Source organism: Zootoca vivipara, chromosome 4 (genome assembly GCF_965207765.1).
Source record: "Zootoca vivipara chromosome 4, rZooViv2.hap1.1, whole genome shotgun sequence".
In the NCBI taxonomy this organism is placed as follows: Eukaryota; Metazoa; Chordata; class Lepidosauria; order Squamata; family Lacertidae; genus Zootoca; species Zootoca vivipara.
In genome coordinates this window covers 36499631-36787988 of record NC_142587.1, presented here as the reverse complement: position 1 = coordinate 36787988, position 288358 = coordinate 36499631, and the positions used below count along the sequence as shown (strand labels likewise).

The 288358-nt window shown below is 41.4% G+C and overlaps 1 protein-coding gene and 1 long non-coding RNA gene across 7 annotated transcripts; one reads left to right on the top strand and one right to left on the bottom strand.

Moving 5' to 3' along the window:
* Positions 1–61544: 61544 nt before the first annotated feature.
* On the top strand, positions 61545–266617 carry MID1 (midline 1). Of its 6 annotated transcripts, none has more exons than XM_035114514.3 (10): positions 61545–61683; positions 196461–197176; positions 235564–235659; positions 245647–245754; positions 250046–250194; positions 253552–253679; positions 254311–254454; positions 262993–263154; positions 263861–264068; positions 265335–266617. In XM_035114514.3, exons 2-10 carry the CDS (start codon positions 196517–196519, stop codon positions 265681–265683), a joined length of 2004 nt encoding a protein of 667 aa, XP_034970405.1. In that variant the 5' UTR covers positions 61545–61683; positions 196461–196516; the 3' UTR covers positions 265684–266617. The 6 variants fall into 6 exon arrangements, with proteins under 6 accessions (XP_034970405.1, XP_034970406.1, XP_088523843.1 ...); XM_035114515.3 differs by lacking the exon at positions 61545–61683 and adding an exon at positions 123095–123273; XM_088667717.1 differs by lacking the exon at positions 61545–61683 and adding an exon at positions 123816–123836.
* LOC148685901 (uncharacterized) lies at positions 249591–263515 on the bottom strand. The gene is made up of 2 exons (XR_015949506.1): positions 263394–263515; positions 249591–251008 (listed from the first exon to the last, which is right to left on the bottom strand). It is a non-coding gene; the product is annotated as an uncharacterized LOC148685901 (long non-coding RNA).
* Positions 266618–288358: the final 21741 nt, after the last annotated feature.

Sequence of the window (288358 nt, the reverse complement as noted above, 5' to 3'; positions counted from 1 at the left end):
AAAATACTGTAGTAGCTTTTGAAATGATGCATTAATTCCTAAGGTATCTCCAAATAAGTTAGACTTTCTAAAGCTGCCAAAAATGATTAAGCAGTGGCACTATAAATTGTGCAATGGAGCTATGAAGTGGATCCAAGAGTGTGCACATTTCTGAACATGTGCCTGTCTTTTAAAAAAATAATAATCGCAACTGCCTTGCAAAACTTCATTAAAAGGGATACATTTGGCAATTAGAAATAATAGCTTTTCGAAGGAGGAAAGTTGCTGGGTTGCATGTACTGGTTCCCACTGATTTCTTTTTCGAAACCTATTGCTCCTGGTTACCAAAGTGCAGTATTGTAATTCATTCAAGCTCTGTTTAGGGACGCATTCTTCATTCATCAAGATCTCTGTGAATAGCTGGCTATGTGCATTTGTTCGCAAGCCCTTTTGGGATCCAAGCCTAAGGGACGTGAGGAAGCAATTTCGTGGGTTTTTCACTACCTCCCCGGCTCTGCACGGATCCTCAAACAATCCTGTGAGGGACAGGGGATATCGCGAAGTCCCTCCCCTCCTGAGTTCAAGCCCATCCCCGAGCACAGGGGAAAGCAGAGAGAGTTCCGATTCCAGTGGGGAAGCAGGAAGTCGTGTCCGAGGCTCAGGCAAGGTAGCGGAGCCAGGGTCTCAGGTGGAACAGGAAGGGGCAAATAAGGGGGGGAGACCCATCCGCCCAACTCCGGAATTGCGCAGAAAGAGGAGAGGAAAGAGGATGGGTCTACCGAGGCTTTTGTGTTGGAGAAAGACGCGCCAAAAGCCATTCGGAGGTTCTGAACCCGACTGAACACATAGCTCCGTGTATATAGCAATGACTTCAGCACTGTAAATACACAGCACCAATAAAAGAATAAAATGCAGAGCTGTGTAGAGTCGTTACTCTGAAGTAGCCCGCTCCGGCCACTGTGACAAATCCCTTGTTTGGCTCTGTGAACTTGCCTTGCCTCAGCAATGCAGTGAAGTTAAAGCATAGCAAAAAACAAAACAAAACCCAACCCTAATCCTAAACAATCTTCTGTTTAAATTCCATTGATACCAATTGCATTTATTTAAGGTTACAGTTAAAATTTTAGATGGTGGGACTACCCTTGACTTTTTGGGACACCTGAATTGCAAAGATAAAGTGAGCAAATAGAGAAGGCCGAGTCTAACCCATTCTTAAAACAAAATAAAAAAAGTCCTTCAGTAGCACCTTAAAGACCAACTAAGTTTTTATTTTGGTATGAGCTTTCGTGTGCATGCACACTTCTTCAGATACCATTCTTAAAATGAACACATGAATTAAAATTATGCATCCAGTCATTCTGAGTTCTGCAGTGAGAGAAGCTGGATTCTGTGACATAATTAGAGAAACTGAGCTATGTATAAATTAATTGGCATAATTCTGTGGTGTTGAGGGTAGTGGGGTTTTTTTGCATTGTTTCTTCTAGGTTTGCTAGCCAAGGGAGGGGCCCCAAACCAAGGCCCCAAAGCTCTATTCTTAATCACTGAAATCTTTATTCAGCCATCACCTTGGTTCTGAATATATCAGCTGTTGCTGACATTCTTTCAAACACGTCTTTTCATCCATAAGGACCACAAAGATGTTGCTGCTGTTTTTATGGGCTTCTACAAAACTTGAAGAATTGCAGTTATGCACAGAACCTGTCTTTAAGTCACATGCTTTTATGAGGCTATACTAATATACTTGTAATGGTTTCTGTCTCATCTACACTTTTTTCAGTTGGCTGCAAACCTCCAGTTAAATTACTTTCCAATTAAGTCACTATTTATCACAATTTCTGTTCCTTCAGCCTCCCCCTATTTATTATCATTGTCCTTGGGCTCTATGTATAATAACAGTGTTGACATCACCCTTAATACATTGCAGTATTCATGAAACACCTGAAAATCCCAGTAGATTTTAGTTGCAGAGTTGGTTGTCTGAGCTGAATTTTTGCCAGGTACAAGGTAATTAGTTACAACAGATATGAGCTAATGCCATGCTTGAATAGCATGTCCATCAATAATCAGCTCTATTAGGTAATGTGATAAGTGCTTCCAAAGCACAGATGTTGAACAGAGCAAACCTATCTAATCAATTTAGTGTAAGGGCATTTATCTGTCACTTTGTGAAGGGTAACGGGAAGTAATTTGACTGTAAACAAGTCAGTATTAACTATGATTGCAGCCACTTTAGGAGACAGAGTTTTTTAAAAATGATCTCCGTGAAGTGAAACATTGGGCTCACAACAATAAAATGAACTTCAACAGGTAGAAATGAAGGTGTTCCACTTAGGAAAGAAGAATTAGCAAATACTAGTGATGCGTTAACACCCAACTTTTTTCTATATAGAGATTGATATGGTGTGTGTGTGTGTGTGTGTGTTCCTCCTGATCTGTGTACCTGCAGCGAAAAAAATGCTTTTTCACCACTTGTGAAGTGATCCAAAGTATGTAGCTTTCTTCTGACACACACATCACAAACATTTAAATTAAGTCTAATTTAATTTAATTTAATTTAAGTCTTTAAATTATGGGCCAATCCAGGGAACATTGATTGGGTGGCATATAAATGAAAAAAAAAAAACCTTAAGTGGAAGACAACTGACTTGGAAGTTGCCTTACTTGTTGACTTGTGTGACCCAGGCTGAACACATTTTAACAATGCCACCCTTTGGAAAGGAAGTTCAGTACAATTTTGATTGCCTTAACCTAAACGTTTAACACCTAGAAAAAAGGATGCCAATTCTCTCCTTACTCATAACTGCAGTACTGCATTAAGTGTTGGTGTCGGTCATCACGTTTCAAGAAGGAGTAAGTATCCAGCAATTTAACCGCTAGCACATTTGCAAAGCTAAGCAGGGTCCAGTATGGTTTCAAATTGGATGGGAGACTGCATATTGAGATTGCTGCACTGCAGGTGGTTGGACTAGATTTTCCTTGGGAGCCCCTTCCAACTCTACAGTCCTATGATTCTATTATCCTTTTGAAATAGGGATATGATGTTGAAGCATAGTTTCCATTAGTCCACTTCAGAATGGCCAATGGTCAGCGATGATGGGAGTTATAGTCCAGCAACATTGAGGGACATCGGTTTCCCATCCCTAGTTTAGAATGAAATTTTATAAACAATGTTTTAACTGAGAAAAAAAGAGAGTGGGGTGGTGAATCTACTGGGTTGGAGCACTGCTCCATAACTAAAAGTAAGTGGTTGTGATTGGAATACCCATATAAATGGAACATCAGTTGCCTTCAGACCATTTTTGTCTTGAGATAGTTTTCCTTGCTAATGTAAAGTTTTGACAGGAAGCTGGTTTGCAGCCAACATTTTGACTCTGTGTTATCTATAAAATTGAGAGTAGAGTGATGAGCTGGTTAGGTGGGGAAATTGTCCCATTTAGCAATCCAGAGGAACTACTGATACCTGCTATCTGTACCTTGCTTTTGTGGCCCTAAGAGAAATCAGTTCATGCTGCAGAATAGCTTTGTGCCAGAGCTGACTGTGCAAAGGAAGCCCCTGAGCCATCTACCTCACAGTTCTGTTAGAAAATGGGAGACTTTGGGTATTTTAAGTATTTTATTTGCCTTTGAACTTTAAATTCTTTCCAAGGGCCAGGCTTTTATGCCCAGGGCTACAGTCATACTTTCCTTCAATAAATCATACCACTGACAGTTCTAGGGTTGCTGCGGTATAAGTTGCTGTTCCACCGAATGGGACGTGTTATTAAATAGTTTGATGCTCTGGAATATTTATCGGCTTGTATTGCGTGCCGTTTTCTTCTCTTTGAAGTCCCTAATGTGCCATTTAATTCTCTTGCAAGAATAAATTTATCTGTCCTTTCCTTTCCATCATAATTTTAGAAAACTAATAGGATCTCATTGCTGAATAGATAAAAATAAATAAATCCAGTAAGTACCCGGTGGAGAAATTGGTTCAAGACTGAGCTGCCTGCTTCTTTGCTACTTTCTACATGCCTCCACTGCTGTGGGCAGGCTGCCTTTTCCATCACTTCAGATCAGATCTTATACTACTTTTTTTTGTCATTTTGACCAGTATGAGAATTGCAGGCAGATTGCAGCATATAAACGTCTCCGTTTCCAAAGAGCTCACTAATTTTCCATCGACATCAAAGGAACAATGATTGATTTGTTTCCCTTATATGTAGGAATGGAAAGCATTATTTTATTAAAAATTGTTGCCAATATGAATCCCCATTAGACTGTTCTTAAACAAAAACACTTACATTTGCCAAATGTATTTGCATCTTTGAACTATATTAGATTTGCTTCAGTGCCTCTTCCAATAAATAATTTGGGCCACAGAAAAGTTGCTTTTAAAAATTAGCCGGGGCTTGAAGGCTTTAGATTGAATGCAAATAAAAAATACATTGTGTTGGATCTGAGGTTTACCTCATGTCCAAACACATGACTTCAATAATATCATCTCATAGCATACAGTATTCCCATTGTGAATTGGTTTCAACAGCATTCTTCAATATACTGATTAGAAATGCCCACAAAATGAATCAGGATATGCTCTGTGGACTGTCACCTTTCCAGAATATTGATCATTCATATATTACTCCAATCAGAAATTGATATGCATGTATTCTAGAGCCAGCAGCATTACGATTTCAGTAATATTAATTTCATGGCATCGGGCTTCCATTGTGCATTGGCTTCAATAGCATTTGTCCAATGTTCTGACAAGCGGCTACTAAACGTAGTGCCACGTTTTCACAATATTGGTAAGAACAGTGACTAGATTAATATTCATGAGATGCTGGTACTCTAATGTGTATGTCAGAGAAACCGTTTCTTTCTCAGTTTAATGCAACTTCCCTATTCATTTTTGAAGTAGCAAATTAAGCATGGTGAATTGAACATGTCCTTTTCCTGCACCTCTGGAAAATAGGGAGTTCAATAGAGCTTTGAGGTTAATGGGTGTAGGGTTACAGTCTAAAAGTGCTCCCTCAATGTTCTGGAAATATTACATGTAAAGCACATCAAGACCTACTCTGGACCTCACCCCCACCCTCACATACATGCAAACATACATACATATATATATGGGCGCGGGTGGTGCTGTGGTCTAAACCACTGAGCCTCTTCGGCTTGCCAATCAGAAGGTTGGCAGTTTGAATCCATGCAACGGGGTGAGCTCCCATTGCTGTCCCAGCTCCTGCCAACCTAGCAGTTCAAAAGCATGCCAGTGGAAGTAGATAAATAGGTACTGCTGTGGCAGGAAGGTAAACAGCATTTCCGTGCGCTCTAGCTTCTGTTACGGTGTCCCGTTGTGCCAGAGGCGATTTAGTCATGCTGGCCACATGACCCAGAAAGCTGTCTGTGGACAAACGCCGTCTCCCCCGGCATGAAGCGAGATGAGAGCCACAACCCCAGAGTCACCTTTGACTGAACATAACAATCCAGGAGTCCTTTACTTTTACCATTTACATGTCTATGTATCCATGAATCAGGAAGTGCTGTCGAAATTTATTTTCTACTAGCTGTCCCTGCCACGCGTTGCAGTGACTAATCCCTGTGACTGCCCCCACCCTGTCCCGATCCGTGACCTATTCTGTTCCTCCCCCCGACTCATCCCTGTAAATTCCCCAACTCTGTCCTGACCTACACCCCGTCCCCTCCTCTCTCCATCCCCCACCCAGGCAAGTCAGTACCTCCATTCAGCCTAGTCTGTAAAGGCTTCAGCCTAGTAGGAGGAAGAGGAGTGGGCGGGATTATGGCAATATTTGCCGTCTGTTCCTTTGATGGCCACTTGAGGGCGGTATATTTTGCCTTTTTTTATAGAGAAAATCATGTTTTTAGGTGTGTTAGGGGTGGGATCGTAACAATTTAAGGTTTTGCAAACTGTCTCGTATTGGCAAGGAACGCTGTGTCCAAATTTGAGCAGAATCAGTCAAGCGGTTTCCAAGAAAAGTGGACTATAACAAACATGACCCTTCTACATTTTTATATATATAGAAGATTAGTAATGGAACCATCTTCTAAAATGTCAGTGACCAGAACACAAATTCAAAGGATGCTCAAACTCCATCATAAAAGAGAACTTGAATTTTATGAAACAGTTATAATGTTTGAGGGCCATGCTGTGACAAAGACTTGTTTTATTTGTTTGTTTCCATAAACAGCCTATTCTATGCGTCCCATTCCATCTGGCTGCGTTTAGCTTAAAATTGTCAACAATGGTGCTTTTTTTCTCTCTTGAATTAATTTCCTCATTGAATCGTTTTGAGTAAAATAAAATAAAAAGCTTTTACACAGTATTAGCTTGAAATTAAAAGTTTATTGGTGGGGGGGGGAAGCACACACACATTCTGGGACACATCATTAAAATCCCAGATAATTAGGCTGCATAGAGTCAGGCAAAGATGGTTTGCAAAGCCTGCCTTGCTTCTGGTTCATCCATATTTAGCCAGCCATGCAACCTTCGTCATGAGTCAAGCTGAAGAGCAGCTAATTCATCCCGTTTCCAGAAGAACATGGCTCTGCATCGTGCTGATTGGCTGGACCTTGTGACAGTAATGAAACTACTCCTCATCCCTAGCTGCAATAGGGTTTTGTGGGGTTTTTTTTTTTTAAAAAAAAGAATTGCTAAATATAGAATGATGCAGATAAACATGCCGGTTGCCTTAATTTTTAAAAAGCAGGCTTTCTCCCTGAAACATGGGGGAGATGCAAAAAAAAATAAATCAGCACCAGATTATGGGTCTGATATGGGTACTGTTAGGAGCAAAAGCATGGTAGCTAGGAGCCATAGCAGCCAACTATGGGCCAAGGTCCCTTCTGTAGTAGGGAGCAAGACTTTCATCCTCAGGCTGGCTCTCTACCGTCTCTGATAAATACATAGTGCAAATACATGTAATTTTTATTTGTATAATGCTTGCAGTGGTAGGATTCAGCTTTTGCAAGTACCACATCTGAACTTCTTTTCAGAACATTTCTTGCAAAGGGTATCTGAAATCCTTGGTATACCTTTATGAGCACTGTGAACAAAGCTGATCTAACATGATACGGCATGATATTAATGGTCTGAAAGGTAACATTTTATTTACTTTTTTATGTAAGAACTGTATTCCCTGCTTTTCATCATATGAATGGGTTTACAGAAAAAATAAAACATAATACTCAATAACCAATTTTAAAAATCTATAAAAAAAATAAGGACTGCAAGTAGGCTTTCTGAACTATCCCTACTGCTTGATAAAATGGCAAATGGGGAATGTGCTTTTAAAATAGGTAGGCCAACGCCACCTCTTCATTTACAAAAACACTACTTTGATTTTTATATGGATGACGAGCACTGTATGTGTAAATCGACACACACGCTCTGTTATGCGACACTTTCTGGCCTCACTTGGCAGTAAAACAACTGAGTACTGTCTATTAACAGGGAAAGTTCATAGAAACATAGGTTGTGTGGTTTTTAACTGTCTTAATTCTAGTATAGCTGCTTAAACACTTGTAAAGCCACTCAATAAAAATTATTTCTGCTCATAAAAAGGACTATTATGAAATTATTGATATAATGAAGGCGCTGTGGTGAAAAGTTTTGGGAGTTTGGCCCGCAGGAGTGTGGGATTAGTTTGACAATTTGAAGGTGAGGTTTGCTGGAGTTTGAAGGAACTAAAAGTTGTTTTGAAGTTCTTGTAAGTAGGAGCATGTGGGGAGTCAGGGAAGCCTTTATGCAGTTTTTCAGGGGAGAGAGAATACTCTGGAGACTTGGGGTTTCTTTGCTAATCCACTGTCCACATTTGTTCCTCAGGCAAGTAATGTTCATCTTAAAGCAGCATCAGGCTCAACTGCCCACTCTGGTCTTTTCCACCCAAATATAAGCTGTTGGTATTCACCTCACTCTCCTTGTACACCTCCTGCAAAACTGGGCAAAGCTAGGTGCAGGAAAGGTTTTCCCCAACCCCCTTATTACAGACTGGAGGTGGGTCTCCACCTGGGCAAAGACACATCTTAAAAACCCATGGCACCTAAGTGGCTAATTCACACATGGTGGGATGACTTTCATAGGCTAAAGTCCACTGTGTGTTGGATCCTGGGAATTAACAAGTCTTAGCTTTAGTACATGTGTCCTTACATCAGTTTGGGACTATCCGGCTCTCCTTTTCATATGTGACCCCACTTTCAACACTGTTTGTGCCTGCAAAAATTTCGGAGCGGACCTATTGCTCCATACTGTGTATCCCATAACTTTTCATTCCATAAACATAGGGGGGGGGGTTGTCCTGCTTTTGTTGCTCTATAGCCCCTTCAGACAACAATAAAATGGTAGCAAAACAGCACAAAACAACTAATAAACCAGGAAGAAGAAAAAACCAGGCTAATGCACTATTATTGTGTCAAGATCATTTTGCAGAATAGTCTACACATGCAATAAAACACCAGCCCGGAGGAGCCATGGATGCCCTTTTCTACTTTCTCATATATATTGTCTCAACACCAGGGCTAAGAAGAAATGCAATGTTTTGCTGGCAAGGGAAGCTGCTCTCCCTCAGCTGGTGGTAGGATCTTAATGCCAGGAGCTAACCAGCTTTTATGAGTGAACAGGTCCCTGCCACAAAGTGGGATATGGGGATGATGACAGAGGAAAGAGGAGGAAGTGGAGACAAGGAGAACGAAGGAATTGATCAAGGGAAAAGGAGGGTTTGGGGGAGGAAGTATGGTACGTGAGGTAAGTGGTATCCTGAAGGTGTGAAATGTCTCCTCCTAGAAAGATGGTCTCACCACTGTATAAGTAATTCGATATGAGATGGTTTGTGTAAGGGGGTCTTCGTCCAGTTCTGCAACAAAGTTCAGTATGGTAGACTGTGGGGGAAATTGACTAGAAACTCTGCTCTGGTTTGGTTCAAACTGGAAAGCCATAATAACGATGTAATTTTAGTCTTTCTGAAATGTGAAAAGAGAGGCAAATTATCTGAAGCAATCTTTCTCGATATTCTTTGGCACTTTTGGGATTTGCATAATAGGCTGAATAACAGTGAAGTCAAGTGATTAGCCTAACTTTTTCAGCATGTCCCTATGTATATTGGATTGCTGCCCACTCCCACTTAGAAGGCAAAAGGAAATACAGACAAATGTACTCAGGGGAGCCATTTCAATGGAAAGGGGAGGGGAGGCAACATTTAGAAATTTCCAAGAGCCCAATCTTACTTACCCTCAAGGTTAACTTTTTTTTAAAGCAGTCTATTTTGCATTTTGTTGTGATTTCCTATATTTTAAAAATGTCTGATATAAATTTAGTGGGAAGGATGGGAATTCATTCAGGCTGAATGAATGTCCCGTTAAAACCATCCACAGAAACGTCAATAGCACAGTGGATGAACCAGCGGCGTGCATGAGATCGGATTAGGTGATCCAGTTACACTTTCTTGAGTGTTGTTCTTGGTTCTTTTCTGCCCATAAATGATAGAAGCTTTTGCTGCAGTGTCACCTCTTCCTTTGAGAGCCAAAGAAACCAGGAAAATACAGACAAAGAAACAACATTTTTGGTGGAAGAGAGAAGTGACAGAGCAGAACAGAGCTGTCCTGGCTTGTCATGACAGTTCCTCCATGATGAGCAGGAGCAGAGCCCCTAGTCATAGTCCAATTAGACCCATTGAAATAATGGATTTCAGTTACTGAAGTCCATTGGTTTTGGTGGGTCTACTCATGAGTGTTACTTAGGTGTTTATCACCCATATTCAGCAAAGGAACAAGGTTTTCTATACAGCCAACAGAATGCTTTCATGCATTCTATGGGAACTGCATGCAGATGCAGTGGAGACTGAAGATACTAAGGCAAGGGTATGGTTGCAAAACTCCATATGCACAGTATGAGAAGCGAATCTTCAGATCATGCTTGCTGCCTTCTCTGACTAAATTATTTATTTTTCTGGCAAGCAATATGGAATCTATCTTGCAGATTCCTTGTCATAGCTGGGGTTTCCTGCTAAGAAAACAAACAAACATTATATTAACCACTATGAAGGTATTTGGGCAAGGGTTACCTTGTGCACAGATTGTCTTTATTTTTGTTAACTATGCTTTCATTAGTGGTTCAGTGTGATATGTTTGGACACCTAAGAAGGGGAAATCAGCAATATCAAAGAAACATTTACTTATCAAAACATCATGGGAATATGCCACATCAGAAAGTATGCAAAGATGCGATGTTAAGATCAGATTTCTTGAAATGGAAATCTGAAAAGTGATACTCATTTGAAATAGCCAACACAAACAAGGCATATTCTGAGAATGTTCCTGAGATTAGACAGGAATTTGGGGGGAAAGAGCTGTTTTGGGAAAACAAGTTGACTTATTTAACTTAGTTATTATAATAGGGAATCTTAATATTAACTTCTCAGGAAGTCCCCCTTGTTTGTTTTAGGGATTTTCAAAAACCGCGTTCCTGTGGATGCTGAGCCTTTTACACCTCCTCTGGCACTGTTGCAGGAATAAGTAATGGACAGTGAGATCCTAGAAATGCACTTTAGCTGCTCTTGAGTCAACATCAGTTTTGTGCCACGACAGTTAAAGAAGGCTGTGCTATATTTTCAAGTGAAACAGGGCACTTTACAGAATGTCCAAGGAATAGCGTTGCATCACAGTTTCCGGTTCCTAGGCCTATAAGGAGTCTGCAAGATGCCACACACAAACTAGTTTGTCTGCAGAAAAGGAACCGTTGACCCAGAGGTACTTTTAACATCTTTGTGGCAGATAAAAATTAAGCAGGCGAAGGTTTAACTAACATGGATTGGACACAGGAAAGGGGTGCTGGTTATTTTTCTGCCTGTCTTATCAAAGCCAAAGGATCTCTATTGCACTAATCAAAAGGAGAAGCTTGACAAGTGAGTCAGGGCTTATCCATACTGTCCTTTCCTCTGTGCTTTTCAGGCGCAGGCCATGCTTTTAAGCTCTTTACCGCTAAATTGGAACAAACAGCAATTCACGGAAAACCTAAATTGCCATTTGTTGCACTTAAGCTTTTAATGTAGGGACCTGTGCTTGGAAAGCTAGGAGCAGAAGGCAACTGTAGATAAGCCCTCTTTTTCTCCTCTCAAACACATATATGAATAAACCTGTAAACCTTTGGTCTAACCTTAACTTCTGGTGGGGTGAGTCAGAACTCACTGCTTTCTGGTAGACTGCAAGCTAGTCTGAGGCCTTCACAGCAAGGAGAATAATAATAATAATAATAATAATAATAATAATAATAATAATATTCATATCCTGGCCATCTGGCTGGGTTGCCCCAGCCACTCTGCATGTGGTGAAAGTTTCTAAAGCTTCCTCATAGGACCATTTTTCCAAATAATTGCATCTTAAGCTGCAAGATGCGTGCACACAGTGATCTTTAGAAAAAGGGAAAGAATTATAGTGAAATCGATGCTTCCTGCATTTTCATTTGTTTATTAATTACATTTGTCAGTTGCATTACCTTGCCCGGGGCAACCCAAAGTGACCTATGACCAAACAAGTTGACAATACACCTCACACAGATATGTTAAAATCAAGTCGAAACAAAATAATATTAATAATAAATTCCTTCCAGCAGCACCTTGGAGACCAACTAAGTTTGTCATTGGTATGAACTTTCGTGTGCATGGACACTTCTTCAGATATCTGAAGAAGTGTGCATGCACACAAAAGCTCATACCAATGAGAAACTTGGCTGCTGGAAGGATTTGTTTTTTATTTTGTTTCGACTACGTCAGACCAACACGGGTTACCTGTAGTTAAAATCAAGAGAAGAGAGAAATACAAAAACACCCACCACCACCACCCCGACTTCTGAAAGGCCACAGATAGTTAAAGGGCAAAGACCTGCTTATAGAGGAAAGTTTTTGCCAAGTTTAAGGTGCTGGTTTTGACCTTTAAAGCCTTATGCGGCTTAGGACCCTTGTACCTACGGGACCGCCTCTCCCGGTATGACCCACAGAGGACATTAAGGTCCACAAATAAAAACATATTGGAGATCCCGAGTCACAAGGTGGTTAGGCTGGCCTCGACCAGGACCAGGACCTTCTCAGTACTGGCCCCGCCTGGTGGAACGCTCTGTCCCAGGAGACTAGGGCCCTGTGGGATTTGTCATCTTTTCGTAGGGCCTGCAAGACAGAGCTGTTCCGTTTGGCCTTCGGACTGACGCAGTCTGACCCCACGGTTACCCTCTCCTAAGGTTTTATTTCATAATGGTTTTATCTTATTCGTAGGTTTTTAATTTTAAAATTGAATTTTAACATTGTATTAATCTGCGTTTTAACTGAATTGTTTCTTTTATACTTGTGTTGATATTATTTGTTGTTAGCCGCCCTGAGCCCAGTCTTGACTGGGAAGGGCGGGGTATAAATAAAAATTATTATTATTATTATTATTATTATTATTATTATTATTATTATTTATTATTAGTGCCTAAAGATAAAACCCAGAAAAAACCTTGTCAGTTTTCATTGGATACTAGCTGGAGGGAGGGAAGGAGGTGTCATCAATTTCCGCTGTGATTTTAATAATATATTACTGTGCCTTTCAGTGTTGGCCCTATATGTATACCCCTTTTTAAACAAAAGGCTTTCTACCATGGCGCCTGTCTTGCAAACACTACCCTTTTTTTTTTTTTGCTATATTCCCTCTCCCCTCCTGAGGTGAAAGCAAGGGAGTTAGTTTATCTCACTGAAGTGACTCCAACATTGGAAATGCAGTGATGAGGAAAAGTTAAAAATGAGAAAATTGCAGCCATTCGACTGCATCTCTGTTGAGAGGTTTTGCATTGAGCACAGCCCGCTGTTTGTGTTAAGATACATACTCTCTGCAATCTCAGACACAGGCAACAGGGTGACTCTGTAGTGAAGTACAGAAGCCATTCCAGATTCTGTGGTACTCCAGGATTTTTGAGGAGTGAAATGCAGTCCTTTCACTTTCTGCCAAAATTTACTGGAGCAGAACCAGTGGTCCTGGCCAACAACTCCACTTTTCTCTCTCTCTCCTTCTCCAGCCACACCCTCTTTGGCTTCCTAGCCAAAGTTCAGTTTGGCATTCTAATCAGACATCTGTCGGATGTGAAATATTAAGAGCTGGTACAGCCCACTCAAACTTACCTCCTGTGTCTCAGTCCCACTGTGCAGCCCCTTAATTTCTCATTAGGTGATGCAGCCACAAAAATGGGTTTCCTCTATTTAGAATATTCTCTCTCCATTAGCAAAGCAAATCAGAGTCAATTATTTTTGTATTAGGTTACTTTATGGAAAGTATATCTCTCAACAGCAGGAAAGTCTGATGGCTTCTAAGACTCACAAGGGCATAATGAAAGCTGCCAACAAAAACGTAAAGTAATACAGATTCATATGAACCATGAAAATATCATATTGGAACTTAAACAGTAACCTTTAAACCTTAGCATGAGAACAGCAAAAACACCAACCGGGAATTTAAAATGTGTGCATATATACACATTTTTCTAGGCATCTGTGGTCTCAGACCTTAATTTTTTTTTATTGGCTGGGAAAAAGCCTAGACGTTAAATCAGAAATCCACAAACAAATGGAAACCCTATAATTTTGTGGAAACATTTTATATAGGGTTTCTTCTTTTTGTTTCTCCATTAGTTCTACTGTGATCAATGTGGTTGTGATCACAGCAATCTGTATCATTTATCTTAAAAGTTTAAAATGTCTCTTTCATTCCACTTTTGTCCTTTTAATTTTGCTTCCTGTTGTGCTCCTTTCCCAGTCATATTGTGGAGACATTCCACTGGCAAGTGATCTGCTGGTTCAGTTTATATTATTTTATGGTATGTATACCCCAGCTTTCCGACATCATGGAACCCAAGGCTGTATACATCAAAGTGGGAGTCAGGAACCAGTCAGCAATAACTCACAAAGTGTCAATGAAGTTAACTCTTTAGTCAAAGAAACAAAACAGCTCAGGCCTAGTGAGCACAGTAACTCTTCCCAGTAGGTCTTGCCCCAATGAAGCAGTTACGAGGACTGAAGGCCCCCACCTTCCCACAGTTTCCTAAGTCTCCTCCTTCCCCGGGTTGTTCCCAAACAACCTGAGACTACTTCACCTTGTCTGTTTCTGTTCTGCCCTCTTCATACATCTTTGGGTTCTGTGAGACCAGGGAGGAGGGTTGCATGAACAACAATCCTGGTTGCAGCAGGAGGGGTAGACTCCCTGGCAGCCTGCCTCATCTCTGCCTCTTGGCCCCCGTCCTCTTCTGCCTCTGAATCAGGATTGCTCTCCGCCACGGCCTCTTTCTGCTTACAAAACCCTGTTGCCTCTTCAGCTTCCAACATCACCTCCTCCCAGTCTGCTCCCCCTTCTCCCTCTGACCATTCATTGTCACCCCACCACCACTCCCTTGGCTCTGCGCCTTCTTCCCTTGGGGGTCCACTTGAGGGGTCACCAGCTGGTGCTTCCCACCACTCCTGCTTTCAGCCAGTCCAGGGCACCAGACCTGCTTTGTTTCAGCAAGGTAGTAGCCGCAGGTGCCTTCAGACTATATGCAGGTCCAAGTGGAGTCTTTAGGTCTCATTGCTGAGTATTAGATGGGTTGGATTCAGGAACTCATGAGGGGAGCTCTGCTCATGGAGTGGGCTGTCCTTAGCATCCACTACCAGAATGGGCATGGGACTTCAGCCAATTTTCATCCTCCTTCCGTGACCTCTGAACATTTCCAGATAATTAGTAGCAGTTAGCAAAGAGGGAATTAGCAGCAACTGCTTCCCGTACCCTTGCTGCTGTATTGCATACCTCCATTTGCACAATCTCCCACTGGGGATCCAAGTCTGTTCCACAAATGGAAGGGCACTGTTGGATCCAGTCTATGGCACCAAAAAATACTATTAGAATCCAGCGTTTTGGGGTGGAGTTGATTTGCGCATTCATGTGCATTGCTTGCTGACTTCACTGTGGGATTTGTGAACAGACTGTTTAAAAATGCTTTGTCTGACGTGCAGGTTTTTTTCTGTGGCAGTTTTTACAGGTGTGTTTCATTCACAGAATCAAGATGTGAGAGGAAACAATCATGAGGGAAAACCAGGTTTGGGGACAGGAACCCCGACTTTCTCTCACAACTTTTAAGTTGGCCTTAGATCACTGTTGCTCAGTAGCAGATGAACAGGTTTAGGTTAAATGCTAAAGAAAACACATTTCCAGAGAAAATAAGGAACTCTCTTCTCCATTGTACAGTCTTCCCCCAACCCTCTACATAGTTGCGTGTTGAGCATTATGGGTTGCAAAGAGCACATCAGTATGGGGTGGGGAGGGGAGGAACTCTGAGCTTAAATACACTGTATACATTTTTCAAACCAAGTTGTTCTTCAGGGTAATTTTTCACTGACAAAATCTAAAATGAATATGTGTTTTGGGGACTTGGGAAGTGAGACCTACCAGACAAAAACAGCTTTTGAGCAGAGGGGTGGAGAACAGGGGATGCACAGAGGAAGAGAGTTACAAATTCTGCTGCCTCCATTTTATATTATTTTATACCCTCTTCTGTATCAGCACAGTCATGGTCTAACTCAGGCATCCACAAACTGCAGCCCTCCAGATGTTTTGGCCTACAACTCCTAGCTAACAGGACCAGTGGTCAGGGAAGATGGGAATTGTAGTCCAAAACATCTGGAGGGCCGAAGTTTGGGGGTGCCTGGTCTAACTGTTAGACTCTTAACACAGCTGTGGGAAGCCTTTGGTCCTCTAGATGTTGCTGAACTACAGCTCCCACCATCCCTGGACATTGGCCACACTTGCTGGGGCTGATGGAGTTGTAGTTCAGCAACATCGGGAGAGCAAAAGGTTACCTACTCCTGCTCCAACAGATTGGCCACGCCACTGCCCTTGAGAACAGCCTTCACCGAGCTGGTGTTCTCCAGTTGTTTGAGACTACAACTTCCATCAGCCCCAGCCAGCACGGTGGAAATTGTAGTCCAAGCCATGGCAGAGAGCCCAAGTTGGCGAAGGCTGGTTTAGAATCTGTTGAGGAGATTTGATGACAAGCTACTTTAAGGCTGGTTAGCTATTTCTTCCCTTCCCCAGAACTCCAGGAAATGCTTTAAATGACATGCCTGCTTATTTACATTATAGCATGAAGGGTTTCAAAACCACCAATAAAAGCTCCCCTTAACTTCTCCTGCTGTGCTGCCCCTTTAGCCTCATCTCCTGCTGCTCTGGATGGGATAGCCCTTCTCTCGTTTCAAAATCAAATAAGGAAACTATTTTCGATCAGTCATTCAGAATGCCCTTGCTTTGAACTAATTTTGTTTAGAGAGTTGGGTTAGTGACTCCAGCCAAGTTTGACAGAAGGTACACAAGTTGAAGAAAACTGTGCCTAACATCTGCCCCTCCTTCCCAGTCATAGCTGCCAAGTTTTCGCTTTTCTCGCGAGGAAGCCTATTCAGCATAAGGGAAAATCCCTGTAAAAAAGGGATAACTTGGCAGCTATGTTCCCAGTACCATGGTTGTTGTTTTTTGCCAGAGTAAAAAGATCCAGTCAGCTAATGAACACCCAACTCTGGAAATGTGAAGGCCTTGGAGCTTTGTGTTGGGAACATGTAAGATGCACTTTCAAAGATGATTCTTTTTTTTAAAAAAAAACTTGCGTGTGAAAAGCTCTCTCTTCCCTACACTACAGCCAGATGTCAGATTATTTTGTCTGAGAAGTCTCTATGTAGAATAGTGACATCATCTTCCCCTTTCCTCTGCAATTCTATTCACACATGTCTGGGAGTCAATTTCGTTGAATTGAATGAGCTGTACTTCTGAGTAAACAAGCACAGGATTGTGTTGTTAATGTGAGAGCATGCACCTCCACATCTAAATAGAGATGATAATATTTCATGGCAATCCTAATGCTAAGCACCTCTCTAAGGAGCAAACACTGTTGAACACAGCAGGATTTCCCTTTACGTAAACCTGCTCAGGATTGCTCTGATAATCCTGGGCCTAGCTGTTCACTGTTTATCATTTGCATTGTTCACAATTCTTTTCCATATGTTTCTCATCATGCCCCAGGTAGGTTGCTAACAGAGGCCCTATTATTTATTTATTTAGAAATAAATTTATATATATTTATATACGGCAATTCATTTTTTAAAAAAATCAAAGCAGTTTACAGTGGCAGTACATAAAACAACATGATGAAAACCACATAAAAAGCTACAGGCATTGGTCCGATGTTAAGTGTTTTATGAATGCTTTTAAATCAATAAATAAAATTCCATCTTGCTTGTCCCCCCTTTTTTAAATTCTCAGGTGATCAGGTTTCTGAGACAAGAATGCCAGCCACAATGGCTGCTGTCTTTTTCAAAAGTAAAACTTGTACCGATGTGCAACATCCTTTCTTAAACTTTTCCTTTCAATATGCCTAGAGAGTCCACCATAACCATTTCCAGAGGGTTAGCCATGCTAATCGGTTGCAGCAAAAGCATTATTATTGTGGCACGTTAAAGACAAACACATTTATTATGGCGTACGTTTCATCAGATGCACGATCAACCAAACTCGGTGAACTTTTCTTGGCTATCTTGGCAATGATGCAGAGTGACTATCCTGTATGAATAGAATTATTATTATTTTACCTTGATAAAGGCATCAACATATTTTCATTCCTATATTTAAGTAGTGCTGCTACTGTGTAATCTGATACATATCTACTCAAAAGTGAACTCCATTGGATTCAGTGGGGCTTACTCCCAGGTAAGTGAGCATAAGATTGCATATCAGATGACCACTTGATGTCAATTTAATAGTTACACACCAAGCTAAATTGCTCTAAAAAATTCTCAAGGAATATGGTGGGCGTGAGCTGTTCATTTAGTCCCTTGAATGCTCTACATTGCATTTGGTTTTATCTGCGAGTGTTCATACTTGGAAAATATTCTTAATACAACGGAGACATTTATGTTGAAGAGTGCATTAATCATTCACTTCCCAAGCAGTCCCCCCTGCCGCCCCCGAACTCATATTTCCCATATCTGGGTTCCCTTTGTGTGGAACATGCTGCAGCAATGCAAGCAACTAATGCAGCTGTCAATGCTAGTCCCCGAAGGCATCTTTTATTCTGTCATGATGAAGGCAAAATAAATGCTAGCACACATCCTGCTGCTCTAGGCAAAACAAATAAAATCTATTTGAGATGACACTTAAGGATGAAATGAGTTGGCCGTAGCTGGGACTTCACAGTGTGCACAGTTACATAATGCCTGGCAGAACCCCAGCTCCCTGACCTGAATAACCAGGTGAACGGCCAGAATGCCAGAGTTGTGGCAGCACAAACAGCATAATGTTAACCGTGCGATTCATTTGGTCACTCCCTGGACCCATAGAGCAAATGTCCTTTTTGGTACCTGCAAATATCAGACCGTCAGCATGGATGCAGTTAGGCTTTAGCTTGCCAGCAAGGCTGCCGTTTTAATTTCTGCACAATGTTAAGGCCCACAGTGTGCTCATTGTGAGGAAATTTAAAGAATGGCTGCTGGCCTTGCAATACTATCAGCGCTGCTGCCGGCTGCTTCTTCTGCCCCTTTGTGACCCCACCATCCCAGCCTGGGGCCACTGGTAGCACTGGTGGAATTCTTTGGGGCCTACTAATGGCACTTTGCTGAGGGTCTCTTAGACATGGTTCCAACCCCACTACACATCATCTGGTGTGTGTGTGTGTGTGTGTGTGTGTGCTGCAAGCCAGCCACCAGGAGCCACTGATGGCTGCATCATTGCTTCTGAAGATGAACATGAGTATAAGGCAAATGAAATGCTAACGATTAAACACAAATCAAACAAGATTTTAATGAATGAAACAGGAACTGATTAGGGTTTTCAGAAGTAAAGCTGAATGCTAAAATGAAAAAGAAATCATTGCACATCTGTAGTATTTGCTACTTAAGCTGAGCTCTCCTTCCATTTGTGGGCTTGATTCTCAACAAAACTGAATTATATCCCCGCCCCCATTCCATTATGGTATGGGGTAAAATGCTCCTGTTGATGATTCATGGAGAAATTAAAAATTGTTGTTCATGGTACTCTTGTGTTGTTGTTTTTTTGTTTTTTTGTTTTTTAAACGGCCCATTTGAAGCATATGGCTTGCTGGTATCTGTGGCTTGCTGTATCTGTATATTGGCTTTGATAACATCAATGGATATAAGGTCATCTCCGGGCGCCTTGCCCGCCTTAAACTGGCCTATAAGTGTTTCCACATCAGAGTAGGTAACTGGGTCCCAGTCAGGCAAGGGGCCAAATCTGGCCTTCCTCCGTCAGCAGCATGGGCTGCATATAAATCAGCGAAAAAGCTCTCCCAGGTGTCAGCTGAAATTTGGGGTTGTATCCTTATCAACGGTCTGCCCAGGTATTGGGAAATTTGATATCAAAAGGAGGAGGGATTGATGGAACCAAGATACAATAAACTAATTAAAAACATTTTGGGGGGAAAAATTTTCACTGTTGAAAGATATGCAAAAAAATATAGAGGAGTAATGAGAAACCCCTGCTGCATTTCTTTGCTGTTATAAATAAGTTTAATTTACAAATTACTTAGTTTGAAAGCTTGCACATATGCTGTTTTATACCCATTCAAGTCAATGTAATTCATCAAGTTGGAAATGGATTGTGATTTGCAAGCTAAAGCAGTAAGCTATTATGTCAAGCTATGACTTTTGGAACAAAACAGCACCTCTGACTTTTCCCTACACAGCAAAGCATCCCCCAGCCCCGGGGGCCCCCAAACCCTGTAATTTAACTGTTATTTAAGTCCCTTGTCTTTCCTTATTTACTATGAGGTCTGATAATAACAACTGCACAAAAATCACCACTGAACCTGACAGTGCTCTTGTCAAAATGGATGTATTGATTCATTTAGTAAACAAGATTTAGATGAATGAGATGAATCACATTTGCCTTGGGCAAGAGAATGCCATCAGTGCTGACCTGCTGGTACCCTTCTTCGTTCTATATAGCACTGATTTCAATAACTGTTAAAATATGTTCATGGTAGTACAATATTGAGTATTTATCATAATGAAACAAAGAATTATTCTCCTACTTAACAGTAGAAATGTGTGTTTTTTTTAAAAAAAACTTTCCAGCTGTAGGAGCAAGTAATGATTTTTAACTTACTTTTTCTATTGCATAAGAACATTATCCCAAGGACAGACTTTACATATTTTGCTTCTTAATAGCTCTCTCTCTTATCTTGTTTTCTTTTATCCATCATTGTCTTTCTCTCTTTTTCTAGCCTCTTTCCATAGAATGGGGTAGCTAAGATGTTGTTGGAGTACGACTCTTATCCTCCCTTACCACTGATTCTCTGTTTAGAGCAGATGAGAGTTTATTTCATAGAATCATGGAATTGTAGAGTTGGAAGGGACCCCAAGGCTCATCTAGTCCAGCCCCCTGCAGTGCAGGAGTCTCAGCTAAAGCATGCATGACAGATGGCCATCCAACCTCTGCTTAAAAACCTCCAATGAAGGAGAGTCCATTTCATATCTCTCTATCCCATCTTATAGGTCCCATAGACTTAAAAAAGATTCTCAGAATAAATTCATGCTCGAATCTGGAGTAGGAAGAAAAATTAGATGGTGAATCTGTATGGAACTAGGATTATTCAGCCTCTTGTTCTTTGTGGACTCATACCAGCTGAGACAAAGGAATGGGGATGAGCATTTGGATCTTGCACAGAGCAGCTGAGTTGGAGTCTAGCACCATATTGGACACCACAATGGCTAACCCTGACACAGAAAAATGAAATCACCAACAGTCATGTTCGTATAGCATTCCATCTGTGTTATAATTAGCTTTTGTCATACAATATGTTGATATTGTAATTGCTGTGCTCATAATTATAACTGGTAAATCTTCCTTGGCCTAGTTTTGTGATAGTTGAAAGTGCCCATAATTGCCTGTTCGTGTTCTGTTTCTTTCTTTGTGATGGAAGTTCATTGGATCTTGGTGTCTACAAGATATTGTTACACTAGTAAGATGATGAGCTGTGCCTATTTATAAAAGGGAGGATCTGCCTTAAGGTCTTGAATGTGCCATTAGAAAGTCAAATACAGCTCAATGTCTACTGCTTACTTGAACTGTCAGACCTCTTTCCAGGCCGAATCAAGCACTTAATCCACTGACCTTCACAGCCTGGTTGTGCATAAGACACCCAAATCCCCACACACAAACACATCAAGTAAGACCCAACCAGAGCAGGTACTTGGTCTTTGATGCTAACTATTTTCTCCCAGCTCAGGTAATGCACATGTTCCAAGGATACACAGCAACCATCTTTTGGGGGGTCCCCAGATGGTTGCCAAATCCCTTCTGATGATCTTAAACTTCCATGATGCCAGTTAGGAAAACATTTGTGCACAAAATGAGAGAACATCAGAAGGATCTCTATATATTAAATTCTACAGTTGGAATTAAATTAAATTCTATGGGTGGGATCCAATGGTAGAATCTGTTCCAGTGGATGTCTCCACTAATGGAAGAGGAGATGTTATTTTTGCTGATTTCCCCTGTTTCCTGCAGAAACAGTTCCCCAATAGGAGAGAGTTCTCCAATAGGAACAGATTTGAGCGGTGCTGGGAGCTACAGGAAGGGCAAATTACTGAAAACACCTCCCCATCTCTCCTGTTGGGGTGACACCTTCTGGATCAAAAGTCCTCCTTGCAAGTGGAGGAGCCCTGTTGCATATTTCTTAGTAAACTAAATGGGGTTTTCTACTTCTTTTTGAAATGGATCTGATCATTCTGAATCATCAGATGCCAGCATAAAGGTGTTATTCACAAAGCTAACCATCTTCCCCTAAGTTTTGGATGATGCCAAATATATGACATTCCTTCCAAGTTGACATTCGGCAGAATCAACATGTTCATGAATCAACTTGCTTTCCCCCTCGTGAGCAGGACCTCACTTATCTGTGCTTTGTTACCCAAAGAAATGTGAATTTAAGGGATGCCTGCACTTGACAGTGGCGTCCAGGTAATTACTGTTCATAATCCACACGGTCCATTCTTTCTCTGTCATTACTCTGGTTGTACCATGTGATTGTGAAAGGAATGCCGTAAATGTAAAGAATTTCTGCTCGATATGGTTTGGATTTTCCGAGGCATTTGCTCTCTGACCCTTTTTATGAGATGATTGAAAGGGCTTGGGTCTCTGCCCCCCCCCCCATTTTATTTTCAGTTCACAGTAAAATCTCCCTGTGTTTGAAGAGCAGCTCACTTCATATGCCTGGCCACACAGTGCTTTCCTTTACATGCTGGGACAACATGCCAATCAATGGACTTTGGCAAATTATGGTTGGAAATCAAAAGCGGGGTGGAGATCATTTAAGCTGAGGGAAATACAACAGACAGAAAATAACGTTTTGCCTACCTTTTTCAAAATACTCTTCATATCTTAAGAATTCCCCTCTTACATCGCAATTATGCAGAGCCACATACTGTTCCCATACAGAGCAAAAGGAAGTATTACATGTAATAACTATAAGCATGCAAAACATAACCCAACAGGTATAAACGATAAAGAGGGAGGACTGCTTCAAATAACGAAGTATAATTCAAAGCTTTTTTGATGTGTCACTAACAAAGGGAAAGCGAGTCTAAACCCAGATAATTTAGTATTTGTAAAGGAAGATTTAAGAGAACTCTTTGAAGGAGTTCTGTTAGTAAGCTGCATCTTCCTTTGCATTTAAGGTTATTTATCTTTTAAAAATTGCAGCCATTAAGGTTTTTTGAGTGCTGTTTCTTATGTGGCCAAAAGAGAATCACCCACGTGCAAGAAGGGAGATTTCAGCAGGCTTGGGGAAACCCCACAGTTTTCAAAACTATGAAAACATTTTTTAATTGGAGGGGGCGGGGGACCCTAGTTGAAAGACTCCCAACAGCCAAATGAGGACTGAGCATGCTCAGCTGAAAGTATTCCACACTGCAGTCTTTTGTTTTATTTCCCACATATACTTGCTGTAGGCAACATTTTTGGGCCCCGAGGGCTGCATGCCACAGTGGGGTGTGGTATGGGAAACACATTGTACTCCTTCCCTCACAAACACATGCACCCTCCCCTCCTTTGGGCATGCACCACTCATTTCACAAACACACACATAATGACCACTCCCCACATAAAATGGGGGGGGCGACTTTTGCGTGGTCGCGTGCAGTTTGGACTGGTAGTTCAGACTGCATCCTCCCCAAGCAGGATATCTGGGGTCTCCGCCTGCCTCAGTCAACTGCCCAATCCTGCCTGGGGAGGCATTGCCAGGGGATTGGCCAGGTAAGGGGAGGGACTGCCCTGCCCACACAACAGAAGGTGTAGCTTACCTGGGAAGCGGCAGTCGGCTCCAGAGCTTCTCCCACCCTCCATTCCCTGCTACGTCAAGGTTGCTGTTGAAAGGCTGGAAAGGAATTTTCCTGCATTGGCAGGTTTCGCCTTTCCCATAGCAAAACGTCACAACTTTGGCGGTTTCAGGCCTTGGGCGGAATCCTTTAGTCTATCTTCCTAAATGGGGGTGGGGGGCGTGAAGCTGTGTCCCATGCCCCCTTTGCAGCGGTGATACCAGGGTTCCCCATTAAAGGGGTCTTGAGGGGAGGCATTGGCCATACACCGAGAGGTTGTCATTGCTCTCCCCTCCAGCGGCGGCAAAACAGGGGCGGGCTTTCTGCTTGAATATATGTTCTCCAGAACCAACCCAATCCCCACACATTCTGGATAACCCTGAAATCTCCCAGATCCCCGGCTGGGGACTGGGAAGGATAAATGCCCAATGCCTGAGCCAAGGTCTCCCTACATCCGAACCTTAATCAAGTTGTGGTCAACTTTAATTCCATAGCAAATTGCCTTGAGTCATTATTCTGCTCAGGGGTTGCCTGGGGTTTGGGGGACTCCACCTGTCCACGCAGTAGAAACAAGCATCCAAATAATAATTGCTCAGTGTGCAAAAATACATCTTAAAAAAAGTTTTTTAAAAAGTTGATTACTATTATTATTCATTTCATTTATTTATCTTTTTAAATTATGTTCACTTTTACTTTTTAAAAATGCTGCTATCTTGGCCTCACTCCCACTACTTAGTTTTGTTAAAAATTAATGTTCATTTTAATCTTAGTCCTTTTAGGCAGGCATTAATGGTAGTCATCCATTCCCTTTTACTCCACAATGGTGGTTTTCAGGATGTGAGACCTGTCATCGCCTGATGTTCTGAGATGAGCACTGAGCATGCCGGCTGCAGCAGGTGGCCATAGAGTTTGTAGGGCAGAGGACCAAGTCTATGCTGTGCCTGGCAAGTCTATGGAAGGAAGTAGAAAGAAGAAATAAATAGGAAGCAGGAAGAAGAAGCAATATCAACACTGAGCAGAGCACTGCAACCGAGATACTTAAAAGGGGGTGGGGAGCAGGGCAATAGCTACAATTTTGGTGAGAAGTTCAATGGTGGTGGACTCACTTTAATTGCAAAGTGCATTGAATTCCCCCCCATCATCATCTGAGACCCTTCTTCATGTGCCTCCTGGGACAGCTACATGAGGATGGGCCTTTTCTGCAGTGGCTCCCCATTTGTGGAATGCTCTTCCCAGGGAGGCTCACCTGGCACCTTTGTTACATATCTTTAGGCACCTGGCAAAAACATTCCTCTCCTCCCAGGCCTTTGGCTAATTAAACAGTCTATGACCTTTAAAACTGTGTATGGTGGGGCAATTATTTTTCTTTGTTATTATATTTTATATTGTAAACCACCCTGCGATGTTTGGATGAAAGGTGGTAGAGAAACTTAATAAATAACAATAGTAAATTTAATGGCCATGGGCAACCAGCAGGCTACAAAGGAAAAGACTTTGAGTTGCCTGCCTGTGATGTGCTAGACTGGTATTTTAACTTGGTTTGGGACAGCTTCTTAGGTTCCAAAGAATCGTCTCTTGGTACAGGAAGAAGCTGTCAAAAGAACAAATTGCATTCAAAAGAAAGGAGCATAAGCTTTTATACACAGAGGTTTGGAATGGGGTTTGTATAGCCAAGAATCCTCACTGAAGCACTTTTTGACATTACTCTAGCAATGACACTTTCCTCCTTCAGGCAGGGCCTTAAGCTGTTGATGAGCCAGAGATGTCTGCCGCTAAGGAGTCTGTGGGATGGCTGGAATCTCTGTTGGTTTTGGCAGCATTTATGGAAAAAAAGGAAGCTGGATTGGTTGGCCCTATATGCTCAACTGTGCTCTGTGAGTGTGTTTGGTGGACCTGGAGCCAACCAGGGTACAAAGTTCTCAAAAATATTTCTTAAAATATATGTGTCTTTTGCATTGCTGAAGAGCTGTAGGTTACATTCGTGCTTTCAAGCCCCACTCTGCTCTGATGATTCAACCAATGTTAGTTCAGGTATTTGTCTGAGGTATTTTATTTATTTTTTAATATGTTTTGTGAACAACCTTGAGTCCTAATGAAGGGCCAAGAGGAGAGAGGTGAGTAAATTGGACACAGGAGCTGTTACTTGAGCCTGGCACCTTATGAGTTGTATCCAACTGAAGTCTTCGCAGTCGTGTTAAGGACTTTCCCTTGCACAGTGTAACTTTCATCCCCTTTCCCTAGATGCCCTCACCCCCAATCTGCTCCAGAATAGAATTGGCAGGCAAGAAGGAGGAGGGGAAGTCATTGGGCGAACTGGACAACTTGGTTGGATACAACTCAAAGCAACAACACCTCTAGCACTGGTGGGAGAGTCAACTGGTCTCTCTTCTTTCCTCCTCATGTACCCTGTGAGTGGGTTCTGACCTTTTATTGTTCCCTGTTGAGTGTAGCAATGGGATAACTGATGAGCATTGGGTTTGGTTGTCTCCCGATTAGGATTGTGATCTCACAATAATGTGTAGCTTCTTTATATTCTAACAGCTCTCTATAACACATCAGTTGTAAAAGACTGCAGTGAACTAGATGGCTTAGTGATGACAAGAAAGCCACAAGTTCCTCTGGTTTAAAGGACAATGTATTCCGCCCATAGACCTCTGCCCGTGGTCTTCTCCCTCCCATCTTGCTTCTCTTTCATTATCTTACAGTGAGGCTGGCTCCATTCCTAAGTTACACAGGCCTAACTGTAGCTGATGAATATCTTGAAAAGAATTGTATATTTAAGAAGCTGGGTAACTGCTTAGAAATTGTGCCCCACCCTCTCTTATCAAAGGACCAATATAATGAAATAGACAATATCTCACACACTCTAACAGGATGAAACAATATGATCTGGAAACTGAAACAGCTGTGGGTTTGGAATGGAATTCTTTTGGCTTTAAAGTTGTGGCTTTAGCTGTTGTCTTGTTGGATCAAACTTTGCTATTTTGGAAATCTCTGTTTTTCTTTAATATTCCACTTAGTTGACAAAAGACTTTCGCTCTCCAAAGTGCATTAAGTGGAAGGGGCATTAAAATGGCGTGACTTGCATTGATTTTGAAAAGGATGTGGTGAGTTTTTGTTTTGTTTTAAAGCTAACTCACAAAATATGTGCTTCGTATTTTCCTCTGTGCTACTTACCTCACCAAACTATAATTTTTAAAAATAAAAGATTGATATGGAGAGGCTACTAGTAGTAGTTCCTTCACACGCTATACCATTGAGCTCATATGCCTTCCTTGGAGCACATGCACACTTGGCTACTTGTGATTCCTGGATTTGAAGTGACAAGTATCAAGGTCCCTGTAATGTAATGTCCCTTGATACCTAGACAGCATCTTAAAAAGCAGAGACATCACCTTGCCTACAAAGGTCCGTATAGTTAAAGCTATGGTTTTCCCAGTAGTGATGTATGGAAGTGAGAGCTGGACCATAAAGAAGGCTGATCGCCGAAGAATTGATGCTTTTGAATTATGGTGCTGGAGGAGACTCTTGAGAGTCCCATGGACTGCAAGAAGATCAAACCTATCCATTCTTAAGGAAATCAGCCCTGAGTGCTCACTGGAAGGACAGATCGTGAAGCTGAGGCTCCAATACTTTGGCCACCTCATGAGAAGAGAAGAATCCTTGGAAAAGACCTTGATGTTGGGAAAGATGGAGGGCACTAGGAGAAGGGTACGACAGAGGACGAGATGGTTGGACAGTGTTCTCGAAGCTACGAACATGAGTTTGACCAAACTGCGGGAGGCAGTGGAAGACAGGAGTGCCTGGCGTGCTATGGTCCATGGGGTCACGAAGAGTCGGACATGACTAAACGACTAAACAACAACAACAACAATGTAGGGTCATGTCAGTTTTGACACAGTTGACTCTAAGAGGCTCAAACCACCTCCTTTCTTTCCCTCCCAAAAGGCATGTTTTAAGGTGGCTACTTAGAAGGAAATCTGTTAAATTGCCTCTGTCCCTGATAGGCAAGCCTCTGTTCTGGACTCCATTATCTGCTTCTCTGAAATTTAGTATCATGTAAGCAGTGCTTTTTTTCCCTTTTAAAAAAAGTTTAGGGGTACTCTCATTTTCCTACTCACATTGAAATACTGCCCCTCAATGAGGCAAAACTTAGATTCACAAAATGTTTAGTGGAATGCATACCCCTGCGTCGTCCCCCCCCCCCGAAAAAAGCATTGCATGTAAGAATGGTGAGGCAGTGGGAGAGGGACAAATTCATCAGTCAAAACAGAAAGTCCAGTTAAGTAATTTACTATAGTACTGCTGTACCAGGCATAAAAGCAGGTAGCTTTTATGTAGTGCCCCATTTACCTTATTGTCCAGCCCCATCCATCTTACCTTTCCTCCCCACTACCCTGCTACTCACCCTGACCTAATAGTCTTTTCTTTTTTGCTACTGGAGCTGAGGGTTTTGCAAATCTGCCTATCCTCTTTCTTGTGAACCCCTTCTGGTCTGTGGGAATATGCTCATCACTGGTCCCATTTCTTACCACACTCGTCCATTCCTTCAGTTATCCCTTCAGTTCTTGGAGACCCATAAGTACTCAGGAAAGATTTTCTAAAAGAGGAAGCTTTTTTCTTTTTCCTAAAGCCAAAACATAATAGCTTCACTACAAGTTCCACGATGCTCATCTCCATGCATCATTTGTAGACAAAGAGAGGCCCTGAGTAGACAGAAGCTCCTTGCAAATGACTGTCGTCTTTCCTTTCACTCAGGCAATGCCCTTTTCTTGGGGAATGAGAATTGGAGGTCAGGGAATGGCAGAAGTGGAAGCTGCCCTCAATGCAGGGCCCAGTTTGAAGCCTACTCAAGGGAGGCCATGCCTAGATCTGGGATCTCTCTTGAATTGTTGAGCAGTCAACTCTTAAATATTTGTCCCATCTCTAGTTCAAGCATTGACATAATGCTGGGGATTTCACTTGATGAAGTAAACCAAAATTCTACAGAGGATGGCAATCACTGTACCAGCCGAGCTTATTGACCTTGAAAGCCTTAGCATTCACTCTTTGTGTCAAATATAGTGATCAGTACCCTTGTACTGGTGCTAGAAACTGACCAAGTCCTAGTGTGGGTTTAAAAAATAATTATTATTCAAAAAAATTGATGTATCTTTTCTCTTTTTGTTCTGCTTCTGGCTATTTCAGTGCTGTTGCAACCTTGCAATGATTGCGTTGCGTTATGAAGTCTCCGTGTGTTTTCATTTGCTAATCCATCTGAAGAATGCTAGGGGGGCTCTTCTAAATTAGAAATGACTTCTCTCTATATTTTTATTTTTAGAAAGTAAGCTTTTTTTGTTAGAGCTTGTGGTTATATTTAATTAAGAGCACGATCTTTTTAGGAAAAACAGCATTCTTGTTGAAATAGAATGTTATTGCCTATGTTGTGTGTATATGCTGGTAGCTCTCGAGGCAGTGATTCTGTACATGGAAGATTAATATTACCATATTTAATCAATGTCATTCCATCACTGCAGCCTAGGTCAATCAGTTTTCAGCTGTCTGAAAGGGACAGCAGAACTCAATGGGCACAATCCAGGATAAAACAAGTTCAAATCCATTAATTCAGTGGGCTGAAGTGCATCTGACTCTGTTTTGGATTATCGGCAGTGATAAAAAATATACACCCAAAGTTCAGCTCTAAATCTATAAAAAAATTAATTTACTAAATTAATATGTACTGATGATTATGATGATCTTCACTGATTTTATTTAGAGTGATTGTTTCTGATAAAATCTCTCTTTATGTGTTTGGAAATGTATTGGGATGAAGAGATATGAATTTCCGTATAAGTTTTTAAGGTTACAGTTGAAATGTTGAATGAAAAAAAAGCCATAGGAGATCAAACAAGACTATTGCCCTGGGCAGTAAATTTGAGGCAGCTGTATAGAGTATGTCTAGAGCTTATGTGCCGTGTTGGATGTTTTCCTGTTGAAAGAGGAGATTTGTGAAAATTGCCTCCCACTTCTGTACAAGGAAACCTCGACAGGAGCAAATAGCCTTCCATGAGGAGAAGGGCACAGTTGGATGCAATTCCTTAGACTGTTTTAGAAGCAATGCTGTAGGGCAAAAACATTTGTGTTATGGTCACTTCTCATGTTATATGATGACTAATGTGGCTTTGCTGTTCACCATGCACTTATCATTGCTTGTTTGACTGAAGTCACAGGCAATTCGTTCACTAACGTATATAAACAATGTTACAGGTAGGTAGCCGTGTTGGTCTGATGTAGTCAAAAGAAAATAAAAAATAAAAATAAAATCCCTTCCAGTAGCACCTTAGAGACCAACTAAGTTTGTCATAGGTATGAACTTTCGTGAGCATGCACAGTGTATCTGAAGAAGTGTGCATGCACACAAAAGCTCATACCTATGACAAACCTAGTTGGTCTCTAAGGTGCTACTGGAAGGAATTTTATTTTTATTTTTTATATAAACAATGTTATATGCAATCGCATGTTGTCACATTTACCCTTTATATTTCTGGATGTATGGGGCTTACAACAGCAAAAGCAATACAAAAGTTAACATTTTCAGTAAAGTGAAGATGAACCTGTGGCCTTCACTTGACATAGTCATTTAATTGCAGTACGTTCTCCCTGTTTGTTGTGGATGTAAGGTGAAGCCTGTTTTGTCTTTTAAGGGAGATACCATAACTGAGAACAAAATTGCATTTCTTGGCATTTGTTCCAGACTTAGATGACATACATTTTCCTTCTGCTGTAAAGTTTCCATTTGGAAGGTGTAATCAGAGATACTTTGAACTAGATGAAGGATGGTTGTCATGTTTGCCCTGTGGCCATAGCATGTGTGTCTCGATACTATGTTGCATACCAGTCCCTCTGAGTTTAAATAGTAGACAAAGAATGACTCGGGAAATACACCAGGATTCCACTCCCCACCCTCTTACGCACTTGTAAGAACAAAGTCTCTTATTATTCGTTAAATTTAGCTGATTGGGAAATATACTCTCTGTGGCTAAGCCTTTAGATGGAGTTAGGGAATTCAATAAAAGCTATTTGGCTCAGTTCATAATCCTGGAAACCAACAATAAGGATACACACCTCTGTTGCCTACAAACTGACAAGGTCATTGGAGGAGGCTGTTCTATGATTATTGCAGAGATGGGAAATGTGGGCCCCTCTGATTCCTTGCCAAAGCTCAGGAATGATTTGAGCTATAGCCTAGTAATATTTGCAGGGCCACTGGCTCACCATCCTTGTTCTACTAAAACAAGAGGGAGCACTTCCAAGATGGGAAAGCACTGAATATGCATCAAAGCCTTTGCACCTGAAGAAAAATCACAAGCAGGCTTATTATCAAATTGAAGTCCTATTTGTGTATAGGGCTGCAGTCCGGTTACTGGTAATTAAAAGTAAGCAACAGCTTCTAGATAGCATTTTGAGACCACTAGTGGAGTGTGTAATTTACTAAATATTGCTGAGGAAGTTTTTCCATGTAAGTCACCTTTAAGCCTAGTCTTGAAGGTCAGGATGGAGCGTATCAGCTCAAAGTCACGCAGCTCAGAATGTGGTTAAATGTTGTGAGGAGAGACAGTGCATGTTTTCAGGTAGGACATTTGTCTTCCTGAAATGAAGGGGGTTAAAACTTATTTTAAGTCCAGGTACTGTAATACGATTGAAGTGATTTGTGGAAGGCTGCCATAGTGTGAAAAATGTAAAACTCTTTTATTCTGCTTTTAAATTTTGATACAGTCTTTCTATTTTGAGGATAATATGCTGCATTGGCAGCGGGCTATTAAAGTAACTGAACTATGACTTAATACCCATAATCACGGGCTTATGCAGCGCCTGCCATATGTAACCGATATCATGAAAATAATCAATTTTTAAGTTTTTCCTATATTACATAAACATGTAATGATTTTTTTATGAAAATGAAAACCAATATTGAGTCTACATGCTCTGCTGTGCCAAGTTACTTATACTTATTATGAGTAATGTAATTATTCAGAGTTGAAAATCTGTCTCTTGTCAGTATTTTGTACCGTATGATACCATAAATCCAGTGCTCTAAATGCCTTGTTCATTCTCTTAAGGTGAGGGGGAGCACTTAACAGGGTTTTTTTCATTGTGGTAGTTTTCTTTTGTTTTATATCCTCATGGATCTCTTGACTTATACCAAGTATCTTCCTATAATGCTAAATCACGGTGAGCATTTCCAGCTTGGAAGCTGCATAAATAATGAAAACAAGGAGAGAGAAAATATGTATCCAGATTTTCTTCTTGCACTAACACAGAGGTTTTGTCAACCCAGCACCCCAGACCCTCCAAGTGTCCCTATTTTCCAGGGACAGCCCCAGATTTACAGTAGCCATCCCAGTTTCTAATTTGATCCCAGAATGTCCCATTTTTCCTTAGGAAACTTTTCCTTAGGTTGTACCTATTTTCATCGTAGAAATGTTGATGGGTATGGAGTTATCTGGCCCCTGAGCCACCTGAAGACAGCCCTGAAGTTTTTAAAATGATGATGGTGATGATTGAATAGGATGTCCCTATTTTCATCAGAGAAATGTTGGAGGGTATGGTAGCCATGAGCACCATCACACCCATGAAGGTTTCCCAGGCTCTGAGCTTTCATTTTTTTAAAAAAAAAACAAGTCCTAGCCCTTATAAAGTTATGGGGCAAAGAGTGCAGGTCCCTTCTAGGAGATTTATGTGAAATGAGAGTGAAATAATTTTGGTTGATGTAATTCTTTATACAGTGGTACCTTGGTTTACGAACTTAATCCATTCTGGAAATCTGTTCTTTCACCAAAACTGTTCTTAAACTGAGGTATGCCTTCCCCAATGAGTCCTCCTGCCGCCAGTGCCCTTCCACCGTTCGGATTCTGTTCTTAGACCGAGGTAAGGTTTTCAAACCAAGACACTATTTCCAGTTTTGCGGAGTTTGTAAACCAAATTGTTCTTAAACCGGACTGTTCTTAAACCGAGGTACCACTGTAATTGAAACATCTTCAGACGGAGCATTGATAACAATATAGGGTTTCTAATGAACAAGTCACATCAAGTACATTTATTATTTCTTGGTTAAATCTAGTGTTACATTTTGCGTTAGCCACATGACTTCCAATGGGAGTCTAGTGTGCTGCCTTGTTGACTTAGCATATTCCAGCTGATGTGTGAATATTTTCTCTCAGCACAAACATACCCCATACGTTACACTTGTTGAACTTTAAATGTTCTGCTTCCTATCAGTTCAATCCTATCTAGGGCAGGTCGTGATACCCTCCAAATGTTATTGGACCACATTTCCTGACAACTGGCCTTGTTGGATTTGCTTCAGAATTTCATCCAGTTATCATTTCTTGGCATGATTTGTATAACATGAATGTTTTATCTGAAGAGTGTGTGTGTGTGTGTGTGTGTGTGAGAGAGAGAGAGAGAGAGAGAGAGATCCAAACACTTCAGTCAGCCTTCAACTTTAAAACTTTTGAAACATTTCCTCTTTTTGAATAGATGTAACTGGGGTGGGGGTGGGGATATGCATTTGGATTTGGCATGAGTCAATCCATCCTGCCTCTGCTTCTGAATTTTTAGGAAAGGAATAACACTCCAGGGAAGATAGAGTTTAAATCTGTAAGATGTGCTAGAAGTTGTAGCAATAGTGCTACGTGAGAGAGTACAGAAACACATCCTGATTTTGCAGCTAGAAGGATTATTTTATGAACAGGTGATGGATTAATTATGCACTTAGGACACAGTATTTGTTTTCTTTTTTACATAGTTAATTTGATATTCATATCTATCCAGCCAAAAACATTTCCTGAATATATACAAAATGAAATGATTGAATATTAAATTTGATATGTGATCATGTGATACATGGACAAGGGACAAATATGAATAAATAAAAACATAGGGGGCGGGGCAGATGTTACAACTGAATATGAATTTTGTCTCTGGGTTGGGGTTAGCTATTGCTATGCTATAACTATTTCTTTTAGCTTAAGAATTCTTTCTTTATGGATCTGAAGTTTTGGAGCCTTGTAGGCCTGATTAAAGAATTACTATTGTTGTTGTTTTGTTTTTTCCTACCTGTCCCTGAGCAGGTTATTTCCGGTTAAATTACATTAGTAAAATGCTCTCAGGTGTCAAAGGCCTAGGATAAAGAGGTGCATCTTTAACATCCGATGGCAACTACATAATGAAGGTACCGAATATGTCTCTGGAGATGCAATTCCACAACTTCATACTATACAAAATGACTACATCATATAGGTTCAGAGGAAGGAATATTTCCTCACGGGGGACTCTTTTAGTTTCCTGTTGTTGTTGTTGTTGTTGTTGTTGTTGTTGTTGTTGTTGTTTTAAGCCTAGTCACCATTGTTAGCAATGGAGTTCTACATATGACCAACCAGCAAATTTTGAGCCTTTGGGATATTTATTTAATGGGTGGGAGAAACCCTAAAATGCTTCACAGTATGACTTGTTCACTATTGTTTATCTAGACCAAGTTCTTGCTTTGCTGGGTGACCAGATTGCTTTGGCATTTTGTGTGACAGAGAAAAAAGAAAGAGCCCTCTATACAGCACTGATCTTAAAAAATAAACTTTTCATGTTTGCAAATATCAGACGACACAAAGGCACCCTGTGTTTCAGACTGACGTACACTGGGGTTGCTCAATTATGGAGCATCAAATTAAAAATGAACTATATACACTCGGTACGGGACCCCTGGGGCAAGTGGATGCCCTACTTGGCAGCATTCCTTAGGGGCCTATTTAAATCAGGCTAGGTTACACTACATAAAACTAACTCTGAGTCCCCTAGGTGTGTACACAGGGGTTTGAAGCTGGAAACTTAGGGAACGTAGCTACACTAGTGTTAGACGGGTTATCCCATATCCCTTCAACTTAAATCGGCATTTGTTCCAATTGCTCAATTTCAGCTCTCTAATGAAACTGAAACTCACATTTTCCTGTTTCCTTTTAAAAGAAGGGGGTCATGACCTGAATTGAAAATTCCTGTCTGTCTTCCCTTCCCTGACCCCTGACCTTTTTTTAAAAAAAATGTTCTGCTCTTCAGCTGTGCTTGTCATACATAATTTCTGGCCACTTTTGTGTCAGTATTCTGCAGCACAATCCTATGCACGATTATCTACACTGAGTTCAGTGGGGGGTATTCCCACTATAGGACTACTGTACAATCTCAAACTTGTTAAAAAATAGTCATTCAAGGCAGGATTTAAGAGCAGTTGTGCACAGATATGGCCCTCACCATGCATCATGGCTGGCTACCACATTTTGAACTTGGGGGTTGGGGGGGGATCTGTGACAATGGAGATATTGTTGGACTACAACTCCCATTAGCCCCAGGCAACATGGCCAATGACCAGGAGTGATGTGAGTTATCCTCCCCCACCATTTAGAAGTCTATAGCAGGCATCCCCAAACTGCGGCCCTCTAGATGTTTTGGCCTACAACTCCCATGATCCCTAGCTAACAGGACCAGTGGTCAGGGATGATGGGAATTGTAGTCCAAAACATCTGGAGGGCCGAAATTTGGGGATGCCTGGTCTACAGGTTCCTCATCCCTGAAATAAATGTGGAAATATACATCATAATATAAAGACAACCCCCATCTAAAGTCAACTAAATGTACCACTGTTCTTTTAACTATTACATGCTGAAGAGAGTTCTTGGTAGAGCCACAGTTGCAGTTGGCCATGACTCAGAGGTATAACAACTAGAGAAGGTTTCTCAGGGAAATGCCCTATTGGTTCCATCCTGTAGCAGCAAAATTGAATGCCAGAATAAGCCAAGTAGTTTTGAGGTTTTCGTTCCCTAGGGGGGAAACCTATTTTGCCATCACTTAAGGATTTCCTGGATAAAGTCATCTCACAAACCACTCATGGCGGTGGAGTACAAATACGTGATAATACGCTTGGAAACTCCCCAAGCAAAATATCTTGGGTCTTTGCTTGGGAGTACCCCCAGAAATGCCTGCAGACTATGTTAGAGCAGAAGTAGGATTTATGCTTCTTGAAATAAGAATTGTTGTGGAATTTGTGAGGTACAATCTTAAGCTGAAACATTATGAATAAAATAAATTGCCTACAACATATTTTGCAGCAGGGGAGAACTCAACGCAAATAAATTTGTGACTGTTTGGCATATACACACACATTTTAAATCATTTCTAAATTTGAAAACCTAATAAAGAAAAGCTATACAAATATTGTATGCAGATGTATCTGTTGGTGAACCAGTTCTCAAATTCTCCTGGGTTTTATAACTTCATTTAAAAATTGTTCACATTTTGAGATGTTATTTACACAACTTAACTTCTCTTTCTCCCTTTCATTTCCTGGGCCCTAAGACTGAAATCATGTCATCACAGTGACACAATCCTCATGATTTTGAATATGCATGTGGTGTGCATGGTAGGAAAACTTTGCTTTACTGTATTTTCATTATAGAGCGAATTGCAGAAATCCAGAGATTACCAGCATCAAGTTGTGGATTGTTTGATAATTTTAAACAAAAGCTTTTAGATGAATTTCATCTGAACTAGCGCATTTTCAAAATTCTCTGGTTTTCACCTTCTGTGAATATTAAGAGGGCCCCAAAGAACTATATGCAGCTGGAAAATATATTGTCATGTTGTTTCGCATAGACTATCCAAGAGCATCCACGAACATTTTTGCAGTATTAGATGGCATCTACAACATTTGTCATGCTTCATCTTGAAGGGGGGGGGGGGTTAGAAAAAAGTCTTTCACAAACTCTTGCTCAGGCAGAATAACTTTGGATCAAGTTTTTATTTCCTCACACAATGTTTCAACATAAGACGGCCTTTTAGGCAGCGGAGAATGTTGTTGTTTAGTCGTTTAGTCGTGTCCGACTCTTCATGACCCCATGGACCAGAGCACGCCAGGCACTCCTGTCTTGCACTGCCTCCCACAATTTGGTCAAACTCATGTTCGTAGCTTCGAGAACACTGTCCAACCATCTTGTCCTCTGTCGTCCCCTTCTCCTAGTGCCCTCAATCTTTCCCAACATCAGGGTCTTTTCCAAGGATTCTTCTCTTCTCATGAGGTGGCCAAAGTATTGGAGCCTGAGCTTCACGATCTGTCCTTCCAGGGAGCACTCAGGGCTGATTTCCTTAAGAATGGATAGGTTTGATCTTCTTGCAGTCCATGGGACTCTCAAGAGTCTCCTCCAGCACCATAATTCAAAAGCATCAATTCTTCGGTGATCAGCCTTCTTTATGGTCCAGCTCTCACTTCCATACAGCGGAGAATACTACCACATGTTGAAGGGAACTTTTGAATCTGAATTTACATGCTATCATAAGCTTTATAGCTGGCAGGTCTTTTTGTCTTTTAATGCCTTCTGACAGTCACATACAACTAGTTTGTGTTAATCAACCAAAACAAGACTGGCTTTGATGTGATTGTCTTTTTTTTCTTTTTTTTAAAGGAAGATCCCTTAAAACTTGTTAAAAGGGGAAAAAATAGTCTGGGTAAATGACCATGTTTTAGCTTCTCCAGTTAGTCTAATTTCCTAAAAAAAAAACTCATAGCTGACAGGATATGATGGAAGAAGTGGTTATCAGAATCTACGGTCAGAAGTAAGTCGGCAGTTTCCTGCTGAGTAAGCGATGTCTATGCGAGAGAACAAATGTGTTATGTCGTTCCTTATGAACTTCAATTGCAAAGAAAATGACAATGTATTCCCAAGTTGTGCAGCTAAAAATACGTGAATTATAGCATAAAGAATTACACGTTGCTCAGCAGTGTTGTCAAGCCATATTGGAAGTTTTCAACTGTCAACAGGGTAATTGGATGAAGATTATGGATCAGAATGCCCGATGCCCAGATGATTTGATCTTGTTGCCAAATCGGTTGGCATGTCGTCTAAGGACCATGGTATGTTCTACTGTGGAATTAAATTTCCCTGCTTTTATCTCCTTCTGAAAATGATATAACCACAAGCATTGATTTGTACATACATCATTTCAAACAATGCCGCCAGTATTCTTCTGATGTCCACAAAGTGTATTAAAAAAGCTACGGGTGAGAAGACAGACACCAAGAGGCTAAGTGGTTCTGGCACATTGTGCTTGAACACCTGTTCAATAACTAGGAATGAGACAGCTTCAGATTTCCATGCCTTTGTCACTTCAAATTAGACTCATGACCTCATTTTAATTAGTGCATGCTTACATTTATTAATATGATTGCTGGAGGTCTGGGAGCAGATATGAATAGTCTCATTAGCATTCAGTAGCAGGGGTCTAGCAACAAAAGAAAACAAGAAAATAGTCCTCCTCATTGGATGGTCAGTGTTAAATTTAAGTTTTTCACAAGTGCACCACTAGTCAAGTCTAGTAGGTTTGCTACAGGGTTACAATTTACCCATGAAATATGACTAGGTGCTACAAAAAGTTCCCTAGCTGATAAGTGAACGTATCTATTGAGCTGGGTTGGATCTACACTGACCTGTGTAACATTATTAGAACAGGGCAGACTTGTAAAATAAAGAGTTTCTTATCTCTGCCAAAATGCTATTTCCCTACTGCTAGTTGCTGGTTTCTCTGTAGCAGTCTCTGGTGTCACATGTTAATAATGCATTATGAACATTAAAAATAGAACGTCATGTGGTTATCAAAACCATTTCTTAACTCCTCCTTAATGAGTGTAGATCTGCCCCTGGAGTCAATTAACACAGTGCACTAGTAGAATGTAAAACAAATATTTCCTTGCCTTGCCCCTCATGCCTCCTGTGCTGATTCCAAATTTGTTCTGGAGGGTCAGGAGAACCCCAAAACAGTGCACTGTACTTCCAAGATCTAACTTTTATTGCCCTTAGAAAAGCCCTTCATGATCTTTGTTTCTAAACAAAAAAAAAATCCTTACAGTAGCACCTTAGAGACCAACTAAGTTTGTCATAGGTATGAGCTTTTGTGTGCATGCACACTTCTTCAGATCTGAATCTTCAGGTATCTGAAGAAGTGTGCATGCACACGAAAGCTCATACCTATGACAAACTTAGTTGGTCTCTAAGGTGCTACTGTAAGGATTTTTTTTATTTTTGTTTTGACTACGTCAGACCAACACGGCTACCTACCTATAACTTTGTTTCTAAACAATGCCTTCAGCCAATTTGGAGGGAAAGTATACAGGGATTCCTTTCGTCCAGCAGGCATGAGTTTGTAGTACTAAGGAGGTGGGATATACAGTGCTTTATATTTTGCACTGCCCCATATATAGAGATCTTACAGCTCATATTTGAGAGCAAGAGCTGGCTGGTTGTTGTTTGTGATGTGTTGGCAGACCACAATAGATTCATTACAAACAAAGTCACCCCCTTTGCAGCAGCAGCTTAAAAATTCGCCACGGTTTTCTAAAGAAGTCTCCTGTGCACAGCAAGGAGAACCATCCACAATAGTATTTTGATGTTGTTAGCTTTGGTTTGTATTGATAATTAGTAGTGCTATTATTAGTGCTATGTCTTGTCCCTGCTTCTCTGGTGTTGGTCCTAGCAGGAGTTTAGATTTGCTACCGATTTGTGATTGTAGGTACTTGAATCATAGAATCATAGAGTTGGAAGGGACCCTGAGCCTCATCTAGTCCAATCAATGCAGGAATACGCAGCTGTCCCTTACGGGGATCAAACCTGCAACCTTGGCGTTATCAGCACCTTGCACTATTCCCGTTTTGTAACGATAATTGTTCCACAGGTATAAAAAATCCCTGGCTCACAGAAAGGTGGAGTATTCACATTATATAAATAATGACAAAGTATATAAAAATTGATGCTTTTGAATTATGGTGCTGGAGGAGACTCTTGAGAGTCCCATGGACTACAAGAAGATCAAACCTATCCATTCTGAAGGAAATCAGCTCTGAGTGCTCACTGGAAGGACAGATCGTGAAGCTGAGGCTCCAATACTTTGGCCACCTCATGAGAAGAGAAGACTCCCTGGAAAAGACCCTGATGTTGGGAAAGATTGAGGGCACTAGGAGAAGGGGACGACAGAGGACGAGATGGTTGGACAGTGTTCTCGAAGCTACGAACATGAGTTTGACCAAACTGCAGGAGGCCGTGGAAGACAGGAGTGCCTGGCATGCTCTGGTCCATGGGGTCACGAAGAGTCGGACACAACTAAACGACTAAACAACAACATATAAAAATCAAATATGGCCAGGCACAAATGCAGCTTATGAATACATTTCCTTTAAAAAGTTAAGTTATTTTAACATGGGGAGGTGAAATCTTTTGAGGAGTTTTAACCCTGAATCCAAATTTTTGTGCGTTTTCAAAAATAAAAACGCCTCTCTGCCAAAGATATCTGTACTCCAATGCCAACCACCGTCAAGATCACAGCAGTGACTCGGCCTACGCACCAGAACAAAGAAAGGAACTGCACAGAGTTTGTCTGACCTATAAAAGCTACCCATGGCACCTAAGCTGCCCAAGGAGGTCATGTGTATCCAGGCCAGGCACCTGTTTCTTTGCTTCCAGAAACGAAGGGGCTCAGGGTTCTGCTCCTCGATGCAGACTCACTTCACCTAGCCTTTGCCAGAGCTTTTCTTCATCTCATCTGCACTCGCTTTGCCTTGCCATTTGACCCACGCTGATTGGATGGGAGCCCGATCTGATGGCCTCCTGACTTCAATCTTGTCAAGTCTGCTTTTCAAAAAATAAATAAAAATAAATTGCTTCGGTATAAAAGAAATAATTAGAAAGGTGGAGTATGATTGAGTGACACCTATATATGTACACATCATGGTCTGGCTCTCTTACAGTGCGGCGGAAATGTGGTGATGTGTAATGGGATCTGGTTGCGGGGATTTCAAAGCCGCTGCTACTTTTCACTTGGAAATTAAGCCCTAAAAATCAATAATAGAGCTTCAATATTGGGTTGTATATAGTATTTTCATTGTGGTTTTACTAGACCTGTAAAATGCCCACTGTGGAACAGTATCACAAGGAACTAATTCATGGTGCTGGTTTAAAATCCAATGCGTGCTTAAGAATTTGCGTAGAGGGAGACTTCAGAGTAGTGACAGACCCATAGAGGTTTTCGTGTTTAAAAGAGCTCTCTTTCTTCAAATGAAAGACAAGGTAACTAGAAACTAAACTATAATAAGGTGGGTATTGTAGGATTTGAAGCTTCAAATTACCTTTTTGAGGCTGTGTGAACTGCGAAGGGAAACAGGGCTAAGGGTCCTAACTCCCCCACCCCACACTTTCAGACAGCTGATGCAGCTGACTTGCTGGAAAGTAACAGACTTGTGGAAAAGCAGGATTTAGTAATAACAAAAGAGCTCAGCAGATGCATTAGGAGGATTAGATACGGTGGGCCAGCAAAGTATTGCTTTGGTTTGAGCTTTCTTGTAAACTGTAATGTGGAGTTCCCATGAACCCATGGAAAGAACATAAGACAGAACGTAAGATCAGAAGGGAGTACATAAGATGGGAAGGAAGGTCCATCTAATTCTTTGCTGGTTCCTGTCCCCTGTGGCCAGTCAGCAAACGTCTTTAGTTTCACACATATAGCATGCTAGGGACCATGTAGGGGGAGAGATGAGATTCGGGATTTCAAGGTGAAGCCACCTAATTATCACTTTCTGAGACAATGCATGAACTGAAACACAGCCCCTCTTCAGAATTCATGCCTCTGCGAATTTTGCAATGCAGTTCTCCAACCAAGAAATGGCTGTTATGTTTGGCTTCCACCTCTCATAAATATTGGTAGGTTTTCGTTTTCCATGGATGAAGGACATTCAGCCAGGGAAAGGCTAGTGTTTTCCTCCTGCACATCTCCCACACACACACACACACACACACCACTCAACTTTCCAATGGTCATTTTAATCCACCCTCATCCTCCATGGGAATGGAAAAGTAGGAATGAAATAAGAATAGTGAAAGAGGTGGTGAATATCACCTCCCTGTTTTCTATTGCTGGAGAGTTCTACTAGATCAAAAGCATTTCTCTGATCAGGACAATTTTAGAAGCAACCCCTTCTATCTCTCCATTTTGTTCTGTAGACTATGCTGACTGAGGTGACAGTGCATTGATGACATGAATTCCTGCTTGACCCTTCCCTCCCACCAGCACACCCCCCTACTGTTATTCTTTCCTTGTACAGAAAAAAGTTGACTGAAGTATTATTTTTATTATTGTATGGCTGATTGTGCAAATATTTCTTTAATGTTGTGGCAATTTATGTTAGGGGGCAGCATACAAATGCCATAAATAAATAAACAACATAGCAGTTAGCTCAATCCTATAAGGCACATTTTATCCTGCGTCACCTTGGCTAAAAATGCCTCTTTTGCCTGGCAAGTAAATCAGATTTTGCCATTTCTTGCCTCTGCTGACAAAATTGTGTCACACCAAGCATTTGCTGTCATCAAAATAGTATGCACGTCTACGGTACCTTTCCTTTCTTGTGTCCAATTCTCAAAAATAATTACATGTGCTGGACATATTGTCCACATTCTAATGTTTGAAACCAAAGTTTACTCGAGGAAAGTTTAATACAGCATTTTTTTCCCCCTGTGGTACAACTATTTTGAGCCTATAATCTAGAAAACTGTTATCTATAATTCGCATTTTACAATAGCACGTTCCCTGTTTGCTCAAATAGATGCTCTGTCTGTTTGCCCTGTGCCAGCTGCTCTTCAAACAAAAGGAGGTGGTTGCCAAATGACTTAGCATGCAGTTAAAATAGCCTCCAAAAGTGATTACTGTATATCTAGCATCTGGTCCAAAGACAGAAGGCATCTGCTGTCAAAGATTAGGGCTGATTTTGTAGTGGTTTCTATAATGAGCTAAATAACCTTGCCTCAGATTCTACTGATGTGAAAGCAAAAATCCATTGTAGATGGCTTGAAATAGGAAATCTTTGTAGTCACAATGCCTGTTAGTGCCATGGGGGGTACAGATGCCTTTATTTGATGCCCTTGGTAAATATATCCTTTCGCAGGGTGAATGAAACAAAGTGCACAGTGAGAATGAAAGTTTGGCCTTTTCCAGATATAGCTAAGAGAAAGCCATCAGCTGTATGAAGTCTGACAAAACTCTTCAGGAATGTTCCTAGTTTGCACATCTGTAGAAACTTCAATGATTAAAAACTATAATTGTACAGAAATGCCAAATTCAGATTTACATTCTCTCTCCTTTAGAGGTGTTGGCTCAATCCACTGCAGAGTACTGTGGGTATTTAACTAATTAACCGGAAGATCACAAAATTAGAAGATAGGATTTCACACACAAAAAAAAAGTTCTAGTCTGCTAGGAGGCCTATAATTTCCTGCATAGCTGGAATATGGCAGTTGGAAGCAGTGTCTGGATGGAAATTGCTTTAATTTCTGGGAGAATCATGGCAACCCATGTTGGAAGTCTAGATTTTGCCGAATTTCCTTAAAAATAGCTCAAAGACATCTTTTTTTTGAGATTTTGCAAAAACAGCTCAACATTTGTGTCCAGATTTTCACCTTTTGAAATATGGCAACTTTATATTGATACACAGGGACCCAGGTGGTGCTGTGGTTAAACCACTGAGCCTAGGGCTTGCTGATCAGAAGGTCGGCGGTTCGAATCCCCGCGACGGGGTAAGCTCCCGTTGCTCGGTCCCAGCTCCTGCCCACCTAGCAGTTTGAAAGCATGTCAGAGTGCAAGTAGATAAATAGGTACTGCTACAGCGGGAAGGTAAACGGCGTTTCCATGTGCTGCTCTGGTTTGCCAGAAGCGGCTTTGTCATGCTGGCCACATGACCTGGAAGCTATACGCCAGCTCCCTCGGCCAATAATGCAAGATGAGCGCGCAACCCCAGAGTCGGTCACGACTGGACCTAATGGTCAGGGGTCCCTTTACCTTACTATATTGATACACAGAAAGACAAAATAAACTACTTGGCTCCTTGTATTCCTCTTATCAGTAATAAACATACCCATCCTATGAGAACACAGCAAACTTCAAAATCTGCTTTAAATTAATTGCAACAAGCTCATGAGACAGTCCCATCATTTTGCAAGTACTGTTCTAAAAATGAGTAAGAAAATAAATATATTTTTCCAGTAACAAGCCAAATTCTATTCTATGAAATCTTGCTGTTTTGACGGTAGAAACGCAATGCTCTTAATCAGAGGTAAGGCCTAATAAATAACTTGTAATAAAGAAAACTGTTTGAAAACTGTAGTATCATCTTAAACCACTTAGAAGAAAAAATGCATTTTAGAGAAAACAATAGAAACGATGCTTTATCTTCTCAAAAAGAACACCTTATGCCTTCACAATGGTTGGCAGAAAAAAGAATTGGATGTTTCCACTGATTGAAAAACCTGTCACCCAATATATTAGCACAATGTGCCGTCACCAACACCATGCTTATTTTGTAGCATTTGGAGGTGATGCACATGTATGGATAAACTGGGATTGCTTTTCCAGATGCAATAATTGACCAGCATTTGCTTGTTTTGTTATATCCTGCCTTTCCTTCAACATAGAACCCAAGTCTCTGTGTACATGAGGTTCCCAGGCAAACATGCATCCAGACACTGACCAGACGCAGAACTTAGTAAGCTTTATCAAGGTGATGGTATCATGTGCCTTTGCAGGCATTCCTCCTTCAGACAAATGTTTCATGCTGTGGAAATGGGGGCTACTCAACATTACTGTGAAGTGCCCTACAGAGATCTATGTACATAGATATTTTCCTTCTAAAATTCCCCTCCTCTGAACTTCCCCAAATTTTGGATTTATAATTACTTCTTGTTTCTGAAACAACACATTAGGAAAATGATACATTAGGAATCTCTCATTGTTGCCCTTTAAAAAAATCTCTAAACTTTATCCAAAATGCGATCTATTTTCAGCAGCTTCCATTCCTTTGTCTCTTCCCCCCTCTGCATTCCCGATGTACAGAGCTGCAAGGATTAAACACCGCAAAACAGAAGCAATCACAATGTGATCTTATTGGGCATGTCACCGATTGCAGCACAATCCCTTTATGTATGACCCTTTACCAAAATACATATTTGCACATCAGTAAAAGATAGCACAAAAAGGATCTTTTCTGAGTTATCTAGAAGTATGAATGCATCATGGTTGCCTTTCAGGAGCATTTTAGTAAGGTGAATAAGAACACCTGTAATGCAGGGAGAAGCACAAAGGAACCGATGGATCCGAAATATGTAGGAAATTGTACATGGTCTAAATGCACAATGGCTGCCTGAACTATACACACCTCGGCTTCTGCCCTCCCGTAGGATGGAAACTGATTTGCAGGAAAGCACATCAAACAATAGCATTCCTCAAGCAGTTACCTGTGGATTGTGGTGAACATCATGTATCCTCTACTTCAAACTCTAGTGGTGGGAACATGCTGGAGCAACAAAGCCAGGGCCGGATTTAGGTTTGATGAGGCCCTAAGCTACTGAAGGTAATGGGGCCCTTTATATGTCCAGCTGCCCTTTGTCACTAACAAGTTGTCGCTGTTTTTTGTGTTGGAATATATGCTATATGGTAATTTATGGACTTATACAACACAAACACTTGTGGCTGTATGTCAACACAAAACCCTGTGGCTGTATGTAGGGTTTATTTGTTTTTTATCTTATATTTTGGAAATGTACATTCAGTTGTTGTTTTTTTCATTTAATTTTTTTTGGGGGGGCCCAAGAGAGTGGGGCTTGTTTAGCTTATACATAAATCTGGCACTGAACACAGTTGTGTACACAGCCTCAGTTTCTCTCTCACACACACTTTCCCTCAAGATAGCTAACTTTCTCACACTGTAGAAGCAAAAGATCCCCATGTTAAAACAAAACTGTCGGGGATTCTGATGAACAACAGCAATATCTTGCCTGGGCCACTTCTACTTTTGTTAAGAGAGGTCCGAGAAATTACTTTATGCTGCTGTTTGTTTTTAAAGGCTTTGATAGGCAGTATCAGACACCTGCAAAATTGAAACCACAGATGCTCGTTTTATGAGTGCAGAGAGAAAATGCAATATTAATAATCTTATATTAATCTAGCACCTTGTTTTGGAAATGATATTGAAACCAGATTTAAGGAATTACTCTAGGGAATGACCCAAAATTAGTTTCCTAACCAAATGGCCTTCTGATTCATATGGGATAGGGAATGCACGTCCGTTTGGGTGGTCCCTACCACTTCTGCTGTACTGAGTTGTGCAGGGTTCACCAGGGTTGTGTGCAGGAAAAGTGTATACCCGTGTCTCCCCACTTATGCAGGGGTTACGTTCAAGGCCCCTGCACACGTAAGTGAAAATTGCATTAAAGGGGAAGCACCCTCTAAAAAGTCTATTTTGTCTTACTCTCCAGCTCTTGCTCCCACCTTCTCTCCACACAACTGTCTCTTTAACTAAAGTTGAAGCATTGGGGCTAGTTGCAGGATGCGCAGGAAAGCGACTGCTGCTGCTGTGCTGCCCCATGCATCAGCTGCTGGGCAGGGAGGCTGAGCAGCCTAAACAAAAACCCCACTGCACTGCTGGTTTCTTTGGGGTTTCCTCCCCCTCACTGAAGTCCTTTTCAGGCTCCAGGGAGAGTTTTCTCACCATTTGCAGGTTTTAATCTATTTATTTATTTCCCAGGCCACACGTGTATGTGTTTGTGAAGCGTTAATACCTTCATCATATATATTTTTTCCATTTCTGAAGAAGTGTCTGTCTCCTGTTGCAATTTGTTTTATGCGAATCATCCTGTACAAGTCTTCTTCTATCAAGTTCAACAATGTATAATTGAATAATTTTTCATTTAGCCTTGGCAGAAAAATAATTGAAACACTTGATCATTATTTTCTACCAGAAACCATTTAAATTGTTGGTTTTGCATTTCTGCTTCTATGTTTGCACCCATCTATGAATTAGTTAGCAACAAGCCAAGCATAGTCTTTGACCATAAGAAATGAAATTTCAGTATGGAAGACTGAAGCTGTCCTAAAAAATAAATTGTGCTCTAATAACTTTAAACCACAAACCTGCTTGAGTGCTTATAGAAAATTACAGAATTCCAATACTTTTGAGCTGCTCTGTGTTTTACAGGTAACTGTAAAAAGTTAAAACAAAAGTCCAATTTGCACTTTGAAAAGCTGCTTGCATGACCATAAAGTTCTGTTTCAATCAAGGCTGAGGTAGTAATGCGTTCAAACCAGGCTGGATTGTGGTATTTATGAGTCTAACCTAAATACAGAAGACAAGTCAAGAAACTAAGCCAGAGGAGAAGCAGATGGAGGTAAAAAGTGAACACAAGTACTTTGGTATTTTGTAACTTGTTTAGACATGCAGATGCAGCGTTTGATTAATGCACATCAAGTGGTGATTTGCATTTGTGAAGTGAACCATCACAAATACAATGTGCACATTGCCTATGAGTTACAAGTTATTTTTATTAATAAATAAATAAATAAATAAATAAATGATTGATCATACAAAAGGCAAAACGCAGAGTAGACATACAGAGGCACAGTCAGTTACAAATTCATCTATTTCATCAGTGAAAGTTTTCTCTATACTTTAAACTACAAAATTGAGACTTTTCTTTTGCTTCCTTACTTTGATTTCCTTGGCTTATTCACATGCTCACAACATCATGAACTCAGCTCTGCCAGCCTCTTGCCTTACCTCCCCTACCAAATATCTGATTGCCATATCCCCTCTCTACACAGTTGTTTTATATTTTTTTGTGGAATTTTAATTACACCAGTCAGTTTCACGAGTTCCAACCAAGCCCAGCACCAGCTTTTGGGGGACTCTTGGGCATTGGGTATTAGTGGGCCACCTGCCCCCATCCTTCTTCCTCAAACCACACTCCTTGTCCACCCTTGGCCCCACCTTTTCCTCTCTGCTTCTTCACATTCTCAGATATTTCTACCCTTTCTTCTCCACCCCTCTTTCCACTTTCTTTCATTTTATGGTATTGCTTTTCCCCCTCCCTATCGCCTTCCCCGCCTTTTTTACTCACTTTCTTCTGTCTTGCATCATCTTCTGTGCTGCTTTCATTCACCTCGCTGTGATGCTTGCCCCCTCCCAATGTCACCTTGCATGAAATACTAGGCAACTAGCAACTAAAACAAGAAACGAGGACAACTAGGCTCACTGCAGATGAATGCCACATAGTTGGCACCATCAAAGCTGATGAAGTGGGTGCACATAACTCCATTCCATCCCCTCAAACCCATTTTGGGTAAGGAGACTCTACAAGCAGTTCTGATATTGCTGGTTATTGTCTTTCGCTGGATTGGAGCATTTTTTTGGGGGGGGGGAAGTATTTTTCTCCCTTTATGCAACTATTTAATTGCCAACAGTGAAATAATTGGCATGATAATTCAATGTGATAAATGGGCATATTGTTCAGCCCTAAGATTGGACAAGATTAATGATCGGGGCTGCTATAATTAATGTATTGTTAACTATTAGTACTTGCACTTCAATAATTCCACTATTCAGTTCCTGATAAAAATTTGGTTTTTAACACATCCTATTGCTAAATATAATGCAAATGTTCTGCTGCAGAAAGGCACTGCAGTTGAGAAATATATTTGTGTTGTTTTTAATCAATGTTGTTCTTAATGAAGGAAAAAGCAGCATTAAAAAAGAAAAAGAAAAAGAAAATAGAAGTTACTTCTTTTGTTAAATCTATTTGTTTGTGCCCTGTACTAGTTGTAACAATGAAGCAGGACTTCAGAAATCAACAGATTCTTGAAAGAAAGAAGCATTTTAGTATATAATTCTGCTACACATTTTGTTGTTTTACAAGTTACTGTTAATTTCCACTTGCTTCCAAAAACTTGAACTGCTTGAGTAAAAGTAACAGGAAGACACAGGCAGCTGTATTATTCTGTTCATTGTGCTATGAAATGCCTGTCAAGACCTTTGCCAGACTGTGGCTTCCCTATGCGCCCTAACTTTTTCCCAAGCACGTTCAAGTCTTCATGGGAAAACAGCAGTTTAAGTTGTTCGTCGAGATCAGCGGTCTCCTGTCACTCAGGCATCAGCAGCTTGGAACTGATCTGTCTAAGGATGTTGGTCGAGTGAGCTGAAATATTTGGGCCAGTTTTATTGTATATCATGGTGGGTTGTTTTTACTACAAATTATAAATATTAACAAGAACCAGTTTGAGTATGGTTGGGACTAGCTATTTTCCCACCTATTAGGGCTAGTGGGATGTGGGAGAGATGGATCTATTTCCAGTCTGTTTATAAAGTTATGTATGGAATAGAGAAAGTGGATAGTTCTTCTCCCTCTCTCATAATACTAGAATTCATAGATTTCCCATGAAGCTGAATGTTGGAAGATTCAGGACAGATAAATAATATTCAGGACAGATGAATAAGTACTTCTTCATGCAGCCCATAATTTAACTATGGAACTTGCTCCCACAGGAGGCAGTGATAGCCATAATCACATGGATGGATTGCCATGATGGCTATGCTCTGATTCCACAGTTAAAGGCAACATTATTTCTGAATACCAGTTGCTGGAAGCCACAGGAGTGGAGAGCACTCTTGAGCTCAAATCCTGCTTGCTGGTCTCCCACGGGCATCAGTTTGGCCACTGTGAGAACAGGATGCTGGACTCAATGGGCCATTGGCCTGATCCAGCAGGCTCTTCTTATGTTCTTAAGCATAAGCACAGGTAGGCAAATAGTATTAAAATGTCGATCCTCTTAGCTTATTTTCTTGTATATTCTGGATTCATTGCCTCCTTATGCCCACTGAGAGCAGCGGATTAACTATGGTTCTGTTTGTAGTGGATTTTGAAAGTTGCAGAAGTGATTGATGATCTAGATGCCTTTGGAAAGCTAAGAGGTAGAGAAGAAAGGGATGCCAAAAGCAGCAAATGAAGCTTAAGGGTCTAAATATATGTAGTATTAATAACATGATTAGCATTGGGTGTTCTCCTCTCTTAAAAAAAAAAGTTAATTGCTGGGGCGAGGGGGGGGGCATACCACAGAGATTGTGGCTGGGATTATGATAATAAATTGCTGCGCTTTTAATAACATCGGATCACTAGGCTTTGCATTTAATTTTTAAAAACACATGACGTGATTCCTAATAATGTAATTACCTTCCTGTGTAGTGACTTGGGCCCTTAGAGTTGCAGGTGATGGGGATCAAACAGAATTCAAGGGTACGGATTTTTTCATAAAGTTAACCAGACAATTTTCAAGGCTTCTGCAAGACCTACCTTCCAAAAGCTTATCCTTCATCTGAGAATCATAGGGCTGTTTACAATATAAACAAAAAGCGAAATACCATAATAACAAAAAACCAAAAAAAACCACAATACCCACCCACCCCAGTTTAAAAGGCCATAGATTGTTTAATTCGCCAAAGGAGAAGAGGAATGGTTTTGTCTGGCACCCAAAGATATGTAATGAAGGTGCCAGGTGAGCCTCCATGGGGAGAGCATTCCACAATTGGGGAGCCCCTCTAAAAAAGGCCAGTTCTCGTGTTCTCACCCCCCCGAACCTCTCATGGAGGGGTCTCAGGAAGGGCCTCAGATGATGATTGCAGGGTCCGTGTTGGTCCATATGGAGAGATACAGTCCTTGAGATACAGTATTGTGGTCCTGAGCTGTTTAAGGCTTTATAGGTTAAAAACAGCACTTTGAGTTGTGCCTGGAAACTAATTGGCAGCCAGTACAGTCAGGCCAGAATTTACATTATATGTTCAAACTGTCCTGCCCTGGTGAACAACCTAGCCCCTGAATTCTGCACCAGTGGAAGTTTCCAGATTGTCTTCAGAGGCAGCTCTATGTATAACATGTTGCAGTAATTTAACCTAGAGGCTATCCCTGTCCAGACAGTGGTGCAGCTGGGCCACCAGCCCAAGACGATGGAAGGCACTCTGTGCTACTAAGGTCACTTGAGCCTCAAACCAACAGCAATGTATCCAGACGTTACTCCAAGGTGTGTACCTACTCCTTCAGAGGGCGTGCAACCCAATAAAAAACAGGCAACTTCCCTCCACCTGGTCTAGGGAACCGCCCATTAGCAGTGCTTCAGTCTTAACTGGGTTGAGCTCCAGTTTATTGGCTCTCATCCAGTCCATTACCAAGGCAAGTCAATGGTCCAGCACATCCATTGCCACACCTGCAGGTGCAAAGGAGATCTAGAGGTGTGTGTCGCAAGCATATTACTGACAACATATTAAGAAATTCTAATGAGGCAGTCATATGAAGTCTAGAAAATGGAGCATCATTTGCTGCCTTTTTTTTGGATTAAAAACAACTTGGAGAATATGACATACCTCTAGACCGTGGGTACATGATAATTGCTGTTACAGGGATGTTGGGAATAATACAAATACTACTTTGTCAGTTGTCACTATAACTATGGAATTATCACTTTAAAAAAAGTTTCCTTCTGACCATACTCCTCTCCATCCCCCACAATGTTTGTACATGCATGTCTGCTAATTAAGGATAACACTTCATGCATGCTTTGATGGTGTTTCCTGCTTGGCAGGGGGTTGGACTGGATGGCCCTTGTGGTCTCTTCCAACTCTATGATTCTATGATTTAAGAAGTGGGCTTCAGCCCATTTTTGCTGCAAGAAACTACCCTGCTTGTATGATTCCACCCTCCCCCCACTGTATTAATTCTGAATGAACTAAGTCTTTCGTACACCTGTTGGGCATACAGTCTCTCCATCTGTTCTGCACCTTCCACTGGCTTCCTCATATCATCTGAGACATTGTGGAAGATGGTGTCCAGAGTATATAATAAGACCTTCTACCATATAACGTAACTTTCAGAGGCATTTTGCCAGTTGATAGTTATTTGTATGTATGTTTAATTACAAACTGCTTTAGCAAATCATATAATATCTGCAAGCATGTACTAGTTAAATGTTCCTCATGGGCAAGCTTTCCCTCATGCGCTGTTTCCCCTCATTTTCAGAACTGCAAGGCGCAATAAGCTGTGCTCTGCAAGAAATTTAATTTGTTCTTTATGCACGAGATTGATAGGTCAAATCTTTTCATGGATTAAAATAGCATTTATAATCTACTTTGGATCACAGTCCTGGCCCTTTCCTTTCCTTTTTGTATATTGGCAGCTTTTGACAATATAATAAATCATGCAGAAGGGACATTAATTTTGAAGAGACACTGCTGGGTTACTGTGAGCTCTGTTTTGGCACAACTGATGTATTCTGATGCTCACAACAATTTCATTCCACTTGATTTCTTTTTCTTTACATATAGCTTTTCCGGGCTCTTTATTCAGATTGTATTATACTCTGTGCTTTTGTTAAAACTAGGCTGGCCACATAAGATGGCAAGTCATCCTTGCCATGATGTTTCATCCCTAAGCATCATTTTGTTCTTGCAGGAGTCTCCTGGGAACTTGTATTGGGACACTGAGTAGGCACCAAACGATACTCTCATCCACGTCAATGGAATTTTAGTGAAGTGTAGCTGCTTCCAAGGTCACTGTGGAACAGACTGTTTTCTTCTGGTCTCTATGTAGGATGATTCTCCTGCTTTCTCTCCCTCCTGTCACTATATATAGCATTCTTTCCTTGGAGGCAGCTTTAAAGTGGTGGTGCCTCTTTAATGGTTTGTTTTCACCTCAGCAAAGGGCATCTCCCACGTGACACTGATAGGTCTCCCCAGCCATCAAAATGTCTCCTTGTGGCAGGCTCCCTCTAAGCCTTTCAAGCATTGTATGTCTTGCTTCTGTGGCTTCTTGGCTTGTCGTATGTGTCAGTCCGAAAAATCAAAATACAGTTCTACCCATACCAGAAATGTGGTTCAGGTCCTAAATAGCCTAAAAAGAGAAAGTACTCAAATTTAGGGAAGGCCCTCAGTGGTAGGATCAGGGCAGGCCCACTCATGAGACAGCAGATCCTGATATCAATATTTGTTCCCTTTCTTTCCTGGTGGAGGGTTGGGTGTGCCATTTTGGGGTCTTCCTCAGGTGCCATAATTTGTTGGGCTGGCCCTGGGTAGGATATCTGCTTTGCACGCAAAGGGCACCTGGCATCTCCAGGTAGGACTGGGAATACCTGCCTGTCTGAAACCCGAGAAACCAGCTTCCAGGCAGTGTAGCATCCTTACTCACTATGAGGCAGTTTCCTATGCTTATTTTATTCAGCTCCAGGATATTTCTTTCCTAAGCAGGTAGGAGGGCATAACCTCCCCCAATACCTTTCCTTACCACCTTCCAGTGTGCAAAGCAGTTTCGTCATTCCAACAACCAATGAAGTGACTTCTAGATTTTCTTGTTCACACATGGGACCATGATCCAGAGACGTATTTTAGGCTGCTCGAGAGTTGTTACTACAAGTGAATGCAGAAGTGGGTGGGGTCTGTCATTTTCCCTCACCTTTGCCTCTTTACTCCATTTCATTTCTTTGATCCAAAGGTTTGAACACCTACAACACCTCAGGAGACTGGTGCTTCAGGCCAAATTACTAGTTGTAGTTTGTAGTTTCAGCATATTCTTTACATAAGTGATCAAATGAAGAAAACAACCTGTGTGAACTAACCTGAGAAACGCCACTACTCTGTGCTGTGCATTGTCAGGAAGAATGATTTGGCACTCTTTGTTTCTGATGGCTCCAACATGGTGAAGAGAATACCTACACCTGTCAATCTTCTCTCTGCCACACAGCCATTACAAAAGCATAGAGAGAAATCATATTTTCCTTCATAACTGGGAAAACTATGTGCATTTTCTTTTGTAAGAAATCACAGGGCTAAGGATTGTTGCTGCATGGTTATCTCATGCCAATGCTGTGGCTGTGCTTAGAAAAGTCAGGAAATGCATTGCATGCATAAATCCATAAGGGCTTCTTGTCACATTAGAGTGCAGATTAGCTTTTCAATTTTGCAAGGCTGCAATAAACAATAATGGCAAAGACTTAAAACTTTGCTGACTTACCTGGAAGGCTGATACACACACACACACAGAGAGAGAGAGAGAGAGAGAGAGAGAGAGAGAAGGGGGGCCTTCTAAATCTGCATAGCTCCTCCACTAAAGTCAGCAGCCTCATGCTGATGTACATTGTAAAGAATCTAGGTCAGGGTATTTGGGTTTTCTGTGGTGGTAATCAACAATGTGACATTCCTAATTAAACATATGCATTCATTCCTTAGGTGATTAATCTCAGATTCAAAACAAAGAAAGAAATCTGAGACTTTCCCTTTCCTTGAATTATAAAGCTGCCTTTCTTTTCTTACTGCTTTCCTTCCCACTTAATGCTTTTGTTTAAATCTCCATTCATTGTTCTGCGTTGAGGTAAGTATCTGGAATTTAATAGAGTTGCAGGAAGGAAAAGTGCTCTGTTTATTTTTAAGAGAGAAAAAAAGGAAGGAAATCAGAATATACATTTTCAATAATAGAAAATGTGCTATGTAGAAGTTAAATTCACACACGGCTCTGTATCCACTTGTTTAGATGTCGCAGAAAATGAAGCATGTATACCATTCCTTTCCACTAACAATCTTTCCTCCCCCCGCCCCCCGCCTTTTAGTCAGATTTTAGTAGGCTCATATGTGGTATGTTGTATAAGCTACAAATTTCTTGGCTTTGTCAGATTATATAAGCACTTAAAAATTGTGCATATATGAATTCATAATACAATGAGTGTGTATGTGTGTGTGAGAGAGGGGGAATTGGGGAAAGGGTGGGCAAATAATTCACCTAAATTCCATTTAAAAAAAAATCACAATCAATTAAATATACATAGGCTTGAGCAAAGAGAAAAAGGAATAAATTCTACAGACCTATGTCACGAATGGAAGAATATTTTGTTATAAACCAGGGGTGTATTCACACGTGCCCAATGACATTGTGGATGTGTGTTTACTAAGATCGCAACCACCACTTCCTTCTTTACTCACCAGAGGTAGGTGTGGGAAGGAAAAGGCTAATCAAAGAGGAGTTTTCAAATGCTCATCCAGTAACCACACAAGGCGACTCAAGTCTAACTATACAGTTTCATGTCTCATTTTGGAAGAGAAAGCAAAATCATTTTTAGGTGTAAATTTTGAAGTCATGTGTTAAATAAATATGAGGTTCTAGAGATAGAGGACAGCAGTTAGGACTGGTAGGACAAACTTTTTCCCCCGTGGTCCATTGGGCCATGACAAATTAGGGCTATGGTTCAATAAGTTTGGAAGTAGGAGACAAGTGGAGAGAGAGAAAGTCACAGAGATAGTTTTAAAAGATGATGAACTAGGAAATAGGGGAGGGTATTTAATGTAGCTTTGAACTAAGTCTGTGGGGAGAAACGTATTGCATTCAGTCATTGCTATGCCGATGTATGCTGCACTGATACATTGACACAAAACAGCAAACCCTAAAATGGGCCAAGTGGAATTTAGAAGGCCCTCAAGCAGAAATGCTTGGGTGAAATACTGAGAAAGTTTTCAAGCCAAAAGCTGACATCTATTCCAGGGCAAATGGAAGACAACATCCACTCCACCCAGTAGTGGTTTCTAAAGCCAGCCAATGTATTCTTTTAGAAGAAGATGGACCATCTCTGTGTCTACGGAAGCATGTGGTGGGTGGAACTCTTGCCTTATAATTGTGGGATACAGAAACAGAAAACCAGGTTTCTTATGCTGAAGGATTTTTGAAGCATACTTGGTCTTCAGGGATCCTTGATCCAAGTAATTGCAACTTAGTCCTACTTTAGGCAATTACTCTAGAAACGTTCACATATGCAAGCATGCTGAGATTCAAACTTTTTAATGTTTAAATGATAGTATATTTCTGTACGTGCCAACTATTGTTACTAAAGCCTTATGAGGATTCAGATTCAGGTGACTAACATTGAGTCTGGATTGCATACAAAGACAGTGGAAGGCCTGGAATAAGTAGAAAGTAGTACAAAGTGGTGCTGTGGGTTAAACCACAGAGCCTAGGGCTTGCCGATCAGAAGGTCGGTGGTTCGAATCCCCACGACGGGGTGAGCTCCCGTTGCTTGGTCCCAGCTCCTGCCAACCTAGCAGTTCGAAAGCACGTCAAAGTGCAAGTAGATAAATAGGTACCGCTACATGCTGGCCACATGACCCGGAAGCTGTACACCGGCTCCCTCGGCCAATAACGCGAGATGAGCGCCACAAACCCAGAGTCAGTCATGACTGGACCTAATGGTTAGGGGTCCCTTTATTTTTACAGTACAAACTGCAAGTCATCTTGGGTGACGCTGATTGACTGAATTGGCCTTGGCTGCCCTGGTTAGTAACCTGTACCAGGAGAGGGATTGATGAGTGTGACCCTGCTATACACTTACAGCAGTTTTTGAAACTTGGCCATTGTATCCTCCAGAATTGACTGATCAGGATGGGTACTGGAGGCAATGAATTACAGTGGTTCCATTCATACCAGCAAACGATTGAGCTGCCACATTATGCAATGGCTGGAGCTTCCAGGGCAGCCTCAAAGGCAGCCTCACCTATAGCACAGTGCCCTAATCCAATCTGGAGGTGACCAAAACACTGGTTGAGCAGTGGTCAGTTTGGTGAAATATATTTGGATAGCTCAAGATGATATGTTTGCATCATTCCAACACAGCTAGTTTAGCTAGGTTGGAAATCCCTTTCAAACCTAAACGAAGACTCAGGGCCAATGCTTCAAACAAAATCCCATTTCATGCCCTTTCACAAACTAAAACTCCACCCCACTCAGAATGCCAGAATATTAACTTCGCAAATAATCAATTCCTATTCCTTATAGTCCATCTTCCCTTCTGATGGAAAATATGATTGCAGTGCTTGAAAAGTTGTAATTGCCTTTTCCTTTTCTGGAAATAATCAGAAGCCTCAAGTATGACATATATCTTGACTAGGATTCCTTAGGATTTGAGGTCTGTCCCATGGAAACCAAGAAAAAAAATTGCAGCTCAAATATCCTTTGGGAACAAACCATGAACCATTTGAACAACATATAATTACACATCATAGCTTGTTCTATCACCAGTCTTTTATTCTTCTTTTTTCATGGCAAAAGTTAAACAGGACACTCTGCTGAAAGTATAGGAAACACAGACTAAATTTCAGCTCTAGATTATGTTTCTGAAGGTCATTAATCTACCTAATTTCAAAGAAGGTTCCTTATGATTCAGTTGTTGTTGGGGATAGGAGCAGTATTTGGAACTCCAAATCAAGACCTGCAGTTGTGTCTCCTAAAGGAAGACACGTGTCTGGAGAGAATATTGCAATCAGGGCCAGCTCTACGGCCAGGCTGGGTGGGGGGGCGCCACGCAGCTGCGCCCGGCCGCCGGCCGCTCTGCCGCGCAGCGGCGCCATCGGCAGCAGCACTGCGCGCTAAGCCCGCCCGCCACGCAGCAGCGCCCTCGGTGGCCGCGCTGCGTGCTGAGCCCGCCCGCCCGCCCATCGCGCTGTAAAACGGGGTGGCGGGGGGATCCGTGGCACCACGACGCCAGGGCGCCAAAGGTGCTTAAGACGGCCCTGATTGCAATGACCATGGGACCTGCTAATAGTCCACTTTAAAGGATTAATCAGTGGTACTAACCTTCATTCTTCTTCAAATTCACTCCAAAATAACCTATTGCTGATTAAGGCTTTGGAATAGTTAACTATACATGTATACACTTGGATTTCTAAATTTCCTGAGGTATAATATTTTCCTTTACTGGTGAAGATCTGCTTTCTGCTTTCCTCTACTGTTCAAGCAAAATGTGTAGTGGAAGGAAGAGGTGGGTGTGTACGCTTAGCTTTATTAAGGCCAGTTATGCTATCAAACTAACACTTACTTGTTTCTGCTTCCAATTTTCTCAGGATAGCTTACCCAACTTTCCATGGGTATTGTCTGTTCTCAAAGCCTGAGGCATATGGTGCTGACAGTAAAATGTTTGCATACAAGCATAAACCTGTTCAGGTCACGAAGTCCAATCTACTCTGATTAAAAGGAAGTAATTTTATTTAATCCTTCACTTTTTGTGCATGAAATAAGGAGGTGTTAAAAAAATGGGATTAGAAATGAAACTTTTATGTAGGAATAGATATGACTGCCTGGAGTGTTCCCTGTTTCTTGAACTGAGTTCCCACCGGCAGTGCTTTCATTTTTATTGGCAAGCTCAAGTATAGTCCTTTATACTTAAGATTACCAGCAATTCAGGCATAGATCTCCACAAAAATAATTCTAGTGGGGGTTGTTGACTTGCCTATTTGCAGTCTTTCTAAAATTGAACCCCACACGCCATTACACGGTGCTGAAGAAAAGTCATGAGAAACAGTGGCGATTTACTGTATTTTATGGGATTGTACTTTTCAGAACTAACTTATTACAAATCAGGAGTGCCAACATTTCCCCGTGACCATGGGTGCCTGGCACCAAAATTTGTGAGTGCCCGGCCCCTTCATGGGGAATTTTGTGGGTGCTCGGACACCCAGGGCCCCAGGGTGTTGGCAAATTGCTTTATTTGCCCATTTAATAATAACAGAGTAGGGCACCACTGAACAGAAATACTGTTTTATGGATTCTAGAGATCGGCTTTGCTTCTGATCACAAGACAAACAATAAAATTTGATGTGCATGATGCGCACAGCAACTGGTAGGAAAGTTTTCTTGTCTTGGTGTTGCTTTATCCTGCTAATTGCTTGACTCACAAGACAATACTGTCTTTCACATAGCATTGGTATGTTGGATATTAGATGTTGTCTTTGCATGCTGTCACATAATTTTTTTATGATGGTTTTAATTGTGCAACTGTATTATGCACATCACATGTGCCGTTCAGATCACTTACACTGAGATTAAGTCTACGGGATAAGCAGTGCCATAGATGAATAACCATTGTATCCTTGTCCAACTAACTCAGTGGTTCTCATAGGGTGTGGTGCGCCACACTGGTGTGGCAGGAGAGGATGGGAAATGTGGTGGGAAGATTCAAGAACAATATTATATTTTGGGAATGAGTCATGTTCTTATGTAGCTGCATGGTTCATGTTCTGTGTTCATTTGGACTTGTTTCGGCAAGGCCACATACTCAAAATGGATCTGGATACCCAAACTCCACCTTGTGGAATCATAGAATTGTAGAGTTGGAGGGGACCCTGGGGTCCAACCTCCTGCATCTTCCCCATACGGGGATTGAACCTGCAGCCTTGGCATTACCAGAAAGGTTTGTTCCTGCCTCCAGAAAGTAATGAGAAGTGGGGAAATGAGGAGGCTCCCATTACGCAAAGAAGGCTTTGTACACTGGTGTTCAATTGGATGTTGCACATGCCCATCATCTCCGGTAACTAATGCAGAGGGTGTGTGTAATGATGATGATGATGATGATGATGATGATGATGATGATGATGATGGCCTCCAAACTTGATGGGAAGGCACTAGACCATTTCACAGTTCAGATGACATCATCGGGGACACAACTGGGCCTAGATTGCATCTGATTCAGGTTGGATTGTCTTCAGAATAATTAAATCAGGGCATCTGCTGGATACCTGAAATCAATTAATTTTTCCAAGTACCCATTGTCGACAGGATGTGTCTGGTCTGCCTGTCACCATTAATGAGTGCAGAAACAATGCCGCCCACCCTTTTTGATCAAACAAGCAGACCATTTGTGTGTGTGTGTGTGTGTGTGTGTGTGTGTGTGTGTGTGTGTGTGTGTTATAATACAGCTAAAAATACTAGTTGTAGATGGCCTGAAATCAGACTCTTTTCTGCTCCAGTTCATAGAGAGAAAGACTGAGATTTTTTCTTCTTCTTCTATAAATAAATGAGTCTATGGGCTAATTTGTTAAGGTTTCCCACATTCTTGTTTGATGGTGGGATGTGGCAGAAATAAAATCTCTGAATGTGACATTATCTGAGATACATTCCAGCCCATTTGGGAGAACTTGTTTATTGTATGTGATAGATGTTATAAAGAAATTTATCTCAGTGGACCTTCTAACTAAGGACTTCTGACAGAGTGAAGTATGTGGTTTCAGGACCGGACCCGTCATTTAATTAACAACAATGAGGAACAAACACTGAGAAGACTGTGGTGTGTGCATGCATGAAGTTAAACAACAAAGGTTTATCTGGTGTCTGCCTTCTTTTTTTTTCAAGGCACTATCTAATCTTTCTGTTAGCATTTCCGTTCTGTCTGTGGCTTCTTTTGGCATGGTATTCCATCACTGCCTCGTTGTTCTGATTAGGAAGCTTTTCTCTATCTAATCTAAACTGACTCTTCTTTAATGCAGAGTAATGTGTTTGTGCAGATAGTGCATTCCCTGGTCAAGCTTCAACTTCCTCTTCTATTGTTTCCTTCATCATACATATACATATATATATTGCTGGCATTGATTATTTATTTAGTTTTAGTTTTTTCTTCTTCCAGAAGCTTAGCCTTGGGGCTCCTTCTGCACCGTGAAAGCCAAATATTAATATCTTCGAGGAAGAGGAAATGATAGCTAAGTATAGCATCCATGAAAATGTACTAAAGATAGTGTTTGGGTGAAGTGCATCATAATGCGTTGATATTGAGATTTGATATCTTCCCACTTGAGAAAAGAACAGAGGCAGTAAGAGAGAAACTTTTGCACAGAGAGGCTTCGCTGGTCCTTTTAGGTCACCACATGTCAGAACATGTCTCTGTCACTGGTGCATCTCCTGAGTCATGGGCTAATGCTGCAGCAGAAAGAGAGGCTGACCTCTGAGCACTCTCAACTTTCCCCCCCAAGATGTTCCCATCATCATACCTCCTCCAGCTGTTCTCTCATTGCCAGCATTTCACCCACTATTTTGTTTCCTTTGAGTGTCCCATTGTTGTTCTCTCCTACAGAGCAGATGGACAACTGAAGCCTGCAGATAGTGACTTGCCTGGGGCAAGGCTTGAATCAATCTTTCACTAATCTAAATCACCAAAATATCCACACAGGGCAGGGGGGAGGGGTAGATGGAAGAAAAGAGGGGCCAGCAGGGGCCAGCAAACTTTTTCAGCAGGGGGCATAGCTGTCAAGTTCTCCCTTTTTAAAAGGGAAATTCCCTTATGCTGAATAAGATTCCTCATGAGAAAAGGAAAACTTGACAGCTATGGCAGGGGGCCGGTCCACTATCCCTCGGACCTTGTGGGGGGCCGAACTATATTTTGGAGGAGGGAAAAGAACAAATTCTTATGCCTCAGAGACGCATTTTAAATAAAAGGACACATTCTACTCATGTAAAAACACAAAAACACGCTGATCCCCAGACCGTCCACGGGCCGGATTTAGAAGGCGATTGGGCCGGATCCGGTCCCCGGGCCTTAGTTTGCCTACCCATGCACTACAGCAAACACATGGAAGGCACTTTAAATGGTTGAATGCTACATCTGGTGAAATATTAATCTGCTGACATATTCATGTACAGTAGCTTCCTACATGGATTGGGCAATTTCTCTACATACCATGGTGGACTTCAGTTTTTGCATAAATTCGCCCAAGCTTTGCAATGAGGTGCTTCAGGGTGTAGTACAATTTGCTGAAACCCGCACATTGTAGCTGCACTTCATACGTCAGACTTCTGGCTGGCTCTAAGTTTAAAAAGCAAGGTTTAAAAATGGGGGGGGAGACCAAAACAGCAGAGGAAGCATTGGCACGGGGGAAGGTGGTGCAGGATATGGTCTTAACACTTACAAGCATGTTTAATTACACATAATCCAATAGAAAATTAGTTTTGAAGTTGTTTTTATAAGAGCATTCTTTTTTTCTTTCTTTTTTTGTAGTGGATGCTTTATCTCATGATATGTCATCTCCCCTACTAACTGAAAACTATTTATTGAAAGAGGCACATTTGTTTAATGTCTGTAGGTAATCAATAGTAGTTTTACTCATCAAGGAGACCCATTGAAATCAATGCTTACTTGATTTCAGTGGGTCTACTCTAATGTTTAATGTAATGCAGTAATATCCATCACCCTAAGGCACACTTCCAAAGTTTTACCCATTTTGTAGTGGCTTCCAAGCAAATTGCATTTTATTAACTCATTTGGCATTTCTTGAGTTAACTGAAAATAGTTTTAAGTTACCTATTCTTCTCTGTCTTCTCCCTTCCAGGAATGCAATTTACAGTTATGTATATAAGGAAACCTGTTAGACTTAAATCAGCCCGGCTGGTGTTTAAGCTGTCTAGAGAGACAAGTAAGCAAGCAGCCCACACCCTGCAAAGTGGGAGTGATTGGTAGGCTGGACAGAGCACAGCTTCCTGAATCAAACTGACTACAAAACCGTTCAGCTGGTCCTAAGAGAAACAACACAGACCAGGAACACACACACAAGAACCCCTATCAAGTTTTTACAACAGAACTTCTGGAAAATAGAATCATCTGGCACAAAAGAATAATGGAGGAAGAGGTAAGATACTTGAGCTTAGTGTATAATCTTTGTTTTCAAAGTAGAGGAGGGAAATATCAGATTGTCTAGTTCTTTTCTTACAGCTGTGATTTTTTTTAAAAAAAAATACTAGAATGGCTTGTGTGTGTTATAAATATCTCCAGACAGTTTATAGTGGTTGTGCTCAGCACCAGCTGTGTGGGCAATCAGTTGTTCTGGCTTATCTGGCACCCCATGCGCTTCTAATTATGCTGCACTTTCTTTTCCAAAGAGACAACAAACTTTCTTATCTTAGATATGGCATCTGAAGGGGGGGGGGGAGGAGGATAACATGTGAAATTGCCAGACAAAGACAATGATTTGGACATTGCATCTTTCGGTTTGGAATTCCAAGGGAATTTTCCTTGAATCTGGAGAAAAGTAAAAAATCCCAGTCTTGGAGAACAAGCATCGGTATCCTTTTTCTGCTGCACAGCATTTCCTACTACTTGCATGCAGAAAAAACAAGTAGCAACTATTTCTAAATATTTTGGGGCTATGTAGACTGACTGAAGTGTCGGGAGAGTTGTGAGCGAAAGGGATTCTTTAACTGTTTTCTTTCTAGAGCACCAAGTGGCATACAAAAAAAACTATTCCAAAACAGGTGCAGGGCTTTTAATAGTGTGATACGTTTTCTTTCTCTCTAAGATTTAATTATAAGCCTTGAAGAACCACATTAACTGTATTGTAGGCTTTGATTCCATGAAGTGCTGAGAAAAGAAAATACAGTGTTAATATTCCTGAAAAGTAGTATCTGTTAAGCAGTTGGTAGTATTAGCATTGTCACAACGTTCCCTTTCTTACCACTAAGGATTTTTCTGTCTATGAATGCCTATATAATAACTAGGCAACAGAACTGGAAGCTTCATGATACCTGTGGAGTTTAAAATAAAAATTCAGAATAAAGGACAAGAGCAATTTAAATGTAATTATTAATCTAAGTCATATTCATAAATATCTATCTATCTAGCATTAATAAACTCCTGCAATTCAGAATGAATGAATTAATGCTGTATTTTCTTTTAAGAGTTTCTGCAGAGGAGCGGTGTGACTTAGTTGTCTTTGGAAATGAAATGAAATTGTGACTGGCTATGCGTCCCCCCAATTGATGTGCATTCATAGGCATTGAACAAATAAAATAAATGGATCTTTTGTCTAGGGCAGTATATGAAAGTAATATTGGGATTACACGCAAAGCTGATGGATTGCTGACCACCAAATATAATAACTATGCGCAGTAATGTGTTTCTGATTTCAACCTCTTTGTTTGTACAATGCCATTTATTACAATGGAATTTGTCTGCAGTAAAAAATCTGGAACCTGAGAACTAGAAGTTTCCTAACTGTAAATGTACTTCATGCGTTTCTGCAGGGGTCCCCAGACTTACCGGCGTTTGGGCCGGTTCCCACCGCGCCGATCGCGCGGCGGGCCAGAGGACGGGGGAGCGCGCGCCTGTGCGCATGCGCACGGGCGCTTACTGGCGCAGCAGCACGCTTCCAGGGTGGAAAAAGCGCCAAAAATCCGTTGTGCACATGCGTATGGGCCTCCCCCGACCCGGAAGTGCACCAGAAATGACCTCTTCCGGGTCGGGAGAGGCCCATACGCATGCGCACAAAGGATTTTCGGCGCTTTTTTCCGACCCAGAAGAGCCTGCGCGCCATAAGAGCGGGCGGCGGGCGTCATCGCGGGCCGGATTGGCAGGCCAATTGGGCCGCATCCGGCCCCCGGGCCGTAGTCTGGGGACCCCTGCGTTTCTGGGTTGGTTTTTATTGTGCTCCAAAATGATTAATGTAAAATGTTTTATTTATGTAAGACATTTCTATACAATCCTTCATCAATGATTCCATGGCAGTGCACAACAGTGCAAGTAGGTTTCCAATGAAATTGACACAAAATACAATAAAATAATCCAAATCCATATTAAACAATCCAATTCCTATTAGTTGCTAAAGAGAAATGTTGATAAATCATGCTTTGTTACACTAACTGGAAGCCACCATTGACATATTCACCTGGAATCGAGGATCTTCAACATCTTGAGGATCTTGGCTTCACAGGAAACATTTTAAAAAATCCACGGAGAACAATTTTTTAATTACTGAAAATATGATTGAGTGGGAAATGATACCTTTGAGAGCATGACCTCACAGCATACCATAATCACTTGTGGTTGTATCCAATGATGTCTTTGCCTTAGTGGAAATCAGTTCTGTTTGTGGAAGGTGATACCCTCAAAACTTCTACTGAGGTTTGGGGAGCCTCTAGATTCTAGAACATGGCAGAGAAGGCTACAGTAGCTAGGGTGGAGTGGCAAAAATCGGGTGTGCTGCGCTGACAGTGTTAGGTATACCCCTTTGGCTCAGTACAACAATGGTAGAAAACCTGTGGCTCTCTAGATGTTATTGGACTACATCTCCAAGCATCCCTGTCCACAGTATTGTGTGTAGTTGCAATGGAGTCTGCTGGTGGCTTTGCAAGTATTGCATATATTTAACAGAATTTGTATACTGCTTAATTGTAAAAAACCAACAACCCCTCTAATCAAATGTTGATTGAGGGTTGTGATGATTCTGAATGAGGTCTCCAGCCTTTTTCTGCACACCTCCTGAAGAAATAAGGATGGAAATGGGGGTTTCTTAACTTCCGAGACCTGGATGCTCAGTTATGATGGCAGTGGCCACAAGCTGGGTTTTTTTATGAATCATCTTATACTCAGAATGTATCCTGTCCTGAAAGAAAACCCAGACTTAGTTTTAGTTTGATGCAATGGGCCTTGAGTGGAGCTGCTTCTGAAAATTGTCTGGAAGCTTCAGCTGAATTAGCACACAGCTGGGGTGGCAATGATGGAAGCTGCCTGTTCAGGCCATATAACACCAGTGCTTTCTCAGCTTCACCAATTACTAGTTTTCTTCTAGGCTCAGGTGAGTGTGCTTGCTCTCACATTTTTAAATCCTGAAACAGTTCGGGACCAGAATATCCTAGGAATGGCATTGCTCCATAGGTACCTGTGTGGAACTTCAGTTACCCTACAAGGACACTCCTTTGGGTACCACTAGCTCTTATGGAATGCAAGTAAGTAGCCAGGAAAGAGCCTCTTCTGTTGTGGCATCCAGGAACCTTGCATAGCTTCTGTAGAAATATGTCTTGGCTCTTCTTGCTGTCTGAATTTAGGCAAGCAGAAAAAAAATCATTTTATTTAGACAGACTTTTTCAGGACTCTCATTATGTATCTGTTGCTATTCATTTTAACAGCTTTTGTCAAAACCGGTTGTTTTATTGTTATAGTTCATTTTTAAGATGTGCTTTATTGTGTGCGGTATCCTTTAAAATTGATTTCTTGTACATATTTTAATGAAAGTGGGATATTAATGAAATTATAGTAGGAATAATGCTTTGCTATTTATGTACAGAGCCATATCTAGAAGTACGTTTGGTCAGTCGTGCAATGTCTGACAAATGTTTAGCCACTAGGTGTCTTAAGTGGGCTAGAAATTAAGATGATTGGGGGGAAAAAGTAATTATTTCAGTGGGTTGGTGTTTTTTTAATTCTTTTGAACTATAGTAATATTCTCCAGTTTCTACATCTATATAGGACAGAAACTTTGCACTCTTTTGTGAGTTGTTCAAAATGGCAAGATCCGATAAACACTCTCCTTTCTCATTTTTTGCAATAATGTGCGAAAGATGGAGTTTTTCCACCTCTGGAGTTTGGGCATCTCCCTTCATGGAATGTCTGCCTTGCTCTCCTGCATCTTACATTGCACTGGTGAAATAATGAAGTGTGAATTACTTGTTGCTTCCTCTTTTGCAAGTTCCTGCCGTGTCCCTTTAACTGTTAGCTGCAGTTCTCTGGGTTTAAGACTATAGAGTCTTAGTAAAACGCCTATACAGTATCTGACCAGGGGTATGAGAATGGCTGCTTAACTAGTCCAGAGGTGGGCAGAGGCTGTGGCCCAGTGAGGCAACCCCTCACATCCCCAGGGGGAGAAGATGACTTTGCCATGGCAGCTGGCCATTGGGGCACTTCCCTGACGGGTTGCCCTCCTGAAGTTTGAATATGCCCTATCAGGGGCAAGCTGATGGGCAGAGCCTGGGTGGCGAAGTCATAGATGATTTTAAAATAATTTGTATACTGCTTATAAGCCAAAATATGTGCATCTAAGGCATGCAATATCCATGCCATATTGATAAATGAAGGTGATAATTGTGATTTTGATCAGAAATAATGTGGGCCCATACAGAGAGCCATATTTTATGTTGTGCTTTAGGGAAACCTGATACTGTAATGTACCTTAATACCAGCATTTTCCTGACCACTTTGCCTAAACCAGTAGCTTTAGGAAAAAAATAATATAACAGCCTGATCTGTCTCAGAAGGAATTAAGGTCACGAGATTATTATTATATTCATTCTGAGGAAGGCAACTAGCCATAATACAGAGTATTATGGGAATGCAGTTTCTTAAACTGTGCTAACCCTATAGCTTTCCTCCATAAGCCTTGGGTAATATATATTTTAAAGTAAGATTCATCTAAGTACTAAAACATTAATATTTTTTAATAGTTCTGATAGAAAGGCAGCTTTCAACTTGCAATATAATCTGTGGAGCAGAATTGCAATCTAGTTTTATAAATTGATTTCTGATCACGAGGCATTGGGTTCTCTGATTTCTGACTCAATCTTTGTGAAATATGAAATGCAGCACTATTGTTGAAAGCTACCCTAGCAAAAAGAATATGAAGCATTCTGGTGCCATGTCCCAACAGACCTCCTGAGTTCATGTAGGCACTTGAGGCACCGTCTTTATAGTTGTCTAAACATGAGGCAAGGCTGAAGGGAGAGAAAATCTCTTTGATATGACAGACTGAGCTTTAACATATGACTGGTTGAGATTTTTGTTTATGTGCCAGGCCGTGAACCTCTATTCTTTGTAGCTATTGCTGTTTATGGGAAAGCTGCAGTACTGCAGTTAGTTAATTTTATACTCTGAATAGGATGAGTATTGCAGGGGGCACTTTTTAGATGGAAATACAGTTGTACCTCGGATCCCGAATGTCCTGGAGCTCGGACATTTTGCATTGCAAAATTTGGAGAAATGCAGGTTTCAAAGGATGAGTGTGTTTCACTTCTCAAATTGTTTTAGGAAGTGTGAATTAGGTTAATTCACCTTTAATGATGAACTGAACCAAATGTCCTCCCCATTCCTAATCTAGGGTTGTATTCAACCTAAAAGCTGGTATTTGTAGACAAACATATTGCTGCCCTATCCATCAAACCTATCCATTCTTAAGGAAATCAGCCCTGAGTGCTCCCTGGAAGGACAGATCGTGAAGCTGAGGCTCCAATACTTTGGCCACCTCATGAGAAGAGAAGAATCCTTGGAAAAGACCCTGATGTTGGGAAAGATTGAGGGCACTAGGAGAAGGGGACGTCAGAGGACAAGGTGGTTGGACAGTGTTCTCGAAGCTACGAACATGAGTTTGACCAAACTGCGGGAGGCAGTGCAAGACAGGAGTGCCTGGCGTGCTATGGTCCATGGGGTCACGAAGAGTCGGACACGACTAAACGACTAAACAACAACAAACATATTGCTGCCCTACTTAATAGCATTTTTCAAACACTGGGGCATGATTTATAATGTGGTTGCAAGATATAGAGATCAGTACTCGTTTCTTCCCTATCTACCACTTTATGCTTTTTTTTTTTAGGTAGCAGGTAGCAGCTTTAAAATTACTTCCTCGGTGTATAATGTCATAGTTCGATTTTCTGTTAGGACACAATTTATGCATCAGATAATTGTAATTTTTTCACTTGCTATTGAATAATGCCACATAGCAGTTTGAAATGCTCTGTCTCTTGCCAGAGTTATGCAGCTGCGCTTAAAACTCTGCTGGCCAACTCAGTACTGTATATAATATGTTTTGTTTCTGAAACGCTGCCATATTACCTCCATTAGCACAGTGGTTGGTTTGCAAACATCTGTTTGCTCTTATTTTGCCTATGCTTCTTCAGATCTGTTTCTACATGACGTAAATCAGTGGCATTTGACTGGGATGTGTGATTTGTTTGCTAAATAAAATGTTAAGAAATCGAGCGAAATAGCTACCCTGGAGCAATGACATGAATAGACACATACAGGGGGAAAGATGCTGATTGTGTGTGATGTCTTTCATGAGTTAAGATAGTCACGTGATTATCCATTTAGAAATAATTATTGGCCTCAGAAAACCCAGACCTAACCAGAGAAAGGATAAACAAAATCAAGGAAGTGGAATATATATACATATATGTGTATGCATGCTTAGATGCAAAAGATTTTTGTTCATGGAATATCTTTTCACTGTCAGAAGCTGCACTGCATAGTCATTGCCAGCTCTGCAGGATGGCTGGAAGTAAACCCAGTTGTGTTGGAGGTGATGTAGTGTTGCCAGACCAACTCCCAGAAGACAGCAGACAGAATTTCGGGAGGAGCTTGCTGCAAACATTGGCCAAGAGACAGAAGAAAGGATATTTTTGTGACCCAACGGACATCTGTTTAAGTAAAACACCTGGGATTCTATAGGGAGTTTTGATACCTTAGTTGCACATCTTTGCTGGGAGCAGTCTATTAAGATCTTGGTAAGAGATTCTAGCTGTCCAGGGGATGATGCCAAAACTGTGGATGTGTAGATGAGATACTATACAGGCCCAGTCAATGGACCTCAGTTTTGTTGATTTTTTTTAAAAAAAATTCCCCATGCATAAACTATGTACACTGCAAAGTTCTAAAGGCACGCAACTTGTGTTATATATCAACGTTCTTACTGTTCCAGTAACTAATGAAGGATGATAAACATAATTGTGTGCAGTTTCCTCTTACATAACTGTCCACTTTTGCTGTTATGGAGGTCATTTATGTATGTTCAATTCTGCATGGAGTTCAATTTTTTTCCTGGCACTTTGCATACATATATATATACATATATATATATTATACACACACACATACACACACACACACACACACACACACACACACAATATCTTAGCTGTTTGACCTTAATATAATATTAAATGTCTCCCTCATATCTATCTATCTAATTGCAAAGGCTAAAAGAAAGTGAGTTATATAAGCTTGTGGTCACTTTAATTGAAAAGGAAATCAAAAATTATGTGCTATGGGACATAACCATCATGAATGATAATGGGCATCAACATGTGTCCTGCATTTCGAATAAATAGAGTCATATCTGCTGATAATTTTCCTGAGATTGGCTAGGGTGATTTGCCATCTGGTCATTATTTCCAGAAACTTTTCTTTTAAGTCTGAATACAAGAGGACTATGTTATTACGTTTCAATATCTATTCCCATTATACAAATATCAAAGGTTTGCCAGTATTTTAACCATATAGTTTTGCTTACTCTGTCTTGCCTTCTGTGTCTTGGAGGCCATATAGACTTTTATCTTTACTTCAAAAACAAACAACTTTCCCCCAGATTCTGTCAATTCCCTTATTTAAAAGTAGACTTTTTCAATTAAGGGTCACATGCTTGGATCTTAAAATCAATTTCCTTACGTTTCCTGCCCTCTTTTCCCACTGTGTAAACCCTTGAAACTGCCCCCCAAGACTCTGCAGAACATAGGGGGCTGCTGCTGAACAAAGAGTAATGGGGCATGGTGGGGTGCTGCTGGCCTAAAGAGAGAATGTCCCCAGAATTTATGTGGCTTATTTAGCAGCTCTCCACATCCCATCCCACATGGTTCAACATAGCCCCTCCCAGACTTGGAGAGATCACAGGTAACTAACTGGTGGTAGAGAAACTTTCCTTCTGTAAACTTCCTTAGGTTATCTTAGTTTTCATTTTCAACCCAAAGTAGCATTTATCCTCCTGCATGCATGCTTAATCAAAACTGAGAAAATTGAGCTCTACTTAACAATATCTATGCGCTGTGGTTAAACCACTGAGCCTAGGGCTTGCTGATCAGAAGGTCGGCGGTTCGAATCCCTGTGACGGGGTGAGCTCCCGTTGCTTGGTCCCAGCTCTTGCCAACCTAGCAGTTCGAAAGCACGTCAAAATGCAAGTAGATAAATAGGAACCGCTACAGCGGGAAGGTAAACGGCGTTTCCATGTGCTGCTCTGGTTTGCCAGAAGCGGCTTTGTCATGCTGGCCACATGACCTGGAAGCTATACGCCGGCTCCCTCGGCCAATAATGCGAGATGAGCGCGCAACCCCAGAGTCGGTCACGACTGGACCTAATGGTCAGGGGTCCCTTTACCTTTAACAATATCTATATACTGATATTGATTAGCTTTCCATTTAAATTTTCCCAGTATTGCTCACTGTCTTTACTTTCCAGAAGCAACTGAAGAGAGAGTGTTGAAAGATCTGTTGCAGTGAATTTGGGGGATGGCAAGATGTGGGAGGGATCTTCATTGTATGAATTAAGAACAAGTGTTTGAATTGTCCTTTATTTCAGCCCATAAATTATGGCACGATTCACATACCGTAGTAGTCACTCTAGTTTGATGGCAACACAGATAAAGTGTGGTGTACTGGTTAAGAGCGGTAGACTCATAATCTGGGGAACCCGGTTCGTGTCTCCGCTCCTCCACATGCAGCTGCTGGGTGACCTTGGACTAGTCACACTTCTCTGAAGTCTCTCAGCCCCACCCACCTCACAGGGTGTCTGTTGTGGGGGAGGAGGGGAAAGGAGATTGTTGGTCGCTTTGAGACTCCTTCAGGTAGTGATAAAGCGGGGTATCAAATCCAAACTATTCCTCCTCCTCCTCCTCCTCCTCCTCCTCCTCCTCTTCTTCTTCTTCTTCTTCTTCTTCTTCTTCTTCTTCTTCTTCTTCTTCTTCTTCTTCTTCTTCTTCTTCTTCTTCTTCTTCTTCTAGAATAAATTCCTGGATTTTTTCCAAAGTGGATTATGTAATCATCAATCTATATATATATTTACTTCTAGCTTTAAACTATAAAACAGGAGAGTATTAGTTCAGATTTACGGATGACTTGCTTCTTGCATCAAATAAAATAATGCATTTAGAGAGATAATAGAAATGTTCAATGGAAATGATATTAGCAATAATTGCACATCTATTGAAAAATAATAATGATAAACAGTACCGGTACTACCCATTACATGGCATGCTGATCCGAAATCCTGGCAAGGCTGAGATGGGAGTTTGTAAGTATTTCTGTGACTCATCTCAACAGGAGAATTAAAACATAATTTAGGAAGTCGGCTGCATAACTGTAGCCCAAGGTCAGTCTGGAGTAAGTAGTGGGTCAAGGTCAAAACTGAGGAGTAAGCCTGAAAAAAACTGGAAATGGGAAGCAGCAGGCAGACAAGGAAGTTGGAAGACTGAGAAGGAAGCAGGTGGCAAGAGGAGCCATGGGTGGGTGGGAAGGTTAACAAAAAAGAGACTTTTCAAGATCCAGGATATGCTTTAGTTCAGGCAAAAAGCCAGCTATAACCTGGAAGTGCTTATAACCAGGCTAGTCGTTAAGAACCTATCAGGTGGTTGGAGGTGGGGCAAGGAGCCATGTTTGTGGCCTAGAAAGAATTCCCCCTTTTCTCTCTTGACTTTATACTTCATTCACTCTTGATATAAAGTGTGCTTATAACAGAGACCAGGAAGCACCTGATTCAAACCCTCATGCTGATGAACTAGTCAAATATAATTTGTTTGAAAGGTATGAGTATGAAAATACATCCATGAAGAGTTTGTGCAATGCAAGACACAGCCGTGCAAAAACACATATCCACCATAAAATATAACTTTAAACAAGGATGGGGGTGGAGAAGAGAAGTATTGTCTTCTGGCTATGTCTGGAATGTTGCGAGATGATGGCTGCGTGACAAAAAAACAATGAATAAAATTTGTTTTGGGGCTTAGGATACAGCACTGACTTGATACCATCAACAAATCTATACTTGACATGTCCCCTGTGGTCCTGCCACAGCACTGTCATTAATTACTGTGGTTTGTGTGGATCAATGTCCATCCTTTGCAGGGTATCCATTATATGTACTTGCTTTAGGCACCCGTGTTGTGGTCCTGTATGATTCAGGATAAAAATGATGGGGGGGGAATGAAAAAATAGCAGCACAGAACCATGAAAAAAGGAAATGAGATTGATTTGATTTTTTTATACTTTCCATTACCTCACATTTGTGAGTCAGTATTTCTGAGGTCAGTCAGTAACTTTAGAAGTTGAGTTAGAGCAAACTTTGTGAATAGGTTTTCTCTTTCTTTGTTAAGTTGCAAAGTTCTATTGTATGTGAACTTTCCTTTTGTCCTTCAGAAACAAACCCACACAAGATCAAAACTGAGAAGTTGATTTGTTACGTCAGGTGCTTTCAGACTTTTTTTTGCCTTCATGGGACTTATTCCACATTGATTTGTCTGCCAACGAGCTCCTGTCAGTTCATGTGGAAAGTTGGCCAGCCCAGCTTGTCCTGAAAATGTACTGTAGGATATACTTGACACTTCCCCAAAGTTGCTGAATGGCGGTGAAGTGCAAACTATTTGTCAGGGAAACTGCAGTTACTGATTTTCTTTTGGGGTTACTCTTATAAGTTTATCTGGACTTCTCAGAGCACAGCCATCCCCAGAAGACCTCCTGTGGCATTCTTCAGGATGGGCTTGACCTTCCAGAGAGGTTTTTCAGGTGGCTGAAGTGGGGAGAAGGGGTGGGAAACTTCCCTTCTGCAAACATCCCTAACATAACCTATCTTAGGATCCAAGCCTCTGTATTTAGTAGTGGGCATCCTTGCACACAGTGGCTGACACTGACACGACAATCCTGTAAAAGGTCTTGTATAGGCACATGTTTGGGCTGGCAGTTTCATGTATTTGTAATGTAAACAAGCTTTTTCAGTTGGCATGAAACGAGCATTGACATCAATCGTACATGTCCTAGTCAATTTTCTCTTCTGGCCGGGAAGAGAAATGCCAGAAGGAGTTCTTCCTATTGCACCCAGCCACGTCAGGTGCACTAAGCAGGTAAGCCGGTTGCTGAAGAGTAGGCATATGCCTAGGAATTCTAGGATTGTTAAAGTAACTATTGGGACAAGAAGGAGATGACCTGGGTGTGCTCAAATATTAAGCTGATAAGAGCAGATTAATTAACATAGATGTTTTCACCTTCAGACTATGAGCTCAGTTGGTTAGAGCATGGTGCTGATAACACCAAGGTTGCAGGTTCAATCCCCTTATGGGACAGCCGCATATTCCTGCATTGCAGGGGGTCGGACTAGATGATCCTCTGGATCCCTTCCAACTCTATAATTCTATGATTCTATCATTTTAGCCATCTAGATGTCTGAGGAAGATCCTGGTTGACTACAAGGGCGTATAACAGAACTCTCTGGCTCCGCTAGTACAAAAGTCAACATTCTATTGACAGGATTCTTTGCTAAAATATCTTGGTACTGCTCTGTTACTGCTTTTCATTCATAGTGCTATTGCTACAGAGTGATAACCAACGTGCGTCATGTTTTCCACATTTGAAGTTTGAATAATATGGTACGTCAGATGTTGCTATGTTGTAACTGCTGGCAAATACCCACTTTTTAATGCCAAGCAGCTCTTTAGATCTCTGTTGACTTGATGTAGCTTCTTTCATGACTTTCTACAATATCAAGCTCATTCCTATAAAAAATGAAAGTTTAATTAAAGCTCTGCATCTAAAATTATTTTGTAAAGATTAAATCAGACCACAATTCGTAAATGACAGTAATTACAGAGAGCTGCAGTTCCATATGTCTGTTCAAAGCCATATTTTAACAAGTTGCCTGGAGACTTTTTTTTTAGTACTTGGGCAAGCTAAAGACCCAAATAAGGTATGTTTGGAAGAAGACATTTTACCAAGTATGATTTAGTAATATTCCTATATCAGAACCATATCTATATTTAAGACAGATATAAAATAAAGCTGGTGAATTCAAAACAGCCCTACAAAAATCTTGTCCATCAACCATGGGTGGCAGATAAATCTATCTTTTATTTTATCACAATCCTGTTAGTTTTTGTAAATATCTTGGCTGGAGTATATGTTTCTGTGGAATAGCAAATTAAATGCTGTGTGTTTATACTGTTCTTAGATTTTTGTAAGCTTCCTTGAAACTCCCTTGGGTCTGAAAGTGCAAGGTGTTGGGTATTGTAACAAAGTAAAATGAATAATGTCAGCCCTTTCCCACACAACTGGAAATTATGTACAGAGAATAGATGCAATTGCAGTGAGAGTATATCCAGTGTCAGCCTACACACATGTATGACTTGATGCCCCCTGCTTTACTCTGCAAATATAGAGCCTATGAGCAACATGCACAGATTTTGTAGAAAACAGAACCAATGAATGCATCGGGGTTAGGGGGGCAGGGACAGTTGGTTCTGGTCCTGCTTCTTTGTACATAATTTTCAAACTCATAAGAAGAAAAGACACGAATTTATGAGCCTCCCTCTGCCTCGAGCAATCGGAGGGGAAGAGCGTGAATGAGAAAGCAGATAAAAGGTAAAGGAAAAGGGGCCCCTGACCATCAGGTAGAGTCGTGTCCGACTCTGGGGTTGCGGTGCTCATCTCGCTCTATAGGCCGAGGGAGCCGGCATTTGTCCGCAGACAGCTTCCGGGTCATGTGGCCAGCATGACAAAGCTGCTTCTGGTGAACCAGAGCAGCGCACGGAAACGCCGTTTATCTTCCCGCCGGAGAGGTCCCTATTTATCTACTTGCACTTTGATGTGCTTTCGAACTGCTAGGTGGGCATTGTATGAGCAGATACAATATGAATATGGGTTATACGGCGGAAATATATGAAGTTGTATTATTCATCAGGGTCCTGAACGCACATGCAACTTTGATGTAATGAAAGAGTGAACGAAAGTTCATCATTAAACAATCTGCTTTTGACTTTTGGCCAGGATTCAAAGAGTACCCCAGTGACGGCTTGTCTCTCTCTCTCTTTGTATGTGTGATGTCATTCTGTTTAAGGATGCCAAAAGTAGTGGGGAAAGGGCCTGGAATACTTTAGGGATGATATGTATGGGAGTTTTCCTCCCCTATATACAAACGTTCTGAATTTTCACTCTAAATGTTTTGATAGCATTAAAAGCTTGTGTCCCTCCTGTTACTCATCACAGTTTGCTAAGCAGCATGTTCATGCCAGGTTTGCAATGGAATATGGTAAAGTTATATCATTTTAGGCTGTACGTTTTTGGATGCTTTCCAGGAGATCAGTTTTCTTGCATGGGCTGAATACTTGGGGGGGGAATCAGAACTTGGGCTAGTTTCAAAGGTTGAGATAACTGGTAAATGATAACAAAATGTTAGCTTCATTAGGTGTTTCATGCAAGAGCTTTCCCCATCCATTTCATTTAGATGAAAATGTTTTGGGGTGAAACAAAACGACCTAGCATATGACATGTAACAGGTAATTGATGCAATTTGATACACTCTTACCTGGGAGTAAGCTACTTTTAAAAATGGACTTCCTTTTGAGTAGACATCTATGATTGCAATGAAAATGAGCGGAATCTTTCTACACACATCCCAAACACTTGTATTAAACTCTTTCAGATGCCCCAGAAAGTACCACAAAAGTGTGAGTGTGCTAGTACACAGATTTCATAAATTTCCATGGGACTCTTTGCATACATTTCTAGCATGCTGTGCTTTTTAGAGTTTTAATGAGGATGTCTCCGCCATAGGCCCTATTCAGAGGAAAGAAGGAAAGACCCACCCACTGACAACCACTAGGAATTTCTACTGTGCAAGTTTCACCGAAACAAATCCAAACAGAATGCAAGGGCCCAGAAGGGAGAGATATACCGTAGCATGGCCTTCACATTACCAGCCAGCCCTGCGGTTTGGATAGTCATTTATGCATTGTCCAAAAGGAGGAAATGCGTCACCAGAAAAAGTGGATGTAGAATTTACCTACACAAATCTAAATCTGTAGACGATGATGATGATTCAATTTATTACCTGCTCATCACCAGCAGGCCCTGAGGTGGGTGACAAAAATGTAAAACAACAACAACAACAATTAAAGCAGGATACAGTCCTGTATACAGTATTCCAGTATACAGGAATAGGGTGGGCCTTGAAAATAAACGCAAATTTATAATGAATTATTCTAATATAAGTAGAAATACGGTTCATCTTACCATAACAGGGAAGACTGGTGGTCAGCAGTGAGTGCTGCCCATTGCAACTGGTAGGGCAGAAGACAGGAAGACCAGCTGTAGTGGAAGGCAACGCCAATGATAGGCAGACCCGCTCCTTGACTGGGTGGGGACTGGCTGAGAACAGACTAAGGTTGGTTAGCCAGTATCTTGTTTATGAATACAAATGGGTCACCCCCACTGCTGGTGCTAACTGTTGATGGACCATTGCAAGGCACTTGCTCTTTCTTATTCTCCTTTTTAAAAATCTTTAATCTGGACTTGGCCCAGAGAGCCCTTCAAATAGAAGGTTCTCCTCTATAACATGATGCATTGGCCACCCTACCCGCAGTAATAAAATAGGGCCTTTATGTTATGTTACCAGTAGTTGCCCTCCTGGGTCAGTGGGATTCATGGGTCTTTCAGCCATTCTGGATTAAAGTGGAGCTATGTTCTTATGTCTAAATGTAGAAACACAGGCTGCAGTGAGCTGCATGTTTTGTGTGTGAGAGCAAGTGTGTGAAATGTTGATTAATCAGGAAATAGAAGTTGTCAGCTCTTAGTTCTCTAATGGCATGAATGTTTGTCCTAAGCCTCAGCTGAAAGTGTTCTCTCTTCGTGTTATTGTTTTCATTTGGTTCCCTAGAGAAATAGTAAGATCCTGTTCATAAACTGGCTGGATGTTTAGTGAAGGGTAGGAAATAATTTAACCCATTTTTACTGGTTTCTCATGGGTGCTTGGTGTACACATGAAGGTCACTGTGTTTGTGGGTAATGAAAGATTAATTGTGTTGTGAAATATTAAAGAACTTTGCAAGAGAGCTTATTTCCAGTTTCTTTCCTGGATCAGAGTCCATAAGTAGACTAGAAAACTTCATGGTAGATGGAACTAGGGATGGAGAAGAAACTCAATTCACAGTTTCTGAAACAATATGTAAACTGAAATACAGTCTAGTATTCCTAAGGTTGGCTGAATATGTCAATTATGGTTTTTCCTCAGTTTCTCCTTTTTCCCAATCTTAAATACAGCTCTCTGCATTTTCACATCAGTTTGTTATTTTACTAAGAAGTCCTCATGAAAATTAAACAATGCAAGAATCAAAACACAGCCATCCTTCAAAAATTTCACTTTTTCAAATGTTGCAATGCACTTCTCCAACCAAGTATTAGGTGCAAAACATGTGTAAACTAGGGTAAAAATGTGCCTAATTTGAATATATTAGCAAAAGTAACGTTAAAATGTGTTATATTGGAGAAAATTGCTTTGCAAAAGTGTGTATATCAGGATAAATTAGCTGTAAAATGATGATGAATTATCACTAGGACACCCCCCGCCGCCCACCATTTAGTCTGGTGTGGAAAAATAGTCCTATATCAGTAGATTAGGATCCGAGTGGTCTGTGTATACATAAATGTGCCACCAAGTGTGAGTAGGGTGGGGATGCAGGTGGATTTTTCGTATTGCTTTGGTTGTCAATTTGCTAAACTATTACGCTTTGCTGAAGTTCTCACTTCACTCTTTTCTAATATGGTTGCAATGAAAATGAACAGAATCTTTCTACACACATCCCAAACACTTGTATTAAACTCTTTCAGATGCCCCAGAAAGTACCACAAAAGTGTGTGTGTGCGCGCTAGTACACAGATCCTGATCTGGTCTGACTATTGTAACTTAACAAATATATATATTGTTGTTGTTATTAATTATTAAAAATGAGCTGGTGATTGCCCAGGCCGGTATGCATCTTGCCTCAGGGTTTCTGTCTGAGTGACAAGGTGATCACCAACACCATGCAGTTAAAGCAGTTTATGCAAGTGGATTTTTATTTTACGGGCTATGTAATGTGGAAACTTGAAATCTGAATGGAATGTAACTTAAAGCCATGAACTGCGTCAGAAGTTAACCAAAAATCGATAAAGCTTGAAAGATCTTCCACCGCTGCAACATACTTTTTATTGATAATTTTCCTCTCTCCCATCTCACCTCAGCCATTTATATTCAAGTTGCCTTGGGTTATGGCTGAGGAGAGATGGGAGGGAGAGAGGAAAATTATCAATAAAAAGTATGTTGCAGTGGTGGAAGATCTTTCAAGCTTTATCAATTTTTTGTTAACTTCTGACGCCCTATTCATACACAAAGATGCCCTAAAGACAGGTAAGCAAAAGACAATGGAGAGGCTTTCCCATTTTCTTCCTCCTTGGAGAGAAACATTTGAGGTCAATTTGGGAGAGTCCAAATGGTTTCATGATTGCTCCTGTACTATTTCAGACATGTGGTTTATATACTTATGTGTATGTGTTTGCCTTGTAAATTTATGAACATTTTAATTTATATATTTGAGACCTTAAATTCTTATACCAATGGGAAGGTTTGGTGCTCAGTTTTCCTGTAGCAAGTTTCTTCACCATCCCTGGTGGTGACACCCATCTCTTTAACACATTCTGTGTGTGTGAAGGTGTTAAAATATTTTCTTCAGTATTCATTCACTTTTCAGTTTAGTAGGTCATTTGTGCAATGCCTTTTGCAGAGCCGTTCAAAAAGAACATCCAAACAGAGGCATTGGTGGTATTCATTAATGGAGATCAATTCCTTCCATTATCATAATAGAGCAAACTCTTATCATGTAAACATAGAAGCTGGTGGTGCTGGAAAAGGCCTTGCGATCTTACCGAGTCCAAAGCTGAGAGTCAGTTGAGGTATTTCAGGGAAACATTTCTGAAGCAGATCTAATATGAATATAATTTTCTGAATGGCACCCATACAAAAGTGTATTTGCAGCTGTTGTTGTTGTTGTTTAGTCGTTTAGTCGTGTCCGACTCTTCGTGACCCCATGGACCATAGCACGCCAGGCACTCCTGTCTTGCACTGCCTCCTGCAGTTTGGTCAAACTCATGTTCGTAGCTTCGAGAACACTGTCCAACCATCTTGTCCTCTGTCGTCCCCTTCTCCTAGTGCCCTCCATCTTTCCCAACATCAGGGTCTTTTCCAAGGATTCTTCTCTTCTCATGAGGTGCCCAAAGTATTGGAGCCTCAGCTTCAGGGCCTGTCCTTCCAGTGAGCACTCAGGGCTGATTTCCTTCAGAATGGATAGGTTTGATCTTCTTGCAGTCCATGGGACTCTCAAGAGTCTCCTCCAGCACCATAATTCAAAAGCATCAATTCTTCGGCGATCAGCCTTCTTTATGGTCCAGCTCTCACTTCCATACATCACTACTGGGAAAACCATAGCTTTAACTATACGGACCTTTGTTGGCAAGGTGATGTCTCTGCTTTTTAAGATGCTGTCTAGGTTTGTCATTGCTTTTCTCCCAAGAAGCAGGCGTCTTTTAATTTCGTGACTGCTGTCACCATCTGCAGTGATCAAGGAGCCCAAGAAAGTAAAATCTCTCACTGCCTCCATTTCTTCCCCTTCTATTTGCCAGGAGGTGATGGGACCAGTGGCCATGATCTTGGTTTTTTTGATGTTGAGCTTCAGACCATATTTTGCGCTCTCCTCTTTCACCCTCATTAAAAGGTTCTTTAATTCCTCCTCACTTTCTGCCATCAAGGTTGTGTCATCTGCATATCTGAGGTTGTTGATATTTCTTCCGGCAATCTTAATTCCGCCTTGGGATTCATCTAGTCCAGCCTTTCGCATGATGAATTCTGCATATAAGTTAAATTAGCAGGGAGACAATATACAACCTTGTCGTACTCCAAGGTTTGCAGCTAGTACAGGTGAAATTACAGCATGGCTAAAAAAGGTTCAAAGGGGCTTATTACTACGTAAGTGTCCATAGGGCGTGTTGTAAAGGTAAAGGGACCCCTGACCATTAGGTCCAGTCGTGACCGACTCTGAGGTTGCGGCGCTCATCTCGCGTTATTGGCCGAGGGAGCCGGCGTATAGCTTCCAGGTCATGTGGCCACCATGACAAAGCTGCTTCTGGCAAACTAGAGCAGCACACGGAAATGCCGTTTACCTTCCCGTTGTAGTGGTACCTATTTATCTACTTGCACTTTGATGTGCTTTCAAACTGCTAGGTTGGCAGGAGCTGGGACCAAGCAACGGGAGCTCATCCCCAGGGACAGAGCAAGCAGGGGGCGGGGCAGGCCACGCCCCCACCCCACAATCGAAGCCTCCAAAGCCACTCTCCTCGCTCCAGCTACAAACCCCAGGTAAAAAGCCCGCTCAGCGTGGCGGGTGCACCGCGCTGAGCGGGCTTTTTACCTGGAGTTTTGTAGCTGGAGGCGTATGGCTTTGGAGGCGTGGGGGGCGATACGTAACATGAAACATGCGTCGTTACGTAACACGCATGCGTCGTTACATAGCGACGCATGCGTCATTACGTAGCAACGTGCCGCCCGCCCCGGAGCAAGGCAATTTGCTACCCCGGGTGTTGCGGCGCCTCGCAACGCCCCTGCTCACCCCGTTGTGGGGATTCGAACCATCGACCTTCTGATCTGCAAGCCCTAGGCTTTGTGGTTTAACCCACAGCGCAACCCGCGTCCCTCCGCCACCCGCATCCCTTGGGCGTGTTGTAGTGAGGTTATAATGGAGGGAGAAAGTATCAGGTAATTCCACCTTGAGCAGTTTGGAGGGTGACAGAATATAAATGTAGCAAATGATAAATATGCAATATCTGCCTTTTTGAAATGTGTAGCAATTTAGTGGTTCATCATCTATGTCTTGAAAGTGCATATGCGACAATTCTAGTTAGCCCAGTGTTTGAGGGAAAGGGAAAGGGCTTTGAAAGATGTTGAAGCATCAGTCCTTGTTTGGGCACTTGGCAGTCTCTTGCCAGCACCCCTGGACATAAGACAGGCATCTTTTCCATATCCTAACTAAAGATTCCAGGAACTGGCACTTTGTTTGAATATAATATTCCAATTTGGAGGGAAGTTGGGGAGAAATTATTACTAAAACGTGCAGGTGTGGGACATCACTTAATATTTTAGTTAATGAGTGATTAACCGGCCTGCAATCAGACACCCTCAAAAATGTGTATGTGTGTGCAGTATATAAATTTTTCTCCACTTTCCCAAGACTCCATCAATTTTGGCAGGAGTAACAAATGGGAACAAATTCAAATAGCTATTGCACTGGTGCGTATGGAATGGTTTAGATCTCTTTGTCAAGCTCGGGAGCCTCTTAGGGCTGCAAAATAGCCTCTCCAATTATCAGATTGATTATTTGATGCTTCGGGAAGGAGCGATAAGCTTCTCAGCTGATTTGCGCAGATCACCTGAGGAGGAGGGATGTGTTTCCTGTACTTTTGGTCACACCCATCATTAGAATGAGGCTTCCAGAGGGTTGGTCAAAAGTGAATGCAGTCCTTGGGCCGTAAAAAAAATGGTAGCCACCCTGATCTGCAGTTTTATTGTCTGTAGTTATAGGTCATTTTGGCTGCTTTCTAAAGAGAACAAATTTTACAGCTTCAGCTGTGCCTGAAAATAACAGTGGCAGCTGAATATATTCCTTGGAAATCCTCCTTTTATGCAACTAAATTCTTATTTTTCTCCGTGGGATTTGTCTTATCAGCCTCAGCCTCTCACTTAACGCTTTCCCCTTGAACTTTGAAAAATGATAGCGGAATGCAATTTGTTCAGAGATGAACGTGAGGCTGTTTTCCCAACAACTTGCTATTTACACAGACTATCCTAATCAAATGCCAGCACCGGTTAACATGCTAGGAAATATTGGTGGCTTATTCTTAAAGCCAAGTTGGGAGAGACTGCCATCTGTTGTCAGCTATTAACAGATAATGTCACTTCAGTAAATCCCCGTCATAATGTAATTGGTTCCTGATGATGCAGAAGTGCTGAAACACGTATGGAAAAATAAATGTCAAGAGTGAAGCCTGTTCGTTTCTTGGAGCAGAAAATGCTGATCTTGTGATCATCTTCCAAAGGACATTTCCTTTTAAAGGCAACCCAAGCCTTTGAAGGTAGAAAAAATATATAGCTGTCTTTACAATGGTGAAGCAGGATTTTCAATGGCTTTATTGTGTGTGTGTGTGTGTTTGTGTGTGATTGTGAAATGCTCTGGAAACACTAATGTTCAAAAGGTGTGTAAGCTCAATTAAAAAGAAAGTCCATAGAATATCTCTTCCACCAGGTATGTTAATTCTCAAATGATATTTATTCATACTTAGAGACAGCCTGGTATTTCTTCTTGAAATGAAACATGGTATATAAATCATTTTTATCATCTTCATTTATCCCATATCTGTTCCAAGCAAAATACACCTGAGATGCAGCCGTGTGGCTGATAATTTTGAAGACCAAATGCAGACCCTAGTACATTCTGAATTTTTATGTTCCTCTGGCAGAGGAATAACTCCTTCATTCTTTTCAGATTAATCTGTCGGCAGTACAGAAAAGGTGAACTGTAAGATATAAAAGCTTAGTAATGTTCACTCTTCTTATGCACACTGCAAGTTGAAAAAGAATGCCTACCTATTTTCCTTTGGCTTTAAAGGACGATTTCAGGGCGTTGAGCGCCATCTCCACCCCCCTGACAATCCACAGGGAAACTATAAAAGGCTTAAGGAATGCAAAACACAAATTCTATCTATAACAAGAGAGAGAAATGAAGTGAGCTTCATAAAACCCATACACAGCTAATTAACTCTGCAATGCACACAAATGATTACAGATGTTCCAAAAATGTAACCTTTCCCCAGTCTGTATTTGGGAATCAGACTGTCGGGATTTTAGCTTTCCTCTCCGAGAATTGTCCAGAATGAAAAAGAATATGAAAAAGAAATTGCGGTCACAAATATATATGTTATATATAAGTTCACATTATTAATCAACCATCTGAGCCTAGCTGAAGCTGCAAGAATAAAATAATTATACCTCAGGGATGTTAAGAACCATGCAGGATTTTTTTGTGTGTTAAATACTGTCATTTCTTCCATTTTTCCCATGAAGCCTGTCTAGCAATAATTTAATTCTAGAGCACTATAATTTAATATTGTGTTATAATTTGCCAAACAGACTTTAAATAAGGGTCTGAAAGAACTAAAGCCAACCTTTATTTCCCCAACTGCCAACTCTGGGTTTGGGGGGGGGGCTTTGAGCAAATGTCCCCAAGTGACAGGAGGTTCGTTTCAGTTGCCTTTTTCTGTTTTCTGCACCTTTGCATCTGGGAAACTACCCACTGAGTGGAGTTTTCTTTGTATGCAAGTTTTCAGACTTTTAAAACATCTCCTGGTTACAGCCAAGGTGGTTAAACTGCTGCAAGAGGGCCCATTTCCCTACCAATGTCGTTCCTGTTTATGTATCCATTGGGGCTTCCCGTCCATGTTGGCCAGCAGTCCTTGTGAACACAAGGCAGGACTGCTGGTGTTCTAGATGTTTTCACTGCATGGTACAGAGGTGTGAGCTTGTCAAAACAGCTGTTCAGACTAACGGCAATCTGTTTCTTCTGCCCAATTTTAAAGGGCACACTGTGGGATTCAAGGCCTATAAGCTTATAAATGTTCTCCCTAAATTTGGGCTAGGGGATAGGTGCCCTTTATTTAAAAAAGCATGCTTGAAAGCCACATCCCCTGCTTACTGTTTTACTCTTTAACAGCCTAACACATTGCATCTGCCAAGAAAGATGAAGGATGTTTAATGTTGCATAGTAGTATTTAAAAGTGCAAGCACACGATGGCAAAAACGGGAGTTTAACATTGCTGATGTAAATTTCAGGGAGGCACAGTTATTTTATTATCCTGATTCACCCACCCACCTACCCCCCAAAAACCTGGAAGGGACCAGACCATGTTTGAGGTAGGTCTATCTGTGTTGCTGAATACAGGTATTCCTAAGAGTTAGACCTCCAGGCAGTTCCTCAGAGGACGAAGCCACATGCATGGATCCCTCCAACTGGTGTAGTAATTTCTTCCTGGTGAGATGTTCTCTAAGGAACTACAGTAAAGCTTTCAAGAACCACTGTTGTTCCTGCGGCTGTGAGTACTGGTGTTTGTACAACCTAACAGTTCTTGTGTGGGGACATTAACTACTAAACATCGACATATAGGCATTGCTTGCTATGTTGTTGTTGTTGTTGTTGTTTAGTTGTTTAGTCGTGTCCGACTCTTCGTGACCCCATGGACCATAGCACGCCAAGCACTCCTGTCTTCCACTGCCTCCCGCAGTTTGGTCAGACTCATGTTCGTAGCACTGTCCAACCATCTCGTCCTCTGTCGTCCCCTTCTCCTTGTGCCCTCCATCTTTCCCAACATCAGGGTCTTTTCCGGGGAGTCTTCTCTTCTCATGAGGTGGCCAAAGTATTGGAGCCTCAGCTTCAGGATCTGTCCTTCCAGTGAGCACTCAGGGCTGATTTCCTTCAGAATGGATAGGTTTGATCTTCTTGCAGTCCATGGGACTCTCAAGAGTCTCCTCCAGCACCATAATTCAAAAGCATCAATTCTTCGGTGATCAGCCTTCTTCATGGTCCAGCTCTCACTTCCATACATCACTTCTTGGATCAATGCTTTGTCGTGGTGAAGGGGCTTGAATAACTCAGAGAAGCTATGAGCTATGCCGTGCAGGGCCACCCAAGATGGACAGGTCATAGTGGAGAGTTTTGACTAAATGTGATCCACCTGGAGAAGGAACTGGCAAGCCACTTCAGTATCCCTGCCAAGAAAACTCCATGGACAAAGACAACAGGCATTGCTTGCTATAGGTCCCATAATAACAGTATAACATCTTGGATCTAACAGGATCCAAGCCACTCCAGAGTCTTCCATAATTCCTGGCACTGAATTGCAGGAAGTACCAGGAGTGAAGGTAACACAGTAGGAAATGGGTCTCAGAGACTTCAATGGCTTGCAAAGAAGCATCCTGCATTGTACTACGGGTTTTGGGATTTTTTTATTTATTTTAACTGTGATTCATTCACTTAACGACCATATTAAAGTTCAACCTTTTAGGTCCTGAACAAATCTAACACTCTAATATGCATATGGCATAGTTCACTGAACCCTTCATTATACATTATACTGTTGCACATAAAGTGATATTAGCATTGGTTGATTTACTCTACATTTTTTTCCAAGTGTGAATCAGACTGCAGGATTTTGATTGGAATATCTTTAATGATGTTTCCATATGTGGATTCTTTTTCTTCCCTATTTTATATAAAAAATAGGCTTTCGTATTTTGATGGGTGAAGTTCAATTTAATGGTAGATTTGAGGTTTTCTTTCTATGATGAAAAACATTTTAAACAGATTTGGAGACCATTAAGCTATAATAGAATTGGTGCCTCAAGGTAGAAGAATTATAAGAATGCAGAATTAATTCGTTTTAAAACTGAAATTCTTTTTGGAACATGCTAATTGTGATCTAATCCCTGGCATAATGTCTATTAATTTTATTAGGAATTAGCACACATGCATGAAGGAGTAAATGTCACAATATTTTCTTTATTCCAAAAGCTCATAGGGAGCATTTGGCATGAGAACATAGTCCACATTTATGATAGCTAGAATAATATGAGTGACCACAATTGCTGCAAAGGAGCATTATACTTTATTACTTCAATAATCCTACTGAAAAATGAAGTTGTTTATTGTACTCCATTGAACAATTAATATGGGTCAGTTGAAATTTCAAAAAACTTGGCATCAACATCTGAGCTCTGTGGAGTTAAACAGTATTTTACTATCACGGAGAATCTGAATCTGACCTCTACACTTTCTGTAGTTGGTTGGTTAGATTTGCCATATTTATTAGTTTTAACTTCATTGTGTGGATTGGCAGCACATCTGTTAATTTAATAATTTACTCCATATGATAATCTGGATTGCTATGATTATTCAGTTGCTCCAACATGCCATGTTTAAATTTAGGAAGGAGTAAGTTAAGAATTTGGCTTATATTCACAGTTGTAGCTTGTTTACTCATGTTCCTAGAGCATTTTAAATGAAATTAACTGGTGGCTGTTTTTCTTTATTTATTATGGTTATAGCTTGCTTTATTCAGCCATGATTGGCTTCTAAAGCAGCTTCCAATGAAAACAACTGAAAAATAGGTACAATATATTACATGGAGGAATTTAGGGTTGGTTTTTTTCCTGATCCCTGCAGTGGAGTACTTATAACAGGGTGCTGGTCAGGACTGGTACACCTCCAATCAATAAGTGATGCTCTTCAGTAGAACACTGAAGCTTACTGGAGTAGCTAAAGCCATGAGCCCATTACTGCTCGCTCTGTCTCCAGCACACAGCTGTTGCTGATGTATGAAGCTGAGGACACATGGCGTTAGCCACAATTCCATTGGTGTCCTGTAGCTTCTTGAGAAGTACTCCTGTTTGATGTGGTTTCCCTCAAACTACCTTCCACACAACTTGAAAATGGAAGCTGTGGTTAAGTGGAAGTGTGTACATTTCAGAATGCCTTTGCATATTGCACAGATGAAAGTCTCAGTGAATCGGGAGTTGGAGAAACAAATCAGGCATTGGGCATTGGGCGAAGACACCCCCACCAGGTCTGCCTGGGAATGTAAAAACATCGCTTGAAGCACAGCAGGGGGGAAGTTCTTCAAAAAGTTGGATCTTTGCTGGAAGCCTTGGCTGTATGTTAACTTGTTGATCCTTCTACTTTGTTCCTCCCCAAAAAGTACTGCACTATTTTATCCTTTCCCCCCTACAAAAGTGAGTGTGGTATTGGAGCTGTGATTTGTACTTCTCTTGACTTTTTATCTTCAAGGAAGAGATAGCATTCTACCAGGTTTACATGTTTTCTTATACCATGGGGGGGGAGGGAACTGGCGTGGTGTTTGTTTGGGATCCCCACTAGTAAATATAGACAGTGACCATTGAGCTCAGTATCCTGTTCTCACAAAAGCCGAACAGGTGATCTGAAAGGAATCTTTTGTAAGTGAGACCTTGATATGTGTCCTGAACTGTGTCCTAAATACAGTGGTACATCGGGTTACAGATGCTTCAGGTTACAGACTCCGCTAACTCAGAAATAGTACCTCGGGTTAAGAACTTTGCTTCAGGATGAGAACAGAAATCGTGCGACGGCTGCGTGGTGGCAGCAGGAGGCCCCATTAGCTAAAGTGGTACCTCAGGTTAAGAACAGTTTCAGGTTAAGAACGGACCTCCAGAACGAATTAAGTTCTTAACCAGAGGTACCACTGTACTGTAAGTGTATCATTTCTTTTTGCTATTTTACTGATCAGGTGGATTGATGCACAAGAAACATGTTTATAAATAAGATGTGGAGCAGGCCATTAATACAGCAAAGTTTTAAGTAAATTTCATTTTGCTCAGGAATGAGGAGTGAGTGGGAAGTTGCTCCTAATCAGAAAGCTTAGGTCAGGGTGGGAGGAAGATGTAATTCCTTGCTGCTGTCTGAGTTATGAGCTTTCTGCAGTACTTTTTTGTGTGCCTTCCTGCAATCTGTTGTATATTCCATTATATCAGGTCTTTGACCATTTTCTGTGATTTATGCCCCAGGTGGCATAAAACTTCCTTTGCTTTGCCAAGCCTTCCAAAAACGTTTTTCATAAGGGTGTGTGTGTATCGAATTTTATCCAGCTTTTTTTTTTTTAAGTCAAGCATTCTGTTTGATGCCTCCAAGTTTGAGGCCTAGCTTTCAAATTAGCTGAGCACCTGTTGGAAAAACATCTCTCAAATGTATCCTTTTAATGACGATTACAGTATTTGCCAAACCTTTGCAAGACATTCTGCAGGTATCCTCCCTTTTGAGGTGCCTCTTGAAGACTCTTTTAATGCCAACAGACCTAGGCAGTTATTTAAATTTCTTGAGTATCCTGTCATTTTAATGATGATTGTTTTATGGAAGGCTGGGCTGTGTCTGTGTGAAATTTATGGCTATATTCATTATCACTGTTACTTAATGCAAGTGTATACCAAATGGTGTTTAAATGTTTCCTACTTATTACACATATCTAGAATGGTTCAACCCTAGGAACGCCTTTATTTGCTGAATTCGCTTTTTTTATTCCTTGTACTATGTAATGGCCCGGCACCATGTAATGAATGTGCACAGAGAATAAGTGCAATGTGATATTTATTGCAAATGGGAAGTAGAACTTAGGCTTGGACCTGTGAGAGCAATCCTAAATTGACCTTAAAGACACATCTCCTCATGAAAGATGACTTGAGACCTGCCTGGTAACTTTTTGTCAGAGCAAGAGAACTGAAAAAAGTTGTTTTAAAGTAATGAGGTAGTGTTTGTTTGTTTGTTTTAAGTGCAAATGCATTCTTAAGGGAAATAATTTGCAAACCCAAAAGTGTGTGCCGTTCATTTGCATTCACAGCGCTTTAGCCCCACCCCTCACTTCCATGCTATGATACAGTATTTGTATACCAGGGACAAAATAGGTGTTAATTTTGAGGATATAGCTGTGCAGCAGAACAGTTTTTCAGAACTGTTTGATCTATTTGTCAAAATCGAAGCATGACGTAGATTCAAGAGTTCTCAGTTTTTATTTCTAAGGTACTTTGCTAAACATTTGGTTTTTCACCGCTCATTTTATAGATGCAAATTCATTCACTGTTGCAGAAGTGTATCCAATATTTTATTTTGAATCGCAAAATGGCATTTGTTATTCCAGGTTTCACCAACGTGCAACTTCTTCCTTGGGTATTATTATCTCCCAGCATGTTTTATCGGTAGGTTTCTTAGCAACTAGCTTTCTTCTGCCTTTTCTGTGGCTCAGGGGACATTTCTAATCTCTGGGAAAGTAAATCCCATTGCTGTCCTCCATTACATTTTCAAGGTGTAGAAAATTACAATGTAGTTTTATTTTGTAGCATCAGAGGCAACCTACTTGTATTTAAAAGTGTTGATTTTTCTCTCAAACATATTATATGACCTAATAAGTTTTGATATTTTAGGTTCAGAATTTCTGTATGCATAGTGTATGACACGATTTGTTTTACTGAAGCTTAACTATATTCAATTGTTGTTTATTCTTTCTGTAAGCTTTTCCAGGAAGGAATGACAAAATATAAATAAAACTATATATATATGTGGAGAGAGAGGGGGGAGGGTGCAGATTTTAAAAGTGCAGATTTTTAAAAAACCACACCAGCAACATATTGAATATAAGCTCATGCTGTAAAGAATCTACATTCATATTATTATGTTTTATGTGTTGTTCAAGATACTAATGTTCCAGACTGGGACTGCTGAACGCAGAGAGAGTCTTTAAAAAACCATTTCCCTATACCTACTGAAATTCATCCCTTATGTGCTATTTGAAAACTGGGGGTGGCTTTTAAGTGGGACAGGAAGAAAGGGTTAATACCCCTCCTCTGTTCCATGGTGAAAGGCATTTTGTACATTTAAGTACATATTAGTAATTCACCTTTATTGTTGTTTACAAATAAATGAGCCAAAACAATCAGAGTTTGGGTATACGTATATTTTTGGTAACAAGAATGCCTTAATAGCAACTATGCCAGTTAGCTGAAATAGTGTCGCTCTAATTGAGTCCAAGCTGCTTTGTAATATCTAGGTTGTATTTGTTAGAAAAAACAAGCATACACTAAATAGATTCATACAAGCAAACAAAATTCTCCCAAACCCCAGCCATGGCTACAATCCAGCAGCTCCATTGTCATTGATTTCAGTGAGAAGTCAGTGTGTATAACAATACACGGACCTCAGCTATTGTACACTCACAGAAAAGATCTTTTCCATTTCTGTCTGCATCTACTTCGGTTAAGCTTTAGAGGCTGTTAGGTGACCTTCAATTTACCTTGCCTAGCACAGTCCCAAAGGACCACCTGCATTGATGTGCCCTTCAGGCTTATTATCTATATCACAAGTAACAGGCATCTTCCTCCCTGCTACCCCCTGCCATTGTTAACATCATTATTACAAGTTTCATGTGTAATAATATGAGCTCTCTAAGGCAACCAGTGCTAGCTTTTGCATATGACTGGTATGTTTCCAGCATACATTGTACTTAATGTGCAGTTCAGTGTGGCTTACTCCCTGTTGAATGTGTATAAGCTGCAATTGTAATAAATAATAATAATAATAATAATAATAATAATAATAATAATAATAATAATACTGGCGTTGAGTTTTTTCTGGCTCAGAGGGGAAAGCTATCGTCTCCCATGCAGTACATCACAGATGTGGCTTTACCTGACTACTCAGACTCACAACATAGGAGTCATTGACTGAAGAATCAGGCAACACTTTAATAAAGCAGACATGGAAGGTGGGGCTAATATGTTCAGACAAGCCAGCCTTCAGAAGGCCTCAGCATGCCATTGAAACAACCACTGTCCATGGGTGGTTTCCAGCCAGCACCTGCCACAGTAGGTTTAACCCAAGAAATTTTGCAGCCTAAAGGTAAAGGTAAAGGGACCCCTGACTGTTAGGTCCAGTCGCGGACGACTCTGGGTTGCGGCGCTCATCTCACTTTACTGGCCAAGGGAGCCAGCGTGCAGCTTCTAGGTCATGTGGCCAGCATGACTAAGCTGCTTCTGGCGAACCAAAGCAGCGCACGGAGACTCCGTTTACCTTCCCGCTGTAACGGTACCTATTTATCTACTTGCACTTTGACATGCTTTCGAACTGTTATATTGGCAGGAGCTGGGACCGAACAATGGGAGCTCACCCCATCACACGGATTCGAACCGCCGACCTTCTGATTGGCAAGCCCTAGGCTCTGTGGTTTAACCCACAGTGCCACCCTCTGCCTATTTGGAACCCAACTGCATTGGCAGTTGACTCTTGGCTCAATGTTGGCAATGGGACCTTAAGGCATAAGGCTAGCTCAGGTGGGGAATGGCATGCACTGTTGTCTTCCAACACCCCATTGCTGTTCTGTGTCTCCCTGACAGACCATGATTTGCCTTGCCTGTAATCCTGAATATCAGATGTGACTCTGCTGTGCTCAAGGGAAGTTCTGACCTGCTGAGTTCCACAAACATAAGACTGACACTGATGGATAGCCTGCTACCCACTGGACTGGTGCTAAGTAAGAAGGCCTGCAAGAGGAAGCTTGAGCCCTATTGGGGCAGCCTTCCCAGGATAGACCCAGCTTTGTCCTCCCACAGAGGTTAATGATGCTACAACTTCAAAGCATGTGCACCCAAAATTCCATTAGGAGGAAATAATTTTAAACTGAACAGCAAAGTCCCTTAAGGAGTGAGAACTTATTTCGATCCATATTCATAGAGAATATTGTGCTAAATGTGCATTTCCCCATTACCTGTCCGTAAATGATTTGTTTGGGTTACAGAGTAAGTATCATTTTGTGCATTGTGAAATCTCCAGATCTGTCCAGCAAGCGCGCGGGGGGGGGGGGGTGTCCAGTTTCATATGGTGAGTAAATGACTAATCACGGGGAAATGGAAATTGATTGGGAGGCAGGTGGCTCAGTGAAATGCATATAATCAGCAACACAATAAGCTATGTGCCCACTGCCCAGTTGGCACCTTGCCCAAGGTTGACTTAATTTTACACATCGTAAAATTGGTCACAGGAGCCCTTCTTTGTTGGGCTGGTTTTTGATGCATGAAAGTACACTTCATGGCAGCACGATCTCATTACCTTCACAATGGGAGAATGCGGAGACAGGCATAATTGCTTACTTTGAAGGGGTCTCAGACGTATTCCACAAGCAGGGCGGGGAATAGAACGAGAAGAAATGTCTTTTGGAAACAACCAAAATATAATGCAATATTTTAATGTCCTTTGATTGGGATTTTCTCTTGCTTGACTTACACACATTCTTTCTTTTCCTGGACAACCACTTACTCCAGAATGTTGCACATTAATCAAACATAATAGCCACATATATTTTTTCAGAATATCCCATTTATATTCTGTTGCATTGAACCATCTCACACTAAGCATTATTAAACTAATTTTCCACACTTAACTGGTTTTTGCCCTCTCCCCCTACCGCCTCGAACAAAAGCCCCATCTCACCATGGTCATGATGTAAGCTGATTTGCTAAATGACTGCAGAACTTCAAAAGCAGTTTGATGTAGCATGGAGGGGATGAGGAGGGAGATAAAGCTTCGCTGGATGTATTCCAACCCTTTTGCACGTCATAAGCATTCGTTGAATCATTAGTATGTGATAGGACATGAGTCAACAGAAATCATGAATTGTTTAATTTTGCAATTTTATACAAACCTTGGAGTAAGCTCCTCTGGACAGAACAAGGCTTATAGGATGGCACTGCTTTCAAAATTGGAGCTATTAATCGTGTCTCCAAAGCGTTTTAAACAAATATGTTATATGTAGATCAGTTCTCCAGTGACATTTAGGGTTAATTTAAATTTTGAGTGGAGAAAGGAAGTTGTGGGAAAGTATAAGTAAATGATTTCTGAAATACAGGAGTCTGAAGAAATGCAATAGCAAATTTACCTTTACACTAAACATAGGTTAAGGGTTTTATTAATATTTTGTAAGGAATGAGGCAAGGGGCATAATTGATGTTTTCAATCAGAATCTCTGTATACACCCTGAGATTGTACTTTACTGTTTTGCTGATTAAGTTTTGCTGATTTGTGTCACATTCAGACCTTTGTCTCCTGTGCAGGGGGTGAGTACATGTCACAGAGAGGGAACTGCTCTGATAATGAAAAATGTTTTACAGTGGTACCTCCAGTTACGAACTTAATTCGTTCTGGAGGTCCGTGCTTAAGCCGAAACCACTCGTAACATGAGGTGCGCTTTCGCTAATGGTGCCTCCCGCGGCCGCGGCGCTACTTCCGCTTGCATCCTGGGTCAAAGTTCACAACCCGGAGCATCTACCTCGTAACCTGCAGCGTTCGCAAGGAGGACGGTACATAACACGAGGTTCCACTGTATTACAGAAACACTGGTAGATTGGCACAGTCAGGTTATGTAAATGAATCCTCCAAACTAGCAACACCAAGCTCTATGAATTCGATGTTGGTAGTAATGGGTGGTGTTAGTGTTTCACATAAGAGTCTGATTTGGCATTAGATTTAAAGTCACTCTTTTTCTTTTGCTAATGCCATGAAAGCTTTGTGTTAATGTTGTTATTTGTATCTTCTTCTTTGGCGATCACTCGTAGCTGAGTAAGATTGTTTTCCATAAACACGGTTTTAAAAGTGGTTCGGTAAGTGACTGTGGAGGCCAATTCTGGAGCTACACGTCCTTCCACAGTGGGGACATAGGTTTCTGGGCAGGAGTTGATCATGGTCAGGGTTTGCCAAGGGTGCCTTCCTCTTAGCACGTTTCTCCCTTTCATCCTGAGTTTGTGCTTCTTCAAAGCTCATGACACCTTTGGTAAAGGCTGTTCTCCAATTGGAGCGCTCGCAGGCCAGTGTTTCCCAGTTGTCGGTGTTGATACTACATTTTTAAAGATTTGCCTTGAGAGAGTCTTTAAATCTCTTTTGTTGACCACCAGCATTATGCTTTCCATTTTTAAGTTTGGAATAGATGATAATCAGGCATCCAAACACCATAACCAGTCCAATGAAATTGATGTTGAAGAATCATTGCTTTGACACTGGTGATCTTTGGTTCTTCCAGTACACTGGCATTAGTTCCCCTGTCTTCCCAAGTGATGTCATTTGTATATCCTGGGCAAGAATCACCCAAGAAACCCCATCAGTGGTAGCCATGTGCAAAGTGTTAGGAGATCCCAGAGATCCCTTGGCTTTTAAACCACTCTGGAAACTAGCTCTGTGAGGGGAATGGGGCCTCTTGATAACTCTCTCTTTTTTTTATTTAAACATACTTTTTATTAATTTTACAAAATACAAAAAAACAAAAAAACGGTACATACTTAAACCCCTTTTCCACCTCCTTCCTACCCACCCACATGGGTCCTCCCCTGCCACAGAAGTATCCCATGTATGTGAACAGTCAGAGATGGTCCATTTTATGCTTGGATTTCTGTCCTCCTCCCCCTCCCCTGACCCCAAAGCCCCCCCCTGCCACCAGGGAGCTCCAGCAAACCAGGGCAGTACGCAGGAGGACATCCATCCAACCATCTATTGTCATACCAAAAAAAGAGAAAAATAGAAATAGGAAAAAAGGGAAAAAAGAAAGGGCAAAAAAAGAAAAAAACAATACAAAACAGAAAATTTTTTCTTACATTCATAGTTGTAAAACCATATTTTGTGGGCTTCCCCTCCCCCCCCCTTCCCCGGTTTTCATCCCTTTTTTATCATCTGCAACAGTTTCTTACTTTATAAAAATACACCTTTGTATCTTATACAACTTATAAATCAATTGTTAACATTTTCATCTAATATTCAAATCACTGAAAAATCAAACTCCCATTTTCTCTTCCCGTGCCTAATTTTTCCTCCCTCTATAAGCCTCCATATTTTCACATTTTCCAAAATCCATTCACTTTTAAAACTATAACTATTCTCAATTTAACCTTACATCCCCGATTACCGGCTCCACCCCCCCCCCAATCCAGCAAATTCCAAAATCAGCAGACCAGTTATAAACCTGTTAATCCATCCTTATAATCACAACATCACTTTCCCTTCACCCCACCCCCTGTTTACAGTCTTTTGCCATCCAGGCCACCATACAGGACCCCTGGATTTCTTCTCTTCTCTGCATATTTTTTCCTTCTTCCCTGTGGGCGTTCTGGAGTTCCAATAATACCAATCGTGCCCCCCTCAAAAGCAGGGCACTCCATCCAACTTTTTGTAGAGTAGAGTCATCATTTTTTTTGTGGTGTGCTTCATTTTGTGTTGAATCATCACAGTCCTCATCTTCATCTTTTCCTTCCAAATCACAGTCACCATCATTGTCATTCTCACATTCATCTTTTTCAGTGTCAAAAGCTTCATCTCCTAAAAAATCATATTCCGCCATCACCATCTGAAATTTTTGCTGTAACTCTTGCCGTCGTGTCTCCTCTTGACATAGCTCTATTCTTGTTTCCCACATTAAGGTCAAAACAGACCGCTGGAACTCAGGGGAACACTTTTTTATTGACATAATTCAATCCTGCCAAGGTCAAAACTTGTCACGTGGGGTGGAATATGATCACAGTTTATTTTCTCGACTCCATTTTAACAAGCTGGCTGCATTCTTCAAGTCTTGTTAACAATAAAGTTCGAACTCACATTTCACAAGCACTTAAACCAAAAAAGAAATTCCACAAAGTCCAGAAATACAAAGTGAAATAAAAATTGACTTATAAATCCTGATCAACTCACTGGGTTGTCTGGGCTGCCGGCTCCCGAGGGAAAGAAAGGTTTTTCTTAGCCTTTACCTCTTGCTGCAGGGCAGTCATAAACCACAGTCTCTCTCCCCTTTTCACCCTGCATCAAAGGGGAGATTCTCTTTGATGCCTTTGAGGGATCCTTTTGAATTACAAATCTTCTGTTTATGGCTTCGGGTTTCTATTTACTGTCTCTTTGTTGCCGTGGGGGGGGGTGGCTTCCTCTTTTCTCCCCTCTCTCCCAGATCCAAATTGTTTTATAATCCAAATCGTGAGGTTACTTACAGTCTTTTCCAATCGTTTTATTTTCGGAAGAATCCAGCGCTCTCCGCCTTCGGCTTGAAGCTTCTCCCTGCTAGAATAACGTTGCCGCTCAAAATGGCCCCCGCGACTTCTACCCTCCTCGCTCCGGAGCTCTTATTAGAGCTAACCGAAGAGTTGGGGAGTCCGGATTGGGTCTGTGCCGAGCAAATTGCCCCCGGGACGCCCTTCCCGAGGTTCTAAGGGGCGCAGCGTCGCTCTCGCTGCCCTCCCCACTCCTAGCAGAGACGGGCCGTCTCGGAGACGAGACCCCGCCGATCGGCGCTGGCGCTGAACCCAGAAGCCTCTTGATAACTCTCAATGAACTACAGTTCATAGTATTCTTTGGGGTGGGGGAGCCATGACTGTTAAGATGGCATTATATTGCTCTAAATCTATAGTGCAGATGTGACCTTAGGTAGTATATTACAGAAACATAGACAATGGCCACAAATAGCACAACTTAGATTAAGTAGAGGTTTTAAAATCTGGGAATTCCTATTACAATATTTGGTTCACTCGAATTCGAGATTTACTCACCTTAAAGATATTGGGTGATATCCAAGTGAGTCATATGTTTATTACTTTCAGTGGATCTACTCTGTAATTAATGTTGGATATTACTCGTTGATTGATTTTTCAGCTGCTTTGAATGTATTTTAACCCAAATGTGCTTTTCACAAGTACTTTACTGAAAATAGAAAGGGGAAAAAGGAATGTCTTATTTCCAGTGAACGCTGAATGCGTTCTGAGGAAAAACATGGAGATTTCATCCCCAAAATAACTGAAGAAACATGTATACCCTACCTCATAGGAAAGTTGTGGGGTGGGTGGGTGGGGGGACTGAGGCTTGTCTATATTTCAGATATCCTTGAGGAAAGTACATGATAAATATATAATAAATATGTTATTTATGGGTGAAAAGAGAGGTAAAGGAAAAGTCCCTTGTGATAACGGTCTTAAAATATGTTTCTGCCTCAGTGTTGAGCCATCGACTATAAGTGAATCAGTAGTTGAAATAAATTAAGTGATTGGAATCTCAGGGTAAGTGATTATGCTAGGGGGGAAACATATTTAAATATTGCTGTAGTTGTCTCTGAGGAAACACTGGAAGAAGATAAGAATTATAGCTTGCTGAGCTTGATTTTTGAAACTCCTAGATCACTGTGGGGGTCCCCCTGGCCTAGCAAAATGTTCCAAAAGAAAATAAACAACAGTTCTCCATTGGTAATAATGAATGAGGGGTGTTTGGCGCTGCACATATGTAAACAACAAAATTGACCACATTGTTAGCTATTGACCCATGAACTTGCATTGATTCCTGTGCAGGGGATGAGTACTGGCAAATGAATCAAAGAGGAGTTGGCAACTGCTTTGTAAACGTCGTCTAGATTTTAGAGAAGTAGAAAGTCAAAGAATCTGAGAAATATGCAGAACTTTTAAAACTCAAATAAACATTTAACTGATTATAAAAATGTAAATCCACACGAGGCCACCTTAAAACAAATACATGTTGTAGCATATTTCCACCCAAATTGTTTCCCCTTTTCTAAAGGCAGAGTTTCATCTTGAGTGTAGAAAAAACAGTATAAGCAGCAGTCCTATACAGTGGTACCTCAGGTTACAAACACCTTGGATTACATACACTTTGGGTTACAGACTCCGCTAACCCGGAAGTAGTACCTCAGGTTAAGAACTTTACCTCAGAATGAGAGCAGAAATCGTGTACTGGTTGGTGCGGCGGCAGCGGGAAGCCCCTTTAGCTAAAGTAGTACCTCAGGTTAAGAACGGCCCTCCGGAACGGATTACCGGTAAGTTTGTAACCAGAGGTACCACTGTAGTTGTATGTAGCATTGTTGCGGAACAGTTGTGGTGGAAAAATTATGTCTGCAGCTCAGATTGGGGCAGGATTTAATATGAACACATTTGGGCCAACAGGATCATTATGCAAAGGAGCTTGTTTTAGGAGAGTTCATTTTAACTAGAAAAAAGGGTTGTTTAAAAGCAAAATGCTAGTAATTTATCAAAATTCAATGCTTTTACTGAAATTAATTCAGTTGTTTCATCTGTGTCAAATCATAACAAAGATAATTACATTTTTAAAAAGTTAAGAATGGCTAGAGCCACTGAGCCCATCTTGGATGGCTTTTTTCTCTTAAAAATATTGCAAAAGTGAAGAAAAAAGTAAAACAATTGCTGATAGAACATTTCTAACATCTGTTATGCTTCTGTGAGGCACTGAACACAAACCTAAAATATAACCATTCATCCCCTATAATGAAGACTCACAGAAAATGCAACTCAGAGCCAAACATTCAAAACTGCATGGATTTAATTGTATAAGTTTAGCTGCTTTGCTGTTTGCTTTTGTTCCAAGTACAATGAGTGGCTCAACTGAAGCCACTTATTGGGTTCTTCTGTAAAGTTTTTTTTTATTTCACTGCTTAAATTATGACCTATACAACCTTTAAAACTTTTCACTGCCTTGACCCAATGTGGCTTAGCTATCATAGAATCATAGAGTTGGAAGAGACCACAAGGGCCATCCAGTCCAACCTCCTGCCAAGCAGGAAACACCATCAAAGCATTCCTGACAGATGGCTGTCAAGCTTCCGTTTAAAGACCTCCAAAGAAGGATACTCCACCACACTCCTTGGCAGCACGTTCCACTGTCAAACAACTCTTACGGTCAGGAAGTTCTTCCTAATGTTTAGGTGGAATCTTCTTTCTTGTAGCTTGAATCCATTGCTCCGTGGATTTGGACATGGCTATCATATCACCCCTTAACCCTCTCTTCTCCAGGCTAAACATACCCAGCTCCCTAAGCCGTTCCTCATAAGGCATTGTTTCCAGGCCTTTGACCATTTTGGTTGCCCTCCTCTGGACACATTCCAGCTTGTCAGTATCCTTCTTGAACTGTGGTGCACAGAACTGGACACAGTATTCCAGGTGAGGTCTGACCAGAGTGGAATACAGTGGTATTATACACTACTCTGTATATTGGGGTAGTTGATATGGTTCCCTCCAAAAGTTGTGGACTACACATCTCAGCATCACTGACCATTGGCCATATTGACAGGGGCTGATAGGAGTAGTAATCCAGAAAGCACCATTTTTGCCTGTGAGGTACTGGTTTAGCTACATACATTTTGTGGCTTGAAACCACACCAGGGGATAAAATGGAATTACAGTGGCACCTCTAGTTACGAACTTAATTCATTCCGGAGGTCCATTCTTAACCTGAAACTGTTTTTAACTAGAGGTGTGCTTTCACTAATGGGGCCTCTTGCTGCCGCTGCGCTGCCAGCACACAATTTCCATTCTCATCCTGGGGCAAAGTTCTCAACTCAAGGTAACTCTTCCAGGTTAGTGGAGTTCATAACCTGAAGCATTTGTAACCTGAGGCGTTTGTAACTCGAGGTACCACTGTAATGTTTTGTGGGCTTCCATGAGGACCGCGGTGTGCAAGGAATGAAGGTTATCCCATCCATTCCCAGCTGTGATCCCAAAGGAAATAATTATGCATAACAAAAAGCCCCCATTGATACCTTATTTCCTCAGCCAGCCAATGCTTGAGAGAAATGATGATACCTTGGCAGTTCTTGGCAAATCACAAAGGTTTTGGGTACAGAAGCCAGGTGTTCGAGAGGAGAGGACAACAAACCTACATTGAGCAAAATAGTTTATTTGATCATCTGTGTGGGTTATCCAAATTTCTTCAGCAAACCATGGTTAAAGCCAACTATGGATTAGCATTACATACAAAACACTGCTGTTTATGTGTATGTATGTGGGAAAGCTAGAGAAAGATCTATTCCTTACCCTTGTGGTTCAGCATAAGATAGCATCACTTGAACAGCGCCCCCCTTCAATACAAACATAAAATTCCAATGCAAAATTTTTAAACCTGTCTGTCTTGAATGGTGTGTGAATGTTGATTACTTGTAGATAAATAAAACTTCATGTGTGTACATCCACACACACCTGCATACATGTCTGCCTCTCTGTCTTCCCAAATCGCTATTTTATTTTGAGTTGCAGTCCTTGAAACTAAATAGTTGTGGGACTGGCTGTAACACTGCATGTCAAGATCTTGCCATTGTGGAGCAATATCCAAGTTGTAGTCCCTGATGAGGTCTCTTGTTCTAAAAAATTATGTCAGCTGCAGAATGCTGTGCCAGGTGCTGGGAAAGCGTGTCTGAAAAGTTTCAGGAAAAGAAAGCCCCAAATTTGTATAACATTTCTTGGAAGAATTTCAGTGGAGCTAACTTTTAGAAAAATGTCAATATCAGATGGGGGAAAGACTGGCATTTTCCACGACTTTATTTTTCATTATGTTTGCAATCTCACATTGCGGGGGAAATGATTATTCCAGGTAATTTGGAACATCTCCCTGATGACAATGGGAGAAGCTGTTAGGGATTTTCCACAATTAGATTTGAGGCCACTTTCACACATGGCCTTTCTCCATGGTTTTCTGTGGCTGCTTTGAGTATGGCAACAATCCCAGGATTTACACCGTATGGTTGTACGGGAGTGTGGGCACTGTTGGTTTGCTATTCAGTCTTACCAAAACTGGTACTCATATTTGGTACTGTTTTAGGGTAAACTTTAGTGGAATATACAACAGCAAGCGAAAGCATCATCATGTGATTTGACATTCGGAATTCAATCGTTATGGGTTCTGATATGCATTCAGTCAGTGGCATAGCATGGGGGGGCACAGGGGAGGTTACTCTGCGTGCAAAATTGTTAGGGGCACATAATTTCAACACCCAGAGCTGCCTTAATATAGCTTCCCTTACTGGGCTCTGTTGAGAACAGCTTCTCCATGTGAACCTTAAAGTGTCCTCTCCAAACAATGGAAGACTCTTATTTTCTTATATCTGTGGCTGCGATCTCCTGAGTGACGTGGCCCTGGCAACCCACGCTACACCACTGCATTCAGCTGACCTGTATGTACTTCCCATACCAAGGTGTAGATCAGAACTTGGCTATTCACTTACTTTCCTGCCTACGAAATGGGTTGTATCCAATTCCAAACACATGCGGAACACATGCAACTGAGACAGAATGGGAATAGACTAAGGCTGCAATTCTGCACTCACTTGTTTGGGAGTAAGCTCCGCTGAACATAATGGAACACACTTCTGAGGAGGCATGTGTTATAGGCAAGTTTCACTGGGATTCTTTTGTTGTACATTTTAATGTTTGCCTAACTGGTTGTTGTTTTACTTTGTAACCCACTTGGAAGCCCACTTTGGCAAAGAGCTGTTTATTAATCGATTCATTTAATAATTAATATAGGACTGCACTGTGATTCACCTACGGTATCTGTACAGGAAATAATTCAAGCTAGAAATTCTGGAGACCTTCTGTGCTCAAAGAATGTGCTTTAGCGTGGAGCCCTCCCCAATCGCTAGTGGTGAAATGGACTGGAACAGATCCAGTGCATCTGTTCTAGTCAGTGTTCCTTTTAAGCAGAGCATTGCTGAAGCAGAGCATTGCTGAATCAGTTCTCCCTCTCCCAGATGGATAAAGGATCATGTGGGTAAATGGGATATGCACTCATTCTTTTAATTTCTTGGAAAAAACCATGGAAATCCAGCTGTGGCCGGGGGGGGGGAGTACTTGGCTGAACAGCTCATCCTAGACTTCCATAGAGACAAGATTGTGCAGGTTCCAGCTCCTATTTTCTTTTTTCTTTTAACCCTATGTGCCCTTTTGTCAGAAGTGGGAGGCCGAACTACCTAGCACCTTTTGAAAGTGGTCAAACAAACTGAACTTATATGGAGCAGTTAAGGTTTGGGTGTTTCATAAAGCACTGACTTCCTGCAAAACTGGAGGCCTGCATCATACATAGGGCACATATCCAGTAAGTTGTTGGTGATGTGGTCAACTGCAGCAGCTCTGCTGAACAATTTTACTATATGGAATCAACGTGCTTTATAATGTAAGATTCCTACATATATATAATAGCGCAAAACTGTGTCTACTTAGAAGTAAGTCCTGTGGAATTAGTTGAGGCTTACTCCCAGGTAAGTGGGGTTAGGACTGCAGCCTAATTTATTATTTTAAGTACAGTAATTGCTGCATTACTTTGTACTTTGGCAATTGCATTAAGATCATTTGGTTGCAGATTGTTTTGAAACAGTTCCATTAGCCATTTGAAACTTTACAACAGGCTCCCTAACTCAAACTAAAAATAGAGTTGAAATGTAAAGAAATTGAAGGAAGTCTTCTCAATTGAAAAATCATTTGTCTGCTTTTCTACTGGAAAATATACTAGAAGGCCTCATTAGGCAGTTCTCTAGTGCCACACTCTGAGACCAAAAGCTACAGTACTTTAATGCCTATCTTCATTGGGCTTTATAATATTCTGGATTATAAGGGCTTCCACTTGAGCACCCTCCCACATCTCTGTAGTCTACATCTAAGCAAGATGAAGAAAAAAATTTGGAGAAAAATTGCACTTCATTTTAAGTTTGTTTATTAGGAGTACTGTAGTCTTTCAAATGACATACTGTATACTTAAAACTGTTAATACGGGTGTGACACAACAAAAGGTTTTGTGTAGAACATGGGGTCCTAAAAGATTGCGTTTCTTTGTTTTTTAAACAACATGTTTCTAGTTCTCATGGTTATAGAGCATGTGCTAAAAATATAGGAGCAGAGTCTGAAAATGGTATAAAATCCTCTGGCCCTCTAGATGTTGTTGAACTCCGGTTCCCATCAACCCTGGCCTATTTGGTCAATAGTCAGGGATGATACATACAGTCATACCTCGGGTTACGTTTGCGTCGGGTTACATACTTTCGGGTTGCGTACTCTGCAAACTAGGAAGTGTTTTTTGCTGCACATGTTTGCGCATGCACAGAAGCACGCTTTCGCGCTTTTTCGGGATACGTACTTTTCGGGTTACGAACCGCACCCCGGAACAAATCAGGTACGTAACACAAGGTACCACTGTACATACATACATACATACATACATACATACATACATACATTCCAACCATGCTCCAGGCGGCTTACAAGATGAAAAAAAATCACATAAATACAACATAACAAAAGTAGTCCTAAACAATAAATAAAACATTTAAAAACACACAACCAAGCTGAACAATTTCATTATAATTCACAACAATTTCTAAAATAAAGATTCAAAGAAACAACAACATCAACAATTCCCTCCTCCCACCATCAACACCCCAGCCCAAGAGTCTGTTCTTCAGTCTCAACTTTGTAGCTGGAGTCAGTTTCTGGCCAGATGGAAAAGTCCTGCAAGGCAGGGAGCAGGTCTTCCAGGACTCACATCCAAGATGGGAGTTGAAGTGCAACAACATCACAGATTTACCCTTGTAAGGAAATTTGTGGAAGATTTCTATTGGAACCTGAAAGAGAGGCATACTTAGGGGTGATGTAGCTCCCTGTCATTTGGAATATTATCTATTTCCCCATCCTTTCCTTTGATATACTATTTTCCCTTGGTATATCATTTCCCTTTGATTTTTCTCAAGAACCATTGTGATAAAGAAGGGACTTACTTGCAGACTGGAATAGGAAGGAAGGCAACTCCGCCGCTAGCTCAGGACTTGGTCTTGAGCTGTCTCAACATCCTCATATAGCAAATGCACCAGCCGGAAAATGCTCATGACTCATAATAATCTCCATTGCTATCCATATGCTAGAAAGTGATTTTGCAGCACTATCAACGGTATGCAGAACTTTGAAAATGTCATGTTCTAAAATAATTTTTAAGAATGCACTTTTCTCATCCCAGCATCTTTCTCTTGGTGTCTCCATGACTACTTTGCTAAGGGTGTACATCTTAGTCATCTGTCTAGCAAGTATGATAAAGTTACCAGGAAAGACAATATTCATGTGCTGTCAGGTATTCAGGGCCAACGTGACGGCATGAGAACAGACTTGGCAGCAATCTGCAAATGTGAAAGATAATGTTCAGGGTTTTGTTTTGTTTTTTAATTCTCCTTCCCTCCCCTTTCCCCCACTCTTGGGGCACAAATCTGACCTCATCACTCAAGGAGAGTGACCTCTGTCAATATGTTTGAAATGCTTAGAACAAAGTTCCAAGCGGAGTGGAAGTTTTAGCCCAGGTTTTAAACAAACAAGGCTTTAATAATGGCACCACTGTTTTTCCAATGAACACGTTCAATACTCTTTTTGTTTAAGTGGAGTGCATCTTGAAGAACCTTTTAAGGCAAGATTTGTGAGAGCCCAATTCCTGCATCTTTTCCAGGAATGTCAGCAAGAAGAATTGTATATGTTTTTGTCAGATACCTAAAGGAATTGATGAATTTTCACTGCTGCAAGAGAGAGTATCAGATTTTTGTTCCCATCCACACTTTTGTTTGTCCCGGGATTTCTAGCATTTTGTATTGATCTACCGCACCATGAGTCCGAAATGTGGCTTTTGTTTTTGTCCCACCACTTCCCTGGGAAAATCTGCTGTTTACTGCTGAATCAGAACAAACGTCAATCCATGGACAATCCAAAGAACAAATTGTCTCTCTTCTGAAGCGGTCCTAAAATACCTCCTGAGGGTTTTTTTGCATGCTTTCCTGGGAGCTGTGTTGGGGGCTGTCCACTCCTACCTTATTTCCTTCTTTACCCAGCAGGATAATTTTTCCAGTTGTCTCTCCTGCTTCGAGCAGTGCAGTTCCAGTTTTCTTAGCATGCTTAATTTATTTATTTTACTTTTGCCTGTTTAGCATTCATATAAAAATTGTGATAAGATAATATACTATACGTGCAATACATGTGCATTGGAAGGGTCTCAGCTCCTTTTGTATGTGTTAGATTATTGCCTGTTTCTCTTGTTTTCTTATTTTCTGGCTTTCTTATTCTCTGACTACGGCATGGGTGGGTGCAGCTGAAGGTGGACAGAACACAACATGTGGACTATTGGTTATAATGAACGGAAAAACATGGGGGTTCAGGGGTCTTTCCCCAAGTAAACTCTGGGGCAAAAATCACAAGAGGGAACACCCAGACCCAAAGCAAGTTGAAAATGGGGCAAAGAGGTACAGACTTAAGGGAAAGTTTGGCTGGGCCATTACTCAGAAGAATGAGTATTTATGTGTTGTGGCCAGGTGGGAAGACTTCATATTATGTTTCTTAACCATCAAAGACTGATGTTACCTGGCTGAATTGATTTTTTATCTCCTATTTATTAATATTTATATACCACCTTTTCTCCAAGGAGCTCAAGATGGTGTACATACCTTCCCACACTCTGCTCCTGTGAGGTAGGTTAGACTGAGAGCCAGTAACTGACTCGAAGGCACCGATTGGGTTTCATGGATGAAATGCAACCAGGAGATTTGAGCCCTGGTCCAGCACTCTAACCAGGACTCTAGACTTGATCTCTTTATACTGTATCTGTGAGTGGGGTTGTCGTAATGTTTCTATCTCCATCATAGTGACATTGAGAGTGGTCTTCTAGCTTGCTTGTTTCCTCCTGGCCACACCGTGGGTAGACAGTAAATGCTGAAGCAGATGAGCCTGCAGTTGCTTCCACTGTTAAGAGTTGATTTATTCATAACAGTAAATCTAAGTTCTTTCCATAGGAAGCTGCCTTATACCAAATTAGACCACCAATGCACCTAGCTCAGTGTCACCTACACCGAACACTGGCTTCACAGTGTTTCAAACAGCGTCTCTCTACCTGGAGATGCAGGCATTGAACATGGGACCTTTTGCACGCAAAATGGATGTGAGCTGTGGCCGCCCACCCACAGAGCTCCCTGGAAGCTTTTAGAAGTCTGTGGATTTTACCTTTTCTGTAAGTCTACCCTGAATAGCTATTTGGAGGTTTTATGAGTGGAGCTTGTAACAATTACGCAAGTTTACTAGTCAATTATTTCACAAGTAAAGGATAGTCTGGAGTTGTGATAGCAGCCGTATAATGTTAAGGTTAAAAATTATGAGCAGCCCTTTTAATAAAAGGGGGCATTTTGCAAGTCTAGACTCGGTGTTACCCTAAACAGTGATAAAGAGACACTTTTAATATGCATTTCCAGCAAGGACAGGGCCCAACCTCTGCTGACTTCAGTGGGAAATAGCATGTGACTGGCATGTCAGCTAAAATACAGTTCTCTGTCAGGTATATTATGTAACAAGCACACGCAACTTCTGTGGGACCAAAGGCTTCCTCGTTCACTTCTGAGTTCATGGCAAAAAGAGATGTGCAATCAGAACTGTTCTCCAAATTGTAAATACTGGTGCATCTTTATTCACGCAAATTGCTTCTGTACACAGAAGGAAGAACTTGGTGCTGAGGTTCAGATCATTTCCACTGAAACCACACCAATGTGGGTGAGGACAGCCAGCTTTACCCTAACTCTGTGGCTTTATCTCCCACAATCCCCCCTTTTACCTGTTGGCCCTGATTCACATACGCAAATTACAGCACTGGACCCAACCATTTCCCTCCCTCTCATTACTACAATGAAGAGGATAAAACTGACAGCTCTTAAGTTTAATGGAGCTGGATTGAGCCATGAGTATTTCTGAGGAGACAGAAATTAATTGCTGCTAGCAGTAAAATATGCAGAGTTGGTTCACGGTGTGGTTTCTTTTGTAGAGATAAACAAAACAGACAGACACATTGCTGTTCTGTTATATTTTTTTATTCCATGTTCAAAGCTTCTTTTCAGTAATACTGTGCCATTTCTGAAAAATATGGATATAAATCTGATATTCTTAAAAGGGCGGGGGGAGCACTGGATTATTGCACACATGATGAAAGTTGCCATGTGTAGCCTATAATTTCAGTTGCCAGTACCAACAAGTTCCTGAGAGAATTGTACGACCAAGCCTTTGAAATACCCTGGTACCTTAATTTTCCAAGAAATCTGAGGCACCTAGTAGAATTTTTTAAAACTCTCTTGGTGACTGTATAAGCATTTAATAGAACCTACTAATGAAAAAATGTGTCCGTGCAGGTGTTGAGTGTACTGCTGTGAAATTACTGCACCCTGGGGGTTGTTTACTGTGCTCACAACATATTCTGTAATAGCTGGAGGCATTTATACTGATGTCAAACACACTGGAAACACCTATTCATTCCTGTTTTGACTACAATGTTTAACAAATGGCTCGACCTTTTAACTGTAAAAATGAAAACTTGATTAACATAAAGGATATTGTCTGTCCCGTGATTTTCCAAATATAAATTATATGTAGCCTAGCCAGGACAGGTATAAACTGATCCGGTCCAAGAGATTTGGTGAAAAAACTTGACTTGCTATAATATCTAATAGTAATATAAATGTATATACATCAAGCAGTTTCAACTCAGGAGTGAATAATTGTATTATTATTATTAATTGCATTATTCAAAATCCGGTACAGTTTGGGAGGACTGGAATTGTTTTGACTTGAAGATGCAGGTGCTGTTTATGATAAAACTAGGGAACGAGCTCATTTCTAGAAGGTGTTGTAAGTCTTCATAGAATTGGTCAATTTCAGTTTCTTCAGTTGGTGCATAAACTTGGATTACTGTGATGTTAAAAGGTCTGCCTTGGATTCGTATCGAGATCATTCTATCATTTTTGAGATTGCATCCCAGTACAGCTTTTGCCACTCTTTTGTTGACTATGAGGACAAGGAGAAGGGGACGGCAGAGGACGAGATGGATGGACAGTGTTCTTGAAGCTACAAACATGAGTTTGACCAAACTGTTTGTAGGAGGCAGTGGAAGACAGGAGTGCCTGGCGTGCTATGGTCCATGGGGTCACGAAGAGTCGGACACGACTAAACGACTAAACAACAACAGGGAACGAGCTGGCACAATCCATAGAATTTTGAACACTTAAACAGTGTTGATTCATTTTATTAATTCCTTAAACGTTCATTCCAGCCTCCTTCCAATGAGTTAAAGGTAATATACACAATACACAATACTTTATTCTCACAACAACCTTTGAGGTAGGCTAGACTGATAGTGATTGGCCCAAGTTCACCCATCCATCAAGCTTCATGGCTTGAATGGAGTTTTGAACCAGAGTCTCTCTGCTCTAAATTCAACACTCTTAACTGGCTACACCAATAAGATTGCAATGAAACTTAGATCTGAAATATGCATAACTGTGCACAGGGGTCATGCTTTTGAAGGCAGGCTTACGGCCCAGAGTTTCATACTGGTCATTGACCGTCATAAAACGACTTGACTATAGCCCAGAGCATGATAAGCTTTCCTAAATTCCTTTTTGCATGCCCAGCACATTTTAAGTTGGCACAATGCTGTTAGCAGTACGTGGTCCTTATTCTCTCCTCCCCCATCCTCAACCATATGTTTCTTAAGAAGTCAACATTGCATTTCTTTAGGGGAGTCACTGTGAATGATTCAACATAATGGCTTGGCTCCAAAGAACTGCTTTAGGAGTGTCCAAAGCCTTAGTTGTACTCTGTGGAATTCACTTTTTTTCTGTTTGAGTGGCTGACAAACTGAGCAGAAACTGCTTAAGAAACTCCCATCAGTTTCAAAAGAGGTTGGTCCTGCAGCATGGAGAGTCGTCGTTGAGTTAGACAGGCAAAAAGAAGAAGAGCCACACCCTTATTCACAGAGAAGAGACTGCAGAGTACTGTATAGGGATTGTGTCATTGAAGGGCATTTCTTATAAAGAGCCGCTTACTTGGGAGATCTCTAGTGAGCACTATAAAATGAGTGGTAAGCAGCAATATTGAACATATGGATAAAAAGGTAAAGGTACCCCTGACCCTGACCATTAGGTCCAGTCGCGGACAACTCTGGGGTTGCGTCAGTCATCTCACTCTATAGGCCCAAGATGAATGGGGTATGGGGAGGAATGAAGCAGATTCAAGCACACCCTTAGGAAATTTTTTTAAAAAATGCATTTTTATGCCACTATCATATCATTTGTGAATCGTCAATGTTGTATACAATGCAATTAATGAATGATTGATTGGGCTACTGTGTAGGGAATCTCTGACTTTCATTAACTAATGTCAATGTTTCTACCCAGACAGTTGCTCAGTTATTGTATTATGGTAATTTTTATTACATGTAATAACCCCAAAACTCATTTCTTCATTACACACACACACACACCACTTGGTTGTGGGTTTCATCACAGAAGATGACAAACTATAACAAGTTTATACAGGCAGCTAAGGTAAAAAAATGTATATGCTGTAGTTTTACGTCCCGGGGAGCTTTCTAAAGATATTCAGAAGGAACAAGCTAGAAGCAAGCAAAGGACAAGTTTGTAAGCTCCGAGCGTAGCAGATGTTCGCTTCGCTTTTCCTTGCCACAGAGTTCATGTGGACATTGAGATATCCTTGCAAGCAGGCTTGCCTGCTGATAATGCAGTGCGTTTGGCAGCTGTGCCTTCTATGCTTTCATAATATTTTGGCCCAGGGGCATCTTTAATGCTATTTTGCAATTGCTATGCAATCTTTCAAAGGCCAAAATATTAGCCTTGGAGAAACAATTTCTTTTTTCCTTAAAATATTGGCAAAGTGTAATTGAAATATGTTTATGAAGGATTGCTGGCAGGCTGAGCATTTGCAGCTTGCCTTGAGGTTTTGATTTGATTACAGAATGTAATTAGCATCTCACCTTTGCCCCAAGCAAAACCAGGTTTTTATCTGCTACGGTGTATGGAAGGCAAAATTGGAGTTATACAAGATGCAGGTTTCTCCAAGAAGCTATAATTTATGGGTTTTTTCCTGACTGGAGTTTCATACGACAACTCCAGATGGGAGTTGATCAGCCATAGGATGGAGCTCTTCCTTTTGCATAACCTCTGCATGTTAAAGTTCTCAACCTTCTCTTTATTACTATTACCAGTTACTCTAGAAGCACTGAAATTATTTTATTTCATTGAACTCTTAGCTATCTCAGCATTTCACTCCTACAGACTTATTGGACTCCAGATGTAGTCAGGAGGAGGAAGCATTTAGATTTACTTCATGTGGCATGTGAAGATGTAACACTTAAGCAGTAAAGGGCTGAACTCTTTTTGTTGTTGTTGGAAAAACAGCCTTGTTGCTGTAACCTTTGTGAGCATCAAACGATTTTGTTGAAGGGAGAGAATGTTTACCTTGACTTGCTGCTGTTTCCCAGTGACAGCTGGACCTTCCATGCATGAGATGTGACAAAGGATTGCAACAACCATCTCAAAGTTGCAGTGCTTTAAGGAAAATCACTTTTAAAACTGATTTATTCAAACCATATGGAAACTTTTTATGGACATGCTTGACATTTTTTCAGAAGTGACACATTGATTTCTTCTGAGAGGGAAATTTATCTGATGGAAACGGATACAGAAAATGTATGGAGGAGAGGGGAAATGATTGTGAAGTTAGCATTTCAACAAGGACTAAAAACTAGATGGGGAGAAAAAAAGGGGGAAGATGAAGCATATTAATGAACATTTTAATTTTCTATTGGCCGCCATATGCCCCATTATGTTTTTCCCCCTCACTGTGATTTTGGGAAGGAGCCACATAGTGCATGCAATATGAGTCCTTTCACAGATTTATTAAAGCCTACCACATGGAAATTTATGCCATGGTTTATCACAACGTTGCCATTCAACTTGGTTTGTACATGTGTGTTGAACAGGTGAATTGCTCTTGTAAATTGGCTTAAGATGCATCAAAAGGCAGTATTTCATATGCTTTGACAGGCTAGGTATGGATTGTGTCTAAAGTCATATGTACATCACTTTTCAAAACAGCACTGGAAATGCACAGAATGCAGAGTTGAAGCAGTTGTGTCTCTAGCCATCCTGGAGAGGCATATGAATAGCGAGTCATTTTCTTGTCATATAAATTCAACCACCAATATCTGATGAAGACTCTTAAGGGATTGGTATAAACCTTCATACCATACTGACATTAATTCAGAACCTAGACCTAAAAATCTTTGTTTCCATAAAGAGTAATTATGATGCAATGAATTTAATGGAAAACAAGGCGGCCCAATAGTAATAAAAACTATATTCAATGGTACCTGCAGAATGCACCCCAAAATCCAGTGATTTTAATGTGTACTAATTCTCAACACTCGTGAAAGGGAAGAAATAAAACACGCACAACCACAAATGAGACCATAACCGGTATACTTCCCCAAACACAAATCACATACCATATAGACAGAAACCAGAGTGTGATCCAGTCTGTCCTGCATACTAAAATGTGTGTGCAGATCTCCACACAAAGGAGATCCAGTGAATGGGTGTGGGATCCAGCAGGATCCAGTGAATGGGAGTGCGTCAAGTAAAGAAGTGATAGGGATCTGAATCAAACCCCCCCCCCCAGAGTACTCAAACATCATAATCCTAGATGAGGAGGGTGCCATCAATGTGCATGGTGTTTTACAGAATAATAGGAAGAGGGGCACACTTTCCTAGGAAGCTCACCATCTCAAATTTGAAAGTAGCACAAAAAGTGGGATGATGGAAGTGAGGGTAAAAAGGAAGAATATGTCCTATATTCAATCATACACATTTAAATTCTGTATGATTTAGTTGAGATTCCTGCATTGCAGGGGGTTGGACTAGATAACTCTTGGGATTACTTTCAACACTACAATTCTGTGATTTTCAGTGATAGGTGAAGACTAAGGAGTGAAATCAAAGACATCACAGAAAAGCTGACTTTTCAGGAAGGATTTGAAGGAAGTAGCGTCATGAATGTGTCCAGGGAGGCAATGGCAGTGGGTTAAGAGAAATGGAATTCCTAAATGGGGCATAATCTACAATGGGACAGGTAACCCTTGGCCCTTCTGATATTCTTAGACTACAGTTCCCATCGTTTCTGACCATTGGCCATGCTGGCTGGGAGTTGTAGTCCTCAAAGGACTACAAGACTCACAATTGATTTCCAGAACTTTGTTCTAATGCCAGAGCTCAGCCCTGTGGATGTTAAGTAGATGATGAAATGCACTTGCTTTCTTGGGTTGCATGCACACCATACATTTAAAGCACATCCGCCCCCACTCCCCAAATCCTGGGAACTGTAGTTTACCCTCAGAGAGTAACAATTCCCAGCACCCTTAGCAAAGCTAAGGGAAGAGGGGTGTTTTAATTGTATGGATTGTACCCAGACCTAGTCTTACCAGAGAAAGGAGAGCAGTTTCCCAGCTCCTCTTTGCATCTTTTCAAGAAAATGCTGATTTACAGGCATGTGATGGAATCCTAACCCACTATAGAATGCATGCTCTAACTAGGCTGATGTCACCAAGTTGGAGAAGAATTTGTTTCAGTGTTTGCTCTGAGTTGGACTAAGTAGGTTGTTACTTGATTTTAAAGCCATGCTGCGGTCTTGGAATCCAAATCTCCCCTCTTATGCATTTGCTGATTCTTATTTTTCTCTACACTTGCAGGCAACAATTAGAAAAGAAAGTGTTCTGCATCACACGCAGAATTGCCTTTCTTTTATGACTAAGTAACCCCTTGAATTTTTGGCACTGAAGGATTACAGTAGGGCTCGAGACCCTGTGCCTTTCCCTTTTATATATAAATAAAATACAGTTTATAAATTTCAGTGTATCTGTTTGCCAATTATTTGTATTACAAATTTTCAATACAATAAGCTCTCATTTGCCCTTGGGCTCTTATATTATCAAAGTACTTTGGATGATGATCTTTCAGTTGAGATTTATATTGCTTATGGAAAATTGGATTTATTATTGCTAATAAAGGTTTATTAGCATAACCTACTAAGAGCAGTATCATTTCCTATCTGAATAATGACTCCACTGTTATTTTATCATTTCCATAGCACTTTAATGTGCAATGTGCTTTGCATTCATCATTGTCCTTGGAAATGAACCAATAAAGCACATGCATACATACAAGCAGATTGCAAATGATGAGCTCAGTCTTGAAGACATATACTGTACAGTGGTACCTCGGTTTACAAACACAATTGGTTCCGGAAGTCTGTACTTAACATGAAGCGTACTTAACCTGAAGCGAACGTTCCCATTGAAAGTAATGGAAAGTGGATTAATCCATTCCAGACAGGTCCGCGGAGTACTTAAACTGAAAATACTCAAACCGAGGCGTACTTAAACCGAGGTATGACTGTAGTTGGAGGTAAACTCCACTGTTCAGTGGAACATGTTTCTATGTAAGCTTCCTGTTTATTATACATCCCCCCCCACATTCTTATGTATATTTAGGGATGTGGGTGGTGCTGTGGTCTAAACCAATTGCCACCAGGTTACACCACTGCTGTAGGTGGCACTGTGGCCTAAAACACTGAGCCTCTTGGGCTTGCCAGTCAGAAGGTCAGTGGTACGAATCCCCGTGAAGGGGTGAGCTCCCATTGCTCTGCCCCAGCTCCTGCCAACCTAGCAATTTGAAACTACTGTATGCCAATGCAAGTAGATAAATAGGTACTGCTGCAGCGGGAACGTAAATGGCGTCTCTGTGCACTCTGGTTTCTGTCACGGTGTTCCATTGCGCCAGAAGCCACATGCTGGCCACATGACCGGCCTGAAAGCGAGATGAGGGGCTGCACCCCATAGTCAAGTTTGACTGGACTTAACCGTCCAGGGGTCCTTTACATATATATATATATATATATATATATATATATATATATATATATACATACACATACATACATACAGTGGGACCTCGACTTACGAATTTAATCCTTTCCGAATGCACACTCATAGGTCGAAAACTTTGTAAGTCGAGTTTTTGTATTTTTTATTTATTTATAGTTTGCTGAGTTATTTGGAATTATTTGTGCTTTTCTGGACTCAAGTATGATTTTAAACCAGAAGGAGAAGAAGGAAATAGTATTCCTGGCACACTATCTGCAGCCCTGTTTGTTTTCCCAGTCTCATTCCCTTGCCTCCTCTCCCCCAACTGCCTGGGACTTCTCTCTTTCGAGCATCCATATACAGGGTATTGAATATGTGCAAATAAAATACATTATGTATTAGTTTACTCATTTAAATGTTCGCCTCAGTCTTTTCTCAGGCTCTGAACAGCTCGTGTTGTTGTTTAGAAAATAAATATAGAATAAGGTCAGCAACATAGAAATATAGAGATACGAATAATTCTGGTCCAAGATATGGAGAGGCGGCGGCGGGTGGGCAAACACTGAATGTGCTTTCCTGTGCATGTTTAATATTTATCTTTGCACAGAAAGGCTGTCCCTTCCTGGCCCATGAAGACTGGGAGGGGGAAAGGCAGCCATGAGAGTGTTCAGGGCATTATAATTCAAATGTGGCATCTTAAATAGTGTTGGGAGAGCTACAGGAAACCAGCGCTGACTCTAGAGCTTCATAGTAATGAGCTTTTCAGCATCCTCATTGTTGTATTTTATTTTTAAAGATACTGTACTGTGCAAATTAAAATCTCAAGTTCCTGGCTAGAGGCTTCCATAGTCTGAAAGCTTTTGGAAATCCTTATATAAATCAGCAGTGAATCAAGGAAATGGACAAAGTACTTTTCAGATTGGTATCTTTTAAAGACTGAAGAAGTGACGCCTTCTTTTGTGATGCATTGGGGAAAGGGAGCATTTCCTATGGGTGATGGATGTCATCTAGAATAAGATCAGTGCTTTTTTTTAAGGGAAAAAAGGTGCTGATACTTACCATGAAGTTGTTACAGTAAATGCCACACTTTTAACATTTGGAAAGAAAAGGTGCCAGTTCTGCATACCCTTGAGTATCCCCAGGAAAAAGCACTTTGTATTACCCATGTAGCAGAAGTTGCCCCCAGTTCCAGTCAACACACAGAGGCAGTTTAAGGTCCAAGATAGTTTATTGTTGCAGAATATTAGGTTCAATAATACAGCTCCAGAGGTTGATTTATACATACAGTTTGTAGGCTTTGCAGATACAGATACAGATACAGATACAGATATATGCAAGTACAAAATATTTGTGTTGCTCCAGCAATTCAAGATGTAACACAGACTCCAATTGACAGATTCACCAACTGATTAATGAACTGATATGCCTTAATTATTTATATGGATAGCACTGGGCCGTTGCCGTAGCACCTGGCTTGGCTAAGCTTGCACCTGGTGGCTTATCTCACGCGGGGTGATTTGCGATCATGAAGAAAATTTACCCCTTCCTCCATGTCCAGTTCCTCGAACATAAATTGCACTGGAATACTAGAAAACCATAGGAAAGTTGGCCAAGAGAAGGGCTTGGAGAGCCAAAAGAGGAGGTTCTTCCACGCAGAGATTTCAGGGATTGGACATTTGAGAGCAGGAATTGATGGATGTTGGCAATGTTAGGATCGTCCTACTCTCGTGTAGGACCCTGGCAGAGACACATTCCCGACTGGCATGTTCTCTCCCTCCTGGTTGATCGTTCGGGAGCTTCAAAAGCTTTCTTCTGCCTGAACTTCAAAAGCTTTCTTCTGCAACAGACATCAGCACACTCAGGGATCTGCAGAGTGTTCGTAGTTCGCGTAACAGACCTCAGCAACTCAGCATTTTGGCTAATCTACTTTATTTACATATAAACACACAGAACACTGCAACATGGCTCCCTCTCTCTCTCTAGCATTAGACAGCAAAGAGGGAGAACAAAGGACAATAATCCCATTTCACGGAACACAGTAACACAAACATCCTGTCTCCGTCACTTCCCACTCTGTGGAATGAAAACATACACCATCATGTGCTAGACAACAATCCCATGACTGCTGACACAGGGAATGAATCTCCAACAGGCAACAGCCACTCTGGAATCAGTTGTCATGATAAATCAGTGTGGTTTGGGACACAACTAGAACCTTGTTATACAAGTGAATCACTCAGTGATTTTGCTCAAGAAACTACATGGAAAGCTAAGAGTTTTTTCAGTGGTGTTGTTAGGTAATTTTAGATTCTGGACTTCATGGTTTTATTGAGGCAGCAAAGTGGTGGGGAGGGGGATATGATTTATTTATTTATTTGATTTATTAGTCCCTAGAAAACTTTCAAACAAAATTACAATACTGGCTTCCCTTTTCCCCCTTTTTCTTGAAAAATATTTATTAAACATTCAACATTAACTTACACAACTATACACAATAATACAATATATACAAACTATATACACATACTTTACAGAAATAGAAAAGGGAAAGTAAAGAAAAAAAGTAAAGGATAAGATGAACTTCCGATTGTTCTCATTCTATTGTACTGTATTGTATTGTATTGAGAATACAATACTAGCTTTAGAAGACAGAAGTAATCAGTATACTAACAAAATAATGCTCTCAAATATTGTAAATATACAAATATTGCAAATGTACAGCAGAAGATCAGATTCTACCAAATGCCTGGGAGGACAGATGGCAATGTGTGTTACTTCACTTATTTCAAAATATGGAAAGTCAGCCCATTTTGCATTTGGGGGGAACCCTCCTGCTTATTCTGCTGAGTGGGGACCCAGACATCTCTCCCAAAGGTCTGCACTGATGGCGTCAGTGGAGCTCTTTGAGTTATTTTGGAATTCAGAGGTATATCAGAAAGCAATTCTGCCTCTCTAGCAGCAAATACCATTCCATTTAATTGAATTGCAGAGAGTTAGTTCTTTTCATTGCACGATTGCAATCTCACCTGTTAATCTGGAGGTTACAAATGGATGCTGTAGTTTCACTTACTCTGGTGACAATGTTGTTGCTTGACCCAGACCTCCGTGGGAGAGATTGCAGCAGGGCATTATTTAACCAGTTAGTGGGCTAAAGAATTGAACACAGAGTTAACCCCATCATGAGTCATGCCACCAAAAACCGGAGCATCTCACCAGCTGTTGCTGCTCCAGCTTCTGTCTCTGATAGCCATCTGGCTGGACACTTCAGACCAGACTAGCAACCTACCGTATCATATTGCTGGAGCCTCTTCAGAGTTGTAGGTTCAGGTGTTTGAGAGATTCACTTGTCCTGCAGAAGCACGGTAATACATAAGAGGATCCCTCTCTTTATTTTTTCATTGAGAGGGGGAAACACTAAGTAAGATTTTAAAATCAGCAAAGTTTTGTTTGAAGCAATTGGGTGTTTCTCCTATATAGCCTTTGGCAGATAATATTTGGTATTATTCTGTTTATTTTACGCATTTCCCCCTCCCTGGAATGCACACTATTTAACTTAAATAATCAGGAAGATTGATAGCTGTAAAATTGCTAGCATTATGTTGGTTGTTGCTTCCGCCTAGGCTCTGTAATTACCGAAAATTTATTTCAAGCAGCAGAACAACAAAACAAGCCACTGTTCTGGGCTAAACGAATCAGTTGCACTGGCAGCCCTCAAAGAGTTTGGTATTCTTTAATGTTGAGTTTTGTTGGAATCCTTTCCAGTGCAAATGACCTACTCTGCTCTACTTACCAACGGAGGGCATTTGGCAAACACTTACAACTGCTATTAAAAATTTAGGGTTTATTACCAGGGTGTTTTAGCTTTGTTCTTTCTTGTGAATCCAAGAAACACAGAAAGGAGCCGGTGCTATGCAAATCAGGTGTTAAAGACATACAGGGTATGGATCAAAGGAGGCTTAATTGGGAACAAGCGAATAAGAAAAATATATATCCGTAGTCACCTTATGTTTTCCAGCTTCCCTGCCCCCCCCAAACAAATCTGTCACTCTTCCCCCCCCCCTGCCAGTTTACTGACATGAACCAGTACATATTACAGCATGCTTCATACTTCCAAAGCCTGACTCTTAGAGTTAACTGGCTGACTCTAGAAAGGAGAATTTAATTTCCCTTTGGAAAATACAGGACAAACATGTTGATAACCAACTGATTTTGATTGTTGACTTGCTGGGGTACTCTATTTCTTTGTTTATCCATGAACAAAGACTGATGCCATATGTATTTGCTACCATTAGTGCAACAAAACGTTGCCAAGATGATTTAAAATTTTACATGTTGGTACCCCAGTCCATAAGGCAAGCATAGCACATAGTGACTGGCTGCTCTTTGTTAAAGCCACTGTATGAATGAAGCAGGTTCATTCCTCTATGGGAAATGCCAGATTCAGTTCCTTTCTATCAGTTTCTGTCAGCTATTAAGTAGCTGGCTTGTCTACCATTTGCTCATGCCTGCTAGCACATCCCCCAAGTTTCCACCCTCTTTTGTTTTATTTAGATTCCAGTTTGTGTGCAGTTTATACAGATTTCAGCTTTGCTCCTGGCTTATATGACCCTGGAAAATAACAATTATTGTTGCTGATGCTGTTATTATTCAATTATAAAAGTTTTTACCTATGAGTGAAATTCAAGCCTCACCTTGAATTTAATTGCTTGAACCAGTGTGTTGTACCCAGAATGGAATCTAGGTGACACAGCCCCAGGAATATTTGCATGCATACAAAGTGCATGGCAGTGCATATTTTTTTCTAGCATTAAAGTGTACTCCGTTTGCCCCTGGATCTTTTTGGCTCTTTGTGTCACTTATTCCCACTGGGCTAAAAACTGCAACACTCTCTCTGACCATTTGCAGTGGTGGCACTGCAGATATCAGGCTAGCAGTTATTTCTATGTGCTGCATGGGGGTATTAGGGGAGGAGTAATAGGGGGACACATGTTGTATTCTTTCTGGGGTAGTTTGTCCACCTTTGGTCCCCACCCTGCTGGCTAAACTAGGTGAGGGTAGCTGATGAGTCTCAAACCCTCAATGAGTTAGGACTTCCCCTGCATGCGAAGGCAAGTTCTGGCGGATTGAGTGGATGAGACCAACAGTGACTTCAGTGGTCAATAAGGCAGTTTCTGCATGTGCTATAGAGGGAAATGAGGGGCAGACGGGGCTCATCAACCCTGGAAAGGTAGCCCATTTACGAGAAGGAAAACTCTGATCCCAAACCTCTGCTGCCTTGTGGGAAAAGGCTAAGAAGTAAACACTACATAAATCTGGAGTTGGAGACCCTTAAGTTGGTTGGGTGGTGCCTTGTATGCCTCCTTCCCATGGGTGTACCCAGCATGGGGCAAGGGGGTGCAGCTGCCCCCCCCCCAGAAGACCAAACTGTGGGCCCGACTAGGGAAGCAAATACCCTGTGCAGGCGCCTCGCTTGTTGACACGGGAGGGGAGAGGGGGAGGAAATGCTGCTGGTGCACGCTGCTGGTGCCCGCCCTGCCTACATTTGCACCAATTCCCGCCCACTAAAGCCTTTGCGCCTCCCAATGGAAAGCCCTGCCGGGCGGCAACCTCTCCTGCCTAAGAGTTCTGCTGGGCTGGCAAGCGAAGGAGACGTGGCTCCCTGCATTGGTTGCAGCCGCTGCTGCGCTCTGCCTCCCGGTAGGCTGCACTGCGAGCATCGGCGCCGCGGGCTGGGAATCGCCCCCTTCCCCCCTCTGCACCCCCTACCCCCCTGAGTTAGGAGTTGCTACTGAGACTCCTCCTGGGCCGGGAGAGGAAGTGCAACGACAGGAGCCAGTTCAGCCTCGGTGGGCAGAAGCCTGCAAAAGAGGAGTGGGGGGCAGCGGCCGAAGGCGGTGGTCGTGGCTGCTGCAAGGAAGCTGCGTGGGGGCGTTTGTGCCGGATTGCCGGTGGCAGGAGTAGCCCGGCAGCACTGACCCTTCCTCGCCGCCCCCCACCCCCGGCAATAGGAAAGGAGCTGCCTTGGGGGGCGGCACAGCTCTCCGCTCCCCCTGCGTGCATTGCCCTCTCCGGGCATTGGCTGCTGTTTCCTTCTTTGCAATGCGCCTCCCCCCAGCCGCTCTCCCTTGCTGCCCCTGCCGAGAGAGGGGCATTGAGGGCGGGGGAGCCGCCGCCACCGTAGGGTCGCAGCTGGGGGGGGCTTGCTCACTCGTCTGCACTGCGCCACCCCACCTTTCCCATCTTTTGCTCCCTTGCGATGGGGAGGCGGCGGTGGCAGCTTCTTCTTCTTCTTTGAGGGTCTCAGCTTGGCGGGGGGGTCCCCAGTATCCTCCCAGGCCACGGGGGGATGGCCCCCCAGGACTAGCAGACTCTGAGCTCCTTCCCCATCCCAGATATATAGGGTGGGAACTGGCAAGGCTTCGGGGGGACCTGGAGGAGGGAAAGCGGGGCCCAAAGGGGTTTTTCAGGGGGGTGGCTAGCTGTAAATGGATGGGAGCGGTGTTTTCAGAGCAGGGCTGTCTTAAGCATACCTGGCGCCCTGGCACCATGGTGTGATGGATCCCTCTGGTGCCCCCACCCCGCCCCGTTTCCCGGCATGGCGGGCGCAGCTCACTGCGCGGCTGCTGCCTGGAGGGCCGGAGCCCTGCGCAACCCACCCTGGCCCTAGGGCCGGCCCTGGGCCAGGGGGTGCTGCCCGCCCCCTGTTGCAATGCCCCTGCGCGTGGCGGAGGCGGCCCTAGGCCCGCACGCCTCCGGAAAGCAGCCTGAAGCCGCTGAACAGCTGAGAGGTGCGCCTGGGGCGGCCTCCGCCGCGCCTCTCAGCGGGCACAGCGGCGCCCCTGGTGGCCTGGCGCCCCGCGCCACCGGACCCGGGCCTAGAGACGGCCCTGCTTCAGAGCAGGGGAATTTCGTGTGAGAGAGTTTAGGGGGTTCATTTAGCGGCTGCAGCCGCCGCCGCAGAGTCATCGGGCCCGCTGGCCCTGTAGCCCCGCCCACATTCCCACTTTGTGGCCCCTCCCCTCCTGTGCCTTGGCCCCGCCCCTGAACGACCATGGCTTGCCCCCCCCCCTAGTTTTGATCCTGGGTACGCCCCTGCTCCTTCCAGCAACTCCTGCAGCCAAGCTGGTGCCAAACAAGTACTTTCTGTTTGAAAGCCCCCATGTGTTGCAGGGTGTACCCCAGTCCCAGAGCTCCAGGGTAAGTAGTTACCTATTACTGATATGCCACAGTGCCTGCAGAAGTGCCATCTGGACTGCTTATAAGATAAGTAGTTTGCAGCAAAGAGGGCAACCTAATCATAAATTCTACCTGAGAATTGTGTTCTCGCCTGTAGCATGGTTGGGGCTTTCACTAGGTGGAAAGAGTGAAAATATAAAAGGTGTGTAAGGCAGTCTTATATAGGTCCATTTTCTGAGTACTCTATTTCTGTGTTCCCTACTGAACAGCATGCAAATGTGCTGTGGTGCATGGGATGTTTACTGGGCAGAAATGGAAAACTTAATGTGCCCTATCCTGAGAACTTTTCAGCCATCTTAAAGCTAGTTGTTATTTTCATATATGAATCACTTCCCATTGAGGCATACCAGTTGCAAATATAAACACTATTTGAAAAACAATTGCAAACATAAAAACAGTTTAAACTAACAACAGCACATAATTCAAAGCAATTCAAATCCTAGTCTGATAGCAATTTGGATATATATTTTTAGAAGGCTTGCTGAAACCATATCAGTGAAACATACCAGAATCCAAAGAGCCACAAGTTCAATCAGGTTTTAGATTTTCCCCTTATGCCCTCACGCTACTTGGGAAACAGAACTTTCAGAAGCCATTGCAATATGTATTTATTTCACATTATAGACCTCTTGATCATAATAAAACCTAACATTCTAATATGATATAGGAGTCAGTTGTTCAAAAGAGGGGAAAGCCAAATATTTCACTAGACTAATTCTAGTTCCTTGTGTGAGACTAAGCAGTTCTTTGCATCTCAGCTGATGGGTCATAATGGGATCACAACCGACATGCAGCTTTACAATACAGATTTCCCCCATTTGGCTTACATGGAATATAGTGCTGTATAGTATGGGTTATTTTTTTAGGGGGCTGTCATTTCGATAAGAAGCTCTAAGTATGCCACTCTACCTGAGTTCAAACCCCTTTCTCCTCATCACAGTTGATGCCTGTTCTCTTCTCTCTCCCTCTTGGTCCAATCTGCACTTCTTCTCAACGGGACATGACAAGACATGCGGGAATCATTGTGCTGTTCCCTTTTTTTGTTGTCCTCTCTTGCTCTTTACTTTCTCAGAGCAGAGCAGCCACATCAATGAGGAGGAGGAGGGAGAGGGAGGAGAACATAGTCCTCATCAAATACCTGTCAATGATGGTTCTTCTCTTGTAAGCTGTGTTAGTAAAAGCCCCTCTATGTGCCACCATAGATCTACCTATGACTGGGGTATGGTTCTGTGGAGTATTTAATGGCACAAGCCCACTTTCTTTAATAAGAGCACATTGGTGTTAGTGGTTACTGGAGGAGGCAGCGGCAGCACAAGCAGCGGTGGCAGGGGCACCCGAAGGAGGTGGACAATACCAACAATCACATTCTTCAGCAAGCTCCTCCCATGGGCTGGAGCATATAACTACGTTTGCCATGGCAGTGATGCTGCTGAAAACAGGAGCATGGAAATTCATAACACAGTGGTTACTGTCTGCTTTCCATTAAGAAATATATTTCATGCCTGCTTTAGTACAAAGTTGATGCTTGAAGCATTATAGTACAGGAGACCTATAGCTCGTTTGAGATTATTAAACAGCCTTGTAATGAACTTATTCATTTGTATGTGAGCATTTCCATGTTTACAGCTTTTTGTAAAACTAATGGCGAAACTTTTACAAATTCAGAAAAAGCCACGTGCTTCTTGCTGGTACCCATAAAACAAAATGTGCCTTGCAGAAGCTTCTTGTTTTTCTGAGCTGAACTAAGCTTTGTTTGGAGGTTGATGACATCACCTCATCTCCTAGTAACATCTCTTTAGCTATCGCCTCCCACACTGGTTTGAGAGAGAGAGAGAGAGAGAGAGAGAAAGGAAGGAAGGAAGGAAGGAAGGAAGGAAGGAAGGAAGGAAGGAAGAGTGCATTCCTATCACTCTGGCCCTCTAGCTTTTCAGGGTCCATCTGCTTGCTTCATTTTCATGCTTAAAACAGCTTTATGGATCGTTTTGTTTTCGTTTTGGCTTGGGACGAACAATAATGTTGGCACATAGTTATGAAGTCACAACCTATATTATGAAGGGAGGGAACCTCATCCATCAAACATCACGTTTTGGTACAGGGTCACAGGCGAACAAAGTGGCTTGTGTCAGGTTGAAACAGCACTCGTAAATGTTAGTGTGTTTGAAGCTGGTGGTTTGAAGTCTATTTATTTTGCTTGAAAAGCTCAAATGGCAGTGCAGGACCAAGAAGGGGGGGGGTCCTTCATAAATTATTACTTGAAGGCTAACCACCATCCTTTATGAGGTGGAATGGTGCCATCTGCTTTTTCAGATCTTAGATTTATCTTTCTTCCCATTACGGAAAGGAAATGCTCCTGTGTAAATAAACTTGTGTACATTCTTGGATATATTTATCTTTTCCTCATCAGCTCATTTGGCCTGTACAATTTACCAAAATCTGAAGATATTGTGTCCACTGAATTTTGAATTAAAATGCTTCACTTTACCTCAGACCCTTACTGGGGGGGGGGGAAATATACGTCTTGCACATATATTACTTTTGAAATACAAATGTATACTTTTACAAAACTTTCAGCTCCTGTTGCGGTGATGGAAAGGGAGGCACAGACAGAATTGCAGCCAGCTAGTTTAGGCTCATTATCAACTTTAGAAAGCCGCTAATCGGGAATTAATGTCTAATTTTGTGTGTGTGTGTGTGTGTGGAATAATGAAGCCCATTAGCAGAAGTTCAAGAAGTTTCGCGGGGCGTGTCTTTGAAACAGTAGCTGAGAGGTTGATGAATTGGGTTTCTATGCCTTGTCATGAAGCATTATTGGTATGGAATGTGGATCTGGGTGCCCAAATGTGTGTAGGCGACTTTGTTTGCATCCCCGCTCTGAGGATTAACATACTGTGATGCTTGAATGCCTGCAGAATCTCTCCCTTCCCCCTTTCACTCTCCACACTCCCCCCCCCAACCCCACCTCATTCTGCTGAAGTCGTTTGGTCTGTGCTGCTTTTTCCTGTGAGAGGATTAGGGAATAGGAGAATGGCTTTGTGAGAAGAGAGGGAGAGAGAGAGAGGAGAGCTGAGAAGAAACTAAACTAGAAGACTAGCCTTTCAGAGTTCTTTCCATTGAGTCGAATTGCATGTGATACAGCAGCTGGGGGCTGTTGGTTTTCTTTTCAGCTCCCTACTGTAAGAGAAGCTGGTAAGATTATTTTTCCCCTTGTTCTCCTGTTCTGTGATGCTCTTGTAATTGCCTTATAGAGGAGACTCCTTCAGGATAAAGGGAAGTTGGTTAATGATACTGAGGACACGCTGCATTGTCTTTCCTCCCTGCCCCCACCCCCAGTAAAGCTTCCTAATATTTGAAGAGGGGCTATTTACAGTACAGAGGGGGCAGTTTTGGTAGGAAAAGTTGTTTTTCTCCTTTTTGCCAAAGTACTCTTAATATAAAACTGGGGGGGGGAGCAGGGAGGGAGGGAAAATATTTATCAAGTCATACCAAACTGTTTGGATATATTTAAAGTTTCCAGAAGTATTTTGAGTGAGGGGGAACCATTTCATCCGTTTGCAGCATTCTTGATGTTATCAGCTTTGTCACTTTCCTGGACTAATTCCAGATCTCCTGGGGTGTGTGTGAGAAACATATATTAGAATCCTATTTTTCACAGGCTCCACAAAGACAACAGGGACTGCTTGTCTTAGCAACAAAAGCCAAGCAAGCAACTCCTTCTGGAAGGTGAAAAGGAAGGAATACCTTCTGAAGAGGTAGGGAGAAGCAAAGTGAAATTAATCTAAGAACAAGGAATGAACGCAGTAATGTTTGGCTACGTTTGAATGAAGTAGCACTGCTCAGTATATACCTCAAATGCTATTTGAGTCAACTATGATTTTTCTAGTTTCTTTACAGAATATATGCCACAGTGGCAATTTGTAATTTTGTTTGAGTCTCTTGCTTCATTTCATATATGTGTGGGAACTGTTAAGTTTTAAATTCCTTGAGAGATCAGAGATATATAAACTTGGCTTGAGAGCAATTTCAAAGAAAAGTTGAAAAAGTCTTATGCCTGTCATGGATAGCATAGATGTAATTACAAACAAAACTTTTCTTTTTGGTCAAGTAAGAAATAACAAATCAAGAAAGTAAGGAATGATTGACAATAATTGAAATGATGATTGAAATGTTTTTTCTAGCATCCTTCCTTCCTTCCTTCCGTCCTTCCTTCCTTCCTAGTGATTAAATTCTTACTCTTTTATTCAGCATTCCTATCTGAAGTAACACTTTATATTTTTTACTGTGGATAAAGACATGCTCTTTCTTTTCTTCTGCATCCCACCTTCCCAAAATACTCCAAAGAAGCGACTGTGTTATATTATTTACATTATTATCTTCAGCTTTCCCTGACTTGGATCTCATTCAAACCATCAACTGTTAGGGCAAAAGTCTGCAGGCCATAGTCATGCATAAGTGGTATAGGAAGCAGGTCATTACTATGGGTGCTTTGTAGCTTGGAAAGAGGGTGCTAATTTTAGGAAATGGGGTTGTCATGGAGCGCTAAAGAGTGGTGGCGGGTGGGGAGTGTATCTGCATGAACATTAGTGTTGCTGAGTCATGTGATTTCATTATCTCAAAGACAAGACCCACTGTAAACGATTTTTACATTTAGCCCTTCTTCCACCTCCTCCCTCCCTTCTTTACTCTCACACAGACACTGGTTGCTAGGGTAATAGGTTTTTTTAAAAAAAGAAATTCTTTCGCATAATACCACAGTGGTGTTAGTGGTTACTTACTGAGTTGCTTCATGCAAAGCCTGAGTAGTCTCAACAGGGGTATCATTGTGCTTAATGTTCATTTAGATGTGTCACTAGTTCAAATTAGTTTTCTGAAATATAGATATCACTAATATACATCCAGTTTTGCCAACTCTTTAACCACCAGCTTCTTTTTTTAGAAACACACCCACCAAATGGCCATGTCTGGTTTTATATAGTTTACAGTGTACTATAACTGTGTATATTCTGCGTTTCAATTCCACACTTTTCAAAGTAAAAATTTATTCATTAACATGTATATGCAGCATGACACACAACTACACACCTGTTGAGAGCAGCTATGGAAATCAGCTGCTTTTTCCATATTACTTAGTTCATAATGCCAGCCTGCACATCCTGGTTTACTAAAGTGCTCTTTTGTGCCCCAATTGGTTGTTGGCCGATGGTATTAATTTATTTTCATTGAGGCATAAAACTCTCAAATCTGATTTGTGAAGGAAAATGGCAGATCTTTGAATCCCAATTAGCAGCAATCTCTACTGTGGTGTTGGTTTAGCCTAACAATTTCCATTATTCTTTATTCGACCGTCAGTCAGAAAATAGCCTAACAATTTAAGGGAAATACAAAGCACATGCTTTGCAATCAATGGGGAATTTGCTATCACCCTTGGAGGGAGTTAGGATTTAACAGTCTATAAGAAGATTTGAATACAAGTGTTTGCTCTGTAGTCCTCTTCAGATAAATAACTAGGGAACACTATACAGAACCTATCAAATGGCAACATTCTTACACAACAAAACTTCGGGTTTCTCTTCTCTGTCCTCCAGCCTTCCATGCCCCATATCTCCTCTGTGGGGGTCTCTAGATTTTATGGGACTGGAAGAGAGGTGGAGATGCCACACACCACAAACAGACACCTGCTCATGCAATACTGGATCTCACCCTTATGTTCTCCGTTTTTTGCTCTGTAGAGTTGCATCGAAGTTGATCGTTGAACCCTCTAGAGCAGCTGGGGGTGGTACTATGGGCTACAAGGAAGATGAGAGAAAGGGAAGACCCTTTGATGTTGTCCAATAATAATTAGCCCATTGGAGCATCACTGTCAGGACCCGGAGTCAGGGGCAGGTTAGCAGCAAAACTTAAGTGACGTTAACTCTTTATTCAAAGGAACCGAAACAGTGCAGACCTAGTGATCCCAGCAACGCTTCTCAGTAGGTCTTGCCCCAATGAGATAGTTGTGAGGACTGAAGGTCCCTGTCTTCCCACCTCTCCTGGTTCCTTCGCCAGCTGCCTAAGGCTCCTTCGCCTGGCCCTCTTCATTTCTCTGCATGTTCTGGGAGACTAGGGGGAGAGGGGCTTGTCACAACAGGAGGGATAGCGTCCCTGGCTTCTTCAGCAGCCTACCTCTACTCTGTCTCTTGACCACCCTCTGCTGCTGCTTCTGATTTTGGACTGCTGTCTGCCACAGTCTCTTCCTGCTCACTGAACCCTGTTATCTCTTCCAGTTCTGACACCTCCCTCTTCCAGTCTGCTCCTTCTCCCTTTGACCACTCACCACCATCTCACCATGAATCCCCCTGCTTCTGAGCCTTCTTCCTTTGGGGGTTCCCCAGCTGGTGCCTCCCATCATTCCTCTGCATTCAGCCAGTCCATGACAATCACATGATGTCAATACTCATAGAAGGTTGGTTGAGGATACTAGAAACTGGGAACTTTGCAGATCAGATTTTCAGATAAATGGAAGCTTTGCCAAAAGTTCCCTTTAATTCTGCACTTTTCAAATGCTGCTGCTTTTTATTATGTTTTTAAAATACATATGATTACAACCAGAAAAATATGATCTATTTAACATTTTTATTCAAAATGAAAGTTTATTGAAGGTGGGTTTACCTTTTCAGATGAATGGTGGAAAGTGAATGAGTAAGTAGTTTGCTTACAAATGTTTTGTCTTTTGAGTGGTGTAAAATGGGGAAACTTGAACAGTAATGTATCCTATCAGACATAACCCAGTAGTATAGGTAGGAAACACTAAGATTGAGTTCAGTTTAAAATAGGATGAGTGCAACTCACATATGCATAAACACTATTTTTGTGTATGCAGCCTGAATTACAACGCTGACAGACCTTAAACAAGCACTAACAAGAACCACAATAATATATCTATTATAGGGATTAATATAAAGTATGTACAAATTCAGGTGAATATAAAGATAGGAGGGTAGCATTGGAATCACCTTTGCCAAATTAACCCCCTATTTAAACAGAGCTGTCATTTGGTCTTGCAAACACTAGGTCTTGTGAAACCCTGTGCACAGGGCACTTCAAAGACTTGACAGCTGATCATCAGAGCTTTATGGGAAAAAACTGGTGATCTGACATCATTGTGAAGTCAAGCGATTGGAGGGTAGGCAGCTTTGTCCACCTTTCAGACTTGGTCCACTGGGGGAGGATAGGTAAGTCCACACCTGTACACAAATATGTGAGCATCTTGGATTGTTCTTTACTACCATGTGCAGAAGTTGAGGAATAGTCCTAAAAGCATGTTTAAAAAGTGAATTGTAGGCACTGCCCTATCATTAAGCAGAGTGAGGCACCAGCCTCAGGCGACCAATGCCTGGGAGTAGCAGCAAGGGTCTGGAGTACAAAGCTACGGGTGCCTTGTCCCCTGCCCTGTGTCTCCTGAGCCCCCTGGGAATGGGGGACATAATGACCTGGCTTCCGCTGTGATGGAGCCCACACTGAAGTAATCATCTCCTTGTGTAGAATGTGGGGTGCCATCTTGTTCTTCACCCCAGGCAGCCAAATGTCATCAGCTGACCTTGACTATAAGGGTAGTTTTTAAAGGGGCTCACTCACCACTGTCCTTAAATTAGACTGGTTAGGTTTTTAGTCAACTGCTACTTTCTTGCACAGCTGGGAAGAGTGATTTCCTTTCATCTCTAATTGACTGTGAAAGAGGAAGCTTTTTCTTTTTGTTGCATTCCCTCTCTTTGCTTCCTCATCTCTTTGATCTAATGCATATCTCTTTGTGAAGTAACGCACAAGACTTTAAACAGTTGAGGTGTCTTCCTGCCCTCTGCTAACTTACTGGTCCTTATGGCTGCTGTTTGTGGACAGAGCCCTTCTATTTCTGATTCTGTGACCCAAGCGGATAGAAACACCCAAGAACTAATTTATACTAATTTATTGTTTATAGTTTCTAGGAAGATTGTTTATAGCTCAGTTTGTTTGTTTTTTGCTCCATTGTGATGAGTGATCAGGATGCCTTTGGTTGAAAGTGAACTTAAGGATGCAGAGTAGTACCTTATGGAATCATTTCACAAGTCTGTGTTATCTCAGAAGCCACTTTTCACTCTTGTGACCTGCTGCGATCCCTGCACTAGGCAAGCCCATTCATGCTCTCAGTCCTGCAGAGGGAAGTGCCAGGGGCTAGCAGTGATTGTTCTCTGCAACCTTTCCCCAGGTATACAAGTCAATGGCACTTTGGGAGAGATAAAATATGCTTTTCTTCCAGTCTGATTAAAGCAGAGGGAGATATGTCTTTGCATACAGGATATTTTCTGCTTCTCTCGATTATGTTGAGGCTCCGAAGCACTGGCAGTAGAATTCATTCAGAGTTGCAAGTTAAAAGTATATTCAACTCTTATTACTGTTTTATAGCAGATGCAGTTGAATTTTGACATTTTTCTCACGCTGCTTGTTAAAGGCTGATTCCTTTTAGAATGCTAGGAAGGCAGTTGGTATTGGCAGCCAAACACAAGAAACACCCTGTAATGCCTACAAAAACACAGCCTCTGAGACAGCCAATGGCAAGCCTCCATTTCTATCATTCTTGTCTAGGCATTCTCAGAAATCTGCTCAGTATTGCTGTGACCTCAGTAAGTGGAACAATTTGTGATTTACAATGGATTAAGTGAGATCAGAGTTAATGCCTGTTGTGTTCTCTGATTTCATATCCCATTTAGAAGGCAATTTATCTGCTCCTGTATTGGAGATGGGAGACTGAACACACATCAAATAGCTACTACTAAGTAGCTTTCGTGACCTACATGCCCAGTGTATAGGGTTGGGCTTTTCAGGCAGCATTAGTTAGTGAAACCTTTTCCAGAAAAATGGGTGGAAATGTACTATTGATTCACACCAGTCTCAGCAGACGAAAGCCAGTAGTGGATACATTTTGAAAATCTGAATGTTCACATTACCCCAGATAGAAACAAGAGGGTATAAATTGTAAACATGTTTCTAATAAATTGTGCATTGTGGGTTGGTAGAAAGGTTTTCCATTAGAAATATACCACAGGGAACCTGCTTTAGGCCAGTTCAGTTTGCGATATATTCAGTAAAGTTTGCAAAATGCCTTCTTTCCTGTTTCTTTATTTCAGGGAATCATATGCACGTCAAACCTAATTAATTCCTTTACTTCAAAACAATGCAGTCTCTGTTGCATTCTAGCAATCAATGGATATCCACAATATCCCCTATTTTATTTTTTCAAATCTTGCTTTGATTAATCCTAGTGACATTTGTAAGATTAAGAATGGTATTTCAAGCTGAAGATATTTGCTTATAGTCAGACCAAGTGCATCTTCCATTCATAAGACCTTCCTACAAATAGATATTATTAAGAGATGATTGGGGAAAATAATTGTATTACAGGTAGAAAATAGTTATAGGAATCTACCTCCTGCTATGTGTTCTGAAGTATTTAATAATCGTTATTGCACCAATGAACTTGGGACCAATGTGCATTGCCAATTTTGATATGGTACATTTGGTATGATATTTGTTATTTGTTGTGATTATAATGTTTGAAAATCACGCAGGATTTTGTACTACTTCCTTTACCTTTTGTGCTTCATTTATGCATTCATCCACATTGCTATGTATTTTTGCAACAAACGTGACATCACACTACAGAGACTAAATGCTATATTGCTGTTTCATCACTAAATTTGTAAAGTCCCAACAAGATCCGTAGAACTAAAATACGGAAAGTTTATACTGAAGATGCTGTTATTGGGATAATGCTGACAAATATATTAAGTTGAGATAAGGCATTTGAAACTTCTGGTCCTCAGCTGTGTGCTGTTTGCCTTAGTGTCTTGAGTCCACTGAATCATGGCTATGAACTAAACTGATTATAAATGTGTGTCTGCTTGTGCAAATTTACGCATTCTTTCCACAACATGCTTCTCTCCACCCTCAAGCCTATCTCATTATTTTTTTAAAAAAAGCAAATACATCTATTTTCACATGGACACTTCTTATTCTAAATGCAGCCATTGTTTGTTATGTCTAGCCAGTAATTAGACCTCAGATGGTGAGTCAATTTCAGAACATGGTTTACCAATTTACATGCTAATCCAGCAGACTGTGGTGGAGCCATGATTAGTGCAGACTCCATCAACATGTTAATTAGCCCTGGTCCCAGCATGGAGCAGTGGTGGCTATCTTTGTAGGTCTGAGAATGTTTGCTTTTTTTAGGACAAATGCATGTTCCCAAAAGCCTGTACACACACACACCCCATAATTGCTGTTTAAAGGAAGAAACCCAGTTCCCGAGAGAGGCCAGAAAGGCCCTAGAAGAATGAACCAGCAGCCTATTCAATGGAGGTTCCCATTCTATCGCTTGTATTAGAGAGTGGCCAAGTGAAAAAAAATCAAATACTAGTAAGGCAACTGAACTGATTTAAGATTATCTTAAAGTATGTCATATGTTGATGGGAAAGTGTAACAACTTTTTGACACAATATGGACTGCTGACAAAAAGAAGGGGGGCTGCTAAATTTATATAGATATTTAGATACACACACACACACGAGAGAGAGAGAGAGAGAGAGAGAGAGAGAGAGAGAGAGAGAGAGAGAGAGAGAGAATGTATATAACTGTAACTGTTATATCAGTTAATTTGGATACCTTTGGCTAGACTAATGGCATCTGGGTTTTTTAAATAGAGGTAACTGGTTTAAATACTCATTCTAAATGTCTAGTCCAGGGGGGCTGCAGAATTACGAGTACTTGTGAATTATAACTAATCATATAGGAAAAGTTAAGCAGGAAATAAGAATTATCGTTTGCATATGTGGGGTAAATAACTTAAACATTTTACTCTGTAAAAGCTTCAGACATCCTGAAGAACATAGCAGAACAGGTACACTAAACAAGGACAAGTATAATAGCATAGGTAGGTATCATATTGTGGTACAAGGAATCCTATAATGTGTTTTCCACCTGCATATGCTCTGTGCTAAGCCACAAATACTTGGTGGTTTTGAATGATTTGAAATATTTTCCTTTAGCATCTAGTAGACCATATAAATTTACATCTGCAACAGAAGTGTTAATCTGGTGCCTAGACTACATACATAAGAGTTTCCTTGCCAAATCTTTTTTTAAAAGGGTTCACCTAGTCCAACTGTTGTCAGCCACAAGTCCCTGGGAAGCTAAAAAGCAAGGCATGATGGAGACGACTATGTTTTATAGTGTGGTCTAAACCACTGAGCCTCTTGGGCTTGCCAATCAGAAGGTTGGCGGTTCAAATCCCCGCAACGGGGTGAGCTCCTGTTGCTCCGTCCCAGCTCCTGCCAACCTAGCAGTTCAAAAGCACATTGGTGCAAGTAGATAAATCAGTACCACTGCAGCGGGAAGGTAAATGGTGTTTCTGTTGCACCAGAAGCGGTTTAGTCATGCTGGCCACATGACCCATAAAGCTGTCTATGGACAAACACGAACTCTCTCGGCTTGAAAGTGAGATAAGTGCCGCAACCCCATAGTTGCCTTTGACTGGACTTAACCATCCAGGGGTTCTTTACCTTTTTTACCTTTTATAGTGTAGGACTTATCTAGTTCATTACTGGGGATCTTCCAGCCTGCAGGTTTCATAAGGCCCACCACACCTCTTTATTTATCCTGTGAAGCCATTTCAGCCAAGCCACACCCTCCTGCCCTACACTTAAAGTTATATATGTTACCGGGTGTGGTCAGGTAAAAAGCAGGACTTGGACGAAAGGGACTTTGCAGGCAAAGCCCCTTGTGCAGCACTTCCAAGTGCTGATTTATCAGCTGGTTGTTGTCACTTGGGAAGCACTGTAGACAAGGCTTCCCCAACACTAGGTAATAATCAGCAAATTGTTGGTGCTTCGGAAGTATGGCCATTCTCTCCACACTACTAATACTAATAGAAATGCCTATCATTAGTCTACCTTGGATGTTGTCACCATCTGATCAACTTGGTTCCTTTTTTTCCTGTCCCTTCTCTATGACTTTCTTCTTGGGACTCGGTAATAAAAACTGACCATAGTATATGAAATGCAGATGCACCATAGATGCAATAATTAAAGGCATTGTGAAATTTTGTGTTGTATTTCCAGTCCATTTTCTAGCTTGAAAATGTGTCCGTCAACTCTTCCCAGTAAGCCTCTGAAAAAGTTAATCACAGTATGTGCCCGGGGTACTGACCCATAAAATGGAGATTGCTGTAAGTCCAAACTCCAAAAATGGCAGAATCAAGGGACAAATTTAATTTTTTTCACTTGCTGCCTCAAGCTGTTCCTCCAATAAACGAAAACATGCCAGAATTCTTCAGAGGAATGCTGAAAAACCATTTATTTTCCACTGTTCTGTACATTTTTGCAATAGCAATTTTATAGTACCACAAATATTGACCTAGGCTAGAACATTAAGACACCAAAATAAACAGGCTTCAGAATATGTTTTATACTAACATTTTTTATGGGCACGCTTTGCAAAATAAAGGGGAGATTTTGTTTGTCTGGCATGTCCTCTGCTTTAGCTAAGATATTTGTGGCTTTGGTCAGTCCCCCTGAGTATACGACCGAGATCCAAGGACTCAGGGGAAATCTGTTGGAGCAACCACATTCTTCCTGGGTTCAGAGACTTGTGAATGTTTGTGAAAGTCTAAGGAGCCTGTACCAAAAATATAACACACAACTTTTTATCCTAACAAATTAGGATAAAATTGATATGACATGCCAGATAGAGGGTCTAGCTTGGGACTGGAAGGAAGTAAAGGTCACTTTACACTTAATGGGGTATCACTTGGATCTATTCCTTTTCATGTGCTAATGTCATTTGGGCACTGCAAATGCTTTTTCCACATGTGATTTTTGTTACCATGGTTAAGAACCATGAAACTGCGTGCCCCTCTAGGATATTCTCAATGCGATTGGATCTGTGTTAGGCATCTGATCCTTATGTGTACATTGCCATTCATGCTGTGCTCACCAGGACATCTGTTGCCATTTGTGATGTTATTCCTCCCTTTCTTTTATTTGAAAAATGAATAGCACCTTGTTTAAGTTTCATGAATTGTCAGCTAGTCCCAAAGAGTAGGGGATCCTTTTTTCTCATCCCTCCAGTACATCCAAGAAGACCCTTTGCTGTAGGGATATGGTTATATTTGTTACAAAGTCCCCTCCCTGCTCTTTGCCATCTTTGACTACAAAGATCAGCTTTCATGCACTCCCCTATTTAGTACCCTTTAACCCCCTGCTCTGTGCATAATTCTCAGTGCTTCAGCAGGATGGATTCCATTAATAATAATAATAATAATAATAATAATAATAATAATAATAATAATTCATTCCACCCCCTTCTTTTATGTACTCATCTATAAAGGAGGAGGGAAAGACTTGCCAATTTTATCTTCTGCTCTTTACAGCCTCTAGGCGCAATTCTCAGTGACTATAAAAGATGCTGTGTGTCCCACCACTGTTCTCTCCCCCACTCCTATGCAAGGGTTTGTGCATTCAGACACAAGTACTTTTCACTTTAAAAGGGACGCGGGTGGTGCTGTGGGTTAAACCACTGAGCCTAGGGCTTGCCGATCAGAAGGTCGGTGGTTCGAATCCCCACAACAGGGTGAGCTCCTGTTGTTCGGTCCCAGCTCCTGCCTACCTAGCAGTTCAAAAGCACACAGTGCAAGTAGATAAATAGGTACCACTCCAGTGGAAAGGTAAAAACGGTGTTTCCGTGTGCTGCTCTGCAGGGCCATCTTAAGCAGGTCGGGCGCCCCGGCGCCGTGGCACGCAGATCGCCCCACCCCGTTTCTTCCCGTGGCTGGTGGGCAGGCGCAGTGTGGTTTCCGCGCGGCTCTGCCGCGTAGCACCCCCCTGCCAACCCGGCTCCCACACCACTAGAGTCAATGGGCAAGCTGCCCCTGTTGCTCTGGTTCGCCAGAAGCAGCTTAGTCATGCTGGCCACATAACCCAGAAGCTGTACACCGGCTCCCTCGGCCTATAAAGCGAGATGAGTGCCACAACCCCAGAATTGTCCGCAACTGGACCTAATGGTCAGGGATCCCTTTACCTTTACCTTTTATTTTTTACTTTTTAGCAGTTCCGGCACAATACGCTGTTCCACCTCAGATGGAGACCTCACCTCTTCATCACTACCTCATGACCTCAACCACATTTCTCATCTTCCCCTACCCCCTACCCATTCAGTGCTGACAAGCATCAAGCTCTTTTCAGACTATTTTAGTAATTGCTAAAATTTTGGATTTTGATACAGTCATTGGATGCCATTGTGGCAAAATGATGGTGACAGCACATGCGCTCCAAGCAGGGCCGGCTCGTCGTAGACCCCCGGTGGCGCAGGGCACCATGGCGCCGGCCCGCCAGGAGGGCGCCGCGAGCTGCGCCCGCTGGCCGGCCGGTCCACCGGTCCGCTGCACAGCTGTGTGCAGCGCCCACCTGCCCACCGCGCTGGGAAACGGGGTGGAAGGGCACCGGAGAGATCGCGCTGTGCCTGCCTGCCCGCCCGCCACGCAGCAGCCCCGCGCCCACCCGCCCACTGCGCTGGGAAACGGGGTGGAAGGGCACCGGAGAGATCCGGCGCACCATGGCGACAGGGGCGCTTAAGACGGCGCTGGCTCCAAGGGTGAGCTTCCACGCACTGCCTTGTACTGAGGAAGGGCCCCTCTGAGTGAGAAATGGAGCATCGTAGGTGCAGTAGCAGTCGGCTGTCCTGTCAGTTACACCTCATGCGTAGCCTTGTGGGCAGTGGGTGCAGAGTTGGGGCACATACAATGCACCTCCCCTCCTATTCTGCCACCTGAACCATTGGGTTCAGTGGGGATCATGTTAGGGCTTCCTTTGCCTCATGGAAAAATGATAAAAGTAGCACAACATCAAAGCAGATTCAGGATTTATAGCAATGGCCAATACCGCTCCCGTTCCTCAACAGGGCATTACAGAAATAAACAGTCTTGTGGGACACAGTAATGCTCACAGACAGGTAGAAGCTGAACATAATTTGATAGGAACAATGAGGCAACCTACAGAAAAACTAGACTAGGAATCCTGTCAGAAGGATCCTTGTAGGACACATACACATGTTCATTAACATGTATGTGTGTATTGTGCATATAAAACAATACTTAACTTGGCCTATGCCCACATGCATGTTAGGAAATCTCCAGAGCCCTTGTAATTGAAAAACAGTTTAAAGCAAGAGTAGTATGGAAAGAAAGAGTGGGAAAGGTTTTTTTTAACCCTCTCATTAGCAGCAATTTACCCACACTAAATTGTCCCCAATCTTTCCCTAGAATTCCAGATAGTTTACTTCTATCATTTTGTAATCAATCATCCTATGAGGAATTGTCCAAAGTGTCTGTAGAACAATCTGTGGAGAGGTGTACAGCTCTGCCTCCTTTCACATTTCTGCTAAATTTTGCACTCTCCTAAGGTTTTATTTTGATGTAATGTTTATTTTGCTATTCACATGAAATTATTTGAAACCAGTACGTTTTCTGCTAGAAAAAAGATGGTGGTACTGCATACCTTTGAGGACCGCCAGGGGGGAAAGCACTGCTTGAAACCTACTTGGGAACCAAATGATGTTTGATTTCCACTGTGGGTTTCCTGAGCCAATACTACCAGAAGATCAGGGTGGCAAGAATGAAAAGAGATTATAAAAAGCTCTGAAAGGATTTCTTCAGACTGGGTGATTTGGGATTATAAAGGCAAATGCAGTTCAATGTGAGCAAGTGTAAAGAAATCTACATAGGAGCACAAAATCCTAACTACATATATATTATACATATATATTGGGGCTGTCTTGGAGACCTCAGTGGCAATGGCAACTCAGGGATGCAGCTGTGAAAAAGGCAAGCTATATGTTAGGGATCGTTTGAGAGTTAAATAAGAATAGAACTACCGGTACTGATATTGTAATGCCTTTATACAAATATATTGTGTGACCACACTGGAATGCTATGTACAGTTTTGGTCACCACATCTCAAAAATTGTTACTGTAGAGTTGGAAAAAAGAACAACCCAAATTATCAGCGACTGAAGCGACTGCCCTAGGTGTTATGAGGCAGCATACAAATGGTGAAAGCAAACAAACAAGACATAGTTTGAGGCTTTATAGTTTAACGTAAAAGGCAAATGATAGGGAGTTTTAAAATTATGTATGGATAAAGTGGATACCTCTAACACTATATTCTAGGACCAGGAATGTGAATGGTGAGAGATTCAGAAGGCAGACAAAAAGAGCAGCATCTGTAAAGGGATCTTGAACCCATGTCCTGCTTGGCATCTTCCCTTAGGCACGAGATTGGACACTGGGGAACCAGAGGCTGGACTTGACAAGCCTTTGTTCTGATCCAGCAGGTTCTTCTCATCATTCATCATCCAAGAATGAAGAAAAATTGTACATTCTTAATTTCTTAGTTGTTTCTGGATATTAAATCAAATACAACACACACACACGCACACACCCCAACCACATTTTACATAAGGGGGGGGGAGCTGAAATATAAATAAATAAATAAATATTCTGTTGAGCTATGCAAAAAATAGATAAAGCAATTGTATGATGCTTCTTTTTCAATAGCAGTTTACTTGATGATTTAATGGTGTTCATTTACTACCCAGGACAAAAGTCATTAAGTTTCTAGAAATGTCTTTCTGACTTCTGGGTGATGCTACTGTTGCATTTCCCTCATTACTGTTTTTCTTCATTCTTGCAGAATGCCTGCTGTGCTCCTTACAACTAAAAATTGCCTGTGGTGATAAATGGTATCATGAATTTTTGCACCTGACACCCTGCAAAGCTATAAATTACTTACAGGCTGGCTTCATTGAAGTCTCCATATTCCTCTTTCTAAGAGTAGCAGACTGAGGGCTCAGTGGTAAAGGGGAAAAAATCACTAAACTTGTTAATGTGAAAAACAATTAATTGTTCTAAGGTTGGTGAGCATTTGGCAGTCATATCTTCACTATTATGAGGTTTATTTGGGTCTTATTTTTCATCTGTATTCTTACGTGTCATCAAGGTGATGAAAATTTGGACTCCACTCTGGTTTATTTAAAAGCAACAAAACATGCATAAGAATAAATCAGAAAAAGATGCAACTTCCTGTGTTAACACTTTTTTCTGGCTAATTGAAATGCTTTGTGCTTAAACTCCCAGCCCAAGAGTGCTTAATAATGCAGAGGGATAGCTTCATATATTTAACATACTTGCTATTACTATTGGGTTCTATACTAGGCAGCTTAATTTAATATTGCTGTGTTAATATTTATCAAATATTAAAAGGTTTAGGTATCTTGGGATGTGACAGATCACAGTGGAGGCTTATGGTGTCTTTGTACAGTGGTACCTCGGTTTGCAAACGCAAACCGTTCCACGGAGGTGTTCGCTCGCCGAGGTATTCGCTCACCAAAGGCACGCTTCTGCGCGTGCGCGAAGCACCGATAGAGCGCTTCTGCACACGCGTGCACTGCACAGGTCACTTCTGCGCCTCCGACACTGTGCAGATCGCATCTGCGCATCCGACGCTGCGGAACCCGGATGTAAACACTTCCAGGTCCGCAGCGTTCGTAAACGGAGGTTTTTTGTAAACGGAGGTAGTCGGAAACTGAGGTTCCACTGTAATCTGTTTAACAAATATTCTATAAGAAGCAAGAATACTCTTTTTTAAAAAATAAATAAGAAAAATGCATATTGTCCAACCACCAATACTACAGTACTTCCGCTAGAAACTATAGGGTTAAAGTACAGATACCATCATGCCTGGCAGAAAATTCCATCTGCTATGCCATCCTGGTCCTCGAGTTCTCTTCCCTTTGGGAACATGGTATAAATCAGTGGTGGAAATTGTGCATCTTCAAGCACTCAACCCACCCCACCCCACTTTGACAGTTTCAATCCTTAAAATGCAACACTTGAAAAGGCCCAGTTCATTTTCAGGGTGAGCATAAGCCGTTTCCCCATACATACATGTTTTCCAACAGAAAATACTACTCACAAAAGAATATGGATATAGGACAGGTTTTCTTCTTTATGGCAAATGACCTTTCTTGTGCCCTTAGGGCTACATAGCACTGGTTTTCAGTATAAAGCAATGTGGGATTTCTGAAGTATATTGCAGGAATTCCACTGGGATTTCTGCAGAAGCAAACCCTACCCCCTCCCCTTCAGTACTTAAGACATCAAGCAGTTCTAAGACATCAAGGACTGTATTCTTTCCCGGAATATATTTGTGGAAGTCCCAGTGGCTTCAATGAAAATAGTACATGCATACCACAAAGGGAAATTGGCTTGGAATATCAACTAAGGCTGCAACCTTATATGTGCTTATCTGGGAGTAAGTCCCATTGAACTCAGAGAGGCTTACTTCTGAATAGACATATTCATAGTGTAGGTCTAACTGCACGTATTAGGAAGCAAGCCCCAATTGAACTCGGCTTAGTTCTGTGTAAATACTGTACACATAAGATTTCTCTCTATGTGGACCTTTGCTCTGCTCCAGCAGAACTCCTTGTGTTCTAATGGGATGGGCTATCTGAATAAATTCATTTATTTAAAGCAATGTACTTTATGTCACAATTCAGTTTGATAACTCAAAGGGCAGATTACAGCAACAGTAAAACAACAACTAAGTTACAAAATAAATAAATGTATTTAAAACAGCAGAGACAGTAAAACTTACTCTTCACAGCTGAAGGGAGCTGTTCACAATGTTTGTTGACTGGCCTGTCTCTTGAGAACCACAACCATGTTTCAGTGCTCAGCAACACTGGAACTGGTAAATATGAAAAGCACTTGATTTAAAAAATAAAAAGGAAATAGGGATAGTGAACACCCTATCTGAAGCATAGGAAGATCTGAAGGCTGCATGTTTTATGTCTGAGAAGTGAAGGCAGGGTAAGGCAGGATTTATGCTATAACATCTGCACCTCACCCTGTTTTGCAAGAACATATGTCTGCCTCCCAAAATAAAAATGAATAGAGTGGGTGCAAAGATTATTGAGGTGGTAGACAACATTCTGGAAATGGTTCCCTTGAGACTTCCACCCCTTGCTCCTCCCACACACATTCCCCCCCCCCCAAAATGCTGCAGTCAATTGAAATTGGAATGGCAGGTAATGAATGATTGGCTTCCTGCTAAGCTCATCAAATTAAGAGCCAGCCACATGAATGCACATTCCTGTTCTTCCTTGGGGTAGATTCCCCCCTTAGCTGTGATTAAGGAAGTTTGTAGCACAAACCTTATCCATGGTTGAGGCTAACAGGGGTTTCCACATAACACATGGTTTGAAACCCACTTCAAAACTATTGAGGGAGAAGTACCACATTCCCATGTTGAGTAATTTGTTCAGATTGTTGATGTTGCTATTTATTATATTTGTTAGTTGCTTTATCAAGCCGAAGGCTATCCAAAGCAACTTACAACCAAACAACATTGGAACTGGTTGGAATGGGAATTGTTCCACTTGTTCATTGGTGGGGTCAGTGGTGAGTTCTTAGTGTGTTCAGCTTCATCCATTTGTATATATAATGCTCACATTCTCGGATGCTGGCTGATTCCATAAGAACTGTTTTGTGAATCCGCTATTTGAGGATTCAGCAGAGCAATAAACAGAGCTTCAGAACAGTTCTGTGAGCCAGCTCCAAGCGAAGGTTTGCAGCAAATTGCAGAAAGCAGCCTCTCTCTGTTCCTGATCTTAGTCAGACAGAGGAGAGCCAGCAGCTGCATAGTTTGGCTTTTCCTGATCTTGAAGTACAAACTGATAAGATAGTAGCGGAGCACAGGCTAGAACACAGTCAAAGCTTGCCGGAAGCACAAATAGGTGGGAAAGAGTTAAGAGACAGCCTCTCCGAGAATGGGGAAGAGGTGGGAGCTGACCTCCTCAGTCTGAGGCATCGACGAATGGGAGGGCTTCAAGACCAGAAACATAACTTAACAATGTAAGTTTCATAAGCTCAATTGCTTCTGGTCACGCCAGAAGCAGGCTTCAGGAGTCATCATGATTAATGGAACTGGAGGCGGTGTTAGAGCCTGCCGGAGCTATATCTTTGTTCCCGAACTTAATCTGTTCCGGGTGTCCAACTCCCGAAACAGTTCAGGAACCAAGGCACAGCTTCCAATTGGCTGCAGGAGCTTCCAAAGAACGTTCAAAAACCGGAACAACCACTTCCGGTTTTCGATTGTTCGGGAGCCAGAATGTTTGGCTCCCAAGGCGTTCGGGAGCCAAGGTTCCACTGTACTGGCCGTAGTTGCAAAAAGTGTCCATTAGTTTCCCAGCCTAAAAGAGTTCATGCATAAAAGTGTTCATGGAATTTCAAAGGAATTGATTGCTATCTAAAAATATTAAAAACCACTTCTTGGGGGAAATAAAATGCAGGAAGTATTTTTATATTTATCTAAATCAAGGATATTACTTGTGTGGTCCAACCAGTGTACACACAACTCCTGTGAGAGTAATGGATTCCACCATTGATTTATATGCCAGGTGCAGTTCTCCTTGTGCATTCCCCTTGTATATGTGGATGTAGGTCCCTAGAGGTGACATCATGGTAGAGGCTCCCTGGCACCGATCACACACACAGCTAGCTCTGCAGCAAAGCAATTGATCTTAGACGGAATCTCTTCACTTCCTCAATGCTGTGTGAATATGTGATCAACCATTTCTGAGGCAAGAAGTTTTAGCTGATTATTTCAAGCCAATAAGCATTAGGAAGACTTTCTACTATGCCTTCCAATTGTGCTGCAAGCCTTCTAAAGAACTGTGTTTACAAAAATCAGAGCCCAGCGTAAAGCTGCTAGAGTTATCTGCTGATTTATTGTAGCAGATGTGTTGGCACATTCTAGTTTGTGATAAGCAAGATCGGTGGGAAGAAAGGAACTAGTGATTCTTCTCCAGAAGAGAATTGAGTAAAAAAATATATATGCTGAATTTTTATGGCTAAAAATTATTCAAGAACTATGAAGGGACTCTTGAGTTTGATCCAAATGTATTGATCCAATAATGACAGGATGCTTATTATCCACACCTGGATCCAGGAGCAGATACTGTAGGAGCAGTGAAAGATAGTAATCAGCCTATCAATTCTCAAGTTGTCCAGGAAACAGGATGGTGTATTTTAAATAGAGCACAATATAGAATATTTTTGAGAGTGTGTACATCATCTGGCTATTCATTATTCATTAGAATTTCTCCTCCTCCTAAAAAACCATAAGTGGGTCACCAATCAGGTACCTAAATCTTCTTAGTAGAACTTTTCCATGTAATTTTATGTTTTGAACTATTAATATTGTAATATTTATAATGATTAAATTTGAATACAACCACATTTGTAATAGTGTGCTGATTCACAAGGTTAATCTCATGCAAGAAGAAAAAATAAAATGCTGGTGAAGTTCTCTAAAACCATGCTCGGAAATAAACTTTGTCGGCCGGCTTGTAATCACTCCTTTCTAAGGAGAGACAACAACTCCAACTCTTCTCAGTGTTGCAGCAAAATCCAAGGCAGAGAATAATCCCCAGCTTTACCACCCCAACCAACCCCCAAGACCTCATCATTCCTAAAAGCCGCCTTAGCCAGCCCCCCATCAGTCAGATGCACCACCCTTCTTGCCAGGCAGTAGAAGTAGTGGGAGCAAAGCAGTCCCAAGGCATTTTGCTACCTGAGACAAAGGACAAGCATGAGATGGTGACTTCCTCGTTCTACGTAGAGAAACCAACTGGACTGGAAGCTGAATCTTAAACACAGGGACAGTGTCTTTAACGTAATCCATAGTGAAGCAGTCTACCTTAGGGACTTCAAGGCAGGTGTCTCCCACCAGCAGAGGGGAACAATTGTGTGAACCTTCCTGCACTCTGACAGCCACTGCCTGGGACAGCTCCTTCAAGGGCAGCTGTTGGTGGGAGCAGTAGAGGTGGCCATGTGGGGAACGGAGGAGGCTTCCTGTTTTCTCCCTTTCTATTGCTCTGAGCTTCTGTATAGCAGGCATGCCAAAGCATCAAGTATGGATAAATGTCTCCTATGTCCCCTTCAGCTGTGGTGTCCCAGCACATAGCTCATCGGGAGAATTGTGAGGGAGTCCCTCATTTTCTCCTTTACTGCTTCTATCATCTCCAGCATTTGTTAACTGTAGGGAAAGCAGGAAAAGGTTTTGAGGAAATGAGAGACGGGCTGAAAAGCTGTTGGAGGCTTGTAAATAAGAGCAAAGAAGTGGAGTGGGTATTTTCCCAAGCCCTCAGATTGACTTGGAAAAATTATCCAAGTTTTTCCAACTCGATAATCATTTTTCAAGTTAATTCAAAGAGAGTGTTGGAAAAGCTGCCAGTCTGGGGTGTGCACATGTCTGTGCGTTGGTCCCCCAACTGCTGCGGGCCCCCAACTGCAGCCCTCCAGATGTTTTGGCCTACAACTCCCATGATCCCTAGCTAACAGGACCATTGGTCAGGGATGATGGGAATTGTAGTCCAAAACATCTGGAGGGCGGAAGTTTGGGGATGCCTGGTCAAAATTGTCAATTGTGATTTCAAGTGCTATATGCGACTCTGACTCTCTTAGACAAAATGGTTCAGGGGTTCACACCAGATTCAAGTATGGCCTGACTCCGACCCATGAAAGAAGCGACTTACCTGATCCCAAAGTTCTTAAGAGAGCTTTCTTTTCTGTTGGACCTTTTCAGTGTTCAGTTTAAAAAGCAACATTTGGAAGCTACGAATAGATGAATACTACTGTGAATATAATATTTCATATATAGATACGTAACGTTTTATTTTTTAAAAAAAATCATTTGATTTTTAGCATACAGAAAAATAAAATATATTTCAATATAAACAAAAGAGAAAACAAAATCTAATTGCACCAAATAAAATTTATCTTGAAATCTGTGCCTTGGAATAGCAAATCTGGTGTGTGTTTGTTTTAATCTTATTTCTGAATTGCATTTCTGCAAAGCCAGTTAATAGCTTCAATTTTGAAAGACCTTCTGGTCGAGAGCTGTCATAAGAACAGATGATATTTATTAATGGCCACCAGAGGCTGCTCAGACACCACCATACTCAGCTCCCTGAGGATTAAAATCTGTGTGGTAAAAGAATAAAGATAGGATGTTCTGCCACTTTTTTTGAATTATTTCTCCTATAAAACAGCAGTGCAGTCCTTGGTGGTCTTCTCTTTGCGGTCATTAATTATCTTGTATAAAGAGGCATAAAGGAACAACGGCAGACTCAAACTATCCAATTCACCTTGTTTGCAGTCTCATATTTTTCTTACATTCTTGTAAATGATCTTTGAAAACTGACCTCCTTCCGGATATAAAACCTCTTTTATAAAGTACATTTTATAAATTCCCCCCTTCAATTATTCTTATAGCCATTTTTTGTTTTATGGCATTTGTGGCTACTTTTACAAGTTTTTCCTCCAGAGTAGTCTTACTTCTTGTCTCTGCACAGCTTTGCTTCACATTGACTTGGAAGAAATTGGATGCTAACACTAGAAACATAAGCAGCAGAATGATAGCCAATCTATGTGTTGTGAAACGGAAAATCTTTTGTAAGCTATAGACTGCATTCCTCATTATGCACTTTTGTCGCCTAGGACTACCGTTGACAATTTCAGTAGCAACCTCAAAACACTCTGTGAGCCACAGGAAGAAACTGATAGGAGGAAGGATGACAAACCTTCTCTCTCCAGGAGAGTGTTTTTAAAAAGAAATCAGTACAGAGGGGTTAATTGTTGGTAAATAACACTCACTTTAAATTAAAAAATATTTGAACACATGGCCATTTTTAACATGGTTCACTGTACCACAAAAAAAATTTAAACTGTAATTTTGATGCAAGAAATATACTGACTATTTTGGGTTTTTAATAAAGTGGTTGCATGTTTACTACTCATTTCTTAAGCATATGATCCTCTTGGGCTGCTGGTTAATGCTTTTTTAAAAGTAATTTGTTTAACATAATACCTGTCCCATTTTAGGAAATGCTGTGCAATTATTTTATACAAATTTGGAAAATGATCCTTTGAATATTGAAAGATGACGTATTCATGGCATCAGGCTCATATACTTCAGTGGGTTAATTTATGTGAGTAGTCAGTCTCCAATTGCTAGAATGGCATAGTTTCGATTCTTAGTTAAATTAATTTCACTGTTTAGAAAGTGTTTCTTTGTTTGGCGAATGCAGTCTTCTACATTTCTGCATGACAAAAGGAAGCGATGCAAAATAATTATTTAAGGGGATCAATGCCAGTTAATATTCATAACAGAATAAATGTATGAAATGAATGCTACAGGTATTAATTACTCAATATAGACTGACAGAGATTAAGCAAAATGTTTCATATTTTTATTCATATTTTTAACAAACCTAATAAAATACACATTTTTATTGACACAGAGAGCAATCCAGAGCTCATCGGGAGGGTGAATGAAAAATATTGAGTATCTCCATCTCTGCCAATGGAGTGGGAGGTCCATTGGTGGAGAAGGAGGTCCACTGTTGGAGACCTCCTGAGTGCAGTGGTGGAAAGCTCCACCATCATAACTCCTAACGTATCTGAGAAGAAAAGGGGCAAATAAGAGCAGATTGAGAGAGGCCTTCCATTCCGCAGACAAACCACATGGGAGAGAAACTATGGCGGTCGTGGATTTGGCGTAGTTATTTTCTCCCCGCTTAAATGATGAGAGGGATTTATTTATTTTTAAGAAATAAAAATAGAAGGGGGAAGCAAGATGCGGCCCAGACCATCTGTTCTGGTCAGTACAAGCCCAGCAGGATTTAGAAAGTGGTTATTCACCAGAGGACCAAGCCAAAATTTGAACAACTGCATCTAAACCCACATATGAAACCCCATTTTCTACTCAAATCCCTCTTCTGTTTAAAATCAATGGGACTGAAAAGCATGTAGCTTCAATGGCTCCTAACGATGGCAAGGAGAACAATTGCCACATATTGTTAGTGTAAAAGCAACTTACTTAAGCATGACTTTCTGACGGTATGAAAGCATATGCCCATGAATAATACCATATTAATCTGTCATGATTTAGTGTGACATTTTTTCTTTCCTCACAGTTTGCACGTCTGACAGTAGATTTCCTAAATATCACCTTCGGGTCCAGTGATTTAAAATGCAAACCAGGTGAATCAGTTGTTGGTTGGATGAGCAACGTAGAACAGCCATAATGGTTCGTATAAAAAGAGAAGAAGAAAGGTTCAAGCTATTAAAAGTGACATGGTCCATTGCCATTCTAACATGGAGCACTTTGTTGAGAATAGGCCTTGTAAACATCTTTCTATGATTCATTAAACCCTTTGGAAAAAGAAGGAGGTTTTTCAGTGCAGCCAGTGATTCACTCATTCTTCAATTTAATTATAAACTGTCTTGATAATGAGTTCGCTAGCTTCCCTACTTTTTTCTATGTACAAAAGAAGCCACAGAATTCTCCCTTGACTTAATGGATAAGCAATGTTAAAAAGTGACATTCAGAAAGAAGACCTAAAAAGTTCTGGAAATTCTTTCAGGGGTGGGGAGAAGAAGAGAGTAGAGCCTTTTAGAGCCAGTAGTTAAAGAATTAATTTATAATGAAAATGGATATGCACATAGGCTTTGTACATCTGCTTAGTATATGGTGTAATATAGAACATAGTAACTATAGCAACCTCTGTACCAAGGGAAATGAATGTGCTTGAAAAACAGCAACTTCTTAATGAAATGTGCATCAAAATGCCACAATAGTTTTAAAAGTAGTGCTTATAATTTGAGGTGGATAACAGCACAACAGGAAATGATATGACATTATTAAGAATCCTTGTTGTTGTTGTTTAGTCGTTTAGTCGTGTCCGACTCTTCGTGACCACATGGACCAGAGCACGCCAGGCACTCCTGTCTTGCACTGCCTCCCGCAGTTTGGTCAAACTCAAGCTCGTAGCTTCGAGAACACTATCCAACCATCTCATCCTCTGTCGTCCCCTTCTCCTAGTGCCCTCCATCTTTCCCAACATCAGGGTCTTTTCCAGGGAGTCTTCTCTTCTCATGAGGTGGCCAAAGTATTGGAGCCTCAGCTTCACGATCTGTCCTTCCAGTGAGCACTCAGGGCTGATTTCCTTCAGAATGGATAGGTTTGATCTTCTTGCAGTCCATGGGACTCTCAAGAGTCTCCTCCAGCACCATAATTCAAAAGCATAAATTCTTTGGCGATCAGCCTTCTTGATGGTCCAGCTCTCACTTCCATACATCACTACTGGGAAAACCATAGCTTTAACTATACGGACCTTTGTCGGCAAGGTGATGTCTCTGCTTTTTAAGATGCTGTCTAGGTTTCTCATTGCTTTTCTCCCAAGAAGCAGACGTCTTTTAATTTCATGACTGCTGTCATGAATCCTTAGCAACTATTAAATGATTTAATGTTTTCTTCACATTGCCTTAGTAAGGTTTACAACAACCCTGGAAATGTATTTATTCATTTTCTTTAACAAAATGTGCCACTTGATTGTAAAGAAAACCTCAAAGTGGTTTACAAATGGTAAAGGGCACCAGGTTACTTATCTAATATTGCAAATAGGAGATACTGACTAGTGATTTCATACCTCACATATGTTTCAACTGTACATTCATTTTTGCACGCAAATATTTGTATTTCTCTGTTTATATAAAGCTTGACTTTATATAACGTTTAACTGGAGGATTGTCAGTGGTCTAGTTCACACAGCATGGTAAGCCAAACTTTGCCTATAGACTGTGATTAAGGAGCTTAAGTATGATCCCAGGTTCGGATGACCCAGGCTTAACTGCCATGCTACACTGAACTAAAAGGACTGGATGTTGTCTCTCCAGGAAATTCCATGTTCATTTACCAAGCCATGCTTTGGCTTAGCAGTATGTACAAACACCATATGGGCAATGCCCAGCTAGATGGACTGATTCTCTGACTCCATTTAAGGTGTTTATGTTGCTAGATTGAAATAATGAAACAAGCTCCATCAAATCCTAAACTCTAAAGCAGGCATCCCCAAACTTCGGCCCTCCAGATGTTTTGGACTACAATTCCCATCTTCCCTGACCACAGGTTCTGTTAGCTAGGGATCATGGGAGTTGTAGGCCAAAACATCTGGAGGGCCGAAGTTTGGGGGATGCCTGCTCTAAAGCATAGCAACTGATTCTGGCTCGGATCTCCAAACATCATTTATCTCTACTTGATTTTTTTACTGGCTGTGCCATAAACCCTTGTGCGCCTGCAGTGGCATTTTGGCCTCTTTATTCCTCCTGACCTACCTTCATTTGTAAATGTAGTGGAGAGAAATACCATAGCAATCTTCTTGTCAGCTAAGCCCAAGGCATTTATATGTAGGTGGATGCCTATTTAAATCAATGAGCTGTGTGTCCAGGTAAGGCTATAATTGCTTAACTGTATGTTGTTGCAGTATGACAACTTACTTTTCTAAGACCTGCTTCCTCCTCCCCATTACCACCCACTTCTTTTTTGTTCTGTGGTGTCCTGCTTATAATAATGTTGGGTAGTATACTGTACAGGTGAAATACCGGTAATTTGCACTCTATTCACACTGGAAGGTTATAATGCTTTGCATTGTTATAGCACTATTTCTTATCCTTGTGCATTAGGGATGATCACGTACTTCAATGCATTGCAGTAACTGTCCCATTCACTGGATCCGTTGATAAGTCCTTGGGGGGGGAGGCAGATTGTTTAAATGTGCATGTTTACACATTCACAGAAAGGCACACAAGATTGTGTATGCCACGTCTTGAGAGTGCCCTCATAATGCACACAGAGGTCAGTCAATAAAGAGTTTTGTTGATACAAGGAATGCAAGATCAGGCTTGCTAAAGATGTCTATTCTTGGGAACAGAAAGTTTCTTAAGCAGTGTGGGAAGAGCAGCTGTAAAAGGAAAAAAGAACAGAGATGGTAAAATTTTGAGCAAGTTTCTTAGTTACTTAGGTGATGATGATGATGATGATGATAAGAATGTTGATGATGATGATAATGATATGACGGAGCCTGGTGAAGGAAATTAAAATACTTTGTCCTCAGGTTATTAAAGTAGGTTGATTTGCAATATTATGTGGTTGTGAAATCAAAATCTATGTTGCTGCTGGTGTTGAATTTCTTCTCTCTGCCTCCCCACCCCCGGCGTTCCCCAAAGCTGGGCATAAAAACAAGAATTGTTTTTACATAATAGAGAATGTGAGTTTGATGTTGGTGGTTTGACCAAGTAGACAAGAAAAATTGGATGACTGGATGGCTACCGTACTATCCAAAGTTTACATGTCCCTTCTATCACATGTCTTACTTGTCCACTGTGCTGGGACATGGATCCAACTGCCACAATGGGTGACCAAACTATGGGATGTCTAGATGGGTGAAGGGCTTAGGAAAAGAGTAAACTGCCTGGAACAAAGCCATTTTCCCACAGTTTGGAAGTTGCACCTATAGCCGGGATTGTCTGTGCCACTATTTCCTAGTATTTCAAAACAAATGAAGCAGAGAAGGATGTTGAATGTTTTTGTTGCAAAAGGCACTGCCAGTTTATTAGTCTGAGAACACAATAAAACAAAAAAAATACTACACTTCCTCCTTTTCCAGGATTGCTTGAAGTTATAGGGGGATGCAATGGCATTTCTTGATTTTGTTGTTATTCTGCCAGATGAGGAAGCCTATTTGTGAACATGTTCTTACTATTAAGTCTTACTATGAAAACCTTTTTATTTGTTTATTTGTTTGATTTGTTAGGACTTCAGGTGAACGGGAAAGCAAAAGAGACCCTCATGACCATTTTCGATTCTTTGAGGAATAGTATATTTCCAGTGTATTTTCTGTGCTTCCCCACCTCTTTTTCCATTTCTGTTTATCCTAATTATTTTAAGAATGGTCTGTTTTTATTCTTTACTTTTGCTTAAGACCCACGCATCTTAAGACCCATAGCAAAGACCTAGGGTGACATGAAATGGCTTTTCTCACCCTTTGGAAACCATGAGATTAGGCAATATGGTTTGAACTCTATCATGTTGTGTGTGTTTTTATTGGTTTGCTTAAATTTAATGCACTCCATTTCATTACGCTGTGGGAATATAATATCAGAAACTTCCTGTGCCTAATTTAATCCACATGAATTTTAACCAGACTCTGGAATCTAATGGATTGGATATCTGTCCAGAGAAACACAGGCAATGAAAGGAAATGTAGCCAACACTTCCATGTGTTAAAAACCTTTTAATAAAAATGCCAAAAATATTTTTTTGCTGGTACTAGCACAGATTTATTTTTAAAGAAAATAGATGCATTAATGTAAGCAGGAAAAGAACTTTTCTCAGTAATGTTAGGTAAACAAATTGGAATAGCATTATGTAAATTAATATTGATCATCCTAGGACCACTCCCACAAATTGAACCATACTTCATATATTTTCAGACAAATGATTTCACGACTGTATTCTTATGTTGTTATTCCAAGAAACCATTGGTTCAAGTGTGAATGAGCTCAAGTGCTATATTTCTTGTGCTCTTATGTATTTGCAACCTTGGGATGTTAGGACAGAGGTAGTGCCTCTGGCGAAGGACGTGTCACGCTCCTTCTAGGGTAGTTTGTCCACCTTTGGTGTCCACCCTGCACTCAGCTCCCACATGTGGCTCCTAGAATCTGTCAGCATGTGACAGTGACCACACCCCAGGAACAGCTTTGACTGCCTGGCTAAACCAGATGGGTAGCTGATGGGTCTCAAACCCTCAATGAATTAGGGACTTATCGTGCATGCAACACTGTCTCTGACCATTTGCAGTGGTGGCACTGCAGATATCAGGCTAGCAGTTATTTCTATGTGCTGCAGGGGGGTATTAGGGGAGGAGTAATAGGGGGACACATGTTGTATTCTTTCTGGGGTAGTTTGTCCACCTTTGGTCCCCACCCTGCTGGCTAAACTAGGTAAGGGTAGCTGATGGGTCTCAAACCTCCAGTGTGTTAGGACTTCCCCTGCCTGCAAAGGCAGGTTCTGGCGGATTGAGTGGATGAGACCAACAGTGGCTTCAGTGGTCAATAAGGCAGTTTCTGCATGTGCTGTAGAGGGAAATGAGGGCAGATGGGGCTCATCAACCTAGAAAGGTGGCCCATCTAAGAGAAGGGAAACTGATCCCCAACCTCTGCTGCCTTGTGGGATATATTTGGGAGTGGGGGGAGAGGCTAAGGAGTAAACCCTACTACACAGATCCAGAGTGGATTCCGTAAGCTGGTTGGGTGGCTCCTTCCAGCAATTCCTGAAGTCCAGCTGGTGCCAAACGTATTGCTCTGCTTTCCTTTGGACCACGTCAGCGAGGTTGAAAGGGGGGTTGTCATCAGGGCAGCTCAGAACTTCCATAAAACACTGCCCAGGCTTGCACCCCAGGAAGGTCACTTCCATGCTGCTAACAGAGCAGTTTGACTTCACTCCCAGAGGCTGTCTCTTGAGACAGGCAGATGCCAATACTGAACAGTGAGCTTTAATTTTAATTTAGTAAGATTCCATGTTGTTGTTTAGTCGTGTCCGACTCTTTGTGACCCCATGGACCAGAGCACGCCAGGCACTTCTGTCTTCCACTGCGTCCCACAACTTGGTCAAAATCATGTTTGTAGCTTCGAGAACACTGTCCAACCAACTCGTCCTCTGTCGTCCCCTTCTCCTTGTGCCCTCAATCTTTCCCAACATCAGGGTCTTTTCCAGGGAGTCTTCTCTTCTCATGAGGTGGCCAAAGTATTGGAGCCTCAGCTTCATGATCTGTCCTTCCAGTGAGCACTCGGGGCTGATTTCCTTCAGAATGGATAGGTTTGATCTTCTTGCAGTCCATGGGACTCTCAAGAGTCTCCTCCAGCACCATAATTCAAAAGCATAAATTCTTCGGCGATCAGCCTTCTTTATGGTCCAGCTCTCACTTCCATACACCACTACTGGGGAAACCATAGCTTTAACTATATGGACCTTTGTGGGCAAGGTGATGTCTCTGCTTTTAAAGATGCTGTCTAGGTTTGTCAAGATTCCATAGGCTCCCAATTTTAGGAACAGCTGATTTTGCTTAAGTTAAGTTAAGAAAAACTGTCCCCAACTCCCACCCTAGCTGAAGAGAGCCAGCAGGGCATTGGAAGCAGTGAGTGTCACTTAACTTCCCCTAACCCAGGGGTCTGCAACCTGCGGCTCCGGAGCCACATGTGGCTCTTTTACACCTTTGCTGCGGCTCCGGAGCGGATACGAGGGGAGGAGGCGTCCGAGCCATGCGCCGCCTGAGCCATGCAGCGGCGCCCGCCAGACACTCGCGCGGTGCCCGCCGCCGCCGGAGCACACAGTTGCGGCAGCGCGCTGTGCGCCGGCGCCCGCCAGAGTCCACAACTCCGCTGTGCGCGTGCGCTGTGCAAAAAGGACGCAAGGTGACGTTAGCAGCCCGGGGAGCATGGTTGGCCCCCTCCCTGCATCAGCCCCTCCCCGCCGCATTTCTGCAGCCAATAGGCTCACGGGGGCGGGGGCGGAGTTATTTATTTTTTTAAACGGGCGCACTTCTTCCCACCCAGCAGCAGAAAAGGCTTGCTTGGAGCGCATGTTTGCTGCTGCTGCTCCTGCCTGCGGCCTGCCTGTGGCCTCCTGCCGGCCTGGTCAGGAGATTGAGGTAGATGTATTAATCAATGGGTTGATTCAATATGAGGAAATTTTATAAGTTCACTTGATGGGAGAGCAACACACATGAAACCATACAGGTGTCCTAATAAGGGAGTCAGAGTTTTGCCCATTCCCAGTAATCAAGGCAGCCCAAACTCATAAGGCAGTGGTTGCTGGTGCCCATTTCCAGTAATCAAGGCAGCCCAAACTCAAAGTTATTTTTATAATGACGAGGATGACACTGGGCCCTCATTATTAATTATTATTTACATCAGGCACTGATTATGATTTATGGTGCACTGGGGCCCTGATTAATTTTCTATGGCATTTTGGGGCATTGATTATTGGGCATAGCAAATTTTGCTATGGGGCCCTCTGATTTCTAATTACGTCCCTGTTTTGTGGCTCCCAGTTTATTTTTTTTCTTCGGAAACGGGTCCAAGTGGCTCTTTTTGTCTTAAAGGTTGCAGACCCCTGACCTAACCCATTTAGTAACATTCTGTTACTTTATGGGTTACATTTGTCCAAGTTTTATTTTAAACTCCTTACAAAATCCATGCTCTCACCATGCTTTCAAATTATAGTTCAAATATTAATTATCTTCTCTTTTGGAACAAGTTACATATTCTGCTCATACTATTGCTGCTTGAGAAATGAGAGTGCAATCCTGTGCATATCTACTCGGAAGTTAAATGAGTGCATTTAGTGGGTAAGTAGAAATAGGACTGCAGCAAGAATATTCTCGTCTTCTTCAGGGTGCTATTTCCAAAATAATAGATGAAGAGAATAAAGTCAGTTTATAATATATTTCATTCAGTCTGGTTTCAATGGTAGAAATGTAAATGGCAAAGGTTTTTTTTGTTTTTTTAAGTCACTAGATGTAAATTGAATGGTCAGTGGAAATATTTCTGTTTCCTCCCCACCACTCACAGTTTTTACACTTTGGAAAGGTTTAATTGTCAGGTTGTCTCCCATTTCTGCTTTTAAAACACACACTTTCTTTTAAAAATATGAGATGGAACAAATGTAAGTCAGGTGAAAAAACTTCTCGCTCCCCACTCTCACATCCTGAGTTCCAGTCGTTATACATCTGGTAAAGCTCAGGAGGGGGAGGCAAGATTCTCCTCTGATCCTTAAGTGCTAATTTATGGCAGTTGTGCTTTTTGCTTTAGTGGCTGCCCTGAGAATTGGAAATTCTCATCTCCATTTCCTTAGCCCTATGACAACAACCGTGTTATTTTGGAAAGCAATTCAACGATACCTTGATAAATCATAAGTTAAGCCCCTGCTGCAATCTACTGAATTCAAGGTCCTGTTTGATAAGGCCCAGATCCAGCAGCTCCTTGGCAGGCAAAATCTGCTGTGCACAATGCCTCTTGTGCACAAGGGCATCCTCATTCATTTTAATGAAGGGACAGCTCTGCTTGTTGAGTAGAGAGGTACTCTTGTCACTAAAGCCTGCACACAAAGGAGTACATATCAAAGCACATGTAGTACTTGGTATACTAGGAAATCATCTCCACTTAGAGGTTTTGTTACAACCAAGTGGTATACAAATTTTGTTAAATACAAACAACCAGCTGAATACTTTTTCTATTATCCCAGGCCTTCACAGCCTCGCCCTCTCAGTTTTAATTGTGTTTCAGTTTATTTCAATTAATTTTGCATTGCTTTATATTGTGTTTTTAATTAACATTGTATTGCTTTGTGCACTGGCTAGCTGAATATAGTGAATGGATGAATGAATAAATAAATAAATAGCATAATTTCTTCCAATTCCAAGGGAGAATTTACACAATTATTTCCAGTGAAATCTCCACAGAGGTATATTTCTCCTCCATCATTCTGCAGTTAAGTCCCCCTTGTGAAAGTAAACTTAAATTCTGAGCTGCAAGGAAAAAAACAACAAATCCCTCTTCTAAGAATTGTCAGACATGAATTTGACCATAAGAGGGCACTATGAAAGCTTAAGTTTTGGAGAACGACAATAAAATGTCACCCATCCAATACGATACTGGGAATTTTGCATAGATTGATCCTTTAGTTGGCAGGCTCAATAGAAAAAGAGGGCAGAGGAAGGGTACAGCCAGTCTGCTGGGTAAAAGAAAGAAAATCATGTGTGAGGGAACTGAAACAATGTCAGAAACACTTGCTGCACCAAATACTTTGGAACACCTTGTTCCATGAAGCATGGATGCTCCCTCTCTGGCTGCCTTTTGCCAGGTGGCAAAGACCTTCTGGCAAACTTTTGTGTGCTAAGCAGCTGCTGTAAAAGTAATGTTTTATCTGTGGTGTCCACCTGTGTCAGGCATTTCTAATGTATTTTAATTTTCTTTTATAACATTGTCACATTTAAATTGTTCTAAGGCCACCCTGAGTAATGCATAAGCACCAGGCAGGAAAAACAGAAATACCTGTATAATTAAGCAAACACTGAGCAGTGGCAGCCACAGCAGTCACAGGTTTTGCCACATTCTCATCTAATTTTATAATTAGCTCCAGCTGCCAGGGACTGGCTGGATGCAGAGGAGTGGTAGGAAGTTGAAGAGGTAACGGGGTTTAGTGAGCAGGAAGAGCTGTGGCAGAGGGCAGTCCAGAATCAGAGACAGGAGAGGAGGGGGTAGCAGGAGACTGAGATGAGGCAGGCTGCATGTGTGTCATCTGTCAAAACCTTAGTAAACAGTAAAGTTTCATCATATATTCTCACCCATCCAGAAATCTGGATAATATATAGGAATACTAATAAATTGTCTGGGTTTCTCCATATTTTTGCATGCTTAGGCACCTTGAAGAAGAGAGAGAGAGAAAGGGAATAGATTTATTGGGCTCTGGTATTTCAGTGTTGATAGTATACTTCTAACACATTTTTGTTCAGCTGCAAGAGATTTCTGACTTGTGAGGCATTTTCTGGGTAGTGATTTACTACTCAGCTAGATAAGTACAGTCATTGCTGTAGCAAATCCATGATTATGAGCCTTTATTCAGTCTTCGGTTTTGCTTGATTGTACCCAGAGATCAAAAGACAGATTTCCATTTAGAGTGGAACCGTAACAGCCACTTTCTTAGCTGATCTTAAAAGCTGAGAAGTGTAAAAAGGGAGATGAGGGTTTTAGTACTTTTGTTTGAATGTGTACATTTATGTGCACTCTTCTTTTTTTGAAAAAAAGAACAGTGTAAACAACCCAAAGGCCATATACTAGACTCAGCTTCAAAGCAAGGGTCAGAGAGACTAAACAAAATGAGGAGGCAGACCCCATCTCAAGAAGGGCATAAAATCCCCTAGTAATTTTCTCTATATTGTTTAATGTGTGAATGTATTGCTACAGATGTGGGGATAAATTATGGGCATTACTTTCATTTTAAAACGCCTTTTAAAAATGCTACTCAAGGCTATTGCCATTTAGTATGAATCCTGGGTATGAGAAAGTATATAATCTGCTGGTGAAAACTTTGCAGTCGTAAAACGTGCACGTTCTTTTGTGTAGTACTTTGCATCACTATCTGGGAGGGGTGTAGCTAGCTATGCAAATGCAATGCACATTCTTATTAACATTGTTCGAGCTTGTCAAGCAATTCCGCCTTTCATAGCCACAGTATGTAGGAGAGAGAGAGACTGTCACTTGAGTTTCAGCTTAACATTTTATTTTTAATCGAATATTTCATTGGCGTATCCCAGGAGCCTTTCAGGTTAAGAGTGGACACGGAGAAGTTAGATAAGAATGAAAATAATCTCTCATACCACAAATTGACTTCCCCCTTTGTAGCCTGAGACACTGTTTCCAGCTGCTTTTCAGCCTCTTAAATCCTTGAAAGCTTTCCTAATCCTCGTGTAGGCAGCCCTTTATGTGTGATTCCTCCCTCCCCCTTCTCCTGATTGGTGAGGCTATTTCATGGCCTAATTCAGCCAACTACGACATATCTTGAGCTGTGATTTGAAATAGGAGCTCGGCGGACAGTTGGCTCGCTTCTCCTGACTTGCAATAGGCTAGCAGGGAGGGGACACAGCCAGGTGGAGAAACTTGACATTGTCTTGACGAGCGCTCTCTCTCCAGAGGGGGACATACGGAAGGAGCAGGGAGGCGGAAAGTTGCCGGCTTGTTGGGAAACTGCGCATGGGATTTCGTTTCCTCCTGAAACTCTCCTGTTTCTGGCTGGATGGATAATGGGATTCTAAACATGAGGCAGGTAAGACACGCGGCAAAAGCTGCTCTGGAGGCAGGAAGGGAAAGGAGAAACCCAGAGCGGTGGGTTAGGCTGACTGGGTGGTGTTGATCATTCGCATTTAATTACTTGATTCTGTAGAGCTGTGGGTCATTTTGAATTGGAAGTTGATTTTGCAAGTTTTCCCTTCTGGATTCAACCCCTCCCCCCCCCCGGCAAAAAAGCTGGTAGTTGGTGACGTCACTGGCAAGGCGATCGGTTTTGAAAAGGGGTGGGGGAGGGCAAAGGATCCCTTCCCGGGATTTGCCTTGTCAGCTCCCGTTTGCGCAGCTTTAAATGGGTGGCATCGCATCTCTTGCGCTCCTGCCTTTTGTTCGTGGCAATCCACAGTCGCATAAGTTGCTGCGCTCTTGCAAGCATGCCATCAAATGCTCTGGAAAGGCAGCTGGCTGAGCATATATAGCATTTCTACCCAAACGTTATTATTTTAATATTTCAACACCTTTTGCTCGTTACTCTTGCAGCTGTTTTATTTATTAAACGAAGGGAAATGCTATCTATTCACATTCCAGTTTAGCACATGTAAGGGCTTACAAAAGAGTCTGTTGTTGTAATTTGTGAAGTTTTCAGTACTGTCAGATAAATGGTTGATGATTTTTGAATGCCATGTGTGTGTGTGTGCGCGCGCGCGCCATGGCAATTTTTTGTTTTGTTTTTTACAGTTTTCATTTTGGGCGGGGGGGGACCTGTTCTTTGAGGATTCCTTTTTGACAATTACATATTTAATTAACAACTGACTGGGACGCTGCCAATACCTGGGAGGTATTTTTTGTTTGTGGGTTGCCGGTGGAGAGGGGGGCCGGAGAGAAAGACCAGAGGCTGCAATCCTAAACCCCACTTACCTGGGAGTAAGTCCCATTGCATTCAACAGGAGTTGCTTAGACGCTGTTAGGATTGCACTGTGAATCTGATTAACTCTGTAATCACGAAGAGTAAAGAATAGAGACAGTTTGCACCTGTATGGACAATAAAACTCCTCATATTCTTTCCATTTTCAGAAAACAAGATTTGAGGAGTATTTTAATGGTGATCAGAGTAATTTCACAAACAACAGTGGGGGGAAATTCAGGGAATATTGCTTCCCTGGGATGCCTACTTGTGGAGCTGGCTCGCCTTGTAGGAAAGCAATTTATTTACTTGTGCTCAATCAGATCATTTTCCACGCAAGTGTCTGGAGCATCCCGGGATTCATTATAACCACCAGAGGGAGCTTGGCTAAGAGAAGTTTTCAAGAAAGAAGCTTAAAGATACTTTTAAAAAGATTTCATATGTACTCTTTCGAAAGTAGTCAGGACTTCATTGTACATAAATGTTGAGTAAGGTACGTCTGGTTAAAATGAAGTTCCAGGTGACCTTTAAAAATCAAATGACAAATGTGCAGTATGGCTTTGGGGGAGAGGGAGGCAAAAAAAAAACGTAATAAGGAAGGGAAGAGGTTTTTTAAAAATGGTTGCTGGAGATAAGGGGATGCACCTAAGTGGTATTGATGAGCACAAAAGAAACAAGTGAGACATTTTTTGCCTCATTAGACTTGTCCATCTCAACATACACTTAACTCCCCTGCTCAGGGTTGGTTTTTGTTTGTTTGTTTTGGCCTGGTGATAATTTAGCTATTCTGAACAGCTATTGTATCTTTCCTGTGTACACTTGACATTGCTCGTATTTGTCAATTGTGCAAAAAGAGACACTTGCGACCCTCTTAATGGGCTTCTTCATTAATGTCATAGTCACAGATGCACCTGTCACTTCTATGCCTATCACTTAGAGCCGTATCTCCCATTACAAGACCCGAGAGTGGTCTCAGAATGGCAAAGGGATATGAAGTGTTTCATCTGATTGTGTAATTCACGCTTCTGGAATGCGCCATGAGAATCTTGATGTGTATTTGCAGTGCACATGTCTGAGCAGGAGTCAGCTCCATGTATTAAGGATTCTGATTATACATTTTTGCAGCACCACAGTGTGCTCCTGTATCTTAAGATTGCAATACAGGAAACAGACCCTATTCTGAATCAGCAGTGCGGATATTCCACTTAAATTAGTTCCTTATTAAGGCTATCAAGAGAGGGCTCCTGAGAATTATGTTTTTACTTGCTTTGTACTTGGAAGTAGGTGTGCGTGCATGCGCGCGCGCACACACACACACACAAAATGTTCTATGGGACTTGTTGCAATCCTATGTTGGGAGTCCTGAGTACAGTTTCTAGGGATCTCATTCAGAACATGGATTACTTCTGCGTAAATGTGTGCAACGCAGTCCTAAGCATGTTTACTCAGAAGTAAGATTGTGGTGGTACTCAAGTATGGTTAACTGAACTTTGGTATGTACCAGCCTTAGAAGTGAACTGTGATGGTCACATTTGTATGCCCTATTTCTTCTTTTAGTAGCCTTTACTTTAGTGAAATATCTGTTTATCTTCGTGTACTGAACAAAATTCCATCAAACCAGCAGATCAATCAGCTAGCATTCTTCAGCAGATGGAACAGTTCATGCACATCCAGACAGAGACTGACTTCCCCCACCTAATGTTTATTGGAGGTTTGCAAACTGAAGAACTACGGTAACAGCCGATTCAAAAACTGAGAGTTAAATGCAATGAGATGAATGTGACCAAAAGCCAGAGATGTGAGCAAACTGAAAACCAATTCTGAATTTAAATTAAAAGTGTAGTAATAAATAAAATGACACTTGGACAAAAACAGGCTATCTGTTATCTTCCAGCCAGTTTCTTATAACAATGATGCTACAGTCTGGATTTATTAACTTTCAGGCACAGTGATGTGTCTTACTATGAAATGGAGGCCCTATATTGCCCTGATAAATGATCTTGACCAATGCAAAATATAAATTCTCAAGAATGACAGAAAGGCATAGATCTGTGTCTGGGTGCTGTCTGGAAGAGCAAGAATTAGCTACAGAAATGTTATATGCTGCCAGCCATACTGATAAGATTCAGCCTTCACTAAAGCAGAAGCAAGCCAGGAGGTTCTATAGAGAACTAACTATATAGCCTTGATTAAACAACTGCCTGGGACATTATTGGAAAAGCAAGCCACAAGTCATTAAATATATTAAAAATATTGATTGATGTGTTACGAGTATGCTGTGCAATGAAAGGTTGCAAGAACCAACATTTATTACAGGAATAATTGTAAACATAGGAGGAATGATATCTCTGTGGGCAGTGATGGAAAACTTAACTACCTATGTGGCATTTGAAAAACCACTTTTGCTCCTTTGAAGATGTGTCAGGCTTCCACAGGGTCATCTAATCTCTAAACTGCTTTTTGTCATACAAGAAAATGGCAGGGGGATGTTTTCTGCAGTTGAAGCAGCACGTATAGCATGCTCCGTTAACTCTGTGCCTCTTTCAGGATTATATTCTGTTTTAATATTCCCCGTCGTTTTTGAGGAAAAGCAGGTTACAGATTTAAAAGCACAAACTTTGGGTTAAGAATTCGCAAGGTTTAGTAAGGATGCTAGCAGGAGCGGTTTACTTGAAAACTGGAGAGGGCAGTGTGGTATCTTCTAAAGACTCCCTAACTCTTTACCTTATACACTAGGTATTTCATTGCAAGTTGGGAGTTGCTTGCTTTCACAAATCCCCACCACCTTCTACAAACTCCTTCAGCACCGGAGTTGCATTTCAGCAGTATTTTGTGATGGCCTCTGGCAGAAAGTGGGAAGAAGCCACCCAGCACTCTGATTCCAAGTAGACAGAAGAAAATTTGGTTTGTTAGCAAGTGATGTATTTAGGACTAGAATATTCTGAGAACTGAACAGAGAGGGGAGGTGGGGGATTAGGAAGATATTCATCTAAAACTTAGCACTTAGCTTAACAGCACCATTCTATGGATGTCTAGCAGAAGTCGTATGAAGTGTACTGGGACTTAGGTTGCGTTCTTAGGCACACCTGTCTAACTACACACATCCCTACAGTTGTCTGCCCCCTTTTGTGTATATTCTTTTAATATTCTCCAGTTTCCCTACTGAACTGTTTCCATTCCGTAGCTTAATTATTGCTAGAAGAAGAAGAAAATCTCCTTTAAAGCGTTGACCTCAGCTTTTAGTGAGAGTTTCCCCATCCTTTTGTACTGCTTCTCCGACTGAAAGAAAAATGTACTTCGTGTCTGAGAATGTTGCTGTTGTATTTGATGGATAATAAGGGAGGAAAAAGTAGATGGAGTCCATAGGCTGTGTATCAGTTAATTAGTGGCTGGACATTACCCAGTAGGAAGTCTGGGAAAGTTTTTTGTGTATGTGTGTGTTGTCTGCTTTCTTTGATCACTTGTGTGGTAAATAGACATGCAGAGTAACTATGGCAACATGTGCTGTAGGTTTGTGGGAACGGGAGACTCAATCACTCAACAAAGGATAGTTTGTTAGAATAGTTGGTTATGATTACAAAAAGGTGGTAACAATCAGGCTATTTAAAAACATGCATTCTGGGAGGAAAATGCACATTTATGTTACCAATTTAAAAGCAAAATATGTTTCTGTAACTACAAAGGGTTTGCTATGGTGCAAAAGGAAAGCAGAAAGAAATATGGGACTTGATTTTTAAAAAATAGTTTTTTTTGACCCTTTCATAAAATTAAATGGGGTAACATTTGTGGAGGCTTTAAGTATTGCACTGCAGTCAAAGAGGTTATGATAATGGCATAGGCAAGGGAGGATTAGCTTGGAAGAACAGATTTTTGCAAACCCACAAGCATTTCTGTACACGTTTTCTTAAACTTGTGAAAATAATGTACCTACTGTATTCTTGTTACCTGCCTGTAGAGGTCAGACTTGAAATTGAATTGCTTCCTCCAAATCCTTTTAAGGCAAAACCATGGGAAGGAATGAAAGGGAACGCCACTTTCTGTATTAGTCTTACACAGAAATGCTCGATAGTATGGTTGGTTTATCAGTATAGTTTTAATTCTGTAATTATATTGCAAAATGGATTGTTGCAAAATGAGTTGGTGCATATATCTTCTTGCGTCCTGACTAAATGTACAGATTTTATATGCTTTTAAATTATCTAGTTGTATAGCTCCTGATGATCCCCAATAGGCTTTCAGTTGTTCTGTCAGCAGAAAGCTTTTGTAACAGTAAGATGCTGTACATGCAAGGGGGGATTTTTGGATTCAGGTTAAATCATCATTCCAGAGATTGTAATCAAAATACAAATGAATGTGTTGGTTAAAAACTATTTACTATTTGAAGTGCTGCCTTATACATACTGTATACTTACTCAAGGCACTATTAATTCCCATTTAACCCCATGGCCCAATTTGGATTTAACACTAAGCCATCTTTTACTATAGTACAACCTGAATGAGCCTGGCCAAGCTCATCCTGCATACAGGAATGAAGATGGAAACACCTACAGTTAAAATTAACTAATTTGTTGTTACATTTGAGAAGGACAGAGTTTAAACAATGGTTTAATGAAGCGAGCCACGATCAAACCATGGTTTCTGATCCTGGCTCTTTCAAATAAACCATAGTTTTAAACCATAGTTTAAAGTAACTAAAGTTCCCTATTCAAACACAACATCAAACTGTGGTTAGTTTAAGCCAGAAAACAGTTGTGTCTAGTCTCCTCCGCTGTGCACTGGTGGGAAGGGAGTAAAGACTTGAGCTCAAAGTCTCAAGTTCACCCACATGGTTAACTATGGCTTAGTATTACATCCAAACTTGGTTTTTGAGTATAGAATAGTCTATGATAATTGCTTCAGTTGGTCAATCCCTGTCCTTTGAACACTAGCCATCATGTTACAAGAAAATTCAAATAGCAACATCAATTTAAAATCCTCAGTAAAATCAGAATATATCTGAAAGTATCTGTCTGGCCCAGAGGGACTGTAGAAAAGGATGTACTGTACATGGTTTATCTATTCTATGGGATTCATATTCATTGCAGTATGCACACTAAGAGGTTTCTGGCAACTTAAAGACTAAAAATTTATTATGGCAGGAGCAAGGGTCAGATACCTTTTCCACTTTGAGGACCACATTGCCTCATGGGCAACCTTCCAGGTTCCGGTGGGGCCAGAGGCAAAAAAGACCAAGCAACTTATGTGCCACTCACTTTGTCCATTAGGCCACATCAAAGTGGTTTCTCCACTTATTTCCATCATCCATCCTGGCAGGCCAGAGGCATCATCACAGTTCAGACACATTCCGGCAGGAGAAGAGTACTTGAGGAGGTTGGTGAGGAGTGAAGCTTGGGCCGGAATAGAGTGAGGAGTGAAGCCCTGGGGCCGGAATAGAGAGAGCTGGAGGACTATTCCCTGGGACTGAGGTTCCCCACCATGGCATAAGTGTCCATGAACGCAAGCCCATTTGATCAGATGAAGTGGGCTTGAATCTATAAAACCGTATTGATCTCATCTTAAATCATTTCCAGGCTACTTACTCTCTGAACTGTACTAAAAAAACCAACAACATTAAATCAGCATTATAAAACTCATTGTACACCAGGGAGAAGAGTTAGGTCTTTCCAAGACTCCTGAAACAACTGATGAATGATGGTTTATTAATGATGAAGGGGAGGGCATTCCAGAGCGCAGGGGCAATGGGAGAAACTCCCTGTTTTTGAGTCACTGCCCTATAGGGTTCAGTGCTACAAGCAAAATTTCCCCAGATGATCATCTGTGTGATCTTACAGGTCTATGCAGGCATAGGCAGCTTGATCCTTTAGGTAGCCTACTCCCAAGTTGTTCTGGGCTTTATGTGTTACTTAGAAGACCTTTTGCATGGCCCTGTAGGCAGCCGGCATCCAGTGCATTTCCCTCAGCGCATCCAGGTGCGCCACTTAGCCGTCTGGCCACCGTATTCTGTACCAGCTGCAACTGCTGGACTAGAGTGTCCAGTTGTGACTTTGTGAATCACAGTGGCCAAGCTGTTCTGTCATAATGAATTTGTTAGAGTGAGGTCCAATTATGCCTGCCTGCTTGCACAAAAGGATTTCCGCTAGCATGATGGGGACTTCCGGTTTCTCACCTCCAACCCTCTGGAACAGATGTTGAGTATATGCAGCTTGGGGGAGGAAAAGACAGAAAAGCCCCGTTATGTTGGATCTCAACTTTAGTTTCTAAGGTGCCACAAGACTCTTGGTTGTTTTTGCTGCACGAGACTAACAAGGCTATCCTTTCTGGAGTTCACTATGCCATGATGCGCTGTAAGGTAAATACTTTTAAAGCCAAAGCCCTGCTGTCTTCTTGTGCCCATGAATTCCTTTGCAGTTTTTGAGCTTGATTATTTTACTGCTTGTGTTGTTTCAGTCATTCGATTATTGCTTGCTATTTAAATAGAATTTTAATATGTCGTATTATTTTATTGGAAGGTGCCTGGAAATAAAAAAATAAATACAAATCACTGCCCAAAGAACATAGTATATGTTTAAACACTGTTGGCATACTCATTTTAAAGCATCAACATTGCCAACTTTTTAAAGCATCAGTATTAGTCAGTGCAGTATAGAGCCAGTGCTTTGTGATGGAGAGCAAGGGTCCTGTTAGATGCAACATTGGAGAATCCATGATCCAGGCTCTTGCTGTTTTAAAAAGTTGCTGCGGGTGGCTCTAGATCAGGCATCCCCAAACTTTGGCCCTCCAGATGTTTTGGACTACAATTCCCATCTTCCCTGACCACTGTTCCTGTTAGCTAGGGATCATGGGAGTTATAGGCCAAAACATCTGGAGGGCCGCAGTCTGGGGGTGCCTGCTCTAGATTGAGACCACAGTGGGAGCTATGAGTTTTGAGGGGCTTTACTCAGTGCTTGATTTGCTGGTATGCTCACCTGGCAGTTCAGTTGTGGAGAAAGGTTTGTAGTGCTGCTGAAAAACAAGTTACAGTATAAGTTCTCTTTTTTAACTATACTTGACTTCTGCCTTGGAACATCTTACAATATTACATTGAAAGTGTGAGGAGGTGACTTGTAGGCACAGAGCGATATGGACTATCCATCCGTGGACAATTTATTTTTGCTATTCCCATGTATTACTTTAATCGGTCAGTCTGTGGGCTTTTGTTATTCTGCAATCCATCTTTTCTTCTGACCTGCCTACACAAAAAAAGGGAGAGATTTTTGTTTCCTGCTGTGGCTCCTTTCAAACCTGATTTCATCATAACGGGGGAACAAACCTGAGTGGTTTCTTTCCTGTTGACAGCTGAATCCTTATATGTTAGTGAGTTACACTGAGTTTCAGTGGGGTTCAGAGGAAGATAACAAAGATGGTGAAGATCAGGTCCTATGATAAAAGTCCGGATATGAGACTATTGAAAGGCAAATTTGTTTCCAGCTGCACCAGAGTGTAGAACCCAAGCAACAGGTTTGTAGTATAAGAATGGGGATTTCAATTAACTATTAGGAAGAATTTCATAATGGTTATGTGTTATCTTACAATGTAACAGACTGGCTTCGAAGGTGGTAGTCCCTCTTTCCTTAGGCAGACAGCATGCCTTGGTTCTCAAGTCTGAGAAGGTTCCATTGGAGGGTCGCTGTGAGAGTAGGTAATATTACTACAGATGGAGCCCCAATTTGACTCAGCATTAAGTAGCTTGTTGTGTAATACTTGCAACTAAATCACAGAATTGTAGAGTTGGAAGTGACATATAACAAAGATTATCTGTTTAAAAATTTCTGTTGGTCTGCCCTAAAATATTTATAGTCCTCCTTCTGGCTCCATAAAGGAGCCCACCAACAGATGTAATAAGAATAGAGAGTAAAACTGTAAATCAGAGCCATTATACATCCCTCCTGTAAAGGGAAGCTTCTAGCTGAAGTTGAATTTGACAGTATCTTCAAGCTATACAGTGTCTACATAATAGCAGCTGACTATGAAAGGCATAAGGATGACAATCTTAGTTAGACTCACTATGACAAAGTTTGAGAATCAGCATTAAAAAACCCAGGCAGTTGGTCAGGAATTACATATGCAACATGAGAAGACACAGACAGACAGACAGACACACACACACACAGAGAGAGAGAGAGAGAGAGAGCTAGGACAGGAAAAGAATTCTAGCTTTATACACGGTTTTGTGCGTGTGAAGGAGAACTGAATCACACTGCTAGAATGTAGGCAAGATTTGGCTGGTTACTACGCAAATGTGCTTACAAGACAGTACGTTCTCGCATGACAGTCATTGAAAACTTGCGAAATAAAGAGCAGCATCTTCCATTTATGTCTCACCTTGTTGAACCTCAAGAAGCCCTTGTGCACAAATGGTAGGTCAAAACTGCTATCCCAGGGCTTTTGTCCTGAGATGACAATCTCTCATTCAAAAAATTTCCAGGGTGCTGTAGCTGTGCTCACTTGCTAACTGCCCTAGGTCATTCAAAGGCCAGTCAATTTCTCTATGGAATGTGAACTCCACTTACTAGAGAATGCTGCCCTCCTATTGTTGACACAGTCACTTATCCTAGGTGAAAGAGAGGTGAACCAAGAATGCCTGATCTTGCCATGGGCTGTTGATTCTCCATGAGCTTCACTTCAACCTTTGCTTTCTTGCCTCAAACAGTTAAACAAATGGTAGGCTCTGGGGTGATTATCCCAAGATACTGTATGTGCATTCTGGTCCGCCTCCCTCTTGGGTCCTGATTTCAATTCACAATGGCCAAACTAGTCTGGTTTGGTTAGACCTATTAATCAGTCCACCCCTTTCTTTTAAAAGCAACGGTATAATTGGGGGGGGGCAATGTCAGAGACAGTGGTAAATGATGTAACTTTAATGAATATCAGACCTATGAAACCCATTCACTGCATTAATTTCACTCGGAGATTTATGGTTTTAAAAAATCCAGGGTTTTTAATGTAAGGTTTTGTATTGTGATGAAAGAAGCCAAACAAAGCAACTCAGCTAAGGATTTCTTCTACAGTTAAAAATGCTAAAAAGTGGGATGTGGTTGTGTTTGGTTTGATTAAAACAGCATCGTGGTAAGATATTAAAGGAGAGTGACAATATTATACACCGATAACAGAGGACATTAATGCCCGCAGCCACAATCTACATAGTGAATTCTAACGGGGGTGGGGGTGGCTTCTTACGTTAGATAGGTCAATGTGATTTGACCTAGTTTTGCTTTGCTACTTAGAAATTATGTCAGTATTACTTATGTCACTCCCTTGGATGAGCAATTTAACATCCTTTTTGCATTGCAGTATTCTCCCAATACTCTATATGTTTACTTATCCTGTCGTATGATCCTTCAGGCAAAATATTGCAATCTGGATATAGGACGAGAAAAAGCCGCTAGGCTTTGTTTTGAAACATGTCCTTGCTTTTGGTGAAAAGAACCATTTAGTTGTCTTAAAATATATATATAGAAAATCACATTTGAAATTCTAAAATCCTCTCCTACATCCCTCCATATAATCCTTATAAAGATTAAATAATGAACAAGGCCATGGGTGCAATTAGGATGTGAACTGATCCTGCTATTGATACAATGTCTTTGATGCTATATTATTATTTTTGACATTTATGCTGAGTGTGAGAATAGTTATCTCTTGAGTTTTCCTTCAAACTCCTCAATGCACTGAAACAGTCTTAAATGCTAACAAATTTTATTTAAAGCATAAGCTTTCATGAACTGGAGCTCCCATCGTTAGTTGCAATATACTTAGGTTTAACACATTTATGGCACAATTATTATATTACTAAATGCAATTAAAAAAAGCAATGACAAACCTAGACAACATCTTAAAAAGCAGAGACATCACCTTGACGTCAAAGGTCCGTATAGTTAAAGCTATGGTTTTCTAGTAGTGATGTATGGAAGTGAGAGCTGGACCATAAAGAAGGCTGATCGCTGAAGAATTGATGCTTTTGAATTATGGTGCTGGAGGAGACTCTTAAGAGTCCCATGGACTGCAAGAAGATCAAACCTATCCATTCTGAAGGAAATCAGCTCTGAGTGCTCACTGGAAGGACAGATCCTGAAGCTGAGGCTCCAATACGTTGGCGACCTCATGAGAAGAGAAGACTCCCTGGAAAAGACCCTGATGTTGGGAAAGATTGAGGGCACAAGAAGAAGGGGATGACAGAGGACAAGTTGGTTGGACAGTGTTCTCAAAGCTACAAACATGAGTTTGACCAAGTTGCGGGATGCAGTGGAAGACAGAAGTGCCTGGCGTGCTCTGGTCCATGGGGTCACGAAGAGTCGGACACGACTAAACAACAACAAATGCAATAAATAACATTTTGACTGTTAAATGGAGACAAAGGGGAATGAATGTTTACATGTCCTGTTTTTGTTACTATTGAAGCAAAACTAGGTCTTTCTGTCTTTTCATACATTGGCTTTGATAGTTAAATAGCAGGGCAAGGTTACAGTACAATCCCATGCTTACTCTGAAGTAAATTACAATGTAGTCAATATTATTTTTCCTGCATTGCAGGGGTTTGACTAGATGATCCTCAGGGTCACTTCCAACTCTACAATTCTATGATTCTGGCTGATTTATTCCCATTTGAGGTGGCCATGTTTCATCTCCATTGTCAGAAGCCATATGCCTCTGGATACCAGTACTTATTGCTGGCAATAACAAATGGGGAGAAAGAGGATGAACTAGACGGGCCTTGGGCCTGATCCAGGAGGGCTCCTCTCATGGTCTCTTATGGCAACCTTAGGTGACTGACCTAGGATCTAAATTAGCACGCCATGCAACAACACCCTGATGCTTCTATGTGGCACCCAGGTGGTCATTTCCACTCAACCAAATTTAGCAAAATGAACATGTGAGGTGGAAGGAGGATGACACCCACTAGCTGTGCCCCACTCCCAACACATCTTCTGATCACACTAGTGATGGCAGTGTATTTGCATCAGCTACAGGGAAACAAGCAGAGGGCCTTCTCAGTAGTGGCACTCGCCCTGTGAAACACCCTCCCATCAGATTTCAAGGAGATAAACTACTAGCTGACTTTTAGAAGACACCTGAAGGCAGCCCTGTTCAGGGAAGCTTTTAATGGTTGATGTTATCCAGTCATATAAATAATATATAATAAAGAATAATGATTTTAAATAATAATTTTATTATTATATTGTATGGAAAACAAAACCTTGTTGAGAAAAAAAGAAAACAAAATGGTCATATCTACTAAATCAGTTCATAAAGAGAATAAAATTGAGTGCACTGCAAATTATTCATACAAGGTCAAATTTTAGGATGGAGTCTAGACTACCTTAAAAGTTACATATCCCCTAAATAGTAATTTAGGGGATATGCAACCTTAATTGCATTAAATTATTATTTAAAACACAAAATGTTTCTCACTAGTTTAAAGGGCAACAAGTAAAGTTAACATTTGTTGTGGTTGTGGTGTATGTGTCTGTGCATATTTTTGGTGGGTTTTAAAGAAACCATGCTATGTCAACACACGTTAGAAATTTAATCAATCAATCTTTCAACAGTTTTGTGTTTGCTGTTTTTATGGGGGGTCATGAGGTTGGTAATTGCCTCAAACTAACATGGACAATTGCTTAACTAATATTTGTGTTGACATTGGGTAAGTAGTTCTAAGACTTTTTCTTGCCAAGTCCTTGAGAATTAATCAAAAGAAAGTTGTTCAAGTTTATGTTGGCTGGTTTATAATGGCAAACTCCCTTTGCTGGTGATGTGCCAGCTTGCATGTCAATAACTAATTGCAGTTTTGAAGTCTGACACTCATCGGCCACACATTTTCTCTGCTTGTCAACTCTTGTAAATAGACTACAGGCAAGTAAAAAAAATCACATTAAGTTAAAGTAGTTAGTGAATCTTGAAGATTTATTTAAAAATATGGGCACTGGGTGGTATGAGCTGAGTTTGAATTAATCATTCATCTTTGTAAAGAGCAGGGTCTACCATCATCCTGAAGGTCATTACAAGCAACTGGGACAAATGAGATTATGCTTCCTCTGTACTGTGCTATTGTAAGCTGTCAGTGCACCACAATTACTATCAGAGACTGAAAAATGTGTTCAGCACACAATACCTATTCTGGTTTTTGAGAGTTTACCAGGCATTGCATTCACACTTTCTGGTATATCTTCAAATTTTGAGGACTAGAAGCATTATTTTTTAAAGGTAAAATAAAGCTGTGATGCTCAGGATGCTGAATTCTGGACCCATCTTCTTCATTCAGTATCCCACATCACATTCCTGACAACAGAAAAGCTTTATGATACTGATGCAAGTTTGAGAGAATTCCTGCAACTGTTGAGAGCCAGTGTGGCGTAGTGGTTAAGAACAGTAGACTCATAATCTGGGGAACTGGGTTTGTGTCTCCGCTCCTCCACATGCAGCTGCTGGGTGACCTTGGGCTAGTCACACTTCTCTGAGGTTTCTCAGCCCCACTCACCTCACAGAGTGTCTGTTGTGGGGGAGGAGGGGAAAGGAGATTGTTAGCCGCTTTGAGACTCCTTAGGCTAGTGATAAAGCGGGATATCAAATCCAAACTTCTTCTTCTTCTTCCTCTTCTTCTTCTTCTTCTTCTTCTTCTTCTTCTTCTTCTTCTTCTTCTTCTTCTTCTTCTTCTTCTTTCGCTTTCCCAAACCAATTCTTGTTGTAATAAGCATCCATAAGAATCTTTCAGCAATTTTCTAGTAATATAGCTGACTTTCCCCCCCTTTCCAGGAACAGACCTGAGAGAAGGTATGGGGTTGCAAATATGCATGTTCCAGCACTCCATGAAAGTTTTTAAGAGGTCTGGGGAAAGGTGAGATTTTCCCATTAGGCCCAGCACAGTTAATGATTGACACAAAAGAAAACCTACTGAGTGAGTGACAATTTGACATTACACGTCTTGGTCCAATAAAAGTGGGCTAAGCAACATCTTAAAGCCAAAAATAACTGTTACAGATCTGGGGTAACAGAGGTTGAGGGTACAAGGGCACCCATAGCTGCTAGAGTTATTGAATGTTATAAATGAGTAAAGGGAGTAGAATTTTGCTGATATTTGAAGTACCGTACTGAAGGGAAGATGCCAAGCGGTAGATTTAACATACAGGCTGAACTAGATTCCATGTTCAGATCATGGATAGCGATGCTGTTAAGAGCACAAGGAGAACTAAGTACCAGGCCATTGTGTAAAGGTAAAGGACCCTTGGACGGTTAAGTCCAGTCAAAGGCCAAGGGAGCTGGCGTTTGTCCACAGGCAGCTTTCCGGGTAATGTAGCCAGTATGACCAAACTGCTTCTGGTGCAACAGAACACTCTGATGAGTGCCAGAACACATGGAAATGCTGTTTACCTTCCTGCCACAGCAGTACCTATTTATCTACTTGCACTGGTGTGCTTTCGATCTGCTAGGTTGGCAGGAGCTGGGATAGAGCAACGGGAGCTCACCTCGTTGCATGGATTTGAATGGCCAACCTTCTGATTGGCAATGCTCAGTGGTTTAGACCACAGTGTCACCCACTTCCCCTATAGAGCCATTAAAGAACAATTGACCATGCAGGTGCTGCCCCCCCCCCAGCTGTGTGTTAGTTAGCAGAAGACAATAGCAGAATTGAGAAGGGAAGGATACAGGAGGCATGATGTTGCACAGGGAAAATGTGCCTGTTTTTGAAAGAAGGCTGGATAAGGGGTTGGGAATGAGCAGACAGCTGGGCCAAGTTGCTTAGAGCAAGGGTTCTTGGGAAGAAGGGTAGAGCTAGAACTCCAGGCAGAGGCCATGCCATCTTAATAGGCTGGAAGAGACGTACAGTCAGGGATGCCAACTCTTGGGGGCCTAGCCCTTTGTGAGTGGGGGGAGTATTTTGGGGGGTCCAAAAAGCGCAGAGCACAGTGCAGCTCTAGTGACCAGCATGGTTGTCTACTTTCAGCCTGGTGGACCATTGCTGAAGCTAAGCAGGTCCAAGGTCTGGTCAGTGCCTGGACTGGAGGTCACCTGAGATTCACAGCACCTTTTGCTCTATTAAAGAAAGGCAGCATATAAATGTGATCAGTAAGATAAACAATCCTATTCATATCCTTGCACCCAGGCTGGGAGAATACTGTGCTAGATGTTTGCTAGCATGAAAAGTCCATGCTGATCTAATGCTGCCTTCCGAGTAAACATGAAAGCAATACAGCTGTCATGTCACACCTGAAAGCAAGTATCAGAAAAATCTTGTAAAAGAAATTTAAATTGGTTTCAGTGGGAATCCCAACACTTGAAAGAATTTTGTTAATGACTAGACAAAGTGACAGCTAAAAATTTTCTTTCTTACAGCATAATGAAAAACCCATAGGATTAGATCACTGGGAATTATCAAAACTTTGATATAAACCCATGCTAATAAAGAGCATGTTTTTCCTGACAGCGACAGCAGACTTCAGTTAACCTTAATATTAGGAACAGAATGGCTATGGGGAGAGGGGAATCACAAAATTGAATTGCAGAGTGAAGGCCTCAGTACAGTTTGATGCTGCGAAAGCTTCAGAGTTAAAAAGTATTAAGAGGTTTTACTTGTTATCCAGTACTGATGTATAATTAAAATTTGCTTGCAACGGCGACTTTTGTTATATTTGTTTCATGGTAAATCTAGATTGGAGATCAGCTAGCTTCTGAGTGTGCAGCATTTGGAACAGACAGCTGAGAATTGGTCATCTGTCTAGCTTTTGCTCATGTTTGCATTTTTTTTTTTAAAAATAATTTTTATTCAATTTCCAATTTTTCCGAATTAAAATAATAAAAAAAAAACATTCTTTTATACACAACATTATAAATTTTCATCTAACATTTTGCTCTGCCGAGCTACGACTTCCCCCCCTCCCTTCATGCGGGTTTCTTGTTTACTACATTTTTGCAGTTCCTTTTTGACTGTTTGGTCAATTCATAGGATTTATTTCAATCCTGCAAGTGTTTTTAAAGATCTACAGTTTTTCTCCATATAATCCACATATTTACTCCAGTCTTTTTGAAACCTTGTCTCCCCCTGGTCGCGGATCTTGCAAGTCATCCTTGCGAGTTCAGCATAGTCCATCATTTTAATCTGCCACTCCTCAATCGTTGGAATTTCTTGTAATTTCCATTTTTGGGCTAACAAAGTCCTAGCCGCGGTTGTCGCATACATAAACAATACTTGATCTTCTTTTCTAATCTCTCCTCCCATTATTCCTAGTAAAAATGCTTCAGGTTTTTTTGGGAAAGTATATCTAAACATCTTTTTCAACTCATTATATAACATCTCCCAAAATCTTTTTACCTTATCGCATGTCCACCACATATGATAAAATTCACCATCTCTCTCTTTACATTTCCAGCAAGTTTTGTCACTCATTCTATACATTTTGGCTAATTTAACTGGTGTTAAATACCATCTATACATCATCTTATACACATTTTCTTTCAAAGCAGTACATGCTGTAAATCTCAACGTTTGAGTCCATAATTTCAACCACGCGTCATACTCAATATTGTGCCCAAAATCTTTTGCCCACTTGATCATCACTTCTTTTGTCAACTCATCCTTCGTATACCATTCTAATAACAAATTATACATTTTTGACAGAAGCTTTGTTTTGCCTTCTAGCACTTCTATTTGGAATTTGGACCTTTTGTCCTCAAAACCTATTTTCCTGTCTTCCCTAAGAACATCATTTATTTGATGGTATTGTATCCATCCTGTTAAAACTCCTTTTATTTCTTCATAGGGTTTAAGTCTCCATCCTTTATCAGTTCTTATCAAAATTTCCTCATAAGTGGCCCACCTCCCCTCCATATTTACTTTCTTCACTGTTAATACCTCTGCTGGAGAAACCCACCATGGTTTTTTGGTCTCTAACAGCATTTTATTTCTTTCCCACACCTCGTACAGAGATCTTCTTATCACATGATTGGTAAACCCAGTATGAGACTTCTTTTTGTCATAACATAAATATGCATGCCACCCAAATCTATTGTTAAAACCTTCCAAATCTAGCAGGTCAGTATTCTTCAACGTTATCCACTCTTTAATCCAACACATACAAGACGCTTCATAATAAAGTCTTAAGTCTGGCAGGGAGAAACCACCTCTTTCTTTTCTGTCTACCAAGATTTTATGTTTTATTCTAGGTTTTTTCCCCTGCCAGAGAAATCTTGACAAAATCTTTTGCCATTCTTGAAATTGTCTTGTACCCTTCACCACAGGTATAGTTTGAAATAAGAATAACATTTTAGGTAAGATATTCATCTTAATTGCTGCTATTCTTCCTAAGAATGACATGTTCATATTAGTCCACCTTTCCAGGTCTTTCTTTATTTCTTTCCATACTGGTTCATAATTATCACTATATAAATTAATGTTCTTTGCTGTCATCCATATTCCAAGGTATTTTACTTTTTTTGCCACATCGAACCCATATTTTAGGTGTAACTCTTGCTTTTCCTCTTTCGTCATATTCATTGCCATCACCTTTGTTTTCTGTCTATTTAATTTAAATCCTGCTAATTGTCCAAATTTCTCAATTTCTTCTATAGCCGCTGCAACACTTTCATTAGGATTTTCTAGAGTTAAGACCAAATCATCCGCGAAGGCTTTCACTTTAAATTGCTTTGCACCTACTTTAATTCCTCTAATAGTTGAAAGATCTCTTAATCTATTCAATAGTACTTCCAGGACCATGATGAATAATAAAGGGGATAAGGGACACCCCTGTCTAGTTCCTTTTGTGATGTCAAAATATTCCGTTAATGTGTTATTAATTATCAATCTTGCTTTTTGTTCTGAATATATTGCCTCAATCCCATTCAAAAAAGAATCTTTGCCAACCATTGATTCCAGATTTTTCTTCATAAACTGCCAAGATATATTGTCAAATGCTTTCTCCGCATCCACAAACATTAATACTGCTGGCTTATCTATCTTGGTTTCCAGATATTCTATTACATCTATTATATGTCTAACGTTGTCCTTTAACTGTCTACCGGGAAGAAAACCAGCTTGATCCTTATATATCATTTCATTCAAAACTTCTTTCAATCTCTTGGACATAATGTCTGCAAACAGCTTATAATCGTTGTTCAATAAAGAAATTGGTCTATAATTTCTGACTTCTAAGCCATCCGCTCCTGGTTTTGGAATCAATGTAATATACGCTTCCTTCCATGTATTTGGGATCTTTCCTCCTGCAAGAATATCATTCATCACTTCTTCTAAAATCGGTATCAGCTGTCCGTTTAAAACTTTATAATATTTTGCTGATAATCCATCTGGTCCTGGGGCTTTTCCTACTTTCATTCTCGTTATTGCCTGGTGTACTTCTTGCCTTGTTATCCTATTATTGAGTTTCTTTCTTTCCTCTTCTGGGATTTGTTTCAATCCATGTTTGCTTAAATAATCACTGATCTTCTTCTCCTCTTCTTTCTTTTTACAATACAACTCTTTGTAAAACTTTTGAAAGGCTTTCTTTATTTCCTTTGGCTCCTCAGTCACTTTTCCTTCCATATTTATCTTCACTATCATATTTTGATTTTGACGTTTCCTTAATTGCCATGCCAATAATTTTCCTGTTTTGTTCGCTAATTCAAAATTTTTTTGTCTCATCTGCTTTATTTTCCATTCTATCTCCTGACTGATCAACATGGAGAATTGTGTCTGTAGCATCTTTATGTTATGTTTGATTTGTTGATTCTCTGGTTTATCTATCAGGTTTTTCTCATTTTCCATGAGACACTTCAGGATTTCCTCCTTCTTCTTTTCTTTCTTTCGTTTCAGGAAACTATTTTGCTGTATTAGAAAGCCTCTCATTACTGCTTTACTTGCATCCCATACCATATCAAGTCCAGTGTCTTTATGTAGATTCCAATGAAAATAATCTTTCAGGATATTCTTAGCTTTTACTACCACCTCTTTATCTTCGAAAAGCTCCTCATTCATTCTCCACCTAAAGGAATTCTGATCTTTGCTTTTCATTTCCATGAATATTGAATTGTGATCTGATAGTGTTCGTGGTATTATCTCTATTTTACTCACCCTGGGTACTAGTTCTTTGGAGATCCATATATGATCTATTCTTCCAGAACTTTGATTTGGTTCTGAAAAGAATGTAAACTGTTTAAGCGTAGGATGCTTTAACCTCCAAATATCCACTAGGCCCAGGTTTTCTACCAATTCAAAGAAGGATTTTGGTAACTTGCCTTCATTCTTCCTTTTCTTTGTCCTGTCCAATTCTGGTACTGTCACTCCGTTGAAATCACCCATAAGCACTATCTTTTGGTCCATATACTCTGCTAACCTTTCTTCCAAATTCTTGTAAAATTCCGCTTTGTTCTCATTCGGTGCATAAATTCCCACCACCAACATTTTTTCTCCTTGGGTCGATATTTGGACCGCTATCACTCTTCCTTCTTCATCTTTAAACATCAAATTTGGTTCTAATTTGTCTTTTATATACAAAACCACTCCTCTCTTTTTATTTTCTACTGAATTTATAAATTCTTTACCCAACCTTTTATTTCTAAGAATATAATTATGTTTTTTCGCCACATGTGTTTCCTGAAGACAGATTATATCCAAATTTTTCTTCTTCAAAATATGATCAATTTTATTTCTTTTCACTTTATTATTCAATCCATGTACATTCCAAGTATGTATCTTCAATGATGCCATTTTACTTCCTAATATCAGGAAGATAAGATTTTATCTAGTCTTGGTCGGGTTCTTTACTTAAATCTTTATCTTCTTCCTCTTCTTCACTCTCTGACTCTTTATCTTCTTCCTCTTTTTCCTGTTCTTCTTCTTCTGATTTCTCTTCCTCTCCTTCTTTTTTCTTTCTTCTCCTTCTTTGTGGTTTTGGTTCTTCTTCCTCTTCTGCGGTCGCTTCAGCTAGGATAACCAGGTCTGGGCTCAGCTCTCCCAAGAATTTTTCGTACTTTCTCAAGAATTTCCCAATGTCATGCATACTTGTCAGCACATGTCTTTTCTCTTTATAGAAAAACATTATTCCTTCGGGGTACTCCCATCTATGCTGGATTCCATTTTTCCTAAGCAGGGCCACCATTGCTTTATAATTGTCACGTTTTTTCAAAAATCTTCCAGGAATTTCTTTAAACACGATTATAGGCTTGCCTCCGATGATTAGCTTGTTGGTGAAGCTCAAACTTAAAATCTCATTTTTCATCTCCATTGTATTGAGAACCACCACGCAATCACCCATGTTTGCATTTTTACTGAAGCTGTCTAAACCGTGCAACTATCAGTAAAGGCTGAGAACTGCCCCTACTGTATTATTTTAACAAACTAAATAGAGCGCCACTGTGGTCTTACGGATGCCAACTACTGCTTTTCTGCTGTGTTGCTAAGGGCACCCAGCAGCACAACTTTATCAACCTGGTGTTGCTGTTAGGTGAACCACTTTGCACAGCAGAACTTTCACTGTAGATGCAAGCAATATCACCTTCCTCCTTCCCTCTGTCAGTCAAGATACAGCAGCAGATCTGCAAGCAGATCTGTCAGAGCTAGCAGCCTAGAGTCTGAGCAGCAAGGAATATACATACACAGCTTAAGACCGAGGGCAAGGGTGCTTGGCTTTTTATACAATACGGTTTTCAGAAAGCTATGCCATAAGGGATAAACTATACAGTGGTACCTCAGGTTACAAACGCTTCAGGTTACAAATGCTTCTGGTTACAAACTCCGCTAACCCAGAAATAGTACCTCGGGTTAAGAACTTTGCTTCAGGATGAGAACAGAAATCATGCTCTGGCAGCGCGGCAGCAGCAGGAGCCTCCATTAGCTAAAGTGGTGTCTCAGGTTAAGAACAGTTTCAGGTTAAGAACGGGCCTCCAGAACGAATTAAGTTCTTAACCAGAGGTGCCACTGTACGTATATGGGGCAAAATGTGGATCGTAAAAAAAAAAAAAAATAGAAATAGCTACTTGTGGGCCTTATCAGGCCTTATGGTGTTCTTGGGAGGTAAGGAAAAAGATACCATTGGGTAAAAGAAGAGATGTGTACATGTGACATTAATGTGGTTAAACCATCCAATGTAGCTTGTCCCTAAAAGGGTAAAGAAAGAGGGACGCAGCTTGGACTTAGTACTTGCAGGACTAAGGAGGACATTTAGCATGGCTTTATAGGTTTCTGAAGCAGTATAGAATCTTTCCATTTACAGCTTTCCTGTGTAGTATGTAAAGTAGGCACTTGTGGCAATTTTTTTTTTTTTTTGGTTTCAAACTTTTACAAAGGGTCTCTCTTAGAGTGCTGGTGCTGAAGACAATTCTATAGTAGCACGTCTATCAGCACAACAGGTGTCTGAACTTGTAGCACTATACAGTATGTTAAGAATATGTTGTGCATTTTCTCTTTAAGGTTGCTCTCAGGCCCCATTCAGCATTTTAAGTTGAGGTTAACTCCATTTCCATAGGTCTCAGAATCTGGAATTGTACAATTTTAACCTACCAGTACATTCCAGATAATAGAATAGGCACAAGTCAGATGTCATGAAAAGAGCCTTTTCATTTTAATTTCTTTCTTATACATTTTTGAACATCACCTTATGATCTGAAAATAAAATTGGGGAGGGGGCGCTTATACAGCACAACCATCAGAGTGACAATAGGCAATTGTCAGAGGAAGGCATTGTTTAAATAGTTTTCTGTGGGAAGAAGGGTATTAGAGCATTTCTGTCTAGGTGACAGAAGAAGGCAATAAGGGATGTCCACAGTAGTATAGATGCAAGATTCAGTTCACTCAGTGAGCGGGATGGGGACTACAGCAAACTTTGGGGAAAATGCTTCATCTTCATGTCTTCAGCCAATGCAGTCTTTGGGTAGAGATGCAGCTCTTATGCCATGGAAGCCCCCCCCCCCCTGCGGAAGTTAAAACATATTGTACATAAAGTCTGGACAATTAGTACAGAGCAGGGAATACATGGTAAGTAACATGTTCCTTTCTTTCAGGATCCTGGGGTCAGTCTACTCATCCAGAAGTAAGTGATTAGATTTTGGCTGGTCCACAGTCACTGGCATATGTGTGGGAGGTGAATAGATTCCCACAGGTTTTCTCCGCACATGCCTTCACAGTCCCTAACATTACAGTGGAACCTCGGTTTACAAACAGTCCTGTTTACGAACGCCTCCGTTTACGAACACTGCGGACCCAGAAGTGTTTACATCCGGGTATCCGCGGCGTCTGATGCGCAGGCGTGATCTGTGCAGTGCACGCATGTGCAGAAGCACTCTATCAGCGCTTCGCGCACGCACGGAAGCGTGTCTTCGGGGGGCGAATGCCTCCATTTACGAACGCCTCTGTGGAACGGATCGCGTTCGTAAACCGAGGTTCCACTGTATTTAAATTTATTGTCAGATTTGTCTTTCAGGTGATATGGTTGAGCAAGGTGTAGGAAGAGTTGTCTGGGAGGGCTGGCATGGTAGTAGATTAATCCTGTCCTTCAGTCAGGATATAACACACTCAGATGTCATTTGAACATCTAAGGGTGCTGCAATTTACCGTACAGTGGTACCTCAGTTTATGAACACAATTGGTTACGGAAGTCTGTTCATAAACTGAAGCGAACTTTCCCATTGAAAGTAATGGAAAGTGAATTAATCCGTTCCAGATGGGTCCGCAGCGTTCGTAAACCGAAAATTCATAAACCGAGGTGTTCATAAACCGAGGTTCCACTGTATGTTCAATAATTTCCCTTTCTTATGCTACAGTGTTTCAAAATGTCAGATGGTAGTTATCTGTAACAATCAGGTTATGTTTTGTTTAAGATTGAGAGAGTGTGTGTGTGTGTGTCTACACACTCTAAGGGAAGACTAATAAAATTTGTGGTAGCATGGGAAGGAAAGAAGAACAATTTTAATGCTTTGAAGTCTATCACTTAGAGCAAATCTTATTATCACAACATATTATGATTTATTCAGCTGAGAATAACAGAGATAAAAGAGAGTAGAAAACAAGGTCATAGTTCCAGGAAGGAAGTTGAGGATTACTGAGCATTGAAATGGCGTGGCATTGTAATAAGAGATGCAAACAGTAGACATTTGGCAAACTCAGATGCTGCTATGCATAACTTAAACAATGAGATAATGCCTAAACGATAGACTGTCCTGTGTGGCCACTCAAAACACCCCATTTAGACAAATCTGCTTTAGCACCATTGCAAAAGCACCTATTGATTTATGCTCTTGAAGACTAACTTGTGAATACTATAAAGTTCTTTCTGACTATACCTGAAGCTTCAAACCTCATTAGAGAAAGTCCTCAAAAAGTCCTGCAAATAAAATTTGGTTTTGGACTTAGCGTGGAAACTGAAATCTTAAGCATGCTTTCATGAGAATGGGTCTCATGAAAATTGCAACACAGAAAAATTAGACAAGATCTTGCAGCTCATTGAGCAGTCCAAATGGTGGTATCAGTTGCATGACCACCTCAGCTTAACATGGCATCATAGATAAAATTAAAGCCACTGCCTGAAGTAGTCATATTGTGGGATCTGTTAAGCAAGGTCATTTTAGCTGAACATAATTATTCTGCTTCAGAACAATTTGGCAAATGCTACAGACTTTCTTAACATAGTTGAATCAGTGCAAAAATGTAAATGTAGAATAAGCCAAAACAACTTGTTTCTCAATGAGCTATTTCTGCTATATCACTTTCTGTGGGTACTATTAAATGCTAGTTTGTGCATTTATTGAATGTATCTTTAGGCTGCCTTTTGGGGACACTTTGGAAGATTTAATGGTTTTCAGTGAAGAAGCGCCTGGTCTTGTGTTGCTAAATTATTTTTGAGGGAAAGCTTGTCTTTGTGCTTTTAGGACTGCATTATTGCAGCTTATTTCATCTGTGCATCTAAACATATAGATAGAAAGATGTTTCCCACAAACTAAAGAAGGCTTTAGTGTGATGCAGAGCAGGCAGAGCGTAAGAAGGGGGCTTTAGGGTCTGGTAACCCAGGAGGTCTAAAGTTCATGGAGCTATTGCTGGAATTGTCCACAGATTAATTTGTGATGCTGCCAGTCAGGATAGTGCTTAATACTCTCCCATCCCCAGAATTACTTATGCATGCTGATTTATCAGGTCACAAGCAGTGGAACAAAAGAAGAGGAGAAATATGGGGAGCCTGTGCACATTTAGATGGCATCTGAGCAGTTCTTTTATCAAAAAAAAATCTCAAAAGAAAACAAGGGTTGATGAAAATCAATTGATCGAGAAAGCTGAGGCTGAATCATGCTCTTCTACAGGCAGCCACATAGGAACAATTTCTGTATTCCAAATGAGTCACACATCACTATACGGCTGCCAAAGGAAGTGCAGGCCAATGAAATGAAATGCCAGTTTGTGATCCTGAAACATGTTGTGTTGAGATGTATGTACACACACACACACACACACACACACACATGCCCCTCTGTGTTTGTGATTTTATGAAATGGTTATTTTTAATTCTACTTTCGTGAATGCAAACTTTATAGTTCTTAAGTTCAGCAGTAATGCACTGGTAGGTGGATAGCGTTCGGAGAGAAAAAGGTAGACTTGTTATTATTGTAGTAAAATACAGGTAAATTCAGTTGTGCAGGCTGTTTCAGTTTACTTTGTTTATATAACCAACAAACATAGAAAGACTTCTTCCATCCTGTTTTAAAATATGCTAAAGTGCCTATAGTTCATCTTTAAGTCAACTTTATCAAATCATGATTGCCTCAAGCGTCAAGTCCCGTTAAGCACTTAACTTTTTTGCAGTGGCTATGCAGCTGTCTAATTTAAGTTAGCGCTTAGTGACTCTATTGTTTGCTTGCCAAACTTTCTTACGTAACTCACCCATGCTAATGAGAAGAGAAAATGTCCTCTTCGTGATCATGGCATGATCACCATATTTACTGCCCATCCTTAAAAAGCATTTCTTCAGCATTTTGTATAAAATGGATGATACAGCTGCTCCGTAATAGCATTATGCCCTTAAGCTTTAAGCACTCACAACATCTTCTGATGACATTTTGCTGACAGAACAGTTTGGTAGATTTACTTCATACTATCTGCAAGCATGAGCAGGCCTATGCTGGAATGTAGAGAAGAGACCTCTTCTGCTTGTTCTTACGAAGTCTTTCCACAAGGGTGAAAACAGTGAGTGATGACAGGTGGGGTAACGTCTTGCGCTCTTGGAAAAAGTTGCAGAGGGCACTGCCAACCCCCAACCTATCCACTTCAATTCACTATCCAGTTCCATATTTCTTCCATTAGAAGCCACCTTTGCTAGTCAGAAGAGCTTGGCTGCTCTCAGAGCAAATGTGGAGCTGCTGCTTTTAAAAGAAAGCTGCAATAGCTCTGAGGAATTAGTTTTTTGGTACTGCAGTGTGTGATGGCTCTTGCATCTTTCTGCTCTCCCAGAGCACAGGCTGAAATGGAAATGCACTTGTCTTCAGCACCTCTTTTGGAGCTGTGTTACAGGGCCAGTTCAAGACATTTTGCTACCCGAAGCAAATGTCAGCCTCCCAATTTAAGGTGCTTAGTACCCAAGCCCTGTCAAGTTATGTTAACACCTGAGACAGAGAAGTTCTACAGGTGTCTCTGTCTCTTCCAGACACAACAACAACTATTATTGTTATTATTAACCATTTGTTGTTTTTTCATGGCATTCAAAATGCCTGCTTCAGTTTGCCTAATGAACTTTCTTCATTGGTCAGAATGCAGTCATACCTCGGTTTAAGTACGCTTCGGTTTGAGTACTTTCAGTTTAAGTACTCCACGGACCTGTCTGGAATGGATTAATCCACTTTTCATTACTTTCAGTGGGAAAGTTCGCTTCAGGTTAAGTATGCTTTAGTTTAAGTACTCCGTGGACCGTCTGGAACAGATTAATCCACTTTCCATTACTTTCAATGGGAAACTTTGCTTCAGGCTAATACAGGTACCACTGTATTGAATGTGCAGAGGAGGATTCACATCAGTGTCTTACTTAGAAGAGGAACAAGGGAACTGAGCCACAGGAATTACTCAGGAATCCTTATCCTATGCAAACAGCAGCTAATATCACAAGAGCTAAAGTGTCATCCTGTCGCTTTAAGACTTTTCCACATTGCACACAACTGATAAGATTTCCCCCAAGCCATTCAGGTGTCCATAAAGGGCACTGAGCAACTCTGCCTTTCACTTTCGGGCAGCCAGAAATCTTATAGATTGAATCCCACTGGGCTTCATGGAATCATGACACAAGAGGGCCAGCCACCTTGTTTTTCAGTCAGCAATCCACAAACAAATTATTTATTGGAGTAATTAATCACTGGAGTAAGTTGAACTGGGGCTTCCATTAGGTGCAAGCATTTTCTAAATCATTGTCTTGGGCATACTGTCACAGCTGCATCTCCTGAACATGTGCATAAAGATGCAGAGGTATTACGAAATGGGGCATGTTATGTGTCAGAGGGCACAATTGTGCCCTCAACTTGTAATTTTCTGCAAGGCACATCGAGTGCTTTCTGTAGCTTGGAGGTGAAGAGCATACTTCGCAACCTAGTTTTTCCCCTTACCCACCTCTTGCATTAATGAAACACATATTGATCTTTTTTATGCATCTGCAAACTGAAGCACTTAATACATTTATTCTGATCACAAAGTGTGCAAGGAAAAAGTAAGCTGAGTAGACCCTTATTCCTAAAAAAAAAAAAAAGTAAAATGAAGCGAGGTGACATTAGAAGTGCATGGGTAACAAAATCTGCAATTATATTGTAGATGGGAGTTGTAAACTTCAAAAGGTTCCTAGTCACAAATTTTGTGACAATATGAAATGCAAATGATATTTACATCAGTGTGCTTGCCTATTGGCACTTATGTTCCTCAGAAGGAATAAGCAAGCCAGTTGTGTGGAGAACAGTTTACCACTTGAGTTTAATTCCTAGAAGAGAACTTTCTTTCCAGCCAGCTGCAGTTTGATAAGCATTACTTGCCCTGTCTTTAGAGTGGAGACTCCCCACCCCAGCTGGCATTGCAATGAGAAGTTGAGGGGACATTCTGTTGTTGTTCTGATGGGATTTATTTGATATGATTTGTACTTTTTCCAAGGTTTGTTATCTGCTCAGCCGTCGTGAAAGAAGTTTCTGTTCTTGCTGAAGTCATATAGTACTTCCAGAATGTTTACAGAGATAGCAATGACCATGCCCTTAGTTGCTGGTTACTTTATGCAATCTGCAGGTGATAGCAGTCTTGGGACACTGCTCTGGACCAGAGTGCCTTTCCTTAGAACAGGGATAGCGAACTTGTGACCCTCCAACTCCCATCAGTCCCCACCTGCATAGCCAGCGCATTGCCAGAGGTAATGGGACTTGTAGTACGGCAACTCCAGGAGTGCCACAAGTTCCTCATCCTTGGTTTAGATTATTATGCCCTTGTTTGCCTGGATTTGCTTTACATGCCAAAAAAAATTTTAGTGTATGATTTCTTACTTGTACATACAGTTAATGCCATTCCCATGTAAAGTGAAGTATTTTCTACAGAAAGCAAATATCACTGAAACAATAAGTCGAATAATTAACATTTAGTCCACTTTTACTGGGGGTAAGGGGGATGCAATTTATTGGAAAGTCTTCTCTAATTCTGACCAAATTGGTTTATTTTACAAAAGTTATTTTCCATGACAAGCTATTATTCAGTTAAAGAAGTTACAAGATTTTGATATTTATGATTTACCTGCCATCAGTACCCGTAAATAGCACTTGTGAATCGTTGCTTATGATAATACAATCATCCTGCTGTACTGCTCTGTGTTGCTTCTGGTACCCCTTCTTCTGTTTGTGGCTTGCTTACCACCTTGCAGGCATGGTCTTTGCAAGCATCCCTGGAAAGGAGAGCTCAGAAGTTCTCAGGTAGTCTTCCTGAATCTCCTGAATTGTATCTGATCCTTCCTCTATTCGCGAAGCTGAAGTGTTGGCTTCGTTCTTGGCAAGCCCCTTCAGGTTGTTAAGTGGCAACAGGGGTGGAAGCAAAACAGGGCCACTGAGAAACAAGAAGGCCAATGAAATAGGCTCGTGAATCCTAAGGTATGCAGAAGCACAAAACATTTCCAAAATACATGCCCTGCAAGTTTTAAACTGTTTTCTTTTTTAAAAAAGGAAAATGAATGGGAAATTGGGTTGGGGCCGTACATGCCGTGATTTGTTTTGTTTTGTTTTTTTAAATCTCCTTAACTATGTGGAGATGTTTCAGGAAGAAGAAACGGAAAGTGCACCTTTTCCCTTCTCCAGAATTCCTCACCCAATCTATAAAGTGAAAGGGTGTGTGTTCCCTTTCCCCTCTCCCCCTCCCCATCTCCTTACCCCTCCACCACTAATGTTCCTTTTGTGGGCTGAAGGATGCACTGCACCATTTTTGTTGCAGGTTCCACATCATAGCTGCCAAGTACCCTGTTTTGCCCGGGAAACCCCTGTATTTTCTTACCGTATCCCGCTGGTCTCCCGAATGGATTTATCTCCCGTAAATCCCCCGGAAAGCAGCTCCTTTGTCCGCATGTCCGGAAGTGTGTAGAAGCGACTTCTGGCACTGCGGACATTTTGGAAATGGGCAGAGCGGCGTCGGAAGTTGCTTCTACGCACGTCCGGACATCTGTAGACACAACTTCTGGCGCCGCAACCATTTTGGAAATGGGCAGAGCGGCACCAGAAGTTGCTTCCACGCATGTCCGGAAGTCGCGTAGAAGTGACTTCCGGTGCCGTGCCGCTGCTGGTCCCGGATTTTTCAATCCGGAACTTGGCAGCTATGTTCCACATGCCCTCTCCTATTGCAAAGTTGTGGCTCTCTAACCAGTGTTCCTGGTACAAATGAGTGGCTTTAGTTTTCCCATAGGCTTTCACTAGAAAGAAAGCTATATCTTGTTGTTGTTGTTGTTTTAATAAGTGAGGCATTTTATTGCCCAGACACCATATACATTTAATGAATAATCATATTCAGTGCTGTACGGTAGTGATGTGCACTTTTTTTCTTTTCTTTTATACTTTGAGTCATTCTAAGCTTGAGTGTCTTCTCTGGTTTTTTTTTTTTTTTTTGAACTCACAATGTTTACTCCAAATAGTTTTCTTTCCCTCCCTTGGACATTAACCTCTTACTTGAAACATGGTTTCACACAATATAACATATGGTGAGGAAAGGATCTGCTTTCTATGATGTCACATCTGAAAAGGGAACTTGTACATCTGCCCAGCCATTTGGAGCCCATGCGTTTCTCTTTGAGGAGGATGGAGGTCTGCAAGTGCAGGGGAAGGGCGATGTGGAAAATGGAAATTCTGGCACTTTTTTGCTGTATATTATAATGGAAAAACGAGAGAGAGAGAGAGAGAGAGAGAGAGAGAGAGAGAGAGAGAGAGAGAGAGAGAGAGAGAGAGAGAGATGCAGTTGGAACCAAACTGAAGGTTTTGCCCTGGAAAGGGCTGTTCCAGCAAGTGGAGCTAACCACCCAGGCAGAGCTGAAACCCCCTTTTAAGTCTCAGTCTGGGGTTGCCTGAAGCATCATTTTGAATCTGCTCATATGACACCCCAGCCTGAACAACTGCATGGAGCTATCCAGGTTCCTGCATTGAACTAAGCTTTGCCTTGCCTGGCTCTTCTTGGGTAGAACTCACACACTTGTGTTGAAACCCCAACTACCACCTGGGACACCACAGCAGTCCTTCTGACAAATATCATCTCTGTCTTGTAGCCCACACCCAGACCATCGGTGATTTCAGAGATCCCTTCAGACATCGGGACAACACAGTGGTGTTGATTTTTAAGACAGTCTTCTTGGTCTGATCTACCATTCTTCACAACATCACACTAGCTGTCTCTGTTAATATTTCATATTCTTTCAAATCCCAAGGACTGTGAACAAAAACAAAGGAATTGCAATTTCCAGAAGGTATAGTGTTAGTTGACTGCAACACAAACCAGAGAGAGGCTTGTGGCACCTTAGAAGTGAACTGAGTAATTGTGGCATAAACTTTTTGTGGATTAGAGCCCTCCATCTTGTATCTGATAGTGGTGTCTAGCCAATGAAAGTTTATGTCACAATAAATCTATTAGCCTTTTTATATACCGTACCACAATACACAGTGGCAAATGTCTGTTTAGATTGTGAGCCTGAGGGAAGGGAGCATCTTCATACTGGGTTTTTTTTAAGCTGCTCAGAGAGCCATTTTGGCTAAAGAGTAGGGCATAAATTTCTTAAATAAATAAAATAGTTTAACAGTCTTTTGCCGGTTATGCCAAAGCTTCTCATGGGATGTCAATTAACAGGCTATGTACTCCAGTTCCATTTTCCTTCTACTTATAGTACAAGATATTTATTGAACCTGATCATGACCACTGGGTTCTCATTGCATATACTTGGGGGAGGCCCAAAGCCTGTCTTTGGAAAATGCTAGATCCTTGGCAACAAACTTTATTTGTGGTGAGTAACATACAGCCCTCAGCCTAATTTCATGTGGGTTGCAGGAGAGGAAGGAACCTGGAGTCTGGGAAGAGGAGCGATAGGGAAGAGGCATCAAAACAGGTGCAACACGGGGGTAGGTCCTAAGTCCAGACCTCTAGTAACAGCAGATTGACCCTTTCGCAGGTGCATGATGGTCAGGAAGGGAGGGTGAGACAGAGTTGCTGTGTCTACTTTTTGGCTGTGTTCCTACCCACCACTGGCACGTGGACCCTAACAGATATTTTCCAAGGGAATGTGACACTTAGTGGGTTAAAAATAAATAAATGTTTCCCACCCCTGTTTTAATAGTTAATGTTTTGAACTCATCAAGTGTTGAAGGGCCAACAATGTTGTCACCATCAACTCATTCTCAGTGTCAAGTCCTGAGCCCATCTCTCCCAGTCTAAATATCAACCAAGCCTTTGGCAAAGACCCTCTAGTAGGATTATGCTGCTATTCACATGTGAGAAGAACCCTTTGGCTATGACTCAACATCATGGGATAAAATGTATGATATATGTAACAGGGAGGAGGTGCCTGCCAATTTTAGGGGCCAAATGAAATCCTACAAAGGTAGCTATGTATCCTTGCTGTAGTTTTGCGTGTGTTGGTGCTACCCAATGTAGGCATATTTTTTTTACTTGTTCTTATTTTCTCTGCTTTTATATTGTGCTGTTTTTATAGTTGCCATTTTGTATGTGTGTTGCTGCTATTAGCGGCTTTGGGTACATTTTCATAGAAAGGTGAATATAAATTAAATGAATAATTGAAATGACATAGAATGCCTCAATTCCAAATGTGCTTTGTTTGCTCAAGTTCACCGAAATATCTTCTTCTGTGTACAATGTCAAGCTAAATTAGAATCCTAGTATCTATCTTTTAATGCATGGTCAACTGTAAATGAGTCAGGAATATGAATCACCTTGTTTCTTAGAGTCCTTCAGAGGCACAATGCTTTTCCTAATATCCTGTTTGCAGATGAGGAGCCTGTTACCCTGTTCAATGGTAATGCTCTGATTGCTTCCCTACCTTTCAAGCAGTCAAACTAGAATCCAGGCCTTAATAGCAAAGTACAAAAGAGTTACGCTGTTTTGGTTTTGTTCCTAAGTAGTAAGGAAAACCCAGTTACTGAACAAATAGCTGCAGTCATCAGACAGAAATGTAGAAAAACAAAGCTTATACAATAGTTAAAAGGAAACTGTGTGTAGTTCTTTTCTTTTTTTAAAAGAAGATGAGTGGCTTCATTTAATATTTTGTAAGGAAATCGGGATTTTTATTGGCTAACTTTCAAAGATCATTGTCTCCTAAACAAAGAAAATCTAGTGTTTTCTGGCACGATCTCTAATGTATCTTTCTGCATCAGATATAATGCACAGGTTTCTTCAGTAAAATTAATAAGTATGTGTAATTCTATAGAAAATCTGGGATTTGGATCATTTTGGGAACTTTAATACAGTCTTATTTACAACAGAGTAAATTTTTACGGGCTTCTTTTCCCCATATTGCTTTCATTTGAATTCATTTTGTGCTGTTTTGCACACTATGCAAGGCAAAATCTGGATTTTCTATTAGTTTTATATTTGACGTATGGCTGTAGCCAATCAATGCTTGGATCTGCTGGCAAGTGTATCTGTATTTAAATAAATGCTCACAAACAAATGTTGGCCACTCTTACACTTTAAACATTTTAGGTTCACACCAAAAAAGTAGCAGGTGAAATCAGCTTTTAGGCGAAAACCCCCTGACCCTTTTCCAACTGTATACTGTAGAAGCACTTGTACTTTATTTATAATAATTTATTAGATTTCCATAAGGTCCCAGGGTGGGTTACAACTATAAAGTATGTGGTTATAGAATATGACTGTAACTAAAGCAAAAAGGTGTGAATACAATTAAAAGCAGTTCCAGATGTTTTTTTAAGGCAGTTAAAAATAGTTCCAGTACAGATGCAGACTGAAATAAAGATCTCCACTTAAAGGTTTGCAGAAAGAGAATGGTCTTCAGTAAGAGCCAGACAGACAACAGACACTACTGCTTCATATGGAAAGGGTAGGTGCCACCACACTGAAGGCCCAATTTCTATATTGTGCAGAACAGACCTCCTCATAAGATGGTATCTGTAGGAGGCCATCTCTTGTGAAGTGTAGTAAACCACTGAGCAGTGCTTTTTTTCCTGGGGGTATGCAGGGGTACGCATACCCCTAAACGTTTTGTGAATCTTGGTGCTTTTGTCCATTTACTGTATTTATTTCCCCCGATTTGAACTATAAAGTGGTGATTTTCTTGAGTCGAAATGAGAGTATCCCTAAACATTTTTGTCACTGAGTATATAAAGGGTGAGGTGATCATCTAGGTCTCCTGGTCTCGAGCTGTATAGGGCTTTGTACACCAGTATCAACCACCTGAACTTGGCTCAGTAGCTAATTACGACTCTTTCAGCAGCAGGGGCACTGGCTCCTAGGGGCTGAACCCCTTTTGGTCCCTCCTGTATTTCTGGGGTTGGGGCTGGGACCTCCGGATATCCCAGAAGTGTGGAGCTGAATCACAGAGCCAAGCATGGCATGCCTCCAGTGGTCTATTCCTGCTGGTGCTGCTGCTGCAGAGGGGAAGGAGGGTCGAAGCAGCCTCCCACTGGTAGCAGCACCAAGAGGAGGCACTGGACATTGAGGTGCACTCCTCCCGGCATCCTGAGACATCGGGACGTAGAGACATCATGTGTGTGCCATTGCCCTCCCAACCGCCATCGAAAGATGTTGCCTCTGTTCAGTAGTGGTAAAAGGTAAAGATAAAGGACCCCTGGACGGTTAAGTCCAGTCAAAGGTGACTATGGGGTTGCGGCGCTCATCTTGCTTTCAGGCCAAGGGAGCCGGCGTTTGTCTGCAGACAGCTTTCCGGGTCATGTGACCAACATGACTAAACCGCTTCTGGCGCAAAAGAACATCATGACGGAAGCCAGAGTGCATGGAAACGCTGTTTACCTTCTCGCCGCAGCGGTAACTGTTTATCTACTTGCACTGGCGTGCTTTTGAACTGCTAGGTTGGCAGGAGCTGGGACAGAGCAATGGGAGCTCCCCCCATCACAGGGATTCGTAGGACTGACCTTCTGATCAGCAAGCCCAAGAGGCTCAGTGGTTTAGGCCACAGCGCCACCCATGTCCCTACAGTAGTGGTGTAGTGTGGTGGCAATTGTCTGTCCAGTGAGCATTCAAGCTTCTCCATGTTGCCAACGTAGAGCATTTGGGGAGGTAGACTAAAGACTTGTTGATCATCTTACTTGCTTTGGAAACCCTTTCCTCCAAACAGATCCTCTGTACCAAAAAGAGAATGAGTTTCCCAAAGTGCTTAGCAGTTAAAATTTGACCATACATGTTTGGGTTGGAGTCGAGAGAAGCTCATGGCAGGGGAAATCAAAAGCCCTGCTGTGTTCTCTGCTCTATTGCAGATGGTTTCTAAAGCTGATACCCCTTGCCATGCATATACGACTGCAGAAGAGAGCTGCTTCCTTGTCATGTGAGCCCACATCTTTGGGAAGTGCGCCTGAAACAGGCAACAACAAGATGAGGAGGGTGATAATGCTGTATTTCCCCCATCCTGTTAGCACTCTGTTAGAAAAGGATCTCTGTATATAGACATCCATTAAATTGCCCCATGATTGTTTAATTCACACATTCCTGGTAGTGGCACTATGAGAAATTGCCCCTCACACTGCAGTCCTTATATGTGCATGCAATGTGAATGAAAACAGTGGACTAAGTCTCAATTCTTACTATTACCCAGGCAGTTTAGGTTACTGCTGATTGTCCCTTATTTGTTTTTTATTTTCATTACTTCATTTAACTGGTTATTTTTAAATTGTGCATCTATGCTGAGATCTAGTCTGGAGAACTATAGCCGTCTCAATGTCACACTATTCCGGCCTTTCTCATAAGAGAGGAAATAATGAAGGAAATTCAATTACTCCGTAACACAAATGAAATGCAAGCTTGTTGCTGGAATGAAGAGCAAATGGAACATTGCTTTGGATCCATTCTTCCAAGCATTTAATGCATTTTTAATTTTGTGACAACAATTTAAAAAGGAGACATCGCAACATGAAAAGTGGAACACAAGGAAGCAATTCATTCCTGCTGCTTCCACTTTCACATGAATCTTTTAACACATTCATTGAAAGCCGTCTGGTTTGCATTATAATGCTCAGGAAGATACAGTATGCAAGAAAATATATAGGGACATTTTCATGTAGTTCTTAGACTGTCCAGGCTATGTCATATATTGTTGTTGGTATCCATCTGTCTCGAGAGACAATGGAGTGTGCCTCTGGGGGTGAAGTTAAACCACTGCATTAGCAGCACTGAAGAGATCTCCCTGGGGCACAAGCCTGGGCAGTGTGTATGACAAAAAGATGATAAAAAAAAAACCCCTCTTGGCCCCCAAAGGAAAGCAGAGCTTGACTACAGGAATTGCCGGAAGGAGGTGTAAAAAACGCCATCCAACTGTCTTAAGGATTCCACTCTGGATTTTTGTAGGGTTTTCTCCTTAGCCTTTTCTTCTCCCAGAGATGTCCCACAAGGCAGTGGAGGTATAGGATCAGAGTTTTCCTTCTCTTGGATGGGCTACCTTTCCAGATGGATGAGCCCCACCTGCCCATCACAGTAACCACCTTTTTGACTGTTGGGCCCGCTATTGGTCTTGCTCATATGCAGGGTTCTGAGACTGATCAGCTTCCCTCACCTGGTTTAGTTGGCCAGTAGAAGCTGTTCTCGGGCTGTGGCCGCTGTTGCATGCCGACAGCTTCTCGGAACCACAGGTAAGAGCTGTGTGCATGGTTGGGGGCCAAAGGTGGACAAACTATGCCAGAAGGAGCATGACGTGCTCCCTACCAGATGTACTGCCCCTCCCCTAACACCCCATACACCCCATTGTCATATATTAGAGGTAAGGAATCTGTGGTCCTTCATATGTTGTTGGATTCTAACTCCCCTCAGATAACATGGCCAATGATCAAGGATGATTATTGTAGTTCAGCAATATTTGAAGGGTCATGGGTTAGCCATTCCTTTTTGCAAATGAAGGGACACTGTTTCACTGGTATGTGTGTGTGTTCACAGCAAAGTTCAAAGGCCCACTCCTGGATATACAGTATTCAAAATTAAATGCAACAAACAGGGTAATGTAATTTTAAGAATATTCTGCTTTACTATAGTGCTTCTAAAAGAGAGTCAGATGTAGTCTTCCATCTTTCCTAAATGGCACCACTGTGAAAAGAAGTCATTTTTTAATATTTACAGTTTATTACTGTGGTGCCATTTGGCTGATGAACTTGCGCAAGGAACATTTCAGATATACACTAGCAGAAATATAATAGTCAAATACTGGACCGTGTGATATTTGTCCAGTAGGCCTCAATCTTCCATGAGAAAGTAATCGAGTTTTGAACTCTTGGTGGCGTGACAGGTTTTGCTGGTTCAGGTCAGTCTCCCCTTACAGGCATGGGAACTGAAATCCATTATTCAGCCCTGGATTAATTACACAGCAGGCTGAGCTTCCACTTGTTCAAATAATGTGGCAGCAAAGCCCAATGCCCTTATTACAAGCCATCATTGTTGGGGTGGGTTACATGGACGTACTGTGAGAGAATAGGATCCTCGCTGCTTTCTCACTCCAAACTGCTGAATGCTGAAAGAGAAAGGATAAAGTTTGCTTTAGTGTCAGTGACAAAAGGCAACCCAATTGCGGAGGCATTTTCTAGTCCTTAAACTCTGGCGGAGGTGATTAGGTGGAGCTGGCTTTCCTGGAATTGTAGGGTAGATTTTCCTGTTGTGCTTTCAGTATCAGCTGTCTCACAAAGTACACTGTTGCCGCACTAAAGGTCCAGGATTCATGTAGCTAGCAGAGGCTTCCACAGGCCTCTTTGGCTTTTTACAATCTACTGAGGGGGGGATCTGCACGATCATTTCACAGCAATGTTTCAGCAAAAACAGGTAGGGCCTAAATCTGCTGGTGGGTATGCTGGTTGGTATATTTCTTTGAAGAGGTTTTAAATGTAGACCTGTCATAGGCGATACTGTTCAACTTTATGGTTAGCAAACTTGTCCGTAAACATTACTTGTGTTTATTTCTGGCGCCTTGGCATGCTTTGCAGCGCTGCCCTAATGTTTTATTTCATGTATATGTCTTCAAACATGTGATATATGTTCAATAGTTTATACAGATGCTTGCTCATGCCAGGAGGCATTTGAGTTAAAAAAATTGTTAAACAGAATCTCCCCATTGCCATGCAGATTTTGTAATATCTGAGTTCTGAGTAATTTGGTTTCTAATCTATGATGCCAGCATTAGATATGTCCCAGCAACCAGGCAGCAGGTGATGAGAAAGAGAATTGTGCCATTCAAAGTAGACATGGCTGGGCTAGATGGATCAATGGTTTAGAAAGAAAAGGGTTAGTTGTAAAATTTATGGATTCTTTTTAATGCTTTGTTGTTTTCCGTTTATGTTATTGTTTTTGTGATTGATGAACCATGCCTATATAATATATAAATTTTATTAAATAAATGTCTGTCTGTCTGTCTTAATCACAGCTGCAGTCTGGACACAAGGTCGTTTTTTTAGGGGAGAGCAATTGCCCCAGACCTCACACATGGTCATAATGTAAACACTGACAAACAGCACTATGTTTTGGTGTTTAACATCGTTGATCTTTTTTCTTCTAAGTCAATCATGCTGGCCAATGCATTTAGTAAGACCAGGAGTAATTTTGGTGCTGTATGTTTGCTTGAGCTTTTTGACTTCAGTTGTGGTGGGGGTCCCGGTATTAGTGATCTAATTGACCTAGAAATTTATTTAATCAGTGTATCTGTGCTACTAACTTCTTATTAAGTCATAGAAGGATAACCATAGAATTGTATAGTTGTACAGGACCATGAGGGTATATCTATCTAGTCCAACCCCCTGCAATACCGGAATATTTTTGCCCAATGTGGGGCTCAAGCCCCCCAACCCTGATATGAAGAGTCTCATGCTGTACTGACTGAGCTATACCAGCACTGCTCTTCCGATAAATGGTGCAGCATTAAGTGCACTAGGGTAGGAATGAAATCATGAAAACCTTCTGCTACTTGATGCCAGGAGGAATATTTAATTACAGGTCCTCTCCTAGCAAGAGAGACTTCTCTGTGTTGCTGTTAGTGGCCCTCTGCTATGTTGATGGACCCAGCTGGTTTATCTGGTGGACAGGAGAACCAGCAGATGTACTGAAGTAAGCACCAAGTCACTTGAAGCCGCCGTTTATCATTTTCCACAATGTTTCCATTGTCCCATGGCATTGTGGGAAATAATTTAATTGTAGACATTCTAAGCCGGGGGGGGGGGGCTGCTGATGATGTTACCTACTGATGATGAGGTTGCTCCTATTGGTCATTCCTGTCTTTCAGTTATTTTCTGAATTCCATACACGTTTTGTCTTTAACCAAAGTGGGTAAAGGGATTAGATAAAAATTGGTTCTTGGAATGTGTGTCATAAGACACAGGTCCTTAACCCTGGTTGTATTTGTAGATTGCTGGTTCTGCTGGTTTTTTGCACATCAGACATCCTAGTCTGAACTGGAGTTTTAAAATCACCAGCTCAGAATAATGTGTAATGCGATTTTCTGTAATGGAGTGTCAACCGAAATTTGCCTGACTTCCTGTAAGAACTTCTTTCTATCACAAAAATGCACCTTTTAAGAGGGGGAAAAGCCCATGAATGTGATGCTCTGTCCTTTGCCCTCAGTATTTGTCTGTAAAGCAAATGGATAGTGGCAGTTTCTCAGCTGAAACCTAAAGTGTGGTCCTTCCTTAGGGAAGAGCCAGGTGATGATTGCTTTCTATTGTTGTGTACCTTTGTAGGCTTTGGTGGCAGTGTTTGGTGATCTCTTATCACACCAAACTTCAAACAAATTACAAAAATTGCTATGAGGGGACATCATGCTATGGACTCCTTTTAGACAACTGAGAACAATGTTTACCCAACTACATACCGTGTTGGTGGTGGAATCCAATTGGTGGCCTGGCACTTATGGAAACAAGGTTTTTCATCCAACAGATGGACAGAAGAGAGGCCATTTTTGTCCATTCCCACTGCAACCTCCAATACCAACTTCCACTGGGTATACATGGGACTTGAATCAACAAAAACTGTTACCCTTCTTCTTCCATTACCAGGGGTGGCTGCAAAATCACTGTGTTAACGGTGATCTAATCCATTTTGGTCTATCCTATTATATAGTGGATGCTGGGGGGGGGGGGGAACCAAGCAAACTCTTATTTGTGATTGGGTTGGCGAGTTCTTAAAGTTCCACAGATTTTTTGGCAAATAAGTGTGAAACCAAATGGTACATTGTTCTCAGTCTCTGTGGGACAAATGTTTTTCTCCCCTCGCCACAAAGCAAGTATGAATAAGAATTAGAGGTTGACTTGAACTTCACCTCCATTTGTTGAACTTTTCTGTGCTATTATGGTTTGGGCTGAGGTTATACATCGCCTTCCTGTCGTAACTGCAGCCCCTGGTTTAATTGTGGGGAAATGGCAGAAGGTTCAAAGAGATTTGGTTCCCAAGCTTGCTAATGAGCATAAGGCTCCATTCACCCTTAATGAACCAAGATTTCTATGTGAATTTGGGGGGCAGGCGGGGAGGTGAAAGGGAGGGGAGGCAGAGAGTTAACACAACGGAACAACGACTTTACAGTGTGCATGGTATGTGCAGCTGGGCCATCAGAAGCTCTCCTCGGTTATGAGCAACAAAGCTTAAATAGATTGTACTGTGAAGAGGTACATTTCGGTGAGTGTGAAGCATAGCTTTTGCTTCTGCTTCATTGACCTGTCTGCTTATAACAGTGATAGGGCCTTGACAAGAGCTGAGGGAAGGAGCGCCACATAGAGCGACTCTTTCAAAATCATTCCATGCAACATGATTAGTCAAAGAGGAAACAAAATGAAGTTTCGGTCATTTTTAGGGTTGATTTCTTTGGGCAGGGAAGGAGGGGGGAGCTGCTGGCTGTTCTTGAATCCCACACTGAAAACAAGTCATCATCGAATTGTGTGCTGCATTTCCAGCTAAGCTCCAAGGCTATTAAAACGAATATTTGTACAGTAGAACAGCTTTTGACCCTCGTGGCTTAAAACAACAGAAATGCCTGACACCTTCACATATTATAATAAAAACAAAAAGAGAGAACAGGATGTTTGAATTCCATCTATTCTCAATTCAGCAAATACTGTGTCACCCCCACCAAATTTTTGACAAGTAGCACAGAAGCACTACTTCCTGTTCTAAATTTCTTTCTTTCTTTCTTGTTGAACATTCTGATTGTTGTGGCTATCAAAGCAATCTATGCACACCTCACTGCATATGACTTTGAGGTATTTTACACTGTATTTGCTCTTATAATTTGTATATATTTATGTATTTGCTGTTCATTTAATCACAGATAACCTTTCATATAGTTAGACACATACAATACACACACACACACACACACACACACACACACACACACACACACATACTGCAGATGTCCAAGTGCTCTATTGCAAATGTAAACAAAACCTGGAATCCTCAAAATGAGATTGTGTTAATGTTGAGAAACAGCAAGGAAATTTGGGTGTTAAATCAGATGTTCTCTGCTACCACTGTTGATCTTAAAAGTTAACACGCATTAAGACATGGTAACTCATTATATAGTGTAACTGTGAAAAGCTTTTGCAACAGCACTGTGATGGATATGTGTATTTTAAAACACTGTTACTGGTTGGTTTGTTTTTAAGTAACACTAATATGAAAGCATTCCTAACATCTGCTCTTGCTCTTTGTCTCTTCTGGAGAGAGAGAGAGAGAGAGAGAGAGAGAGAGAGAGAGAGAGAGAGAGAGAGAGAGAGAGAGAGAGAGAGAGAGAGAGAGAGAGAGAGAATGGGTAGTTAAAAAAAAAACACTTGAGGATGAGGGAAACACAAAAGGGAAATAGAATTTTAAGTACCTTGATTACTGGTGCATAGGCAGATTCCAAACGTTGTGTAGCGTTCCAGTCTGGAGAGGTGGTCAGGAAAGTGGTGAAAGTTGGCAACCCCCCATGGCTGACCCCTCTGCTCTGTCTCGCCTAATCAAATTTTATGTTGTGCTTTCAGATAGCTGATCAGCTTCCCTGGATTTTGCTGATGACACAGGAGAGCTTTGCCTGAAGATGGAAACACTGGAGTCGGAACTGACCTGCCCTATCTGTCTGGAGCTGTTTGAGGATCCGCTGCTGCTGCCTTGCGCTCACAGCCTCTGCTTCAATTGTGCGCATCGCATCTTGGTCTCCCACTGTGCCACCAACGAATCAGTGGAATCTATCACCGCCTTCCAGTGCCCTACTTGTCGTTATGTCATCACCCTTAATCAACGTGGTCTAGACGGGCTCAAGCGCAACGTCACGCTGCAGAACATCATCGACAGGTTTCAGAAAGCTTCGGTGAGCGGGCCCAATTCTCCAAGTGAAACTCGCCGAGAGCGAGCTTTCGATAGCAACAGCATGTCCTCCAGTGAAAAAGTTCTCTGCCAGTTCTGTGACCAGGATCCTGCTCAGGAAGCAGTAAAGACATGTGTAACGTGTGAGGTTTCCTACTGTGAGGAGTGCTTAAAAGCAACTCACCCAAACAAGAAGCCATTTACTGGCCACCGTTTGATTGAACCTATTCCCGACTCTCATATCAGAGGATTAATGTGTCTGGAGCACGAGGATGAGAAAGTTAACATGTATTGTGTGACTGATGACCAGTTAATCTGTGCCTTGTGTAAACTGGTTGGGAGGCATCGTGATCACCAGGTGGCAGCTCTCAGTGAACGCTATGACAAATTAAAGGTTAGTTTTATCTTAATGCTTTATTTGTTTGCACTAACGAGTGTGGCGTCCTGAAATGATATATTCTCACCTCGTTTGTTGTGTCACTGATATATGCAAGTGTGTCATTTACAATTCATATAGTACACTCATGTGCAGACACCTGCAGGCGCTGGTCACTGTGCAAAATATATATTTTTGAATTAGATGCAGATTTTTGAATGTGAAATAGATCGGTTTTGCATTAGGAAACTGCTAAGCCAATGCAGAAAAATCAGTATATTTATGCACATATCTCAACTTCTTTCAGTGACAATTTTACTGCATGGATTGTGTACAGGGATATGATGGGGTGTGTTTGGCATACCCCGGAGCTCCAGGAGCTCCATTTGTTGCATGGGAGAACAAGATTTTGCAGAACTTTGTGCACACTTCTAAGCCTCAGGATCACAACCATGAGCTCAAGATTTTTAAAATAACTGTTAGATCTTTACACATTCCTGTGTATGTGTACTTGGAAGCAAGTCCCACTGTGTACAGTGTGGCTTATTCTGTAGCAAGTTTATTTAGAATTTTCAGCCTAAATGAAGAATTATTGTGTTTAATCCTGTTGTTTTTCTCTGTTTGCTTCTCTGTTACACACACAAAATAACATTTTTATATGTATTGTCTTCAAAGAAGGCACATATTCATCTAATCAGACAAAATGACTTACAAATTTGTGCTATTGGCTTTCAGTCACACATGCACAACACATAAAAGCGATTTTTGAAAAAAGCATTTTTATGGACTCTATACATCTATACTGCAAATTGCATCTTATATCGCCTGACCAGGCTGCCTGATATTCTTTGGGCTCTCTTCTAAAATGTTGTTAGTATTCTGTTTCTCCAGATTTAACATGGGGCTGATTTAAGGAATCCAGATAGCAGCTATGGAGAGAGGTGTGTCATATTTGTGTAAGCCATGTTCTTTTAGCTGCCACAAAGGATGCAGAGCAGCAGACTAGAGGAAGGAGATGGAAGAAGCGAAAGCCCCCTCACAGATTCCTTTAGAGAAATTGCTTATAGAAAATTACAGCAGACAGCTCATGAGTTGAAAGCAAAGGAGAGAGTAGCCTACTATATTTTGGAACTCTGTTTATGTCTAACAGAGGTTTTCTGGCGAACAACTGGGTTTATTGGAAGATACTACTTCAAAAATATTGCTTCATTTTTGTTAATTTAACAATTTTACCAAGAAGTCATCTGCTGTATCATGTTAAAAATGTGAGGTTGTAAAAATTTCCTTGGGAGAGGGAAAGCTGTTTTAATACATATTCGCAAAATGTGCATACGCACTTATTTAATCTCCGCTTGCTTTGAACTGCAGAGTTATGGTTTGTTTTCTTTTAGAAGATGCCTTCCACACTTAACCTTTAGAGTAAAGATGGGAATCCTGTAGCCCTCAAGGTGATGTTGGGCTCCAACACCCATCAACCCCAGCCCACAATGGCTGATGGTCTCAAGGGTGATTATAGAGTTGTACACGAGCAACATTTAGAGGCCCAAAGGTTCCCTTACCCACTTTAGAGAATAGCAGGACTTGTTTCCGTTTACGGTGTAGTCCTATGGCTTGTTCTGTGCAAACTCAATGGGAACAACTGCATAGTTCTCACTACTTTGATCTTTTATTGCCTGCGTTAGAAGCTTCTTGATTCTGCTACTTTTATGGCTGGGGGAGGTCTTGGTACATTGTGTATTGATCTTGTTTGGGTTTCATTGTTTTTTGCTAGCAACTCTAGTCTTTTTTTATGGACAGAGAGAGAGATTAAATGCATTTGAGTAAATATAGTCAAGTTGAAGAGAAGGTAATATTGAAGTAGGACCGCCATTCCAATTCAAAGCTGCGCAGCCTTCCCATAACCTCTTAAATGATCCCATTGATTTCATGCGCAGAATTCCATGGCCTTTCCACCAGGTGTTCTGGACCTACTGGATCAGACAGACATATCATACCAGCACATATCTCTCTGTACACATTTCATTTTTAACATTTTGTTTTTAAAATAAATAAGTAACAGCACATTTTTAACAATAGCATCTTAAATATTTACTGGTGTAATTCAGAATATGTCTGCTATTTGTTTCAGCATGCACCTGTGACCGTTGCTTTCTGGATTATACATTCATAGTTCCATTCTAACCATGGTTAGCGTTAAAATACCACCTAAAATAATATTGAAAGTACAATGATGTGACGTGATCTTAAAACCACCTTAGCAACATCATGAGTATGAATACTCATGGCTTCTCTTATAATAATTACCTTTTATGTCATGGAGTCGTGTAGCATGTTGAAGACTTATCAGATGTATTATGACGCAACCTTTTGTGGATTTTATTATTGTTGTTAGGGAGGGTGTGATGTTGAAACCTTCATCCCCTGCTGTGGGCCTTATATAGATAGAGGAATCATACTTTCATTGGAACAGTAGTTTCCATTGGTATAACTCCCCCCCCCCCAGCCCCCATGCAAATAGCAGACATAGAGAGCTCAATTCAGGGCAGGATCACAGGAGGCGGCGAATAGAGCCCCAACCCACAGCTAGGATTCTGATTCCCATCAGGGGCCCCATTCCCGCGATGTATTTTTAAAAACCAATGCATGCAATTTTTAATTTTGTGAATAACGTTTCATTTAAGCTCATCTTAACATGGCTACCCCTCTAGAAATTGCCACCTGTGTGTCGTTTAGAGATGGCTGCCTATGTACAAGTTAGCAAATGTTGTGTTTGTTTATGCATCGTTGGGGTGACATTAAAGTAGAAAGTACCATTAAATTTTAAGCCAATTTAGAAGTCATTTTCAACAATTCTTTTATATATATTTTGACTGCAAGGAAAAAAACAGCACGTGAAAGTTTCTGATTGCAATCTTGAATTTAGTTATTACAGTAAACCCTATCGCGTACACGGCAAGCTACTCCTGAGTAAAAAAATGCTTAGGATTGTGTTGTGTAGTGTGGAGTGAGTTTCTGAAAATGTAATCAATTCCCTTTAAACCACCCCACACATTTAAATAGTGCATTTGTCTTCAGAAATTGCCAAAAACTGTGTCTCCCACATCCTAACCACATAGCAACTGGTGCCTCTTGATGAGCAGCTTTGGGTGTCAAGCTATGCTAATTACTTGCATTCTCTCCCAGCAGTGTTGCTAATTATTTAAACAATATTTCATACTTCATTAACCACTGGACAAAAGATGCCATTACAATCTAGCTCCTTTTGTGGCAAAAATGAAACCGTTTAATTAAGAGTTCTTGTGCACTTGTCTAACTGAAGCATGCATGCCACGCTGAGTTTAACGGTGAATGTAATAGTCATTGTGAAAATCTGGAAATGAGTACCAAAAGGATAATGCATTTTCACCTTTAATGGTTAGGTTTACAATACTGGAAATCCTGAACCAACTTCAGCTCTTGCCAAATCTATGATTTAAAGAGAAAAATGGCCTTGGAAGTCATAGTGATCTGCAAAGAAAATGCTACTTTTTATAGGTGTAGTGCTGAAACTCGTGAAAGTAATCTCTCCATGTGCCATATACATTCCATATATTAATTGCGAACGTTGCTTAGCAGTACCCTCTTTTAAATAAGTAAGATTTTAATTATGCCAGATATGTCTAACAGATGTCCTGAGATTCTGGGAATATATACATAGCATGTCATGTGCCTTATTTTATCCTTGAGATAATTAAATTAATGTGTTATTCAAAGCCAGTTATCCAAATAATAGTTATCCAAATAATTATTTGGCTATCCAAATAAATGTTAATTCATGTAGTAAAATAATTTCTTCTCAGATTTATTCATTCTTTAGGAAGAAGAGGCATGAGACAGAAATAAGGCTGGTGTGCAGCAAAATGTCTTGTATGCTTCAATTGCATGTTTTATTTAATCCTCAATCATAACAACTCTTGTGGCCACCTTCCAAGGAGATGCTAGTTAGAGTTGAATCATGAGTAGAATAAAAAAAATCCTTCCAGTAGCACCTTAGAGACCAACTAAGTTTGTGATTGGTATGAGCTTTTGTGTGCATGCACACTTCTTCAGATACGCACATGAAAGCTCATACCAATAACAAACTTAGTTGGTCTCTAAGGTGCTACTGGAAGGATTTTTTTTATTTTGTTTCGACTATGGCAGACCAACACGGCTACCTACCTGTAACATGAGTAGAATGTGTGCTTTTATTTAAAATGCATCTCTTGGTTATTTGTGGGGTATAGGAATTCGTTCATTTTCCCCCCTTCAAAATAGAGTCCGCCCCCCCACAAGGTCTGAGGGACAGTGGACCGCCCCCCCCCTGCTGAAAAAGTTTGCTGACTCCTGCTTAAAAACCTCCAGGGAAGGAGAGTCCACCACCTCTCGTGGGAGTCTGTTCTATTGTTGAACAGCTCTTACTGTCAGAACGTTCTTTCTGATACTTGAATCTACTTTCTTGTAACTTGAATCCATCGGATCGAGTCCTACCCTCTGGAGCAGGAGAAAACCAGCTTTGCACCATGTGACAACCATCTTCTAATATCTAAAGGGCTATCGTACCTCAACTGTTCCTCATAAGGCTTGGTTTCCAGACCCTTGACCATCTTAATTACTTTCCTCTGCACACATTCTAGCTCAGGGGTCCCCAGACTTACCGGCGTTTGGGCCAGTTCCCACCGCGCCGATCGCGCAGCGGGCCGGAGGACAGGGGAGCGCACGCCTGTGCGGGCCAGCGGGCGGGGGAGTGCGCGCCCGTGCGCATGCGCACGGGTGCTTACTGGCACGGTGGCGCGCTTCCAGGGTGGAAAAAGCGCCGAAAATCCGTTGTGCGCATGCGTATGGGCCTCCCCCGACCCGGAAGTGCACCAGAAATGACCTCTTCCGGACCCCTGTTCTAGCTTGTCAATATCCTTCTTAAATTGTGGTGCGCAGAACTGGACGCAGTACTCCAGATGTGCTCTGACCAAGACAGAATAGAGTAGAACTACCAGTATTACTTTGCTTGATCAGAACACTGTACTTCTGATGGTGCAGCCTAGAATAGCATAAACTTTTTTTGCTGCTGCGTCACGCTATGGGCTCATGTTAAGCTTGAAGTCAATAAGACCCCTAGATCCTTTTCACACATATACTTCTGGCAATTCAGAATGGCTGCCAAAGTGTAGAACCAAACATTTGTCCCTATTTAAATTCATTTTATTTTATTTTTTATTTTAGTTTGGGCCCTGTTCTCTAATATGTCAAGGTCATCTGGAGTCATCTGCAAATTTGATGAGCATCCCCTCAATTCCTTCATCACATATAGAGAATATATTTAAAAAAATGACAACCACAGTAAAGTCTTTCAACTTAAACCACTGGAAAACTCCTCAAGCCATGTCTTAGGCACCCTTACTTGGGAATACGTCTCCTTGAACTTAGTGGTATTTACTTCTCAGTGGGCATAGGGTGACAGTCTATGAATATCTAAATTATGAGCATCTAAATTATAACTTTATTCTATAGAGGTTCCATTCAAATCCATGTACTGGTTTGCAGCTGTTAGTTATTACTTTAATAGGCTTTGCAGTAATAGGGAATATCCCTCTACCACAATTTTTTAAAACGTTTTTATGAGGATCTGAAGATATGATGACATGAATTTATTATTTTAGATTCACAGTCTTAGCTTAAACATTGAGCGAGTTAAGATGGCCAGCAGATAAATCCCAAGGGAATTTTCCCCTATAGCCCTTTTTGTGTGTGTCTTATAGTAGTTGACACTTGCTCCACTTTTTGAAATAGGTGACTAAAGCAAATAAATAAATAAATAAATCATCGGAATGTGGACTGGGCTTGTGTAGCATAACTGAATATTGAAAAAATTGCTCATATTGCAATTTAGATTCCATAGTTTGGTAGAACTAAACCAATTATTTATTTATTAAGGCACATAGGGGCCTAAACCGCTTAGCTTATGTTTATGCATTTTATCTAGCTGTGCAACTTTATCTGTAATCCTTCCCCATCTCACCCCTGCTGCCACCCTGACACTCAACCAATCACATCCTAAAAGAGATAAAAGGAGAGGAAGGACAAGTACAAAAGGACGGCGTTTCAATCATACTATAGCAATAGAGAATGAATAATTGAAGATGCCTGAAGAGATAAGAAATTCATGAAATGAAGAAAATAGAGGCCCTCGTATACTGTGCATGAATTTTTATCCTTAAAATTTCTTAACTTCCTTCGTGTGTGTGTGTGTGTGTGTGTTTACAGTGCAGTGGCTAGGTTCCGGTTTCCGCCGGCAGGAATGGCGGACCTGTTTTCCATCCCTCTGACCTTCGTAAGGAATTTGGCGGTTGCTAGGGGAGTAAATGGCAACCCCCTACCCTCTCCGGGGGTTACGGAGAGGGGCCGCTGGCCCGCGATGCCCCCAGACCCACTCCGACTGTTTATGGAGTGGGGGGAGCTTGGGCTGAAAAGCACTTACGAGGGCCAGGACTCCCGGACGCTAATCTGCATGGCGGGGATTTCCATGGTTAAAGAAGATAATTAGGCTTAAAACTATGGACATACTTCAGAAGGAGGGGAAGAAGCGCTGTTTACTGCTGAGAAATTTATGCTGCTGAGGGAGAGGAGTCAAAGGCTGTATATCATCTGGAAGAAGGATTGATGGGGACGGAGCGATAAGGGAATTGAGTTGTTTTTTTTATGAGTTACTTCGTACCTTCCCAGACGCGATGTCCTGGCTTGTTTGGAGTGAAAGAGAAGCAAAAGACTGTGTGAGTTGAACTTTATAAACTGTTGTTACTGAGCATATTTTTTAAAGATGTGGAGTTGCCGATGAGAAAAGCCCCCCCCCCTAGTCGGACGGAAGGAGTCCTGGACGCGTTCGGAGGATTTATGAGCTGTGACGCACTTTGAATTGGAGCAGCGACCTGAAGCTAAGTTCAGCTATAGGGCAAGGAGATCCATTAATTTACCAAGAGTTTATGGTTTGATGTTTGGGTCTTCTGCCTGGAAAAGCTGTAAATTCTATAAAGATCGTTAATCTTCATGGCTATGAGAGAAAACGAAAGTGATTTGAGTTTTTTTAAGATGGCGCTGCTTCGTGTTGAGAGTCGACGCAACAGGGAGCTCCAGACCAAGAAGATTTATGGGGAGGCTGGACTGATTAACCCACACAGGAGAAAGAACATCTGTGAAACTTTGTTTGATATTTATCTCAGCAGCTGGGAAACAATCAGTTGAAAGTGGAAAACATTTATGTGACTGTAAGGGGAAGATCTGGATTATTATGAACTTGGAGGACGATTTGAACTTTAGAAAAAAGACGGCAGTGGACGGTTGCGAGGAATCCCCAATTTCTTGAAGCATGGGAACCCAAATAAAAAATTATCTAGACGATTTGGCATAACATTCGGTTTGATTGATATATATATGTGTATAATTTGAAATAATGAATGTGATATAATTGGTTTTAATTGGAAAATTAATAAAAATATATTTTAAAAAAATACAGTGCAGTGGCTAAGAGTGAGCTGTGAGCCACAAAGTCTATCGGATTCATATATAGCCTCTGTTGTCAGTTCATTAGGTAGCACTAGGCAGGCAACTGTTCTCTCTTCCTCATTCGCCACAGAAGTCCCCACAGTAAATGATTCAGTTTGGTAGCATGACTTGTTGTCATGTTGAATGATTTAGAATAATTTGATTTACTCAGGAGTTAAGTCCCTGTGGCATCAGGGACACAACAAAGCCTAGAGAATCTAGGGCAGGCATCCCCAAACTTCGGCCCTCCAGATGTTTTGGACTACAATTCCCATCGTCCCCGACCACTGGTCCTGTTAGCTAGGGCAGTGTTTCTCAACCTTTTTTGGGCCACGGCACACTTGTTCTATGAAAAAAAATCCCGCGGCACACCAACTCTGTGCCGCCCTATATTTAGTTTAGTTTGGAGGGGAGACGTAAAGCATGCCACTGAAGAACTGCGCGGTAGCCAGGCGGACCCACCAGGCGCTCTCACCTGGGTTGGGGGGTGGCGAGGGGCCCTCTCCTCCCTATCTTTCCCTTTTCCCCTCACCTGGGGGGGCCTCCCTCCTTTTCCTCTTCTCCTGGGGCGGCTGGGGTGGCGACGGCTGCGGCAACGAGGCAGGGCCGTCGTGTGGTGGGAGGTCCCGGGCTTCGGAGCTCTTCCCGGCCGCAGGCGGGCTCGCTGGGGAGCTTTAGCGGCTCCCCGCTTGATCCGCCCGGCTCACTTGGTGCCCGCGTACCGGCGGCGGTTCCGGCGGTCCGGAGGCTAGGCTGGCGGCACGGGCACGCTGGTCGCTCTCAGGAGCTTCGCGCTGCCGTGCCGCGCGCCATCTTGCCTCGCCGGAAGTCCGTCAGCAATGCAAAGTGCCCTTTTCCTCGCCGCACGTCATGGCACACCAGCCGGTGTCTCGCGGCACACTACTGTGCCACGGAACACCAGTTGAGAAACACTGAGCTAGGGATCATGGGAGTTGTAGGCCAAAACATCTGGAGGGCCACAGTTTGGGGATGCCTGATCTAGGGCCTAACACAAGGTTGCTGTTCCATACACTCCAACATTTCTCCAACAAAAAGAGGGACGTCCATAATGATAGTTTTACTATTTATACCCCACACATCTTACTGGGTTGCCCCAGCCACTCAGGGAAGCTTCCAACATACATAAAAACATAATAAAACATTAAACTTTTTTTTTAAAAAAATCACTATACAGGATTGCCCTCAGACGGCTCAGGGGTTGGATAACTCCATATCCTCCAACATTTGTCCAGTGAAAATAGGGGCACCGTAAGGAAAAGTGGGACATTTCAGGATCAAATTGGAATCTGGGACAGCTTCTTTAAATCAGGGATGTCCCTAGACAATAGGGACACTTGGTCTGTTGTTCTCCCCTCCCTGATAAGAAAGGAAAAGAAATATAAGGGCTAAGAGCAAATGCTTGGCATGCAGAAAGCCCTAAGTTCAAAACCATAGAAGGAGCAGGTGCCAGGTGATGGGAAATGCCTTGGAGAGCTTAGAGAGCTATTGCATGGCTAAATGGACAAATAAGATAGCTGTCCTGGTACTGTATAAGTTTGCAATAAAGCAAGGTAAGCTTATAAATAAAGACCTGATGCATGATATTCCTCGAAACACACCTAAATAATCTCTGAGTTTATGACCTTTTATTTCTGTAGAATACAGTGCTCATAGAACTGTTGGAAGGTACCCTGAGCGTCATCTAGTCCAATGCAGGAATCACAACTAAAGCATCCCTGAAAAAAATAGGCTTTCATTTCTGGTAAATATTGATCTCTGCTTCAGCCCTTTGGGTCTTTGGCCCTGGGGGAAGAGGAGGCAACTGCCATAGTAATGTGAAATATTTGTACCGGGAAAGATTAGGTGGACCATTGGTCTGATTCAGCATGAATATTATTATTATTATTATTATTATTATTATTATTATTATTAGTTTGATGGGAGTGTAATTAGCACATTTTACTTCTTCATACATTCTTTTTTTCCAAGGATTAACTTTCAAAGGCTTCTTCTTTTCTTCATTTCTCATGGTTGAAAAATGCTGATATGAAAACATTGCTCTAAAACTATGAGACAAATGTTCATAAGTCCATTTAGCCATGACTCCTTTGAAATTTTGACTTGTAAGAATCACAGTCAAGAAAAAATGGATTGCACACCCAACACCAAATCCCCTATAATTCATTTTTAACAGTACTTTAATATAACAGAAGGGTCTTTAAAGTTAAAAAGAAAAGGAGATTCAGTAGGAGGAACTGTGACTAATATTCTCTTCTGATGATTTATCTGTTCAGTTATTTTTGAGCTTCACAGTGACTTCAGTTCTGACTGCCATTGTCTTCTGGCTTTTCATTGTCTTTTAATGCATCACTTACCAAAACCAAGTGTGTGAAAACTTGAATAGCAAGGTTATTGGGTTATTCTTTATGTATTCATTAACATGAGCCCTCTATGTTTAATCATCCTAAATTTCAAAGCTCAATTAGATTTTCAATTGTAATGTGGTGTATTAAGAAACAATATTGGTCCATTCTGACAGTAATTTATAGTCAAACAGTATTAATTTTGATTTCCATTTCAATGGTAGCTAACTGTTCTAAGAAGGATTTCCATTTATCCTGTTTTATTCCATGATAACATACATAATGGACACGGGTGGCGCTGTGCGTTAAACCACAGAGCCTAGGGCTTGCTGATCAGAAGGTCGGCGGTTCGAATCCCCGCGACAGGGTAAGCTCCCGTTGCTCGGTCCCAGCTCCTGCCCACCTAGCAGTTCGAAAGCACGTCAGAGTGCAAGTAGATAAATAGGTACTGCTACAGCAGGAAGGTAAACGACGTTTCCGTGAGCTGCTCTGGTTAACCAGAAGCAGCTTTGTCATACTGGCCACATGACCTGGAAGCTGTACGGCAGCTCCCTCAGCCAATAATGCGAGATGAGCGCCGCAACCCCAGAGTCGGTAACAACTCGACCTAATGATCAGGGGTCCCTTTACCTTTTAACATACATAATATGTGGACTCCTGGTTTGTAAAACACATTCCTGATTTTAAGTCAAACCCCAAAATGCCAATTATGGTATCATTAAAAGGACTTCTACTATGAGATGTTTCATTAGAAGGCTCAGGTCTGAGAGATTGCTGGGTCCCAAGCTCTGCGTGCTTTGGCTAAATAGAAAGGGGGGGCACCTTTGGTCTGATAGAGCAAGAATCTTATTGTTAGCCTTATAATGCTAAAACTCCTTATTCATTATTAGAGTTCCACTTCAATCAGACTACAGTGGTACCTCGGTTTAAGAACAGCCCTGTTTATGAACTATCCAGTTTACGAACTCTGCAAAACCGGAAGTAGTGTCCCGGTTTGCGAACTTTAAATCAGTCTAAGAACAGAATCCAAATGGAGGAAGGGCACGAGCAGCGGGAGGCCTCATTAGGGAAAGCGCGCCTCGGTTTAAGGACAGTTTCAGTTTAAGAACGGACTTCCGGAACGGATTAAGTTCGTAAACCAAGGTACCACTGTACATAAATTGTCAGGAGACTTTTGGTGGCAGTCAGCGGTTGTGGAGTTCACCCTAACTGGCTGCTTTCTTCTAAAGAGTAACATGTTGCATCACTGCTTTGCCATATGCACTGGCTTCCAGTCCATTTCTGAACCCAGTTCAAAGGACAAGTAGCAAACTTTAAAGTCATAAACAAATGCGGCACAGGATCCCTGAGGGATTGCCTTCTCTTGAACATACTCAGTCATGTAGCTCTCCAGAATTTCTGACGGAATTAGCTCCCTTTAAGTATCGTGAATGCAGATCCATAACTCCCATGTTGCATCCTGTTATTAATAGTGCAATATATGTGAGAAGTTAGTTCTTCATCGGAGGCGCTGTGGTTAAACCACTGAGCCTAGGGCTTGCTGATCAGAAGGTCGGCGGTTCGAATCCCTGTGACGGGGTGAGCTCCCGTTGCTCGGTCCCAGCTCCTGCCAACCTAGCAGTTCGAAAGCACGTCAAAATGCAAGTAGATAAATAGGGACCGCTACAGCGGGAAGGTAAACGGCGTTTCCATGTGCTGCTCTGGTTTGCCAGAAGCGGCTTTGTCATGCTGGCCACATGACCTGGAAGCTATACGCCGGCTCCCTCGGCCAATAATGCGAGATGAGCGCACAACCCCAGAGTCGGTCACGACTGGACCTAATGGTCAGGGGTCCCTTTACCTTTACCTTTATATGTGAGAAGTTAGTTCTTCATCGGAGGACTTCTAGGATTACACTCGGCTTGGTAGGATGTTTATCTTTTAGGATGCCAGTGCAGTTAATGTTTTAAAGTGATTGATGGTTGATTGTGCTTCAGCGTAAGCTCTGGCTCATCCTACTGCAAACAAACAATCGTTTTTGAATGGATTAAAATACCACACTGTTCCATCCATGTCACCTCTGAGGCACGCCCCAGCATATCAGAGTTGAAGGAGGAATATGTCAGAAAACTGCAGGAAATGTTTTCCAGAAGCTAAGGAGGAAAAAAGATAAGATTGCACAAATGACCGCTTATTCAACACAATCCTGTTTACTGGTAAAATAAATTGGTGCTCTGCTAGCACGTGCCATGGTTTCTCCTTAGAAAAGTGTAGCAGTCCCTGTGAACAACACTCCCCTGCTCCTGGAAAACTGTTTTGAGACATTTGGTGAAACGCAGGGTATAAATTTCTGAAATGAATACACGCTTTCCCAGCCCAGCCAACAGCTTACCACGTCCCAGCAGTGGCACTTTAAAATTAAGCCCAGAGGGACATTAGTTCCAGACTGTTGGTGACAGGTAGCCACCATTTTGAGTCCCTCAAAATGTAATGCCTAATGTGACATCAACATCACATTGGACATTACATTTTGAAATAGTGACCACCTGTCGTCAATGATTGACTTATTTATTTTTAAGCAGTTCACCTAAAATGGGCAATTGAAGAGGTATGTACATATACATGTATTGGTTTCTCTCTGCCACATTTTTGGGGGATATTGTAACTGGATAATTCTAGACACTTTGAAGTTACACAATACCCCGATTTTAAACATATTTGTTTGTGGCAGCCGGATTATCTGCCTTCAGCAGAACTCAGTTTGAGGTAAGTGTGGTAAGGAAAATAGCCCCCGTCCACCCCGGAAGAATTAGAAGTAAATTCTTCTCTTGCACCATAAAACTGCTGTTTTAAAACTATAAACATATGCAGTTCTATTTGTTGCTGGTTTCTAACCCATTCTGCATTTCAATTTTATACTTAATTGTAGAATATAAAGTGGACATTTTGTTTTATCAGTTGCCAAATCATAGATAGAAAAAGGTCCCAGTGCATATTATTTATTTAAGCACCAGACCTATTAATGAGATCTAATTTATCTTTTTTTCCCCTGATACTTCTGCCATGGGTTATGAGGCCTTGTGAGTTGCCTGACCTTAGACAGAAAAGTTCCCACAGTTAGAAAAACCACCACTTTTATGCTGATAGTGATCCCCTTTAAGAAAACAAAAACAAAAAAACCCATGTACACAAAAACCTTGCCACCCAGCTTGTGAATTAGCCTTTTTTTCTGAAGTAAGATTGGTTGGTGTTGTATTCTAATAGGGTCAGTAGCTTAACCAAACTTTTGTCACTTCAAAATGAGATTCAGAAATAGTCCACAATGTGAAACTAATTCCGTGTTTCATTTAAATGGAATGAAAACTGGTGGCCATTTTTAAAATACCTTAAATTACTCAAATTATTAAGGCTTCCAAAAGGAACATACAGTATTGTTAATGTTAAAGCTAAGCCAATTTATCCATTTTTAGCTTTGTTAAACCTCAAATGCTTTTGCTTATTATAGCACAGAACTGATTGAGAATAGATTCCTATTTGGGTAGGGCCACACATTCCTAGCTAATCCTGGTGCACTTTAGTTTGCTGAACAATCAGCCCTACAAGTCTTCAAATGCAAGCAAATAAACAAAAAGCCTTGTCATCAGTGCTCTCAAGGGTACAATGTGCCTAATGCCACAGCGGTTAAATTCACTGGGAACTTGAAAACCTAATAGATCAAGGCCATTGTGAACAAATTAGCAAATTACACTGCTTTGATTGTCTCCTGCACTACATTGTCTTTCAAAAAGAAGCCAAGCCAAGCTTCTGCATATTTGGTAGTGCTTACAAACTGGATTGCATTAGAGGCTAAGGCTCAAGTGTAGGATTGATTCTTCTCCAAACCTTGTGTATTTATAGTTGTAATGAAAATGTCAAGAAGGATAAGAAACAAGAGGCAGGCCCATTTTGCATACAGATTAATTCTTAGGTACTTAATCAGAGCACCAATTTATGGCGTAGCGCAAGGAGGAGGCTTTCTTGTTGAATATTGCTGTTCACATAGTGGACTATTAATCTGCTGTCATGTGTTTTCCTTGGGGGAATGAGGTTCCTTCCTGAGGAGGTCTGCAAGGTCATGTAAATACCAAGAGTTGGGAAGCTCTCAACTTGACTGCCAATCTCTTTGAAGAAGCGGAGAGGAGAAAACTTTAAGGAAACCCAGTTGCGGCGCAGAACTGTGTTCCCTGTTTTATTATGTGCAGTACTGTCAATATGTAATGTCTTGAGAATTTAAATTTACTTCATTTTACTGCCAAACTCTTATGTCTAAAGAACTGCCTAAGTACCAAATATCTTCATGCTTCAAACATGAGCCAAAAGGACCATTTTCAGTGTACTATTAGTGTCCCAGATGTGAGTAGCCCGGGGCATCTGCATTTGAGCATTACTTCACTGCAAACATGGTCCTTATAACTTTGATATTGGTTCAATTGGTACACATAGTTGCCACACTTTTGCTCCACCCCAGCTTCATGTATGGTGTTTTCCATCATTACCAGTCGGCGTTTTTCTGTGTAAGATCAAACCTCGTATTTGCTTTAATTCCTGCCTTAGATATTCCCACTCCCTCCATTTGTGGACTGACTACACATGGGCAACCTGCACACTAGATCATTTTTCACACCTGGTGCTGCCTATTCTGCCACCCACCATTATTATTTTTATTTAAAAAAATGTAGTTGCTGGACTATTAGTTCCACACACAATCAATGACATTCCTCCCTGTGTGTTTGTTTGTTTTTTAAATGCAAGATGTGTGGGCTTGCAAATCTATATGTTACATCTGTGTGCAAATCTGAGGGTGTCCAACGGAAAATATATATAACCAGTGCTCTGCTTCCACTGAGGAGCACATCAGAAATAGTTAGGAACATTGCCAGAATAAAAAGGGAAGTCAGGGATGAAGTAGTAGGTGTGGAAATGGACATAGTGACTGAACCACCCACCTGAAAACTCTGGAACAAACAGTATGCAAATCCCACCGGAATAATGTAGAGCCGATTTTTTTCCCAAATCGAAGCACGTTGTCTGTGTTTCAGGTAGACCCCAACTTTAAAGGGGGGCGTGTTAGGTATTGTTTGAGGGTGGAATCATGCAAAATAAACAGATTTACTGAGAATGCAAACAGATGCTAACACATAGTAAAACGCTGGCATGGATGAGCCCAAAGTCACTACAAAGCCAATCGTTCTTCCTGAGGTGTTGTCCACAGCACTTGCTGGTCTCTCTTCAGTTTCAGATTTCCCAAAACATACTTGAGCATCACCCGGAAACAATTACTAGCTTTGTTGTTTTGAATAAGCATTTAGTAGTTGGAGATAGTTGTTTATTTTGTAAGAGACTAGGTAAACTAGAATCTAGAGAAGTGTGTGTGTGTGTGTGTGTGTGTGTGTGTGTATAAATGTTGACTGATGTTGTGACTTAGTACATGGGGGGAAAGCTCCCTGGGCGTTCTCTTTTTTACTGTAGGAACTCGATATTTCTGCATCTTGTACCCTTTCTGCAAGAAATCAATAGAGTTATTTAAATTCCTTTCTCTTTCAAAATTTTCCATGAAATGGCAGAAAGGAAATGGGATGGAAGTATTAAAAATCGATATCTGCACATAAGTGGTTATGCAGCTAAAATTGGTATACTGTATTTTAAATAAGTGAATACAGTTAAATATAATAAATAGTAAATATTACAAAGTAGATGGCATAGTTTCCCTTATATCTTAATCATCTTGAAATTATATACACTGGGGTTTTCTCTTTCTCTCCTGTTTTCATATTCCATAGCCCACAAACTTGCTTCAAAGTTACTGATATCATCCCGTTAAATGGGAAATGTTGACCAAATGCAGTTACTGTAATGTATTTCTTCTGATTTCACTAAGTATCCAGTTTTAGAACCCAGTTTGTACATTTGTATCAAAACTGGGCCCGAAACAGTGTCCCTAAGTGAATATTTGACATTTAGACTTAATGACAACTTCACTAAAACAAGCCAAAGATGTTACCTACTATTCTTTCAAGCTAAGAAATTATTGCCAAAGGTCCAGATGGTGCACTTATTATCACCAGCTGCTGCGAGTGGTAGAGTTTGGCTTAATTATAACAGGACAAGGAAGTAACCAAAACCTTCTGGAAAAAGAACTCTATATTATTATTATCTGATCTGTCAAGCATTATGTGAAATAGTTAGCCACAATGAAACCTGTCCGCGAAACACACAGAGATGTCTCTGTGGTGTGTCTGTATGATACCTGTCCAGTTTAACCTAGCCAACCTGCCAGTCTGATGCTGCGGTGTGTGTTGCCAGGGATGTGGGGGGTGAGGTACCTCTGTGCAAGTGTGCAGATGTGCTCAGAGCAGCCCTCCCTGCTGTTCCGTTCAGTTCAGTTAGCAGAGCTTAACAAGGTCAGGATGTGAATGAGGTCAGGCTGTGTTACATCTTTTATATCTTGAAGATACACTCAAGGCCAACACCTTAAGTTGCTTCCATGAATTCCCCGTGATAGCAGCACCGAGAGTCCCAAAACAGAAAGCCTGTGTCTCAAGTAAATTTTACCTCCCCAACATGCAGCCTCTCCTCCTAAGTGGGGCGTAATATGCAAGAATATACTTTTAATTGTGTACTTCCCTCGTCTACAAAAATCAAGCTTGTGGAAGCAACCCAAGATCAGTTTGAAGATCCTTCTCTCTTTCATCCATTTTATTGATGTTACAAAGCAAAGATCCATCCCTGTGTTTTTCTTCTTACTCCCTCTTCCCATCAGATAGAAATGAGCAAAGCACATTCACACTTAGGCTAATAACAAAAATAATATATTTCCACTTTTTTCTGACGGTGACATAGGAGGAGATTCTTTCCTTTTACGCCAATCCAAAGCTGTTTCCATGGGCTAATGATGTTTTCATGTGAAACCTGAGAGAACTCAGGACTCTTGCTGGTCTCAGGTTGTTTCATCACTGTCCTTGGAATACAGCATAAAAATGGATGGTTTTTACCTTGCTTTTGCCTTCATCCTTGTTGCCCTAGGGAAATGCTGCTTAATCCTACCCAGGGATGCACTCATGCCATTAGTTCACCGAAGGATGCTTCGTTTCGATATATAAGTTGCTACAACTAATTTTAGGATCTACTTAAAGTATAAGGACTAGATGGAGAATATTGGCTGAATTTAATTTCTAATGCAACATACCTCTTCTAAAGCCTTTAATAAAAATAGTTTAAATCAGAAGCCTGAAGATGACAAAGTACTCTGCCTTGCCACAGGATCATCTCGCACATAATGCTTTACCAACCTGGTAAATAAATGAAATAAACAAAAGCAATGGGATTGAGCTTAGCTAGCTGAAAACCAACAGGTTAGGGAAGGGTTATTTCTTTTCTCGCATGAAGTTCTGTAGCTCTGAAGTGCCTCTGACTTCAAAGCAAAAAGAGATAATGGAGGTAGCCGTGATGATTTACAGAGATTCTTCTTCCCTAAGGGCTCATCTCTGTTCCTTACAGGATGTTTAGATACTTTCCCCAACAACCCACTGTTTATATACAGAGAACTCACTTCGGTTGGAACTTTTAGAGATTTGGTGGGGTGGTGGTGGTGAAATCAAACACTGACTCTCTTTCAGAAACAATTTCCCACAAGTAGAGTCTTAACATTTCCATTAACCCAATACCTGTTGCCCAGTATCAATTCACTCGACAGTGCAAGCCTATGTAGCAGCTTGTCCTCACCAGAATTTACTGTGCGTTTGCAGCTGTTTGCATTCTCATTGGTCTTGATGGTTCCCCCCTGTAAAATCAGGTTTACCCAATGTAGGAATAATTCAATAAGTTGGGAATATTTTTTATTTTTTATTAATATATTATTAATAATAAATAATAATAATATATTGGGACGCGGGTGGCACTGTGGGTTAAACCACTGAGCCTAGGGCTTGCTGATCAGAAGGTTGGCCCCAGCTCCTGCCAACCTAGAAGTTCGAAAGCACGTCAAAGTGCCAGTAGATAAATAGGTACCGCTCCAAGCGAGAAGGTAAACGGCACTTCCGTGTGCTGCTCTGGTTCACCAGAAGTGGCTGTGTCATGCTGGCCACATGACCTGGAAGCTGTACACCAGCTCCCTCGGCCAATAATGCGAGATGAGCGCGCAACCCCAGAGTCGGTCATGACTGGACCTAATGGTCGGGGTCCCTTTACCCTTTATTATTAATATATAATTATTATTATTATCCCTCAGATTTGCACAAAAATGCACAAACGGTGTGCTTTTACACACTTCCTGGGTTGCGATTTTTTAATTTTTTTAACAAGGTGCACAGGTAACTTACTTTTCAGTATAACAGAGTTAACGAATTAGAAGGCAGGGACAGACACAAAATGGGCAGCCTATTGGTATAAATGGGAAAGACAGAAGTCTTCATTTACAAATTCAAATGTGTGCAGGTATAGACTATTCTGGTCTAATTTAAATGGGGGGGGGGGGGTAAAATTAACAGCTAAATAATCCTCAAATGTGGACAAGCCCCTTGTCTACTCAGAAGTAGGCCCTTTAGGGTTCAGTAAGGCATACACCCAGGTAAGTGGCTATAGAATTGCAGCCTTTCCGTATCTTTCAAGATAGGGTGGGTCCAAAAAATTCCAGATAGATGTCCTATTCTGAGCAAGATTGGAAGAAATACTAGCAATAGCATATGGCCTCAAGCTAAACTTTTGTTTTCAGCATAAATCTATTGTATCAGCAGTCTGAGGCCTCTTGAATTCAGCCTGCCAGAAGGAGAAGCGAAAACAGAGAAAGGAGGAGGGTGAGTTTATAGGTCAGTCATGGATTTTGTGTAATTCATTTGTTTCTTTTTCTTTTGTAGCTTTATGAACTCAAATCTGGCTGAGATTTGGGAGGAAAACATGAATTTATCATAGGGATTTTTTTCTCCAAATGACATGTTTGTGCTGGCAATTCTACAGGAAGCATAAAAGCAAATCATTCAGCCGAACTGCTTAGCACAAAAAGCTCTGCTCATGCCAGTGATGTTGGGCTTCCATGTTTAGCACCTAAGGATTTTCTAGCATAATTTAAGGCTGGGAAGTGTCCTCATTCTTCAGCACCATAAAACATTAATGAATAAAGGTCTGCCTTTCTTTCACAAAACACCTATGTTTGGTGGTTGTTATTTTTAACACAATAGCTCTTCTTTGACAGCATGTCCTCTTTCTCTGTCCTTTATCCAAGAATTCTGAGACGTGTGTATGTATAATGAGACATCATTAGAATGGTTAACGCGAATGGGGAAATTGTCCTTCAGTTCAGTACCTACAGTCCAAGCGAGTTTCTACCATGGCAGAAATAGCTGGGAGAGAGCAAGAAAGAGGAAAATTCAAATCATCATTTTCTAGGAAGGTATGTTAGGCCATTCAGGACAATGAGGTGGTAGAGTCCTGGTGGTAGAAGGTGGCATTTTTAAATTCTCGCTTGTGTAAAAATATACCTGCAAGTAGAAAATTAGCACATTTGGGGGAAATGATCAGCTCAAGGTTGTGTTACGAGTTCCAACTCTACAATTCTACGATTTCTACTTTCGGGGAGTTTTTATGTAAGGGGGTATTAAAAAGGTATTAAAAAGTAGGGATGCACAACCATCCACCCACTGACCTCAAAAGGTTTAGTTAGCACTGTATGCAAGATCTCACAGAGATATTGAAAATACATTTCCTTTTGGGGCTAGGAATACATATCATTTTGGGGCTAGGAATGGGGAAAACAAAATGGTATATTTTTCTATCACCTTATTCTGCTGAGTGTGCAGATGGCTGTCCCATCTTTATACACCAAATATGTCATTTTCAGACCCTCCAAGCATCCATATTTTCCAGGGACAGCTCTGGATTTTCAGAAGCCATCCCCATTATGATTTGATCCTGGAATGTCCTGTTTTTCCTTAGAACTTACCTATTTTCATGGGAGAAATGTTGGAAGATACACAATTTTGTTATATTTGTAATGGGGAGATTCAGCACGACCCAACATTGCTCTGTTCCTTGGAATAGCGGTAGTTTTACAGGTTGATCACAGATGCCTAGTTTGTTTGCCAACAACAGTTCCTTAACTTTTCTCTTTGATATTGAGATTTGGCAAGGAGTACCAATTAAATTCTATATATAAGAGCTCAGGATGAGGCGAGATCTTCCGTTCTGATTTGTGAAAAGCATATATATATAAGTGTGTGTGTGTGTGTGTGTGTGTGTGTAGGGGACCCAGGTGGCGCTGTGGGTTAAACCACAGAGTCTAGTGGGTTAAACCACAGAGTCTAGGGCTTGCTGATCAGAAAGTCGGCGGTTCAAATCCCTGCAACGGGGTGATAACGTCATGTGTGCATGGATTAAAAAATGAGCAGTGGGAGCGCACTGGAACAGTAAGCGGTAACGTGAACACGACTTCTGTTTAATGCTATTTTAAAGGACACTTCTATTTTATAATTCCCAATTCATTTTTCTGTCTTTGGGGGCTTTTTGATTGTGGGAGGGGGGAGAGACAAAAAACTACCATGTGCTCCTAGTTTAAAATATTATGCAGAGATAACTGTTATATATGCTTCTGGTTCAATTAACGTAAGGTTGCATGTCAAATGCCCAAATGTAAAAAAATAATTAAAAAATAAGATGGTGATGCTGCTCTACAGGATGTGAAAGTATTTCAGACTTTGGAGATATTTCTACCAATGTATTGCATGTGTGACTCTCAGGTTTCCACAGGGTTCTTACTCCCATCAGGGTGCTAGGCTGCACCCTCCTTGCATTGTGTCTATGTATTATTCTTTGTGTTGCTGCTACCAAAATTAGTGGGTGTTTGGAGTCTAGAGCAGGCCCTCTACCTAATGTGTTGCTTAGTGCATCAAATATTGGTGGAATGAAGGAAAATATTTTTAGATGTGCATGTTTTAATGGCATAAAAACCACAAAAATTAAGAAATTCTGCTGTTGGTTGTTAGGAACTATTAGGTAGAAAATGCATAGAGTGGAATGGAAAACATTTCAGATCTCGCTGCCATGAATGTTTACTGAATCTTTGCTATTGAACTCAGATGGCTCAGGAATAAGCCTTTGCAGTATAATGTACTATGAGGTACCGGAGGTGGGGCGAGGGCTGCCATTATGGTAAACAATGCTGCAATTGTTATACTATTTCCCATCATGAAAAGTGGAGGAGCTAAAATGTCATCCTCCCCACCCTCCGGGCTAGCTTTGAATGCCTAGAATGGATATAAAAAACCCTTTCATTTATTTTATTTTTTTATTTGGCAACCTGCAAGCTGTCGCAGCATATGTATTTGCTGGCAAAGGCAAGTTTTGCTCGGTGTAGCGAGGTAAAACATGAGCCTTTCATGTCTGCAGACTTGGCAGAGGATGAACAACTGGAGCTTGTCTGCTTGTTTCAGATCAGCGGCTGGTGTATAATAGGTGACTTCACAAAAGCACCTTTGCAGTTTGGCAGCCTGGTGTGTCCTGCGTTTAAATGGGTGAACTGCTCATTGGCTTGTGGAAAGCTTTCTTGCTGGTCTGTTTCAGGCCAGGGGTATTTTTACATGTCTCAAAATGCAGCTTAAGATTGCCTCACTCCTGGCATTGTGATGAATGGTGCTGGACTGGTGGTCTTAAGTAATATACATGCAGTTGAGTGGAGGGCAAGTGTGTAAAACCTGACTTTCCCAAAGCAAATATGGCTACTAGGGTGATGACTTTTTTACAACCTCATTTCCCTGTATCATAATTTGAGCTTTCATTAAAGATTAGATAAAATCTTACTTTCAAAGAGATTTGATTAAAAAAAACCTCATGCACAAAATGATTTTAAAAAATGTATTTATCAGTTTTTTTTACCATTTTTGAAGTCACTGTAAGTAGATATAAAATTGAACCCAAGCTTTAGAGTCACATATATACAACATTATATAGGGTCATCAAACACACAAGGAAGCTTTTTTTTAGCTGCAGTAACAGTATAGATTCCGCTAGAGGACGATGCTTTGCTACCTCTCCTGTAGGTTCTTTTCCCAGCATGTCCGGCAGGGTCTGCTGGCTGAGTTTTGAGGTCCCAAAAAGGGGCTTTTACCTTGCACAGGCCCCTTTACCTTTACCTTTAACCTCATGCCCAGGGACCCAGGTTAAACCACAGAGTCTAGGGCTTGCTGATCAGATGGTCAGCGGTTCAAATCCCTGCAGTGGGGTGAGCTCCCGTTGCTCGGTCCCAGCTCCTGCCCACCTAGCAGTTCAAAAGCACATCAAAGTGCAAGTAGATAAATAGGGACTGCTCTGGCGGGGAGGTAAACGGCGTTACTGTACGCTGATCTGGTTCGCCAGAAGCAGCTTTGTCATGCTGGCCACATGACCCAGAAGCTGTCTGCGGACAAACGCTGGCTCCCTCGGCCTATAGAGCGAGATGAGCGCCACAACCCCAGAGTCGACACGACTGGACCTGATGGTCAGGGGCCCCTTTACCTTTAACCTCATGCCTTGATTTTTGCAATGTACTCTACATGGGCTTGCCCTGGTCTGGAGGCACCAGTTGGTGCAAAAGTTGTTTATTGATATGGACAGACTATTGACAGCGCTCAAACTTTGCACTGTTTGCCCATACATTACTGGGCCAGCTCCAAAGTTTTGCATTAATTTACAAGGCTATTAACAACTTGGGTCTAGGATGCCTCAGGGACTAATATCCCTGCTTGATCACTGATGTCTTTGGGGAGTCACTGTTCAGTATTATTTGCTCAATTTTGTTGGTATATATAGTCAGCATTAGCACATTCTTATCAATTATTGGAAGACACTGTACAGTACTGTAGAAGCCTTATGGGATCTTATTTAAAGAAACATCAAGGCACTCTACTATACCTTCCTGATGAATGCTCAGGCGATGCAATAAATGAATTAACATTCAAGAAAAAACATTATTATATGGATAAAAATAAAGAAAGAATAGTATTCTGTTTTAATGTCTTCGGATTTGTCAGTCTGTAGATTGGGTGAATCTTGTTATTAATATAAAGGAATGTGATCTGCTTTGCCAGAAACACAATGGATTTCTGCTTTTCCCATCAGGAAATATTGCAGGCTAAATCTTGATAATAGATCACATGCAAAATAGCCATTAACATTAAAGTGTTAAGACTCAGGGAACACATTACATCAATAGCAGTTCATCCTCTAAACTTACTTTCAAGCTTTCTGGGCTTGGTATACTGCTAATATGAGATTTCTGGGAATATATACATAATGTTTTCCAAAGAAATAATTAGCCAATCATTGCAGACATGAGAAGTTTTTAGACAGATTTGAGTGGCAAAGTGAGTTAGGAATCTTGCTTTTAATGAATAAATGTTTGCAGCTTGGTAAATATAATCAGTTACATATATTTACCTTATCCTTTTGTTTTGAATTAATTTCTTCCATGTCTGTTATCATTTTGGTATCTCAGCCTCACATTGTAGAGTACTCCTCCATGTTCAGATGAGATAGCAGTTAACAGGGTGATCCTGTGTATTTCTATTCTAAAATAAGTACAGTTTGCCATAGACCTCCTATTATCAGCTCCTCTTGTCCCTTGGTCATTTTTCTTGCTTTACTGAATCACAACCAATGGCTTAAATGTATCTTACAACCTCATACTTGTTTTTCATGGCAAGACTTAACCCTGAAATATAATGAAAAGCTGAAATATAATAAAAAGCTATACACACATATATATGGTGGGCCAACTTCAAGTAGGCTTGAGCCCTGAGATCTTTTGTGCTTTAGACTTGCCTGTATCTCTGAAGGCTGATGTTAAGACTTGATGAAATAAAGAGATAAAACAGTACACAAGCTCAAATAAGCCCATTTAGTTCTTCTCTTATACAAACATTGTCCATGGCATGCGTGTCAAGAGCTGGAAGTACATACAATTCACAATGTTCCTGTTAGATTGACTGAAGCATAAAGAGGTCACTTCACTTGCAAAGGGACCGGGGGATTCTGTGGTTTAATTTTGCCAAGCAGCTACGCTGAATGACCTTTATATTTTACATAGAAGTTAGTTACTCATTATAGAAGTTAAGTGCTGAGATAATTAGCAATATATGCAGACAGAAAAAAATGTGTTCGAAAGGCACATATGTACTAGTTCACATGCCATATCCGTTTAACTTTGTAGTGGTATAATTATTATTCTCTGTAGGGTACAACTAATTTAACACATAATTATGTAAAATAAATTAAATGCTTTGTATCCAGGCTTTGCAGTCAAAACTTTTCCTTGCCTCAAGCTCAGCTGGTTGTAATCTGTGGAACTGAGATTGCTAGAACCCTGCTTCTGCTGAAGTGGTTCAATGTAAGATTGGCTATTTGTTTTACTAAGGGGAGAATTTATCCCTCTTGCCTTTTGTTTTCATTCTGCAGTACAATTGGATCAAGACTATAGACAACCATGTGACTTTCGGTTAATAATCTTAACAAACAGTCACCACATCCATGTGGAGAACTGTCTATCTGCAGGGGGTCTGTAAAGCTGAATTTATTGCTACCCTCATAATACCATTCTGTAGGTATGGTAAGATCTACAGATGAACAGCTCCTGGGGTGGATGCAGTGGCTTCTGGGAAGCAAAGTGTTATCTGAAATGACACTCTCCCACCTTAAGGAGCAGAGTTAAATACGATTGGCCAGCCCAGTCCATCACTAAGCCACCTCATCTCCTGCTCAGTGTTCTTCATCCTACCCTTGAGAGTAGAGAGATTTGAGTATTTTTGCATATAAAGGCTAGTTTGCATATGCTAATAATTAGACTGTGTATAATTTCAGTGCATCTGTTTGCATTTACTGTAGTGGTTTAGCCTGAAGTGTTGGGAGATGAGAAGAAGCAGTTGCTACTTATCTCTGAGAAGCTACAATTACAGCAAGTTTATGTCAAAATGTGGCCACTTAGCTATGCTGCTTGTGGTGGGTTGCTTCCTCTCATTCTCCTAGTCTTAGATATTGTATTTGCAATGCTGGCTTGTGAAACTTACATCATAGTCTCAAAGTGTCGTTTGCTGCAGCATTGCAGAAGTTCAGAACACATGTCGACCAAGATGTGATTCACTTCTGAGGTGGAAATGTCATAGAATCACCTCGCTTTGGAGAAAATACATACAGTGGAACCTCGGTTTATGAACACCTTGGTTTAAGAATTTTCGGTTTATGAACGCCGCGGACCCATCTGGAACGGATTAATTCACTTTCCATTACTTTCAATGGGAAAGTTCGCTTCAGTTTATGAATGCTTCAGTTTATGAACAGACTTCCGGAACCAATTACACCCATGCTTCGGGTTAAGTACGCTTCAGGTTGAGTACTCCGCGGACCCGTCTGGAACGGAGTAATCCACTTTCCATTACTTTCAATGGGAAAGTTCGCTTCAGTTTATGAACACTTCAGTTTATGAACAGACTTCCGGAACCAATTGTGTTCATAAACTGAGGTACCACTGTACTGGCCTAGGTCAGATGAAACACTAAACAATAGTTGGATGTTTTGAAAATGAGCTACAGTGAACCTCAGGCTCCTGTCCTTTGTCATGAGTATGAGTAGGAGTTTGCTCCATTTTCATTTTAGATGAACCGCAAGTTTAGCATAGGATGAGCCCTAAATTGTGGCTAATCTTTAACTATGCTTAATGGAAACAAGTTGGGTTCACAAATCACAGCTTGAAGTTGGCATGTTTCCTCTAACCATAGTAAAGAATAACCACAGTTTGTTAGGTTCTGATGACCCAGCAAACTGTGACTAATGTAAAACACAAGCAAATTTCTGAATTCCTATTTGCAACTGTGCCTGAAAAAGGAAGGAGCAACCCAAGAATTGCTATATCTCATTTCCTAATGCTAAACTATAGCATTAGACTGGACTAGATGAATCCCAAGCCGGAATTAAGATTGCCGGAAGAAATATCAACAACCTCAGATATGCAGATGACACAACCTTGATGGCAGAAAGCGAGGAGGAATTAAAGAACCTTTTAATGAGGGTGAAAGAGGAGAGCGCAAAATATGGTCTGAAGCTCAACATCAAAAAAGCCAAGATCATGGCCACTGGTCCCATCACCTCCTGGCAAATAGAAGGGGAAGAAATGGAGGCAGTGAGAGATTTTACTTTCTTGGGCTCCTTGATCACTGCAGATGGTGACAGCAGTCACGAAATTAAAAGACGCCTGCTTCTTGGGAGAAAAGCAATGACAAACCTAGACAGCATCTTAAAAAGCAGAGACATCACCTTGCCGACAAAGGTCCGTATAGTTAAAGCTATGGTTTTCCCAGTAGTGATGTATGGAAGTGAGAGCTGGACCATAAAGAAGGCTGATCGCCGAAGAATTGATGCTTTTGAATTATGGTGCTGGAGGAGACTCTTGAGAGTCCCATGGACTGCAAGAAGATCAAACCTATCTATTCTTAAGGAAATCAGCCCTGAGTGCTCCCTGGAAGGACAGATCGTGAAGCTCAGGCTCCAATACTTTGGCCACCTCATGAGAAGAGGAGAATCCTTGGAAAAGACCCTGATGTTGGGAAAGATTGAGGGCACTAGGAGAAGGGGACGACAGAGGACAAGATGGTTGGACAGTGTTCTCGAAGCTACGAACATGAGTTTGACCAAATTGCGGGAGGCAGTGCAAGACAGGAGTGCCTGGCGTGCTATGGTCCATGGGGTCACGAAGAGTCGGACACGACTAAACGACTAAACAACAACAACAAACTATAGTTTAGGCATGACATCTGAACCAACCCATTGATTTGAATCCAGATTAGAATAAAATGGCTTAGGCAACATGGATATGAGAGCCTAGCCACAACAAGATCCGTAACACATTGTGCATTTAATGTAATTTGACAGGACAAGGTTTGGTCTATATTTTGTTAAGTACAATATATGTAGCCTTTGTTATCCTGGAAAGTATATGCTAATAGACATAATTAGGTTCAATTTGAAATAGGTGGGTCTTACTTTTATTAATGTATTTACAATAGGAATATAATTTCAGAGACAGGTTCATGCTGATACTCTGAAATATTAGTTAGGTTCATGCTAACATTCTGAAAGAAACACAAGTCCTTTTTGCAAATCATTTTCTATAATCTATCTTGCCTAACTACAAGACACTTTAAACATTACATAGAATGAAGCGCAACACTGAGGTGGTAAATTATGCAGTGAAAACCCTTTTCACTTCAGGCTGCTGAAGGGAGATCATATTTTTGAATGCTCCTCCATTTGTACAAGAAAGCTCCCTTTGTTTGCTCAGACAGATTTTGCACAGCACTCCCTCTGATGTGATAGCTTTCTACTGCAGAGTATGTTTACACTGAAACAACCCCCCCCACTTCACTCTTCTGCCTCATTCTGTGTAATGTATAGATTAGCTCAAATTAAAACAAAGGGCAAATCTATTCTAATGGGAGGATTAGACTGGCAGCGCCATTGCTGCATCTGAAACCTTTCCGGCTCATGCTGGCCAGGGCAAAAGATGCAAGGGGCAGGTGTATTTTTTGCCACCTACTGTTTGCAATAGCTCCATTCCCACCATGGCTGGTCCTAGGCCCTCCAATGTGGTGAAGTGTCCCTTGAAGTGCCCCCTGCACTGTCTTTTGGGCTGGCAGAGAAGGGTCTACATGCTGTCCTAACCACCCAGTCATCAACATGGGGTGGGGATGGGGAGGAGCTAATTGGGCAACAGGCATAAATGCCGAAATTGGATGTGTAGAGTCTTATCAAACCTGGAACCAGTGTCAAGGCCACATGGCATTAGTGTCTCTCGTAATCTTTCCACATTTCCTTTGTGACTACTACCTGTAAAACATTAATTAAAGGTATACTTTAATTCTTTCTTTATGCCCTATAAACTTTTCTTCAACTATTTAATGCCTTCACTTTTTTTTAATGGGGCAAACTACCATTTGTTATTCTTGCTTCATAGCTTTAGTGTTGACACTGTTTCCTCAACTATTAAAATGCCAAGCTATTAAAATTCCAAATCTGATTTTAGTCTTATGCAACTGAACCAGATGTTGCATACACAACTGTCCACTGTTAGACATCTAACATTTGAACTATTTGTCCACAGTGCACATCTGCTGCACTTGATTAGACAATCCTATAAGCTTGTTTCATGCTGTCGGCTTCTTGCAGGCTGCTGATGGCCAAACATTTAGTTACATCCAAGAGAACCCGAACAAGTGGTATATAGACACAAATATAAGAAGCATTTGGCATTGTTAATGATTTTTTTTTAAATGCACTGGTTATAAATCAGACCATATCATCAGAATAGTGATGGAGTCCTTAAATTGCAAGGACAACAAGAACTGGATAATATTCTTGGTGTAGCACTTGCTTTTCTATAGAACTGATCTAAATAAAAATAAAAATCTGAAATAAAGTATTCCTTCAGCCTCAGAGGCTTTCAATCAAATGTTTGTATGATTTTGGATAAAACTTGTTTGTTTGTCTTTTGGGGAGAGACTCCCCAAATACAAATACCCACCCCTTTTTAACCAGCCTTTTTGTATCACCTCCCTAGTCACATGCACCAATATATAGTCTCCATCACCTTTGCATGCAAACTGTATTTTATAACAAAGGGAAGTACTGTGTTCTCAGTGTTATAGGGATGGGGAACTGTGGTCCTCCAGATGTTTGTTTATTTTCTTTCTTTTATATCCCATTTTTCTTCCATCATGGAACCTAAGAAAATGCAGGTGTGGTTCCAGGTGGTCAGCCACCTGTGGAGCAGGTTCTTGGTCATGCCAACAGGTGCTGATGGATATCCCTATCTTGAGATTCTTGAGATTCCCTATCCCTAATATAGAGAACTACTACATTTCTTCCAAGCCATTTGAACATTTTTATTCATGGCACAATGCAGTTTATTTGCCTGATTGCTATCTGGTTTTGATTGAAGGAATCTAACCAATTAATACACAACTTATTCCTAAATCTAACCAATTATTGGTTTTTAAAAAATCATGTACACTGAGGTAGGCAGATAAATCGGGATCTGATGGTAGATCTCTGGGCACTTTGAATTGGAACCACGTGGATTTCTGAGTCCCAATTGTTTATCTGTGGCAACAGCAAAAAATGATCCCCAGACTATATCACTGAAATGGAGAAAGCAGGGCTTGTGGGGGAAGGTAACCAAGACTGGCTTTTGTGTGAAAGGAATGCATGACCCATTCAGTTCTGATATTGAAAACTAATTCCTGGGTTTAGAATTATTCAATTCTTTTGCACTATGCTCCAGTTTGCAGATTGTGTTGCTCTAGTACAAAGCAAAACAGATCTCACAGGTCTGAAGTCCCTGTTCCGTTTCCCAATGAACATGAGGTCTTTATGTTGTAAATATGTGCTGAAAGCTCCATAGTGTGGTCACTGGAACCTGTAGCACTGGATCAGAACCCAGTACTACCACTGCTCATTTTGTATTTGTACTGAGGTTATAATACATGAAAAGTCACCTGAATATTTTTTTTTAATGTACTAATTGTTTTTAAAAATAGCTTCTGGCTGGTTTGTACTAGGACTCCTTTTCCTTCTCTGCAAAACCACAGTACATTCCAGTATATGTGTATGTAGATATATATTTCTTTTACAAACACAATTAAATACAAAAAAACACCAGAAAGGGAAATGATAAATATTGGAGCACATGAACAGCTGTCTTGCAGAATTCACTGGAGTATATACTACTTAGGCTTTCTTGGCTGCTCTTCATGCTTGTCACAATATTATATTATTTGATTTGTGTACGGCCCAAGGGGAATGAGGGAAGTTGGTGTATTTTAATCGCAAGTATGTAATATTATGTATAGAGTGACTTAAGAGCGCGTTTTCTCCCATTTTTGTCATAAAATAAATGAAGTCGGGTAGACAAATGGTTTTATATACCAGCTTTCCAAAGGCACTGCAGAAATGCAGTGGCTCTGAAAACAATCTTTTACCTGCTTCTACAAAAACCCCTTTCCATTAGTGATGTGTGAAGTTAAGAGGTTCGGATACAAATGCAGGTTGCTTGATTAAACTCGGACTTCTGTGAAGTTTCCATTGCAAACTGCCTTGTAATGCCCCAGTTTCTAATTCTAACTATAATGAGAGGCGCGCTCACACATGCGCACACACACACACACACACACACACACACACACGATTAAGGTATTCCTGATCACTTGGTATGAAGGAACCAGATGATAATTGTGCCTTAGTGCTGTTTGAAAATCTTCTGAAGTACCTATGTTTGCAGACCGCCACACACTTAAGAATTCATGGTTTTATCACTGTACAGCTGGACTTCTAAGACACTTTGCAGGTGAAACTTACCTCAGGACTAATGTTGAGGGCTGAAGCTTGTAGAAAGTGCCATAGGTCATTTGCTGGGAGGTATTTTTCCTCCAACGCCACCTCAATCATGAACATATTGCACATGTATTGAGTGAATTACACTCACTGCCTTTTTAGCTATCAGAAGTAATCTTAAGTTTATAGTGGTAGAATGTGAGGGCGTGAAAGGCTTGTGTGGCCATTCACGCAGAGGAAAGAGAGAACCAATATTTGTGTATGTAAAATTTGTAATATGTAATATGTAAAATTATGCATAAGTAAATATATATATATTTACAAATTATTACAATACTGTATGTCTCACCATTGTGCGGAAGGCTGTAAACAAGTACTTCCTCAGTTTGCTAACTGCTGGTGGGCAATGTCAAGGCTCTTCATCTCCCTTCTGATAGTTATTCATCTTTAAACCAAACTGGACACCCTTCTACGCCCCAGACTTATTCAAATAGAGAATTATCACCTGCAAAACAGGACACACATGGACATGTGGGGCCCAGGTACTTTCATCTCCCCCGCTACAAATAAAGTTAGGTAACACTTCTCTTTGTTAGAACATCAATTCAGGAAATAGATAATTCTTGTACATATTCTCAAATGCAAAGATTGCATTAGCCTTTGGACAAAGTTGACATTTCTTCAGAATTATTCTGCCTGTCCTTAATTTCCTGGTAGTGACAAAATAAAATCCCCCTATAAATAGATGGTTATTCATATATATTTATACATCTTTGTTTATATGAAGCATTATATGAAAACACTAAAGAATGAATCACTGGAGGTAATGCAGGATTATTGAGGGTCTTTACTACCCGGGGGCGGGAGAGAGATAGAGGGGTCTTAACTACCTTCCATGCCTCCCCACAAAATCTTCCATTAATAAAGTGAGGTTTAGATTGTGTTTGCTGAAGGGAAGTAAGTGCATCTTGGACCTCCTTGGCCAACACATAGAACATTCTGCGAATGTTAAAACATAGGAAGTCCCATCTAGTCTAGCATTCTGTCCTCACAAAGACCAGCCAGGTGCTTGTAAGGTATGCTTAAACTGAACAAGAGTTCAATATCCCTCTGTCCCACACCTGTTTACCAGCAACTTGTATTCATAGTCATGTGGCCTCTAATACTGGAAGCAATAGCCATTGTATACCTTCCAACATTTATTCGATGAAAATAGGGACGTCCCATTCCATAAAGATAATTTTATTATTTATACCCCACACATCTTATTGGGTTGCTCCAGCACTCTGGGCAGCTTCCAACATATATAAAAACATAATAAACATTTTTTTTTTAAAAAAACTTCCCTATACAGGATTGCCCTCAGACAGCTCAGGGGTTGGATAACTCCATACCCTCCAATATTCCTCCGATGAAAATAGTTTACTAAGGAAAAGCGGGACATTCCAGGATCAATTCAGAAACTGGGATGGCTTCTCTAAATCAGGGATGTCCCTGGAAAATAGGGACACTTGGAGGGTCTGCCACTGATACCCTGATCCTGTGTGAATTTGCTTCATTCTCTTTTTAAGCCCTCTAAGTTAGTGGCCATCTCCCCACCTCTTCTAAGAAAGAAATTCCCACACCCCTGACTCTCCCAAGGCATGATGGCAGCTTCCCTAGGGTATCCTGACCTGCTTGATTTCTGAAACTTCAGAATGACAGGTCTTGTTCAGGCAACAAATGGGGGCTTTCCTCCTCTTCCTCCTTAGAAGGATTCTGTGTGGAATCCAAGGACATGTTCCTTTCTCCATTCACTGTTTCGGTGGCAATGAGGGAGGCTCAGAGAATCTTAGCTGCTGAATCTTAGGTTTCACTTCTTCCTTTCTGCCCAGAAAGGAATTAATAACCTCACTTTACTAAAAGGAAAATTATCCTCAGTGAAATTTCCTGTCCTCTTTGTATATAGTTAAGTCTTTATTCCCCAATCTACAAAAAAGAGGTGCTTTCGAGAGTGTGACAAGTCATACTATAAGGCTACAGCATCGCAGATTGTGCAGTCTCACTGTATATATCATAATCATTCAAATAAGGCTTCTGGAGTTGGACAGCAATTAATTTGTAGTGAAATAGGGGCTTTTTTTCTTAGCATATGTGTGTTATCAGGCTTTGAGTGGAACTTCAACTCTCTATTGTCTGTCTAAGCTTAGGAAGATTATAAGGTTGTATCCAGAATTAGTCAAGTTTAGAACAGACCCATTTGTTTAAATCAGTAGGAATGAATATGTCAATACCAATGGGGTCAGATATAGGTTGCCTAAATGTGACATGCATGTCAGAGACCTCCATCCCAATGGAGTGTTTTTGTTCAGGGCACTTGCCAGATACATGAATTGCAATGTTCAGGCAGACAAAATTTTCAGTGCTCTGATGGTTCCTAGTTTCTGCTGATGCTTTTAAGAGTAGTAAGGAAAAGTACTGTGTTAAAATCTGTTTTGCCTTCCAGCATCTTCCTCAAATACCTGTGCCAGTTTTAATTGCCCCTGGAATGCCACACAATGGCTTAAACTTTAAAGACGGTGTGATTAAATTTTAGGTACTGCATAGGCAATTCGTTCATCACCAAAAAGACATTAATTATATGTTGCATAAATAGTGTATACAGCTAATTTATATCAATGATTATACTTAAAACTTTTCTCTCTGTGTCTACTGATTTGTATCATCTTTCACACTTTTCTTCTAGATGGACAACATATTTGTCTTCTCTGAGTTATGTGGGTATTAACCTGTGTTAGAATCTGACTGTGTAGGGTAGGATAATGAATGTATATTACTTGTTACGGATGAATTAACTGATGGGGGAATTGTATATGTGATTAAAGAGGCAGAGGACCAATGAAACAGGCAAAAAGCCTGAGGACAGTTCAGAATTGCTGTCTGGTTTTTCTCTGTTGAGGTCAAGGATCAGAGAAATAACTGTTTGGGGTAGGGGAAAGACATTAAGCAGAAACATTAAGTCTTTTTTTGATGAAGATAATGTAACTTTAAAGAACTTATATAGCATGCTGGAAACGTCCAGGAAAAGAATTTTGTGTTCTGCTCACGGCTTAATCTCTTCATCTCCTCTGTTACTCTTGAATTTCACATGTAAGTTTTAATAAGAGAAATCAGGAGAATAGAATATGTATTAATTTAAACAGAAAACATTAAATGATAAAAGCATTGAGACTAAAGGCTCTTTTGTATTACATTTTAAATAATAAAAAAACTAGTCCTGGCCAATTAATCCACCCCATGGTTTCCTTTTGTGTTTTTCCTTTGAACTGCCAAGGCATCTTCTATTATTAACCATATCAATATCAACAGGGTTATAGTCCCTCAGCATCTCTAATATTCAGCTTTAGGCATTTGAGGCTTGGCCTAAATTGACCTACTGCAAAAGATGCAAATATAGCTGTTCTGTAAAAGAATGACTACAAAGAAAGCCAAAATCCTTCAGAATTATACACCTCCAGGCCCAATTTTCACCAAGTCAAAGGGCTTGATTAAAATATAGTAAATCATACGTAGTTTTAAAAACATTTGTTCCTTGGTACCCACCCTTCTTATGTCTGAAGCAGGGCCTAATCTAGGTTCTCTGTCCTTTAAACCTCACATATAAAATTAGAAGATGCTGCAACAGAACATTTTAATCTTAAGGGTTTAAACAAATAATCTATAAATGATGCCCAAAACTTTATATACATATTGTGGAAGGTATCGTTCAAAAATCTAGTGTGGGGTACCCAATGTGACGCCCTCCATATGTGTCTGGATGACAACTCAATGAACTCCAGCTAGCAGGGTTTCACAAACTTGGATCTCCAGCTGTTTTTGGACTACAGTTCCCATCATCCCTGACCACTGGTCAGACTAGCTAGGGATGATGGGATTTGTAGTGCAAAAACAGCTGGAGACCCAAGTCTGGGAAACCCTGATCTATGGTTAGAGATTACGAGTATTGTAATCTAACAGCATGTGGAGGGCGTACAATTTTGGCTGTTCTTTATCTAGGTGTTTCACATGAGTATTATGAAGGAGACTTTGATAGTTAAGATGTGAACATTATATCAACTGAAAAAAGGAATGGAAGTAATCTACAGTTGCTGATTTCCATTCTCATCACTCTTAAAATCCTTTTCTTGAAATCTAGCTTGCTATTAACTGTTCCAGAGGTTTAGTATTATATACTATACGCTATAGCCTCCGAGTGGCAGCTGTGAAACAGTGAATGGGATTGTAAGCATCCACATGGGTCTGCCAGACTGAGCAATGAGGTATTAAATAAATAAAATAGTAGATAAGAAATATAGGGAGGGTACCTTCTGCATCAAAGAATCCCAGTCTCTTCCAGAACTAAAATAAATGCTTTTCTCTCTCCCCAAGGAAATGGTTTCTTCCAAGTAATTCCATAGGAGTGAGGCAGAGAGCGATGGGATAGACAAGGAATAAGCAAAATTTCAAAATCTATATGCGAAGAATTCTGAAAATCATACTTTAAGAGGAAAGTAACAACAGAACAGGGACCCAGGTGGCGCTGTGGTTAAACCACTGAGCCTAGGGCTTGCTGATCAGAAGGTCGGCGGTTCGAATCCCTGTGACGGGGTGAGCTCCCGTTGCTTGGTCCCAGCTCCTGCCAACCTAGCAGTTCGAAAGCACGTCAAAATGCAAGTAGATAAATAGGAACCGCTACAGCGGGAAGGTAAACGGCATTTCCATGTGCTGCTCTGATTTGCCAGAAGCGGCTTTGTCATGCTGGCCACATGACCTGGAAGCTGTATGCCGGCTCCCTCGGCCAATAATGTGAGATGAGCGCGCAACCCCAGAGTCGGTCACGACTGGACCTAATGGTCAGGGGTCCCTTTACCTTTACCTAACAACAGAATTAATCATGACTAGGCCGTAACTGCTGCTCCATTGCTGATATGGCGCAGTGGACTTGTTTGACACATCAGTGCACAAATAGTTGAATGAAAACTATTCTTTATTTATTTATTTTATATTTGTTTCATAACATATACTGTTTGATTGTAAAAAAAAAAAAAGCTCAAAGTTTGCCCAACCTTACAACACTTCATGACTGCATCTTGCTTTCTTCCACACACACTGCTTCTTTAGATGGTGGGTTAGAGTCACATCAGTGCAAAGCCGTCCCTGAGTTGCAAGTCCTATTTGATATAAGAGTCAAAGAAAATCCAAAACTTCTATCCTTCAAAAGGGAAACAGAAAAAAGTACTAGCAGTGCAATACGCAGAGAGTATACCTAAAATGGAGCAAGAAACGAAAGAATTCTATTCTACAAAAAAGGAGTAAATGCTAGCCAAAGGACTAGAGGAACAAAAAAGGAATTTAAAATAATTTTCTAGTAATATAGGCACTTGGGAGAAAGGAATTCCATTAGTAAAAGAAACAGATTAAATTACCGGTAATACAGCACTGAACTGAAAGGACACTGAACTCCTTTCAGTAGGGAAAAATGTTGGGCGTGATGAGTATCATCCTTTTTTCTTATTAGGAATTTTAAAAGCCCTCCTCTTATAATTTCATTTAACAGGGGAATGCTGCAAAAAGGTGGTCTAGCTGCCATATTAATCCAAATTAAATCTTTTGAAAATTAGTACCACATTATTCATGGTTTTAATACCACAGATAGTTTAATTGCTAATTTTTATTACTTTAATTGTGCTTAATTTTCATGAGCCGCCCAAAGTCTTAGTTTGGGAGGGAAAGGCAAGATATAAAGAACAGCAACAACTATTGTCCTGGGTTGGATATTTATGTTTTCTAGTACAGTATCATGTTCTAAGGCAGGGTCCCCAAACTAAGGCCCGGGGGCCGGATGCGGCCCAATCGCCTTCTAAATCCGGCCTGTGGACAGTCCAGAAACCAGCATGTTTTTACATGCGTAGAATGTGTCCTTTTATTTAAAATACACCTCTGGGTTATTTGTGGGGCCTGCCTGGTGTTTTTACATGAGTAGAATGTGTCCTTTTATTTAAAATGCATCTCTGGGTTATTTGTGGGGCATTTGTTCATTCCCCCCCCCAAAAAAATATAGTCCGGCCCTCCACAAGGTCTGAGGGACAGTGGACCGGCCCCCTGCTGAAAAAGTTTGCTGACCCCTGGGGGAAGGGGAAATCTGAATCCAACACCCAAGCAATCCAACAGAGCCATTTATTTGCATGTCTGAAAGGAATTGGACTAAGAACACCGAATGAAAATCAGTGTTGTGTAATGGGAATGTCAGACCAGGGAATTGCCAGTAAACTAATCAATATCTCTCAGCCTAACCTACCTCGCCCATATTGTGAGGATAAAAAGGGTAGAGGGCTATGATGCATGGGGGGCGGCACTTAAATAAATATTGGGGGGGGGTAAGCCCTGCCTTGCATAATCAATCACATGACACAGTGCACACACACCATTTGAATGGCAATGCCCTTCAATTTTGGGAAGGCCCAGCTCCTTCAAATATTTTATTGGGAGGGGGGCAAAGACCCCTCAGCCCTTAGGAGTTGGCTCCAATGCTATGATGTATGAGAATGTAGTTCCTTGAAGAATAGGAGAACTTAAATGTAGAAGCGTAAGAAACCATTTCATGAGATACAACAGGATGCATACCACAAATTGCTAACAGCAGAATTGATATATCAAGGTAAATGGTACCTCCAGTATGATAACATTGAGCAAACATCTGAATTTAATATAATAAGTGAAATGAATTCTCAATAAAGGATTCTAAAAAAAAAGTCAAGTGTAAATCAAACATGATTTTTGTGGTGGGTTGTGTTTTTTTTTAATTGTGTGGTTTTGGCATATAATCGAGTTAGTACTTTATATTATCCTCAGTCCTTGCAGATAAGCAGATATTATGCTTTCCCAGAGAGAAACACAATAAACACATTACATTTTTAGCAGATTTTCCAGTGAACTACTATAAAAATAAGTTTTCAAAGGTCTCGACCTCAAGGGCATTTATAAATTAAACAGGGATGTGGGAAGCTGCCATATTTTACCAGGCTAGAATATTTGTCCACCTGGCTCAATATTCTCTGCTCTGATTCCAGGCGGCTCTTTCATCGCCTACCACTACCTAGTGCTAGGGTCCTTTACAATGGCAAGCAGTGACGTACCCATTCATGTGCCCAGGTGAAAGCTAATAAGGATAATTGTTTATGTCTATGAATGATTCAGACGTGTAGCCCTTTTCAGGGAACATGTGGAGGGAGACAATTGGGACTGTGCAGACTATTTCTGCTCCTGACCTATATATGCAATTACTGTGGGAGTCTGGAAAGACCCTACATACCATCATAGGCCCTGGCTGTCACAAGGTTTGGATCTCATGGGAAGAGCCTGTATCCTGAATATGCCTAAAGGTAAAGGGACCCCTGACCGTCGTGGATGACTCTGGGGTTACGTACTCATCTCACTCTATAGGCTGAGGGAGACGGCGTTTGTCCTCAGACAACTTCTGGGTCATGTGACCAGCATGACTAAGCCGCTTCTGGCAAACCAGAGCAGTGTACAGAAATGCCATTTACCTTCCCACCGGAGCGGTACCTATTTATCTACTTGCACTTTCGAACTGCTAGGTGGGCAGGAGCCGGGACCAAGCAACTGGAGCTCACCCCGTCGCGGGGATTCGAACTGCCGACCTTCTGATCAGCAAGCCTTAGGCTCTGTGGTTTAGACCACAGCGCCACCCGTGTACCTTGAATATGCCTAAGCTATAGTCAAATTGAAATGCGTAAGTTGGAAGTGGCTACAGCAAGCAGAATCCCACTCTCCACTACATATATTTATTATCCACAGATTTTTACCATCTGTGTACAGGCCAATGTATCTGACTAATTTGAAGTCAATGGAAGTGTTCCTTCTGCCTGTAACCAAGTTTTATCATGTCTAGTGCTCAGTATTTTACACATTATTGGCTAAAACTGAATCTACTTATCTGCTAAATCCAACAGTGCAACAAAGCCCAAATTTAGACTGATTTACTGCGATCTTGGATGCTTTTCCATGTATGTACTATATGTAATTACAGTTAAGAATGGTGCATGATAATAAATCGCTGTTCTTTTTCATCTTTTTTTAAAAAAAAAACAGCAAAACTTGGAAAGTAATCTCACCAACCTTATCAAGAGAAATACTGAACTGGAAACACTTTTGGCGAAATTAATTCAAACCTGCCAGCATGTGGAGGTGAGTATTTGCTTGTGTGTGTGTGTTTTATAGTTTCATATGTTATTTATGTACACAGAATTGGACCTAGTAGAATTTTGGTATCCTAGTTACAGAGCCATCAGGAAAATGCAACATTTCCTGTAACATTTTAATTTTAAAAGCCCACGCAACCATGTTTACACCGGGGGGGGGGGCTTTCACACTTTTCACATGACAAACACAAGTTTGCTACTAAGTGCACCCACCCATACGTTCAAGAAAAGGAACGTGGCAGATTGTACATCCCTAAAATAATATTTATTTATTATTAAAGGCATCTTATATGGGCAAAAGTAATAAAAGGCAACAAACAGCATGAAAGGCAGCATTGCAGGCTTTGGCCCTGCAATACCAAACCATCGGGGAATCATAGAAATGTAGAGTTGGAAGGGACCACAAGGATCATCTAGTCTAGGGTTGCCCAAACTTGGGCTAGTGTTGGACTACAAGTCTCATCATCCCTAGCTAGCAGGACTAGTGGTCAGAGATGATGGGAATTGTAGTTCAAAAACAGGTACCCAAGTTTGGGGAACACTGATCCAGTCCAACTAGAGTTCATGCAGAATGGTGAGTCAGTCCCAGGGGCTTCACCAGATTCTGGCATGAGCTGAGTATCCTAGAAGCACAAAGGTTCTACAACAGATGAATTGATGTGGACAGGGCTCCCCAGGAATAGGAAAATGAATTCCATATTTACCATGTGTTGTGTCACATTCCAGTTCTGTATTGTGGCAGTATTTCATCAAGAGTCACATATCTTCTGATTATGTGTAGACCCCTTGAGTACCTTGATGGTGCATTTGGTGTCAGAGAACCAGGAATACCTTGAGAAAGGTCAGATTACTATAAGAAATATGTGCATTCTTGGAGAAAGTTTATTTAATCTGGAGGGTCCAGAATGTGCTATTCTGGAACAAATAATGGGCACAAACCTGAAGTACTACTGGTAGATAGATGGCCTTGACCTGCAGAATGTTGCAGCAGTGTGTCAGGGAGAGAAGGAAATACCAAGTCCTTATTGAACAATTTAACTGCAATAACTCATGTTTCTCAGTTCAGCCCCAGAATGACAAGTACAGTGATCAATGATTTGGTTGTTCTTGATCAGATCCAAGCCATTCCCCTGGCGATAAAAGCTTAGTAAGCATTCAGTGTAGTAAACATTCACCAACAACTTCACCGCTTTTCAAATCACTGAGCTGGTTGCCATATTTGGGAAACACAACTATTTGCCATCTGTGTTCCTTCTCTCTTATTATTACAATTCCTATATGAAACAGAAATCCTGCTATTAATACAGCCGTACCTTGGTTTTCGAACAGCTTAGTTCTCGAATGTTTTGGCTCCTGAACACTTGGCAGCCAATCAGAAGCTGTGTTTTGGTTTCCGACCATTTTGGAAGTTGAACGGACTTCTGTTTGACTTCCAAGGTACAACTGTACTTCTTATGTGTATACACTATAGGTGACATCTAGTGATGTCTGCCTACTCGCACAATGAAAAATTGCCTCTGGTGTGTGATTTCTGCTCGCATCCCGGGGCAAAGTTTGCATCTGGGAGCAACTACAGAAACAAGCAAATTTTAAAATAGAAGTAGTGTTGCTCCAGGACTGGCAATTTTATTACAGTATTAGACTGGTATTGTTCACTAACTGACATGTAAATTTAGTTGTTCCAAACTAAATAAATATATATTGTAGGAAGCCATTGTTCAGTTGATATCAGTACTTTGCAGCATGTGTCAGCAAAGGGCATAACCTCATATGTGCCTACTATGAAGGACAACAGTGTTTGTTGTATGTAACCAACCATTTAAGAAGTCCAGGGCTGCAAAGTGGGGAGTTCAGGCTTTTGCATGTTTATTGCAGCCTAGTAGCAGCTGAAAATGCTCATCTCTGGAGAACACAGAGAGCTGCATTTCTGAAATAGCAGATCTTGTGGAATCATTGATGCTCACATTTCTGAAGGCCACAACTTTCAGTGACATCATCCTTCGTATTAAATTAATATTTAAAAAAATCTAATCAATCCTGATGCACATATAGAATTGATCTCTGGTGCACATGTTAATCCTGGTGCTCGTATAGAATTCATCTCTGAGTGAACTTCTTTGATTTAAGTGTTACTGATATCTGTGGGACTTAAAAGCACTTGCCTGAGGGCTGGATTGTAGCCATTTTCTTTTTCTAATTTCTGGTGAGGCTATTGTTTTTTAAAAACAATATTTTTCCCATTGGCTTAATTTTTATCTTTTATGATCTGAATATAAATAATCTTCCTTTTAATTTTATCCTAGACCCAGCAATTCTTCCATTATAAAGATACAGCTGCCATACTGTAAGCAGATGTGTTGCTTCCCTTTGATCTTAATTTTACAGATTCCTCTCCATTGCCAAGGCACAACAGCTGCATCTCTCATATATCACTTCATCCTATTCTCCGTAAATTCACAATAGGAAGCTAAATTCACCTTATTTACGTGCTACTATGATGACAGAAACCTCTGGCCATTTATACAAGTGATATTTAAGCCTTTTTTTTTAAGCACACCAGTTCTTTGCAGGTGAAATGAAAAGGCTACAGTTTTTATTTTAAAATGGCTCCTTTTGCCATTTGGCTCAACACCAAAACAACAGTAAAAAGGTAAAGGGACCCCTGACCATTAGGTCCAGTTATGACCGACTCTGGGGTTGCGGCGCTCATCTCGCGTTATTGGCTGAGGGAGCCGGCGTACAGCTTCCAGGTAATGTGGCCAGCATGACAAAGCCGCTTCTGGCGAACCGAGCAACGGGAGCTCACCCCGTCACGGGGATTCGAACCACCGACCTTCTGATCGGCAAGCCCTAGGCTCTGTGGTTTAACCCACAGCACCACCCACGTACCCTATGTAGTGGCCAAATTTGGGCATTCATCCCTGGCTTCACAAGCCATGAAGAACCTGATTTGCACTAAGCCAGAGTTCCCAGTTTTATCCAAACCAGTTAAATCAGAACTTGGTTTTATTGTCCTGGTTTGTTACTCAACATGAAGTATGACAATAGGGAGAGGGGCAAAGGAGGCGTGTGTGGCCATGATGCTCCTCTGTAGCTTCATAAAACATGGCTTATAAACCATGATTTACAAGCCATGAGACCATTAAGTATGATGCATGCCAAACTGAAAGTAACTCATAGAACGACTTGGAATACTATATATTTCAAAAAGACACTTCCACGTATGAAATATATGAAAACCATAAATAGAACATGTGCAGCGCTTGGCTAAGTGTCTCATACCCCAGCCCTACTGCCCCATGGTAATCTGTGGCAGCTCCAAAATGCACATACACTGAGTGAATATTCAACATATGCAACTATAACATGATGATTTGCATGGACAGCCTGGTATCAAATCCTCCCGTGTGTTTGTCGTGCACATTAAGCTGTGCATTTCTTTGCTGACACCCCCACCCATCATCATTTACCTCTGCTAATGGGTGGGAAGAAACACCAGAGGGGTAAATTCAAAATGTGACCGCTATTTTCGCATGTAGTCCTGCCCCAAATTTCCTCCTTGGTTTTTAATCTGTTAACCAGCTATTTGCTCCTCAAGGATGGCAACACCAATCAGGGTGAATTCATTATTACATGGGGGTTCCTGAGGTGACTCACATCTCAGATATTCCCCATATAATTTGTCAAAGGAATGGTAGAAAACTGAGTGCTGCTAACAGCCTGCCTCCTTCTCATTGCAGAGCCTCATTTGTGATGGTGAGGGGGGGGGGATGTTTTTAAACGTTTTAGGGTTTTATGAAAAGCATGTATTATTTAGCCAATAGAATGGAGTTGTTTCAGTCTGTTGCACAGCAACGTAATCAGAACACAGCTGTGGAAAAATCTGGAACTATTAGTGGAGAGGAGTGGAAGGGAATATATTTTCCTGTAGATGATTTAAATGCTTCCAATTCAGCCAGTGTTTTCTAACACTGAATTAAAACACACACACACACACACACACACACACCATGAATGCTCTTACAGAATTTTGTCATTTCCTCCTACCACCCTTGATTATACAGAACAGAAAAGACATTTCATGTATTTCTTCAACTCAGCTGTGCCAGTTCTAATGGAAATATATATTTAAATTGCTTCAGCCTGGACTCAGTATATAAGGTGTAGGTCAAAAACTGTTGTTTATTTTATGTCCAAATTCTGTAAACCCACAAAAAACAAAGGAGGGCCAGTTATGTTCATAAAGCTGTCCTTCACTATGACAGCATCCCCAAGATAGTCAAATCTTCAGATCAGGATAATATTACCAGAGCCAGGCATGTTAGTGGCATTTAGAGGTACCTGGGGTTTCTCTTTCTTGTCCGTCAGCCAAATTAAAAATCCCAAAAGAGCAGTGGAATGTGAGAGACTGAAATAGAGATGGAAAAAGTTTAGAAAAATAGTATTTCATTACAAATAATGAAAATGCCAATACTTAAAAAGGCTCCAGCTTCTTCAACAAAGAGTTCTTTTAAGTTTCACGGCTAAGTATGTCTCCCTTCTGTTTTCCATGAAATGGGCTTAGAAAACTTCTTGTTTGTGGTTTAACAAAAATTAGAACTATGCTGGCTGGGTTCTACCCAATAGACTCCATTAAACAATAAGAAGGCTTTGTTCGCTGCAATAAAAATAATGCACACTGTGTTTTCATTATGTGGCCCAGTGCCAGAGCTTTTACTTTTTCATTCACAAACTGAAATTTGGGAATAATTTAATAGAATCTGAAGCAAGTTTAGAAGCAGAAAAGAAAGCAGCCAGCAGGAAGGATTTGATGGTAATCCTGTTAATAGGTCATGTTGATCAGAACATAGACTAATAATCCCTTTTTATTATCTGATCATTGGCATGTATTATTTGAAATCCAGAATGTTGCTTTGGAGGTTGTTTTGGCGTACACTGTACCAAAGCATGCGTGATGGATCTTTGTATAGTGTGACAAGGTCATCAACCATGTTTAAGTTCGCCTTAAAACTAAAACCAGAAATGCCAGAGTCTTGCTCTTTCAAGCATTTAGAGTTTGAGAAACAACACGTACTTAAAAGTGCAATACAAGTCTCTTAAGAGAAAAGCAAAGGTTGGGAGAAGATTGAATTTAAGTTCATAGAAAGTAATTGAATGAAGATAAGAAATTGTCAGAATTTCCACAGTAACATAAGCCCAGATGCTCAGAATGCATAACCATTTCAGCTTATAGTTGCCCCAAGGAATCCTTGAACCAGTTTAATCATGGGTAATGGGAAAGTAAACAACCAGATAGCCACAAATTGAAGTGAACTAGCATGATCCTTATGGCCCAGCCACAACTAAGGTAACAGAGTCCCCTTCTGAAGAGCTAGACTAGGTTCCTCGCTCTGAGCCTGATGCTGGTGTTTAGAGAACTAGTGACTCCCAAGATGGCATGCAGGAGCTCACCAAACCTGGTGCCATAAGGTCAGGATCCATAGAACCAGAACCAGGGCCCATACAGGCACTTCCCCCTGAGGAAACCAAGCATCTTCCGCAGTAACCTACCAGTCCCAGTAGCTATGAAATCTTTAGGCTTGAGGACTGGCCCTTTCAGAGATGCTAGTTTTTGAAAAAGGAGCTGAGCTTAGGAGAGGTGTACTGGAGGTGAGAGCTCAAAAGGCCTTCGTTCATTTCCATTTCTAGTTGATGCAAGTGGCTAACTAGGAGCTTTCCATGGTTCGGTGGCAACCAAGCTGCCTTCCTGGCTCATCCCATGTGTCGACAGGGCCAAAAAATAATGCTCACATGCAACCATCCAAAGAAAGGACTGGAACCACTGCAATGTGGTGCTGGCCATTCCAACATGAGCAGCCACAGCAGCAGAATACTGTGGCCAATGGTATCAAAAGCCATGGAGAGATCAAGCAGAATTAACAGGACACACTCCCCCATCTCTCTTCCAACATAGGTTGTAATACAGGGTGACCAAGGCAGTTTCTGTGCAAAAAATCAGATCTAAGCCCAGGTTGGAATGGATTTTGAAAATCAATTTCACCCACGCAAGCCTGGATCGGGCCATGAAAAGGTTCAGGAACCTTTTCCAAAAAGAGTATCTAGCACCCAGCCAGTAATTTCTTAGATTTTCTGAATCCAGGGAAGGTTTCTTAAGGAGTGGTGCTGTTTCCTTGAACCAAACAGAGCCCACCCCCATTTCACAAGGAGACATTATTTACCTTCCTGACCCAGCCAGGTATTTGAGTTGAAAAGCATAGGTACATAGAATGTTCGGTCAAATTAACAAATCTATTTTGTATATGAAGAGCACTAATATTGCCTGTGCAATTTTAGCATAATCATATAGGGCATCAAAACAGGGCTGATTAATTTTTTGTCATTTTTTCCCCCTTGATGCATTTCTATTGTAATATGTAAAGTCTAGGATCCTTCTCATACTAACCATATTGTTAAATAAGAATGAAAACATCTGCATACAGATATGTCTTTAACTCCTTCATTTCCCTTATGTATTTAATATGAACAATTAGCAAACATTTGTCTTGCTTTTCCTTTAGCCCTGAGCATAATTGAGGTTGTTGTTTTTTAAAATCTTTGGCAAAGATAAGCAGAAGAAAACGGCTTGAATGAAATGGAGTTCATACCAATATGGTGATAATTAGTGATCTCTTTACACAGTGCCTAAGCCCTTATGAGGGAGTTCAAAATGTTTATCTACCAAGCTAATGAGAGAAAGAGATAGCGTGTGGTGTTTTGCCAATTATTGTGATGTGATTAATTAATTATGTGGCATGTATTTCATTTGGTTTTAGTACAAGCAAGCCATTATGTGATTCTCATAAGAGATGTTTTATTACAAGTGTAGATACTGTATATAAGTTTGTAAATTCACCTGGAACCAGAAATAGGCATTTACACACACACAAATAGACATACTGTATATCAGGAGAACCTCTGTGCAGTTCAGCAATTCATTTCTTTCTTATAGGTCAAGCAGCTGTGGGAAGGACAGGCAGTTGGGGGCCAAGAAAATAGCTGTTTAAACTCTCTTGTCCCTAGTCTTCTATTGAACCTCATGCAAAAGAGCCACAGGAGAGTTCCAATCCAGAATGCCATTATGCATAAGATTCCCATTTTCCATTAAGAATTTAAGAGATCACACACAACAGCAGTTTGACAGCTTTACAGGCAAACCATGGTTTAGTGTGAAGCCTGTCCCAACAGCTTGTCTATGGTTTTACTGCCAGCAAAACACAGCCTGAAGTCAGGTTTGTTGTTGATTTCCAAAACTTGGTTGTCAAGGGAATGTACTTAAAGCTAGCTACAACCTGAGTGAGAAATTCAACAGTTGATGGTGATGGTGAACAGTTGACTTGCTGTAGCACACACCTACCAAATGCTCCCTCAACAGGGGCATCCGGGTTGATTTTAGGAAGATACGTCTCAGCCACTGGTACCTATTTACACAGTTGCTTGTGATCTGCAAAACATTTGTAGTAGATGACCCTTGGAGTCCCTTCCAACCCTTTGATTCTAAGATCCGCTAAGGATTCTATGTCCACCATAATACTTTCAATTTATGCCCACATAATACTTTCCCTAGTTAAACTGAGATGTTTATAAGAAGCCGCAAAATACATTCCACATAGAACAAGAATGAACGGTTTCTTTTGCCTTCATCCAGCTCCAGCTCCTTAGTAATACTCTGGGAATCATGCATTTCTTTATGCTTTTAGGCATCGTTTTTGCCCCGGTTTCCCCTGCACAAAGGAGTCACTCAAAGCACCTTACAAATAAAAAGGAAACAGAAAAGCAGCAGTAACCCAATAACTGAAACACAAACAAAACTAACAAGCCAGTCTTAGCAAACAGAGTTTAGATTTACAGAATAGTATCTATTCTCCTTTGTTTGTTTGTTCAAATTCATTATCTTCATTCAGAAAAAGGTTGGAGAAATTTGCCTAAAACTACACAATTCACTTAACAGCACATCAATGCCATCCTTATCTAGTATTTATGCTGGAGCAACCTTTGAGGTTATGTTTTGCAGTGGGTTAATGTTGCGAACAGTTAATATAAGACCTGCCTGAGATTGCCAGAGTCCTGAAAAAGGAACACTTTGGTTGCACATTTTGCAGCCAATTAGTAGACCATAGACCTCTACCTTTCCAGCCAAAGTGGCTCTTGAGATTTATCTGTGTAAATGTCAGAACTGGATCACATTTCCCATTACCTTTCCAAAATACTAAGGAATCACTGGGCAAAATACACACACACACAGACACACACACTTACCTGTCAGTAGCTGAGCTGCTGTGCTATCGCATGAAAATGTTTACAAGCAGCCTTACTTCTCAGTGGGAAGTAGTCAGCTTGTCAGAATAGTTGACAAAGCGCAGGTTTTTTAAGATAGTGAAAAGTTAGTGTGGCGTGGCGGAAAAAAACATTAGAGAGATTCTGCTGGCTAGATGGGGCAGCTGCAGATTAGGAGAGTTAGGCAGCATTCAAACAACACATTAGTCCATTATCCCAATGTTTCCTTACCTGATAATTTTTACGTGTGCTTTCACACAATGTAAAACCCACTTCTGGAAAACTAGCAACAGTTTTAACACTCATTTCCGTATTATTTACTTCCAGGAAGAAGAAGAAATGTTTTCAGCCCTGTTATCTGGGAAAACTGGGGGAGTTTTGTGCCATAATTTCCCCATGGTTTTCCTGGATCACACCATTTGATGAAATTTGGGGCAGTGTTCCAACACGCAGTCCTTTCCTTCTGTTTTCTTGAGAGAACATAAGGACACATGTGCATAAAGGGTGATGTCAGGAGCTGGAGTCAAGTGTAGGTCGGCAGTCAAAGAAAAACATGGTGTCAGTGAAGTTGAACTGTTCAAGAAACCAAACCAGCACAGGCCCAGTGATCCTACAAACTTCTCCCAGTAGGTCTTGCTCCAACAAGGCAGTTGTGAGGACTGAAGGTCCCCACCATCTCACCACTTCATAAAGCTCCTATTCTCTAGGGCAGGCATCCCCAAACTTTGGCCCTCCAGATGTTTTGGACTACAATTCCCATCATCCCTGACCACTGGTCCTGTTAGCTAGGGATCATGGGAGTTGTAGGCCAAAACATCTGGAGGGCCGCAGTTTGGGGATGCCTGATATAGGGTCTTTCCTAAGCAGTCTCTAATTGCGCCTGTACACAACGCCCCCTCTGCTCTGTCCTCTTCATTTCATGTTCTAGGAGACCAGGAGGAGGGGAGTTAGTTGCAGCAAGAGGGGAGACTCCCCGGCTTCTTCTGCTTCCGACATCTCCCCCTCCCAGTCTGCTCCTCCTCCTCCCTCTGACCATGCATCGTCATCCCACCACCAGTCCCCTGGCTCTGAGCCTTCTTCCCCTGGGTGTGCCCTTTGGGGTTCCCCAGCTGGTGGCTTCCACCACTCCTCTGCACCCAGCCAGTCCATGACAGGTGGTGACATGTTTGATGATGTCCGCTGTTGTGTCTCACCACACTAGCTAGCTAGAATCTTCCACATGGAAGCCATATGCAGGAAATAATCTGCGACTCGTTATCAGTTAACCTACAGGCGCTTCTTCCCATGGTGATTTGTGAGGTCATGGTGAGACATTATTAAGTCCCTGCTATCATGTGAGTCGCATCCACAAGTGGCATGTGTCAAGATTAATGCAACTAGTGGCACAGTTTCGTGCGAGAGCATTCTCGATATTCCATTCTATGTCCCTAACCCACCAGTTCCTACTGTCAAAACTCACATGCGTGTCTTTGTAGGTCGCTACTAAGTAAATAATGTTATAATTCTTATTGTTGCTAATTTCAATGAGAACGAATTGTTAAAATTGTTGCTTTGTGAAAATTAAAGTGTCTAAAACGTGACAAAAGTTGAGTGAAAATGGAACTTGGTTTTGCATCATAGACTGATCCATTTTTTAATTTTTTTATTTAAAAAAAAATAGGTGAATGCGTCCCGACAAGAAACTAAGCTGATGGAGGAATGTGACCTGCTTATTGAAATAATCCAACAAAGGCGTCAGATTATTGGAACCAAAATCAAGGAAGGGAAGGTAAGAACTTTTAACTTGGAAGTTCTCAAATAAGTTAACATTCTTGATCAATGTTTTATGCTTTGTGTCTTCTCTGACTTCTTGTTTTAGTATTCTGCAAAATATACACAAGCCCTTGAAAACTCCTTGGCAGCTACTGCATTTCGTAGAAAGAAGTGCCCATGCTGTCACAACTCATTAAGCAAACGTTCAGTCACCATTTAAAATCTATTGGATGTCTATAGTGTTGATAGTATCTCGTGCTATTTTTATTTTGCAGTCATGCTGTCTTACTGCATGCACAGTTTCCCACCCCCCCACTCCAAGATGGCGGGAAATAGGTTTTTAGTTTACCAAAACTGCTAATACTGTAATGCTTTAGCAAATATATTTTGTGTGAGAACTAAAATATGAAGGCCTCGTTGAAATTGCTAACCTGAGATATCATAATCTTCAGGGGGGGAAACATTCTGTAGATAATGTAATTATTTATTAAATGTATCAGTATGTATACAAAATAGCTTTGCTAACATGAATCTTAAAATCAAAACAAAAGGGAAATCATGGGGGAAGACTAGGAGAATCTGAGAACAGTAGTGGAAAATTACAGGTTATATGTTACAGAATGGAGAAGGCAATGAAATATTTTGACGCATTGCAAAGTAGAAGGACTTCAAGTTAAATGCCATTCCTTAATCACTGTAGTGCAGCTATTTCTGATGTCAGCCCATTGTGTGAAGTAAGTATCAGTTATTCACCCAAGCTTTAAATTGGTTACCTAGCTAACTGTGAAATCAGTTTGACCATGATTCCTGTTGCTTTTAAGTGCTAGCCATTCAATCTTTAACTGCTAAAGTAGCTTGAAGAAGTCAAACATAAACTCTCCCTGTGTGGGAAAAGACTCTGACAAGAAATAAAGTCAGGGGCAGGTTAAATGGTTCACTTAGCTGTCAAGATATTCCAATTAACTTAAAATAAAAAGCCCTGTAGGCAAGAGCTGACTCAAATATGCTTGAAGACCACCATTCCCCAAGTTGTTGTTTGACAGGCCCTGAACTTCTTTATGCTATTAGCAAAATACAGCTCCCTCCAGGATCTCATGTGACAACCTTCTGTATAATCGCCTTGGTTACATGATTGCAGTGAAAACCCACATTTTTGCACCAAAGTTCATGGCAAACTTTCCATTGAGTCAGACAGGCCTGCTCAGACCCAGGGTTTGTGTTGAAGGGAAGGAAAAGGCTTATTGGTATTATTATTGACAGAAGTGATTCTTTTTCATTGCTTTATGCCATTGGGCTATGAAAGAAGTGCTTTAACAAGCCTGAGACACTGCTTTCTCAAACAAGGCTTGCGCTTATTCCCAAAGTCTCTTTTTCTGCTGACAGCAGAAGCACAGTTATTTTCCAAGGAAGGAAAATACATTTTTTCCAGCAAATTAAGCAGGTGTTTCACCAGCTGGATTAGCAGTTTGACCATATGGTTAAGCAACCCAGCAGATTTGCCATACTCTGCCTCTCGGTTTTAGCCCTTCATGTGGTCCCACTGCAAGATTAAAATGTAACGCAAGACATTTCTCTGGTAATGTGCTGAGAAGTGAAAAATGATAATAATGTTTGCCCACAATGCTAAAAGAAAAAAGCTTGGTGCTCTTCCAATCTAAAAATGTAGCCTGGCATTCCTTTATTCGCTTGTGTTCTTTTGATGATGAGAGAGATTGGGGTTGGCCAAGGATGTGGTTGTTCATTTGTGATTGGCTATGATGGTCTTTGTTTTTGTGTGTGCGTGGGGTGGGTGGGTATTTTTGGGTCAGGTTAGCCATACTGATTTGTATGCTGGCGGTAAATTTTTGTCATTATCTTGTTGGGCTGTGTGTGTGAGACAAAGGGGAACCATACCGGGGTGAAGGCATCCTCTTCTATTTGTTCCCGTGTGAGTTTCAGCTTGTTGGTTAGTTTTTCTAGTAAGGCTGTTTCCCATACTACTTGGTACCATTGGTCCATGCTTACTCCTGACAGGTCTCTCCAATGTCTGGTTATGACATTTCTGGTTACATCGTCACCTACTCTCACCCCCATCCACCCTCCTATCTTAACAAATGAAACTGATTTGCAAAAGTGATACATGTTAAAATATGAGAGACACTGCACACACCTTTGCAATTCCAGAAATCTTTAACGAAAAATATTTACAAATTAAAATGTAGGCCGACATCTACATTGTACAGATTTTGACATACCACCCCACCAAGGCAATTGGGGGAGTTGAGGTATCCTTTGGTAAAGGGAGACAGCTTTCTGCTGTTAGCTTGTATAGTTGTAATATTTTTAACATACAAGCTGTCCTGGGGTTATTTATGATGAAGTAAGTATAGAAGTTTATTGAATAAACGAAATGAGAATTTTTAGCATTGCCTTTGGTGAAGTTGAAACCTGCACAACTTTTCTTAGATAATTTCATGGAAGCTCAAATAGATCCCGAAATGAGTATCAAAGGTCCACATGGTTCAGCAAAGAACAGGAGGAAATGAGATATAGGCTTTATCAACTGTTTCCAGATATCTGCTGCTGAAGTTGCTTTTGCTTTGTGGTATTATTGCATTTCCACCCAGAACTGGGTCTGTTTATATTTTGTACCTGGTAAAATGCAGTTATTTTCCCCAAAATGCTAATAGCAATGTAGAATTTATCTGTGTGACTGTCACACGTACCTTACTCCCTAGCAGTTAAGTGACTGCATTGCTTATCCTGTTTCTGGTATTAGAGTATTTTAAAAACAATCACCACATTCATGTTTGGATATTCAAGCCAATTAGGCTAATACTTAATGAGTTATCTCCTCACAATACTTTAAAATGTTGATCCACCAAAATACAGATTTAAGGAACAAATGTAGTCTCCGGTGCTGGCCAGAATATAAGTATAAAAACAGTTACTATTTAAAAATGTTAGGGTGTTTAAAAAAATAATCTACAGAACACTAGTGTTGTTGGCAAAAATTATTCTTTTAAAAGCTTTTTTGTTACTTCATCACCTATAAGAGGGAGAGGCAGGAACCAACCAACATTGACTTCCGGGTGTTTCCTGTGACACAATCCAGGGTGAATTCTTTAAGGCACCTATTCTAACACTAACACACACACGCACACACTGGATCAAGCTGAACCATAGACACATGACACATCTTAGGAAACTTGTTTAGGATTCAATGTAAACGGCATTCCACATTTTTCTAAAATGAAATAGAATTAAAGTGGTTTGGACTTAAAGCTTACTTTCAACGAAATACTCTGATGGTGGACTGCAGACATAAATCTCATGTTTGTTGTGGCCTTAAAGTCAGAATACAAAACTCTTATCTTAGTTAATTGTCTGCCAGCAGAGTCATGATATGCAATGTTTATTGCTTAATAAGTGCAACCCTGCAAGTATTTTTTGTGTTATCTTTACTATAAAATTCCAAACTTGCTGCCAGTCTACTTAATTATCAATTTCCTGTTTTTTAAACATGTAATCAGAGCTTAATGTGTTTCTTAGGTACAGAGTTATTAGATTTCCTTCCTCTTCCCTTTCCATTTGGAATATCCAGCAATGTTGATGTTAATGACACTCTGCTGAGGGGGGGGGGCTTCCTGTGATCTGGGGGCATTGCAGGACAGTATCTTCTATCAGCTGTAGATAGGCAAGCTTTAAATTCACAACTTCAGATAGTTTCCACTTACATTTCAGTAAGTGCCTGCCTGCCCCCGCTGCAGAAGTTGCGTGCAGTATACACATTTTCCAGCATATAACAAACATCACAGTGTTTTCTACTTAACTAAATTCAACCCAAGACAAAGCTGAAGAAATAGAAGCAGCTGAGACTTAACATTTATTTTATTGTCAGTTCCCATGAATTACTCCTTTCAGTCACTTTTTTTTCCTGTAAACAAGCTCGGGAATTTATAGCAATATGTAGCACACCTTGTAAGCTGCTTTGAAGACATCATTTTGGAGGAACTGGCCATCACAATAGGCTTTTGTTATCTGAGAAGCAGAGACCGATGGGAAGTGATGTTTCCTTCCATTGGAAAAAAATCTGCCAGCTGTGCTTACTTTGGATCTCCCCAGTGAGGAGAATAAAGCTTTTACTTGGAACAATATAGGCTCAGAGAGAGCAGGTGTAAATGGTACTTTTGCTTTTCAGTTAAGCCACTCGCATTAGCACCCAATTCATGCCGTGGCCTTGAAGAATGGTAAAATTGTAGAAAAGCACAGTTTTTGAGTTCATGCACCTGACTTTTTTCCTTATATTCTTCTCTCCCCTTTTGTAGGTGGTGAGACTGAGGAAACTCGCCCAGCAGATAGCTAATTGCAAGCAGTGTATTGAGCGCTCCACTTCTCTGATCTCGCAAGCTGAGCAATCTCTGAAGGAGAATGATCACGCACGCTTCTTGCAGTCTGCTAAAAACATAACTGAAAGGTAATGCCACAAGCACACAGGGAACACTCCAGTCAGGTGGTTCTGAAGATCTTATAAAGTACAATGTGGCTAATCCTCCACTTTGTTTGTCCCCGGTGGCCAGTACAGTCGTACCTTGGAAGTCAAATGGAATTCGTTCCGGAAGTCCATGCAACTTCCAAAAATGTTCGGAAACTAAAGTGTGGCTTCTGATTGGCTGCAGGAAGCTCCTGCAGCCGATCGGAAGCCCTGTCAGACGTTCGGCTTCAAAAAAAGAAACATTTGCAAACCGGAACAATCACTTGCAGGTTTGCAGCATTTGGGAGCCAAAACGACTGAGTTCCAAGGTGTTTGGGATCCAAGGTACGACTGTATTCAAAAACAAAATGCCAAACATTGTTGAGAAAACTTCTTCTGGAAATATATAGGAAACTGCAAGGCTATAGATGCTTCCACATATTTAATAGAAATTATTATCAAAATGGTACCATTTAAGGAAATCTGGGGGGGGGGGTATTTACAGATGTAATTACTGATGTTAAAAATATTGCCCTCCAAGTATTGCTGAACTACAACTCCCATCATCCCTGACTGTTAGCTATAGCTGCTTCTCAACCCTGTCATAGAAGAGGGTTTGACAAATCATTAAAATGTTATACCACCAGTTTGGAGAAGTTATATCTAATAAGCAGAAAACAAAATACTACTTACATTTCACATCCTGTTTTAAGTGGGCAAAAGCTTCATTTCAAACTCCAGGTTCTTTTAAGGATCCCAAATTTCCTGCAGCTATTTGAATTGGGTTTCTTTCTTTCACATCATGGTAACTACATTTCTGCTTTAAAATATAGAAAATAGAAAGATGCTGTTGTGTAGAAAAGAACACAGGTACAGAAAAGAACAGATCAGCCCCTGAAAATGCATTGCTGAAAATGTGCACAGCAAAAACCTTGTATTACTTCCTGTGTTTTCATTTGGGACAGCCAATTGCTCCAATGGAAGCTTTCTTCCCAATATGGAGGATATATTTTTGCCAGCATTAAACTCCCTTTTCATGCCTCTTTTGATCCCAGTAATGGGGTCCCACTCCCCTGGCCGCAAGTTACATTAAAAAACAAAACAAAACTCTGCATGTTAAATGCAAATACACAATTAATGTCAAATCTAGATTGATCCACAGGCTTAGGTCCCAGAAGCTGTGTGCTATGCAAGGACCAATTTTTAATTCTTTTTTTAATAAGGATGGTAGGTTAACCTCAGGAGCATTTGTAACCAAGTTGTGCTTCCATATACAGTGGTACCTCTACTTACAAATTTAATGCGTTCCGAATGCACATTTGTAAGTCGGAAAAAATTGTAAGTCGAATCCCATAGGAATGCAATGGGAGAAAAAAATCGTAAGTAGAAGCAACCCTATCTAAAAATTCGTAAGTAGAAAAAATCCTATCTAAAATGCATCCAAGATGGCAGACGGAGCTCCATTCGTAAGTAGAGTTATTCGTAAGTAGAGTTACCACTGTACATGGGGGTCAAGACATTCAAAATGGTTTCTGCTTGGAAAGTATTGCAAGCACCATAGAAATCTTAGTAGTTGCACCCAATGGACAGACAATATTTAATAAAAAATGAAACTTCTGCTTCAAAGCCATTTTGGCATGTAAGTGGTATATAAATGAATTCATCATAATTATAAGGAAGGCAGTAACTACATGCACTCCCATTCCTCAGGATGATTGTGTAGGAGCTACCAGCATGATGTCTGCTTTATTTAGACAGCATGTTTGCATTACATATCTTTTTAGAGCTGGGGAAATAACTGTACATCCTTTGGAATAAGGGGCTATTTTTCAGCATTCATCTGAACCAGAAGAAGTTACGCAATTCATGAAAATGCATAATTCATACTAAATTTTAGATGTAATAAAATGAGACTGAAGTCATTACCATGAGTTTTGAACCTGAGTTTTCAGTACTAGGCGGAGAATTAAATCTTCCATTTTGGGAAATCAGACTACTGGAGCAATCAAAACATTTTGATTTAGTATATATTATGAGTGCAACTGATTGAAAGTGTGTAGCTGCTTCCAAACAGGCAAGATTCGCTTATTCCCCACTGTACAAGAAGGAAGCTTATTCTCTATGCCTGAGTGAATGTGAATTTTCTTTTGAATCTTCTCAAAACACAATAATCCACTTACTGTTCTGGTATGCATTGTCATGTCTTTGAGATCCCCGACTGAAAACTTCATTGCTTTGTAAGCTTTTGTACAGTGCTGAGACTTGTCCAAAACTAAATACAAGCTCCAAAACAAACAAACCTATACAGCTTCCCACCCCCATTAATGAAATATTACGGCTTTAGCTTCACCCAGCAAATTGCAGAGTTAAAATGGTGTAGCTGCTATAAGCTGGAGAAGTGCTCTCTTTATAAAAAAGAAAATGTTTGAACACCTGGAATAGCATGCTAGTTAGTGGAGCTGTGTTAAGAAAAAGTGCAAAAGAACGCCTGCCAATATCATTTTCTACAAGAAATAAATACTGCACGCTTCTGCGGGATTCCTTGAATGGTATGAAATAAAACCCTCATTCTGATGTTTCTTTCCTGTGCTTAACCCCAGCACATTTAATGCTTAAGCTGAATCACAGTCAAATTTTTCAGCAGAATAAAGAAGCCCCATTCAGTTTACTGTGTTGCAAAAAGATATTGTGATGACCAAAAAAGGGGGCATTGTTCACCTCATTCACCCCAGTCTTAACTTGAGATGCTTTTTTTAAAAAGAAAAGCAACATAACATAAGTATGACATTACTTTGAGTAGTTTTGATGCTTGGCAATATGACTCCCACAGTGAATCTTAGAGCAACTACAGGCTTGTTTGGACTGAAAGAATATTTCTTCCCTGTGTCTTCTTTCTAAAATAAGATAAGCTGGGGCTCAAGACTGCCTAAATTTGCCTCTTTGCATTACTAGTAGGTAGCAGGGCCCCCCTGATCACATTGGCTAATAGGGACTGTAGAGTACTGCGTTGCCTACAGTAGGTCATAGGTCAAGTCCCTGGCATTTCCAGTTTAAAAGAGTAGGTAGCAGTTGGTGTAAAAGGCCCCTTTCCAAGACCTGAAGAGCTACTGTCAACCAGAGTGGGAAATACTGCACTAGATAGATTTGTCTGACCAAGTATAATATGGACTTTTTCTGTGTTCCAATGGCCATGGGAATGTTCATTGCTATTAGGTGAAGTAGAAACGGCATTCAGCACAAGCCCCAAGCACACTTCCCTCCCCTCCCCACTTGTGTTATGTATGTCATGTACCCTTGACAACAAAATAATTTCCCAGCCTGAACCCAGGCTCTAAATAAGACCTGTTTCTTCCACTGCAGAGTCGCCATGGCAACAGCATCTTCCCAGGTTCTAATTCCTGAAATTAATCTCAATGACACTTTTGACACCTTTGCGCTAGATTTTACCAGAGAGAAGAAACTACTGGAATGCCTTGATTATCTTACAGGTAAGATACTAGAATGTATAGTGTATGTCTGTGCATGTGTATGCATAGATAGATAGATAAATCTATATCTGTCTGTCTATTTGCTTAACCCACCCAATGCCCAAGCCAAAAATCCATCTACATCTCTAATCAATAGAGTTGTGGCCATTTCTAACCCAGATCATTGTTTATTAATTGTGTCTTACATTTAGCCTCTGCCTGGAGGTGGGGGGTGGCACTGCAACTGGGCCCACAACATACTCTATATTCCTGCGTATAAGACTACTTTTTAACCTAGGAACATCTTCTCAAAAGTCGGGGGTCGTCTTATACGCCAGGTCGTATTTCTTATACGGCAAGTGTATCCCAAACTATATATTTTAACTGGAAAAGTTGGGGGTCATCTTATACGCCCAGTCATCTTATACGCCAGAATATACGGTACCTAACCTATCTAGCCATTTATTTTTTTCGCTGTGAGTCCCTTCCCCACCTTTTCCCCCCAGAAAAAAGCACTGCGCATAGCTGACAACCTTTTGAACATCATGCGAGACTGTAGAGAAGAAGTGAATGTGACAAATGGGATGAATGATTGGAATGAAGGGGGGAAGTTATGTGACGAATGTTAACAGTTGGTTTTAATTTTCCACAGCTCCAAACCCCCCAACCATTAGAGAAGAGCTTTGTACAGCTTCTTATGACACAATCACAGTCCACTGGACGTCAGATGATGAATTCAGTGTGGTCTCCTATGAGTTGCAGTATACCATTTTCACTGGGCAAGCTAATGTAGTTAGTAAGTACGAATCATTTTATATCTCATGTTTGATTTTGATTTCCAACAAGTCAAATAGAAAACAGAAAGACCCTATAGCCTTTCCTCAATTTATGTCAACGCTTCCATCTTCTGCCAGTAATCTGTACAGGACAGTGGCAATACTCCCATCAGTGTGTTAACAGTACATCAACTATAGATACAGCAATAAAAATAAATCTGATGGGTCAAATCCAAAGCTTTCTTTCCATTTTGGGGTGGCTTTTGATCTAGCACCATCATCTGCTAACATAAGGAAATGGGAGGTGATTTACTCTGCAGTGTTCTAGACGATCCCTCAACCCTCTGAAATAGTTTTAGGGGACGCTGGTGGTTGCAGGAAGAATGGGGAATCAAAGAAAGCTGCTTTTCCTTCTCTTACATTAATGGATGCCTCTATGGATCAAAACCCATTTTATAGGTGAACAATAGCATTAGATATTACCTAGAGAGGTTTTTTTAATAATAAAAATAAAAATCAATCTCATTTCCATAATGGACCTGTTTATTTTATCAGAGATCAAGTTTAACTTGCTAGCCCTTACTCATCAATGTCATGCATCAGTCAAATATCATTATGTCAGTGATAAAGCTATACAGTTTCTATTAGTTTATGTTATTTAAATTATTGCTTATTCTGAAGTGTTTAGTGATGACAGAGCATTAATTAATGCTGAAGGTGGAAAGGTTTGGGTTATTGAGTTTGTGTATATATTTTACAAGTCATGTATTTTTTCCTCTGAATTAGTTTCCTTCTCCAAATATAAAATGCAAAAAAAATACTATTAACAAGAACAATTATTAAGATGTGGTGCTTTTTATTTAATTGTGACCATCTGTTGGTGTATTTCGCTATTTATTTGTGTTTATGTGGCATGCTTTTATTTTTGTATGCAACCTTGGACATTTTTAAGTTTTAAAAAACGCAGCTGGTCCATTTTATAAATAAAGCAGTTCCTAGAGATTCTTTGTTGAAATATAGGATTGTGCAGTCATGCTATCTATGCTAGTTTGGACTGAACATCAGGAGTGGAGTCAACTTCTGCATGCATTCTGATATGGGTTCTAACATTGGTGTCCATTTGGTATTTTGAACTCCAGATTTGAAGTAAACTCTCTATTTACTGATGGAAAGGGATTGGCTGAACCAGGCAACAGGTGTTTTAGTTTCATGGTTCAAAACTTAAGACACCTTAGTAAATATAGTGGTGTGATTTGAATTCTGAATTCTAAAATATTGAAAGCATATGTCTAAAAGGTTTCATGAATTTTCCAGATAGCGCTTAATTTACATCAACGACGTCTAAATGTTTAATGGAGTTGTGTAGGAAGAAAATATATATGTTGCGCAGGAAGAAAATCTTCCTTAGGCACTAGAAGTCTGCAGATAGCCTGGCTGCAAATAATCTTGAGAGTTCTGCAAAAGCATTAGAGCAAAATAGATGAAGTGAAGAAGACACGGAAAGGGCTAGATGTTTCTTTGGTTAATCACTGACAAGAAGAGAGAATGAAGTGATAATAAGCTGCACTTCATTCTGTCTGACCCATATCTATGCATGGTATTACGCTGACAGAAGGCAAACTGGAGGATGGCAGTAAAGACATTAGGTCAGCTGAAAAGCACTAGGGTGGGACTTTAGAACAAAGCTTCTGCATTGTGAGAAAGCCAGTGAAGGATGTTAGTCTCAACTCTATGAAATGTAGCTTAATAGTGACTCAGTATCTTGTCTTAAAGGGGTGGAGAGGCCAAGTATTAATTGTATGTCATGGTTTGAATAACCCAGCAGTTATACCAAAATGTGGGGTTATTTATTGCTGTTTATTGCCTGTGTGGCATATACTAGTCAGAGTGTCAGACGAGGACCTGGGAGATTCAGAGATTCCCATGTGCAAGGTTCTTAGATGGTGGTGTGATGATTGGTGAGTTTTCCAGTTTCCCTCTTCTGAGCAGGAATCATATTTATGTATCTCTAGAACAGGCATCTCCAAACTTCGGCCCTCCAGATGTTTTGGACTACAATTCCCATCTTCCCCGACCACTGGTCCTGTTAGGGACCATGGGAGTTGTAGGCCAAAACATCTCGAGGGCTGCAGTTTGGGGATGCCTGTTCTAGAATGTATTTACTTTCCTGACTGGCTTCTTTTTCTAGCTGTTTTCAAACTTCTGCTCTAGCCTGGGAGAACAAAACTGACCTATGGAGAGGAAAAACCTTTTCCTGTGTTGATACTTGTTACACCACGGGTGTCAGACCCAAGGCCCGCGGGCCAAATGCGGCCCGCGAGACCTCGCCATGCGGCCCGCGAGACCTCGTCATGTGGCCTAGAGCGCCAGAATGCAGGGGGCGCTGAGCAGCCCGCCCGCCGCCCGCTGCCGCCACTGCCACCGCCGCCGCCGCCCTGTGCTGCCTGGGGCCGACTCCCGCGTCTGCAGGGGGGCGTAGTTGGCCCCCTGCACCAGCCCCTCCCCGCCGCCGCATCATACCCTCTGCCAGCCAATAGGGCTCAGGGGGGCGGAGTCCAGCTGCAGCGGGAGAATTTCTCTTTGCTGGGCTTCCGGCGAGGCATCACGGCGCGCGCCACGGAGCTCCTGAGGGCAGCCAGCGTGTTCGCGCTGCCCAAAGGGCTCCTAAGCCACTGAGACCGCCGCCGCGTGAGTGCCGGGGGTTCCTGTTGGACCCCCCCCCCCAGCTGAACAGAGAGAGAGAGAGAGAGAGATCGACCCTACTGCGCAAGTGCCATTCATTTCCATGGGAGTTCGCCCTGCAAAGCCCCCTGAAATGAATGGCGGCGACAAGAGTGGGTCGTTTCCTGAGCCATTGAGCAAGGTTAGTGGCCGCTGGAGACGCAGGGAGGGAGGGAGGGAGGCTCTCAGAAGCAGCCGGAGCCCACCCGGGCAGATTAACCCTTGGGCTGCTGGGTACCATCAGCTCATTCACCCGCTGCCTTTCTTCCGCTGCTTTCGAGAGAAGTCCGGTTAGGCGGCAAGGCTGGAGTTGCAGGCTGATGCAAAGGAAGGGGCTTGAGGAGCTGGGGACGGGGAAAGAGATCTCTGCTGGCACCAGAGAGGGATGGCTGGTCGGGCAGTTTCAGCTCACGGAGGATTGTTTTCTGTTTGAGAAGTGGGGAGGCTATTGACAGGGAAGCGAGCGCTCACTTTCCCTCTGGAGAGCTCAACAGCTGCTCTCGGGCTGGCAGCGCCTTGAAATCAATTTTAAAGAGAGGGAAAGGGGAGGAGAACAAGCGGGGATGGATGGAAAGAAGGCGGGAGGGAGGGAGGGAGAGAGAGGAGGGAGGGAGGGAGAGAAGGAGGGAGGGAGGGAGGGGAGGAGGACAAGCCGGGAGCCTCTGAGGGGGAGAGCGAGAGAGCTAGGAGACAACGGGGAGCAGCCGCTTTGCAGCCGCCTCAAGATCTCACATCTATACACTCTCCGATCGATGGCAAGGAGGGATAATATTTGTCAGCTGCAGTCCTCCCCCACCTTTTCCATTCTAACCCAAGAAGGGAGGGAGCTAATGTCTAAGAGGCATTTCCTCTCGGTTCCAAAAACAAAACAAGAATTAGCCCATTATAAAAGAGGAGAGAAGAACCCCGCAAGCGAGTAAAATCTAGTCAGAAAAGTTTAAAAAAAAGTTAATGCCTTGTGTTTGCCACATGTGTAATAAACAGTGTTTGGCAATATTTGTATGTTTTTTTAAAAAATTACTCTCTGTTACCAAAAATCATTTTTCAATAAATTGTACAATAATTGTACATTTGAATACCTACTTGCCATTATTCTGACTATGTTTTTGCTTTCAGAGCTAGTTATTACTTACATTATTACAAAAAACAGTAATAATTGAATGCAGTGACAATAATTTATAATAATAAAGAGTGGACACATAGTCCTACAGATACAACCGGCCCTTTGAGGGTGAGCAAACTGCTGATGCGGCCCCCCGATGAATTTGAGTTTGACACCCCTGTGTTACACCAATATTATCACTGTAACTGAAACAAGTTAAAATTTCGTTCTTACATTTTTGCAACATTGTGGTCTTGTAGTATGCATACCAGGTGTTTATTATTGTTTCTCTTTTTTGAAAGTGACTAAAATTTGCTGGTAATCACAGATAATCTGTAGCCAGGGAAGTGCATGGCTCATTCTTGAGAGGGTCATCATCTTTGGTGTCTGCCAGTGAATTACTGAAGAGGAAGCAGATAGCATAGCAGACCATGTGCAACTGCCATGCATTCATTCCCTAGTGACACCATAAATGTATCATTCTTGATATATGGCCGCACATTATTTTTTAAAGGGATCGCTTCAGAGGCTTAATTTCTTTAGGGGTGGGGTGTAATGCAGAGATTTATTCAGATAAACAAGGGGTGAAATTTGTTGTCAAAATGGGATTATATCTAGATAGGCTTTTAGCGTGCCTCTTGCCATAATTTAAGAAAGGAAGAGCTTCACTGTTTGTTGAGAGCATGGATTCTGCTGGGATGGGAATATTTCTGTCATTATGAACCCATCATATGATAAGGTGCCATAGGTTCTGAATTTCCTGGACATAGCCAGCTCATCAATGTTTGTGTCTGGATTTTCACATTTTTAAATATGGCGAATCATATGAAGATTTATCTTTGGTACTGTGGATTGTATCCAGTTCTAACCCTACTCAGAATAGATCTATTGACATTAATGGTCATGGCTATCCTAGGTTGATTAGACAGAATTGTATGGCTGTTGCTTCCCACTCCCACAATAAAGGCTCCCCTTTGTTAGCTGCAGCATGCCAAAGAACTTAATACATTCATGGTGCTCCATTTCCTATAGCTGATAATGGAAAGTATTTGGAGCAGTTATTGGGTCAATTATGTGGGGTTCCCCCCCCCCTCCTAAATGAACATTCCATACAATGATGCATGTGGAAAAGATTGTGCCAGACCAGAAAAATCGGCATGGGCTTTGAAAGAAAGATTCCTTTAAGAGCTTTCCTGAAAATCTCATATTGATTTTCCATTGACATTTAGTTTATAGTATTTCCCCTGTGAGAAACATTCACAAATCATTGACTGGTTGGTGTGTGTTCAAAAACTCATGAACTCCTTGCCCAAACTGACATTAAAAAAAAAAAGTAAAAGACATTTCAATTAAGTTCCTTTTGAAATAGCTTTGAGAACAATTACGTATATTCCGGCGTATAATATGACTGGGCGTATAAGATGACCCCAACTTTTCCAGTTAAAATATATAGTTTGGGATACACTTGCCATATAAGAAATACGACCTGGCGTATAAGACAATCCCCGACTTTTGAGAAGATGTTCCTGGGTTAAATAGTAGTCCTATATGCAGGAATATACAGTACTTGTCTTCTGAATGCTTTGGAATCAAAGTTACGTAAGTAATACTTCATTTAGCAACTGGCTGTGCATAATGTACTAAAAGTTTGTGTGCTAAAAGTTGTCAGCTGTGCACATACAAAAAGCAGAGCAGAAGAGAGGACTGCACTGAGCCTATGCTATCATCACGTATTTCGAAACTGGGTCTATGAGGGTTTTTATTTAAAGAATGAACTTTATAAAGAAAGAAATCCTCTGTCGTGTAGCCACTACACTGGTAAATTAAGAAACAGCCAACTTTTGGAAATCCTGAAATAAGACTTTGTTGAAGACACCCATTATAATATCTTATGGATGCTGCAGTTTGATTTCCAATCCATGCATGTGTAGACAATTATCCTAAATCCTTTTTATGTTCATTTCTTTTCTTTTAATTAAAAAAAATTGGTGGCTAGCTGCAGAAATGGTTATGTAGGCAAGGGAGGACATTGGTGTCTGAATGCAGAAATTCTTTTGCAAGTTGGCTGGGGATTTAAGAATAATAATAGAATGGGCCTTTGGATGTGCATTCAAATTTACTTCCCATTCATAGGTAGTGGGTTTAAAAAACAAAAACCAGGAACTTACCTGTACATTAAGGTCAGCCTCTGGCACCCTGCTTTTTATCATCAAAGACCTTATATTTAATAAATGCATTAAAATACCCCCTTGACAATTTTCAAAAAGTATCTGCGTTCAGCAGATTTATTTTTCCCTAACCTAGTGTGAGACCTGAGGGGAAGCTTCATATGTCTGTCTCCTTCTCTTGATACACTTTTTCCACTTCTATAAATGAGATTTGTATTTTAAGTGCCAGAAATGATCAGGAGATTATATAGTCTTCCTGTGACTTTTGCACTGCGGGTGTAGTTCATTGTCTTGCTGAAACGTTCCATTGTCCAGCAATAGGGGGATTTGCAGTGAGAATATTTTTTCCCCATCTGCTTTTTGAACTTCAATAGCAACAAATCCTGGAGAAGATGTTTTATGAATGATTTACCTCCAGATTGTAAAATGAAAAAAGAAAGAAATCCTTCTCTTCCTGCCTCCAGTATCTCACAAATCCTGCATGATAACCTTGTTACAGTCAACGCACTATTCCAGTCTCTAATTTGCATTCCATTCATTTTCTAAAATGTGGCTTCAAAAATGCATTATTGTACCACATGTGGGAACTTGCTCTCCTTGTTTTAAAGCCTTGCTTTTTGAAATCAGAAACCTGAATTGATGGGCAACAGTAGTAATTCACAGCTGTTACTTCTGCTCATATGCCTATGGCTCATAAAACTGGAAGGAGTCTAAACTTCTGTCTAGTTCAATGTCACTGCAGTAGCACAAGCCTGAACTGTATCCTACAGATGCTCATCTAGGGAAAGAGAATGGAAATACAATTCTAGCCCTGTTTAACCTATGCCACTGGGTAAGGAAATTTCTGTGGTGCTAATTTTCACTTTTAATTTAACTGAACAGAATTGAGGACACTTCCAGTGGCATCACAATGGGGGGCCGGGGGTGCCCTGGGTGCCAAGAAGGCACCCCGCGAGGGCTCGCAGCGGCGCAAGCAGCCACCATGCCATCACGCCGCATATGGAGGATCCTCCATTTGCGGCTGTAGCCGCGAGCAGAGGATCCCGGTGCCAGCAGCAAACTGCTTTGTACAGCGCATATGCAGCATCGCATGCATTCGCTGTACGTAACAATGCACATGCGCTGTACATAGTGGTTTGCCTCCAGCGCCGCTCAAGAGCCGTATGGATGGAGGTGGGATCTCTCCGTCACCGCTATGTACTGTGCATGTGCGGCATCACTACATACGGTGCATGTGCTGTACATAGCAGTTTGCCGCCCCAGGTGTCACGAGGCCTTCGTTCACCCCTGAACACATCCCTGCCCTCCAAAACAGTCTCAGAAATGTACTGAGCTAAGCCACAAAATATGTATAGAAAATATATTGTAGAATTATAGACTAATAAAATTTACCATCCTTAAACCATGATATAGGAATGATTGAATAAAAATAGCACTACATCAGAGGATTAACTATAACAAATAATGACTCTGATTCTTCTCTGGCTCTTTCATAAAATAATATGGGTGCTATTAATTAGGGTGGACCGAATCTTAATGGCTTTAGTGCAGAATTTAGCTACCTTGGCTGTTACATTTGAGTTAGAGTCCAAGAGAAGCCATTTCATATAGAAACTATCCAATTGTCCTGGGAGATCAGCCAATGTCATATAAATGAGATCATTTCGTAGGTCGCCATAGAAATGGCATCGCAAAAGCACGTGCTCAATGGTCTCTACCTCACCGGACTCACACGGGCAAAGTCTCTCGCCCAGTGGAACCCGACTAAATTTCCCTTGCAAAATGGCAGGTGGCATACAGCGATTTCGGGCCAGGGTAAACGCTCTTCTATGTGAAGGTATCTCAAGATGAGCTAAATATCTAGCTGGGAGGGACAAATGCCTCTGTTCCTCCTGAATCAGAAAATGAGGAACATTGCTCAAATCATTCTGTCTCTCGCTATCTATCACAGGAACTATAACTGTTTCCAGAGAACCCTTCTGCACCGAGCTACTTTTTTTTGTAAGTTTTTTTTTAAAAAAAATAAAAAACCCAACAACTTCATTTTCTAATGTATATAAAGCAGAGAGAACAATTATAACAACAAGATGGCAATTAAAGGATGAAAAGCTAAACATAAAAACATAGACTGAGTAGTTGTACATGAGTTAAAATTACATGAGTTAAAATAACAGAGTCCAAGTAAAGACTACTAACTTTATCTGATGAAAAGGTTGTTTGGGCAAGGGGACAGGATTGGCAAATAAGAGACAATTAACCATGGCCCTCTCAGTTATGAAAGCTACACTACACTCCCATTTAAAATGCCAGTTTAAATATGTGTGGATCATTTACAGCTGGCAACTCTGAACAGGTATTTGCGGTTTAAAATCCTTTAAGAAATAAAGCTTGAATCTGTCCTCGGTGAGTGGACAATTCAGTTGGCCACGTTCTTGCTATTTAGAGAAGCAAAGAGCTTATTTACTTTTGGATTCTTCAGTGACATTTTTCAGGCTCACCTCATTGTTCAGGTGCATTCCAGAAATTCCTCCATGGATTGGACTAATGGTTTTGATTTGAAATTACAGGTCTGTGTAATTCGGCCGACAGCTGGATGATTGTTCCTAATATCAAGCAAAACCACTACACGGTGCATGGCCTGCAGAGTGGCACCAAGTACATATTTGTTGTTAAGGCCATTAATCAGGCTGGCAGCCGAAACAGTGAGCCAGGAAAGCTGAAGACAAACAGTGAGTAATGTTTCATCCACCCCTCCGTGCACTTTGTTTCCCCCTCATCTCAGTTCCACTCAGCCTGACACTTCAGAAAGATACAGAAGACCTCATATTTTTAGCACTTTCTTCAATTGTGGGCCATTTGTTTCATTTGACAGGCATGGCTGCTAATGTCCTTCAGCCTCTGCATTCATTTAAGGAAGCTAATTTAGGCTGCCCTCCTATAAAGCCCCAATTTACTCAGTAGAACTTACTTTTGAGTAGACATGCACATCACTGTCCATCACACTTCACTGTGTGGAGGAATGAAGAGGGTTTCAGATGTCAACCAAAGTCTTCAAGTAGTCCTATCCAGAACGAGTCAACCCTGGAGGCATGAAAAATAATGGTTACTTCTTTGTGAATAGCAGACAGTTTCAAACACTCCACTTTAGTGTCCCAAGAAGCAAAGCAAAGATGGGGGGGGCTGTGCAGATGCAACACAGATGCAATTCATGATTATGAATGCGTAGCCACCAAGGGCAAAGAAAATCCTGTTTCTTCTGCAGCACTGGCCCTAAGCATAGTCCTTGGTTTTACACTCAAAAAGGAGCAATAGCAGTCATTTATTTAAACACAAGGACATCACTCACAGATCACCAGCAGCTAAATCTAATCTTCTGCAATAAACAGTCTTCAGGATGCAGCACTCATTCAGTCTTTTCTCTTGCTACAAATCAAGGCCAGCCATTTAAACTGGATCCCAAGTCTGCCCACAGGAAGCTGAAAGTATCTCATGACAACTTGACAGTGGAGCGTGATGAAACCTCTTCTAAAAAGAGCCACACACCTGAGCGCTTTACCAGCCAAGGGAGCTACGGGGTAGCGGGCAATGTATTTATTGACAGTGGACGGCATTACTGGGAGGTGGTTATCAGCGGGAGCACATGGTAAGTACAACGCATGTTTTCCTTCATTTTTGTAATTAATAGAAGCTCGAGATTGACTGCATTTTCTTAAGCGAAGAAATAACTATGGTAGGAAAATAATAATAAACATTAAACCATTATTTAATCTCCCTGCCTGCCCCCAAAATCGTTGGTGGTTATCAGAAAACGTAATAAGTAATATTCAGCACCTAAAAGACTATACTTGACCAAAGGTAACTGCAAAACCATCTCTGTCCATAGACTCCCAGCTTATTCTGGCATGGCCTGCAAAGACAAGGGTGGATCAGGCTTCTACCTCAAACAGATTCTGGACTGGAACAGCAGTGGAGATTGCTCTACAGCTTATTATCTGGAAGGTCCTGGCCCCATTCCAGAAGCACATGGATTTAAATGTTCCTGATTGCGCTGCACCCACATCATACACCTGGACGCCCATGACACTCCAAGCATGTAGTTGCCAATGCAACTGCATACATCTCCCTATAGTTGCAACAAATGCTTTGCATCTCATTTCCTGGCCAGGAATCATGGGATTTGTGGTCCAGTGGGAGATCTGGGTGCAAAGATATGTTGTTTGCCTCCTATCAGCCAACTTCTTTAAGATAGCAGAGACCCTCCACCACCTAGTACCGTGTTTCTCATATTATAAGACATGTCTTATATTTAATTTTTCCTCAAAAAAATACACTATGGCTTATTTTCAAGGGATGTCTTATTTTTTTCCTCCTCCTCCTGCCGCGGTCGGCATTGCTGCTGTGCCTATCACTATGTCTTATTTTCGGGGTATGGCTTATATTCCTTGAATGCTTAAAAATCCTGCTATGGCTTATTTTATGGGTATGTCTTAAAATATGAGAAACAGGGTATCTCCCCACTCCCTTCCCTGAGATAAGTCTTCATTGCAATCCTTGGGGTAGGGGGGCTAGTGCCCTGAAGAATTTGTGAGCCAAGCAGCATGCTGTCTGGCCATCGCTGGTTTCTAAGGAGGATCACAAAATATTACCAGGAAAACAAATATCCTATGCAATTGCATTGTTACAGCAAATAATTTTGGGGGCAGTAAGATGTGCATGACCTGTCTTTCAGATTGTAAGGAAGAACATTAATTAAATACGTGTTGATGTTTTGGTTAGCCTTCAGCTCATGAGAGTACGAAAGGCACAAACAGAAAGAGGCATGCATGTTACTGCAGAGCACAGTAGGTTAAAGTGCATAAGACTGCATGAAATGGAGAGTGCATTTTCTCAAAGCTCATTTGTTTTGCAGGTATGCCATTGGCATTTCTTATAAGTCGGCACCAAAACACGAATGGATCGGGAAGAATTCTGCCTCTTGGGTTCTTTGCCGCTGTAATAATACATGGGTGGTGAGGCATAACAGCAAAGAAATTCAGATAGAGCCTGCACCCCACCTTCGCCGTGTTGGGATTTTGTTGGACTATGACAATGGTTCCTTGGCCTTTTATGATGCTTTGAACTCCCTGCATCTTTACACATTTGACATTACATTTGCACAGCCTGTGTGCCCAACGTTCACTGTCTGGAATAAGTGTTTGACAATAATAACGGGGCTTCCCATCCCAGACCACTTAGATTCCACTGAGCATATGCCATGATTGTTGCCCAACAGAGATGGATGATGAATGTCCAGTATCCCTCATGTATACTTCCCACCGAATTATGACTGGAAAAAATATATTAACAAACGCATTTCATACAAAAGCGACCCTAAATGCTTCAAGCCAGGACTGAGAATAATGGGATGACCTCTTCAGTCTTTACTGTTTGTTTTGTATTGAAGACAAGAGAAGGCTTTAATAATTTCTCAGAATGCTTTTGTATTTAGTCTCTTTCAGGAAAATTTATAAATTATTTATATATTAAAAGAAAGAAAGAAAAGGAACCCTAATTTGGATATTTGCATTTGGGCACCTCATAAGAATGACTTGGTTTTGCACATTAAGGGCTCTATCACAAAGATTTTATTAGCCATTCCCCGTATTTTGATTTTATAAAAGAGAGAACAAGTTGGAATTATTTGAGAGGAAGGATGCACTACGAATGGCTTCCGTTTTTTCCCCCTACGGTACTTTCGTAAGTGCCACTTTTATGACATGAAACACCTCTTCACTTGGAGCACATTAACTTCTACATCGAGAAATGTCAGCATTCTAAATCAACCAGCAGTCAAAGTTATGGATCGCGATTTCCTTTCCTACTGATGTTTCACCTTTGTCACTTTTTAAGGATATGTACATTTGATTCTTTTTTGTCTCAGATAACCAGGACAGTTGAGAGAGGTCTGGCTGCATTTTAAGTATATATATATATATATATATAAAAGTACCACTTGAAGGTCAAGTTCTGGTGGTACTGATGTGGATTCACATCATTTGAAAGGTACCGGGAGCACCCACATATACAGTGCTGCAGATGGGCTATGTACACCTGATTAAAAACTTAAATGTGAGCATTTTGTTTTATTATGTTATATAGTGTATCAATAAAAATAGCAGAGGTATCTGTTTGTAAACAGTGCCAGGAAAGAAAGAGGCTGCACTTGGGTGTATCATTGCGTTGGATGCTTGAAGGGGCCTAGGGCTCTGTCTACTCCTGCTATACATTGAGCAGCAATGTCACAGGAGTCACATTGCCAGGGCTTATTTGAATGTAGTGGAAATGAAATCACATATTTTTTCTGACCCTGTGCTTTTTCTCCTCCTGCTTTTCCACCTGTACTAAAACACACACACACACAATTCAGTGTGTAACTTCCCTTTCTTCAGTACCCCATCCATCTGCTCCACTGTCGTGGGTCTTCAGTTAAATGGATATGTGGGCATAAAAGCCTTGTCCATTTCAATAGCCGTATAGATGTTTGTGTAAAAACATGTACATGCACGTCAGCACAGGTAAGCATGGTAATTTAAAAAAAAAAGCAAGGCATGTATAAAAATCGACAAAGCTTTTCTCGTGCGGGGAAGATGAAAGATATGCTTTCTCTATAACACATCCATCCACAGGTGGGATGACACAAACACAAGAAGACTGAGTGTGATTTTAAATGGAAGTTCCTGACTGGGCATCAACTGATTTAAACACCTCACATGAGAACATTTAAAAGTCAATTTCTGTTTCTTATACAGGCACCCCTAACAGTACTCCAAAATGATTCATGTGGCACATGTGAAATCAATTCGAGGAGTGTTTCGTTTTTAAAAATAGTCTGGGTAACAGGGCAGAGAATAAAAGGTTTGAAGCAAGACCTCATTTAAAGCGATAGGCAAATAAAAATAAGACATGATGTTCATCATTTCCCTAATCTAATGTTCTTGGTAAAATGCTGTAATGCTTGGAATTCTCTGCAGATCTTTGTAGAAATGTGAAGAACATTAGTCTGTGCGCTAATCTCTGTGTTGGGGGGAGTGTCAGAAAGTGCATATTACTTCACTTCACTGCATCTACAGACATTAAACTAATTAAGACTGCTATCCTATGCCCATCTGGGAGCGAGTCCCAGTGAACTCAAGAGGACTTATTGTATAAGAACATGGGTATATGCTGTAAAAATAGTTTGCATTGGTATCTTTTACAATGAAGCCATAATTAAGTTTTAACTTTACTTGTCTAGGATTTTTTTTTTAAAGAAACATGGCCCACTTTTAATGGCAATTGTACATTGTACAGTGAGATTTATATTGCAGCACTACATTTAAACAATTACATTCCTTTAACGAAACTTTGTATGAAATTAGTGTGTCATGTAGCAATGTCTATTGCACAGATCAGCTAGCTACAAATTTAGGCTCGTGTGTGTGTGTGTGTGTGTGTGTGTGTGTTAAGTTCAAATGTAGGTGGAAGAGAAACTCTTAATGGCATCATTTGAACTGCTATGGGAAGAATTCATCAAACCAGCTGTTTTTATGCATTCAAAAATCCAAATAAATATCCAGGGCTTGCACAAACAGCTCCTTAAAAGACATTTCATCTTGAATATCTGGTCTGAAGAGTTCAGTGTTTTACTAAGGGCTTTCCCCATGCAGCCAGACTTGTTGGACTGAGGTGAAGGGGCCATGCATGCAGACTTGGTTGGGATGAGGCTGATCATGCTCTCTCAAGGTTGCAATCCTTAAAATAAATAAAAAAACATTTACTGGGTTGTAAGCCACTGAACACAGTAGGATTTGCTTCTAAGCAACATGCATATTGCTGTTGCACTGAACAGCATCTGTTTTAAATTGATTCCCAAGGTTCTACGGCACTTTGTGAACTCTATGCAAAAAAGCCAAAGGAAAGAGAATGCCAGATGTAAATAAAACTGGGAACTTGAATAGGGTGTGTTAGGCCTGAGCTTAGCTTACGAGCCCCCCCCTTTTTTTTTTGCTTCCTGAAACTGTAAAAAGCCTGCCTCACTGAAAATAATGCAGAGGTTCCACATTCCTATTTAACAATATATTGTAGAGAGTGGAACAATAGTTCCTTCCCCCAAAGAATGTCTCTTCTGTTTTAGTAAACCCGACAGTTTCCCCCCGCCCCCCAACACCATTATTGCAACTGGAAAACAGGATCTAACTTCCCGAACTAAATTATTAAACTTTGAAGGGAACAGAGAAGGCTAGAGATTATATTCCTTCATGCAGACTGAGCAACTGCTGCTAACTCCACTGCCATTAGCCTAGGAAAAACCAAGGCTGTCTACTGCTGTTGTATATGCTATTCCCTAGTCACTTGGGAGGTTGAATGTGCTGTTCTTTGGACGTTGTCCATCGCTAACTAATACCCCATACGGACATTATCATGTCTGTGAGCAAGATACAGTAAATGGTGTGCGTCGCCGTCTTCTATGCAGGTATGTTTAAGTTGACCAAGTTCCTGACTGTTTTTTCCACAAGGAGGGTAGCTGTGGTAGAGATGTGACCACTCATTCCCCCCCCTTTAATCCCCCAAGAAGGGATAATTTTATTATGCTGCGGGAATGTCTTTCAGCTCTCTGCTCCTGTCATGTGCATGACAGTGGTATTAATAAAAATGTCTTTGTGAGAGAGCACTTTATGAGAGGGCAAAAAGGGGTGAAATGCTGTGAGAGACAGCTCACAATTAGATGGCAGGTGGAAGCTTGCATCTCCCCAATAGCTGGGTGTCTTGCCTGCCCGCCCTCCCCCCCTCCCCCGGTCATAAGCAAGCCTGCACAGATGAATCCATCTGTTGCTTTCTTGCCTGAGCCTACCCTGCATTCCTAAAATCAATGCTTGGGGATGTGTTTGAAATCCTAAACTGCACAAAACCAGTGGGGTAGGAATGCCTGTTCCCCCCAGGGCTTGAGTTCCGTCTCGCTCAAGCCGGGATTCCAGCCGCCCTTGCTTCAAAGCAATTATTCTTGATTTACATTGGTGTAAGTAGGGAAGGGGCCCAGACTGCTCATCTTGACATTCCAAAAACTAAAAATCCACGTAAACATAAGCCCCACTCTGCAATATGAACACCAGCATTCCCCTCCAAATAGCATCTGCTTATCAATTGTTAGTTTTGCTTTTTAAAAACAAGAACAAAAAAAACCACCAGAGCTGATGCATGGCTAAGCAATCTTGCTGTGTGGGCTGCAAGCAGTTCCCCTAAATGCCAAAGATTTGGGAATGCTCAGTGGTTAGCTATGAGGGAATGACACGCATCGGTCTCTGAACCACTCTCCTCTTTACGGATTGTTGTTGTCTCATCCGACAAGAGGTAAATTTTGCTCTCCAGTCACGCATCCTGGTAGAACAGAGTGAGAAGGGGGTTCTCCATTCAAGTTGATTTCCAACACCCAATTGCAGCTCTGTTCCTCTTCCCCCATACATGAATATAGGTAAAAGGACGGAAGCTGGGGAGATTTGTCCATGGAAAAGTGCATCTGGCCCTCCTGTGCCAATGTTCTGAGATACAGCCCTATGAGAAAAGCTAACCAACAAACTGAAACTAACATGGGGACAAGAAAGAGAGGATGCCTTCACCCTGGGTATGGCTTCACATAAACAGCCCAACAAGACAGCAACATGAACACTCCAACAGCATACAAATTGATATGGCTAATCTGACCCAACAACCCCCCCATACCCCCCCTCTCACACACAAACAAAATTCACTGAAATCAACTAAATACAACCAACCATGCTCCGGGCTCTCCAACCTATGGCACAGCAAACAAAGCAAAACAGATAAATAAAGAACCGGTTCCTGCAACACTGACGCAAAAACTCTGCACATACACTAAGCAGAAGAATGAGAAATAATTACACCCTTCTTTCTCCCTCCCCCCCCATCTCATAATGACTATGACATCAATGCTTCACACCAAATGTAACTGACCTGTAGAAAGGACTATGAATTGAAGACAGAGATGCATGTACTCTTGTTACCTATGAAAATCCATCAATAAGAACCACCTTTTTAAAAAAAAAAAGCCTTATGAAAATACAGCATTTTAGTGCAAATTACTCCTAAGATACACAAATTTGTATGCAAATTTTATTAACATGCCCCCCTTTTTACAAAGAAATTTCTCCTAACATAAATAATTTGTTTACCAGTATGTTATCTTAACTGACATACGCATTTTGTTACCCCCACTTTCCTAAAAGTGACTGAGCATTTCTCTGCTGAAAGCCACATTGCATTTATGGGAATATCCGTGACTGGGCGAAAGCACAATAAAAGTTTGTTTTTGTGTATATTTCTTGATTCTTCCATTTCGGAAAGGAATTTCCCAAAGCAATTAAGAGTCTTTTGAGTTCGATGGCACTATGTATGATCTGCAAGAACTTAGCAACAGGGTGGGCAGAGTGCGAATGAATGGAACATTCTCATTGCTACAGACACCAAGACACCACCCCTATTGTGGCACAAACTGAACCTCAATGTAAATCGTACAAATGCATTTTTAAAACATTGTAAAAACTAATCCTGGTAGGCAGAGCTTTTTATTATTATTAAGGGGGAGAAATACTGTTCATTTTTATTTAAATGAACAATGCAAGATGGCACTTGTCAGCTAAAGTAACAGAATTCATTTGATACAGGGATTTGGAAATAATTCTGTAGATTCTTGCACAGGGTGTCTCCTTTTATGTGTGTTCTCATGCATTAATGAATTCTATAATCACCGAACCAAATTGCCTTTTTTGTGGGGAGGGAGGGGATTTGAATGGGATCCTGAGGTCCCAACTGCTTGTATCCATTAGAGATCACATGGCATTTTTAAAGAACAGCAGAGAAGCAGCCCCACTGTTCTGGCTCAATGACTGATTTCATAATTGTACCCCAAAGGTCTGCAGACAGGTCCCTATATGCTTTATAGAAAGCCCTGGGCTGAAGAGGTCATCTTCTCACCAGGCCTCTTTCACTTCCCTTGGCAAGATCTGCAAGAACTTAGCAACAGGGTGGGCTGAGTGCGAATGAATGGAACATTCTAGGCCCTGCTCGAAAGCACTCAGTGTGAACTGCCTTTGCCAAATCTTGCCAAATTGAATAGTTCCACTTTGTGGGAAAGCCTCACCACCTCACGGAGATCTGGACTTCTTCCAATCCCTATATTCAGATGGAGGGCAGCAGACACTTTGCTATGAGAGGAGACCCTCCAAGCGTCCCTATATTCCAGGGACAGTCCTGGATTCACAGAAGCCGCCATCGTTTCTGATTTGATCCTGGAATGTCCAGCTTTTCCTTAGGATGTCCCTATTTTCATCACAGAAATGTTAGTGTGTGTGGAGTTATGCTACCCCCAAGCCAAGGAAGTAACTATACACCCTTTAGAAGACATCTGAAGGCAACCCTTATTGGGAAGTTTTTAATAGTTTGATGTTTTATTATGTTTTTACATGTGTTGGAAGATGCCCAGAGTGGCTGGGGAAACCCTGCCAGATATATAGGGTATTATTATTAATTTATTTTTATTCAAGACGTTCCTAGTTTCATCAAAGGAATGTTGGAGGGTATGTGAGAAGCAATGAGGTGTAGTAGCCCCAGAGACTCAAATCTCTGTTCAGCCATGAAGTTCACTGGTTAACCCTTGGACCAATCACTAACTCTCAGCCTGACCTACCTCACGGGGTTGTTATGAAGTGAAACTCTTCCTCATAACCAAAACAGAATCATTAGGGTTAGTCTGTGGCCAGGAAAATGTGCTCTATATGATCAGAGTCACTTACTCCATATGTTCCAGCAAGCCAAATTGTGGCTCTGAAATAGATTATGAGGCTAGCCCTGGGGTCAAATCAAGCCCTACCCTCTGTGTTGTCTTGAACCCTCCTGACACCATCCTTGGCAAATGTCGGAAATAGCATTTGGGGGGGGGGCTCACATAACTATCCTAGCGTGTCTTTTGAGAATGCAGCCAGCATTCACCTAGTCAACCTTTCTGAATTAACCAATCACCATTGATTAATGCAAGTGTCTCCCACAGATTAAATCTGCTGGGGGGGGGGGGGAATTCAAAGAGCTGCACCATTATATCAACCTGACAGTAAGTGCCTGATGTGTTTTGTACAAAGATGATTACTAGACCAAAGCCAGATACAGCTTTGGGCAGGGCTGGGAAGTTTCTTATTTCCCCATCATTATATGCTAGTCAGTGTCAATGTAATAGTGAGCCTGGTTTCATATTGCTTGAGGTAGTAGCTATAAAGTGGTGCTCTGACCCTCTTTTGGGCAGTCTCTCTTCATGATCTCAATTGTTAGGAGACAGTGGAGCTGCGCACTGTTGCCTCACACACACTTGTGTCCCATGCCAACTCTCCCTGCCCATGTTTTACACAGAGGAAAAGCCCACAGAATCCCCATAGGCTGCTCCTGTAAGCCAGAATTCTGCACGTTCTGCTCATGAAGGAGGCCTGGGGGCATCTGGTAGGTGTCTCCACCATCTCAGGCATCCCTCCTCCAACACAGGAGCAGCAGTGGAAGAGTTGGCGCAATACACAACTGAAGAGTCGACTTCAGAAAACTTAGGGAAACTCTGGGTGAGATCCCATGGACAGAAATACTAAAAAGTTCATGATAGTTGGGAGTTTGTTAAAAGGGAGATATTAAAAGCACTTCAGGCAATACCAATGAGACGGAAACATGGAAGGTGCCTAAAGAAGCCAGGGTAGCTATCTAAAGAACTTTTCACTGAGTTAAGATTTAAAAGGGATATGTACAAAAAAATGGTAAAAGGGGGAAATCACTAGAGAGGAATTCAAACATAGCCAGCACATGTAGAGACAAAGTCAGAAAAGCTAAAGCACAGAATGAACCCGGGCTTGCTAGAGAGGTTAAAAGCAACAAAAAGGGCTTTTATGGGTATGTCCGTAGCAAAAGGAAGAACAAGGAAACAGTGGGGTCACTTAGAGGAGAAGATGGTGAAATGCAAACAGGGGACATAGAAAGGGCAGAACTCCTCAATGCCTTCTTTGCCTCAGTCTTCTCCAAAAAAGAAAACAATGCCCGACCTGAAGAATATGGAACAGATGATTCAGCAGGGGAAACACAGCCCAGAATAAGTGAGGAGGTAGTACAAGAATACTTGGCTAGTTTAGATGTACAGTGGTACCTCTACTTACGAATTTAATGCGTTCCGAACACACATTTGTAAGTCAAAAAAAATTGTAAGTCGAATCCCATAGGAATGCATTGGGAGAAAAAATTCGTAAGTCGAAGCAACCCTATCTAAAAATTTGTAAGTAGAAAAAATCCTATTTAAACCACATCCAAGATGGCGGACTGAGCTCCATTTGTAAGTAGAAAAATTCATAAGTAGAGTTATTTGTAAGTAGAGGTACCACTGTATTCAAGTCTCCAGGGCCAAATGAACTACTGTACATCCAAGAGTATTAAAAGAACTGGCAGAGGTGATTTCAGAACCACTGGCAATAATCTTTGAAAATTCCTGGAGAACACGCGAAGTTCCAGCAGGCTGGAGGAGGGCAAATGTTGTCCCTGTTTTCAAAAAGGGGGAAAGAGAGGACCCAAACAATTACCGCCCAGTCAGCCTGACATCAATACCAGGAAAGATTCTAGAGCAGAACATTAAGCAAACGGTCTGTGAGCACCTAGAAAGAAATGCTGTGATCACTAAAAATCAGCATGGGTTTCTGAAAAATAAGTCATGTCAGACTAATCTGATCTCATTTTTTGACAAAATTACAAGCCTGGTAGATGAAGGGAACTCTGTGGGTGTAGCCTATCTTGATTTCAGCAAGGCCTTTGACAAGGTGCCCCATGATATTCTTGTAAAGAAGTGTGGTGGAGTCTCCTTCTTTGGAGGTCTTTAAGCAGAGGCTTGACAGCCATATGTCAAGAATGCTTTGATGGTGTTTCCTGCTTGGCAGGGGGTTGGACTGGATGGCCCTTGTGGTCTCTTCCAACTATATGATTCTAAGCTGGTAAAATGCGGGCTAGACAATGCTACCATTCAGTGGATTTGTAACTGGCTGACTGACCGAACCCAATGGCTCCTCCTCATCCTGGAGAGTAGTGACTAGTGGGGTGCCACAGGATTCTGTCTTGGGCCCAGTCTTATTCAACATCTTTATCAATGACTTGGATGATGGGCTTAAGGGCATCCTGAGCAAGTTTGCAGATGACACCAAATTGGGAGGGGTGGTTAATACCCCAGAGGACAGGATCACACTTCAAATGACCTTAACAGATTAGACAACTGGGCCAAAGCAAACAAGATGAATTTTAACAAGGAGAAATGTAAAGTACTACACGGGCAAAAAAAATGAAAGGCACAAATACAGGATGGGAGACACCTGGCTTGAAAGCAGTACATGTGAAAAGGATCTAGGAGTCTTGGTAGACCACAAACTTGACATGAGTCAACAGTGTGATGCAGCAGCTAAAAAAGCCAATGCAATTCTGGGCTGCATCAATAGGAGTATAGCATCTAGATCAAGGGAAGTAATAGTACCACTGAATTCTGCTCTGGTCAGACCTCACCTGGAGTACTGTGTCCAGTTCTGGGCACCACAGTTCAAGAAGGATACTGTAGTGAGAAGCTGGAACGTGTCCAGAAGAGCGCAACCAAAATGGTCAAAGGCCTGGAAATGATGCCTTACGAGGAACGACTTAGGGAGCTGCGTATGTTTAGCCTGGAGAAGAGAAGGCTAAGGGGTGATATGATAGCCATGTTCAAATATATAAAAGGATCCCATATAGAGGAGGGAGAAAGGTTGTTTTCTGCTCCTCCAGAGAAGCGGACACGGAGCAATGGATTCAAACTACAAGAAAGAAGATTCCACCTAAACATTAGGAAGAAGTTCCTGACAGTAAGAGCTGTTCTGCAGTGGAATTTGCTACCAAGGAGTGTGGTGGAGTCTCCTTCTTTGGAGGTCTTTAAGCAGAGGCTTGACAGGCATATGTCAAGAATGCTTTGATGGTGTTTCCTGCTTGGCAGGGGGTTGGACTGGATGGCCCTTGTGGTCTCTTCCAACTCTATGATTCTAATGAAGAGACAGTAAGACATGGGTGTAGCCAAGAGGGGAGACAGGGGAGCAGCTCCCCCCCCCCCCGCGCCAGATTAAGTAAAACAATAGAAATGCTTAACTGACAAATCGCATCAGTTCTCTCCCTCCTAACAAAAATCCTGGCTACGCCCATGCAGTAAGAGTGTGCATGACCTTATGATTTGCTTCCACACAACTGATTTCCAGAGCTTAGAAAGTTCATTTTTAAAAAGGGACCAGTTCTCCTTCAAGTTCAATGCGTCCGAAAAGGAACAAATTCTGGTTCACATTCATCCCTTTACAAAGGCAACTAGTTCAGCTCACATCCAGTTCAGCATTGAGAATGTTACAAACTGCTATGCTGGCATATAATATATACTTAAAGGGGAGCTCACTCCATTGCGCAGATTCGAACTGCCAACCTTCTGATCAGCAAGCTAAAGAGGTTCAGTGGTTTAGACCACAGTGCCACCCACTCCTCTGTCCCAGCTCCTGCCAACCTAGCAGTTCGAAAGCACACCAGTGCAAGTAGATAAATAGGTACCCTGTTTCTCATATTTTAAGACATACCCATAAAATAAGCCATAGCAGGATTTTTAAGCATTCAAGGAATATAAGCCATACCCCGAAAATAAGACACAGTGATAGGCGCAGCAGCAATGCTGGCCGCGGCAGGAGGAGGAGGAAAAAAATAAGACATCCCTTGAAAATAAGCCATAGTGTGTTTTTTTGAGGAAAAAATAAATATAAGACATGTCTTATAATATGAGAAACACGGTACTGCTGCGGCAGGAAGGTAAACGGTGTTTCCGTGCGCTCTGGCACTCCTAACGGAGTCCCGTTGTGCCAGAAGCAGTTTAGTCATGCTGGCCACATGACCCGGAAAGCTGTTTTTGAACGAACACCGACTCCCTCAGCCTGAAGCAAGATGAGCACCACAACCCCATAGTCACCTTTGACTGGACTTAACCGTCCAGGGCTCCTTTACCTTACTTAAAGGGGGCAAAGAAAACATTTTAAGGAACACAGTGGAATATGGATTGTGAATTGTGTGGTGTAAGAAACCCTACCTTAGACTGCGATACATGAGTGAAGCTCTTCAGGTTTTCTAAGGAATGACTTAGAAAATCTAGAAGGTAGATTTATCTTTAAAGTATGTCATTATGATGAAACAAGATATATGCAGTTAAAGCACAGTGTAAACCAAAACCACCTGAGAGCTGGAGACAGACTAAATAAAATTCAGTCCAAGTTTATTTATTTTCAACAAAATGATTGACAAGAATTTTCTGATAAGAAAAATAAAGAAATAAACTCTAACCTACCATGTGGGGCAAAAATGAGTTTGAAATCTTTAAAAAGAAGAAGAAGAAACAGCTTTGCTGAGGTTGCGATGTTGGGGAGTTGTAATAAACAGGATGTATTCATCAATTTGCCTTGCCTTTCCTCCACTATATTAAAAGACACAATGGTGTCTGTTCTTTACATTACATATATGTTGGGAAGTAACACCATTGCCCTACAAATCTGTTTTTAACAGTTCAGAATGAGCGTCACCAGCATGTGTGAGGAACCATGCTGTGTTAATTTGATGTTGTCCACATTTGTATCCTACATGGCCCCCGCTGAGTTCGGGGTGACACACACAAATGTGGCTAACCTCACAATATCCTCCTAACAACCTTGTGAGGTAGGCTAGACTCGAAGAGCAAATGGCCCAAGGCCAGCCGGTGAACTTCATGAATGATCAGGGATGTGAACCCAGTTCTTAATAGCCAAGTCTGAGCATGCGCAGGTTACTACACTATAAGTGTCAGCTGATTCCTAATCAATTGGGTATTAGCTGTGTGTACATGTAGATAGATATCTCTGGTGGGTAGAGATATCTAGCATTCAGTAGAAACTGGCAGGGTGAAGCCAGAGGGGGCAGCATTCCTTACTTGGCTTCCCAAGAGCAGAGATCACTACCAGTAACTGAGATGGGAAGGGGACAGGTTGGCATGCTACAGGTGCAGCAGCAGAACCAATCTGCCGTTCCTGCTGCTGCTCCTGTGCTACTACTGACTGCTACTCTTAGGATCAACACAGCCACCTGCATTTTTTTTATTCTCCTTTGGAGCATGCCATCACAGTGAACTCCCGAATGTACTGCTTCCGAATGTACTGCTCTTTCACTGGGATTAAGGGATCCTAGAACCGACCAGAGATGCCTGTGGATTCATTCACATGCCAAGCAAATGAATCCTGCATGTGTCAGCTCCCAGGGAAGATGGATTATGCAGGATTTCTCCTCACCTCTCTAAATCAATTGTGTTAAGGAATTATCTCTGAGTCATGAATTCTCAACTTGAAAAATAAGGAAAACGTTTAATAACAGCTTTGCAACACATTCCTGGACACTTGCATCACAGATGCACTCTGTACAATGTCCGTGAGGCTGCTCAGCAAGCCCATGCCAGAGGGAGAGCAAGCAGCTAGTCACCTATTATTGCTTTTCCAATGAAGTGCATATAATTTAGCCGAGCCAAGTATAATAACAGGATTTATGAAGCTCAGACATTTTTCCTGGCAGCAGCACACCTACAATACATGGTTAATCATTCTTCAAACTGGCATTCCTTATCATCATGTCGGTCATGGCGAACTCCTGTGGTATTTATAGTTCTCTTATGAGGTTGCCTTGTTTTCTTTCCTCAGTCAGGCAAGTCTCTAAAGGTTGCAGGATTCAGGCCATGACCCAAAAAGTGTTTGGTTCCCTTCGTTCTCAGATCCTATGAGGTTTAGAGTCCACCAGCATCTCATTCTGTCAACTCAAAACTTCATTTAAAAGTCTGAGAACACAGCCATTGGGTGGGGGCGGAGAGGTGAAATCCATTAATTTTTTGGAATGTTTAATCATAAAAAATACGACTTACTCTGGTTCAACTCTCTATTCCTTCTGCTGCACTGAGGAAATGTTTCAATATGACCAAATCTAGTAATAATATTTTGAAAACGAACTGTTGCTGACTTTGTGATGGTAGGAACTTCTACCAAGTCCATCTGGTTCAATATTGTCTGTGGTGAATGGCAGAGATCTTGCCCAGTCCTGCCTGGATTTAATCAAAGTAGATGCTCTCGCACTCTCAACCAAACAGCTCCAATTGTGTGACTCAGGCCTCATCAGTTTCATATAATGTTGTTCTAGGAGAATCAAATTCTCATTATTCTAAATGATCTCTTATTATGAGCATGCAAACCTGCACTTAAGCCAGGCCTCTGGCCCAATCTAGGGCTCATTGCTGTGCCAGCCTGGAGCTGGTACCACAACTGATCCTGATTGAGCCGAATCATCCTCTCCCCACAACCTTCCATTGTGCCTGACATGAACAGCTCTACTAGAGATCTGGTAGTGTTTCTGCCAGTCCACAAAGCCCTGCCTGCAGAGAGGGAGGTTAGAATTATGTCATACTTCAGAGTGAACTCTTCAAGAAAAACAACACCCATGCCATTAAAAAAGTCTTAAGAAATTAGACTGCTAAATCTTAAATGCTAGAAATGAGGTTGACTTGAAGTGGTGCCCCATTTTTATTTTTTGAGGCCATCATTAGCTGCTTATCAGTGATCAGCTCCCACATGGCTGAACTACACTGGCAATGCCCATAGTATGCCCCCCCCCACCATTGAATTAGCTCTCCATGTCATAGTTTTGTTACTGAGCAACAGCATGCACAATTGGTGGAGTGGGAGCGGCCAGCCAACCAACCAGAAGAGTCTCTGAAATGTACTTGCCTGGAGGCAGAGTCAACCTCTAAAATCAGGTTGAGTCCTAGAGTTGGGCAAACAGCATTCCACGTGGTCCGATGGTCCAGGGGTCAGGTAATCCAATGATCATGGGTTCAGGGGTCAAGATGAGCAAGTAGCAGCAAGGTAGGCCAGGAACTACAAACATTGTTACCAGCATCTGACTGCTGCTGGAAGCTGTGCTTAAGAAGGCTGAAGCCAGCTGGTTCTCATCAGCTCCTTCTCCTCTGTGTCCTTGAAGGCTGATCAGCTGCAGGTGGAGTCACTCTGCCTTCTTCTGCTTCGGGCTGCTGTTCAGCAGGCGAAGCTGGCTCCTGGCTCATGGTGCCCCAAGGTCTTGGATCAGCACTTATTTTGTGGGGAAAGCCCACACACTTGGTCCCCACCCATGTGGCTGGATTACTCACACATAAGCCAGCTATGTGGGATCCCAGCTTCCTACCGTTCCCATGCAGTTGAGAGAAGGCATATGAGTTTAAACAAAACTGGTGCAAAACAGGAGAGTATAATTGGCAATCCCACTTAATACTGTACTATTTCATTGAGAAGATTCTGCGCTCATAGGATTACATCTGATGCTGTTAAAGTATCAGAAAAAATAAAATCATTTGTCTTATTTTGGTTTTGGAGCAGCCATTTTAAAAAAAATGAAGAAACATCACAGGACGTTTCATAGGGATTTTCATCCATAGCCCAACTTTCTTTTCTCTTGCCTGCAAGAGACACTACTAAAGAAGTGAGGAATTTCAAAGGGAAAGGTTCGTAGTGATGGCCTGTCTAGAGGCTTAGTTTTATAGTCTCCTATTCCAAGAATCCTCTAAACATGTTGCAAGAGCCACAGAGATGCTGCAGTGCTCTCTCCTTACAGAATAACATGTAGCAGCTTTTATGCAAGTGATGTCATCATGTTGTGCAATTGCACATGATTGGCTGCATCTGTTGGAACTGCAAAAATGCACATTGTGATGTGTATGTCGGATATTATCTGTGTCTTAGCAAATGGGTTTTTTTTTTAACTCAAGCTTGTTCTGTCATGCAGAATTATGAGGTCTCTCCACATGCATTAAACAAAAGGAAAGACTTTTATTTTACTAAAAACAGCCTCACATATTTGAAGGCTTATATCAGTGACTTAGAGCCCCCCCCCCTCTCTCTCTCTGCAGTGTTGGTGAAATTAAAAAACAAATATTTTATATGAAAAGTAATGGGAGGGAACATATATAAACACTGAATCATCTTCTGCTCTTAGTGTTTATCTTAAGATGTAATTTAGTTTAATAGGGGGGATTCAAAGGAGAGCTCTTTCAAAAAGCCACAGCTCTTGCTCATACTTCCAGATGTACACTGACACTCAGCTTTCAAAAGCATTTAGGATATTAAATGTCCTTAATCATTTTAACGGTAGTTACATTTAAGCTTCGGGATCCTTGTCTTTTTCTAGACGCCAGCTTGATAGCCCGTTAAAAGCTCAGGGAGGCTTTCTAAATTTTCCAGCGAACTCCTGGCAGGCTGTGTAAAAAGCTCTTTTGAAAACCCAAACCCAGTTATGGGTGCTTCAGGACTTTGAAAAGTTGGAAGAAAAAAACTCTTGCTCTAGAAAGCTCCATGCAGGCAAGTCTTTAGCATATGCGCCGCCAGGGTGCAAAGATCCGCCCAGCGCCCCCAAATTTAGTTGTGAATGCCGTCGTTGAGTCTGACAAGTGCCACCGTTTTGAATGACAAGCGCCACTGCTGGCATGGCGCATCTTTGGTAAATGAGCACACAAAGTCAAAAGTCCTTTAGTGAAACAGTAGGTATACATTTCAGTAATACCTAGGTACAGTGGTACCTCGGTTCACAAACACAATTGGTTCTGGAAGTCCGTACTTAACCTGAAGCGTACCTAACCTGAAGCGAACTTTCCCATTGAAAGTAATGGAAAGTGGATTAATCTGTTCCCGACGGGTCCGCGGAGTACTCAACCAGAAGCGTACTTAACCCGAGGTATGAGTGTAATTGGTTCCGGAAGTCCGTACTTAACCTGAAGCGTACTTAACCTGAAGTGAACTTTCCCATTGAAAGTAATGGAAAGTGGATTAATCCGTTCCAGGCGTGTCCGCGGAGTATTTAAACCGAGGTATATATGTGTTTTGTTTTTCTATCTTGTTCAAAATTATTTATTATTTCACAACAGATAGATAGTTAAGAGCTTAGGCGGCTTCAGTGGCGGGCGCCTGGTGCCCCCCCCCCAAGAATTCAGCACCCGGGTGCCTTGCACCCCCGGGTAAAGACGGCCCTGGCTCCATGGAATATACTCCCAATGTGTATAGGGAGCTTCTGTGGAGTTGACTACCTCGTTCACTTCTATTATGCCTATGAGATGGCCTGCAGCAGCTGCCTCAAACGACAAAATTCTAGGGGTGCCAGCCACTGCAGAAGCGAAAACACCAGAAGCCGCACCCTGCCAAAGCCTCATTTCTCCTGTGCACCGCCCCCCCACTTCTCCCCTACCCATACCTGGAGAAGTGGCTCCAGTGGCAGTGGCCTGGTTCCAGTGATATCTCACAGACCTTTTGCGAGATCTCGTCGGAACCCAGAAGCTGCCACCACACAACCCTCGTAAGTGAGGCTTTGGCAGGGGGGAAGCTGGCGGACGGCACATTCCCAATTTGCCTCAGGCAGCAAAAGAAGATGGGCCACCGCTGTCCTCTCCATCAAGATGAATAGGCAGCTCTTGTGAACGAGGGTATATGGTGTGTTCATCACATCAGGGATCTTCCCAATTGCTGGTATAGAAAAGACAGTGCGTTTTTCAGATTAATTTAGAATATTGCAATAGGTAGTTATAAAGGAAGTTTGCATGAATCATTCATTTAAAGTTATTTCAGTCATTACCTCACTCTTCTGTCAAACAGCATCTTACAGAAGGCTATTTGGATATTTCTTCTCCAGGGCCAGAGCTGCTGAACTTCAAAAGCAGAACTGGGTCAGGTGCTTCCTCTGCCAAAAAGAAAAAGAAAAACGAGAAAAGTTTTGCATAAATTATTATCCTGATCAGGTAATCCACAAACAAACAATGGAGGCAATTATGTGTCTGGTTTAACATTTTAATCTTGGCCATAAAAAATCGTACCCCAATGGTTCTTGAAAGCTCTCTTTGTGAAAGAGAAATTTAATAACCTTGTTGCACGTAGACCAGGTGTTCCCCACTAACAAGCTCTGGTGATAGAGTGATGTTTCATTTTGACAGTGACGTCTCTGAGGTATTCGATTGCACTCAAAACATCGTCCAGATGTGATATCTCCCAGGATTACAGAATATCTGGTCAAACCATATAATTTTATTGCACTACGGGGTTAAACATACTGAATGGCAGTGCCAGGGAACGTTTGGAAACACGGTAAGCTTGATGTTCAATGTGGGAAAATTTCAAGGTGTTTAATGGCTTCATAAAATGGCACGCTTTTGTCTCAGCCTATAAGATCAGCAGTAAATTCTTGCATTACTGCTGCTGTAAAATGTGGTAACGGAAACCCCAAGTTGTATTATACGATACCCCTGAGGTAAAAGTAAGGGATAGTTTTCCCTTAGAGTGGCCATAGGAAAAGCCATTAATTACTGGAACATTGGAAAGATCTAACCAAGGGTTAGCCCTTTTAAGCCCCATTGATTTCAGTGCAGGCCTACAGCTAACTTTTTCATGAAACGACAAACAAAAATGCAGAACTTGGACAGCTTTGTGTCCAAAAACAGCAAGGGAGATCAGGAAGAATCTGTTATGTGTAAGGTCACAGGATGAAGCAGCAGTCTCCCAGCACCACTTTTTGGACTGACCAGAAAGGATTGGAGCCACCTCAAATGGTGCCTCCCATTCCAATCCTAGATACCAATTTTTGAAGGTGAATGAAGCAGAATTCACCATTGCCTTTTGCAGGTTGACAATCTGTTCATTCTTCTCTTGAAAACAAAAACAAAACTCCAGTTCTTTGATACTGGAAAATGTCCTGCCAAGAGCCTCCAAGTTGTTGTCTAGTCTTGATAAATTTGTACAGCTTTCAATCTGGTGCTCGCTGGCTGGCAACGCTCAAACTTTAATGAAATTCATATTGCAAAAATCCCACACAACACTCACGACTATCATATATACAGGTTTATTTTTAGTAAACATAATGAAATTGTATACTGTATATCCAAATGAATGACCGGCCACAGTTGTTTCCTGATGTAACTGTTGCAGGCAGAACCACTGCCAGGCTATTATTCTTTTTGTTTGCTTCTTGTACTATTACTACAGCACTTTTTATTACCAGTAGCAATAGGTCTCCTCCTTATGGACTAGCACAGAATAAGCATGCTGAAATGGTAACGTGCTCCACTTGCAGAACTATTATGGCCCCAAGATGACGTATAGGGAAATCAGAGCACAGAGTGAGTCGAAAGAGTGATGCGATCCCCAATGTAGTCCATTAGAGTTGTCACTATGGGATCTTTAAGGTTCAAATAATAATAATAATAATAATAATAATAATAATAATAATAATAATAATAATTTATTTATTTATACCCCGCCCATCTGGCTTGGTTTCCCCAGCCACTCTGGGCGGCTTCCAACAGAAAAATAAAACACAGTAATCTATTAAACATTAAAAAGCCTCCCTGAACAGGGCTGCCTTCAGATGTCTTCTAAAAATCTGGTAGTTGTTTTCCTCTTTGACATCTGTTGGGAGGGCCTTCCACAGGGCAGGCGCCACCACCGAGAAGGCCCTCTGCCTAGTTCCTTGCAACTTGGCTTCTCGCAACGAGGGAACCGTCAGAAGGCCCTCGGTGCTGGACCTCAGTGTCCGGGCAGAATGATGGAGGTGGAGACGCTCCTTCAGGTATACTGGACCGAGGCCATTTAGAGATTTAAAGGTCAGCACCAACACTTTGAATTGTGCTCAGAAACGTACTGGGAGCCAATGTAGATATTTCAAGACCGGTGTTATGTGGTCTCGGCGACCACTCCCAGTCACCAGTCTAGCTGCCGTATTCTGGATTAGTTGTAGTTTCCGAGTCACCTTCAAAGGTAGCCCCACGTAGAGCGCATTGCAGTAGTCCAAGCGGGAGATAACTAGAGCACGCACCACTCTGGCTAGACAGTCTGCAGGCAGGTAGGGTCTCAGCCTGCGTACCAGATGGAGCTGATAGACAGCTGCCCTGGACACAGAATTGACCTGCGCCTCCATGGACAGCTGTGAGTCCAAAATGACTCCCAGGCTGTGCACCTGGTCCTTCAGGGGCACAGTTACCCCATTCAGAACCAGGGAATCCTCCACACCTGCCCGCCTCCTGTCCCCCATGAACAGTACTTCTGTCTTGTCAGGATTCAACCTCAATCTGTTAGCCGTCATCCATCCTCCAACCGCCTCCAGGCACTCACACAGGAACTTCACTGCCTTCACTGGTTCTGATTTGAAAGAGAGGTAGAGCTGGGTATCATCCGCATACTGATGAACACCCAGCCCAAACCCCCTGATGATCTCTCCCAGCGGCTGCATGTAGATGTTAAAAAGCATGGGGGGGGGAGGACAGAACCCTGAGGCACCCCACAAGTGAGAGCCCAGGGGTCTGAACACTCATCCCCCCCCACCACTTTCTGAACACGGCCCAGGAGGAAGGAGAGGAACCACTGTATAACAGTGCGCCCAGCTCCCAACCCCTCTAGACGGTCCAGAAGGATGTTATGGTTGATGGTGTCAAAAGCCGCTGAGAGATCCAGCAGGACTAGGAAACAGCTCTCACCTTTGTCCCTAGCCCGCCGGAGATCATCAACCAGTGCGACCAGGGCAGTTTCAGTCCCATGAATCCCAACTGGAAGGGATCCAAATGGTCCGCTTCTTCCAGGCGTGCCTGGAGTTGTTCAGCAACCAACTCGCTCAATCACCTTGCCCAAGAATGGAAGATTTGAGACTGGGCGATAGTTGGCCATATTAGCCGCATCTAAAGATGGTTTTTTAAGAAGCGGTTTAATGACCGCCTCTTTCAGCGCGTCTGGGAATACTCCCTCATAGAGGGAAGCATTTACCACCCCATGGAGCCCATCGCCCAGCCCTTCCCGGCTCGCTTTTATTAGCCAGGATGGGCAAGGGTCAAGGAGACAGGTGGTTGGTTTCACTCGTCCAAGCAGCCTGTCCACATCCTCGGAGGTAACAGATTGGATTCACTGAATAGCCTTTGGCAAGTCAGTCCCAATCACCGCAAGTTTTGCAACGTGTACCATAAAAAAGTTAATGGCCAGCTTCAGGTATCCTGCCAGCATCCCACTATAAAAACTACCTCCACCCAAAAGCATATTCATTTGCCTTAACAGAGTCGAAAGGTGAGCCAGGAATTGAAATGAGTTGAAAGAAAATCAACATCTGCTGGCAAGATCTGGAGCTCTCGGCTTACCTCTCTTTCATGTCATGATAAGTGAACCTACAATCAAAAGAAGGGATGGGCAGCAATCCCAGGACAATAACCGCTGGATCTTGGTTGTGTAAACAAGCCATCGCTGAGTGCTTGCGAGGAAGAATGCCAGGCCAACCAAAGCACTGATTTACAGCCAGGTTCCATTTGTCACTTCATGTATCTAACCATTAAAACATGCTGATTTCAGTCTTGATATTACTTACAAAGGCACACATGCTATTTCTAATATGTAGTCAATGAAATCCGCTCCCCACCCCCCCCACCCTCTGCTCCATCATTATCATTGTGGCATGTGCACTGCAATATTCTGGGCTTTCCATATGTCTCTTTCCAGTTGTCTAGCAGCCTGTCCCTCTCCAGGACCCTGGAACGCAAATGGAGTTTAGCTATTACCTGAAGAGTTTGATTGATTGACAGGGCTGCCACAGGGTTCATAGAACCCGAGAGTGTGGGGTGTAGCAATCTGTCTGCATTGAAAAATGGAGCTTGTGTAAGCACTGGATGCCATGACAGGACCACTTCACCAAGAACTTAGACCTTGTCTACATACATAGATGAATCGCCTCGTGTAGAGATCCTGGGAATTCAGGATTCAAGTAGGGTAATGTCTTTTTCAAAAAGCCACCATGATTTATCCACATGTGTTGATTAGAACCATGACTTAACTCATTTGCCAGCATGCCATGTTTGACATGGCTTCTGGGGCCATGTAAACAATTTCTTTAAATAAGTCACAAGAGGAGTTTAGCAGAGAAGTCGTAGAAATGCTGTTAGTGGGAGAAGTGAAAACGAGAGGCGTTTCGTTCATCCATTATTTAAAAATAAATAAATAAATAACTTTTTAAAAAAATTCTCATATATCGTGCGCGCACACACACACACACACTTAAATACCACTCTTTTATCACATTCTCCACTAAAACCTGGTGGATGTGTGTTCATTTTGTTCAATTTAACGTCTGCTTTTGACACCTTAAGCCATATGATATTCATTTGCCATTTATCATCGTAATGGTTAATCTTGTGGCTTGGTGTATATATTAGATTTAAGTTTTTATCTCCATAATCATTTCTCTTTGCCATGTGTAGATCAAGGATTTCACATTCTTTGCTTCAAATAATGGCAAACCTCAAGGCTCAGTACCAGTTCCTATATATCTTTGATTATATTCACGTCCCTCTTGAAGTGTTGATTGGGTCATATGGCTTTCATTTTCCTTTGTGCTCTGATGATATTCAGATCGGTGGTTTCTTTAACCTTTCCTACTGAGGTCAGTAACTGTATCTTTGAGTGTCTAACAGCTGTCTCCTGCTGGACGTTTTATAATTTTTTGACATTAAACACAGACAATTTGGAGGTTTGGTTAATTGGGGCTGACAGTTTCCATCGCATGTTTGGGTCAGATTTCACAGAGTAGCTCAATGACTCTGCTAGGAATCAGAGTTATATTCTTGCCACCAACTTGTTGTTTTTATCTAATACTTACATTTTTTTCACCTCCTCCAAACACATAATAATGTCACCGCCAATTATTTAATATCTCAAAAATTCACTGCATTCACTTAATTAGGAAAGCACTGTGTTATCATCAGCTATGACCAACTGGCATTGTATTTATTTATTTATTGCAAGAGCAATCCAAAGCATGGTTAAGCAGTGGCAGGATGTGGCAGAGCAGTGTAGCCACTGCTGCATCTACCACCCTATCGCACATGTCAGGGGGTGGGATAGCAATAGCAATGGAGCTGGCACAGATTGGGTCTTCATGCTGTCAAGTAACAGCATGGAGTGAAGTTTGCTCAGGATCCAGCAAATCAAGGGCCAGTTCCTGCCCTGCTGTTTCAGGGCTTTCCTGAATGGAGCTGATGGGATTTGTAGTCCAAAACATGTGGAATGCAAAAGGCTGGATATGGAAAATGAGGTAAATGGCCAATATAAATCTCACACGTCAAATTACAGTAACTGGATGACAACTACAGTTTTCTGATTTATATTTGTGTAATTTTCACTGAGCCAACTTGTTTGGTGCAGGGTTGAATGGAGAAGCTTACCATTCAAGCATTTTCAACCATTAGCTGGGATGTGTTTTGCTGGAACTCTGTATCTTCAAATACGGTATCTAAATGCCTAAAAGGAACCATTAACTATAGATCCTGTGAAATACGTGTGTTTGTTTTTTGTGTTTAGAGCCTATGATTCTTTTACATTTATCGCTCTCTTATATATTTATCTCTTTCTTTCTATAGTAAAAGCATTCTTAACCGATGAGATTCAGCTTGCTTTGGTAGATATGCATCATTGGTCTCTAGTTTCCTCTCTTTTGGACAAAAGTCCTGACATTACTTACAGTGAGGAAACTTTACCAAACCTTTGCAATTCTTCCAAACTTAGGAAAAAGTTTGGTTTAGATTTCCTTCCTCAGGAAAATGAGTATTATGTAACCAATAAATAATGGATCGTCGTAAATGTGTTTTCTTTGTCCATTAGAGTCACATTGTTTTTGCATGTCGGGTTAGGGTTCCTACTGGGTCGTGATGACAGGAGAGAACTGTTGTTAAGACAAAAGACAAAATAATGCATTGGGCTTTTGGAGAGTTAGCTCTGCTCTTCAGTGGAT

Coding starts and splice junctions, on each gene's coding strand:
- MID1 (XM_035114514.3), top strand. CDS start 196,517: ATGGAAACACTGGAGTCGGAACTGACCTGCCCTATCTGTCTGGAGCTG. Junction 245,755..250,045: donor CCAAAATCAAGGAAGGGAAG/GTAAGAACTTTT, acceptor CCCCTTTTGTAG/GTGGTGAGACTGAGGAAACT. Junction 263,155..263,860: donor AGGAAAGCTGAAGACAAACA/GTGAGTAATGTT, acceptor CTACAAATCAAG/GCCAGCCATTTAAACTGGAT.